Genomic DNA, 264,750 nt, shown 5'->3' on the forward strand with positions numbered 1-264,750 from the left:
CATTGTTGTTCAAGTAAGTTGTCTCCATTTTCTCTCCTCCACTCCCCCCACCCCAGCCATCCCCACCTCCCACCACTGATCCCAACCCCCTTTGGTTTTGTCTTTGCCTCCTTTACAGTTGTTGCTTAAATCCCTTCCCCCTTTTCCCCCATTATCCCCTGCTACCTCCCCTCTGCTTACTATCAGTTTGATCCTAATTTCAAAGTCTCTGGTTATATTTTGCTTGCCTGCTTATTTTGTTGATTAAATTATACTTAAAGGTGAGATCATATGGTATTTGTTTTTCACTGCCTGGCTTATTTCGCTCAGCATAATGCTTTTCAGTTCCATCCATGCTGTCACAAAGGGTGGGAACTCGGTCTTTCTTTCTGCTGCATAGTATTTCATTGTGTAGATGTACCATTGTTTCTTTATCCACTCATTTTCTGATGGGCACTCAGATTGCTTCCAGCACTTGGCTATTGTAAATTGTGCTGCAATGAACATTGTGGTGCATAGGTTCTTTTAGATTGGTGTTTAATGGTTCTTAGGATATAATCCCAGCAAATTTAGATGCAGTGTGTAAGTATTGTATTTTAATGGGTGACAAGTTCAATTAAAATACATTATGAAGATGAATATGTAATTTTTGTAAATTTGGGAATAAAATGAATTATTTTTTTATGTTACAAGTGTGTACAAAATTTTTTTGAGAAGAGTACACAAAGAACATGGAAAGCAGTTACCTTTTGGGATAGAATTAAAATTATACAGACTATTCTGTGTAGAACATAATTTTGCTAATGTCCACACTTTTGAGTGTGGGAATAAAGCTTCAGTGAGATGATATATAAATCAAGGGCCCAAAATATAGTAAAGTCGAAATAGATGCTATGTAGATACAATTTGTTATTTTAATTTATTGTTAAGTTCCAAAGCAGCTACTGTTACCGAACAACAAGAGGTCTGAGGGAGGGGCAATACAATATTTGGCCCACCTAGGGATGCCAGAAACTGCTATACAACAGGGGCCCCTCCCAAAAACAAAATACTAAAATCTACTGGGCCCTTCTGTCCGCCGCCAATTGGAAAGACATCTCTCAATGCCAGAGATTTGTGAAAAGGAAACAAAATGTTTATTTAATGCTATTCAGGCCTCATGCCACCACTAAAATATCAAAGTCCTTTAGGGTATACACCTACACCCACACAGCGCTCCCTTCTCCCACTGTCCCAACTCCGGGTACCGTAAATCAGGAAAAGAGCACACGTCTGTATTGCAGGCTGCTGGCACCGTCAGCTGGGTCACTGTGCAGGATCTCGAGTTAATCCAAAGTACTGTGGTACCCTCTCATGGTTCACTGGCAAGAGTCTTTTGTACCCAGTTCCAGTCAAAGTCTCTCTTGCTTTTTCAGGCCCTGCAACCATAGGGGGCACCCCAAAGCCGCGTGGGCCTCTTCTACCAAAGCTGCAGGAGTCCGCACTCCACCAAAAGCATGTGGCTGTCCTCTTCACCTGGCTGCAGGGATCTCCATTCTGGCAAAGCTGGGCAGTTATCCCCTCATGTCCTGGAGCCAGTCTTTTCCAAGCTCCCACCCAGGCCTTCTCACTCAGGAGCTCAGCCCCTCATTACATCCTGGGTCCAAGCCCTTCTCACTGAGGAGAGCAGCCCCTAGTTCCCATCTTAAGTCCCTGCCACAACCTTCTCCCTTCTGCCTCAGCCCCAAACTTGGCCACTCCTATTTAACATATCTATGAAACCAGTTAAAGGTTATAGATATGTTAAATAATCATTCCAGAGGTTAGCTGCAAAACTGTTGCTATGCAAAACAGCTCTCAATGGCCTGGCTCCATTCATCCCTTCCCCCTGGGGGGGACGGTGAGGACATCTTATATGTCTCTCCAATATTTCTATACACTTTGAATTCTGGACACCTTTCCAAATCTTTTTTTGGGGCCCCCCCTGGCTGCACCCTGTATCACTACCTTTAGAATGTTGGTTTAGAGGGACATAGCTTTAAATCACTGGAGATGGCATGATTCCAAAAGAGTAAACATAGCAAACAAACATTAGAATTGAACATCTACAAAGAATTTATCATCTTGTGACATAAATTCTAAATATATTTATGCATATCATGGGTTAAAAGAATTCTGAAATCTTAGAGTTATTTTCCTCCCCTATATGAGTAATTTGTGGTAATGAGTGAACTACAAGAGTTTGATCATTTAAACCAAAAATGATATTCATGTTTACCTTTAAATCTTTAAAGTATTACTCCAAGATTGGCACTTGTTTTCCCATATTTGTGTGTGTATATTGTGTGTGTGTGTGTGTGTGTGTGTGTGTGTGTAGGAGACCATTTGGTGTGCTGTGGCTCCAGCCCCCAATGGCAAATATTTACTGCAAAATAACTTCCTAAAATCCATGCTGAACCTTCCTAGCACCAGTGTAACCAGTCCAACCACTTTTCCCTTTTCATTTGCAAATACCCCTCTTCTGTGATGTGATTAGCAGCATTGGCTCCTTTGTTTTCTGTAAAAGGTAACCTCCTAAAACAACCTGTGCATAGTCAATGAGGATCATAATGTTCTGTGCTGAGAAACTCACATTTCATATTGTGAAAATATGAAATGTCATTCTCTAAAATCTACAAAGATGCTTAAATAATCACTTAGGATTCTAAATATTAGTTGAAAGTGTAACAGTACAAAAAATGATAAAAGGAAGCTTTCATTATTTTTAAATGAAAGCTTAATGTTCTTTATTAACTGATATTTGAATTTGTGGATCTACTTTAGTTAATTTGATAATGTGCAGCCATCGGTAAATGAATGGATCAAAAAACAATGGTACATTTACACAGTGGAATGCTATGCAGCAGAAAGAAAGAAGTAGCTCCTACCTTTTGTGACAGCATGGATGGAACTGAAAAGCATTATGCTAAGTAAAATAAGCCAGGCAGTGAAAGACTAATACTGTATGTTCTCACCTATAAGTGGAACTTAATGAACAAAACATGCAATCAAACAAAATATAACCAGAGCCATTGACATAAAGAACAAACAGTAACCAGAGGGGAGTAGGGAGAGTGATAATGGGGGAAAATAAGGGAAGAGCCATCAAGAAACATGCGTATAGGACACATGGACAAAACCAAAGTGGGGTAGGACTGAGAGTGAGAGGCAGAGATGGCTGGGGCAGAGGGGGAGTGGAGGGAGGAAGTAGAGACAAATGTACTTACAAGTTAGACAATAAAATATTTCAAAATGAAAGAGTGTTATTCTAAATTTGTATGGTTAAAGAGACAAATGGTGTAAGTCAAAATGGTATTTTGAATCCACTCAAATTCCAAAGGAATCCCCAGGGTTCCCTGGAGGAATAATTGATTCTAGGTCTGGTAGCAAAGTTATAAGATGTGCCTAAGATATTATTTGAATGACAATGCAAATGAAATAATTATAGATCATTTTAGTGATGTCAACAATACCAGAGGCTATATTGAAGAGATTCCCACTGGCCAACACTGAGATATTTATGGATAAAATCACATTCTATCTAAAAACTGGCTTTAATATAATACATTGAGTAGAGAATGTTAGGTACAATCTAGAGATGAAATACTATCAGTTTTGAGCTGATAAGTAGAGTCCAGGTAATAAGTCCTTTATAGTTCATTATGTCAGACTCTACAGACTTGCATATGTGAAAATTCACCTTAAAAATTGACTGGAGTACTTAAAATGCATTGATCTCAATACATGGATAGTCTTTTACAGAGATGGAATGTAAAATTAAATAAATATAGTAAAATATGTAATAAGCATGCTGTTTTTGTCTTTCTGAAATTCCAATCATAATTTTCTTATAAAATGAATTCCCTTTCTTAGGCATAAGCAGACATGCATCTTAAAGCTAGGCAAAACAGATGACTTCTCTAGAATGTGTGCCAGAACTTCTGGATAAGATTAAGCTCTAAAAAGCAGTAGGATGTGAATTTAAAGTTACTAGTTGCCCTCATGTCCAGCAATTGGCAAGAAAAACCTGTCTAAGAGATGAAGAGATGGGCTGGGATCAGTATCATTAGTTTGAGCATTTGGATTCAGCCATATCTAAACACCTGTGTTAAAATAATAGCCCCTATTTTTTAAGTGATTTTAAGTTAGAATTCTCTCAGTTATATAAATTAACCAATTTTGTCCTCAAATGCTTAATGATGGAAACAGTCAATAATTAAATTATTTGAAATAGTACCTGTAAATCAACGAACATGCATACTATATGTATAAGGGGATCGACAAATGGTTCCTATTGAATCTAACAGAAGGAGGTGAAAAAAAATCTAAACAAAGGATCCAGCCCACAGTGACTGACTTAATGGATTAATAAGAATATTGTCATTGAGTGCACCAGCTGCCTCAGAGTACAAAATCAAGAAGGATGGTTAGGAATATATTTTGTGCAATTTATATGTAAATACCTTAGATACATTAAACTGGGAATTACTGAGCAAGTAAAGACTAAAGAGAATAATCCTAAAACACGTGGGGGAGTAAGGCAGAGAAATTAAAACAATGATAAGTAAAAACTAGAAAGGAGATTCCTGACCAGAATGAATATACTTCATTAGCCAGACTGACAAAAACTTCTCCCCAATTCTGTGGCAAGGAGCATTTATTAACAGAATCATAGCTGAATGTATTTTAATTCCTTTGTAGTTTCAAAGCATATATATTCAAGTTAAATATTTTTAAATGTGCATATGTCTTCTTCTATGGATTTTCACTCCTGTCTTGTTTCTAATATCCAGTTTAAAAACAAGCAAATTTCTAATTAGCTTTGTACATCAAAATTTATCATTTTGAGGCTTTTATTTGCTAATCAGTCAGAAAATTGGTGCCAAGATGAGGTAAATTCATGGAAATATCCCAAATTAAGGGGTAGCACTTAGTTATACTAGAAAATATAGTAAATATAGAGTCCACTTCCAATTATACTAGAAGCGAGACTTGATTTGTTTAAATCAGTAAGGGAACATTTCAAAAGATAAGTAATTTTATTATAATTGCTCTGTGAATATTTGCTTGTTTGATTCCAATTGTATTTAATAATTTCTCATTAAAATGCTCCAAAATAAATAATGTTTCAAATATAAAGTTATGGACAAAAATGCATTTCTACTCCAAATAAAAATATGGTTGTATTTTCCTTAGTTGTATATTCATGGAAATTTTCATTTTTGTTTGTATAGATAAATAAATCTAAACTTCATTCGATTTTTTTGCATTTCCTATCTATTCAATCAAAAATAAGTTAAAGTGTTTTTATTGTTTATATCAAAGTTGTTTCTGGTACCATAGTAAGTTTTTAAACCTTTTTTCCCCAGTAAATATACTATTAAAAAAAACTTGAAGATGCCTACAGGTCCCAACTGTGGAGCCAGGTCAGAAGTCTCTCCCCACTGGGAAGCTTCACCCTACCCTAGAGACTGTCAGGAGATTGTGTCTACCATGTAATGGAGCTAACCAGCTCTAAGACCACAGAGCTCCTGCTATCACCCACCTGTGGCAAAACCCTGCAGAATGGGTATGCCCAAACAGAAAACACCCCATTTTGGAGCCCACCACTGACTTTGCAGGACAGTTGAGCCCATCCAGGTAGCTGCCAGCTTTATGCAACCTCTGTGACCTATCAGTGGCCTGAACACTCAAACCTTTATGGCAATCCTGACCAGCTACAGGGACCTGGCAGTGGACCTATCTGGACTTTAACTATGGTTCCTATCAATGGCCGACCTTGGCAATAGGTCTTCCAGAACCACAGAGACCTGTCAGCTGGCTCTGACCAAACTCAGAACTTACCCAGGAGTGGAGCCCAGCAGAGGACACCAACAGATAGGTAGGTACCAATGTTATTAAACAAAGGAACTTACATAGGCAGTTTGTATTGGGTGGCAGAAGATAAGGAGATCTTTGCACAAACCTGCCAGAATCTTACGTTTATATAATATAAAGGACCTTAACTGTGTTCAGTCACTGTCAGTGCAGATAGTCTCAACCACACATTAGGCTCTCAAAGCTACCTTCTTGAAAGGACTCTCACTGTGAGAAGAGGGGAGTGAGGGTATCTTCCAAGGATGAGGGAGAGCAGGTGGAACTTCACATTGCCCAGATCCTGGCTCAATCAGTGGTCCTTTTCTCCAATGACCTCCTCCAACACTCCATCCCAGGTGACTGGCTCTTAAAATCTTACATGCTACCTTGCCCTCTCCCCGATTCTGCAGTCAACAAGGGTTTGACTACCATGGAAGTGGCTTTTTTGCAGCATTCTAGCTGCACTAAAGGCAGATATCACACCAACAATAGAAGCACATGCAAAAGCCCTGGTTACTGTGGCTCAGTGTATTGAGTGTTGGCCTGTGAACCAAAGAATTACTGGTTCCATTCCCAGTCAGAGCATGTGGCTGGGTTGTGGGCCAGGTGCCAGTTAGGGGGCACACAAGAAGCAAACACACACTGATGTTTCTCTCCCTCCCTTTGCCTCTCTAAAAATTAATAAATAAAACCTTTTAAAAATAAAATAAAAACACATACAAAAGAAAATACAGAAATATATAATAATACCCAAAATTAGTAACAATTTTTTCCACCAACATCCCAATGTTGCAAACCACTGATTTATTAAGTTCATTTGGCTCAGGTTGGGTAACTTAGGCTCTTTCCTTGTGCCCTCATGTATAATGGCACAAGCGTTTCCTTGCAAGACAGTGATAATGTACAAGGCCATTCTATATTGGAGGAAAATTTTTACTCATTGGAGACATTTAAGTGTTCAGTAAAGACAGTCTTTGTCAGCTATCATTTAAAAGTTGCTGGGTGAGTTTAGTGTGTTAGTAATGTCCTCCAGGCCAACAGAGTGAACAAAGATGGAAGCCAAGTGCCCATCTATCCTTAAGGAGAGGGAGGCTGGTAACTGTTGATCATATGAGACAGCTTCTCCCTTGTGCCAAAGGAAAATGCAGGAACCCACAGCCCAACCACTTACAGGGAAAGGGTTGTGCCACAAAACTATGGGGTCCCATTTTGGTCTACCTGGGTGGTACAACTGGTCAGTACCAGAGCAGTCACTCCTTTTTCATAAGACAGAATGACTGGACAGGTGATATCTGTCTAATACAGTTTACACAGTTGATTTGGTTATGTTCAGAGTGATTCCTCTGCCCCCAACACCTTATTGTGCCAGTGCTCAAATGTCAATAACTTGGGGTAAGCCATATGAACCTATCCTAAACCTGAGTATGACACACCTGTGGCCCTGATGGTGGTATATAGTTTGATTGATAGAAGAATACCCCGCCCCAGAACTGTTGATAGTGTTTGCCACGGGCTGGGTTTGTGCATCAGTATTGGCAGTGTCAGAAGAACTGAGAACACTAATCCTAGCTTGTTCTTCCTTGACGCATTGCTTTAGGGCTTTGCGAGCCACTCAGTGGAGTTGTGACACCCATCATGGCAATCCTGATGAGCTAGGGAGACGCGCATACCCTACATTAGTGGGTTCATTCCTTTGGTTGGCATATGACCAGGTCCACTATAGAAAGGTATTTTGGTTAGGTGGCCATCCCTTGATCGGACACCACAGAAGCAACAGAAGTCTAAGAATGAAAAGAAAGATATTTAATAGGAACTTGTATGAAAAGGTGTTCCCCTTCTGTAGCAATTACACTTGTGGCCTGATCTTTTTTTTTTTTTTTTTTTCAGATTTAAGATGATAGTACATTTTCTTCTCTTTTGACTTTTTTTTTTTAATTTTATTTAGTTATTTTTTAAGTACAGTTTTTTGTCTATTTTTCCCATCCCAGCCTCCCCTGCCCCTTGCTCCCCACCTCCCTCCCATTTCCTCCCCCCCCCCTTAGTTCTCGTCCCTGTGTCCTTCCTATTTGTTCCTCCAAATCCCTCCCCCTTTTTCCCCTTAACTTCCCTTCCTTCTCCCCTCTGGTCACTATCCCCTTGTTCTCTATTTCAGTGTCTTTGTTTTTGGGGGTTTTTTTTTCTGCTTACTTGTTTGTTTTGTTGTTTAGCTTCCTGTTAAAGGTGAGATCATATGGTATTTGTCTTTCAGCACCTGGCCTATTTCACTCAGCATAATGCTTTCCAGTTCCATCCATGTTGTTGCAAAGGGTAGTAGCTCCTTCTTTCTCTCTGCAGCATAGAATTCCATTGTGTATATGTACCACAATTTTTGGATCCATTCATTTACTGATGGGCACCTAGGTTGCTTCCAGCTCTTGGCTATTGTAAATTGTGCTGCTATGAACATTGTGGTGCATAGGTTCTTTGATATTGATGTTTTAGGATTCTTAGGATATAATCCTAGCAGTGGAATTGCTTTAAAGTGACCGCAGCATTGAGATTTTGACTTAGTTGTTCCTACCATACATGTAGGCCAGGGGAAGCAGACTCTAAGGTGTAAGGAGACAGACTTGGGGTGGGATACCAAACCAGAACCCCTCATCTCCTCTCTCAGTGTTACATGTTCCATTCCAGGTATAGTGAATTTCAACAGGTACAGCTTGTAGCAAGACAATGGGATCCCAGCGGCAATTGAGTTGTTCCTCCTCACCCTTTAAAAAATTATTCCAATTTGGATGCCTTTTATTTCTTTCACTTGCCATTGTGTGCACACACAACTCATTATACACATATGTATTATAGAAATGTACATTTGAAACATATATGGTCTTATTAACCAATATCATCACCCCAATAAATTTTTAAAAATTAGAGTGCCAAACATCATGTGCACATATTTACTTTCCAGATTTCTATTTAAAAATCTTGGACCTGATCACAAAAAATTTAATGTGACAAAGTATTTACAAATATGTTTCTATTGCAGTATGTGGACAAATTGGGAGAATGTTAATGCTATCCTGGTTAAGGACACTGCTCAAGTCTTTACTGACATCTATTTATTTTAAATTTTTCAGTGTTCTTTAAATTTCTAAAATACTTTAAAAATAGTATATTCTTTTATTTTTAGACAGAGGGGAAAGGAGGGAGAAAGAGAGGGAGAGAAACATCAATGTGTGGTTGCCTCTTGTGTGCCCCCTATTGGGACCTGGCCTGCAACCCAGACATGTGCCCTGATTGAGAATCAAACCTGTGACCCAGTGGTTCATAGGCTGGTGCTCAATCCATTGAGCCATACCAGCCAGTGTTTAAAGTGCTTTATTTATGTATTTTTATTATCTAAACATCTTTATTGTCATTCTTTTACAGCTGTCCCAATTTTTCACCTTTCCCCTTGTCTGCCCAGCCCATCTCATCTCAGCTCCCACAATCAATTCTCATGCTGTTGTCAATGTCCATGGATCATTCAGACATGTTCTTTGTCTAGTCCCTTCCCCTTCTTTCCTCAGTTACACCCTTTCTTCTCACCTCTAGGAGCTAGAAGTCTTTTCCATGTTTCCATGCCTCTGATTCTATTTTGTTTGTTAGTTTATTTTGTTCATTAGATTCCTCTTATAAATGAGATCACATAGTATTTTTGTGTTTCACCACCTGACTTATTTCACTTAGTATAATATTCTCCAGTTCCATCTATGCTGTTGCAACAGGTAGATATTCCTCTTTCTTTCTGCTGCATAGAATTCCATTGTGTAAATGTACCACAGTTTTTTGATCCACTCATTTACTGATGGGCACTTAAAGTTGTTTTCAGCCCCTGGCTATTGTAAATTATGCTGCTATGAACAAAGGGGTGCATAAATTATTTTGAATTTGTCTTTCAGAATTCTTAGGGTATATTTCAAGCAGTGGAATCACTATATCAAAAAACAGTTCCATTTTTAGTTTTCTGAGTAAATTCCATACTGTTCTCCACAGTGGCTGCATCAGTCTGCATTCCCACCATCAGTGCACTTAGGGTTCCTTTGATTAACAAAAGGCTGATATAAGAGATTTGCCAGATGTTAAAATCCCATTTTTTGATTATAGAAGAATACTGTGTTTTCCAGTCTCCTGAAGTTGTATTGGGCCTTTTGACTTTTGTATGTCTAAAGAGATATGGTGGCTATGACATACCTGACTGCCATGTTGTATCATAAACTTCTACAGGAAGTCCTCTTTAGTTCTTCTCCTTACTCTTTATTTTTGACCAGCTGATGGAGAAAGAAGAGGACTTCAGGTTAGTCTATTGGCATTGTAAAGACAGTGTTGCCAAAAGTTGGAATGAGAAAGGACAACTGTATCTCCAGAAGGAGTGTATCTGAATACACAGACACACTAAGAAATAAAACAACCTTTAGTGTGTTAGTGTACTAACACATTCTGTCATTTTATTCTACCATCTAGTGAGAGTTGCCCTAAAAATCTTCACAAAATTGTACCAAATTCTCTGGTATTCATTTTTCCAGCAAACATGTTCTTTCATTATAGTTTTCTTAATTAAAAATATTTTATCTCCCGTACCTTATAATAGCTATTTTATACTCAAAGAAAATAGGGACATGTTTTTATTTAACTTTGTAGTTATTAATATTTCTTGAGTAATTGACAGTAATTCACTAAAACCATGAATCTCTAGCCATTCAATCATTGTGGATTCTTTAATGTTACATATGCAGAAAGAAGACATTTGAAATAAACTCTGATTATAACTATAATGAATGACTATACTGACTTAAGGAATTGTCAAAATGCTTATACAATGTGAAAAAAAGACAAAAATATGTGTATAGCTTTGACTGATACTTAGAAAAATAATCAAAGCTGTATGGGTGTTTTTCCTTTTAGTATATCACTGAGAAAAAAAACCCTCCTGCCTGAAACATAACTCTTTAATATAGCAAAGCATGACCTCTAATTTATGTTGGCCATTCCCAGCATATACTTAGGTCTGTGTCAAACTGTGAATAAAAAAAAAAACCTCTCTGTTTTGGTTTCTAGTGTTTGCTCTAAAATGAGCAGGTATTTACTCTCCTTTCAGTTTCTGGTATATGAGGAGTTCTGAAGAATACGGAAAGGAGGCGTGGGCATACTCGGGTGGCAAGTAATGCCAGAGTTCAGGGATCATGAATCAACTCTGTGAAGGACCGTAGGAGACTTTTCTTTGCTAAATAGTGACAGGATTAGTATTTCTGCCACTGTTTTTTTTTCCCATCTTGGTTTCATGGGAAGAACTACCCTTCTTTTTATGTTATGGATTCTTCCTGTGAAAGTCAGGGACTTGGTTTTCTCTCTCCTTATTCCAAGAGACATACATATTAAGCTCTCCTAGGATCTTTCTTTTCATCTGCTACTCATTCCACTGCACTCGGGTAAGCCTATAGATTTATTTGGCTTCTTTAATAATAAAAGAAGAGAAAAAGATGGCAAACTCTTATTTTTCTAGGCATAAAAATTCTCTAAGAGGAAATATATCGAGTCATTCTCACTTGGAGCAATGTGGAGAGAAGTGAGAAAACTCTGGGCTACTTGCAAGATATAGAACGTTTTTGTTGAATTTCCAGATTACTGTTTATATGGGCCAATTCTGGTAGTGGGGTGAAAGATAAAGGTTTTTTATTGTTGCTGTTGTTACTATATGGTAAGTATAGTTATTGCAGTTCTTTAGCACTCGTTTTGGGACATAAAGTATAAATTACTCTTTTCTCTAATTTTGTGGCTTTATTTGCAATTACAAGATAAGGAAATAATTATTTCCTTATTATACATGTGCTAACAGGACTAGCAATTAAATCTGCAATATTTAAGATCTGATAAATAATCTGATTTTAAATAATCAGATATTGCTTCTAATATACTACTTCCAAAGTTGTATTTTCACAATTTTTAAAATTTGGTTTAGTTTGGTTTGATTTGGCTTGACTGCTTTTTCTTTAGTCACATTTTTCACTCTGCCATCCTGCCATCTGGTGCAGTGGCTTCCACAAACTAGACAATCAACTAAAATTTGACAAAGGAATAAACAAATAAGTGAGTAGTTTAGCTGTGTTTTATTAGAGAAATAGCATCATCATTACACACTGTCAGCATTTACGTTAGTAGTCTACCTAGGAGGACTTTTACAAGGCAATGTCAAAGAGAAAAGTCAAGTTTCAGTGCAGGAAAGCATCTGGACCAGTTACCGTCAGGACATAGCGTAGGAGTGCCTAGGGATTCTGTGCATCTCAGGCTACCAGGAATATCTTAAACACACCATAACAGGAAGTGAAACAATGAAGTGTGAGAACAAGGTCGAGAATGAGTCAAAGCTGCAAACTAACATCATACCTTTAATTTATTGTTTGTGCCATTGGAAAGTCTTGCAGACATGAGTCTTATGTTGACACCAAGGAGGAGGACACCCTGAAAAATCAAAGGTTTTGCCATTGTCAAACATTAGAAACGGTCATTTTAAAACAGAGTTTAACACTCCTGTGATTTTGCCCTTGTAATTTGGTGCTGCATTCAGCACAGTTTTCATTTGAGGTTCTTAAAATTCACTTAACTTTTACCTAATGCTAAAAAGAAAAGTCAGTCAAATCTATTCAGAGCAGATGCATGTCAAAAGCGGCAATTATTTCGGTCCCACATCCAGCATGCCAATGATTGTTTAATGTGTCTCAGAAGAACGAAATTGTATGAGAGGGATTTGAGTAGGAGTTAACTATAGCCTTACATTTATGACCTTATCTTTCCAACTCAAATCCACCAAATTAGAAGATGAATGTGTGTTACGGCAAATCCATCAGATTACCTAACCTACAAACACCAGCAGGCAGCCACTGCTACTTCTGGTATAATGTGATGGTACCACTAGGAGATCACTCTCTTCTTTTTATTATCATGTTTTAAAATCATCCCTGGGTTTTATTTAGATTGAATTTTGTTCTTCTGGATCAGTACAGGTTTAAGTACAAAAACCTTATGGTACTTGCAGTTTTGATTACTTGAGGTGGTTTTATTCCACTGTCTGGTTTCCTAGGAAACAATCATGTGGCAGAGTTAGACTCCTATTATCTGAGTTCTACTTGAGTATCTTATGTTTGTTCTATTCTTTGTAGTATGGATGGCTATTATCAGTTTGCTCCAACATTCTTATTAGAAATGGTTTGGTCAGCTTTGTGCTGTTTGTGTGCCTTGGCTATTATAGGTATCTTATAGTTTCCATGTATTTAGCTTCCTTTTATACAGCATCAAGGCCTATTGATTTGCATCAAAGTAGGGTTTACTATACAGGATTATGCTTTATTATGTTGCTGATGCATCATATTTAAACAGCCATAAAAATTAACTGCAGTGCAGGCTCAGCAGATAATTTCCAAACTCAGAGCTTTTGAGGATATGCTGGACACCCATATATTTAAAAGGCCAGAAGATTTAGTCAGTTTATTGCTGACCTTTAATGCTATTTTGTGAATGTTTTTATGATGCCATTAAACTATTTGGAAAAAGTAGATTTAACACTGAAACGCTGTTGCCTGTTCCTTAAAGGAAGAGAAAAATGCATTACTGAGTGGGAAACAGACTAACAGAATGCTACATGTGCATGTTCAAATTTGTGCAAACACAATCAGAAGAAAGTATAGATATCTTCATTATGTGTGACTACTTAGAGATAGAATATGCCTTTGGATTTGAATGCATGCCTCTAAAATTTAGAAACATAATGCTTCAACTAGAATACGTACATTTCTCTCTAAAATCCATCTCTCAGGTTTTCTTGTTTTGCTGTTCTTTTTAGTATCTTTACCACACCTATTTTTAAAATTTAATTAATTAATTACCAAAAAAGTAACAGAGGACCGGTATACTCTAAACATCAGTTGTCAGAACTGCTGACTTCTATAATCCATGCAATAAGTTATTTCTATGATAAGATTTACTTGTGCAATTGCATTCACATGAAAAGGCTACCAGACAATGAGTTACAAAACGCATTGCAAAATACATAAGGGATATTAGTTGCCTGACTAGAGTTGGTGTGTAAGTTGTCATCTCCTTTTTCTTTACTGGCTGTACAGTTCATATTCTCATCAAGAATGCATCAGTTTCCTTTCCACCAAATCCTTGTCAGCATATAAAAAAATCTTTTGTCTTTTTAATGATAGACATACTAAGAGGTGTGAGGTGATGTCATTGTGGTTTTGACTTGCATTTCCTGATTAGTGATGCTTCATACCTTTTCATGTAACTATAAGCCATTTGTATGTATTCTTTAGAGAAAATTCTGTGTTCAGGCCCTTTGCCTGAATGGTTTTTTATTTGTCTATTTGTTTTTGGTTTAATTTTTGTGTTTTTTTTAATATTGAGTTGAATTGGACGAGTACCTTGTATATACTTTTTTATTAATTAGCCTCTTATCAGATAGATGGTTTGCAAATATTCCTCCCATCACATAAATTGCCTTTTCATTTTGTCAAAGGTTTCCATTCCTGGCAGAACCCCTTTAATTTAGTATTGTTTCACTTCATTGTTTTTGCTGTCTTGCCTTTGCTTTTGGCGTTAAAACCACCATGTCATTTCCAAGGCCAATATCAAGGAGCTTACCGACCTGTATTTTCTTATAGGAGTTTTATGTTTTCATGTTTTATATTGAAGACTTTAACCCCTTTTGAGGGTTTTTTTAAATAATAGGGTATAAGATAAGGGTCCAGTTTTACTCTATTGTGTATGGCTATACACCTTTCCCAGAATCATATATTGAAGATCCTATCCTGTTCCCATTATATATTCACAACTCATTTGTTGTAAATTAGTTCACTATATATGTATGGGATTATTTCTGGGCTATGTAGGCTGTCCTAGTGATCTATTTATCTATTTTCATGTCTTGACTACTATAGCTCTGTAATATAGTTTGAAATAAAAACATGGGTTGTGCTGAGCTTAATTTTTCAGTCATATATTTTTGCTTACTCAGCATCTTTTTTAGTTTTATACAATTTTGAGATAGTTTTTACTTTTCCTTTGGCAAATGAAATGGGAATATTGATAGGGACTGACCAGAATCTGTAGATCATTGTGGGCAATATGGACATGTTAACTATATAAGTTCTTCCAATCTAAGAATGAAGATTATTTTTTCTTTTATTTATTTTTTTCAATTTTTCCATTAGTATTTTATAGTTTTCAGTATACAAGCCTTTAACTACTTTAAATTTGTTCTTATTTTATTTTTTTTGGTGCTAGTACAAATGGGATCATTTTCTCAATTTCTCTTTCCAAGAGTTTGTTGTTAGTGTGTAATAATAAACCTATCTTTGTATATTGATTTATTAGTCTGTAACTTTAGTGAGTTCATTGTTCGCTTTACCAGGTTTTCTTTTTGTGTGTGTATGTGTGTGTGGAGACATTCAGATATTTTTATATATAAAATCATATCTCCAAGCAGAGGCAATTTTACCTGTTTCTTTAAAATGTTATTTTTTTAAATTTATTTTCCTTTCCTGATAACTCTGACTAGGATTCCGATAATATATTTAATAAATCTATTATTTAATCTTAAAAATAAGCTTTAATAGCAATAGTACCTGAAAATAAAATTAAATCTCTCTAATTTGTTAATAGGACAAACTTTTCTTAGACTATGGTATGCACCTAATAAAAGATTACGGAAAGATTTTTTTCCTTACTTTTTGTGTAATCAACCTGGAAAGGGAAGCTTTTGTATCTTACAAAAACAATTTACTGTGTTTTTTGTTGGTTTTATTTATCACATCTTTCATTATTGGAATGAGCTAAGTTTTTTTTAATAGGAACTAAGGTTTTTTACAACTATGTAACTCTCTTCGTTTGCATTAGAAGCCTTTGTAACATCATTTGAATAACAATCATGATCCTATCTAATCAAGTGTTCAAACCTTGTATACATATATATTCAAAACTTTTATATGCATATATGTTTGTGTATATGTGTGTGTGTGTGTGTGTGTGTATTTCACAATCTTGCCATAATCAAATTCTCAATGATGGCTTTTTGATCACAAATTAATTTTGAGATTTTCCAGAAGGTCTTTGGAACCCCTCAAATGATTTGTTCTATTTTCTTAAAAGACATATTCTACTAATTAGGCTTATGTGATATATATATTAAATTACACGGGATACATGGTTGATTCAGAAAGGATACTAAACCTTTAGATTATACTTACATGGATATATAATATCGATGTCATTATTCCATGAATGACATCAAATTCCTATAAATTTGATGAACCATGGTATAATGTTATCGCTCATGATTCTAGTTAGTATCTTAAAATGTATGTCACAAAATTTATAGACTTTTTTTTGTCAATTATCAAGAACTTTCACTCTGGCCACTTTTCAATCTTTTGATGTTTATAAACAATTATTGTTTTAGCTGATGTTTTCACAAAAGTGCTTCCTTTTTTTAAGAGATTCATGGAAACAACTCTGACAAATATATGTTTCTGGTAAGTTTAAGACCTTACCAATGAACCGGGTAAGAATGTTTTGTACTATAATGGAGAAATAATGAATTCATAAAATTGCTAAGGATTAATTATTAATTGATAATTAATTACATGGGAATGAATTAACTGATGAGGATGACTATCATTTTTATGACATTGTTTGAAATACTGCTTATTCTTCAGTGTTTATTTTCCAAATTAAAAGGAAAAACTTTTCTCCTTATTTTAAGATATCGATATCTCATAGAAATTTTGCTATCTATTTATTAACAAAAATTGAAGGTTGATTTGTTTCTCTTTACTTGATTGTTCCATAATTCAGAGACTCTTATTGAGTATTTTTAATTTTCATAAAAAGCCATTTAATTAAATTATATAAGTTAAAATAAATAAGAATCTATTCTCCTTGTAACAGGTTAAAATTGGGTAAGTCATTGGCTTGGCTTCTGATCCTAAAAGGCTTTTAAAAATCTAATCTAAGATGGCTTATTACTAGGTAGTTTTAATAAATTATTAAGGTGGACTTCTTGGACCTAATATAATTCCTTATATCTCACCAAACTTTAACTGAAGTATCACATCTAAGAACATACATAAAATCACTATTCATGATACTCTTATGTAAATAAGCAAGCAAAGTTTACTGAGATTAGACTTCTTTTGCAAACAAATTAGTCTTACTGTGATTATCTTTGCCAGAAATTAAGGTAATTGTGCAGAGAACAATTATGTTTCAGTAGAAATTTTTACACACCTTGTGGAGTCTGATTATTGTAGTCCTTTTCATTGTGTTTGAAGTTTTGGCATCTACCTGTAAATTGGACTTGGATATAAATACTAATTTCCTTCAATATCTGCCTGTAACTTTTCAAAGTAATGTGTCCAACCTCTGACTTGGAATCAGTAAAAACAAAAACAGCCCTTTTTTAGTTGAAGCCCTAAAAATTGAAGCCATAGAAATTACTATAAGCTTCAGAGAAATCACTGCAATGGTTTATGAATTCACCTCTGTGTCTGTTGTGGTGTTTGCCATTCAGAAAATTCACCAGAAACATTTAAGCTACAAGAAATGCTTGAGCCCAAAATCAGGATCTCAGGCTGGAGCCTTCTCAACTGGACATAGTGACTGATTTGTAGCCTGCTTCCACCAATAACCTTTGTTTTTCTTTTTTTCCCCATAAGCACAACCCTGAATATGTAAGATTAAATTAAAATTTGATTTCTTCTACCATATAAACCAACCTTTGGGAGCCCGTCTCCAATACCACACTCCCTAGAATAAGACACAACTGTTTAACTGAACTGATGTTCTCGGGACTGAAATACTTGTTCAATGAAATGGGGCGATAGCAGTATGCCAACTCAATTGTAACTAAGAAAACATTGTCATGCAGTTTCAAATGGGAGTAATACAAAAAATAACAAAACATATTGCTCCAAAAATGTCTTTTTGCCACAGTTATTTTGGGATATTAAAGTGATTTTAAATAAAAGATGTACTTAAGGTTACTTATTGGTTGATGGGAAGAATCTATGACATAGAATCTCCTGAAGTACCTGGATCAAGAACTCCAGTGTTGTAGAAACTCACACATGACAAACTAACAAGCCCCTTGGATGAAACAAGTTGATGCCCTTTCAATTACAGTCTTTAAATTATTTGGAACCAACTTATTTGGTTCACAGGCACCCTAGCTAGCTAGGGAGGATACTTCAGTTTCTTAAGTGTTATCTCCCTGAGAGTCATTAATTTAGTCTCTCTAGTACATTGTGTCCTCTCAAAGGTCTTAAATACAAATTCACAACCACCAGCAGTTCATCATGTGGTCTCATTGCACTTGGGAGGTACATAAACAAGGACAAAGACAAGAAGAAAGGCAAAAGTAGTTCTTGCACTGACCTGACCTTATAAACTGTGACTTTCACAAGACAAGAACAACTTAATTCTTATGGTAACTTAGAGTGGCACTAATACTAAATTATTGTTTAATTTTCCGTGTATGAGAGTATGGGAAAAGGGGGATAATTAAAGTATTTAAACAAGGAGCCATTGGACTGACTTGGAGCTGGCAAAAATGAATTATTTTTTTATGTACTGGAGCAAAATAATCTTGTAGTTCAAAAGAAACTAATCATTTAAGATGCAATTTTTTATTGTTGTTTTTCCTCATCTTCAGGATAACCAACCTCATCTGAGTAGCTGCTCCTCATTCAACCCCCCACCTCTTCAAAATTGGATTATTAAAAGAAATCATTTATACAACAGCACTGCACTCAACTAACCTTCAAAATGATGTTTCTATCAGGGGTTCTTTGTAATAGGCTAACCACTTCACTGTGCAAATATATATAATTTTTAAACCACTTTCTTCTTTGGTACTTTTTATGTTGCATTGGTGTTCTTATTTAATCTCCAAAAATATACAACGAACTTACACAACTCCACTCTAAGAAGACAAATAACCCAATTAAAAAAAATGGGAAAAGGCCTTGAACAGACACTTCTCCAAGGAGGACATAAAGAGGATCCAGAGACACATGAAAAGATGCTCAATATCACTAGCCATCAGAGAGATGCAAATTAAAACCACAATGAGATACCACCTTACACCAGTCAGCATGGCTATCATAAACAAAGCAATCAACAACAAATGTTGGAGAGGTTGTGGGGAAAAGGGGTCCCTAGTTCACTGTTGGTGGGAATGCACACTGGTACAACCATTATGGAAAATACTATGGAATTTTCTAAGAAAACTAAAAATGGACCTGCCTTATGACCCAGCAATTCCATTGCTGGGACTATATCCTAAGAACCCTAAGATACCAATCCAAAAGAACCTATGCATCACAATATTCATAGCAGCACAATTTACAATAGCCAAGTGATGGAAGCAACCTAGGTGCCCATCAGTAAATGAATGAATCAAAAAATTATGGTACATATACACAATGGAATTCTATGCAGCAGAAAGAGAGAAAGAGCTCCTACCCTTTGCAACAGCTTGGATGGAACTGGAAAGCATTATGCTAAGTGAAATAAGCCAGGTGTTGAAAGACAAATACCATATGATCTCACCCTTAACAGGAAGCTAAACAACAAAACAAACAAGCAAGCAAAACAAAAACAACGATACTGAAATCAAGAACAGGGGGACAGTGACCAGAGGGGAGAGGGGAAGGAATTTCAGGGGGAAAAGGGGAAGGATTTACAGGAACTAGCATAAAGGACACATGGACAACAACTAAGGGGGGTGGAAAAGGGAGGAAGGTGGGGGGTATGGGAGGTGGGTTGGGAAGGGAGTAAAAGAAAGAATACTGTAGTTGAAAAAATAATTTAAAAAATAAATTAATTAATTTAAAAAATACAATAAACAGTAAAAAAATAAAAAAAAACATGAATAGAAAATAAAAAAGAAACTGAAGTGAGTTATTGTAGTTAGAAAAAAGAATTCAACCAATATAAAAAAAGGAACTGTATGAAAATATGAAGAATGAAGTTAGAATATTCTTCAGCCCTCCAGAATGGCCCTAACCCCTACCTAGATGGTATCATTTTAGGAATACTTCTTTAATAAATTTAAATACATAGCTTTCACAATTTTTATTCTTTGTTCATTATATCATAAGGGAGAATGATTTAGTCTGTATCTGACTTTTAAATAGACCCAGAGATCATTTTCAAATAACCATATCACAATAGATTTACTTGCATATATTAAAAGTACTAAATTTTCTTATGTAACAAACTATAATTCCTCTGACAGTGTATATAATCTCTGCACAATTCCTTAATTTAAAATAAAAATAATTTTGATTTTTACCTGTCTTGCTTGATTCAATATTTTGTTAAAAACCTAGAAATAAAATATGAACAAGAATTTTATAGCTAACAAATTAATATTGCTTAAAATGTATTGATATTTTAACAATGTTTTGAGAATCTGCTGTGTTTAAAATATGCTGCTATAGCCCTGGCTGGTATAGCTCAGTAGATTTGAGCACAGACCTGTGAAGCAAAGGGTCACTGGTTGGATTCCCAGTCAGGGCACATGCCTGGGTTGCAGGCCAGGTCCCCAGTAAGGGACATGTCAGAGGCAACCACACGATGTTTCTCTCACACTTTTTCTCCTTCCCTTCCCCTCTCTCTAAAAATAAATAAACAAAAAATTTAAAAACTAAAATAAAATGTGGCTTGCTGGTGTAGCTCAGTTGATTGAGCTCGGAATGTGAACCAAAGGGTGGAAGATTTGATTCCCAGTCAGGGCACATGCCTGGGTTGTGGGCCAGGTCCCCAGTGGGAGTCATGTGAGAGGCAACCACACACTGATGTTTCTCTCTCTCTCTCTCTCTTTCTCTGTCTCTTTTCCTGTCTAAAAATAAATTTCTTAAAAAAATAAATAAAATGATGTTGCTACATATTCTTACAGGGATGCGCAAGTCACATCAAGAATCTATAAACATGGGCAATGGTGAGGTGATTCCCAGGGGTAAAGGTTATAATGGGACAAAATGGTAATAAAAAAATCAATAAATTTAAAAAAATTTATAAAGAATTTCCTAGTTTAAGTTGCAGAAATGAATTTTATCTTAGTATATACAAATACCATAAACAAGAAAACAAGAGTAAAAGGGACATAATTAAATATTACTAAGTATTGCCTTGTCACAAATAAACATATATAATGCACAATGGCATATCATTTCTAATACCATGTTTTGTCATTTTTTATAAAATAAAAATTACTGAATATGACTTTATTAATTTATCATTTAGAACTAACAAAGAAAACATCTCAGTAGTCACTTCACAAATTTCATTTAGCCTACTCATTATATTTTCTTTTCTTATTGTAATGTAGGTATATCTATATAAACATTTTAACATAATTACTTTGGATATTATTTCATGCTTTATATGTATACAGTAGAGTTGTTATAAACAATGATAATTTTATTACTGATAATATATAAGTATGAGCCCTGGCTGGTGTGGCTCAGTGAATTGAGTGCCAGCCTGTGAACCAAGGGGTCTCCAGTTCCATTGCAAGTCAGGGCTCATGCCTGGGTTGTGGGTCAGGTCTGCCATAGGGGGTGTGTGAGAAGCAACCGCACATTGATGATGTTTCTCTCCCTTTTTCTCCCTCCCTCCCCCTCTCTCTAAAAATATAAAAATAAAGTCTTTAAAATGTATATATATATATATATGAAATACAAAAGTGCATACATGATACTTTTAAAAGTCCTTTATGATACTTTTAAAAGTCCTTTATGATACTTTTAAAAGTCATAGTTCTTCATAGAATGCATATAATTTGAAAAAATGACAAGTCAATTTTAATCCACTTTTTGTAGAAAATGTAATTCCAGCTCCATCTTGTGGTTTATAATTTAGTTTCCAAAATAGTACTTATTATATTACTCTTTATCTTTTATTGTTGTTTCTTTTCATTCTTTGAATAAATATTTAGTGGTACCTGAAATTCTGTATTCTAAAGTACATTCTATGCTTTTCTCTGTAAGATATTAAAAGTTTCTTTATTTTTTAAAGCTCTCAAGATATTTACAATTTCATACTCATTGTATACACACGTACAAAATAAATGCCAACTGCTGTACTACTCAAGTACTTAACAGGTACTTATGCTAATGAATATAAGCCTCCTCAAAGTATAATCCAAAAAGCCTATTAAAATTCCATTTAAATTTGTTAAATTTAAGAAGTAAAATGTCTGCATATTATTATATCCTTCAAAATATTTTTCCTTGCTTTCTAAGTCTCAATACTTACATATCCTTGATATCTGCATCTAGATAATTAAAAGAGTATTACATTTCAAAAACACACTTTTTTGTATTATACAATCAAATTAATTTAATTTGGCCATTTATTTAATGATGAAGTTTATTATTTCTTACCAAATTATTCTTCTAAAATTTTTATATCGACCAGTATTTATAAAGTGCCTATTTTAATACAAAATACCTATGTCAAAATAAATTAAGCTCCTTTTATACTAACTTAATATTTAAACTGATTTTAGGTCCAAAATATTTTTAATTTTATGACACAACTTAGTTGTCTTATTGGAATTTCAAGCCATTTATTTCATTAATTGAGCATATTTTTTAGCATGGATTTCTGTATGGCCAAACAGAATCCAAGATCAATAATACAACATTACTCTTAAATTCAGAGAAGAGACTGTATGATTCTTATAACACTTTTGTGTAGTTTTAATAATTTTTGAGGATTGCCATGTGGTCAGTATGTCTGCCAATACACAACCAATAAGAAAATATTCCCACAAAAATAAGTCTATTAATTGTGGTATACTTTGTCATTGAAATAGCAGACAGATGGGACAGAACAGTCTAAGATCTATTATTTCTACTTTCTTCCATATAAGGTGTGATATTTCTTGTATATTGAAGATATATTTCTTATTTATGATGGTTTAAATATCAATGAAAGAAAAAAGAACATTTTATATCCTACCAAATAGTTGATTTTAGATAAATTCAGTTAGTCAACTATAAAAAGCATAGGGCTTTATAATGTTAATATAAAAATATACATATATATGCAAAAATAAAAAATATTTTAATACATCAAAGAATTGTTAACTTTTGAAATATTTTTCACAATACATAAGATATTAGGAGCTCCTTTTAGCTCTTGATATTAAAATTAAAATTATTTTTAGATGTCATGGTCAGAGAAAAGGCAATTTAGCTCTTAAAACTTTTAAATTAAATAACATTTCCTTTACACACATTATTGATTCTGAAAAATTTATAACACAACCAAATATAATAATATATAATAAAGTGTATGTAGATTGTCATGATATAAATTACATTTTCTTCCTGGCTTATAGTTTCTTGTAGGAACCAGTCTTTTGGTCCAGAAACTTTTCTCTCCTCTTGTGACATCAGCAAGAAGGTCTTATTTTGTAAATTGTCTCTAGGCCAGAGATTTTTTCTTGTAATAAAATACCCTTAAAATCCTGATAAATTAATCTCATGCCTCTTTATTATTAAGGAATACAGAGGAAAGTATAGCCTAGATTTCTCCTCTACTAAAAGAAACTTATATAATGTTTAAGAGTTACTGGAGTCCATGTTCCATTGTGTATCAAAGTAGAAGAGAAAGAACTATACATGGGAAAAATAAACAAGTGCATTTTCAAAGGGGACCAGAAAAATTGGAGAAAAGGTCTTTTAGGAATGAAAGTTCCCCTTCCTAGTTGATACTAAGACCCAGCCAAATTCTACACATATATTTGGTATAAAACTTCTTCAACTTCATCATAATAGTTGCTTTTTGCTGATATCAGTTTATGTAAGTTGCATTTCAATCATTTAAATCCAAAGTTACCTAATAAAAAAGCAAGCTAAATTGTAAATAATTCAGTGTTTCAGCAGACACAGAGTCTTGAGCTACCATTAACCCATGCTTATAATTTGCGACATACAGAACTCAGCCAGACACTATAATTTACTAGTAAAGATACTCATTTTAATATATGTATTATTCACATTTTACCATTTTATATTATACTTCTCTCTCAAATTGACTTACAGTCTTTTAAGAAGCAGCGTGTGCTCTTTTTGGGTACTTCCTTTGTTTACACTGAGAATTTTGTGTGAACAAATATATACATGCACCACACACACACAGCTGCCTAGGAGTGCTAGGAACAAATGTAGGTACTCTATCAGTGTTCTCAGTCTTCAAAGTCATAAATTTTATTTCTTACACAGAAAATATTCTTATGAAAAGTTAGTCTATGTAAAAGGCTTAGGAACTCTAAAATATAATATGGTTATTAAAATAGAAGATACAACTTTTATTTACTTAATAATGTGATTTAAATTGAACATAAAGCCTACATAGAGCAAGAGCAAGGTGAACTTTTTTGACACCTTTGACAATCCAATATGAAGACACTGTGAGCCATGACAGTTATGTCAAGTGCTATGTCAAGATTGAGGTATTGGGGTATAATGGGAACGTCCTTGGGATGGGCCCAGAGTGCACCAAAGCACAAATCTAGACACTCATATAAGAACTCATCTGGGCAATGATATATGTGGGATCTCCTCCTGTGTGGGCAATAAAAACTCAGAGCTTCCACCACCCAACACTGGTGCTTGGCTGTAACACAGGTCTTACTTGGAGCCCTGCTGGACCTCCACTCCACTAGATGTATGCCACCACTCTAGCCACTTGGCTTGAGAACTATGACTGCCTCTCTATCTGCAGATGCAGCCATTGACTAAAACTTAAGGCACAACTTGCTCTGCTGCCTTCTATTGCATAAGGTCCTCAATCTGTGTGTAAACTGCACGTGACTCTATCGGCTCATTAGGGAGGCCTCCCCTGATAAACCTGGCATGATGCCAATCACAAACTGTGAGAGTGATTCCTGACGAAGCCTCAATTTAATGTCTACTTCATAGTAGGTGTTTAATATAAAGGAGGAGCCTATATTCCCCTTTTTATTATTAATGATTATGCTCAATTAATGTCAAAGGAGAAATGGTGAATTGCTCTTAGAAATAAAAGGAATCTAAAAAAATCATACATGACTCCTTTCCACTGTAATTTAATTAAGCTAAATACTTGTAAACATTTTAAAAACAAGAGAGATAAGTAATTATTTAAATTACAAAAGAGACTATTGAGTAATTTTAGTTATGCTCATAATTGGTGAATACATCAGATTTTTGTACAGATATATAATTTCAAAATCTTTCTTTAGGAAAATCCACAGTCCAACTAATTTCTAAGACATTTTAATATATAAATGGTAATATGACATACATTTACCCACCTAATTTCAGAAATAAACAATAAATAAAATTACTTCCTGCCTTTTCCCTGCCTTTTATGATTGCATTTACTTCACCTTTATTCTATTACCCACCCAGTATAGTGAAGAGAGACTATTAAGTATTTCTTTTGAACTGACATTGAGTTACATTTTGTATGTGGTTGAAAACAGGGGAAATACAAAAGCAGAAGAAGTTTTGTACTCCACACAGTTAATAATTATCAGGTGTTGCTATACCTCTACATTCTTTACATCTATATCTGTATCTACCTATTAACAGATGATAACAGACCAATAATCTATATCTATTATCTATCTATATCTATCATCTCTCTATCTATCTGTGTGTATTCCTAATTAATTATCACAACTATCCTAGGGTTTCTTTCATCAAAAATGCAAATCTTGTTCCATAGTACTTTTCATCTTAGTCTTTCAAGAATAGTTCCTTGGTCCTTTATTTCACTTAAGTTTTAGGTTAAATATTTTCTCAAGAAATCTCTGACAAGTCAATTAGCTAAAGAATCTTGTTATACAGCAATTGCCTATTAAACAATATTTTTTAATGTTCTACATAACAGTTACTGGCAAAAGTTATTTTTATTGTTTTATTTATTTATTCAACTAGAGTGCAAAATATTTTTATCATCAAAATTTCAAGGCTTGGACCATTAATAATTTACTTCTCTGTTTCACTTACGTCATTCAACCAGCACTGAACTTCACATAAGTAACACTGGAAACGGTTCAACAAATATTTAGTGAATTAAAAATCATTTCTTCTAGTCTTTCCACTTGTCTTAAAATAAAATTTTTTTCTAAAAAGAAAATACGAAGGGCCATAAATCACATTTAGAAAACAGAGATTTAATGTTTTCTCTGTCAGTGCTAGCTCAGTTACCTAAGCATTAACTTGATTAAAAGTTAAACAGTATAATAACACTCTTGAAAAACATAACAGTTTAAAATGAGAGAAACATTGTAAAGGAAAAAAAAGCATTTGCCAAAACCAAAATTTATGATGATCAAGAACTCAAGCACTATACACAAGCTTCATTCAAAAATAAATATTGAAATGACCTTATGAACATAAAAATTTAATGTAAATGCATATTAGCATGTTTTCTATAGGTGTGTTTTATACACATATATAATATTTGCCTAAAATAATATCTTCTGTTAACACATTTTATATTTTATTATTTAGTAAGAAAAAGAGAAAGTATTATAAAATTCAACCCTAAATAATCCTGTACATAAATGTTTTCAAGTTTTTGAAATATATTTTTCCACTAAATGTAGAATAAAGGTATTACAGTTTGTTATCTTTATTATAATTTTAATTAATATTTAGATATAAGAATGTTTACAATAAAGTTAAAGAGAGAATGTTTTAATAGTCTTGATTGTGTTTTACTTATTGGTAAATATATATTAAATATTTCAGAAAGTATATTTCATCATTAACTTTGAAAAATATTAAATAAGGAATTGTATTTTGACAATTTCAAGGGTTTAGATATCATAATATGGCCATCTAATTTGAGAAATGAAGTTGTAAGGATATTAAAATTAGGTATGTAAAAAGTTTTATGTAGTTTGGCTCTGAAATCCCAAATTAGGAAACACGGACAGACATAAATGCCATGGTTTGATGATGGTCTTAATGGCACAAATTATCTTAGGCACATAAACGTATTTTGATCTCCCTTTCGGCACAGTAACCTTTCAGCTGGATGCTCATATATTAAGTGTGACCAATTAGGATCAAATGTCTGTGTACCCAATTATATTAAACTAGTACATTCCATGTATAGAATCTCTATGTTTTATAATAAATAAGCCCCAGAGGGGTGTTTGAGAGTTCATAGAAACCAATATATGAGAATTGCAGCAATACCAGTTTTGGATATGACAGAATGTAGAACATTTTGACAGTGTGGCATATTTTGGTGCTGGTATCTTAGTATTTAGGTAATTAAATATGTGCAATTTAATTTTGTGGACTTTGATTTTATTCTCTGCTATCAACATGATGAAAATATTTAAATAAAATGTTAATTTATGAATAAATTATATTTGTCTAGAAACAATAAAAATGCATTTGGTGACATAATACATAGGAGTGCAAAATAATCAGAATATCATTTTTTCCAAAATTGTGTATTTAGTAATTTTTTTGTATTACTACATATAGATTTATTTTGGGGTTAAATATATATATATTCAGTTTACCACAAGTAGAATTTATCTCATGACATAAAATCCATTTGGAAAAACTGTAATGAAGAAACTATGCAAGAAACATTTATATGTATACATATATATACACATATATAATTTTGAAATATTGTGTATAAAATGTATTCTAATACATACTATTAAAACACAACTATTGCAATATTTTTGTAAACAGAAATTTCTTAGAATAACTACCCTATGTAATAGTGTATTTCTTACAGATTATTTTCCTGGGTATTTATGAGATATTTCATGGTGTAACATTTCTATCTTTGAGCCCCCTTAAAATTATATAAAGTATAAAGCAGTAGCATAAACTATGTTAAGAGTGGGATTACCAGAAAATTCAATTGTAATTTTATATCAACGGGAACAGCTGTCATACAGCTGCAAGTTTCTAGGTGGCTCAACAAATAATTTCGATTTGCCCACCTGGAAGCCTTCTAGTGCTCTTGTTTCTGTGCTCATCCTTCCTGGATTTACTCCAGAAGTGGAACTCTCCTTCTTCCTGGATTGCCCTTTAGTCTGAAGGATAGGAGCTATCTGAAAAACAAACAGGTAACAAAAAAGAGAAGTAACTAAAACAAAACAAATATTTTATTTTACCCTAGTTGATCATTTTTTTTCTGTTTTTAGTCCTCACTGTCTTCAGTGGTTTCTCCTTCCTTCTTAACATCTGGGAAGCTACACTGTCAAAAACTTCTCTCTTTAATCTATCTTTCGTATAAAGAAATGGAAGAAGAAAGAGGAAGAGAAGGAGGAGGAAGAGAAGGAGGAGGACGAGAAGAAAGGGGAAAGAAAAAGAAAGCAAATTCAAAAAAAATTATATGTATCACGACCAAGGAGGAAAACTACTCATTGCTCTTCTCTAGTTAACGCGTATTATTTCTCATCTGTTACTATTTTCATGGAATGACCTTAGGGGCACTTCTTATTTAACACTATAACAACTGAGGGGGTTTTAACAAATATATAAGTATAATAAAACACTAATGACTTGTTTCCCATGTAGAGATTCTGATTCAGTTGGTCCAGAATGGATCTTGGGCATGATTATTTCTTAAAAGATTCTTATGTGATTCTAATATATGACCATAGATAAGAACCAATGCTTAATTGGTGATACTAAATGTATTAATTGACTTCAGCCTACCCAAACCTTCCTCTCCGAAGTTTCTGTGCATAATAGTCTTCAAAACTTTACTGGTGGACTCCCTAAGATATTCTGAAAAACAAAGTATTTTTTCTCACTTCTTTCTAAAAAGAATGTTATTTTAAAGAATTTTAATTTTGCATTGTTTAATATTCCATATGCTTATTCTAATAAAAAAGTTTAATGCAGAACAGTTGCATCATTATTCAATAAATCTAATCATATTCAAACACCATGGTGATATGCTATCCACGGTTATCTATTTAAAAAAAAATTACAAGCAAGCTTAAATTTCATTTCAATTAAACTTTGCTAATTAAATATGTGTGGATAGTAATGGTATATTTAAATATTGAATCTTTGAATGTACATTCTTATATATTTATATTACACATATGTAAATGTTAAATATACATTCAAATTAAACATAATTTTCTGTGCTAATTTTTTCTTAGTTGAGCTTATTAGTAGTAATTATTTGACCCAAACTATACATGGTACTTTAAAAATTTTAAATATATATTTCGTAAGCAACAATATTTAGTTAGATATACAACTCTTAATGAGATTACTAGAGCTCCTTTAAAATTCATTTCATGTTCATGAATCAATATTGCTTATACTGCTACAATGTCATATTTTTTATTTTTCATAGATATAACTGAAGAAATTTTTGTATAAATGCTTAGAAGTAAAATTAATGTTTATAGCATTGATATTCAATCTTTTAACTCCTTATAAATTACATAACCCAATCATAAATTTCTCCAGCAGGATTAATTTGAATCATCTATTACCTAAAAAAATAATTTGTGTCTTCTGCAATTTTGTCTAAAATAGATAATTAGAAGCTACCTGATGTGCACAAATAATTTTTGAACAGTGTTTAGAGTCATTCGCTTTTACAGCCGAGGCGCCAATTATTTGCTAATTGTTCCTGTTGTTTTTATTCTCCTGGGCTGTCAGGTTTGGAATGAGTAACTGGGTTGCCTTTCTTCTGTAAAATGGGAGAAAAAGATTGCAAACTAGAGTTGGAAACAATGTCACAAAAGCAAAACAATAAAGGAACAATTTCAGAAAGATAAATGTTAAAAAAAGGTACATAAATAATTTGATTTTCTAGATATTATTTGTTTTAAAATAGCAAGCCTTCGTATCCTTTGGGAAATGCTCTTTTATAATATATTATATGCAACGCAATTACAAGATTGCTTCTTAATTATTTTCCCTTATACTATGTCTGTATATCAGGAATAAGTTAAGAAAATGTATTCAGTTTTTCTTCAGAAAAACTATTTATGGTGTGCAACTATAACATCCAACTGATTAATAAAATTTAGAATTTATTAATAGAACTTACAGTTGTTTTCTATTATTTCAGTAAATTATTTTTTAAAATAGTTTTGAATGCTTTTTTAAAAATATTTTTATTTATTTTTAGAAACTGAAAGGAGAAAGAAAAAGGGATAGAAAGTTCAATATGTGGTTGCCTCTCGCACACCCCCTGCTGGGGACTTGGCTCACAATCCAGGCATGTGCCCTGACTGGGAATGGAACTGGCGACCCTTTGGTTTGCAGGCTGCTGGCACTCAGTCCAGTGAGCCACACCAGCCAGGGCTGTTTTGGTAAATTCTTTAATCAGCACTATCAGCATGCTTTTTTTCCCCAGAATTAGTTATAATTCACTTCTCATTTTGTAAATCCTCTGTGACTTTCTATATTTTCACAATTTTAGAACACTCTTCTGACTCACATAGTCCTTTTCTTAATTTGCTCCTCTCTTACTAAACTGCCACTTAGTTAATTATTCTTCAGGAGATCCACAATGGCAGAGGAATTGGTGGAAGCTACACTAACCTCCTCCCAGGAACAAACTGGAATCCCAATTAAATTATAGAGCAATCATCATGAATAACCAATTGAAGACTAGCTGAACAGAAGTCTTATAACCATAAGATTAGTAAATAAATTTTTATAACAGAAGATTTAAGGAAGGAGTCACTTTGAGGGTGGCAGGAATGGCAGGCGCAGGAAAAGGCTGTCTCAGCTCCCATTGGTGGCAGCCGAGGTTCTGGAGGAATAGCCCAGCTGTGGGGGTTTCTCCTGAGAAGTGTGGGGTGTAACCGCAGGAAGGGATTTCTAGCCCGAAGCACCAGCGACAGGAAGAGATGCCCACACAACATCTCGTTGTGAAAAGTATGAGGTTTCTGTCAGCCAAGGAGAGACTAGAGTAGGGTAGAGATGTAGACACCCCTTTACAGGGCCAATGCACAAAAGCTCTTTCACAGCCACTCACCCCGGACTCCAGTAGGAGAAGGCTGGTGAAGACTAGAGCTGTGTTAAAAAGAGTATGGTGTTTGTGTCTTTGCAGAGAGAGCTGAAGGGATACCACCAGGATCCTTGTACAGAGTCATTCTCCTACTGCACACACCATCATTCTTGGGTGGATCATTCCTCTCAGTGTGACATCAGCTTGGAGAAAAGCAAAAGCCCTACCCTCTGGACTCCCTCTCTCCCCACCCTGCAAAGCTGGTATCCTGCTGTTGTAAGTGACTGAGCTGTGTGCCTTTGGGGCTGAAGCCATTAAACCTAACCGACCCATCTCCTTCATGCGAGGGCTCCTAGAACCACCCTCATGGCTTCTCTTGCAGTGACTGAACCTAACAGGTGGCCAGTAGACAGATGAAGGTGGAGTCGGATCTTGAAGTGCTGTGGAACTTTTGATTACCTGCCCCTGGGCCCAGAGTGTGTAAAAGCTAGCCTTGGTGATCAGCTTGGTCCTTCTCATGAGTACCCAGGCCCAGCAGAGGCAGCCACACACTATGAGTTGCTTTTAGCTCTAAGCAGGTTGCCAAGAGTTAGTTATAGGCCACATAGGTTACATTGGTCTGAACCAGAGTTTATCCCAAGAGTCCCAGAACCAACATACCCAGTGGCCAGCTTTCATAACATCAGAGCAGGATCCAAAAAACTTCACCAAATCCTGCTGAGGCAAATTGTGTGCTTCACGTGGTCAGCACCTGCACAGCAGACTGCACCCTGTGGTTGGGGTTGAGCCTCACAGCCAGCTAGCCTGAGGGTTGATTCCCACACACAAATGGACCAATAGCAATCAAAATTCAGTTACAACAGGAGAGTCCACAAAATCCACATTCCTAGAGTACCAGCTCAGGTGATCAAAAATGCTACACCACTAGACCGCACCTGACATCTGTTACATAAGGCCACCCCACAAAGACTGAGAGTCAGAGAAGACCTACCTAATACATAGAATCAAACACAAAAACAAACACAAAAAATGCAGCCAAAATGGGGAGACAAAAAAAGCTACAAATAAAAGAATGGGAGAAATCTCCAGAGAAATAACCAAATGAAACAGAGACAAGTAATTTATCAGATGTAGAGTTAAAAGTAACAATTATAAGCATTCACAACAGCATGAAAAAGGACACAGAGACCTTAAAGAAAAAGTCAGAAATGAAGAATACATTATATGAAATGAAGAGTATGCTGGAAGGAATAAAAAGGAGGTTGGATGAAGCAGAGGATCAAATTAGTGATTTGGAAGACAAGTAGAATAAAAACAACACCCAATCAGAGCAACATAAAGAAAAATTAATTTAAAAATGAGGATAGTTTAAGGGATCTTTGAGAAACACGAAGCATAGCAACATCCACATCATAGAAATATCAGAAAGAGAAGGAAAAGCACAAGATATCAAGAACCTATTTGAAGAAATAATGACCAAAACCTTTCCTAACCTGGTGAAGAAAAAAGTCACATAAGTACAGGGAGCACAAAAAGTCCCAAACAAGATGAAGACAAAGAGATCCACACATCATAATTAAAATGGCAAATGTTAATGGCATGAGAGAATTTTAAAAGCAGCAACAGTAAGACTTAAATGCCTTAGCATAACTAGAATGACTGGAGCTGTACCTACAGGCAGGAACCATCTGGTAGTTTCTTCAATCACATGTGTGGTTTCTGAGTTGTGATGAATTAAAGACTGAGCTCAATGGGAATTGTAACCAGAGTGGCTACACATGAGCTGTTTGTGTATCCTTACGGCTTGAACTTCCTCACACTATGGAAGATTCAGAGTAGTTGGACTTCTTACATGGTGGTTCAAGGATCAAAGAGAACAAGACAGAACAAGACAGAAGCTGCAATGTCTTTTATGACTCAGTCTCAGAAGTCACAAAGTATTACCTGTACATTCTTGGGGATGACAGTTAAAAACAAAGAGAGGAGACACTGACCCTGCTTCTTCATAGGGCGAGTGTCAAAATCTGGTGTGCTATGTATTTAAAATAACCTTACAGTCACACATTTGAAGTGTTATCTAAACAAAAAAAGGGAAATTTTAACATGCTGACTGCAGTATATTTTAGAGTGCAAATTCCATAAAATTCTTCACTTCAGCCTTAGAAAACTGTAGTGCCACATGACCCTAAATGCAGGGGGGAAGTCATAAGCGTATCCCTGGACCTCCTATTGCAGTAAACTGGTGTTATTTGTCATGTTCAACAACTTGGTCTATGCCTTATGTTAACATTAGCAAAACAGGTGAAGTCCTCAAAGTAGCGATAATCATGAAGCTCATGAATGTTCCCTTTAAATTTAGATATTTCTCAGAAGGTAAATACATTAATAAAAATTTGGAAAGTATCAAAACTAAGAGAATCCTATGAGGCTGAACTATAGCAGGGAAAAATTTTTATATTCTACAAGTTTCTCCAAGTCTAATTTACATAAAAGGGATGCTTAAAATTGTATTTGTTAAATAAGAAATTAACAAAATGTCACATGAAGACTGTTGAAATAACTTAGTTCAGAAATATTTTTTGTAGTGCATGTATGAAAATCATGGGTTATCCTATTATAATAGTGACTATACATACGGTTATAAAGAAATAGAATAAACCCACAGCATATTCTCCTGCGTGAGCCATATATTGCCTTATAAGGTTTCAATAATAAAAGAAAACGTTATGAAATAGCATTATTGTTTTCATTTTGTTGATTACAAAGTTCCTCTTTCTGCAGGGGATATTGGAACAATGTATGGTTCCAACCTTTAGTTTAGAATTAATGTTATTGCTGATCTTTGGGATTACAAATAGCTCTCTATTCTCAACATAACAGCAGACAACCTTTACAAAGCCATTTATAACACTGCGTTTGCTAGAGGGAAAAGAAGTTCATTGTGTGAGAGCTATTGACAAAGGGCACATAATCTAATGAAGAAAGGTTATAAAATTAGCAGAAGGGGAAAAAACTTTACGTCTATTGATATGTTTTATCCACCTGGCAAAGTAAGTCAACATTTTTCAGCAAAGATCATTTTTTAAATGCTCCTGTAAAAGTTACAGGTTAGCTATGTAATTCCGTCTATAAAATTAAAAACTATTTATATATTTTAAATAGCAATGAATGCCAATTCTTATGTTAATTCATGGTATTTAAAAATAAATGTTAGTATTAAATACATAATTTTGCTTATGAAAACATTGTGATAGTGCCAAAAGATTTGTTTTTAATGTTTTTAATGGTCTCAATTGAGATTTTGAAATTATGTACATGATATTAACCATTTTATTCAATTGTTCATGCTATGCAATTTCCTATTAGTATGTATTCTCTACAAATAAACAGATAAGTCTAGCTTAACATGTTTCATTTCTTTATTTTTTAAAAATTTATAATTGATAAACTAATTATTGTCCATATATAGGTAAAGTTTTTTTTTCCTGTAGCTGATTGCATATTTTGTAAAATTGGGAAAATTAATATGAAGTGCATTGCATGTTAATTTCATTAGTCACTCTTGGCTCAATAGCACATAGATAGTAAGGCCTGGTTTCAAGGATTAGCTCTGAGCGTCTCAGTGTGAGAACAATTAGCTAACTGATTGTGGAATCGCTCAATATGCACCATATAGAATGGGACCCCAGGGACCCAAACTAGAGCACGAATGTCTTTTTCTATGGCTAATGTCATTTGTTCAGAGATGGCATAATTATGCGCTCTTTATGAGTCATCAACATAAATTTGGGGTTTGTTATTTTTAGTGAAAGAAGACATACAAATAAAGTGTTATTCACACAGAGTGCAGGAATGAGTGTAAGGAAAATGTCTACTGCTTATTATTGTTGCTTTGCTGCTTTTCATTTTATGAACATTTTTATAACTGTGAAAAATACCCTGGTCAATGACAATATTTCAAGATATATTTCATGACTAGAATATAGAGTAAATATAACAAAAATGGTTTTTCTTTTTATTATTTTTGTTAATAATTTTAAACATTTGATGAGTTCTTTCTGGTATCATTCAATGAAGATGCTAAGAAAAGTTTAGTACCAGTGTTAATAAAACAGTTCATTCAGTACTGAAATGTGATGTGGCTTACATTTTGTTTTTGTATGTAAATATGTATATATAGTATAATATATATTTCATATGATCTATCTGTATATGTGTATATATACAAACACACATAGGTACTCTGTTAAAGTTATATGTAAATTAGGTTATACAAAGTGTATTTGAATTGTGTTTATCTTTGAAGGTGAACTCATTATATGGTGTCTCATACAAATAATGTCTCTTTTTTATTACAAAATATTTTATTAAAAATCATCAGCATGACAATATCACTCTCGAGCACACCAGACATTGTAGGTGACATGTCCAACTTCCTGTCATCTCGTGAGAGACATTCATGCCCCCACCAACCACACTGAAGAAGATGTCACTTCTGCCAGTCCCTGCACATTTCACACACTTCCTGTATTTTATTTTAAAAAACACTGTCACCCAATTTAGATGAAAGCACTAATTTAAGGAATGTATAAACATTTTAAATGTTCCCTTTAATTTAGATTGTCATTTTACTCACATAGCACCTAAGAAGCTGTCTTTCTATAACTGAGCAGTAACTTACAGTACACTTATCTGAGGCAGTTGCTGCTTTAATAGGTACATTATTCATCTCTTTAATTACAGAGAATGGACACCAAATAAAGGCTCCTACATTTTCATCACATAAAAAGCATAAAATTCAAAGTATATTTATATTCCCTAGAACTATAAAATAGAGTAACTATAAGAAAATCTTATTATTGAAACCTGTATTTACTCCTTCCCTTACTGATCTTATATGTATCAATATAGTCACTGAGCAGACCACAGTAACCCCAGATTTGTTTCTGGAGGTACTCTAAGCACTAGATAGAGTTGGACTTTCCAATAATGAAAGGTTTATACCCATGAAGAACTCACTCAGACAAAGAAGTTCACTATGAGGTCCCTCTTCTTTTCTCATTCTGAGGATTTCCCCTTCTTTCTAATTGACCTTAAAAGCAATAAATAACAATACTTTTAATTCAAACATTTTTCTGTCCAAACTTAACAAAATAGAATAGTTTATTCATGGAAATCACGTTATTTTTCTATTTAGTTTATTACTTTTGCATTTGTTTTCTAATTTTGTAAATGTTACAATACCCTTAAAAGAAAGATTAAACAGCAAAAACATTTAAGAATGTAATATGAGTAATACGTGTTCTGCTGTCACCTACAGTAATCATCTTTTATGTTACCATAGATCATGTTCATTCTGTTAAAATGAGTATGTTTTGGTTCTTCAGAAATTAACTTGCCTATGTTTCACTTTTTAGTCTCCATTACTTCTTGCATGTATATTCCACAGTATCATCAGTTGTTAATGAAATGGGGAAGAGCCTTGACCTATCTCCTCTTATTAATTTGGGATCTTAATCAATCACTTAAGCTTTCTGTACTTAATTTCCTTAGCTCTGGCCTGTGGCCTGGTGTTTGCTCCAGGAGCAGATCCTCAAATGAGAATTTATTACAGGTGGTTTCTGAAAGAAGTACACCCCGGAGAATATTGTACATGAGTTGGATAACTAACACAAGGGAGAGAAAGAAGTCAAATAAGGATATATTTGGGGGCAGAAACCCACACTCAAAGTGATTACATAGTGAGCTGTGAAGTATACACTGAACCTCAGAAGAGTTTGACTTGAGGGAAAGAGAGCTTGGCTTTCTCATCCTGTCCACCAGTCAGGCATGAGCTATGGCACCAGTGGGATATAAACTCCTAGTGCCAGAAGAGCTCCAGCAGCCTGTAGACATTCTGAAGAACTCAGATACAGGTCAGTAAAAGCCAAGCACTCATAAGCTGGGAGATAGGCACACAAAATGAAAACTGAGGCCTCACGGGCAAAACATTGTGTACTACAGCTGGAAAATAAGGGTATAATGTAATCTAAATATTATGGAATGCTTACTTTATTTCAAATACTAAGCAAAAGATCACTCGTGAACAGAATTACTTTAGTTATGTTAAAGACTTTTTTACCTAATAAGCCAAAATGTAGTGTGACTGCTTAATATGTGTTCAGTTTTACATAAAAATAGTTATTTGAGCAAAAATGCTGTTAAGTTAGGCTGGATACTTTCTAGAATTAGAAAACAGCGGTCTTAAACTGACAAATCTGACATCTAATATCTTGTTTTGCAATAACTTCTTGAGGTCATTGGTCAGTCCTGAAGTTGAGCACTTTTCATTTAACTTACATGAATATTTGGTTCTCTCCTTTTTCTGTTTGTGGGGACAAATATATTTATTTGCTCATCTCGAATTAATCCAAATTAGATGGGACTATGACCAACATTGCATGGATAGTGCTTAAAGCAAGCCTAGTACATTTTTAAGAACTTCACATATATTAATTCAATCCATCTTTATAATTACCTTCTTCTGGGCTCAGTAATCTACACAAGGTCATATTGCTTTGAAACAAGACTGGGATAAGTCAGTCTGTCTCCAAGAACCTTTACTTTAAACACTGCTCCTATGTCTCAGGACCTTTCTTGGAGTCACTGCTTTGACTTAAGTATTAAAGACAGAGAAAGAATAAAGTAGATATAAATAAATCATACCCTTTGCTTCATACTATTTGTGCTTTTTGTTAGAGAATGTTTCATATGGAAGTCAAATTTTTCATCTTGAGCAAAATGACTTAGTATCTTAGCAACTAGCGTGCATGTCAGAGGTTTTCCTCTGTATGGGAAAGTTATAGGCACTTCTGTTTAGACATGGTTAAACATATTCCAAAGCACTCTACTTCTATCTTATTAACTACAATTAATTATTTCAATAAATTTCTCCTGGAAAAAATAGAAAATAAAAACTACTGTTCTGTTTGTCTCCTAGCATCTACTCATGAATATTCTGAAATGAGACTCGTGACTTGAAAATTCCACCTGTGCCTGCAAGTTTGTTATATAATATTATATATATATATATATATAATGTGTATATATGTATGTGTACATATATATATATACATATTTAACTATAAAATATATTAAGGGTTTCATAGCTGTTACTCATTGGTTTGAAGTCTAGGATCATACTCCTCACCTTTCCAACAACAAATGCCTCTATCATTATGTTACTGAACTAAAGTGGGCTTCAGCTGCCTGCCACCACCAAGACAAACTTGAGAGGCAGAGGTTGGTGAAAAAGGAAAGAGGTTTCTATACAAGTACTGAATGATCTGGGAGAACTAGGAACTCCCCATCTCAGAGCCCATCTCCCCTGCAAACCCAGACAAAATCCAATTGTCCTTAGCAAGACCAAAGCAAAAGGCAGTGCCCAGAATTCCTGCTATATTTTAAAGTGCTGTGCTTTGGAGCCTAAAGCAGCTAAGTGATCATGTGGGTAGCTTAGCTTGTTCCCAGTTGCTGTCCAGCTCAGGCTCCCTGTTGGAGGCTGTGTGTGGTACCAGCACCAGCATTGGCCATGTGGTTTCTGGGGCTGCACAGTCTTATGTTTCCAGTCCAGAGAGTGCACAAAAGTAGTAGCAAATTCTCCACCAGCCCACAGGAGTGCTGGAAAACTCAATACCCTTGACATGACCCCAGTGGTTTGTTAAGGTATTATCTGGCTGCACACCATGCCCTCGGTCTGCTCCCAGAGTTCTGGACAGCCTATCAGTATAAATTACACTTTGCTGGTTTTTAAAATACTGACAACTTAGCCCTGGCCGAAGTAGCCCAGTGGGTTGAGCGTGGGCCTGATGACCAAAGGGTAGATGGTTTGATTCCTGGTTAGGGCACGTGCCCGGGTTGTAGGCCAGGTCCCAAGGAGGGGGCGGGCAACAGGTAACCACACATTGATGTTTCTCTCCCTCTTTTTCTTCTTCCCTTTCTCTCTCTCTAAAAATAAACAAAATCTTAAAAAACAAAATATTGACAATTTAATAGGTAGAAGATTAGTATTTTAATTAATACAGGATATCTACTCGATATTGTGGTTTAAATTCCATACTCTACTAAAATCCTACAGATGGCTCTAATATACAAATAGGGTAAAGAAACATTACTGCTCTGGAAGGTGTTAAACAGAAATCTTTGCAACTACAAGTTGTCCTGAAAGAAAGAGTTTATTGAGCCATATTCTAGCTAGGGAAAGGACCAAGCCCTGGGGCATGTCTAAACCACCAGCATCAGGGCTAGGTGGAGAAGACAAATACATCTGCTCTCTGACACCTGATGGGGCATTTTATACAATGAATAAAGATGTAAATTATTTTGAAAGAATTTACATTAGCTATGGATAAGGGGAGGTTTGAATCTATGAACTATGGAAGGTTCTGGGGTAGGTGAGTCCCTAAGAAGAAATGCTTGTTACTTCTAGATTGGTTGAGGAAATATAATTTAGCATAATGCCAAACAGCATCAACAGCCACCTAAAATAAATGTTCAGAAATACATATTTCTTTTATGTATATATGTTTTGCTTTTTCTTAGTGAAATTCTGGATACTAGGAGAAGGCCTAAGGATATTCTGAACTGTTCGTTACTTTCTTCATCTTCTGTTGAGTTGCATTGCACTGTTAGAATATTCTGTCAATCTAAAAATGGGTGTATTTTTCCATGTTTCACTGAATACTCAATATTTTGACAGATAATATAAATCAACATATGTAAAACATTTTCTATATGTATTGAAATGCATAAGTTAAAACTTTTTATAATTATAATTTTATAAGGTAAATAGCCTAAAATGATAACAAAATATAATATTCTTTATATTCCATTATATGCAGCGGTCTAATTTAGTTAGGATTATTTAACACATAGATGGAAAGACGAGAGAACTAGGAATTAGTGATATTTATTTTTTAAAGTATTTAGATGACATAAAATTTAAAGGGGATTAAATTTGAGAAATATGTATTTAAGATATTAAATTAGCATGAAAAGTTTTGTTGTTTTTTTCTCCAGAGATGAGTGTATGAATATATTTGATGTCTCTAAATCAACAACTCCAAATGCAATTTGGTGACTTCTAATTAAATTGAACTTTAATGGCCATAATATAATATAAGTGCTATGATTAATATAAAATCCAATGACTTAGGTCAAGATCAAACGGTAGGAAATAAGAAATATATAGTGAATAAATTGTAAAACAATTTATTGTAATTGATGATGCCCAGCAAGATAAAATAAACATGTGTCCATAACGTATTAATGATTCGTTCACTATGTTAATTACTCAGTGTGAAGTTAAGCTTCCATTGGCACTCATTATTCTAACAGAAGGGGACTATCTCTGTAGAAGTACTATGCTTAGAGCAGTAAGTTTACATTTTGCAAATTTCTAGGAGGAAATTAACAAAAGTATTTTATATTGGGTGTGATTAAATTGGGTTCTTCCCACTCTGATGTTCTTTAAACATATTGAGTTCTTATTCTTTATTCTTAATGACAATTATCAATTAACTCAGTCAAAACCCAAACTAATAACAGATTTTATGAAAAAAATATTTAAGAGAACTCAATAAGAACATTCCAAACCAATACAAGGAAGCAAATTAAAGCCTTCATAGTCACTTGAGATCCTCTCTCATGATGCCTTCTTGGTATAATGTGTTCTAAGAGCTAACGTTTATGTTGTTTGTTTCAGACTGAGTATATTTAAGTTATTAAAATGAAAAACAAGACAAATAAAATGGCAGAGAATGGCAACATTTGAAATTAAGCCTAAACCTTAGGTAATAACATAATGCTATACACATCTATGAACAATGCCTATTTGAGGTAACATGGAGCAATGCTTCATTATTTGATAGTGATGAACCTTTGTCTAAGTGAATATACTGATTTATTTTCCTATCTGAATTATGAAATGCAATGGAATTGTTGAGGATTAGAAAATAACACCATTTACATATTTTTAACTTCTATTAGCAGCTCTTCAAAGATGAACACCTGCATAAAACAGACAACAAATCCACACCCAGGAGTTTAAGGAGTAAGGGCGTTACTAGGCAATATTAAAGAGCTCCCAGCATCTTCGTGAGCAAGAGGAACAAACTCTCATTTGAGTGTTAGGAACAAATCCCAGAATCAGACACAGAACTGGAGGAGTTGCAGCTTTTCCACCAACTCTAGTCCATGCTGCTTATGTAACAATAAAAAATGGCTGCCATCACTGCAGTGCCCAGACATACACCACTGCGCTTTCATATAGGTTATCAAAACTGATCACTGATTCCCCACTTTGTCTCCTGAGATTTGTCTTCTGAATCAAAGTCTGAAGCGCTTGGCTTTGATGGATAGCTCCTAAATTATATGTCCCATATGTCAGTCCTCTGGTAGAAAGGAAAGTTGAGAAGTGTATAGCTTTGTTTTTTTTTTTTTTTTGTTTTGACTGTACATAGTCATGATTGTCATTATAATACAAGAAACTTAATATTAATGTTTGGAATGATGGTGTTAACATACTTTAGATTGCTATACATGGGAGCATCCGCTCCCCTTGCAACACTTTAGGGAGCAGAAGTTAACATATAATTTAACATATACTCCATTCTTAATAATCCTGAGCAACAAAAACAAAAATATCACGCTGCTTCTAAAATGAGTACAGTTTGGGGCTACGGCTATGGGAAGGCCTAAGGGAGGTGCCGAGGGCACGGAACGGAAGGGTGCAGTCATTCTGTAAGGAGGAGCCCACGTCTTACTAAGATTTTCAAGTTGCAAATACATTATATCTGGATTACGTTTTATTCTTCATTAGACAAATCATTGCCACAATATTCTTCTAACTATGAAATAAATTGCAGAACTCACCACAACTAAGGCAGTCTATATTGTATGGGAGAGGGATAAAATTGAAAAGAGGAAAAGTTCAAATATAAATATAATAATATAAAAGAAAATGTAGAAGTGTAGGAGACCATTCTGTGTGGCATGGGCCCAGCCCCTAGTTGCAAACATTCACTGCAAAGTAGCTTTCTAAAATCCATGCTAAACCTTCCAAGGATGAGTGTAACCGGTTCAACCACTTTCGCCCTTTTCATTTGCAAATAGCCTTCTTCTGTGATGTTATTAGCAGCATTGGCTCCTTCTTTTCTGTAAAAGGTAACCACCTAAAGCAACATGTGCATAATAAATGAGGACCATCATGTAAAGTGCTGAGAAACCCAATAAAGGCTGGTCAGGGCAAGGGCCAAGGCTTTTGCTCCCCTATGAGAGAAAAGCCATGCTGTCCCTTTTCCTCCACGGACTCGGTAGTCCGTGTGAATGTCTCATTTCATCTATAACAATGCAGATACTGCGGGCCAGTGTCCGCGTGGTAGAAGAAACTCATATGCTAATCTAGCTTTTGTCTTTGAATTTTATCATAAGAAAACACTTGGTTTTATAACTTTTTTCCTCCCCTATCCATCCCATGCTTCTTTCATCTCAGCTTGCACTTCCACATGGTGGCAAAGAAAATACACATATTTCTAGAATAAGAATGTATTCCAATGAGGTACAATTGCTGTGCCCTCAGCAATAATAAGTGTCAGGTATTCTATTTTTAAGATTTTATTCATTTATTTTTCGAGAGAAGGGAAGTGAGTGAGAAGAGAGGGAGAGAAACATCCATGTGTGGCTGCTTCTTGTGCTCCCGCTATTGAGTACCTGGTTGGCAACCCAGGCATATGCCCAGATTGGGATTCAAACCTGCTTCACTTTGGTTTGCAGGCCAGTACTCAAACCAATGAACCACACCAGCCAGGGCTCAGGTACTCTATCAAAAGATTCGAATACTGCCCTGGCTGGCATAGCTCAATGGATTGAGTGCGGGCCTGTGAACCAGAGTATTGCGGTTCGACTCCCAGTCAGGGCACATGCCTGGGTTGCAGGCCAGTTCCCAGCAGGGGACTCATAAGAGGCAACCATACATTGATATTTCTCTCCCAATCTTTCTCCTTCCCTTCCCCTCTCTCGAAAAACAAATAAATAAAATATTAAAAAAAAGATTCCAATACTTTATAAATTCTGGGAAGATGTCCTCTTCAACCCTAAGTTGTCAGATTGACTGTAGTGAAATAAAGCTTAAGATAACCCCTCATATTATCCCATAAATTTTGTATCTGACACTAAGTTAACATTTTCATGAGCCCATTAGTCAAGTCAGAAAAAGCCAGGATAAATTTGACATTCTCTACATAGATCTGCTAGGAACTTTATAAGCGGGTACTCGGTACACAACAACCAATGACTGTCAGAGAGCCCTGAAGGTTAGTCACTTGGCTTGCTACTTCTAACCCTACTGCCCAGTCTGACAGGCATACCATCTTGCATCTGGTTGCTTGGTGCTTCTATCTGGATTCCCCCCTATATTTGGAGATTCCATTTCAAAGGCAAAATCCCCATTAACATCCTGAGCTTACTGAAGATAATCAGCAGAGTTTTTCTGGGTTTCTGTTTTCTTCACCAATACTGTTTTCTGTGACATGGTGAAAGAAAGCTCTTTGGTACCTCTCCAGAGAGGTCATTAAAATTTGAGTACAGTTCACACATGGTATTTTTTCTACCTATATCTCTCTTGGTACTGGATTATTTGTTTCTGTCATCTCAATTTACTATAGAAGAAACCAACACTGAGTGTCAGCTGCTGTCAAAACAACTAAAAAACTGTTACTATCATTCTCAGGGACTCCAGGTCACGTGATTCATTCAGATTTTCTGGATAAATGGGTACATCGAGCATAAATTTCTCTTTATAACTTTATTGTAATCAAGTAATTTGTAAAACAACAATTTTATTTTCCCCTGCGCCTGCTTACATCTATAGAAGAAATGTGATTCTTTCAGGCAGTCCTAGAGATTGTTTATATTTTGAATTTCCTTTGATACAAAAATTTTTTAAAATGTAGAGTTGAAATCTTCTTCTTTATGCTTTCCACAGCAGTTATTAAGTAGTTAACACATTCATTTGTTCTACTGAACTTCATCACTAAAATCATAATTTGTAACAGCAAATCTTCATTGTATTAAATGAATCGCTTTGCCTGCAATTTACACATTGGTATAGGTAATACTTTATCTATGAAAATTTAAAGCAGGTGAAAATTTAAGAAATGCCTTAAGCTACCATGCATTTCATCCTAATGCTAAGCTGGGTACAAGTGCGTTAAAACGAACAGGATTCCAACTTTTCTGAAATGTTCGTTTGAAACCAGTCTGGGCTAACTTGTTTATTTATCGACATAATTACTTTCAGGTACTAAAATTCACCCTTGGTACTTGAAACAGGAAGACATTTTCTAAAAGGAGACTAAAAGTAACAACAAGTGACAAAGCTCACAGACCTTTTCAATAGCTAAAAAGAGCAGGTCCTGACCCTGTGCACAGCAGCGGAGTTCAGAACTCCATCGGAGATTACCCTGTGAATAAGTGAGCTATTTGTTTCGGAACCCCTCTGTTGTAAGCAAGGTTTGGCCAGTACTACTACCTCCTCTAATCAAGAATCTTGCTGCTTCTACTGCTACTCACGTGATTACCTTATTCCATGCTTTACCTCGCCTCCTTCTGTGATAAAATCTCATATTAATTATTAGTTTGTTAAAAAGACTTTATATATCAATAGATGAAAATACTCTAACTCCCATCAAAATCAACCAATACTTATATAATTGTGCACTTTCACAAGTATACAATACTTGTTTCCATTTGTACATTAAATAAATATAACAAACAATTTCTGTGTTAAAGAGAAGAAACTCATGTTGATTTGCTTGCCATAATATAGTTAACAAGCTTTACTAAATGTGGGCTCTAACGGCATGGCACACGAAAGCATAGCACTGAGCAATTTCTATGAAACTTGAGGTCAGTTATTGAGACTGTGCATGTGTGACTATATAAGTGATATGGGAAACTTTGAAAAACCTCTGTTTAACCTTTATTTGCCCAGGCCCCAGGTGCCCTAGGAAGAATGATGGGGCCGTCTGGGAAAGCAAATAGCCGGATAGTCAGTAGGACTGGAACTAGCACCCCAGCTGATAGAACAATTATCACATTCTGCTTCTGTATCCCACGTTTGTCACGTAGACAGGAAGACCTCTAAGCTACATAACCCTCCAAGAATCCTTTGCTCGGGGCTCAGAATTTGGATACTGACTCCTCTGGGTCCATGTACATTAAGAAATAAACCTTGTACTCCAGAATCCCTCGGTGTCTGGTCGCTTCATTTTCCTGCAACATAAGTATCTATCTATATATTTATTTGTTTTTATTGTCTGGCATCATTCTGTGGCCACAGCTTCAGTCTTCTAAACTGAGACAGAAAAAAATATGAACAGTAGAGTTTTTCTTTTTTTCTCCGTAAGAAACAGGAGATCTCTTCAACATTTCCTTTACTGTAAGTTTAGTGTTAAATAAAAAAATTCTCCAAATAATATTGTTGGTTGTACTCATATGTTAAGGCTGCCATAATAAAATACCACAAATAAGGAGTCTTAAACAACAAAATTTATTTTTTCATAATTTTGGAGCCTCCACACTGTGTGCTCATATGGTTTTATCTCTGAGCACATGAATTCCTGCTATCACTTTTTTTGGAGTAAAAACACCATAGTTAATTAGAACCTCTCCCTTATTACCTCATTTAATGTTAATTACCTTTTTAAAGGCCCTGTCTCCAATTACACATACAATCTAAAGTACTGGGGATTAGGACTTCTGTTTATCAACTTTGAGGGGGGTACCAACTTTTCCATAATACTTATGATCCAGCCCTGCAATCTTGGGGAAACTGGAAATGAGTAGAATAGTTTTAAGCATTTCCCGTACAAATAGAAAATGGGTGATTCTATTGAAAAGCTGCTAAACATGTCCTAAATCAAATGGAAGGTATTCTTTCAGGTTATTCCCTTTCCCTCCTTTATGAGATATGGATATAGAGAAAATGACTGGAGCTCAGGGACCATCTCTTGTGTAAGAACAAGATATTACATCGAGGTTGGACATACAAGATAAGGATGGGCAATAAATTGCTTAGGACATTGCACACCAGTTCCTGGTTGCCTACACTTGGATTTATTTTGCACAAAGGAAAAATAAATAAGTGCATATACTTTTTTAATCCAGAGATTCTAACATAACTGTTGTGGAAGCTGGATGTAATTTCTAAATGTGACATCTCTTAAAAAATGGACACACTCTACATTTAGAAAGAAACTAGTGGCTGTATTTCTAAAGTCTGTTTTAATTTTTTCTTCTTTTTTTTCCTCTTACATTAAAAAGGGAAACTGGAATATCATAGCATTTCTTATTTCATGTTCTCTTCCCCTCCCATATTAAACTTTAATTATAATACAATATATCCTGGTTATTAATCATTTTAATTCTTTATAAAATAAGAAATAAAGAGAAATGTGTTTTTTAATTTAATTTAAATAGCCAGTTAAGTTATTTAAGCTTGGGCTTTCAATGAAGTAAAGGGTTTTCTCTGAAGAAAAATGGACTGATCAAAAGGAATGACTCTTTGACATTATCCAGGACAAATGCATTTTAATTATACAATTATTTACAATATTTAGAACATATTTAGCTTATTCATTTATCTCTCACTCTCTCCTCCCCCACTCGATTTTATCCAACCCTTACAAGAGTTTTAATTTAGCTGTAACAGTGTATACCTGGAATGTAAAAGGATAAGGGCCTTCCTTTTCTTTATTCAGAGATTTGTAAGGGTTATAGATAACCTATACAGAGTAAAGATGCCTCGAGTTTGTTGAAATAACTTGTACATGTTATCAGGACTTCTTTCCTAGAATCATAATGACCTATCCTCTTTTTATTTATAAAAGTCAACCCTGATAAGTAGAGTCATTTATTATCCAGAATACAAATGAGTTTAGCCTGCATACCATAAACTACCACAATACCTTGTTAATCCAAATGCACGCCACTGCTGGGTAAGCCATTTAAAACAGTTACAATCTAACAGATATTTTAGAGAAATAAATTCCCCTCAATAGCCTGGCCATATCATGGAGAGTCTTGTCCCCAGGAACTGAGAACAGGATAACTAAGATAAAAGTACTCCAGTGAAAGTCATAGAAAGCCAATATGCTCAGATTAATGAATATATTGTTTGAATAGATTTAGAACTGCTAAGGAATGCAATTATTATGTTAGATAATTCCAAGTTATCAACAACACAGGAAACTTACACATTTTAACCAAGGAACAATAATATCAGAAAAGCAATTATTTTTAAGGTATATCCTCTTAGGAATGAAAATGTATATAAACATTCTCAGATATAACTGCACAGGTTATGACTTTTAGTCTGAGTGAAGCCGCCCTTCTAAATTATGTGAAAAAAACTGTCTTGAATATGATTATAAGAATATACAAAAATATCTTATCTGAATGCTGGTAGACTGAAAGACAAACAGAATGATCATGCATGTTTATACTGCATATAAGGCACATATACACATATGTGCAATGCACATAAAAACATGCACTTAGGAACATATGTATGTCCAGTTCCACGCCTTGGTTACTTTTATATGAGATTTAATGTACATTATTATAATAGCAATTATAAAACAAGACAAAAATACATATTTGATAATTATAATTGGTATATGCCATAAGACCATTATCCTTAAACGTATTTTTAGAAAATCAGATCATGTTGTAGTTCTAGCTCAATTGTCATTATCTATACAAACAGGTATTACTATAAACCAGGAATATGTAAGAATACTCCAGAAAACATAATTCAATTTTTTCTCAAGAACTCAAATACTGGTTCTTTAATTAAAATTAGATATATGAGGTCTGTCTAGAATGTATCCACCTATGTAATATGAAAAAAACAGAGACAGTTACTGAAGAAGATACAAAATACAAGAAACATTGTACATAAGACAATGACACTTCAGTCCCCATCAAAGTAGGCACCTTGAGACCTCACACAGTTCTAATCACCATCAGTTGACCAGTCATTTTTCCTGAATCTCATGGATGGTCTGAAATTTCTTCTCCTTCAAAGGTGATTTTAGTTTTGGGAAAAACCAGAAGTCACAGGGTGCCAAATGTGGGCTGTAGAAGGTGCTAAGTCTCCTTGGTTTGGTGTTTTGCCAAAAATTTCTGCACAAAATGTGATGCATTAGCAGGCATGTTGTCTGATAAAGCTGCCAATCATCAGTGGCCTATACCTGCAGCCTTCTGAATCATCCAAATAGTTTCTTCAGGGTAATGTTCAAACTTAACACAAAATTTGATTCAGATTCATTATTCTACTCTCTCACTGATTTTGAATGTGACAGCCACACAGTACACATGTTCCCTCAATGGCATCTACCACCCCCACTGACTGGTACAGTGAAGTTGTCATTGTTCACATATGTACATTCCAGTCCAATCTCCTTGACTGTCAGGTTACATCAATGTCATGCAAATCATTTTCGTTATGTTAATAAGGGCTAGACCTTTTCTAGACAGACCTCATATGTCTTATAATTATTTCTTTCAGTTATTGTTCAGCCTCTTTGAAAATTTTGCAGGATTTCAGAATATATTTTACCAATGAGATGCAATAACAAGAACATTAGAGAGGAGAAGAAAAGGAAATGCGATTTTTGCTTACATAGATATGTTCGATAAGTGCATGGGCAGAAATACTAATTTGCCAGTGACTTGTGGACATCTATTGAAATATTCCAGTAATTTTACAGGGACCTGAAAACACCAATGGCTATTTCTAGGGGTAGTTGAAATATTTTGATCTTTACAAAAGTAAAGATCACTTTACAAAAGTAAAGATCAAAAGTAAAGACAGAGTTCACTGACTTTTGATATTTTAGCTTTCCTTATGATTTTGTATTAGTTTTGTTTCTAAATTTATTAATCAAGTTCCTTCCTGCATATATATGTATATATAATTTGAATATATATATTTATGTTATTGAACTAATGTTAGTAATTATGCATTTATATGATTTGAAAAACATGAATTATTGCCATTTCTAGGAAATTAACATTAAGAAATTATCTTTTCTAACAATTCTATTTTCATTAATTCACAAAGGGCCTTAGAATCTTTTTTAATTTTTATTTTGTTTGTATCAATATGCCAAATAAACAAAATTTTGTCATCATTTCATTACTTTTATTGCATGATGCACTTTCAATTTCCATAGTCATTCTATATTCCACCTTATACCAAATGCTGATGATATTTGCAATAATTTTAATAGTTTTTGTTAAATTAATTATCATTTTAGAAAGATATGCATCCATCATATTTTCTACTTTAAAGTCAAGGAAAATATTAAAATAAAAAACTATTTGTTAAAATAGGTGTTTCAACATTTATAATCATTAACTGCATCATTTTTCTAAATCCATTCTAAATGTTTTAATTACTATTTGATACGGTTCAATTTTATGATTTAGAATTAGGATGCACTTTAAATTATTCACTTTGTATATCAAAGAGATTTAATAATGATTTAGAAATAGGACATTCATGAAAAATAAAAGTGCATTCAGAGAATTTCAATAGTTTGGGACAGAGGAGTTTTTAATTATTTTGGTCTTTTTAAAAAAGACTTTATTTATTTATCTTTAGAGGGGAAGGGAAGGAGAAAGGGAGAGAAATATAAATGTATGGTTGCCTCTTATGTGTCCCCTGGTGGGAACTGGCCTGCAACACAGGCATGTACCCTGACTGGGAATCGAACCACAGTTGTTTGGTTCATAGGCCCATTCTCAATCCACTGAGCTACACCAGCCAGGGCTATTCTGGTCTTTCAAATGACCGCTCAGTATGTTTTTTCCACAGTATAATATGCCATTTTGTAACACATAGAATGTATGAATTAACATGTAAAATTATTTTTTAATTCATTATTTTCTTTGAATATATTTATAAGGTTTAAGGCTAGTGCAGAAATATTGGCTATTTAAGGAACTTAAACATGTTTTCACTTTACATTACAAAGGAATACATCATAAATTTATGTGAACACTAAATGTTCAGTTTTATCTAATGAGAGGGGAACCAAAAAAACCCCCAAATACTCTAATTATCCTCTGAAAGGCAGGCCCCGTGAAGTATAGACTTCCCCTATGAGATGAGTGTTCTAAGAAACCATCTGTATCAGTGTATCAGGTGGTGTCCTTGTGAGATGCTTCATTGTATTTTATCTGAAGACTCTTTCAATGGTTTGCCCATTTCACAATGGGTGATTTATGAGCACACCTGCCCACCCTGCACTGAATGTTCAGTAGCTTTTGACCAAAAGGGGCATGACCTCCAGGCTTTTACCCTACCTATTCATCAGATCTCACCCTGAGGGACAGTTTTTAAAATTTCATTGGATAAAAGAAGTCCTCAAAGGGATACCTCTTGTCAGTATGAAAGAAGTGAAACAAACAAAAAAACCAGCAGAAGCACTAAAAGGCATCAAAATTAATGAGCTCAAAGACCGATCATCTAAAAAGACATCGTGATAAGTGTATTACAGCAATACACCCATCAAGTGTACGAAAGGTGACTGAAGTTTAAGCATGTAAGAATAAATACACAATTTTTGATAAATAAATTTCATTTTGGAGGTCCCCTCTTACATAGCTCACACTTACAATGAAATTTTATGATCAGGTGATGAAGTATTATTTTCAGATAATTATTACTATACTAATGAAACAATTTTCCTTGTAAAATGTTTAAAAAAATAGCATGCTCTTGTTGTCTCTAGGTGTGAACTCCAATAAAAATCAGCCAAGCAAAAAATAAACTGTGTTTTAATTGGAAATACTTTACCTGATTCCTAGGGAAAAATTAAAACAATTAACATGTGTGCGGTGTAATCCCTAAAGAATACTCTGCAATTGCCACTTGAAAATAGTGTCACTTGAAAATTTGTATATACAAAAGAAAGTATGATTAAAATGAGTTCATGTTACAGAAAGATTGTTATATAATATAGTTGAAGATGATCCATTCCATATTTTAAAATTTTGAAACTGAAGCAGAATTTAAAAAGCAGTTCAAATTAGTTATGATCCAAGAAGGTTAGCATGTTGGGTTACTGACAATTGAAATGAACATGGGTACTAAACACATACAGAATATTTCCCCTGATCTGGACATTACAAAATTTGGAAATGAGTTTATAGTGACAATTGTACACATTAACTATAATTTTGTTTTTACAATTGGTTGGAAAGCTCTCTTTCTTTTGTATTTAAAATATTTTATTTATTTACTCTTAGAAAGGGAGGAAGAGAGGGAGAAAATCATCACTATGAGAGAAAAACATAGATTGGTTGTTTTTTGCACACCCCCAACCCAAGGACCTGGCCTGCAAGTCAGGTAGGTGCCCTGTCTGGGAACTGAACCAGCAGTATTTCAGATCGCTGGGTAACAACCAACTGCAGAACCACAGAAGTCAGGGCTGGATACCTCTTTCATTTATTCCAGTATTTATTGAGTACTATATAATTATGCATCAGATACATATTTTAAGCACTAGTACCAGAGAAATAAACAAAACATAAAGTCTCTATTATTGTTGACTTATATTTAAGAGAGACAGAAAATAAGTGACTGAGGTTAAGCAAAATTATTAAGTCAGTTACAAGAGATATCAGAATATGACTATAAACATAAAGGCAAATAAAACAAAGAAGAAGAATGAGGACTGCCACATTAAATAAGTTAGAGGATTATTCAGAGTGATGACATTTACCCAAAGATGTATTTTTATCATGAATAAAGCACAAGAAGATCCAGTGTAGTTATCAGACAAAAGTCCTGCAAAAACTGAAATCCCTGTGGCAGACTATGCCTGGGATGTTCAAGGAAGAGCTAAAGGCCGGTTTGACTGCAGCTGATGGAGAGGGAGGAACACAGATGTTGTCAGGGAGGCTTATGGGGGCAGCCTCTGGTTTTTAATCATTACAGTGTCATCAGCCTTCTACTCACTTACTTGGATTCCCTAAGTAATTTCACCTAATACATTGCCATTAAAAATCACAAAAATGCCACACATGAAAAATGTATAACTCCAACCTTTAGGTATCCTCTAACAATAGATAAAACAACAAACACAGAACGCAAGGAATCATATTTAGATTCTCTCCAGCTGCACTGACCAAGCAAAATAATGACATTCCAACAGAAGTAAGGGCCTCTTGCATCCTGACTTTGGCTCCTAAATACCTTTCCACTAGAAGGAATTAACCATCCCGGAGGAAGAGGCAGTTCTAGGGCTAGGACAAGAAAAATACGAAATGAAATTGCCATGTTTAGGGCTATAAAATTAAGATACACTCAAGAATGATGGAAGTATTAAAGAAAAGATCCAGGGTTAAGGGACTAGTCAAATCGGGCACATATTGAGTATTCAAAAATAATGCCAGTAAAGTACTAGTGTCATATTCTAATAAATAAGTAAATATGCACTGTCTGCATTTATAGAAAAGTAGAAAGGAAGAAGAAATAGAGAAGAAGCAAAATAATTTATCTAGTAGAATGCAATTAATAAATATAGAAAAATTTAAATTTTGAAATCTGGTAACAGTAAAAATAATTCAAGCAAGAAATATTCATGGCTACACAAATAACAGGTGGAAGAGTGAGGAAGGAGAGACTATGGATTTTAAAATTATCTTCTTAGGAAACTATTTAAATTAATTACAAAGAGAAAAAGGATAACTTTTCAGTGGAGAATGATGATAAATACCACCTCAGCCATCTTCATTAATAAAGGAATAAACAGACATTATGTGTCCCCTGATGCAGTTCATTGAAAAATGAGAAATGTTATTTATTGTAATATTTCTGTCACATATGAATGACTTCAATTTAATCATGACAAAACAGCAGGCAAATCTAGATGGAAGGTCATGCTACAAAACATATTGGCTGTTATTCTAGAAAATATTAACCATCAAAAACAAAGAAAAACTGAAAAAATTTTTCAGATAAAAAGAGAAATAAATGAAAAGATAATTAAATGTAAAGAATTAAGCCCTGGTTTGTGTGGATCAGTGGACTGAGCGCTTGCCTTTTAACCAAAGGGTTGCTGTTTCAATTCCTAGTCAGGGCATGTGCTTCAGTTTGGGCCAGGTATCCCATAATGAGAGGCAACCACACACTGATATTTCTCCCTCTCTCTTTCCTTTCCATCTCTCTAAAGATAAATAAATAAAATATTTAAAAAAAATTAGCCTCTGTTGGATTCTGAGTCAGGGATCTATGGTCATAAAAAATGTCATTAGAAACTTGGTGATATTAGAATGTGGATTATATCATAGTATCCTAAGCAATGTATTGTAGATAATATCATAGTAGATCATAGTATTATAATATGTAATAGATAATAGTATTTACCAGTGTGATATTTTCTAGTTTTGAAATTACTTTTAGGTTTGTGAATGAGATTGTCTTTGTCCTTAGAAATAGAGGCTGGGAAGTATTCAGGGAAAATGGGCCATGAAGTATCTAATTAGTCTTTAATAATTTAGAAAAGTATGTGTGTTTTGTGTGTGGGGTGTGTGTGATGTGTGTGGTGAGTATGTGAAAAGGGAAAGAGAGATGCTACAAAGGTTATAGAATGTTAATAAAAGCTGGTTCTGGGTAAAGAGTATATATGCATGTGGAAGTTGTTCAGTTGGTAATTCCAGATGAAAAATATGAGAACATTTGTAATAGCCTTTTCCGTTGTTTAAAATCTCATGATAAAAAGTGTTTTTTTTCACATAAACAAGCATTCAAAACATAAAGGGACAATATATCCTCCCACCTTAAGCAACAAATAAAGCTACAAATATGCGTTACCTCTATGGTACAATACACAAGATAATCTCTGAAAGAAAGGAAGTGATATGTGAGCCCTAATATTGTTATTTATTTGTTTGTTTGTTTGTTTATTTAACTTTATTGGGGTGGCATTGGTTAATAGGATCATACATATTTCAAGTGTACACCTCACGATGGTTTAATTTACTGTGTGGAAACAGACCACAGGCTGCAGTTTCTGGAATTAGGTTCCCTGGTATTGTTAGTATTTGAGTACTTGTAGTTTTCCACATCTAAGCTCAAATTTACCACCTCAGGTACATCTTCCTTGAACTCTACTTCATGATCATGTGATGCCATTACATGGAGTTCATAGCACTTATGATCTGAATTTTTTGTCTATTACTTGGTTGCTTAGGGCATGTATCCAACCAAAGGAATGCAATGCTTAGGAGAGAGAGCATGAGCATTTATGAAGCAATACATCTGATCATTTATCCACTTCCTCAATGCTTAGAATATTCTTGGCATAATATAAATACTTAATAACTAGATGTTGAATGGGAATACAATCAACATCTAGTTGATTGTATATATGGTACAAATGACTAATTTAAAGTTAGAGATGTTATAAAAAGGCAAACTCTAAAATAGCAGTTCTGAATGATGAATATTTATGAACTTATTTAATTCTCAAAACAACCCAAGGAGTTAGGGAATATTATCATTCTCATCTTGCATATAAGGAAACTAGAAAATAGTGAGTTTAAATATGTTAGCCAATGTCATACAGTTAGTGAGTGGCAAAGCCAGTGTGGCTTGAATTATGGTTTGAATCTCAGGTTCTTAACCATGATGTAGTAGTATTTACCTATTAGTGGTTATAGGTGTACATTTTCAAATTATCAAGTGAAGTTGAGTGTACAAAGAGGTGTAGAAACATATTAAATAAATAAAATTAAAGAAAACCCAGGAATAACAGTATTATAAAAAAGACACCTTCAAATTCAGGGTTCATAATTGAAAATAATAAGACAAAATGCTTTCATAACAATAAAAATATAACTTCAAATATTAAACAGACAACTATATATCAAATGTCATAGAATAAAAATTAATAACATAAAAAACATGGTACTCATTCAGGAAAAGCAAGCTGAAATACAAGATCTTTTTGTTTCAAGTTAAAAAATGAATGCAAATGAGTACCTACAACTGTCAAATACTGTGTTGGGTTCTGAGGATTCAAAGAGTAAAGTACTCTTTGTAGCTTTCCAACACTTAAGAAGGGATTAACTTCTCTACTTTCCAACCTATTATTTTAGAAACTTTAGATATTTTCTTTTAAATATACTATTAGGCCCTGACTAGTGTGGTTCAATATGTTGTGTGTCATCCCTCAAAGCAAAGGGCCTTGGGTTTGAGTCCCAGTCAAGGTACACACCTGGGCTTTGGGCCTGGTATCAGGTTATGGTGTTTATGAGAGGCAACCAATCAATGTTTCTTTCTCACATCAATGTTTCTCTTATGCTTCGATGTTTCCTTCCCTCTCTTTCTCCCTCCCTTCCCCTCTCTAAAAATAAATAAACTCTTTTTAAAAAATAAATATTTTTTAAGAATATAAATATTTTGAGTGCCTCAGGACTTCTGCTCAGGATTGAATTGTTAAAGATTTATATATACATTTTATGTATACAAATGTAGGAAGCACAGTAGGACCACAATGATTTCTCTCCCTAAAAATATGTGAGCAAAAATCCCACACTTTTCCTCTAGAACAAGAAAGTCTCTCTGGTGTCTTGAGAGTAGTATCTCTTTATATATTTCTTTTAATGGGAAGTGTTAGCACATAAAACAGTCTTACAGGGGAAGAAAAAAAAAGTACTTTTAATATTGTTTTCCCACCTTCCAACGAAATATCTTCAATATTTAAAAATACAAGAAGTTTTATCTGTTCAATGAATGATTCTGCCTCTATTTTGCTTTTAGTTAAGTTTGTTCATAGAAAGAGAGCGAGCTGACAGCTCTGGGGGAAATTGGAGGGTGGAGAGATTGAGCAAAAAGGAAAAAGGACTCATGGACATGGGCAACAGTGTGGTGATCGTGGGGAGGAGGGGTGTGTAAGGAGGATAAATGGTAATGGAAAAAATACAATAAAACAATAAACAAAAAGGGAAAATGAAACATAAAAATGAAGCATTTTTTGAAGTCTGAGGATGAAGAACCATATTGATTTTTTGAGGCATTATTGCAGCAATTATGCGGAACTGTCTTAGAAAGCTTATTCCTTTATAATTAGATTGGCTTGCCTTGTGTGACATTTGATTACTAGTGTGTGTAAATGAAACTCTTTAATTGATAATGATTGGACCAAGTTGTATTAAAAGAGGAAAGTAGGTGACTTGTTATAGGATACAGGAACATTTTGTGAATTTCTAAATAGAATAAGGAGGAAGTTTCATCCTGCAACTTTGTATTTGAGCCATGGCATATTCTGATCCCTTCTTATAATCTTCTATTTTTATTTTGAAATCAAAAGTAAAATAGAGGTCTCATTAAAAAAACAAACAAATGACTTTGTTTCAAAGTACCACATAGAGACATTCTCACATGAGAGCTAATAACATCCTCTCAAAAACTCCCCGTAAGCATATTCATATCATCACATATTTTCAATGAGGAGACAGCAGTTCATTTAGTGTAGGCACGGTGCCACCTTTAGTGCCAGAGTTAATATTTAATTTCAAGTTTTTCCAATACCAGGTCTATAGAGTTTATTTTTAATATCATTATATTTCCTACAGTGCAGGCAAAATGTAAAAAAAAGGATTTTCTGCATAACTCCAGAAAATAACACTTTTACAATATTAACACAAATAATTCCCATGTATAAGAACATATTTATTTGGCTTAGTTACCACCTATTGCAAATTAGACAACATTCAGAGAACTTAGTCTAGGCAAGGTAATTCACTACCCTAATTGCTATGTAAATACTATGAATTTAACCACAGTAGGCATGCCACTTTGCTCATGCTCAGTGATTGCCTTGCAGTTAGTAACCTCACAAGACAAAGTTTCCAGAAATGCCATCACAGATTTTAGTGTTTTAAACCAAGGGTGACTTTTACCCCTTGGCTTCAAGCTCTCAGCCAATGCTTTTGTTTGGATTTGACTCCTGAACCATCAATGATGCTCTTGACAGTGGAAGTTTCTCAGGAAACAAAGAGTTAATCCTTATAATGTGGTTATAAATATATGGAATAAAATAATTTATGCAAATCCTTCCACCAAAGTGTAACCCTGCTTACCTACCATTTCTATTAATTTAGGCAAAGGTTTAAAATGTTCTTGTTGGGATGGGTAACCTGGGCAGATAACTTCTATACTGAGAGGAAAAAAAAAGCCTTCAGATGATGAAGAAAATATAACAAAATCCTAGCCCAGAATAACAACTTCAATGATGCTAGTCTTGCTCAGCCTAGATCCTCCAAATGCCAGAGAGTTGTGAGAACATATTTTTCTAGATGCCATTCTAATTCGATAATTGTCTTAAAGAAATTGAGGCAGAATTTTATACTAAAACAGTAGAGGACAATAATCTAAAATATGTGATGCTGGATTGAAAAATGGGTAGTGATTGAGGAGGAAAAACTGTTTGAGTCTGGGAAGTGACTGCCTAGGTTAGAAAAGACATGACACACTGAAGTAACTAGAGAACAGTACATGTTTAACAAACTAGAAGCATTAGGCTATAATATGTTGAGTCAAGTATTGAAATTGTTGAGCTGTTACTAGCAATTGTTCTTTGCTAACAGTATTTTTAATAATATTACAAGAAAGAGATGGGCTCAAAAAAGTAATGACCAATTTGCCACATTTTACAGGAAGTGGCACAAAATTTGTCCACTTAGAAAGTGAAACTGTTTCCCCAGACAAATGTTTGGCCATTAAAAAGCAGTCTTACATATCCCTTGTCCTGCTATTTAAAAAAATTACTTCAAGGTAAAGCACAAGTTAAAGAATAGTAATCAGGTCTTTAAAAAGATTGGTGAAGGAAATGAGATGGCTTCCATACTTACAGTCGGGCAGGAGGGTTGCTAAAAGATAAAGGGTGTAGTCCTGAACAGTCTGTAGAGCTCAGAAAGCACTTTGACTAACCTAAAGTGAGGGGAAGCTGTTTAATGCAAATGATGCTTTAGGGCACAGGTGGAGAACACAAGACCTGAGGGCCCTCCACCTTGTTTTATCCATCCAGGCACCTGTTTCTACCCAGCTGCAGTGCCAAGGTCCTTGCCCCTAGTTAAGGAGTAGTTACATTTATAGAGTCCTAAAATTACATTGTGAAAATGAGTTTGCTCTGCTCTAGGGCCTGCTCTAGGTCCTGACTTTCAGCCTATATAGAATTGACTGAAAACAATTCCACATAGAAAACTCGTGTTATTTCAGAGACCAATATTGGCAGAAGTGCTGACGGTCTGTTCTAACAAGGATTGAGCTTTCTTGAGATCTAAAAATATCTCTGGGATGTGGGTTACAGCACAGAGAATAGGGTCAACAGTATCATCATAGCTGTGCATGGGGCCAAGTGGATGCACGGAGCATTGGGGAGAACCATTCTGCAAAGTACAAGATTTTCTGGTCACTATGTTGTACATATGAGATGGTATTGGGATAGTATTAGATGTAGACTGTACAAGTGATAACAAAATATATGTGTCTGGGCATCCAACTTTCCACAAACAGCAATCAGACTATTAGTTTGTCCAATTGCTCCAAAGAAAGGCATATTTTCAAAAGCTCAATAAATGAGCTGCCAGTGAGGAAGATGGAAGAAGAAGGGTAGAGCAATAGTTTGGAGAGGTACACAAGCAAGAGCTATGCCAGCATCTTCTATTACCTACCACTAGTTCCTTTTATTAATGGAATTATTTGCTGTGATTATTCTGTGAAATTCATGGTTAGTGGAATGTGTGGGAGATAGGCAGCCAAGGTTGGAGGAATGGAGCCAAAGTATTTGTCTTTTTAATGTATAGGTCTGTAAATAATGTTCACTCCCATTCGGATTATAAAATATAGGTTGTAAAACCCTGGTATTTGATTTTGAATAGTGATTAGATGAGTCACTTGAAATGAAGTCTAAGATGAAAGAAAACACATATTTCAATGAGAGAAAAGAGAGTGCTTTCAATAAGAGAGCAGAGTGTGGTAGATCAGATAATTCTTCAACAAATACTAGCTCCTTCAGTATCTGTCTAAAAGAAGTGGGTATTTCCTGGCCCCTTTCCTATTGGGCTTAGCCATACAATATTAGTGGGTGTGAGATCGGCAGATTCTTGTGAATTTGAGTGGCCTCTGCCGATGCATATTTACCTTTCAGAATGGAAAAAATATGAATGCTAGTTTGATGATCATCAGAGGAATATAGCATAACTGGGTCTCAATCCAAGCCCAGTACAGAGATCCCGATCTATAGCCTATAGAAGCTCACTCCCAGCACACTTGCTCATGCTTGAAGGACAATATCTTTATTACAAAAATGTGTACAAAATAGTTATTGTTGAATGTCCCTAAAATATACCAATTTGGGTAATGTATCAAAAATATGCCTGTGTTATTCAGTCTCAGACTACAGACAATGGGGAGGGTACATTCAAATTTAGAAACTTACATCCTGTAGCTCCTCTGGATTCCCTCAAACATCAGTTTTTTATTAAGTACCCCTCAAACATTTATGGATTCTCATTTATCAAACATGTGCTCTCAACAACCTGTGGCCCCACCAAATGCTGAACTATTCTTCAAGCACAATTTCCCACTGGATAAGTTTGTGCATTATTGTCCTCCTCAAGTCATTTGCAGGCCATATTATGTCAATCAGCAGTCACAGATTCCTAACTGAAAAAGCTGAGGCCCACAGACTTTAAAACTGCATGTAGCTGTTTCGTTGTGGGGAGGCAAATCTAACTTGCCTCTATTATACATACACCAAGGAGGACCGAAGTAGTTATGTCTCTGGTGAAGTCTTTTTCATGTTTTATAAAGTATACTTGCACATTTAATACTTATTTTTGTTTTGCCTTTGTTGTTGTTTTTTATAAATGTCTTTCCTTTTCAAATACTCCAGCCAAATACCAGAGACTTGAGTGGTAGAAAAATGTTGTTCCCTTTTAAAAAACAGTTCTAAAACTATTCCTTCAAAATCAGATTCATTGCCTGATTCTCTCTTCCCTTACCATGATTTATTTCCACAGGGCAGAAAGACTCCTAAAATTTTAAGTGTGTGATTGTGTGAATTTTGAAGAGTGCTAGAATGCCCTTAATTTCAAAATTTTCATTAAAATGATAGAGTCTACAGGTAATTTAAAGTGAGGTGATGATAACACTATACTCAAATTGCGAACTACCATTAAATAATATTTGTAAAATTTAATACATGCAATTATTTATAGTCATATGTTAATATCTGTATGTTATTTTATATAAAACTTCTTATATTTATTTGAGAATATTTAACTGTTGTTTTTATTTCTTCATACATATTTTAACTCTTTTATCCACAACCATTTTCTAAGTAAATAGTAAATTCCCCTGGCATTTTTATTAGTGTTCTCTGTTTCTGCACTCTTGCAAGGCCAAAGAAGCATTAACTCATATTAAACACATGGATTGAATTGCACTTCATTTCTTTTACAAAGAATTAGCTATGTTTTTCCTATAATTTTTAAACAAAATGTGCTAATAATAAGAATTTTATTCACTCTTCACGATAGTAATTCCCAATATTTCACTTAACTTTCTCTTCATAAATAATTCATTGAAAACCTAGACCTGGATTTCTGCCCAAATTATCATGCATTTAAAATATGCAAACTTTAGTAAAAGTGTATGACAGTGTTAATTAAATATAATTCATATTTCACAAATAATTATTAATTTCTAATCATTGTAAGTATTTAATTGTTCTTATCTACATTAAAAGCAACAAGTTTTCTGACATGTCCATGAATGGGCAAATGCAATGTTAACAAGAATTTTTCTTGTATTCATTTAATTCCTGCAGAACACTTGAAAATGACCCAGATGACAAAGTCATATTTTTAAACCCTCTGTGGTCTGTTATGAATGCTTAAACAAGTGAAAGAAATGCTGTGATTTGACTGCATATCCCTTGATGCTTAATTTGAAAAGGGGGAAATGAGTTTTCTAGGCAATTTATTACTGTGAATAATGTCACTAGTTATTTAGTAGCAAAAAAATAATTCTGCATTCCTCATTGTCATACAGTATGTGTTTTCATTATTTAGATTTCTTTTCAGCTGTTTTAATTGTGTTCATGTACCCATCCTGTGAGATTCAGAGAGTGCTCCCCCATTTGTAGCTGAGCTCTGTACAGCCATAGGCACAGGGCTAGGAGATAATGATAATGAAACACTAGAGACATTTATATGTGCTTATTCATCACTCCATTCTGTTTCTAGGAATTCAGCTTTTTAAGATTCTACAGATCAGTGAGATAATACAGTATTTGCCTTTCTCTGGCTGATTTCACTTAGCAAAATCCTCTCAAGGTCCAAGCGTGTCATCGCAAATAGAAGAATTTATTTTTCTTTTTATGGGTAAATAATATACCATTATATAGGCAATAAAACAGTATACACATATAAAAACATATATATTTTTCCATTTATCCATTAATGGAACCTTAGGTTGTTTCCACATCTTGGCTACTGTGAATATTGCTGCGGTTAGCATGAGGGTGCAGATATAACTTCAAGATTGCAATTTTATTTCCTTGGGAGAAATACCTGAAAGTGAGATTGCTGGATCATGTGGTAGTTCTATTTTGAATTTTTTGAGGAAATTCTGTACGATTCTCTTTGCTTCTGTAGCAATGCACATTTCCATCAACAGCGCACAAGAGTTACTTACACTCTACAGCCTCATCAATATTTGTTAGGTTTTTTTGGTAATATCTTTTCTAAAAGTTATAAAGTGCTATCTCATTGAGGTTTTATTTGCACTTCCTAATTAGTGATGTTGAACATATTTTTAATATTCCTGTTTGTCAAATCTGTGTTTTATTGGGAGAAATAATGCATTCAGATTTTCTGCCCATTTTAATAGGATTATTTGTTTTTGGAATATAAGGAACTCATAAAACTCAATATCAAAAATTCACATAATCTATCCATTATATATACATGCATGTGTGTGTTTTGATATGTATGTATCAAAAATTCACATAATCTATTCATTATATATACATGCATGTGTATGTATATACATGTTTTATTTTAGTTTGCTCTTTGTAGACCATACATAGTTGGGTCATGTATTTTGTCTACTCTGACAATCTCTGTCTTTTAACTGGTACATCTAGACCATTGACATTTACAGCGAAAAGTGATATGTTAATATCTAACATATCTATTACTGTTTTTTATTTGCTGCCTTTGTTCTTTGTTTCTATTTTTGTCTTTCATTTTTTCTGCCTTTTGTAGTTTTAATTGAGCACTTTGTATGATTTTGTTCTCTTTCCTTTTTAGTAAAACTTGCCAATTAAAAAAACTTGCCAATTTTTTTTTACTCTTTTAAGTGGTTGTCCTAGGGCTGACAATATACATTTACAACTAAATAACATCATACCATATTATTTGTAGTGTCATTATCTTATCAAAAAATCAAATAATTCTTATTCCTCCCCTCTATCTCTTCAATCATTGCTCATCTATGCTATTTATGTATGAGCATACATAAGTACATGTATTTATATTCATACACATATAAATGCATGAGATTACATAATCAAATACATTGTTGGTTTATTGTTTTAAACCAACTGTTATGGGTTAGTTCAATAAAAAATATTCCATAAAATTTTATGGAACCACAGAAAAGCTTAGATAGTCACAGCAATCTTGAAAAAGAAGAATTACGTGGGAGAAAATCATGCTACCCAATATCAAACGATACTGCAAGACCATAGTAACAACACAGCATGGTACTGGCATAAAAGCAGACACATAAATCAATGAACAGAATGGAAAGCCCAGAAATAAGGCACAACTTTATGGTCAATTAATATTTGACAAAGGAGAAAAAAATATATACTGGATTACAGATAGTTTATTTAATAAATGATGTTGGGAAAACTGTACAGATATGTGCAAAAAGTGAAACTAGAATACTTTCCTAGACCATAAAGAAGAATAAAGTGAAAATGGATTAAAGACTTAACTACTAGACTCTAGACCATAAAAATCCTAGAAGAAACCATAGGCAGTAAAATCACAGACATTTCTCATAGCAATCTTTTTCTGATATATTGCCTCAGGCAGAAGAAACACCAGAAAATATAAACAGATGGAATTACATCAAACTAAAACATTTTTGCACAACAAAGGAAACCATCAACTAAATGAAAAGACAACCCACTGAATGAGAAAACATACTTTTCTCAAAGACACATTTCTCTATAAATATAAAATTTTTATTTGAATCATGTTTTATATACGCATATACTACATTGGGTACCTATGTTGTTAAGGGGAATGAGGTTAGGAACAGGGGATAAAAAAGAGGAAAATCAAAATGTGTATTACTATATAAAACAGTATGTCTTGAACTGGGGTAGTGTTATAAAATCAATTCTTTGTAAGTTATAATAAAATCTGCTGAACTTTTTTATAAACAAAAAAGAACAAGCACTCCAATAACAGGTGACAGATATAAAAGCAGTTAAGAATAGACAAAAGAAACAAACAAAAGAAGTCATCAAATTTGAAAGAATAGAGGAGTTGCTAATGATAGAGAGACATACAAATCAATGAAGGCAAAGAAAACCTCTCTGTTGTACAAACAACAAATTACTATATTGTATTCAATGAGGGCTTAACTGTATTGATTTGTTAGTTTCTATAGAGAGACAAGGGGAGTGCTTTCTTTCGAGCTTCCCAGGAAGTTGAACCTAAGACAAAGACTTGGTTCCAAGGTTTTTATTTGAAAAGCAAGTTCAGGAAGCGAGGTTGAGAGAAAGGGGAAAAGGAAACAGATAAGGAGGAAAAAGCCAATTTAAGCTTCTATTTTCAAGGTAGTTGTGATTTATGTAAGCTTCATACCTGTAAGACATCTTGAGACACCTACACAACTGCTCAAGTCCTCTGCTAAAATATGGGAGTACTGGGAGGCAATTGAACGTAGGACACCAAAATCATCCACACAATTACAGTACAAAGGCATACTGGGGAAAAAGGCCAGGTATGGTCACTAAATTTAAAAATTTAATCAGACATAATAAGAAGTTCAGAAAATAATTTATATATACATCTATATATCAACATAATATTTGTGTTTCATTGAGATGTCACCTCAAAATTCTTAGATAGGTGTATTCTTTAAGAAGTATTTACCCCATATTTAATCCTGGGTGGTATTAAGGTCACTCGGAAATGTAATTTCATTGTATGAGCACCGTATGAGTTCATCACATTCAATTCTGCCCTCCTGCTCAATTGATTACACAGATTCACTTATGAACTGTTTATTTCTTAAGAGTAAATATAAAATGGGTTTATATTTATATATTTCTAATACAATTTCCCTTTTTATCTTCCTTGTTTTGCTTGTCTATGCCTAAGTCGAGTGTATATACATAAAAATTGCTAAGATAAATAAACAGTAAATTTTATGGGCATAAAAACTAGGTGTTCAGGTACAGGAAAGTGTTTTGTAGTTTATATTTTGTGCTGTGAATTGTGACAGCCTTAAAGATTAGATATTTTACACTTTAAGTAGTTATGTCTATACAGCCAAGAAAACATTGAGGATGGAATAAATACATTTACTCCACAAGTTTATTAAAAACAACAATAATAAATAATTGATACTGTAAACTGACTTTAAAAACTGCCCATATGCATGAGCCAATGGGACAATGGGTGACTTGCTTATTTAGAAGCTAATTTAAACCCCAAGGTTCCATTTTTATTTATCCTATTAGAATATAATGAGTTATGTTTTCAGATAATCTATGTTTTTAGATACTTTATGCATATACTTACAAACTTTTTGTAGTTTTGTAGGATTCTACCAGATTTCTCTATCTGATTTTTGATACTTCAATGTATATATTTTTTAATTTCTGTAAAAATATATTTGTGAAAATGTATATGAAAATATAAGCCTTGTATTCATAGCCATGTGTTTGTTGCATTCAATGTTTAAAATAATTTAATAATCATATACTATCCATGCCTTTAGTGAGTATATAGTATAAATTAATTTACAATAATAGCTGTAAAATATTGAGTTCTGTAACAATTTCATATTGTTAAAGTAGCAATTGGGTGGAGTGTTTGCTTTAGAGACATAGATGTAGTTGCATATGACTACATTTTGATGCCTCGTTTTTTTCCTGATGACGTATTATGGATCTGCTAATTAGTTGACCATTTGTCACTTACATAACATTTCTTTCAGTTCAATATTTACAATGGTAAGTTTAGTCATTATATGTCAGATTGAATTCCTTCTTGTCCCTGAGAGTATGCTGTCTTCCTGGCTCAGTTCTGGTTTTACTAAGTAGTGAGCAAGGACAGACCAAACATAAAAACGATCTAACCTTAGAAAAATATTGTTTCATTTCTCCCTCATAAGGATGTCATCATACATCTTGCAATCTTTTCCTAATCCAAATGAAAGAAACTCTTCTGAGAATTGATTTTAAAAACTATGGTAACAATAATAATAGTAGTGTGAGGAGCTGTAGTGATTGTGTGGTCTCTCTGTTGTTTGAGGTTAATTTCTGCTGGTGTTGCTGTCTACTTCTGAGGCTGCTGTTTGTCATTCAGCCATTTCCTGAGTTTTCATTAAACTGAGTGAAGGATCATTGGGGATATCATTTTCCTCCCAATGTGGCAATGTCATCCATTAACAAGATTGGAAGCACACATGGATATATATAGTGCTACATACAGACTGACATCAGCAGAGACTTCACTGATGCAATAATTAGGTGCAGACACCCATTTGCTTAAGATACTGATATTCTTCTCTTCCATGGCATTTGTTTAAGAAGGCTCTCAATAACTATAATACAAAAAAGTTTCTCCAGGTGAGAGTACCTGATCCTTCAATATGAAATCAACTTTTCCCAGTTGACTTCAAGTAAAGCCTTGCACCTTTCTGGTTGGAAAGGTCTAAAAAAGTAAATAATATTTCACCAAATTAAGTTCTGCAATTTTAGTAATGGAATTCTTGGTTGAGTTACTATTTTCAGAAGGAGACAGGTGTTCGATTGCTAGTTAATTAACATAAAAATTCATTATGTATTATTGTTAGTTCATGCTTAATTTTGTCAAGCAATCTGTTCAGGTAAGATTCTTGTTTTAATACAAATAAATCACGACAAATATGTTATTTTTTAATTTTTTCTTACTCTAGTGATGCATGTTATTATAGCATAACTAATGCCTCTGATATCTATAATTTATTCATCTCTCTTGTTGTGGTATCATGAAGATAAATTATTTGCCACTATTTAGAATATGTGTGACAAATACTATTGTTGTTTGCACACTATTAATTCATTTTCTACCACATTCAATCTTTGTTTTTAAAGAAAGGAAAGTCATGATTCATATTGTGCTAAATGTTAATGACATGAAGATTTATTTCAAAATACAAGAAATATGGGAAAAGGTTGATTGATGGAAGCAATGTATTTCAGAATAAATAAGGATAATATGGAAAAAGTAAGGAAGAAATATTAAAAATGCATACATTTATAATATTGATATTTCCAATCTTCATAATCAATGAAGACATATAAATTATCATGCATGTAGTAGATTTTTATTTTGTAGAAATTAGGCTCTTCAGAAATGTATTTATTTATTTATTCAGGCATTGATGTATCTTGATACGCTATATTTAAAACTGATACCAAGGGAAATACAAAGATCTTTAGCACAAGTTAAATATAATGGGAATCATGAGCTGTTAAATTCTCTCATGCTCATTCTTAGTAGTAAAGAGAGACTCCAACATCGTATATTTAGAAATCTTAGCATGTAGAATAACTTGAGAATGGTAAAGACAGACTCCCATAGATTTTTCTCCTTGTAAATATTATTCTGATCACCTTTTAAACATCTTAATATTCAGATTTCCACCATTTTACTTGAACTCATTTGTGAGTGCATGTTTAGTTCTCCATAACTTATGTGTACACCACCAAAGATGAGACAAAGTCATCAGCACAAAGATCCCTCCTGCTGTTCCATTAGAACCATATCCACCTTCTCTTCTAGAATATTCTCTTCAACAATATATTTTCATTACATTTACTGGGGTGACATTGGCTAATAAAATTATATAAGTTTCAAGTGTACAATTCTATAATATGTCATCTGTATATTGCATTGCATGCAGAGTCAAATCTCCCCAGAGTCAAATCTTTTCCCATTCCTACACATTTGACCCCTATTACCCTTTACTACTTCCCCATCCCCTTCCCTCCGGTAACTGCCATACTATTGTCTGTGTCTGTGAACTTTTGTTTTTCTTGTTTGTTCTCGTGTTGCTTTCAGTTTTATATCCCACATATGAGTGAAATCATGTAGTTCTTGATATATTCTGTTTGACTTACTTCATTTAACATGATATTCTCAGGGTCCATTCATGCTGTTACAATGATGTATTTAATCTTTTTCTTATGGCTAAGTAGTGTTTGGTTGCACAGTATCTTTTTTATCCAATCATCTATCAAAGGCTACTTTGTTGTTTCCCTATACCCTTAAAAAATTAAATAAGTGGTTGTGTATACATTCCTTTACACTTCCTTTGAATGAGAAAGTCTTCAATTTGTTTTCATTCCTGAAAGACAGTTCCATGAGATACAAAACTTTCAGCAGTTCAACATTTAAAAACTGTCTGGCCTCCATGGCTTCAGAGCAGAAATCTCTTGTCACTCAATATGGAGGTTCCCTTCTATGTAATGTGTCAATTCTCTCCGGTTTGTCTTAATGTTTCCCTTTAGTTTTGGTTAAATATTATGTGTCTTGACATAGATGTCTTCAGTGTCACCTGCTTAGGGTTCTCTTAGCTTTTTGAATCCATAGATTTACATATTTTCTAAAAATTTGGGGGGCTTTCTGGCATCTTTTCTTTGAATACTTTTTATGAAACATCCTCTTTCTGGGTCTTCAGTGAGTCAAATATTGAATCTTTATTTTTTTACAATCTTTGAGGTTATCTTTATTCTTTCAAAATCATTTTGCTCTTTGATTTTTAAGTGAAAGAAATTTTCTTGATCATTTTTATATTTTACTGAATATATCCTCTCTCATCCCAATTCTACTCTATTTTCTTTTTTATTATATTTATTGGCTTGAAATTGGCCAATAAAATTATATTGGTTTCAGGTGTCCACTTGTTTAATACATCATCTGTTTATTATATTGAGCTTTTATCACCCCACGTCTCCTTCCATCACCATTTATTCCCCTGGACCTTCTTTTTTCACCCCTACCTCCTTTCCCTCTGATAATCACCACACTCTTACCTGTATCTATGAGGGGGGGTTTTTGTGGCTTAATCCCTTCACCTGTTTCACCCTTCCCTCCACCCACCTTCCCCTCTGATGTCTGTCAATCTGTTCTCTATGAATCCAATTTTATTTTGTGTGTTAGTTTAGTTCGTTTGTTAGATTCCACATTTGAGTGAAATCATATAGTATTTGTCTTCTACTGACTGGTTCAATTCACTTAGCGTAATGCTCTCCAGGTTCATCTATGCTGTTGCAAAAGGTAAGATTTCCTTTTTTTTACAGCCAAGTAGTTTTTCTTTGTATAAATATACCACAATTTTTGTATCCACTCATCCACTGATGGACCTTTGGGATGCTTCCCAACCTTGGCTATTGTAAATAATGCTGCAGTGAACATAAAGGTGTATACATTCTTTTGAACTGGTGCTTTCAGTTCTTTTGCATGTATTGCCAAAACTGGAATCAGTGGATCATACATATGATAAAAGGTTAATATTCTGAATTTATAAAGAACTTTAAAATTCAACACCAAAAAAATTCAATTTTTTAAAAAATTAATAAAGGTCTTGAATAGACACTTCTCCAAAGAGGACATACAAATGATCAATAGATATATGAAAGATGCTCCATGCAAATAATCATCAGAGAAATGAAAATTAAAACCACATTCAGAAATCACTTAACACCTGTCAGAATGGATATCATTAATAAATCAACAAAAAGCAAGCGTTGGTAGGGAAGCAGAGAAAATGGAACCATCATTCACTTTTTGTGGGAATGCAGATTGGTTCTTTATTATAACTTTCATTCACTTATTGAAAGTTTATTTTTGTAAGTTTTTTCTAACGAAATTTTAATTCCTTTTTAAAAATTACTTTATTGTTGTTCAACTACAGTTGTCTGTATTTTTTCTCCACTCCCCCACCCTGCCCCAGGCAAGCTCACCTCCCTCCCTTGGTTCCACCCTCCCCCATTGAAATTAAGAATTTTTAATTTCTTGTTAAAATATTTTATACTTTTTAAAAATCCTTGTCATACAATTTCAATATCTGATTCGTATCAGTATTGGTTTAGATTGGTTGTTATATATCATTGAACTTATGATTTCCTTTGTTATTATTGTAATGGATCATTTCCATTTATATTTGGGCATTTTGGTTATTATGTTAAAAGAAATCTAAGAAATTCTATTTAAATCTTAAATTTCAACTAGCAGTCATAATGTTTAGATATAACATGCATCTCTTGGCTTATTTTCTGCCTGTATTTTCTTTTTTTTTTAAATGTTTACTCCAAGGAGTACCATCTTTTTATTTTTTTTTTAACTTAAAAATTTATTTATTTATTTTTAGAGGGGATGGGAAGGAGAGAGGGAGAGAAACATCAATGTATGGTTGCCTTTCATGTGTCCCCTGCTGGGAACTGGCCTGCAGGGAACCAGCCTGCAACCCAGGCACGTGCCCTGACTGGGAATCGAGCCACGATTGCCTGGTTCGCAGGCCCGAGCTCAATCCACGTAGCTACACCAGCCAGGGCTGTATTTTCAATAAAAATTTAACTTTCAGGTTTTGAAGTGACATTTGGGGTTGCATGGTTTTGCCTGGGCCCTTCAGACTCCCATTGTACCTTCCAGAGCTACTTGAAGGGACATAAGGTATTTTTTCCAGATTGAACCAACTGGAAGGGGAATGCATTATGTGGTTTACAAGGTTGAATACCATCTATTAAGTCTGCTACTTATTATAATCCAATTTCCCTTTATAATGTCTCTGGCCACCAATTGCATCTTTGTAGGGGAAAGGAAACTCAGACTTGTGAGGACAAATAGATTCCCTGAACGTCACATTTTTGCAGTATAATCATTCTCCTTGGATGGGCTCTTAAATTACCCTCTGTCACTTGGTTAAAGACGGTAGTCTCAGACTCAGCAGAAAATAAAAGCACTTCACCTGGGCCACTTATTATAGTCACAGGGCTCCCTCTAAACCCCCTGTCAGAGCTGCCTTCTGTTGTTGAATTTGGAGTCCAGAGTCCAAGTCTTGTAGCCTATTATACTGAGTGGAATGGAGCAAGACTACATGCTTTCTTAATTCTCCAGTTACATTGCCCCAAACCCGTTTACTTTTTTCTTTCTACTTTTCAGAGTTATTCTATAACATGTATCCCATTATTCCTCTGATTTGTAGTAGTGCCCGACAGAGAGAAGCAAGGGGAATTGAGTCTATAACATTATATATGGATCATGAAGTAAGTTACGGTCACTTCTGAAAGTATAGATCTCTAGAGCCTTCTCTCATAGATTCTGATTCACTATCCAATTGGGTCTGCTTTAGGAGAATTTGTTTTTGACAAATTCCAAAGGAAAAGGGAGAAATGATGAAGGTAGTAATACAATACGACTTTATTTTTTATTTATTTATTTTTTAAATACTTTTACTTAGTTATTTTTCAAGTACAGTTTTCTGTCTATTTCTCCCATCCCAGCCTCTCCCACCCCGTGCTCCCCACCTCCCTCCCATTTCCACCCCCCTTAGTTCTTGTCCCTGTGTCCTTCATATTTGTTCCTCCAAATCCCTTCCCTTTTCCCCCTGAAATTCCCTCCCCTCTCCCCTCTGGTCACTGTCCCCTTGTTCTCTATTTCAGTGTCTTGGAAAGCATTATGCTGAGTGAAATAGGCCAGGTGTTGAAAGACAAATACCATATGATCTCACCTTTAACAGGAAGCTAAACAACAAAACAAACAAGCAAGCAGAATAAAAAAAGAAAATGTGACTTTAGATTATGATGTTTGCTACAGAAAGATATATACACAAATATTTTGAAAATATCAAATATAAAACTGAGGTCAGTGTTTCAGTAAGTTATATAGTTGAGTAAGTTACACATTGGTTCTTGTAATGATTTTTGCTTGTCAGTCACACAAGGAACATTGAGGCTATACATTCCCTGTCTATTTAATTATAAAATAATATTTTACTTAATTATTATTGGTCAGTCACTGTTCTTGACAATGGTGATACAACAGCTAACACAACAAAGACTTTACTTATAGGAAGTTTACATTTCTCTGATTGTCATTCTCCCACAAACAAGGCAGCTTGAAATAATAAATTTGTTCTCCCTGTGTTCTGGAGGCTAGAATGTTGAAATCAAGATGTCAGCAGAGACATGTCCTCTGAGGGTTCTGGGTAATACCTATTCCACGAGTCTCTTTTAGCTTTTGTATTGTCAGTCGTACTGGTGTTCCTGGTTTTGTAGCTGCACTGGCCCAATCTCTGTCATGATGTTTTCCCTGTGCCTTTTTGACTCTCTTTCTTTTCTTACAGAGACAACAATCAGGTGGCATTAAGGTTTATTTTAGTGACCTGATATTAACTTGATTACATATGCAAAGAGGCTTTTTATAATCAAGTTCTCAGTCAATTCACAATCACTAGAGTTTAGGGTTTCAACATATCTTTTGGAGGAAACAATTCCATCAGTACAAAGAAATCTTATCTATAGAGGAACATGAGTAGGAATTACAGCAGAATTCTCAGGAATAATGCAAGGAAAGACAGAGTGGACTAGCATATTTAAAATATTGAAGAAAAAACCTCACCAATGCATAATTCCACATGTAGCCCATATGTCCTTCAAAGAGTACTGTAAATAGTTTCTCAGGAAAAGTAAAATTGAGGGACTTTATCACCACAGAGCTTCTTGTAGCTATTCAAGGAAAGAAAAGGAGTTGGAGAGAAAATAATGAAGGTAAAATAAAATATTTATATAGCATAATCATAGTAGAATTGCATGGGTGACTCTAGTACAAGGATAAATGACATGAACGGCAGCAATATCAAAGCACATGGGAGGAAGCAATGGGGGTTATTCTTTCATAAGAGAGATTCATGGCACATGTAAAGATATACTGTTACTTAAATGTGACCCTACAGCTCTGGCTGCTGTGGTTCAGTGGACTGAGTGCCAGCCTGCAAACTAAAGGGTCTCAGGTTCAATTCCCAGTCAGGGCACACACTTGGGTTTCGGGACAGGTCGCCAGTAGGGGGTACGTGAGAGGTAACCACACATTGATGTTTCTCTCCTTCCCTTTCCCTCTCTCTAAAAATAAATAAATACATACATGCATATTAAAAATAAAAATAAATGTGACTGTAGATTAATTACAACTGTATATTGCAAACTCACTCTCAGAAAAATTATCAAGAGTATAATTAATATGCTAATAGAGAAGATAAAATTGAATTTTGTGAAACCTTCAACTAAAATCAGAACATGCAAAGAAAAAGGCATAGAGAAATAAAGAACATATGAAATAAATACAAAATAATTACAAACATTGTAGGAACTAATCCAAATATATAGCCATTTTTAATGTAAAAAAATAAAAACACAAATGAAAGGACAGAGATTATCAGTGTGGATTAAAAAATAAATATGCAAGGCCCAACAATATATTTTCCACAAGTATATACTTTAAGGACTCAAAAGTTTAAAATAAAGGAATAGGTAAATGTATAAGTAATATTGCAATGAACATAGAGGTGCTTATGTTCTTTCCAATTAGTGTTTTGGGTTTCTTCAGATACATTCCCAGGAGTGGAATCTCTGGATCAAATATCAGATCCACTTTTAATTTTTCTATATCACACTGCTTCCCACAGTGGTGGCACAAGTCTGCATTCCTACCAACAGTGAAGAAGATTCTCGTCTTTCCACATCCTTGCCAGCACTCGTTGTTTGTTGATTTATTGATGACAGCCATTCTGACAGGTGTGAGGTGATACCTCATAGTAAGTTTAATTTGCATTTCTCTTATTATTAGTGACATTGAGCACTTTTTCATATATCTGTTGGCCATTTGCATGTCCTCTTTGTGAAGTGGCTATTCAGGTCCTTTTCCCATTTTTAACTGGATTATTTGTTTTTATAAGTTATTTATAAATTGTTGATATTGACATCTTATTAGATGTATTGGTGAATATGTTATCCCATTTAATAGGTTGTCTTTTTTGTTGTTGTTGATGGTTTCCTTTGTTGTGCAAAAACACATTAGTTTGATGTAATCTCATTTATTTTTTCTTTCGTTTCCCTTGCTCAAGGAGATGTATTATATATAAAATATTGTTATAAGCAATATCTTAAATTTTACTGTCTATATTTTCTTCTAGGATTTTTATGGTTTTAGTATTGATTCAAAAGAACAAAAGCATCCTTACAATCATTGCAACATTATTTACAGTCACCAAGATGTGGAAGTAGCCCATGTCCCTCAGTACATGAGTGGATAAAACAACTATGGGACATTATCACAATGGAATACTTCTCAGCCATAAAAAAAGAAGAAACTTTTATCCTTTGTGACAGCATGGATGGACCTGGAGAAGATTATACTAGTGAAATAAGCCAGTCAGAGAAAGTCAAATACTGTATGCTTTCACTCATATGTGGGATCTAATGAACAAGCGGAACTAAAAAGCAAAATGGAGACTGACTCGTGAAGAGCAGGATGGCAGCTGTGGCGTAGGGTAAGAGGGAGCATGGATCTAGTATAAAGGAAAAAGAACTCATGCACTTGGAGGACAGTGTGTGATTGCAGAAGGAAGGGGCGCAAGGGGAATAAATGGTTTTTACCCCCCTTCAAAAATGCTATAAAGCTAATAATATTGCTAAAGGCAAGTCTTTAATTTTCTGAGTTTTAAACTATTTTGTTTCCAGTTTTAGTGAGATAGATACATCAACAGTATCACATAGATAATTTATATGTCATAGTTTTTTTTTGAAAATGGATGTGTAGATGTGTTTCTTGGTAATATTACATTTTCTGCTTTAGGGAGTGATGAACTCTCACTCAGAAAGCTGATGTGAGCAAACTCAACTATGGTCCTAAGGTTTTGCTCTGAAAATTAATGGGACAGCTACATAGGAAATCAAAGTCAATTTATTGTTTTCTACAGTGGGGTGAGAATGAATTATCCAATATAAAATGTGGAACATTATAAAGGCTGTGATTTCATACCACTATTCTTATGTTTTTATAATAAACAGCTCATGCTTTTTTCTTGTAGTTTATGACATCGAAGGGACTTTTCTGTAAAATTATAGCAATAAATTTCACCTTACAGTGGACAGATTTTTACTTCTTTGCTATCTGTCATCCTGCTTTCCAAATAATCAAGACATGACAAAATTGATTAAAGACTTATCTTGACTTTGTGAAATACAATGACTAACTGGCTTACTTAGCTAGAAAATGACAATTAAAAGCAGAGCTAAGTTTAGACCAAGTTGCTATTACTTAACACTATGCCAACAAATGAGTGATATTCAGGTAATCAAAAACAGTTGTCTTTATCATCATTGAATATGTAATTCCTTGTAGTCCAAGATAAAGTGGATATCTTTATCACCACTGGCATTTGGCAAAAGGTTGTTAATCAGTCATCAAAAAATGCATTGTTTACTACCATCTGCTGTCTCATCTGTTTTACAAATGAATAGCTCCAAAGAGACCTTGTTTAGGTTGAACACAGAGGTGGGCAAAAGCAATGTTACAGTTGTGGGTGTGTGAAACACTCTGTTCTTGTACTACTATGTATTAATTATTGCATTGTTTTCCATGAGCAACTGTAAACCAACTTTTTCTCATATCTATATATAACAGATACTCCTCGATACATTTTTAAATGCTAAAGAATTTTTTTAATGTCTTATCTAAACAACTGAATTTTCAGGGTTTTTGTCAGAACACCACAAAGCATTACCAATTTATAAAGCAAACTGTTCCTATCTTACCTATTTTCTTTAAGAACATTGACATCTAATCATTATATGACTCATCTAATTAAGTTGATTTTTCTAAAACTCTACTTATATTAAAAATTAGATTTTCTTCCAAAGTTCAGTCCTTATAGTTCTGCCCTTCTCCTATCTCATTTATTACCACTCTGAGAATAATCCCCAAATGCACATTCCTATCTTTGCTCTCTTTTCTGTATAATTTATTACACCTAAGTTTAGCTTAATATTTTCTCTGCTAAATTCTGACATTTCCAAAATATGCATGTAGATATTTTAGTTTTCCTATTTTAGTATTATAGCATCTTTGTACTCAGACCAATAAAGTAACAAAGCCTCATTTATTTTTAATGACTATTAGTATTTGGTTACTAAATACTATTTCTAAATGTTGGCCACTAATACTAGAGAAGACTTATCCTTCACTTGCCTCCTACCTGGTCTTTCTGCAATTCTACAATTTTTTCATTTCTGTGTTTTAATGATTACCACAATCATACCTATCTTTACACTGGTAGCTTCATTTCTCACTTTCTGGCTTCAAAAACTCCAATAAGAAGGTCAACCTTTTTATTTTTCTATTTAAATTTCTTGCTATTAATACTCCATTGTTTATTTTCTTCTGATTTCTCCATTTTTTACCTGAAATTAACAGGAATATATGAATATAATATAAAATTGATCTATACATGTATAGTTTTATTTTTTCTCTCCCCCCCTTTAACAATATTGATCAATCCTGTAAAAATGTCTTTCTCATCTCAGCTGGTCAGCACATACAGACACTGTTCACGTCCTACTTTCTTTACCCTTTTAATATCTTAATGCCCTTTATTCACATTCCCTTGAAATTTTATTTGTTTTATACTAGACAGATATAATAAACATCCCCCTATTATCTCTCACCCAGCATAGTTTATTATTCTTGCTCTACATATGTGCAACATACACCAGGTTTGTGTTTTCAGTGTTCACTTTGTTACAGGATACTGCTTTTAACCAGCCCTCTCTGCTGAGACGCAGAACTGTAGTCCTGTGCATTTCTGCCATGAAAGAGCAGGATTTTAAAAACAACTGAATAATGCATACGAAAGTGAGGCGAGAGTTTACTATGCTCTAAACACTTTTATTAAAGGGGGGTATTTTAAGTTAGAACATTGCATTTTATTATTTGCGTAATTTCCCCAGGATGAAAGGGTAGCCCTCCCAGTTCTGAGATCTCTTAAGTAATACCACCCACATCCCTTGGACAAGTGCCACTTCATAGGTAATCCATAAACTTGGCCGACAAGATCTCAGATTTTGAGGCCCCAGAATTTCCTCTATCGTGCCCTTACCATATCTTTGTTAGAATTGATTACTTTGTCTCTCAAATTTGCCCAAGCGTTCCCTCATAGCCTAAACCTCTTCTCTACATGTTCTTTTCACCCTTTTTGTCTTTTATGTCTCTTATGTGGACACTGCTTCCCCTTTGGCACTACCGGATATTAGCTCCTCACCCTTGACTCCCTACTACCATTTCCCCTACAGGTTGGGCATGGGCCCTTGTACTCACATAGCTACTTTCACAGCACTTATTTGAGGTAAAAGGTGAGAACTAAAGTTCTAATTTGTCCAGAATTAGAATGTTAACATGATATAGACTTTAATTTTGCATCTGTTGTTAATTAGTATTGTACAAAATTAGCATTGGAATTATCCAAATGCCATCAAATGCTAATGTGTCCATAATAAGAAACCTTAGACATGAACATAAAAATAAACAGATATTTAAGACTGTCTATGAAAAAGCTTTGCAGTGCCTCTGCCTGCCCACATGTCAGCTAAATTGAGAAATTTCCATGCATTCTATCTGGTTCCTTCAATGCCTTCAAGGATTGTTACTGAAATTAATCATTAAATGAAATAAATCATTAAATAAATCATTAAATTAATCATTAAACTCTCCCCGAGGTTTCAATGACATTGTCATGGAATTTAAAACAGTCTTTTTTATAATCTAAATATTCAAAGACCCTCACATTAACCAATTTACAATTTGTGGTTCTCTTCAAGGTTTTCATAGCAGACAAGTTTGATAAAATGCAGAGAGCTCATTACAGAAATAGGCTCTCAGTATCCATTAAGAAATAACACCTGCTTTTGTTAAAATTCTGGTTTGCAAGAAAGTAAATTTAGTTACTGAAAAACTAATCCTGTAACATGTATTTGTATGAAATATAATACACAAAATCGATTATGAAAAACATTGACTGAAATCTGCATGTCTCTCTAAACCTTTGTTTCTCAATTTGAAACAAATGTGGTTTTGGTACAATGTTTATCAAAAAAACAATATGCCATGATTATTTTATTTAAAGAAATTTATAGCTGCTATTTTCATTTTTATTTTGAAAAAAATAAATTTCAACAAGGTGATTTTCTAAAGAAAATTGACTAGATTATGTACTGCTTTAAACATGGAGAGAAAAATGAAAAAAAAATAAAGAAACTTTCATTTCTGGAGAGTTCCTGAATGAGACTAACCATTTATATCTAGATAAAAGTAGGCAAATATAACTTTTAAAACATAACCCTTCTTGTACGTCTCTGTGAAGAATCTGAGTTTTCAGAAAACAGACAAAATTATATATAACTGACAATTTTAAGGATTAAATGAGACATCTTAGTTGTGTGCCTTGGAAGATACTTTAGTACTTTAAAATCCCCTTTAGCTTTACAACTCTGCTCTCCAAGCCCTCTAGGGCGCTGGTTTTGCTTCTGCAACGCAGCTGGGTGAGGGCCCTACGGTTCCGTAGGACAGTACAGTCCCCACCATCTTTGGGCCAGAGGTCATCTGGTCTGCTGAAAGCCAGGCAATGGCTCCTTTTGAAACTAAGGAGGCAGCCCTGCTGATGTCTGAATTGACTTTGTGGGGGAGATGGAGGTCATTCTTTCCTTGTCTAGAATAATAGAGTAAGTTTACAGCCAAATAGCATTATAGACCTGTCCAGTATAATCCAAATAGTCTGACAACCTTCCTTAATTCCTTTTGATTTCCTTTGCATTCAGTATGAACTGGCACTTTTCCTGCTGGGTACTGATTAAATTTGTGGTTCACACACTAATCTTATCACACCATTGCTTAGCCACACTCCTAATGTTGTCTCCTAAATATGTCTTCTCATTTTTTGCAATATGGACAAGCTGAGAATTTCCAAATTTGAGTTCTGGTTCATTTTTGTTTAATAATTCTGCCTTCAAATTACTTTTTTCTTTTCACATTTTATTATAAGTAGACTGGGGGACCCAAGCTGTTCCTGCAATGCTTCAGTTTAGAAATATCTTGAGCTAAATATCCAATTCCATGGCTCACAGATTCTACCTTCCACAAAACATCTGAACTTGAACACAGCCAAGTTCTTTGCTACTTTATAATAAGCATCGCTGTTTCTTCAGTTTTTAATAGAATACTTGTCATTTTCACCTAAGACCTGAGAAGAATCCCCCTTAACATACATAAGTCTGTGGACATTCTGATCATGCTTATTTACTTGTCCTGTAGGAAGATGGAAGTGTTCTTTAAAGCTCTCCTTTTCCCTTTGAGTCTTGGATCACCTTTCAAATTCCCTTCACAGCAAAATTGGCTTTTTCTTGCTTACACTTCACCACTCTTCTGGTCTCTACTCAATATTCAGTTCCAAAGATGCTTTCATATTTTGGGCTACTTCTTACAGCAGCACACCATTTCTTGGTACAAACTTCTGTCATAGTTCAAGCTGTTAAAACAAATGATCATAGACTCAGTTAAACAGCAATCTTTATCTTTCATGGTTGTAGAGACTTGGAAGTCCACAATCAAGGTGCTGGTAGCTCTAGTATCTTGAGAGAGTCTGCTTCCTGTTTGCAGACTAGCTCTCTAGCCTTTTTCTTTTGGGGCACTAATTCCATTAATGAGAGCTCTAGTCTCACATCATAATTAGCTTCCAAATGCACATCTACATATACCACCATGATGGTGATCACATCTCAGCATATTAATTTTGGGGGGACACAAACATCCGGCTTAAAGCAACCCCCCAAGTGCAAACATGTTTACATTATATAGAAACCCATATGCTTTTGTTGTGTTCCATTTGTTATTTTTTTCTAGAACCACATTACTGGAATGGAATGACATCATCTACCTCATGAAGTAGGGAAAAGTGCCTGATGAAACTAAGGAAAGGTTTTTAAAGGTTCTGCTGCAAGACAGCACAGATCAATTTTCTTTATTTCATTTGGCTAAAGCAAGTGACCAGAGAAGGTCATGCTTCCTTGAACAGGGTATAGAAGTAGACTTCTCTCCCTGTGAGGCATTGCAGGTCACATGACAACAGGTGAGATGCAATCATTATTCTCCAGAGAGAGCATAAAGTAAATTATCAGTATGTGCATTGATTTGGGGGAAAAATTAATGTTCTTTTTTTTGATAACTGAGTTTTCCTTCCCCCAAATCTGGTCTTCATAAAAATTTGTTCAAATCTACTTTGTGTATCTTTGGAGGTTTTCTATTTATATTATAGAGGAAACAGTTACATATAATTTGTAGATAGTTTATTCTTTTCATTTTATATAAATGAGCACTTTTATTATGTTTTAAATGTGAAGCATTTTTAATGTTTCTTTTTTACATGTTTTTTTAATTTTATTATTTTTTCAAGTACAGTTATTCTTATTTACTCTTTAATTAACAAATATATTTTTTAAAGCCCAGTCTAAGAAGCAATATAAAATGAGCGAAATAAATTTAAAAAAGTTCCTGCTCTAAAAGAGCTTAAGTGATATCAAAGATGAAACACATTTTGGTAGTGACATTTTAAATAAAATTTAATATAGTAGGTGACAAATATATAAAATGGTTTGACTTTGAATGTAATAGATTTAGGCTTGTGTTGGTTGCTCCACTGAACAATTAAATTGATTGAACTGACGAGGTTAACGCTGTGTGGCTCCTTATTATTCTCTAAATATCTCTCCTGAACCAGAAAATTTCATTCAATAATGTAAAGATGCATGTGAAAGAAAAATTTTCTTTTTCCAGTGGCATATTACTTAAAAAGAGGCCTAGACAAAATATTGCAGAACACAGATGCAAAGGTGATTAAATCTGATTGGCACAGTCAGTGAAGTTTAAAGCAAAATGTTTTATTTTATTAAATTTTATGAAGATAAGCTAAGATTTGGATCATGTTAAATGATAGATGCAATTAATTAACAGTGCTTTAGATCTCCAAAAGTGAAACATAGTGTAATATTTGGGCAATATAGGTGCTTGAACAAAATAGGGTTTTTTAAAAAAGATTTTATTTACTCACTTTTACAGAGAAGGGAAGGTAGAGGGAAAGAGGGAAACATCAATGTGTGGTTGCCTCTCATTCATCTCCCTCTGGGGACTTAGCCTGAAACCCAGGCATGTGACCCTGACTGGGGATGGAACCAGCAACCCTTTGGTTCACTGGCCTGTGCTCAATCCACACCAGCCAGAGCTATTTTTTAAAATATAAATGTATAGGTTTGATTAAAATATCGGAAGCCTTTAAGATTTGCTTTTAGTTGACTACTTGAGAGCTAAAGAAGCTATAGACCTTCAGAAATAGTCCGACAATACCTACTACAAAATGAATTATTAATATCAAACATTTTATCAACTAATTACATATATCAACTTATTTAATATTTATTTAACTTATGAAAAAGGTTAATTAGTTGATGTTATGGATCAGAAATCTGAGATGTAGAGTTTTTATGTAACTGGCCCATGGTGAAATGGTTACATGCCACAGCTTCCACTCTGATCAGCTTTTCCCCGGAGTAGAAGCACTAAATTCTACCCCGTGGTTCAGGAAAAAGAAACGTTTACATGTATCTTAGCTTTAGATAGTTTGGAAGATGAAGGAACCGGAAGTTTAAAACACTGCCTGGAAGAGATAATATTTAAGAACTTGTGTGATAATATCTGTATTAGGAATTTTCAATCAGTACTGGTTAATGCCTTGAACATGAATAAATTTTTGTGGGATAAATGATGTTAAATACATATTCCAGAACTGTTATAAACAGATGCCAGAGATCATAAACTAGTAACATTGTGTTATTAAGTTAGAAATCTATGTAAGAAAAAATGAAGATACCAATATTATGGAATAATACTTATAAACAGCATGTTTTCAAATGATTTTAATCTAATTACTGGCATTTAGATAATAAACTAAAGGCTTTAAATTATAAGAAATTATGTATTGCTATTTTTTATGATAGGTAAGTGCCAACAAGTGAAGCTTTTAATATGGAGTTGAAAGACCTATATCATATGATTAAAATAAAGAAAGTCATACTTATTTTTCACTTGTGGTTTCCCCATTCGGTATGATTTTCATGCAGAGAGTGAACCTGATTTACATTTTTCATATTTTTTCAAATTAAAGAGCAACAGAAAATTTTAGTAAATCTTCTCTAAAATTGCTTAGTTTGTATTGAAGCTTAATATTAGTTAAAAATAAAAATATTGAAAAGCAAAAATAAAGAAAAACAAAACATTAGTTCAGTTCCAGCATATGTTGACATTAACAAAACTATTTTTGTTATATTATTAAAATATTTAATAGTTTGATGAGAAAAAAAGATTTTAGCCTACTCTAAAAAGTTGTTTTATATTGTGATATGTACCTATTCTGATTAAATGAAAGTACTTCCTCTTCGTTTCCTAAATGTTGTACACAAACTATAGAACACAATGAGGATTTCACCGTCGCCGGGGCAGGTTAGCTCTGCATGTTCTCCCAGCACGTGGTTTGCACTTGGTGCTAAGTTTGGGTACTCATGCCAATCTGGGTATTCATGACAATTAGCAATTGTGTACTTCTTCCCTGTGCTTTTAAAAACTCACTGAAAGAGTGAGTTTTATGCTTTTATATTGCCTTAAAATCTAAAAGCAAAACCTATTAGAGAAAAAAATGTACAATAAAATAAATGATTCAATATTTTCTATTAATGTTTTACTGAAAATATTTTTGGCATGAATACTAGATAAGGAAAACAAATCTGTAAGGATGTATTGCTAAGAAAGAAGGAAAGAAACACTTTCCTTATCTCTACATAAATAATGGCCAAGCTGTTGTAACCTACTGCTCCTGATGAAAGAAGAGGTCATTCTTGTATATACTTTCTTTTTTTTCTTTTTTTTTTAAATATTTTATACAGGGAAGTGGGAAGGAGAGAGGAGAGAAACATCAATGTATGCTTTTTGCCTCCCGCCAGGGCTTGTATATACTTTCTGACAGAATGAGGACGTTCATACTGTCCTGATTAGCTGAACAATGTCCTGTGGCATTTTCTCCATTGATTCAACTTCCTGATGGCAGCCTCATTTGCTGTTCATACTGACCTTTTTTCTTTCTGTTTTTACAACCCTTTCTTTTACTAAGAAGAAAAAAAGACTTAAAGTGGTCAGTATGTTCCAAGCTCTAAAAAAAGGCATTTCTAGCCCTGGCTGGTGTAGCTCAGCAGATTGAGCGTGGGCCTGTGAACCAAAAGACTGCAGTTTGATTCCCCATCAGGGCACATGACTGGGTTGCAGGCCAGTTCCCAGCAGGGGCCAGTTCCCAGCAGGGGCCAGTTCCCAGCAGGGGATGCACTAGAAGCAACCATACATTGATATTTCTCTCCTTTCCTTCCCTTCCCTTCCAAAGATAAATAAATAAAAATAAAAAATAAATTTAAAAAGGCATTTCTTTCAATCTTTCATTAAAAAATGAGATTATCCTCATGAATATTCCCACCCGCATTTTACTTCCAAAAATTACTTTTCTAAAATAAAATAATTATTATAGAAATTAATTACTCACCTGGGTAAAACTTTACTTTGTATAACAATTAATTGATTATAAATACACTTTATTTTTATTACATTTTTATATAAATTAGATCAATATGTATTTTTAAATATCTGACTATATTTCTTCAATTTAATCAATAAATAGCAAATAAGGTTTTGAGGTATATTTGTAGGAGAAAAAGATATGAAACAGTAGTTATATACTGATAATCTGCATACAACATATCTTCTAATCTATTTCATCATATAAATTATTGTGGGGGCAAAGTTGAAAAGGCAACTTTACATTCATATAATAAAATACATGTATTGTTTCACCAATATAAACACATGCTAGTATTTTTGAGTTATGATGGAATATAACCTGTCTTCTTACTGAGATTGTATAATACCAATTTAGAACAAGGAGTCTTTCTATGTAGTCTCTATAATAGATGATAAAAATAGATAAAATAGATGTTAAAATAGATGATATGGCTACATATTTACAAGGAAAGCATAACATAGCACATTTTGCAAACTATGTTTCATAGTAAACTAGTTGTATCAAATGTTTCATGTAAGCCATCACGAACTATTTCTGTTCCTTGGTAAATTTAGAAAGTACTGCATTAAAAAGACTCACCTGTAATTACCTCGGCCTGATCAGCAGCAATACTTGATATGCATCATGATTGTTCCCTATTTCTAAAATTAACAAAATACATAAAAACATTTTTCTCAGGATCTCATGGACCTATAACTCTATGTATTTTGGGGGGAATAATAATTTACTGGATCTTAAAATATTTTTAAATGATCAAGAACAACAAAATAAACTTAAATGGAAACTCAGATAATATAACTATAGTTAGTACATACACAAATAATTAATTTCCAAAGTAGAAATGATCTATTCTTGTTTAAAATGTTTGAAAACCATACAAAATTCTTAAAGAAAATATAAACTTCAAAAAAGTTGAACGGCAGTGTGTCATGAACAGATGCCTATCACTACTGACCTTTAATACCAGTGGAGTTTGTAACTAAATGAAGGAAAGGAGAACAAACAAGTCAGGAAGGGTAAATAAATAAATACACAAGCAACAAGGAAGTCATCTAGGATTAACTCCTAACTTCAGCAAATCACAAGTGCATCTAGTTTGAAGAAGTTAATACACATTTAGAATCCAAACTGCATAAAACACTTTCAACTTTTTATGCTTTGCAGTGCAAGGCACACAGTAAACAGGAAAGAACGGAGGAGAAAGACAACCCACTGAACATACTCACCAATTCTGAAGATTGTGAAAGCTTATTATCAAACGCAAATATAATGTGGAAAACAGACAGAGAGCAGGATAACAGCTAAGGGGTGGGGAGGTGAGGGGGTGGGAGGATGGAGCACCATATCCATATTCCATTAGCTCACTCCTTCATATCCTTGATATCTATATGCAGAAATTGCCTTTCAACAAGGCCAGTCTTAATCATTGTTACATAGTGTTACAATACATCAACTCAAATCACCACACCAGTAAATGTTAATGATGCCCATTATCTCTTTTGTTCCTCAAGTGACTTGTCATCTCTGCATTAATTTATTTGGTTATTTAGTTATTGTGTTAATTATTCCTTATCTGTCTTTATAGAATGCAAACTCATGGGGAGCTGAAATGTTTTCTCTATTTTCTTCATTTATTTTTCCCAAACATGGAGATTAAGACTCAGGATATGGAAGTTACCAATAAATATTTCTCCAATAACTTAGTTTAAATAGAATAATTTACACAATTCTTCTAATATGTCCACTTATTAACAAAATAAAATTGACTACTATAGTTTAGAATTTTTTTCAGCATACATACAGAGGATACATAAATTGAAAGCTACTTGAATTATTAAAGAAAGTTCATAAATTTAAATGATTGATATCAGTACATCATACATTCTAACTATAACAAAATATTAGTATACATTAATAATAAAGAAAGAAATTTAAAGTAAGACTGCTCATTCATAATCTTATAAAGAATTGATGTGTGACAAATTAAAAATGGCAAATTATAAAATACTACAAGCTCTGCTATGAGGGAACTTTACAGTTCTGAGTAATTTACATTTGTAAATATCTCATGATTCAAAGAAGAAACAATGATCAAATTTTAAAATAACACAAGCTCTTTCATGGGGAACATTTATAGTCTTGAATGCTCTGAATTAAAAATAAGAAAGACTAAAAATGTATTTTTAAATTTACTTGTTAGGAAGTTACAAAAAAATGACAAAACTTAAAAACGGGGCATATTCTATTTCCCAAAGCTGGTTGAAGTAACATGTGCTCCTTCAACAGTGCAATTGACTCTCATCCCAACAAGTGGGGTGTTGTTCATTTTGTTCCCTTTGAATCTCGGCAGAAAATTGTGACCAACCTTTTTAGTAGATGGTGGCAGAATGATGATAGGTCAACCCTGAAGTTTGGTTATAAAGAGAATAGAACTTCCCTTGATTTATTCTCTTACAAAAGTTTCCATGGGAAACAGGAGCTTGCATGTAAAAAGTCCAAATATTGGGACACCTTTATGCCGAAGAGACCAGGTACAGAAGCCATGCGTGTAAGAAAGATGCTCTGGGAACTTTAGCTGTGCTGGCCTTCAGCTCTTTGAGTTTTCCCAGCATCAACTACTAGACTTATAAGAGGCATAATGTTTTCTCTTGGTTTCAAAATACAACAGAAGATACCAAGTGGAGTAGAGACAAAACTTCCCTGGTGCTCCCTGTCTTAATCTCTGACTCACAGACCCTGTGTGCGTAATACATAGTTGTCAAGTTAGTTAAAACTAGAAACTATGTTTACCAAATTCTGCTTTCATGTATATTTCTTACTTGGAGTGGACCAAAACAGGAAAATGAATAAGCATTGAGAGTGGGAAACAGAGAAGTCGTTACTTTTCCAAGGTCTCAGAAGCCAGTCAGGTTGAAAGAGAGGCATAGAGATATCCAGTGTACACAAAAATAGCCATAGTCCCTGGGACTACTGGCCTCGGCAGCCAACAGTGTGTGCAAATCAACTGCCAAGCTCATACCTGAAGCAAATTCCACAGATTTCTCCACTGATTTTCATTTCATAGTTCACTTACATAGTCAGACATGCACACCTTCTAGAATATTCCTTAAAGTTTGCATTTGCTCAACTACTTCAGTGACAAAGCCTTGTGGTTGAAAGTAATTGTACCTATCTTTCAATTCTTTGTGAATTCTACTTAGCTAATTGCTTTCATATTTATGTAAATCCTATTTCTATAGTAAGCTTTTTAGCTCTATCAGAGGTTTAGTAGTTCTACATTTCTAATAAAACTTTGCCTAAAACAACTATGAATTTATCACTTATATTAAAATATCTATGGCAAATATAAACCTTCAATTTTATATTAGAACTTCCAAGTTTATTTATTAGAAACTGCATCATTGGATATGAGATCAGGAATATAACATAGCTGCAAAACAAAAAACATAAACTCAAGCTTCGGTGATTTTGATACATAGGGAATGGGGATGACAAACATTTTTTTTGTTAAGGGTCAGATAATGAGTTCTTTAGTTTGTAGGGTTTTTTTCCCTTTTTTAACATTCACTTGAGAACATGCTCATTGATTTTTGAGAGAGAGGAAGGCAAGGAGAGAGAGAGAGAGAGAGAGATACTGATGTGACAGAGAAACATGGGTCAGTTGCCTCATTTACGCACCCGGACCAGGTACCAAATCTGTGACCTAGGCATATGCCTACACTGGGAGTCAAACCCACAGTCTTTTATTTTATGGGACAGTGTTCCCACCAATTGACCCATAACAGCCAGGGCTATTCTGTGCTCCTTATTGTCTTTATTGTAACCATTCAACTCTGCAGAAGTGATTGTTGCTATGTTCCAATTAAATTTTATTTACACAATAACTGTTAGCAGTCCAAAATTGTCCATGGACCATAAGTTGTTGAACCATGGTTTACAGAATCATGTCGAAGCAATTAAAATGAGAAGGACTTCAGACTTTATTTAACTTTGGAATCTACTCAATTCAAACTTACAAAAGTGCTGTGTACAAAATCATTTTATTACACTTTGATCATTCACTACTTCCTCATTTCTATCATACATTCACCTTCCTAGGAAATAACCTAGATACTACAGTTCGGCTTTTCAGATATTAGCCTATTTCTAATTAAAGTCTAATTTTACATATAATTGACAAAGTACATTGACTTATGCTCTCACAATCTCCTGTGCATCAACTCATTATGTGTTCCAAATATTCTCCCATATTTGTTATGGAAATCTGGTAAATACGTGGGATCCCCCTACGATAAAGTATCTGGGGAAATGGTGGTACGTGAAATTCAAACTGATGGAACCTCACAGTACTGAACTTTAGCTTGTCAAACAAATGTGTGGGTTTATTCCCTTTGCTCCATGCTAATAATAATGCACTGCTTAAGGAATAAAAAAATAGAATAAATAGAACCACTGCTCAGAGAACCTGAATAATTTTTTAACGCTTGCACTTTGTGGATTTCATACCTTCTAGCAATGAAATCTTAGGTTTATTTGGTTACCCTTAGAAGAAAACAAGTTACTGTGACATCCCCCAAAAACATCTGTAATTGTATCTGCAGGCAGCTTCGGGGCGGCTCCTTCATTAAGACCCTGCATTCTGTAGCTGCTGTGGTCTGTTTAAAAAGTCTCAATAGATACTGCTCACAACCAGCCATTCCTTTCTCATACCATGACCAAACTGCTCAAAGTAGATCATTCATTGGCTAAATCCACACACATTATTTATGCCACTTAACAATAAATATATCAGTCTGTAATTTTTTTCTATTTTTCTAATAGGACTTACTTCTCTGACAGAATTACATTTCAAAAAATAAAAAATCCATTATGACAATACAAAAGACTTAATATTGAATATTTCTATCACTATGCATTGACATTGAACAGTGACTGGCTAAGAGGATTTGTCTTTCTCCTCCCTGAGACATGGCATTATTAAAAATTTTAAAGCATTATCAGCCAACTGCAGCTGTTGATTATTTAATTACAGTGAGCTTCAATTTTAGGTATTTAAAGCGAATGTCACCCTCTTCCTAAGTAAATAATCATATTTTCATTTTTTAAAGATTTTATTTATTTATCTTTAGAGGGAAAGGGAAGGAGAGAGGGAGAGAAACATCAATGTATGGTTGCTTCTCGTGTGTTCCCTGCTGGGAACTGGCCTGCAACCCAGGCATGTGCTCTGACTGGGAATCAAATCACGATAATCTGGTTCGCAGGCCCGCGCTCAATCCACTGAGCTACACCAGCCAGGGCTGATATTTTCATTTTTAAATTTAATTCAGGCAGGTATTTTAAAATTTGTGATTCACTGATATACATGCATATATTTTAGCATCATTAAATCCCCAGAAATTTTATAAATAATTATACATGTGATTTTTATCTGGTGGAAAAAAGAGGTCTATAGATACCAGTAGATTGAAAAATGGAACCATAAGTAAAAAATAATAATTAGTAAAAAAAGTCATTGTTGTTATTAAGATTGAAAATATAACTTTTTCTATTTTCCTCACTTCCAATAGCAATGTGTTTTAATTTGACCATGGTACCTTAGACACTAAAATTATTTTATTTCTCTATGAAAAGCCTTTAAATTAACATTTAAAGACAATCTTTATATCACATGAAAAGTATTGAATAAGATTTAAGAGAAATGAGTGCAGAAACTTACCTTTTGCTAAAATCAATCAATAACATTATGTGACAAATGAATATATTGTAAATCAGAATTTTTCATCATGCTTCCCATAATGACACATGACCCTGTGATATAACACAGCTATTTTTTTAAGAAGTTCTTTTCAGGGTTGTCATATAATCAGACTTTTCTAAGGCCTTTGCCAAGGCAACAACTGTTTTTTTAGTATTTGCTATTTGTAAAAGCCCAAACAAGTTTTTGTTGGCTGTTTGATTGATTCTGTTGTTTGGATGGCTTTATCCTTCAAAGTATTTTTAAAACACAAAATCAAGCCTTTCGAACATGTTCATCAAATTAAAGATCTGGGCGAGGGTAGAAGAGAGCTAATAGGGCATATTTCTAAATATCTTTATATAACATTCAAGTTAAAAATAAAATAGAATCCAGTTTCAGAAGAATGAATGAAATGGAAAACACTTAACTTCCTGTTTACTTAGTTTTTGTGAAATCTCTTGTAGCTTAAAAATGCTATGATTTCAGTTTCAAGAAAGTCTGGTAAACAAACCATGAAAACAATACTGCATTGATCAGGGTAATGGATTGAATGAGATGTAATGAGTATTGCTGATTCCATTTCAACAGAATCAAGCGATTAAACACCAAAGGTTAATTACTCCCATCAGCTACTCAGATGTTTTCTTTTGTTTTTAATTGTTCAAGTACAAGTTTCTACCCTTTCTCCTACCCCAGCCCAACCCCCTAGCCCTCCCCACCTCCCTCCCATTTTCCACCCCTTCCCCATTGCTATCCATATGTTCTTTATAATTGTTCCTGCAATCCTTCACCCTTTTCCCTTGAAGTTTCCTCCCCTCTCCCCTCTGGTCACTGTCAGCCTGTTCTCTATTTTAGTGTCTTTGGTTATATTTTGCTTGTTTGTCTGTTTTGTTGTTTAGGTTCCTGTTAAAGATGAGATCATATGGTATTTGTCTGTCACCACCTGGATTATTTCGCTTAGCATAATGCTTTCCAATACCATCCATGCTGTCCCAAAGGGTAGGAGCTCCTTCTTTCTTTTCACTGCATAGTATTCCATTGTGTAAATGGACCATAGTTTCTTGATTCACTCATTTATTGATGGGCACCTAGGTTGCTTCCAACACTCCGCTACTGTAAATTGTGCTGCTGTGAACATTGGGGTACATAGGTTCTTTTGCATTGTTGTTTCAGAGTTCTTAGGATATAATCCTAGCAGTGAAATTGCCTGGTCAAAAGACAGATCCATTTTTAATTTTCTGAGGAGATTCCATAATGTTTTTCATCAAAATGTCCATACTACCCAAAGCAATGTATAGATGCAATGCAATGCCTATTAAAGTTCCAATGGCATATTTCACAGATATAGGACAAACACTTCAAAAATTTATATGAAACTATAAATGACCCTGAACAGCAGCTGCAATTTTGAGAAAGGAGAGCAAAAAGTAGGACGAATCACAATACCTGATGCCAAACTGTCTTACTAGGCCACCGTAATCAAAACAGCCTAGTACTGGCATAAAAACAGACAGATAGACCAATGGAAGAGAATAGAGAGCCCAGAAATAAACCCAAGTTTCTACGATCAATTGATATTCGACAAAGGGGGCAGCAACATAAAATGGAGTAAAAATAGCCTCTTCAACAAATGGTGTTGGGGGAGCTGGACAGCTACATGCAAAAAAATTAAAAAAGGAAACTCCAGCACCAACTCACGCCGTGCACAAAAATAAATTCAGGGTGGATACAAGATTTAAATATAAGCTGTAACACCATTAAAGTCCTGGAGGAGAACATTGGCAGGAAAATCTCAGATATTTCACACAGCAGTATTTTCACTGATATGTTCTTTAGAGCAAGGGACATAAAGAAAAGAATGAACAAATGGGATCTCATCAAAATAAAAAGCTTCTGCACAGCTAAAGAAAACAGTGTTAAAATAAAAAGAGAACCACCCTAACTGGTGTAGCTCAGCAGATTGAGCATGGGCCTGCAAACCAGAGCATCATGGTTTGATTCCAAGTGAGGGTACATGCCTGGGTTGCAGGCCAGTTCCCAGTGAAGAACATATGCGAGGCAACCATACATTGATATTTCTCTCCCTCTCTCCTTCTCTCTCCTCGAAAGATAAATTAATAAAATCTTAAACAAGAAATAAAAAAAGACCCAACCATATGGGAAACATATTTGCCAGTGATACCTTAGACAAGGGTTTGGTCTCCAGAATAATTCACACAAATCTACTCTAAGAAGACAAGCAACTCAATTAAAAAATGAGCAAAGGACTTGAACAGACACTTCTCCAAGGAGGGCATACAGAGAGTCCAGATACACATGAAAAGATGCTCAGTATCACTAGCTATCAGAGAGATGCAAACTAAAACCACAATGAGATACAAACTCACACCAGTCAGAATGGCCATCATAAACAGAGCAACAAACAACAAGTGTTGGAGAGGTTGTGGAGAAATGGGAACCCTAGTGCACTGTTGGTGAGATTGCACACTGACGCAATCACTATGGAAAACAGTGTGGGATTTTCTCAGAATACTCAGATATTTTCATTTTAGTTACCAGGTAAATGAATTAAAGTAGAATCTGGGACCGTGTACTTTAATCAATCATGTTTCAAAAGGATCCCACCTAGGTACAATGTCTCATTCTAATGAAGCAGACAGCCTATTGTTACCTCTGCTTATTGAGTTGACCTAAAAACACTACTTGTGAATACTATAATTGGAAGGATAACCCACTCTTTAGCGCCATAGAACAAAAGGAACTTAATCATAGGGTTACTTGTGATTGACGATCTATTAATTAAGAAACAGAAAGTTGTATTCTAAAGAATGACACTCTTCAAATTATAAGTATATTACTGTGAATCTTTTTATATATGGCAGAATCGGCCTGAGATATAAATATTTTTGACATAAGAGAGCATTGTTTTCAAGGGTTTTCTGTGAAGACAGCAAACCATCTAATTCAAACCAGGAGAATTTAGATGTGTGACTGACCAGGTTCTCTTGGCAGAAGAATAGTAAGTAGTACATGGAAGTTAAAGTTCCGGACCATAAAGGTATTTATTATGTTTTCCATTGAAGTGTAGACTTCAAGCATCCCATTTGGTTATATTAACTCTCTATCAGCACTTGAACAGGTGATTTGCAGGTACCTGGTGATGTGAATCCAATAAATACTTTTCTTAACAACTCAACAGAATATACTTTCAGGCTGGATTCAAGACCAAAAGAAAAATATATAAACATGAATAAATACAATATAATTATATAGTCACAGAAAATGTAAATTAAGGGTGAAGATCAAAGCTTAATGGGCTAATGCCCTGGTTATTTACTAGTGGTCAGACTTAAGCGGGGATGAGTGGATAAGTAACTAGTGCTTATTATGTGGCTGACGCATTATAAATACAGAAGCTCAGTGCCATCTGTGGTTGGCCACGTATTCTCCTTCCTTGTATTGTTTTAGAGCGTGCACTACATGATATTTTGCCAAACACATAGTAGTGCATGTTCCCTGCAGGAGGGAACATGCTCACAGGAGGTATGTATGCAGTCCAGCCCATGGCCAGCTCTGGGGAAGGACTGACTGGCCACGAGAGACCTGCACACACTACAGACACTGATTTTATTGTACCTCATTTACTTCTGTGAGTAAAGCATTGTTCCACCGGTGACTTGTATGTTGGTTCTTCCTTGGCTACTTCAGAATCGTAGAATACTGATATCTGTGGGTTCCTTTACAGTGGTTGGCATTGTTAGGATTTTTCCATCCCTCACAGTGGGAATCCTCACTTGGCCTTGGTAGATAGATTTTCCTGCTCCACAGATAGAGTGTCTTGTGTATGATTGTTAGATACAGTTGCTTTATTTATTTGCTTCTACATCCTTAGATATCTTATTTCTGATTGTTATATTCATTATTAAAAATTGAATTTTAAAGTCTCCAAATATTATTGTAGCAATGCCTATTTCTCTCTTCCTTTCTATAATTTTTTGCCTCTTATATTTTGATACTTTGTTATTAGGAACATAAAAGTTTACAATTTTTATATCTTCTTGATGTCAATATTTTATTAATAAATTATTTTAAGTCTTTGGAAAACATTTTTAACTTAAAGTTTTTTTTGTTTTATATTATTAGCAAAGTTACTGAATAGAATATCTTTTTCCAGTCTTTTACTTTAAGCTTATTTGTGTTTTAAGAACCAAAGTGAGAGTTCTGGCCAAGATGGAGGTGTAGATACATTTTACTTCCTTGCACAACGAAAAGGAGGAAAACAAACAATTTAGAAATAACCAGAACTGCCAGAAAATCCAACTGTATGGAAATTTAATGACAAAGGAGTTAAACAACAATGTTCATCTAGACCTGTAGGCGGGGCAGAGATGAACAGCCAGGCAGAGATGGCACATAACAAGGCAGTGGCTGGCTGTCCAGGATGGCTGAAGCTGCAGCTGGCTAACCCAAATATCCTACATTTGCTAGCAGATAAGCCTGAAAGAAAAGCTAGGAAGCAAGACAACTCATGCAACTCAGAGTTCCAGCGAGGGAAATATCTGTGGGGGTTGCAACAGCAGGAGAAACTCCCAGTCTAACAAGAAAGTTCATTGCAGAGGCCCACAATGGACTCTAGAGGTTCCTAAAACACACACAAGCCCACCCACCCAGGAATCAGCACCAAAAAGGGCACAATGCATTTGTGGGATGCAAGGGGAGTGATGGAAAGTGGGGTGAGAGACTAGTAAGCTAGCAAGAAGCACTGTTCCTCTCTGATCCCTCTCCCACATACAGTGCCACAGCCCTGCCCTAGCAAATGCCCAAGGCTCAGCCCCTGAGTGCAAGAAAACAGGTGCACCAAGACAAATAAATATGGCCCAAGTGAAAGAACAGATCAAAACTCCAGAAGAAGAACTAAGGGACAAGGAGATATCCAGCTTATCACATGCAGAGTTCAAAACACTGGTAATCAGGATGCTCAGAGAAATGATTAAGTATGGTCATAAAATAAAGAAAAAATGAAGGCTATACCAAGTGAAATAAGGAAAATAAACAGGGAAACAACAGTGAAGGGAAGGAAACCCTGACTCAAATCAACAATTTGGGAAAAAGGAATAAATAAACAACCAACTGGAACAGATTATAGAAACAAGAATTTTAAAAAATTGAGAGGCTGAGGAACCCTTGAGACAACTTTAAACATTCCAACATCTGAATCATAGGAGTGCCAGAAGGAGAAGAGGAAGAGCAAAAAATTCAAAAGTTATGTGAACAAATAATGAAAGAAAACTTCCCCAACCATGTAGAAGTTGCCAGAAAAATAATTCATCTGAAGAGAAACTTATTTTACATTAGCAACTTTATATTCAACATTCCTAATTGATAGAAAGGAACCTAAACTTTAACTATTAGACATGTCTCATCTATAGATTGAACCCCTAACTCATTGTTCATTGTTGCTGAGACACAAATGATTAAGGCTTTATTGGTGCCTTCAAAATGCATAAAATATACTATCTATTAAGGTAGGAAGACAATAAGTAAATGTAATATAGTAAGCGGTATATAAACTACTATAACAAAGAACATTTGAAGAAAATGCAGTATAGTAATTATACTGGGGACGTTAAAGGACCAACCACTAGATACTGCCAAAGAGAAGACAAAAAGAATATGTCAGGTTATAGAAAGTTTTTTTTTTAGAGAAGCTGTCAATTCGGTTTATCTTTAAAGATGATCTCATCACTCTATGGTTTTGCCAACTTTGGTTGTAAGCACAGCTGTATGCGTGTATGTGCAGACATACACATGCACATACACACAGTACTGAGGACAAAGGCTGCCAGAAATTGGATTAGAGAAAGGCCCACGAGGACCATTTTGAATTGTGACTATTGATCCCATGTTGTTCTGTTCAGCTGGTTCAGAGCCTGCTACTACCAGGAGGCAAAGCATTGTTTTCACTTACATTTAAATTAACTTTAAACTCACATATTAATTGAGCTGTAAGTGCTGAATAAATAATGTCAAATAAGTATAATCTGGGTCTTAACATTTAAAAGTATATGGGCCCATTCATCACTAGTTAATCACAGATGTGAAGAATCAGTTGGAAGGAAAAAACAGTCTTTCAAAACAAACTATGTAAAGTAGTAAAATAGCTAAAAGAATAATTTGCTTTCAGTGCAGATAAACTAAAAAACCTCTTGTTTCTCTGACTAGTGTGGCTCAGGTGGTTGCATATAATTAGGCAAAGTGAAGAGTCGCTGGTTTGATCCCTGGTCAGGGTACATACCTGAATTGTGGGTTTGGTCCTGGTTGGAGGTCTCTCTCATATAGATGTTTCTTTCCCCTTTTTTAACTCCCTCCCTCCCTCTCTTTCAAAAAATAAATATATAAAATGTTTTAATAATACAAAAATTAAAAATAAAACCTGTTTTGCCTCTTTTCTTTTGTTATTAGAAAGGATAATTATGTGATATTTGAGAAATAATCCCTCTGGTAAAATGTCAATCTATTAGTCAGCTTAGGCTGCTATCACAAAATGCCATAAATGGAGTACCTTAGAAAAACAAAAATGTATTTCTTACATTCTTAGAGGGTGGGAGTCAGGGCGCTACCATGGTCAAGGTTTGGTGAGTGGCTTCTTGCGGACTGCAGATTTCTCCTTGTATTCCCACAGGGCAGAGAGTTCTGAGAGAGCTCTCTGGGTGGTGTTTGATAAGAGCACTATTTCATTCATGACTGTTCCACTGCATGATCTAATCCCTTCCAAAGGCAACACTTCCTGATACCTTCCCACTTGGAGTTAGGATTTCAACATATGGATTCAATTTGACCCCTCAAACAAACATTTAGTGAGGCACAAACATTTAGTCTGGAATATAATTATTAAAATTAGGTATGTTTTTAAAATGTCCTGTTTATGCAAAATTTATTAAATGCCTGATATTAGAGATATTCTCAATTTTTAAAGAATTTTACCTATAACATGAATAATCTTTATTAATAAAATTTTTAATAACCTCATATTGTTTTATATTATTTATATGAACCCCAACTATTTTATGTATGTGAAGGTATAAATATTTTTCAAATATGCTAATATAAATTTTCAAAAAATAAAAGTGATTTTCCCAGAAAATACAGAAATAAAAACTCTACTTATGCATGTTAAAATAACATTTCTGGAGTATGGACCCTAAATCAGTTATAATTGCTAAGGAAATATGCACCCATTACACACACAAGTGCACACACTCATAAACACACATGCACCCATTTAGAAATTTTACCTTTATATATGTTGAAATCTTAGGTAATTGTGGGTTTTGTTAATTTCCATATGGAAGACAAATTACATTTCACATCCTGTGGAGGAGGTTTTTGGAAGTTCCTAGTTCAGCAAAGATAGCGTCTCTGTAATGGCCGTTGCATACATGTCGCATGGCCTGAAGGTCACTAATGCCTGAAGTCCCAAGAGGGTCCTATATGTGTAAGTATACACATGTACACATATATGTACATATATACATATGAATACACATGGATACATATGCATGCATATATCTGTATCCATATATACACAACCAACAGTTAATTTCAGTTGGAAATTGTGTTGTAGAATTTAACTGCTTTCAACTTATGTCTTCTATTCACTGTAATAAAAGAACAGCACCAACTAAAATTCTGTAAGTGTATTTCTCTGAATTTGGTAATCAAATTCTTACATATGAATTAATATTCAAATAGGTTTGTGTTCTTTCATAGTTCTGAGCAGGTAATTGTTTTTGAGACTTTAGGGAGGCATTAGAATTTTTAATCTCTTGCCTGTAAAAATTGCAAATTTATCGATTCTCCCATTATAAGTGAAAACTAGACTCGATAGCAAATACTTCACACATTTAAGTAACAAACTTCAAACATAAAGCCTAATGATGATAAAAACAGTTTTATCAATTTTCTTTAGTTAAATTTTCTCTCTGATTCATTAATTTCATTCTGTACATTTTTTTTTACTTTTATTTAGTTACTTTTCAAGTACATTTTTTTCTTTTTTTTTCTTTCCTTTTTTCTTTTTCTTTTCCTTTTTTTTTTCGCTTCTCGGCCTTTTGGCTAAGATCAAGTGCATTCTGTACATTTGAGTTCATGTTATTATTCAGTGAAATATTTTCTGTTCCCTTGTGATATTTTGAATAGCCAACAGAATTCTTTAGAAATTTGCCCTGCTAAAATCACTTTTTATTCCATATACTTCACAGATTCTTCTATTTCCTCAATTATGTAGTTTTAACCAATGGTCCTGTCTCATCGTGTTAACATTTCTTCACATTCAATACAAAGGTTGCATTACAAATGACCTTTGTGTTCTCTCTCATTTCTATTGGGAACATCAACATAGATTTTTCCCAATAGAAAATCTAGGATTATAGTTTTATCTATACACCAAAAAATTAAAACCTGTTATCTTATTTTATTTCCATAGTTGTGTAAAGAATAAATTACTGTGCTCTCATTTAAGTAAGAAAAGTGGGCCTCATAGATATTACCACAGTAAACCCAGGTTTTGAAATGCTTAAAGTTAGGCCTTGTAAGACATGGCTTTAGAGACATTTAGATATAAGAAAAATAGCATTTCCTACTAAGATTTGAATGTTTTTCATTAATACATACACATTTTAAGAACATATGCAAATATGCTAATGTTAATAACAAAATAATATATGTCAATAAATGTATTATGTTTTTTTAAATATAAACAGAGCCAAAATTTGTGAAAGCCTGAAAAGCTTGTATGAAAGGTCCACACATAATAAAATTTACATTTTTTAAAGAACGCATAAAGTTTTCAAATAAGACCACTTGCTGTGTTATAAAAGTCACAATAAATTTCAAGCATAAAATGCCAAAAAAAGAGAAAAAACAATAATTTAGGGTATGCTTTCTGAACACATGTAATTACATACATGAAAGCAAACATTGAGAAAAGGAGCCCAAATATTTAGAAGGTAAATGCTCATTTTAAATAATGTATAGGTAAAACAATAAATAAAAATTTGGAATATATTTTGCTTAAATATGAAAGAATACTTAATGTTTGATATACAAAAACTTTAGGAATACATCAAAATCTTTGGTAGTGGAACATTTGCTATAAAATTAAAAATGTTGAAAATCAATTATTTGAGTTTCATTCAGAGAAAGCTAAAAAAAGGAAAAAAACAAACTGCAAATAAAACTAAAGAAATACAATAGAAAAAAGTAATATTGAAATTAATGGAGAAAAATTTGTGAAAATTCAATACTGTTTTGCATAAAAATCTAGCAAACTAGGAATAGAAGAATTAATCTATAACCTGATGAGATACAAAAAAAAGAGAGAAACATTTCTCTGAAATAAGAATGAAAAAGAATGATCTCTTAATATCTATAATTTGTAGTGATGATGTATAAGCATATATATACACACACATGCACACATAAATACAAGGGGTGATCCCCAAAACCAGCATTTATTCATAAAAATTGTGTATTTACTCTTACATGTTTAAACTTCAGTCACCTTCAAAGTATTCTCTCTGATGCTATACAATTATTGAGAATTTTTCCACTGTTCAAACTGTTTTTGAACTCATCGATTATGAAACCTTTTAGTGCTTCTGCCTTTTTTTGTTTTGTTTTGCTTTACCACTTCCATACTGGCAAAATATTCCTTTTTGAGGACTTTTTCATCCAAAGCCAGAAAAAAAAAAAGTCACTCAGGGCGAGGTTGTGTAAATAGGGAGGATGGGACACAGCAGTCAGGCCATTTTTGGCTAAAAACTGCAGAACATTCAGCATGATGTGTACAGGCAGATGAATCACATCATGAAATGGGCAAAGAGATCGAAAGTCTTCAAAAAATTCACTCCGATAAATGAAGCCACAAAATGGAAAGACCACATGTGCCCTGCCTGGTGTGGTTCAGTGGGCTGGGTACTGTCTTGCAAATGCAAAGGTCACTTGTTTGATTCCCAGTTAGGGTTCCTGCCTAGGTTGTGATGTATGTATAATTATATAACAAATATCTAGTTTCATATAACGTAATTTCTAGTAATTTATAAAATACTTATTAGTGGTTAAATCTGAAAATTAATATTTGGGTCCGAGCTCTCTCGCACAAAATAAACATTAAGACTAAGAAAACCTGCATCTAAAAAGGCACAAGTGAAAGGAAACTGATGGATATTTCTCTCCCTCTCTTTCCCCCCTCCCTTCCTCTCTAAAAGTAAATGAAATCTTTATAAAAAAGAAAATACCACATGTTGGGAGAACTGACAGGCTCTCCTGTCTCTGAGTCTTATACCTATCAATTTTATGTGTCTAAAATGTTCTACCTACAATCCTTCACCTGGCTTAATACTCCACAATTATCAGCTTAGAGAGGAAATCCATCATACCAACTGCCTCATCCTAGTTCCTCTGTTGCTATTTACTCTGTCATAGCTCACAGTTCATTCCCTTTTAGCATCGATCACAGTCTAAAATTACTTTGCCCCTCATTTATTTAGTAGTTATATTCTCATTTCAACCTCAAATGAAAGTTTCTTGAAAGAAGGAACTCTGTTTATCTTTGTGCAGGAAAGCTCAGACCCCAATGTTAACTTTCAGATACTAACCACTAATAAATATTTTCAATAAATGAGTAGAAATTATGTTATATAAAACCACATATTTGTCATATGATTCCAACATTGATTTTATTACATGTTAGTTTTGAAGCAATGGAAATTGGCAATTGCCTGGATCTATAATAATATTCTTTAAGACTATACATGCAAATATTATCATTATAGGTTACTTACCTTGAACCTTATTTTAAAGCTAAGAAAATCTGTATCTTAAAAGGTTAAGTAAACTTAGCCATACTAATTCCTAAATAACATTTTTTAATTCTATAATTAAAAGAAATATGTGATTTACTTATTTTTAGAGAGAGGGGAAGGAAGGAAGAAAGAAAGGGAAAGAAAAGAAGGTGTGGTTGCCTCAATGTGGGCCCCACTGGGGACCTGGCCCGCAACCCAGGCATGTGCCCTGACTAGGAATCCAACCAACGACTCTTTGCTTCACAGCTTGTGCTCAATCCACTGAGCTACACCAGCCAGGGCTAAATTCTATAAACTTTTTAAAGTTACTTCATTTAGATTTTTAAAAATTCTTAATGGAATTATATATTATAATGTATCCTCTGTTGAATTAGCCAATAGTGATTAAAGTACAACAAGTCCCTGTATTTGGAGATAATGTCACCTTTCTGGAAAAACAAACAAACAAACTTGTGAATAGATAGAAAATAGAAGATAATTAACAGAAAAATAATGAGTCGTAAGTAAGAATTTATCAAAGAAATGGCATTGAACTCCAGGCCAGTAAACCAATGGTATAGACAGAACATTATGCTTTATGATTGTTGTGAATATTTCTTATATTTAAAGTAGATAATACAATTCTCCAGGCACCGTTTCTATAGTATTTAATTTTTCAAACAAGCAGTATAAAAGTATTTCTTTTATACTCTCACGATAGTAACTCTGGGATGATTATAGATTTTACAATTATTTTTATTAAAGTTTAGTTAGCATACTACACGATACTTGTTTCAGGTATGCAACATAATGATTTGGCATTTATATACCTTACAATGTGATCTCCACCATAAGTCTTGTCCCGATCTATCACTGTCAATTTATTGAAGTATCATTGACTATATTCCCTGTGCTGTATGTTATGTCCTCATTGCTTGTTTTATAACTGAATATTTGTGTCAGTGCTTCTTATTCCCCCCCACTTGTATCATACCTGATTTACCCCTCTGCAATAACTAGTGTGTTCTCTGCATCTGTGGGTCTGTTTCTGCTTTGTTTCATTTGTTTGTTTAGTTTTTTTTAACATTCCACGTACAGGTGAAATCGTACAGTATTTTTGTCTTTCTCTGTCTGACTTATTTCGCTTAGCATAATACCCTAGAATACCCATTCAAATATTTCTGAGCACTTGTTTCTCACATATTTTAGTCAGCATTATCAAACTACAGTTAAAAAACAAAATCCCATTTTAGCATGGAACTTCTGCCTCTGGAGATGCTTTCTGCATTTCCTCGACCAAACATCCCATGGGGGAAGGCTAATTATAGGCTGCAGTATGCACCTGGGTGAAAATTAACTTTTAAGCAGCCTTTAGAATAAATGGTTTTTAATTATTATCATTATGTAAAAACTGTATAAATGCCTTTAATTGTACTTATAAACTAACATTTGCTGTACTTGTCACCAAGCGTAGGTTCGTGATATAACCTCTCCAATTATACGTCCAGCTGGGTAATTGCTCCACTAGCTGCTGAGCAGCCTGGCACAAAGAGATAGACAAGAGTCACACACAGTAACTATGCTGTTCACCCCGCTTTTATTGAATACAAGTTCACTCAATGTAGAATAAATATCAACATACATCAATATCCTCCCCGCACTCTAACAATCTAAGAAAAATACAATATACACACACGTAGCAATCAATGAGGGATAACAAACCAGAGTCCCAGAATCTCAACCTTCAGGTCTGGGAAACAGCACAGTGGGCAAGGGACTTGTCAGCATCTTGGTAGGAAGGATCTCTGGAGCAGGGTGGGCAGAAGGGCAGACAAAGTCCTCAGTCCAGCAGGGCAGAGTCTCTGGTGGCTGATGCCAAGGGAGGTCAGTGTGGAATGGAGCAGCACTCTGGTGTGTGGTCCTGGGCTGTGTTAGCAGCCGGCTGGAGCCTGCCTCAGTTATACCTTGAAAGTGGTGTACTCCACCTTTCTGGGTCTTCCAGATAAATGTCTTTACACTCCTGATGCCAAGAGGGGTGTTTGCCCAAGAGCATATGGGTGGTATATAGCTGTTCTTCTTGACACCCCTGTTGGCAAAAGTGGAATTTCTCCAGGAGCCTGTCTACGTGTGGTCCTACCCTACAGACATGGCTGTTCTGACCATGTGTGCAGATATCATTTTTTAATTGTTGCTCAAATACAATTGTTTTCATTTCCCCCCATTTCTCTCTTGTGCCCTCCCAACTCCCACCTTCCACATTCTATCCTCCCCCCACCCCCAATGGATTTTTCCCCAGGTCCTTTACACAGGCTCCTTGATTTAACCCTTTCCCTTCTTTCCCCTGTTATCTGCCCCTCACTTCTGATCACTGTCAGTTCGTTCTTCATGTCAATGTCTCTGGTTCTATTTTGCTTGCTTGCTTGTTTTGTTGATTAGGTTCCATTTATTGATGAGATCATATGATATTTGTCCTTCACTGCCTTGCTTATTTCATTTAGCGTAATACTCTCCAGTTCTGTGTGCAGATATGTTAAGCATGTTTCCTTGCCAGATGTGTCTGCTCTAACTTAAGTAGTTTGCCTTTTGAACCAAAGTGTCATGGCTGACTGACAGCCATGTTGGTTGACATGAGTGACTCCACTTTGACTTATATACTTTATGCCATCTTGATTGGGCCAATGTTATTTTGTTGGTCCTGCTCCCCACAATAATCACAATCTAGGAATGACTATAAAAATTTATTTTTTATTGTTAAAATAAAAATAGAAGAATCTCATTATTAATTCATAGGTCATTTTATTTTACTTTATGAGCACAATTGGTATTGAAATGCTATGTATTTCCATTATAACAGGTATTCAATAGTAGTTACTCAAAACAAAATTTAAAACATCTTGAAAGTATGTAATTACTGGGAGATTAAAGATCAATATACAAAACATTCAACTATAATAGTGAATTTTGTTATTTGATTAGAGAAGTAAGATTGAACATGCACATTTTAAAAATAAGAATATTTTATTTGCTTAAATATTATTCGATGGCACCACATTTTCATTGTCTCCTTAAAGATGTATCATTGCTTAAAATTACTGTGTGTGTCTGTAAATGAGTCAGAGAATAACTTTTGTTTTCACAGAACTTTTGCTGAAAGACAAAATGCTTTACAGGTTTATTTTTATTCAAACTTAGTCAAATAATTTTAAGAAAATACTTGCTAAGAAACCAAAACACCTTTGAAATAACAATTTGAAGTAGGAAGGATGAAAGGGGTGGGGAAGAGAGGCGGTATGCTGTGATAATATAGGGTTGCATGGCAGCTGATTCAACTTTATATTTTTCTTTTGTTTTTTTTCCCTTCTCTAGCTAGTTAATAAGACACATGTGAAGAAATGTGTGAGCGATAAAGATGTGGTGCTTTGCAAACACTGTTTGGGAATTTTTATTTGGGGATAAAAAAAGTATTATCCTAGACAGTTATTCAAAAAGCAGTTATTAGAGTAATAAGTAGATTAAATAAACTATAAGGCTTTGTTTTAATGTTATATGTAATCACATATCTAGTAGCAGTCATAAAATCCTGATGTGAATTTATTGAATTGCATATGCATAATTATGTTCACAAAATGTAAATAACTATGTTATTGATGAATTCCAAATGGAAGGTGCAAAACTATGGCTTGTCAGGGGTCATGATAATTACTCCACTAAGGAATTTAGAGGTAGAAGCCGAGGCTTGTGATTATAATTTTACACTCCTGCTTCAAATTACTTGCAGTGTTTGTTGGTAACAGTACATGTGCCCATCCATCCTTGCTGCATCAGAGACCTTCTAGAGCCGCAGAGATGTGAAGGCTTCCTAGTTTGGCATCAGTCAGGATCCAATTAAGAAAGCAGAAAATACTCTTTGTTTATTTGTTATTATTATTTTTTCACCAAGGCATATTTATTGAGGTAGTTAATTACATAGTTCTGTTAGATGTATATAGTTTAATGCATTAGAACTTTAGACTTTTGCATGCTCCGATGTTATTTTGCTTAATGGTTGTTAAGGAGACTGTTCTTGTCTTTCCCTGTAATATTTTAATACTATATATTTGGGAGTAATACTAATGTTGTTAAAGGGTTGTTTTTGTTATTTCTTGAATAATTAACTTTACATTTTAATAATAAAGACCCACAAAATGCATATATGCTTATCTTTACCAAGGATATCATGTCAAATGCCTATATAATAAAAGCTTTAATGAAGATATTTTGTTATGTATATATCTATATCTATAGTAAATATTTGAAAAAAGAAAAAGCTCTAGAAATGAACCAGTCTGAAGAATCCCAATATTAAAATGATGAAACTAAGAATTTATTTTAAATATTTAACTAGTACATTCTTGATTTTTGCAGTATCAACCATTTCCTTGTCAAAATACATGTGAATGTTCACATACACACAAAGGCTTGAGAAGATGTTACAATTTAAAACTGTAAACATGAAGCAGAATTTTTCACCCTATTTCTCAAAAGTCTTCAATGTGCTCTCTCTTCATCATCATATACAACTAATTTGAAATGTAAATATTTCAATATATATACTCACATATACATATGATGTATATATACATCATAAATATACATAAATATATAAATAAATATATATGGAAGTGATTTAGTAAATATCTAGAAATTATTGTTATAGTATTAGAATTATAGCATATGCTTGTCTATACTATGGATAAATAAGATACATGGCTATGTATCAGTGTTTGACTTTTAATATGGGTAAAAATTTTCACAAGAGTGACCTCCAAATACAAGACATTAAATTCTTCTCAATAACATTTTGAACAATGAGGGAAAAAATAAATTACTATCAAAGTAAAGTGTAAAATTCAAGTGATATAAGTTTCACAACTTTTAAACTATTCACTTTAGATTTCAGATATTTTAATTGTCTTAAGAAAATAGTATGATGAATTATTTAATGAAATAAACATATTTTTCAAAGATCATCTAAATAACATTTGGATGTTATTTTTCATTACTTATATCTAAAATTTCTGTTTTTCATGTGCCTCAAGTTAATTACTCTGAATTTAGTTAGATTACTACTATTTTATAGTTTTACTTAGCAAAATACTATTGTTTGTGAATTTCTGGAACATAATAGTCAACCATACTTGACCAAGTCCGAATAGTGAGATTACGTTTATTTTTTATATATGAGGTAAGTCATTTATTTTGCTTACAATATGAATGGGATCATTGCTGATTTCCTGTGCATACAAGAATTGAATTTCTTCAGATAAATCTTATGTTTTTTTTTGGCCCACAAAGACATCTGGATACTCATCATAAGTGTAAAAATTCCAACTAGAAGAAAAAATAAATAGTTATTTATTTTCTTTCTTCTGTGATGGGTATAGCAAGTTATATTAGAAAAATGACTATATATTACTCTTAAAATATTTCTCAAATGTTTCATAGTTTGCCATCTATTTATTTACTCATATTCAATGCCTACCTTATATATGTTTAATCAGTGTTTATTGCATGGTTTGATGAACACAGAGAGTATATAGCAGAGAACAAAATATATCTACATTTTTTTCATCCTGTTGACCGTAAGTACTTACAAATAAATAATCTTTATCTCTGAATTTTTCAATAACTGTTGTCACATGCAGTAATATACCTCTTCACACATGCACACAATTGCTTATGATCAACCACACTTACTGTGATTCCAAATTTTGTACAATGAAACAAAAATAGGTATAGTTGGTATAACTAATATCCCTTCTAATACATGCAGTTAATTGAAATCTAGCTCCCTTGCATGTGTTAAAATGCCAGCATCCAAGGTTATACAATCATGCTCTCAGTCATCTCTTCACAGACACTCACGGATCCTGGGGAGTTCACACACATCTATGCACACACACACAAGTGAGTTTCAGCTTTAATGTGTTATTATCACTGCCTCTGTATTAGGCCAGATTAGGCCAAATTTCCTGGCTCGGATTAGGCCGTGATACATAGAGATACATAGTACGTAATGTTCCATTATATTTTAAAACTACGCAGAAATCCAAAATAAAAATATAATGGAAGCACAAAATCCTTTTGCAAACATGACAAACTTTAGAGCTGTAGCAGTGTGTGCAGAAATCACTGCTAAATATGTACTGCCTTCCACTGTGCATAAACCCAGGTCTTACCTGGAAGCGTTTGTGTCATGACTGTGAAACTGATCCATGATCCAATCTGTTAGATTAAAACATAAGTTAACATGTCTGTGTAAGCTAGTAATTTGTTCATGTGTAACTTTAAGTAGGTAATTCACAGCTTAAAACACAGTAGAAAAATGATAGGTGGAAAGAAATTTTCCCTAAATTACTTAAGTGTTCAATATGATTAAATCATAAGCAACTTTACAAAATGGTTATAAGAAAATGGATATGTTCAAAAACTTTTTAAAAAATCCCAAAACATCTTAAAACATTTTATGTGAAGATTGTAAACTTTTATCTAAATATAGATAAATATGTTATAATTATTCTTTTTTAGAAAAAATTGCAGCTGAAACATTCCAATTTTCTATGTATATGATAAAATCAATATCTATTTATATCTCTGTCTATGCTATATCTATAGCTATAACATATATATCATATAATAAATGTAAATACATAAATGAATGCATATATTATACCAAATAAAGTTTAAATATTTACATGCATAATGGCATACCTCATAGGTATAGTTAGGACATGAAACCAGGAAAAACATCCATGTGAAAGGGTTACAGTTTGGACTTGGAAAACAAGCATTAGTTCCTTTTAGAAAAGAGCATAAAATGTCAGTGATGCTACATATTGCACATTTGAATATATATTTGTTATATGATTCTAAATTTCCTAGTACAGCCGTCTACCACATGAAATGCCATCATATATTTACAGAACTTTATTTCACAAATTACTCAGAAGAGAAACATTTTTAAATATTATGACCCTTTGACTCAAATAGAACAATTGTCACTTTCTGACCATATCTATAACTATGTTGCTGTAAAATTACAGGAAACATCATGATAATCAATTCTTTAACAATTTAAATAAAGTGATGTATAAAAGTTACTTTGAATATCTTAATAGTTGTAGTGGTATTGCAAACTGGGATTAATAAAAGCATTTTAATATTTGCATGCCTCTTCATATTCTCATTTAGTGTCAAAGAAGATAATTTTGGTTGAGATTATTAAATGCCTCAAACCCCCCTTTCTACTAAATTAGCAAAAATCCAATGGGACTTTTATAAGGAGGTCATTTATATGAAAAATTATATACAAATGTATCTCATAAGAGAATTACAGTGAATATCATTATATTTAATATTCAGAAACACCATACAAATTATTTCTGTTCAGCAATTAGAATTGTTATTCACAGCTTTCATTATGCTCAGCATATTTTCACTTGATTTTGTTAGTTATTATTCACCTTTTTTTTTTCAGGAAACATTTTAGATAACAAATTTATAATGATTTCCATTTGAACATTGAACTGTGACATTTGTAAAAGTAAATGTGAATTTTAACATTATAGTTTATTCTCTATAAAGATTTAATCAGATGAACACATAAACTAATCTCATTATAATTCTAAAGTCATAATGAAATGTCAGTATGTTTTCAAAATTATAACTATTGTTGAATATCAAAAATATAGGTTCTATGAAAATTTCATGTACTGCTTATATCAAGATAAGGATAGATATGTATGCCATTTAGTATTACAGATTTTCTTGGTAATATTTATATAAACAACTTTTTGTAGTGCCCATATAACCATCAATAAAATATAATAGAGACAAATATTTATGTTATAGCAATGAATTTCAGAGGTGGAAAATGCATACAAGCTAATTTGGTTGAAAGCCTCTACTTTATGACTGATCAGCTTCTGTAGGTAGGACATGGTTAGGAGTCCACAAATACAAACTTCTTTCTGATGTAGTTTATAGGTTAAAAAAAAGTGTTGTGATGCACAGATGCATATGTATACAGATATTGTCTTAAGTGTACATAGTTGCTGTTAATTGTAATTAGAGATAAGGTTAGGTATTGCTAATTCAATTCATTCTCATTATATGTTCTCTCAACATTTACTTACTACTTATAATGGAGCTTCTAGTGAATGAAAGTGTGAAGATTTTTTTTTACATTACAATGCCTCACTACCTAAAATTTTCCATCTTAAATGGCTTATTCCACCATTTTTTAAAAATTCTTATTTAGTTATTTTTCAAGTACAGTTTTCTGTCTATTTCTCCCATCCCAGCCCACCCGCCCTGTGCTCCCCACCTCCCTCCCATTTCCACCCCCCTTAGTTATTGTCCCTGTGTCCTTTATACTTGTTCCTCTAAATCCCTCCCCTTTTTTCCCCTTAAATCCCCCACCATTTCAAGGAGTGCTGCCAATGGTCCCCATTCAACTCTCAGTAGCTCCTATGAAAGTGATGTGGTTGAAGGGAACTGCCTCACTCAAGGTTTCATTCACTTTTTTATTTAGTCTTAATCCAATATTTGATCAATATGGAAATTTGATGTCTCGATTCAGTACAATATTGTTATTTCATCCCAACTTTATAATTTTCTATGGGTGACTGAGACTCTCATTGATCCTATATTTCTCTTAATTTCCTACCTGAACATGATTTATTTTTTTGCATACCAAAAAAATTACTCCTTAACAGACCTCCTCACTGCCAATCTCTATATCATTGTCCCAAGAAACTAAACCTATAGTAGTTGGCACCAGGAGTGGCCCAAAAAGGAGATGCTGGAATGATATTCTAGAGTTGAATGACTTAGAAGCTTGCAGCCAGTACCCACCCCATTACAGATGATTGGTTCAGTACAGATAACTGCTGGTTCAAGGCAGCTGTACAAATATAAAATCATTTACCAATGGTATCCTGTTGTGTTATACTGTTGGAAGGGAATGCTTTATTCAGCCCAATGGAATTAAGTGGGGGTTACTATCATTGTTCTTGACAAAATTGAAAATGATAATTGACAATTAAAAGCCAATTGTGAAAACTAGAGGATCTCCTTGGCACCATACAAAGAAGCCCTCATTTTCTGAAGTGAGGGAAAGGTTGAGAAAGTTGAAGACTGGGTATTTGCAAGAATAGTCAAGATTAAAGAATATACAACACCAATCTGAAGCAGGTCTGCTAAGCCAAGGTTACCTTCACAAAAAATGTAATAGACAGATTTTTGCTAACTCTTTAAAGCTAAGAAGTAGTCCACTCCTCTCTATTAAAACTTAGCACACTTCTTGCCTGAAGGTGATAGAAAAGCTACCATGTTAATCCCCTTAGGATTTTTCCATGCTTCCATTAAACCCATGCTATAGCTAGGACTATATCTCAATATAACCCACCTGAGATTGTTCTGGGCCTAATTAAAAAGAAAAAAAAAGGATTATCTCCCAATGGAGTTGCAGGACACAGCAAGCATGAACAAGCAAATTACAGGAGAAGGAGAATGTATATGTGATTGGATTTCGAGGGTCCTTAATAAGAAGACAAAATATAAAATTGGATGAGGCTAGGTTTATTTGTTAGAGTACCCCCATGGAACATAGGGACCTGCTAAGAAGGTACACACCAACATGCACCTGGAACCATAAAAAAAGCATAGTCTCCACTATGAGAGGAAGAAATATTATAATTCCTATGATAGGCAAAGAGAGAAGGTATTAAATGGCTGATAAATGTAAGGATATTAAGTATATAGTTTATATAAAGCTGAAATTAAAATGAGCCTTTTCATGGGAAGGACTTTTCCCCCTTATGCTCTATATTCTCATATTTTTCCCATTTCATGGAAGAACCTGAAATATATATCATTTTCCAAAACTATAAAACAAATGTTAATGTAAGGATACCACAATCACTGAGATTAGAGTTAGCTTACTGTGGTTCCACTCTGATAGAAAGTGATGTCATCTTAGAACTGGGAAAGCTGTAGTGCTTGGGTTAAAGAACATTTCCACCTCTTCCAAATAAAAGCCATTCTAGTTTTAGCACTTTATTGTCATAAACTAGAATGATCGGTAAGCTCAGAAGAAGCTTGGTCAACAGAAAGTTGTGGCTGGTTAAAAGAACACAAGGTACCTGGAGGATAGATTGATGAATTTGTGACAGTACTATGTCTGAATTTAGACAAAGAAAGTTAATTAGAGGTTATTAGTCAAGAAACTTGGGGCAGCTGGCTCAGTATAAAATAAAAATAACTATTACATTCCCAGTTTTTAGATTTGAACCAGTTGTGAGACATTAAAATCATTAATGGACAATCAGTGTGGGACCCCAGGAAGAAATACTCTACAACATGAAAAGGAGTATAGATGATGACTGTCACTATAATAACTTCAATAAATGTCTATGGTCATTTGTTTAGGAAGCCATACACTAGTGAAAGTGGGATACCACTACATTTCAAGGATTATTAGACACAGTGTGCCTTCTAGGTCCAAAGTGATCATTTCCTCAAATACAAAAGGAATATTTGGACTATACTCTTGAGAACCACTCTGCCTGGTTTCGGGAGCTATAACCCCCGCTACCCATGGCTAAGGCTGAGTGAGCGACCTTTGGACCATAATTCACCAAGGAGACAAAAATTATCTCCCTGGCAGGAGTGCTGCTTCTGCTTTTTTTACTTCATCCATAACCGGCCCCCAATGCTTGGTCAGTTAGCCAATGATGAGTAAGATTCCTCAAGGGAGGATCAACCCAAGACAGGCATGATCACATGGAGGCCCCAGGGAAGGACTTAGGGGGCTACAGCAAAAGGGGATGATGGACCCCCTGGCTTTGACATAGCCTGAGTCCTCGTTCCATCTGAGAGAAGTCTCTTAATCTCTTGGCTGCCTTACTTCCCTGCCTGACTTAAGCCTGAAACAATGACAGAGGGCAGTGCAGCCCTGTGCTGGAAAGGGCAGGCTCCCCAGGTGATCAGGCCTAAGAAAGAACGTATAAAATCCTGTGAAACCCGCTTTATTAAGAATGCTCTCAATTAAATAATAAGGGTCCAAGCAGGAAATGAGTTTGTTTCCCAAAGTTTTATAGCCCTTTGGCTAACAAACCCTGACTCAGAGTAAACCCTTGTAGTTCTTTGTATGCTACTGTTTGATGCTTACTGCCTGACAATGATTAATGAACTTTACCTGTATTCCGGTGCAAATTGAAACCCAATAAAAACCTGTCAAGGCAAAAATCAGTGCGCTCTTCCCTTGAGAGAGTGGCCTGCCATCCCTTTTCCTCCACAGGACTCGATAGTCCCTGTGAATTTGTCTCATGTCTCATCCATAACACCTCGGACACTGTGGGCCAGTGTCCATGTCACTATACATACTTTGTAGTTTGGACAACTTCTACATTGCTTAAACTTTGGGCTAAAGACTGTTGCAGTGAGAAAAGCCAAGTGGAAACCTCTGAAATTGCACCCATTCGTCTATAAACATAAAAAATATTGCACCCCAGGGCATATTAGTGCTACCATTAAGATATGAGGTATGCTTGAGCAATGCTTTCCTTTTTTATCACCATTTAATTAACTTTTATAGGCCCCAACAAAAGCAAAATGAATTTTAGAGCATGAGAGTGAAGTATTGTGAATTTGGTCAAACACTGTCCACCACTGCAGTTGATCACCAGACACAGCATCTTCGCTAGAACAGACTGACCCAAGTTTGGATAGGTGGATATAGCCCCAGAGTTGACAATTTTTTTCATTTTTATTAAAAGAGGGTCAAAGTAGTTTGCTTTTTATACAAAATTATAGACTTTCATTTTTTTAGGATCATATTAATACTCCTATCTTCTGTCATAGCTTAAGGGGATCCAGACTCATTGAACATTGCACTGAAAATCACATTCCTGCACTATGTCAGCAACTTCATGCTATAATATTCATACTGCATGAAAAAGAAATGGCTAGCATGTTGGAGGCCTTATTAGGATGTGTGGTTTACACGAGGTGGGGGAAGATAATAAACCCTATAAAATTCTAAGGGCCCTCAGTAAAATGTTTTAAGACCAGACTATTATGGGGCACCACTTCAAAAATGAGAGGAAATATACTACAATTTGCACTTCCCACCATGAAAAAAGCAAAATTATTTTTGGCCTCTTCCATTAAAGAAGCATTACATTAATTGTCAGGAAACTCTGCTCTCAACCATATACCATGTAGCACAAAGAGCTATATTAGTTTAGCAGTGTTTAAGGCAGGACATTGCATTGCAGCAAGCTCAACTTTTAGCTTAAGGACTCCTGTACTTGGGTAGATTCTCTGTATTAAACATCAATGGTGGGAAAAGATAATATGCACAACCCTGATATTCTGGAGCAAGGCCCTACCGTTTTTAGTGGAGAATCATAGTTATTTAAAAAAAATAGTCCTGGGAGGCTGCTGAATCCTGGTAAAGATTCAGGTACCACTCTAGGAACACCAATGACCATGTGGTGCTGTCTGCATCATAAGCTAAGTTCTGCTAGACATGCCAAGTCATAGGTTGGGTGAGACCAGCAATAATGCATTATAAGGTAGAAATGGAATATTCAGAGTGAAATATAAATAGAACAATAAGGTACAAGCAAGCTGCATTGGCATAAGTTCTAGACAACTATATTAACTATCAATGTTGAACCCTTTAAAGTCACACATATGGCCACTATAGGTATACCTTAAATCCAGCTGAAAAAGGAGGAAGATCCTGAGCTTAGAGCAATAATGTGTTGATTGATATGTGGCATAAACTAAAAAAAAATGCATGGCAGCTACATATAGTTGTATTCAACTGTCGCCTTAAAAGGCAATAGTGGGGGGGAGGATTTTCCCAATGGGCAGAGTTTCTAGAGTTGAAAGAGGTGTATTCACAGCCTATGCTATACACAGAATCATGTGTTGTGTCAAGTGAACAAACAAATCAGGAATGTCCTTGAAGATAAGTGTGGATATGGAGTGTGAAGATCTTTGTATGAGAAGTTAATGCCCAACAAGAAGCATCTATAATAAAAGAGACAATATACAGCAGGTAAAGAAGGTAAGTCAGCCAGGCAATGCCAGCCAGCCGCTGTTATGGAGTACTCCTGTGCTGGTTGGTGCCTGGGTGCCTGAGTGGAGTGTGGCAGCAAGGATGAGAGCTGTCCTTGGGCTCCACTGCATGGGTACCCTCTTACCAGGGCAGATTTAGCTACCACTGCTTCCAAATGTTCAAACCGCTAGCAACAAAAACAACAGTAACACCATATTAAGCCACCATTTCTTACAGAGAATATAAGTAGGTTATTTATTGAACCTCATCTATTCTAAAAGGGAGCAGCAATTCATACTTCAGGAAAAAACACAGACTTTGTTATTTTGGGGGCAGGTGGTTCTGAGTCAGTCCTATTATCTGAGAGCTCACACAGTATTTGAACAATTAACATATACCCTTCACAACATACTGGTAGTTTAAGAGATCCACCTCCAAAAAGGAGGTATAAGAATAGGTCCACAACCATGAAAACTTCTGATGTGAAGTCCAATATCATTAAGAAATCGCTATCAGATGTTTAGCTAACCTGCTGGATTTGAGGGAATGTTCTGTTAAATTCACTGCTGAAATGCTGTATTTAAAGGCAAGGTACACCTTTAAATCAATCATAAACCATAGCTTTGAGTTGAGTGGGGATCTTCCTGTGACCCATGACAAAATATTATCCATTTGTGAAGAAGGGTTCAAATCTGAAGGCTCTGGAGTTGTGAGGATAAAAGTACTATTGTTGAAAAGGTAATAGACTCTGATCCTGAAGAGGAGGTACACCTGCTGTTATACAATAAGGTAAGGAGCGTATGTTTTGTGTCTAGTACCTGGGCATTCTTAGCACTCCCTTGGCCCATGAACAAGAACCACATCTATACCCTGATAAGAGCATGGAGACAGGATTTCAGACACAAGATGAGGATCTACATCATGGTAACAGATAATTCCTGAGAGGTTAAATATGTCAAGTGAAATCAAAGGATCTCTAGGAGTGTATGGAGAAGGAAAATGGTGCAAATTAGCTGTTATACCAAGAACATGCGGAGTGGTGAAAGCTGTGTAATTTCCCACTAAAATAGCTCCTTTAATTTCCCACAGATAGAAAAGTCCACTGGTTGTTCCCGGAAAGTATACAGAGAGAGAAGTAAATATGTGAAGTAGAAGAGGGGATTGTGAAGCATGCTGCAATTTGCTGCCAAGATACCCAATAGAAATGATTAATTTATTCCAAAATTGCTGAGGGTGCTGCTGTAAGAAAACTTTCAAGTGTCTGAGCCTCCGAGAGGATGGTCTTAATTGAAAAGAGCTGCCTTATCCAACACCATTCACCCGTCTGAGAGAGACCCAAATTCAATTTACCTTCCCTATAGTCATTCCAACTTTGGAAAACTCTAAAGGCTTTTCCTAGCATCAGATATTGTTACTGGTAGATCGTATGTCTGGAGTACTGGGGAGTCTCCCCCATTGGCCAAGATGGAGCGGCAGAGGGAGCTTCTTATGCAGAACACACAGAAAGCTAGATGTATCAATAGATAGAGCCTGAGTACAAAAACCTAGCAAGGTAATTGGATAGAGAGAAAAGCCCTCACACCCCACCTTCAGTTCCAGATTGGGAATGGGACTAGGTGAAAGGCAGACACATACACACCAAAGAAGTCAAAAATGGCACATGGGGAGGTGCTGGACCAATGAGGCCTATCAGTTTAGCCTGGGAAAGAGAGGGATTGGTGGAGGTGGACCCACCCCACAGTGCATGAAAATTTGGAAAGCTTATGGGTCATATTGAGAAAGCAGCTGTCTCTTCTCATACCCAAGGTACTCTGAACCCAGGGGAACAGAAGCACATGGGCTCATATCTCACTTATGCCTGAGACCTGGACATGCATGGTGCACTCTCCAGTTCTCTCCATGGGCCATGTGGCCTTAGCAGCCACGTGGTCCATGGCTTCTAGCGAGGAGTCTTTCTGTCTCTCTTGTCACCTGGGGGTGAACTCACTGGTATATTCAGGCTCTTTCCTAGTAATAGGGGACTCAAGAGTTGGAAAATTTTAGTTTAAGGGAAATAGTCATAAGGCTAGCAAATGATGCATGTGTTAAAGCCTTAGTTTCAGAAACTATAGATAAGGCCCATCCTTGCTCCTGGGAAGACAGCTGTTATCCTGGAGCACTGCTGGGGACCACCCGCTGGGGACAAGTGGAGTCATCGGGGCCATTGTATTCCAGGAGGAGACAGATGGCCACCAGCCCCTACGAAGAGCTAACTGCCCAGGGAGACAGTACTGCCGGTTTTTTTTTAAATCTAATTTTCCCTGATTTTCAAAACCCCTCACCACACTTTGTTCTCTGTTAGAAACGTGCTGGCTTGGAGGGAAATGTAAGATGGTCCAAATGGAGGGTACAAACCCACCATTTTCTCAAATTACCAGCCATCTGAATAAAGCACCCATAAAGATTCAATCCCAGTCTCTGGTTATTGGGTTTGGTATGTGGCAGGCAGCCTGAACACCAGTGTCTTTTCCGGGTTTCACTAGGTCCATGAGAACTTGCCGCCCTAGCAGCCACGTGGACCATGGTCATGCATGCTCCTCATTCAAGCTGCAGGAGGGAGTCTGAAATGAATAGCAGCCAGGAACAAGCTAAGCCATCCAGATGGGGACTAATGATGGCTTAGCAGCTGCCTGTGGATTCACTCCGAAGGCTTGTACTTCAAACTGTAGCAGTAACTCTGCACACTGGCTTTTATCTTGGTCTGCAGAGTAGATGGGCTTTGAGATGGGAGTTCACCATTCTCCCAGGTCAAACAGCACCTGAAAAAAATCTCTCTTGCTTTGCACAAGCATCTGTCCCACGAGTTTGACTTTCGCAGTAACAGGAAGTTGAAAACCCAGTTATTTGTTTGCTTACAATGTCTCTACAAAGCGACTGAAGCCCGTTTGAGACAGCATCACATCTACCACTAGAAAACATATGCATTTCTTTTAAAAATGCTTTTTAAATCTTATCCTGTATCAATCTGTGTGTCCTAAGAACACATTTGACACCTTGTTTAAACATGCAATATGAAATGGTTCCCCTACCATAATTTATGCCTAAAGCAAATCTGAGACAGATGTTAATACAAACTTCAATTAATATGTAAGTGGGGGAAATAACAACCCAACAGCGGCAGAGACTAATGTGGAGCTGACAAGGTACTGATACTTGTATAAGGATTTTACGAAGGGAAAATAATGTATTGAGTGTGTAGGTATCTAGAATTCATCAGAAGATGAGGATCTATATTTAGAAAATATCTGAGACCTGATTCATCAAAACACTGGATATGGAAATTTAAATGAAATGATCTGAACTAGTGAGGACAGATGCTTTGCTTAGAAGGCACTGCTTTGAGGAGAGGGAACAGCAGTCCAGGGATGCAGCTGAGATGGGGAAGGCATGGTTGGAGGCTTGCAGGGTAAAGAAGGAAGGACACAATTCTAGGAATTAAGGGATTAAAAACAAAAGAATATGTAGAGAATTGAAAGACTCAATGAAACCTTCATTCCTTCCAGAGCACACCTCACTCTTTAGACACTTCACTTCAATCATCCCGCTTATAAAAACAATCGCTATTTCAAGGGTGATCTATGGACTTAAAAATGAACATAACTTAATCAGTATTCGTTTAAAGCTCCTGTGTGAATAAAATAGAATACAAGAAACTTCCTTTTCTTCCTGCTAAAAAATAACCTCACAAAGAGAAGATAGATACAATTTTTAACCGAATACACAGAGCCAGAAGCATTTGCAGATACCAAAGAATATAACCATTAAGAAATCCCCCAACTCAAAATACGTATGGACAAAAGAGCAAGGGGAAAAAAGAGTGGATTGTGCAAAAAATGTAGAAAAAGCCATCTGAGTAATATTGAACATATTTAACTTTGTCTAAGGATAAAATGTTCAATAGAATATGGATATTAAGTAAATAATCAAAATTAACCAAAAATAAAAATAAACTGAAGCTAAAAATAGAAAGTGGTAAATACATATGATATGAGGAAAACACAATATAACATACTTTTAACTCCATACCCCCACAGTCCAAAATGTAACAAAATGAATTTTAAAGCTATGATATAAGAAAAACTTCTAGAATTAAATTTCTAAAAATCCATAAAACAACCTAGTAGATAATTACAACATGTCCCTGGAAAAACTGTGGTGGAATTATCAATTCTAATACACACCCTACACAATTAATAAACTTCAGTAGTAAAGAAAAAGTGTTCTGAATTCTTCAGGAAAAAAGAAGTTAATTAAGAAAGCAGAGAAGATTAGATTAGCACCTGATTTTCCAAGAGCAAATGGATACTGGATATGGTTAAGACACATATACAAAGTATTTTTTATGAATAATTTCTAAGTCACGTTTGATTTTTAAAACATAGTGACTTAAATTTTTCTATTTACATAATGACACCATATTCCAGATAGGTGGAGAAATGTGAGCAAGGTCATATTGTTAGAGGGTCACAGTCAAGACTAAAATGTGTGATATTCATAAATTTGTCAATGTTAGCAATTTTATAGGATTGTACTGTGTTTTGCTCCAACATAAAAAAATAGACCATTAGTTCTTCAAGTGGGTTTTATCATACATATCCAAAGATAATTCAGTCGATCCATTAATTTGAATCAGATAAATATGACATTCAATCTCTTATAAAATGTAGGCTTTACTTTTATACAAATGCAAACAAACCACAATAGCATTTTATACAAATGCAAACAACAAATTTGATTCATCTGTAATTTTTTTCTGCAATGAAAGTAGAGATATTTTCAAATCATATGAGAGTTGCTTCAAATATTCACATATAAAATAACTTGTATCATTGATATTCAACAAAATTAAGTACTTACTACAGTGTTATTTAATGTTGTAATATGAACCATGTTATTATATTATAATATTTTCATGTATTTGCAAATATTCTAGTATAATAAAATTTATTTGCAATTCCAGGTATTTCATTACATACAAATTTTTCCTGAAGAGCGTGACATATCATATGCTTTATCAGCCTGCCAGAAATGTTTACAGCAAGGAAATGTTAAAAAATTCAGGTAAACATTAAAACATACTTGTAGAGACAAATGCATCATCATATTTTTAGTTGGTTTGATCACAAGGACAGGTTTTACCACTGCTATGTGAAATGTACATTTAATTTATGTATGTTATAAATAAGGATTTTGTGAATCCCTATGTACAATTGAACCTGAATGGGAGTATTGATTTACCCAAAATATCTTTAAATAATATAGACACTAATTTTTCAAATATCTTTAACTAACTACCAAATTCCACATGTTCTTCTAAGTATTATTCGTATCAATTGTGCAAATTAGATCAAGATTGGGCACTATCCTAAGTAATCTGTATATTCATCAATGGATTTCATACCACCTCACTTTTTAATCATGTGTTTATTTTTTCACATTTTAAAGTGAGTTTTTTGTTCAGGGTGTGTGTAGGGGGAGGGCAGGGTGTGTGCACTCACTCATTTCTTTAGAAAAACCACTACTTTTTATTATTGTCGTTCTATTACAGCTGCCCTAATTTTACCTTTGTCCTCTTTTGTCCAGCCCATCCCCTATTCCCACCGTCAATCCCCACACCATTGTCTGTGTCCATGGGTCATTGATACCTGTTTAAAATATATATTTAGTTCAAATATTTGGAAAACTTAGGCATTAAAAGTATTGAGGCATATCATAAATGGTTCCAACTATTGCTATTTGTCACTCAAAAATTATTTCCTTAATTAAGTATAGTTTTTGTACAACCTAATATTGGTTACATTTATTTCATGTGTACAATATAGTGATTCAAAATTTTTATTCCAAGGTCGGTACAGAAGTCCAGCCACTGTTAATATAATAAGAATGGTTTGTGCAGTATCAATGGCATCAATGTAACCTGGCAGCCAAGGAGAGTGGACTGGAATGTGCATGTGTGAACAATGATGACTTCACTGTACTAGTCAGTGAAGGAGGTAAACTTTGTTGAGTGAGCATGTGTACTGTGTGGCTGTCACATTCAAAATGACTGAACAGGTAAAACAATGAACCTGCATCATATGTTGTATTAAGCTTGAACATTCCTTCTTAGAAACTATTCAGACTATGCAATGAGGGCAACATAAATAAAAATATGGAACAAATGCTTCAAAGACAGTTGAGAATTTGTTGAAGTGATTCAAATTCTGTAAGGCCTGCAGCAAATGGAACACTTGATAATGGATGGTGATTGTGCATAGGCTGCCAATCAGTGAAGATCAGTGATGCACAGTGTTGAAACTAGAAGCTGATCTGGGGATTCCAAAACTTAATGTGCCCAAGATTTTGATGCAGAAGCTTGGGGTGAAACATGTCACGGCAAAATTCATGCCGCAATTCAGGAAAATACAATGGAGCAGTTGATACTGATTCCAATAAAGGATTTTGCAATGTTTTTGAACAGTGGAAGAGACTCTGGGAGAACTGCGTGAGGTCACAATAGCCCACTTTGAAGGGAATTGAGGAATCATTGCACAATATTTCTTGCATTTTGTATCTTCTTCAATAAATGTCTCTATTTTTCACATTGCATGGCTAGATACTTTCTGAAGAGGACTGGTACATTACAGTGTGATCATCCTGCTAATTCTAATAAACTGTTATCATGTAAACTTATCTTAACATTACTTAATATATTCCTCTTTTCTTTTATACCCCATCCCTCCCTACTGGTTACCATCCCTTGGTTGCTGTTTTTATGAGTCTGTTTTTGTTTTGTTTTGTTGTATTTTAAATGCCACATATAAGCAAAACTATATACTATTTGTATTTTTATTTAAGACTTAAAAAATAATTATTATTATAATTCATCCTAGACAAAATTAAAACAAAAAGGACTTACCTGTGTGACTGGGATGAGCCAATACTACATTGATGAAATGATTTCCGGCTTCACAAATCTGCAAAACGTTTTATTTTTTAGTGTGATATACCTACCTGTGCCTGTTAAAACTGTTTTTGGTAGATATATAACTATCCATGTAACATACTAATCCAAAAGATTCAATAGATATGTTATTGCTCTAATTATAAAGAGAGAAAATTTTGCATCCTAACAACAAAAGAAGTTGTTCGTGGGCACATACAAAACCAAAATAATGTCACATTGATTTAGAAATTCTGAAGACATTATTTACCCTGTTTGATAACTAGGTTCAAATCGGTTGATGAATCCAGCCATGCTGACTATCTGGTTTGTGTTTTATGGGGGTACATTTTTATGTCATGAAGAGACAAGTCATGGTGCTAATCATAAACTTGATACAGTTGTGCATATTCTACATTTATTAACATAGTAAGAACCTTTCTTTGGTAAGGTTGGTAATTTGATTCTCAGCTGGTTTCAGCTCAGCTTACATACCCCTTTGTAAGCCACTGGCTGCGTGTCTGTTTTCAGACCCTTTGCTCATGTCCATCCACTAGTCGTCCTTGTTAGTAGGCAATTGTGACCCTCAGGCCTTAGCAAGGTCTCCCAGACTAAAGTTCCAAAACTGAAACATACATCCTTGGAACATAAGACCCTTTTCTTTGGATGTCATGTACATCTTATCCTAGTTGATACAAAGTATATACTCAACACATAAATACCCTGTTTTGAAAAATGGGTTGTGTTTTCCAAAATTTTTATTGTGTAGAGTCATTCAGTTTTCACTATATTCTTTTTAATTCAGTGCCTTTAATGTTGTTAGTTTTTTAGCATTTAACTGATTTTGTTGTTTTTTGTTTCAGCATCTTGGTATGCATTTACTCACATATAACATTATTCCTATAACTATAGAAGATACTCCTACTTTCTCCTTATTACAATGCAAAGCTAAATTTTGAATTTTTAGACAATGATTTTATAGTTGAAATTATTTACGTGTTAGTGCAGTTCAGAGCGTGGGCTTTGGTTGGATGGATGTGCTGGAGTGCAGCATCTTTTACTTATACTTTAAATGACTTAGAAATTTAAAATTTCATTTCTCCATCTAAATGCTAATATAAATTTTGATCTCACAGGTATTAAATGATGACTAAATAGAATCAAATACTGTCACAAACTGTTCAATAAAATTATTGTGATAATTTTAGTTACCAATGTCATCAATGGAAACTTCTTCAGAAAATGATTCTACATTCATCTCGCTTCTCTAAATTTCTGTCTCACACATTGTCAACACTACTAACACTTAATTGCCAAATTAATTATTATGTTTGGGTCTCAACACTCTGGATTTTGCCATTCTAATAGATATGTGGTGGTATCTCATTGTTTTAGTTTGTATTAGTCTGATGACAGAAAATGCAGAATGTATTTTGATATGTTCTTTTGTCCTATGTGTATCTGTGTGATAAAGTCTTGGCTCATCTTTTAATTCAGTTGTTTGCCATTTTTTTGTTGAGTTCTTTATACATTTTGTATAACAGTCCTTTGTCAAATGTGTCTTCTGCAAATAATTTGTCCTGTCTATGCTTGTTTTGTTTTTCTCTTGATTTTCTCTTCCACCGTGCAGCTATTAATTTTGTATAGTTGTTAAAATATATTTCATTGTATTTCAATTAAAATTGATCTCTCTTGTACCCACCTCCACTTCCCCTCCCCCCACAATCACTACACCGTTGTTTTTGTCCATGAGTCATTTTCCTGTTTTCATGATCCTTCCACCCCAACCCCACCCCCAGAATTGTCAGCCTCTATCTATGAGTCTGTCTCTCTTTTGCTTGTTAATGAAGCAGCTAATCAGTCATTTCTTTCGTGGATTGCGTTTTTGGTTTTGCATATAAAAGCCACTGTTATACCTACATCTAGATATTTTCCTATGTTATCTTCTAAGACAGGGGTCCCCAACTGCTGTACCGCTGACAGGTACCTGGTAAGCGTCCTATTAGGGACTGTGTGGCCAGGTTAGGTTGCCTGAGCTCTGCCTCCTGCCCCTTCCCCTCATCAACCCTGACCCATCACTGGTAAAACCATGACAGAAAGGTTGGAGACTGCTGTTCTAAGAGCTTTATAGTTCTGCATTCTACATTTAGATCTGAGATCTATTTTGTTACTTTTTGTGAAGGATGTAATGTCTGTGTCTAGATTCTTCTTTTAAACGTGCGTGTCTAGTTGTTCCACCACCATTTATTATGATTCTTTGTGCTCCATTTTATTTCCTTTGATTTAAACAATATATTTTACTTTTGAAAATGAATAATAATAGGATTTCAGGTAAAAGTTCAAATATTGTATGGATACTACTGCATAAAGTCAAAACTAAATGTTATTTTATGAATTTATTTGTTGCATGAAACTAATATTTTATTGTATAAATTTTGTCCTAGAGGATGGTATTTTTGCTCTATAAACTCTAAGTTTATGGAATCAATTTAATGTTTAAAGTAGATTGCCTTTATTTTATTTCTGTGTACCTCATTACCACAATTCTGGGAATACCTGAATTTTATTTTTAATCTATAGAGCTTTTGTGAATTATTGTATAGCATAAGAATGCTCATATACAGTATAAGAATATAGTATAAGAATCATACCATACAATATTAAAAAAATAAGTGATACTTTATGTATACTAACTCTATAGTAAATTATTACTATAGTCAATTATTACTGACACATTTGTGATAATAATATATTCATAAATTAATTTTACATTTGCTTTGACATCTATTCAACAACAGTCATTTCTATGAGTATAGTAGCTGCTGATTTTTATTGAGATAATGAGTATATTTTAGGAGTAACTCAGTTTAGCTGAAAAAACAATTATAATTATAACCAATTACAATAAAATAATAAAACTTATTATTTAATAACTGATTGTATAACTAATGCAATAAAATAAAAATATATGCACTAGTTATACATCATTCCTTTTTTTAAAATTATTTTATAAATAAATTATATAAGAAACAGTGATTCCAACTTTATTTAGGTGTAAAACATAATTCCTTTGTATTTATTATTTATATAGCTCCCTCAGCAAATTTAAAACTGAAAGGGCAGTGAAGAGAAAGCAAATGTAACCTTTCTATTGGTGTTTATCTATTATTGTCAGAGGATCAGAAAAAAAGTAAAAACCAATGTTAAATAAAATGATCTAAAGAATTAAACTGAGAACAATTAAGTTAGACCCTTGTTTCATTCAAAAAAGCCAACTATGTTTGCATCTAGAATTAGTTAGCAGTTCTACCAAAGTGGTTTTTTTGGATGCTCATATGTTAGATTTGTAAAACTTTTTGCTCTTAGAGTTTTATACATTGTAAATTTGAAGACAATAGGAAGAATCACTGGGTATATTTTTTCAAAATTTACTATATTTAAAATAATTTTATTTATCCTTCATAGATGAGTAGAACATTTTGATTAAAATACCTAATGACATGATTATGAGAAATTATTTAACTTACTTCATTTAATACCACTATGCCAATAAGAATAGATATTAGCTACATAACCAGTACTCGAACATAATCTATTTTGCATTTTAATAATATTATAATTAGAGTATGACTAGCAAGTAATATAAATAATACATACCAGAAAATTGATAGCAGATACTGTGATTTGCCTGTTTCCAAATGCTAGAAAGGAAAAAAAGATGCACAAACACTCATTTGTTAAATAGTCATATTATACACATAATTCAGGAAAGATTTATTGTTACATTTTAAACAGATTAACATTTATTTGAAGAACTAAGACAGAATAAAAATTGATGTAGTATAATCATTTTAGTCACAAATATGTATAATTATAGAAGTGATTATAAGTGATTCTCCCTCCTCGAATTTAATAGTGTCCTGACTGTCATCTCACTCATGGTGAGGAAGTTGAGACACACAAAAATAATAAAAGATGAAAATATCTAACAAGCTCACCATCTGTATTAACAGTTCCATTTATTTCTTCTAGCTTCACGTGAGTGTATATACATGCAACTTTGTATTAAGTTAGTTAAGAAGAAATTCTACATACATGGTGGTGTGTACCGTGGGTGATTAATGTAGTAGGCAATCCAAGAAGTGAATCCCCAGTAAAAGGCACAGCCCTGAAAATAACACAAAATAAAAGTTAGAGGAATATATATATATATATGTATATATATATATATGAATATGGCACTTATATATTACATATATATATATATATATGCACCATACTGCAACAATTTTACATGAAAAATGGCATAAATTTTCTAAGTTGGATAAATAGAATGTTTATTCACCAAGTAAATTAGCATTTTATCATTTTAAAAGTACTTATTCAATATCACTTAAGAAATGAAAAAAAAGAAGTGCATTTATTTGTCTGATCCTTATTAATATAAATAGGTATTCATATACATGTTTAATGTATCCACATAGCTTGCAAAGAATGGTTTAGTCTATACAATAATAAATATGAATAACATAATAAAATAGTAAGTTATTTATAATCATTTCTTAGCAGAAAGTAAATATAAGAATTAATTTTTTAACCATTAGCAGTAATGTTTGTTCCTCTATCGGCAAGGGCAATAGACTAATTTTAGAAGTCCCAGGCTATAATACGTTCTGTCAAAAGTGAAGTTACTCCAAATGATTTCTGAGGTTTTGAAGAATTCTAGAATTTAGTGTTTCTTTACAAGGACAACAATGAAATGGCTACCTTGTTTAAATTATTAGAAAGTAGATACTTGCAAAAGAAGGAAGTTTTTAGTAAAGGCATAATTAATACTTAAAATATATTTTGAATTAAAAAATAAAATAAATTTTAATGAATATTTGAATTGTGGCATGATAACTAATGGATATTTTCACCTCAATGTTTTTGAAAACTTTCTATTTCTGTGATAGTTATGTACTGGTTAATAACTATATTATTTAACATTTATTTGAAGAGCAAAGACATCATGAAAGTGGATTATCATAATTTTTATCACACAAATGTGTGTTTACAGAAGGGTTCATATGTGAGATTCTTCCTTCTCAAAAATCTGAATTTAGTGCTGTTTCCACTAAAAAAGTTTTCTCTGTATTGTTAATAGTTTAAGGCAACTCCAGGATATGGCATTTCAGAATGGAATGTTTAAGATATGCTGATAAATTAAATAGAAAAAGTCTTGAAGGAAATAAACATGAGAGAGTTATTTTGCAGATAATTTGATACACAAAATACCTCAATAATAATTAAAATTACATATTAATCCCCACCTTTATCAAATTTTTCAAAGGTGTATGCCCTGCAGAAATTTTGTGGACAAATAAAGTTTCCAAAAGATATCGGGTATAGTGTATACAATGACAGAGGCAGGCCAAGCTGGAAAGAAAATAAAAGAGAAATGTTAAATCCCCTCCAAAAATCTGGCTTGCCTTATGCATTTCTTTTTCAGTTTACTATGATATTCTATACTAGGAAATCTTATTTCCAATAACTAAAACACAAGTTTTTAGTACTTTTATTCTAGAAAGTTTTAAATGTATTTAATAACAAAAGTACTGTTGCAACACTCTATAAATTTTCTACTGATGACACTAGAAATATAACACCCATCATAGACTATATGCTCACACCTGCTCCAGTAATACATGAATATTATAATTACCAATGTGCTCATATCAGGATGAAGCAGATAATTTACTAGCTTAAAAATTTCCAAAACTTACTAGAATGCATTTGACATTTTATAATATTCAGAATAACTTTTTCATTGTCGGGTTGTCCTTTAGCAAGAACCGTAAATTAGAAGTTTGAATCTCATTTTCTATACAACCAGTGCCAGTTGTGTTTTGTTTAGCTTTAGTTTTATGTTTGGTTTTGACAATCTAACACATTGCAGTATTTTGTCTGTGGCTTCGTGTGTTGGTTTTTCTTGCTGTTGTTCTGAGTATCGCCTCATCTTGTCATTTGTATAATTAGTATTTTAAAAGTAAATGCCATTATAATTTAGAGAAATATATTGTATTTTCATACTTAAAAGTATTTTTATTAACATAGGTAGCTATTTTATGAATAAAATATAAAATTTCAAAATGTTGGCTACTAATGAAGAAAAACAATATGGGTCAAAGATTGCACACTTGAACTAATAAAAGTTGAGCCTAAAAATCAGCATGCCACCCTGGTACATGGGTGGAGCAACATCCCACACACCAAAAGGTTGTGGGTTTGATCCCCAGTCAGGCTACGTAGCTAGGTTTCAGGTTTCAGTCCCATGGGAGCACATACTGCAGGAAACTGATCTACACTTCTCTCTCTCTGTCTCTGTCTCTCTCTCCCCCATTCCTATCTAAGATTGATGAGCATATCCTCAATGAGTATTATTAACAAAAGCAGCATGCCAATCACTTTATATAAAATGAAACACTGAGATTCTACTGGGGTATTATTATCACACATATGAATTAATTATTTATGATTTTGATAATAATGACCTTTGGAAAAAACAAGCACAAACTTACCAGGCCCAGCCATTTAGAAATTTATTATTACTCATTAATTTATGAATATATAATTGTGCACCTATGATGGAAGAGACATTTTATATGTGCTGTGTATATCTATGAACAATAGAAAATTTCTGAATTATGGGAGAGAACAAGCAGTATGAATTTCTGGGCACGAAGTTTTCTCCGGGCTGCCCAGCCCACGGCCATGGGCCATAGGCAGCCTAGGACGGCTATGAATGTGTCCAACACAAAATTGTAAAGCTACTCAAAACATGTGACTTTATTGTTTTTGTTAGTGTTTGTGTATTTATTGTGTAGACCATGACAACTCTTCTTCTTCCAGGGTGCCCTAGAGATGCCAAAATATTGGGAACCCCTGGTATACAGTACGACAGACAGAAACAACAGTCCTGACATAGGAGGTTGCCTTAAGCAAGCATTCAAAAGACTAATGAGGAAATTGGTATCTCTCCTAACTTGTTGGTTCTTTTGTGTAAGTATTTATATGTAATAAATACTTGAGTAATAAAACTTCTCATTTTGTAAGCAAGTAAAAAGATATTAAGTTATACCTAGCAATGTAGCAGAGCTCTAAATGAGAAATTTTGGTTTAAGCTGTGATACATTTAAATTAATTCACTTATTTACTTTATACTAGACTAGGATAGCATAGACAGTAAAATAGCACATATTGTTCTGCCTTTATATTTAAATATATGCAGCTTTGTACATTATTAGTAACTCACTAAGTTTGATTTCATGTCAAATATTGCCATTTTATTTAATTTTCATTGACTTCCCTTCAAGCACCAATTCTTTCTTTGTCCTATGCTTAACTAACAGATCATCCTTAAAGAAGCTTGGGTTCAACTCTCCTTACAGAACATCGTATTTGAATATATATATATTCATATATATATATATTTGAATATATATATATATAAGTTTATATATATAAACTTATATATATATTAAGTTTACTTAATAAGGAATTAATATATATATATAATTCCTTATTAAGTAAACTTCAAGATATGGGGGCTGTGCAAGAAGACACTGGCACAACTTTATAGAGCTACAAGAGAGGCAGTGTATCAGGCTTCTTTTGAGGAAGGCTATAAAGGCAATATTCAGAGAAAGTTTGAAGATATAAGAGATTTTGCAAATAATGCATATTGAATTGCAGGGGCATAGTGGAAGGATTCAGGTGTTAGGGAGGACTTGGGGAAGCCAACTAATAGAGGGCAGTAGAGTTTCTTGAGATAGAATGTGAGAGATGAGAGATGACCTAAAAATATGGGGTTAATGAAGTGGGGGACCAACACAAGGATATGCATCTACACATATAAAAATTATTTTGCCCTTAAGGCAGAAAATCAAACTATGAGTGCTGTGCGCAGGAAATATTTCTCTGGCTACTTTTCCATCAATGATGTTGCAGTTAGAAGCTGTAAGGTGGTATGGTCTTAGCCACAGTGTAGCTAGTTCCCACAATTCCTTTGGTGAGAGAAACTGTGATAATTTTGAGTATGTAGCCTCTATCTTAAAAAATAAAACAAAACATTGATTCGATGAACAATAGCTATGGACCACTTTTCCCTGCAGATGGGGAGGGAGATCCTGCCTTAGCTCTAGTGTTTAAAGATTTCTAAGAGAGCCCAAGAATTTTGTGGTGGTTGAGTCACATACAGAGCTGAACTGACCTGAAAAATACTTTTGACTCTGTGATTTGATTCAAAGCACTTTTGTGGAAGTAACATTGGAGTATGTGGTAAATGGATGTAACATTTGAAATGTGATCTTCTTAACCATGAGAAATGACATCCATCCTGAAATTAGGTTGTCTTAGAAGACTTATGATTATTTTCTAGAGCTCTTTTAGACCTTTACATTTCAGAAGTAGTTTGTATGTATCTGTTCTGGAATGATTTTATATGAACTTAACATGTTTGTTATTTTGGAACCATGTTGCCCAAATAAATTTATCAGCATGAGAAGTTAGAAGACATGCTGTGTTTGTGTTTAAGAATAGTAACTGCCCGTGAGCCAAGTCCTTTGAGAATACCACAGGAGGAAAAGCATTCCTTTTTCATGCTGTGCTGTCAATCTGTACATGTTATATGTTTGGTCTAAAAACTGAATGCAGTTGTCTTCTCCTCATGAACTCTTCACCCCATACTCTTTCTAAATGAATAAGGCGTTTTTTGCACTTAAGGAAAAGAAAGACATGTGAATGTCTCAAAGGGCCTTCAACAACCTGTTCTATACTGACCAAACTGTCATACCCGAAAGCCAGTCTCCCTGTCCCCGCCTGTGGCTCGGCTGTACCAGTTTCTTTATGTTCCTATAGATAATTTCCAGAGGAAGAGTCCACTATCTGACTACATAAAATCTGACTCATCCTTCCAGAGAACAAAGAAAAAAATTTCAAATGCAACTTTGTTAGAAAAGCCACCTCCCATCAAGGTCACATTTTTCTCTTTTGTACTCTAAAAGTGCACAATGTTAAATAAAGTGTTTTTAATTTGTTCATCTGCCTTACCATTAAAAACATTTTTATTGCGTAGTCCTTGTAAATCAAGCAATGTGTTAAGCAGTGAAGGTAGACAAAACATAAAGGCACAACCATTATAAAATTTAACTCTATAGAGAGAAAGAAAATTGGTTGTGAATATCTTATTTTGCAGTGAAACTGTGTAAAAGAAATACATTTTAGTAGCCTATTTGTCATGGAAGGAATAACAAGTGCTACTGTGAGTAAGAAATATTGGGATTATATGTGAAGTTTGGATGGAGGTAAGGGAGAGGGAGGCAGCGAGGATGGAGGAGGACGGATGGCGTGTGTAAAAGCCTGTCTGAAAGGGAGCATGGGGGACATAAGGGCAAGAGAGGAGGTCAGTGTGGCTTTAGCACAGACATTAACGGCAAGAAAAAGTTTGATTTGGGATAAAAAATTCAGCAGACAAATCATTCTCTGCCTTCTGATATCCTTAAGATCTAAATTCTGCTTCTTACTCAGAATGTTTTCACTTAATCAGGATCTTTTGTTTTTAAATTGCTAATCCTATATTCCTACATCTCAGTGTAGAACCTTGAACAATTATTCTCCTTCTCTTTAATTTGGTACAGAGAGAGACAGAAAGAGAGAGGAGGAGAGGGAGGGAGAAGAAAGACAGAGAGAGAGAGAGAGAGATTTATTTATTACCTAAAATTTATTTCCCTAAAATTGAATGTGCTTTAATTAATTATACAAACAATTTTATCAACACAATGTCTCCATGCTATTTTAACTCCTTAATTTAAATGTACTTTATCTATTACTTACTGTACCACTGGGTGGCGTGATCTTCTAGAACTCTCTTTCATGTCATATATGTATGGGATCCTCAAATAAAAGAGGAAATATATTAACAGAGGTCCTGTGTATTCAGCCAAAAATACCTGAAAATAAGAAGGTGATTTAAATTAAAGTATATATATTTTGGGTGTTATTAAGTTTTACTTATTATACCTGAAAATAAAGCTTTAGATTGAACTATAAATTTGTTTTGATGTCCTTAAGATCTATTTATGAATAAGGTTTATCTATTATACCAGAAAATAAAAGGTAATTTAAACATTAATTTCTATAGATGTTATTAAGATTTATGTTTGACTGAAGGTATGTCTACAGACTTAGCCTATTCTATGAATTGGAGAAATGGACAGGTGAGCATGTTCTTTAAACAAATAACAAGACGTCTTCCTTGGAAATAATAACCAAAAGATAGGTGGACAATTATAAATAATTTAAAATAAAAATACAAGTTAAATTTAATATAATGAAGTCTTCATAAATAGTACAGGGAACTTTAATTTGAATAACCAAACTCATAAATGCATTGCTCTATGTCTGCCCAGCCACAGACATACCCCATCTTCCATGCAACCTGCCCTGTTGCTGAGTGATATGGCCTACATCAGGGGTGTACATCATTTTCACCAGGGCCACATCAGCCTCGAGGTTTCCTTCAAAGGGCAGAATGCGATTTTAAGACTGTATAAGTGTAAGTAGTTTCTAACAGTTAAGTGAGAGTTGGACGCTGCTGCCAGGTAGAAAGGAGGTGCTGGTCAGATAACACAAGGTGGAGGGCTAATTCGGCCCTTGGGCTTTGTGTTTGCCACCTGTCTGCCTACATTTTCTGTCTTTCCTTTAAGTACTTTCAGGGTATTGTAATGTTAAAATCCATTGATTTGACTGTGATTTAAGTTGAAGTAATTCAGTTCTCTCTTTTGAAACTTTTAGACTTTAATTCTAATGAGTCTCAGTGAGTAATTAAAAGAGTTGTCCTTTCATGCCTGGAGCTGAGAAGGTACCATTACGCGGAGAAAAATATTTCACCTTTAGAGAGACAATCAGAAGATTTGGAAATGTCATTGAAACAGCACCAGGTGACTGCACAGATTTTTTAACTGACTGGTTTCTGATAGATTTTGAATCTGATAGCTGTCCATTAGTTGGCTTTGTTATGATGCCAAATCCAGGTTAAAGTTATTCTCTGGGATTTCCAGATGAGAAGAAAAAGTAATTTGCAAATTTGAGGATAAGAGAAAGGATATATACATGACAGTGACAAATATGGCTGCCATTGCTACCTTGTCTTTGCCAACTCTCATTTTCTAAGAAAACTTGCATGTGTTTTTCTCAAATATGAAGATTTTTATTTATGTACATATGCACACACATATACATAGATATTTATATGTGTTAGTTTTTTTATTATAATTCTGCCTTTTAACTTATTTATCAACTCATGAGCAAAAGGTCCCTGAGGGTCAAAGCAATACAACATCTGATAAATTCAGTATAAAAGTAATTTTTTTACTGAAAGGTAGTATTCATTTATTGTGTACAACATGCCTGATTATTCAGATATAAAGAAAAATCTTTACCACTTTTAAATATTCACTAATAGAATCTAGTCAATACTTTAAAATAATGAGGAAAGTGATTGTGTATTACAACAAAAAGTTTAAAATATTTATTTTAACTCCACCTACTCTACTCAAGTCAAATTTGAGTAAATTCTCTGATACTATATCAGATGTGAGAAATGTTGTGAATAACAGTTAACCTGAACCTGTAGGGAGCCATTTCTTGTGGCATGGAAATGTAGCTCAGCTCCCACATTGAAAACCAGTGGTAAGTGAGTTCTGCACACAGGACCATGCCCGCAAAGAGGTTTTCCTGTGGGGAATAGGGCCTGCATTGTACCTAGGCTGCTATGAGACTTGCTTTTGCTAAAACTCCCTTACCCTGAATTGAGGCAGAAAATGCTTACTACACACTTCATAAAATATGTGCTAAACCTCCCAAGTATGGAGTGTGACCAGTTCAACTACTTTTCCCCTTGGTCTGCAACATCCTTCTCTTTGAAGTGATTAGCAACATTCTTTCCTTTGTTATCTGGAAAAGGTAATCACCTGCAATTAACCTTTGCGTAGTAAATGAGGACCATTCTCCATGTAATATACCCAGAAAAGTAATAAAAGCCTGTCCAGGCAGGAACCAGGGCCCTCTCTCTCACTTAGACAGCAGCTGTGCTGTCCCTTTTTCTCCACAGGACTTCTGTTTGTATTTGTTCACAGCAGCCACAACACTCATGGATCCTGCTGGACAGGATCCGCATCACGATCCAAATGTCACTATTTTTAAATTCATTAAAATGCCATCACACACGTGAAGTTTATTTAAAACAGGTAAAATTAAATCATAATCTTATTCCCATTATCTCCAAAAAAACTGAGGCTGCTAGCTTATTATAAATTCTAGCTTATATGTTCTAAGAAGCCCAATATTTTATCAAAAATATGGTTCATGTTGAAACATGGTTGTTAAAACAGTGCTCAATAATATAAAATACATTTTGACCTCATGAAAACACTTGAAAGTTGTAAAATACCTTTTGGACAATGCATCTTTCAAAAAAAGTCTATTTAGGTGTTAACAGAAGAAAGAAGGAGAAATGTTTCAATAAACATGAAATGTAATGAGAAAATAGCTTCAGAATAAATTTTAATAGGTCCAGATATATAAATATTAATGTCAGCCTTCTAAAAAAAGAGTTGTTCTTTACTAAAAAAGAAAGAGAAAACCCAAACCAAAACCAAAATAACAAGCAAATATGCCATTTATAAGCCCAAGCAAGTCAAACAAATTTACAGGGACTAGGGATTGCATTATAGTCCAAAAATTCAATAGAGTTTCCATACTTAATATAAGAAGATACATTTGCTTTTTACTTTGAAGATCTATGCTATTTGCAAATTATAGTCAATTTCTAATATCAAATCAATTTCATGTTTCCTTTGTATCAAAAGTTCTCTGTAGTAAACTAATATCTTCCTTTAAATATAAAAACACTACTTCTATGGGTAATTGGTATTTTCTGGAACTTCTGTGCTGTGGAATACTCAAGTTAATCTATGTCTAAATTGAATAAAGAAATAGGCAATAGCTGCTCTAGAAAATTAAAAAAAATAAAACATGCAGCCCTAATGGTATGGCTCAGCTGGTTGGGTGTCATCTCACAAACCGAAAGGTTGCAGGTTCGATTCATTGACAGGGAAAATTACCATGTTTCAGGTTTATTCTCTGCTCAGGGTAGATATGAGAGAAGATAGATCAATGTTTATCTCTCAAATTGATATTTCTCTCCTTTTGTTTTTACCTCCTTTCCCCCTCTCTAAAAATAAATGAAATAAAATAAAACATGCAACTACAACTGTGATTGAATAGAACCCTTGTGTTTAGATTATGCTTAAAACATTTTATCCTGTCTTGAAAAAAAACAAAAAATCTTTAATTATTAACATGCTGACTTTACTTATTTTCTAAAATTGCAATTGATGGTGTAGAACATAATGAAATGCACATTTCACAGTTGAAATTTACCTACGAAAATAAAGTAGTGCTAACTCTAATCTTCTAAAGAGAGGAGAGCTACTAAGTAAAATTATGAGAGCATTTTCCTTATCACTTTGTTCTCAATGAGTACTACTGAAGCTACTGTAAAAGTAGAAGAAGAAGGTTTTCCTTTTTTGTTTAAATTACCCATTATATAGATAAGATATAACGGAGAATTTTATTCCAAGTTATTTAAACAAACCATAGTAAAGAGATCAATGAGAAAAGATGAACCAAATATTTTAGTTAGGTTTCAAGGGGCTACTATGTCATTGAAAAGTTATAAAGTTAAAACTGTTTAAGCAGAACTTTAGAGTAGTGATTCACCTGGAATATGAAGCCCAATAAGAACCTCATAAGAACACAAAATCTGCACTGGCTAATGTAGCTCAGTGGATTGACTGCCAACCTGTGCACCAAAGGGTGGCGAGTTTGATTCCCAGTCAGGGCAAATGTCTGGGTTGCAAGCCAAATCCCCAGTAGGGGGCACACAAGAGGCAATCACACATTGATGTTTCACTACCTCTCTTCCTCCTTCCTTTCCCCTCTCTCTAAAAATAAATAATTGAATCTTTGAAAAGAAAGAACACAGCATCTTTTTGAGGTGCCTGACAATGCAAGAAATAAACAATATTTCTTGTAACCTTTAGAAGGTAGAGGTAGCCTTATATAATAGAGAGTTACACCCTAGAAGTGAAGATTATGCAGAAATAAAAATATCTTTACAGGTACTAAATCTCAAATTGAATTGTTTCAATCACTGACTAGACTAAGATGATCTGGACCCTGTAGTGCCATTAGTCTGTCTATAGGATGATAAATTATCTTTGAAAGAAGAAACCATTATTCTAAGCCTCATGTTATCACTATGATTTTCACAAAATTTTCTGCAATAGATATGAAATATGCAGACATACAAGGAAAGTAGATATCATGGCCAAAACCAAAAGAAACAATAGACATTCAAAATAGATGAATTGAAGATTTACTTGACAGAATTATCGGACACAGACCTTAAAAATCTATCTTTCATATGTTTAAGGAAGTAAAAGGTAAGGTTGAGAATTTTATCAGATATTTCTGAGACAGATATTTGGATGTTTAATATGAACCCTTGAAGGTGATACAAATGGAGAATCAAAAGGTAAAGAGTGTATTTTAACTATTTTTTTCAGATTATATATATATATATACATATATATATATGTATGTATGTATACATAGATATACACACACACAACCATAGACTCAAGTAGATTCAGGATACTATAAACCCAAAGTAGTGTAAATAGAAACATAAACGTAAGTGTTCACCACAGTCAAACTGTTGATAGTCAATCAAAAGAAGATTATAATGTAAGTCAGTCATATTAATTTCAAAGGCATATAGTAGACTCAAAAGAAACAGTAGGGGAAAGAGGAGGGAATTTCAGGGGAAAAGGGGAAGGATTCACAGGAACAAGTATAAAGGACACATGGACAAAAACCAAGGCAGGGGAGGAATGGGAGGGAGGTGGGGAGCACTGGGGGATGGGCTGGGTTGGGAGTAAAAGACAGAAAACTGTACTTGAACAATAATTAAATATATTAAAAAAATAAACAGTAGGAGTCAAAATTAAAGTAATAAACTTCAAAAGCAAAAATAACTCCAAATGTGAGATTATTTTTCTGCAAAAATGTTTTCCAAGAATAAAAGTTAAATAAATACATTTTACCATGAACAAGAATTGAACGAATTAGTTACTGGCAGAACTACCAAAATAAACAAACAAACAAACAAACACTAAATAAAGTGTTATTTAGGAAGAAGAATGATTTTACTAGATGTAAACTATTACAGAGAAGAAGTAAATTGCCATAAAAGGATGAATCTAAATATTAGCCATGTGATATTGCTTAAATAATATAGGCAATTAAAATCTACAACACCAGATGAGCCAGGAGGAGCTCAGATATATTAAAAGTTATTGAACTATCAATGAAGTATCTTCATATTAGTGGACTTAATTTAAGCAAATTATATTAGTATTTAGTATTCTAAGATGAACTTTGTAATGCGTTAGATAACTACTAAAGTTACTAAGAAAGAAGACATAACTAACAACACAATAGGAAAGTTGATAGAAATGAAAGTATTCTAGTTAATCCAAAATAAGAAAAAGAAACAAGAAACAATTATACAACACAAGAGACAAATTGAAAGAATATATTAACTTTGGCAATAAAATAATAGGTAATACTTTACAGTAAAAATAAACTATGATTAAATGTAAAACATAAAACTATTAAACTATTAGGAGGAAGCATGGGAGCAAGGCTCTCTGATCTAGTGCTAGGCAATATCTTATATATGACCAGGAAGGTAATATTCTTAAAGCATTAATAAATTAAACTACATTAAAGCTGAAAGCACGTCACCCAACAACAAGAATGAAATTCTGTTGAGATGATGAAAAGACAAGTTAAGAACCAAGGGAAATATTTATGAACTACATATCAGATAGAGGATTTGTATCTAGAACATAAAAGGCACACTTAAAACTCAAGTCTCTGAGATAAATAAAAATATGTTCACTCAAATACCTATACACCAAGAGTTAATAGCTTTATTTATAATTGCAAAAATACCATAAACCACCCAAGTGTCTGACAATGCATAGATGATTAAACAAACTCTGCTACATCTATACAACTTCAATGCTATTCAGTGAAAAAGAGCTGAGTGTTGATACTTAAAACAAGGAGGTTGGATCCAAAAAGTACTACATTTATAGAAAAATAAACATCAACCTAAAACAACTGTTTGATTCTGTTTGCATAGCATTTATAATGAGACAAAAATACAGAGATAGAAATTGGAGGTCGCCCTAGGGATAGCATGTTTTTGTTTTTGTTTTTGTTTTTGGTGGAGGGGGAGTGGAAAAATTCTATATCTAATTTTGGCAGTAGGTACATTAATCTATGCAACAGATAAATTGCCAGAGTTATATGTACACACATGAATGAATGTACAATGATGAAAACTATAAGAGCTTTAGTCTAGCCTAATCTAGTTATTAGAATTTATATAGTGAAAGTTATTATTTTATTATATTATTATGTTAACCTCTTCTCCTAAGCCTTTCAGTAAGTTCTATATTTTCTCTTTTAAAAAAATTCTATTTTCTCACCCTGGCAGAGTAGCTCAGTGGATTGAGCATGGGCCTGCAAACCAAAGAATCGTGGTTCAATTCTCATTTAGGGCACATGCCTGGGTTGCAGGCCAGTTCCCAGCAGGGGACACACGAGAGGCAACCATACATTGATATTTCTCTCCCTCTCTCCTTCCCTTCTACTCTAAAGATAAATAAATAAAATCTTTTTTAAAATTTTATTTTCTTGGTATATTTGTGACAAAACACTCTTATTGAAGAAAATACTATCAAATGTTAATTTTGACCTTGCTAAATTAAAGAGATTATCTTTTTTAAAAAATGTTATGATAATGCTTTTATTCTGAAAGTGTACGATAATAATTTGCAAAAATACAAGAATGTTATATGTGGTACAATACTGCTTTTATTAATTTATAATTTAGTTTTTGTAAAGTAAGTGTGATTGTGATGTAATGTGTATATTTTAGCATTTAATAAGACTGACTCATTTTGGGCAAAAGGGTTTCTGAACCATAGGGTTAATTTAAAAATATTCAGCCTATTTCCAGAGTTCTCTTTGTTACCCACATGACTTTTCTCTCAAATAGGCTATAATTTTCTAGTACATTATCATATAATTCCACCTTAGCACTTTTTTATCCTCAGTGCTTAGCCAAGTGATGGAGCAGGAACTTGCAATGGACTCAGAGTTAATGCTGCTTATTCTCACACAATTTCTGTAGACAGAATTGCCTTTCCCTTACAAATGCAGACAAAGACTGAATGGTTTAAATTTTGAAGATCAAAATCTGCTTGCCTAATATTTCTTTCAGCAAAGGCCGGTAGATATCATATGTACTGAACCCATTACTGATACAATGCCTGCATCAACAGGTTGCTTTGTAAATATTATAATACATTTCACAAGGATCCGGAATATTTTAACTCAGTTTTTAGTGCAACCAATTAGTATGCAAAGTTCAGCAAACTTTCGAAACTAAAGCAACTATTTAACCAAAAAGCTTATAAGCTTATCTATCTATCATCTATTAATTATCTATCAATCTATCATCTAGCTATATGTGAACATTGTATATGTTAAAGAAGAATTTTTTAGAAATATAGAGAATGCAACACTGTTTTAATTAATGGATACAAACTTGAAATTCTCTTTTTGAGAAATAATAATGCATAAAATATCTTGTGCTTGTAAGAATATTAAAAATCGATAGCTTGACTATAAAGGGAAAACTCAAAGCAGAATAGATGATAATGCTAATCGCCAATGCTGGCAAAATGGAAAGACATTTAGAACAGAAATTATTTAAAAGGTAATCACATCACCATTATCTAATAGAATTCACTCAGAAAAAAATCTTTAAAAGTCTAAATGATATCAATAAGTTTTATTTAAAAATAGAATGATTGCATTATTCTTTGTATATCAGAGTCAAATTATTTATTAGATTAAAATTGTTATTGGTGCTGTAGCTAAATACCACGTACTATTTCTTCTTACAACTGAATGTATGCTATTACTCATGAAGAGTTTGGTACTTGTGAACTGGTGTCAAAGATTTTCTGTTTCTTAGACCTCTATGTTTTTCTTTTACCTTTTTAAAAGTTATTTTATTATTGTTCAAGTATAGTTGTCTGTATTTACCCACCGCTGTGCCACACCCAGCCATCCGCAGGTCCCTTTCCTGATTCTACCCTCCTTGGTTTTGTCCATGTGTCCTTTACAGTTCCTGAGAACCTTTCCTCTCTTTTAATGACTTTGAATTCAGTCACCATCACCTTAAAGCTCCTTCTCCAAGGAGATCCAAAGGAGCATCCTCCTCCCAACCCAAAAAAGTCAGTATTTTACTCTTAGTTTCAACATGCCCTCCACCTGACTTAGAACATTTTTATTTAAAACTTTATTTTTCTTCTTTCCAGTGTCAAAAGGACCTTCATTATCACCAGGCTCCTAAATTGAAAGCTGAAGAAATGTCATTGACAAGGTGCAGGAGAAAAGAAAGGAGCCATCAGACATCGAAAGGACTGACTTATAAAATGAAATTTAACTTCCTTTTCTCAACTGGCCCTTCTCTTGTTGCTCCAGTTCTGGAGTGGAAGTTCAGCTGCTGATCACAGTAAAAATGGACAATTTAAAATACATTCAAGACAGTATGTTTTGCTATACACTATTTGACAAAAATATTTCACATCAGCAAGTATTACACATCAAACCATTATTGCATTTCAAATGAATACTTACTGTGGTCCAACCGACCTGCTGACCTAGGTCTGTAAAATAGAGTGTGACCATGGAGGAAGCTGCAACACTTTGAATGGTTATGTAGTCCTTCAAAAAAGACCCACCTTAAATAAGAAGGAAGAGTTACCCCCCCCCCCCCCCCCCCCCTTTTTTTCTCCCTCCCCTCCCCCTTCCCTCCCCCCCCCCCCCCCCTCCCTTTCCCCTCCCTCTCTTTTTGTTTTTTTTTTTTTTTTTTTTTTTTTTTTTTTTTGTTTTTTTTTTTTTTTGTTTTTTTTTTTATTTTTTAATTATTTTAATATAATTTTGAGTTATGATGAGAAATTTTCATTAGAAACCAATGAAAGCTAAGATGAAATTAACATAGAAATTGTGATGTGTAATAATATTTTTGAGATAAAGTTAAATGTGTTTATACCCATTGTGTAAAATCTATCTAGGAAATTTTCAAATGCACAGTGTTTGCCCAATGCTATCTAAACAAAGTACACTGCCAACAGCTACAATCCTATTATGTTCTTAGAAAATGTAATATTAAATAATGTCATAATCAAATACAATGCAATATATTTTTAAAAGTATAATTTTGGATGTCAGTAGATACACCAATACGTCTCAACTGTTCCCTAAATAATTATACTAACAGGATACATTAGATTGGGTAAAATGATTTTAATGCTTATAGTTAAGCACCAGGGGAGAGGCAGGGTTTACCTTAAAAAAAAAGAAAAAGAAAAGCCCTGTGGATACTGTGTGGAAAATGGGAGGAAAGGAAGCAAGGAGATTATTTAGGGGTAATTTATAATTTATCAAGAGATGATTGATGTTTGGATTAAGGTGCCAGTAGAGGAGATGTAAAAAAATGGGTACATACGGGTATATTTTGAACATACAGTAGGTTCAACTGAAGAGGACAGAATTCAGTGAGTTAAAATTTGGTCTTAGATCTTTGGGCTCAGCACTTCGGCTCTTTACAACCTCATTAACTGCCATGAAGAAGACTGAGAAAGGAGCAGGACCTCTTGAAAACTTAGATTTCAATTAGGATATGTGAAGTGCGTGATGAATATCAGACATTTAAGTGGGAGCTGTGAAGTAAGCAGTTGGGTAGAAGTGTCTATGCATATAATCATTAAAATTTAAACTCACGGGCTTCATGAGATTATTTATTTTGTATTCACGTTAAAATGAAGACAGCGGGAACAGGGACAGAGCTTTTCGGCACTCCAGGATTTTGAAGTAGTAAGGGAAGTATATAGCAAAGACTATGGAGCAAAGAATGCAGCCACATTGTGTATTCAAGCTCGTAAATGTTATCTTAAGCTGCTAAGTCTGTGGTAATTGACTGAATGAAAATAGGAAGCTAATGCAACATGGATTGAGGTAAAGACCCATACCCAAAGAGTTAGTGCTGTCACTGTGGCAATCATGTATAACAACACAAAATGTTAATAAGAACAAACATTCTGATGGCTTTGTACAACTTGAAAGTGTGTTAAAAACATATTTCCAACATGCACTGATTGATATCTTTTAGGAGGGGATTAGTTACTACTCTTCTGTCACCCTCATTAACTTCAAGTGAACTTCCAGGAACAGAGCATCAAAATTATGCTTTAAAATGCAGTTCCATTGATATAATATTTATATAAAACAACCTGCCAGAAACCAGGCATAGCATTAATTATATCATTCTTGGGCTTATATCATTAATTATAGCACTCTTAGTTATCAGAGACCCCTGTCTTTCGCTCCATGACTATATCTTTTTCCAAAGGGAGAGAATCATGTAGGGACAGGGGAACATGTCTAATATGAGTTCATGCTATTACTTCCTATGTCATAACTCAGTCATTTAAGGCTTGAGTTTTCTGCATAAATTAACTCAAGCAATATACCTTCCTCAGGCATTTCCTCTCAAGAATAGGCCAGGTACTAAGGGGTATATCTCTAAACCTTAGGATTGGTCATGGCTGTTGTATAATGGGTGTGGATAGGGGGAGGAGTAACAGATAAAAAGTGCAACTCTACCTATGCTTCACCTTTATGTTATAGAAAATCAGAATTCTAAGAATCAGAAATTCAACCCTCTACTTTCAGGACATCATTAGGTCCTGATAATTAATCAGGTTGGAAGAAAGAACATATTTTAGTTGCCTGTTTGTAAGAGATGTATTGAAATCACAGCTGCAATTCACCACAATTCCCATATCCACACCACTTAAAATATGGCTTTCAGTTCCTTCTAATATGAATTGGTGTCTATTTCCTCACCCCTTCGATATGGATCAGCCTCGAGACTTGCTGTAGTGAACAGAATGTGGGGCAAGGGATCGGCTGCCAGTTTCAAACCTGGGCCACAGGAATTCTTGAGTGCTTATAATTATTTGTTTCTATCCCTAATTCCACCGTAAGAACAAGCATATAATATTCTTCTGAAGCATGAGACCACAGAGAACAGAGAGTAGTGGTTGCAGTTCTGGCCATCTGAGAACAGTCAGTCCCCTACGATTTACCAACTGATTACAGCTACATGAGTAATATGAGCCAGGTAAGGCCAACTGCATCTAGCCCAGCTCATAAGAACTATTGAGCTTAAAAAATGTTTGTTGTTTTCCCATAAAAATCAGCGCTTTAGATTCTATTTCTGTTTTAGCAAAGTCTTTTGTGTGAGGAAACTATAAAAGACTAAATTCACATGATGTCATTTTTTGTAGTGTAATAATTCTGGCAAATACATTCTGGCAGTGAATAGATATAAATATTCAGGCCTTGAATTATTTTGCTGTTAAGTCTTTTTAAAGTATTATAATTATGTTTATAGTAGTAACTATTATTGTTAAAACATCTACCTTATACACATCATTATAGAGTTTTATAAATGCAATCTTAGGAAAAATAAGTTAGATTTTTTTATAGCTCCATGTCACAAAAGAAGAGTCTATAGATAGGTAAGTAGAAAGTCAGGTTTAAAAAATTGAGTTACTCGAAAAAAACCCTTTTTTGCACAATAGCAGCTTATCTCACTTAGTTAATATTCTCTCTCTCTCACTGTCTGTCTTATTAATATGTCATCACATTCCTATCCAAGGACACTTGGCTATATTTTATTCAGATCACACACTTGTAGACTCAACAACATAAACAAATGTGAGGGGAAGCTATTCACATTTACCACAAAGGTAAAACTAACAGAAGTTCTCCAGTCACTTATTGTGTTCTTCAGTTTAAACTTACATTTGACATTGACGCCTCTGGTATTTTTTGAGTCTTTTTTATATAAGTCAAGTTCATAGAATAATACCACTATTTTATGTTATTTCATGATCCATGTGTCAAAAAGCATTTATGTGTCTGGCACATACTAGGCCCTGCAGAGACAAATATAAACAAGACAATGATTTGTCTCTTTTAAACTCTAGCTAGATGGAAATTCCTCTTGACCATGTGAACTTGGAAGAATCTGAGACTATCAAGAACATGTGATTCTAAGAATGCCATGAATTCCTTTGTTTTCAACACGGAGGTCTCAGACACAATGGAATGCCTAAGATAAGAATGAGAGTAACTACAACATCTTAGATACAAGGAAATCATCATTGGTTTATACTTCAATATCTTATCTGAAAAATGATAGCCCAAATATTTAAAAAGCACCAGACTTCCAGCCAACATGGAAGTGTAGGTATATACACTTTCCCTTCTCACATGACCAAAAGAAGGACAACAACAAATTTAAAAACTAAAGACAACCAGAACTGTCAGAAAAATCAAATTATATGGAAATATGAAAATCAAGGAGTTAAAGAAAAAACATTCATCCAGACCGGTAGGAGGGGCAGAGATGGACAGCCAAGGCAGAGAGGACACACGGCAAGGTGACAGCTGGAGGACCTGGAGCATGGGCTGGTCCCACATCCCATGCAGATAAACCAGGAGGAGCACCTGGGGAGTGAGACAGACCGTGCAACCCAGGGTTCCAGTGCAGTGATATAAAGCCTCAAAATCTCTGGCTGTAAAAATCTGTAGGAATAGTGGCAGCGGGAGAAACTCACAGCCCACCAGGAGAGATGGAGGGACCCACAGGGTCCTATATGTATATCCCATGGACATGAACTAAGGGTGGGGGAATGCTGATGGGAGGGGTTTACAGAGCAGAGGGGAATAAAAGAGAGAAAATGGTACAATTGTAATAGCATAATCAATAAAATATATTTAAACATATTTTAAAAACACCAGAAAAATATGCTCTTTACCATTGAATGGAGAAATTTAGAGGCTGAAATTTCTTAATAGATGGCTTCTTGTGACTATTGTAGACTTTAATAAGTATCCCTCCAAAATTTACACTCCACCCACACCTTTTATTTAACAATTAAAATTTCAGAATCAAGTTGATCCAATGTCAATAATGATGTTTTTAGCAGGGCTCATTTTAAGTGTATCTATTTATAATTTTTCTGGATGTACTGTATGGTTTAAAACCTGAGGCTTAATAATGAATATAATAATCTTCTTTGTAAGTCATTTATCTCTATTCCTCCTTACATCACTTATTCTGCATTCATATAGCAAAAAGAGAAAAGAAAGAATTAACTTCTAGTTTTCACAATCTATTAAGGGACAGAAGGATGAGGGAGTAAATTAGTAAAAGTGTTAGAGACAAAAATATATTAGTTAATCTTACCCCCAATATGACTGACAGTGAATGGCAAAACATATCTCTTTGAGACTAAAATTATTCATCCATAAAAGTAAAGCACTGGATTGTTGGAAAAATCACACGCAATAATAAATTTATATCATTTACTGAAGTACTTTGCATTCAATAAATGATAAATAGTAGCTATTGATGGTAGAAAAGGGATTCCAAATTAAGCAGATTTATAAGCAAAAGTTGGTTCTTACCACATTCTAGCTGCAGGCCAACTCGGGAAGGGTACCATTTAGGACCTATTCAATGACAAAAAAAACACATTTAATTGTCGGAACATATGTAAATACTTTTTATATTTAATGATTTTGAGAGAGAGCATTTATTGTTCCACTTATATATGCATTCATTGTTTTTTCTTGTATGTGCCATGACCAGGGAGTGAATATGCAATCTTAATGCATCAGTATGAAGTTCTAACAAACTAACAGTCAGAAAACTGTTGGAAAACTAAGCAACAGTAGTTCTAATTGCCAGCTAAAACTAAACACATTTTAAAATCTAGAAGTTTTCACTGAATGTCAGATTAGATCTTAGGAAGTGAAGAAAATAGTAGCCAGTGTCAGAAATGGAGATAGTGGTTACCCTTGGCAGGGTGCTGGGAAGTAGTGCTAGATAATTCTGAAAGAAAGATGGTAGAAGCTTTAGAGATGGTAAACTTTCTGCTTTTTAACTGGAGACTGGTTATTTAAATTGGAGACTCAGTACACGTCCGCATTCAATCTGTGGACATGTACTAAGGTATGTGACCTATGTATGATGTACACTTCATGCAAGTTAACAACTTTATTAAAACTGAAGTATTTGATCTCTGTATAATTCATTTATTACCAGCATGTGAAAGTTGGTTATTTTTCTCTATTGAGACTAAGACACTCCATCAGTATAATATGTATTATTGACATAAATATTATGGGCTTAATTATCATAGTAGAAACATCGCTTTAGTATCTTCTGCTTATACTACCACTAGGAATAAAGGGATGACTGAAAGATTCTATCTGGGTGGGAAAATGCAATATTCATTACATACTGCCATAATAAAAATGCTGGTTCAGAATTAACAAACTATAATTATCTTCTGTTACAATAAACCCTATGTTATTTTAAAGTCTCTAATAAAAATTTAATTATTGACTATGAAGTCCAATTTTAAGCAAAGAAATGATAACTCTTTAAAAAGAATATTGTCATAGGAATATTCTGCAATTATTATGTTTTGAAACATTACTTTTTTAAGTGTCAGTAAAAATAATGACAATGGAACATTACCAATCTATTGCAATCAACTATCTCTAAAATTGCTTAACAGAAGACAACCTATGCATACATGTTCTAATAAAAATAACTCATAAGTCAAAAGTTCTAATCACCAGTTAAAAGCTATTTGAAATTAAAAAGAAACAAAAGTTAGTAATAGCATAGCAAATGAAGAAGGCATAAATATTTAACTATGACATCTGATTTTTCTAATTAGAAAATATGCAGATAAAGGCACATTATTTTTCTTTTGTTTTTCTATTTGCTAATGCAATTATTATTTTTACATAGCCATTTGTTGCTGTGCAATGTATCTTGACATTATTTGTTGAAAAATATTTTAAAATAGCTACCTTATTGCTCATAGTGAAAATCAGCTTCCAAAGAAGATACAAGGCAAAGGAATGCAAAAGAGACTTCTACAGTTTTAAGTGTTTCCAACCATGGATATTAGAAAAATATGTAAACCATATAAGATCCATTACATTTGACAAATGTTCAATGAGTACATGTGATTAATGCACATAAGTTGTCATATTCTAACCAGCCTAATGATATTCATATAAGGCATCACTTTCAATTGTGCTTTATGAAGCCTTTAATGGTGGAAAAGTCAGTACTAAGCTAACTTTATCACTCTAAGCAAATATTTATGTCTTTGAACTACATAAGTGAATACTGGCGGCATTCACGAAAATGGAGAGTCAGAGAACTTAGAATCTAAACACCTTCAGGAAAATCAATGTCCTTCCAACTACTTCAACATGGATCAACTGCAAAGCTACTTAAAAAACAGATGTGGCATTTACATGTTGTGATGTTTGAACACCGTGCTAGTGAGAGAGTTATCTGCCTATGTAAGCCTTTGGATCAGTTTCAGTTATCTTTTATTAGTTCAATTATCTTTTAAAAGAATAAAGCATAAACTTTCTAAAGTGTTCTTTACTTGTTGAAGTGCAGTAGAGTAGGTGAGAAAAATGGCAGAAAAAAGACAATTCATAAAGAATAAAGCATTTAGGTTAAAAAAAAGGATTTTTAGTATGCAGGAATAGTCTAGAGGATTATCTATACTGCTGAGTATATTGAACTTGAACAACTGACTCACAGCTGAATTATTATTATGTAGTAGATCTAATGCATCAGCCAGTATATTAAATTATTTAAATGCTGAACTTGATTTGTATAACTTTTACCAGTTTAGCCACACTTTAGAGATTTTTCTTTCATAAGTGGAAAGGTTTATATCACTGTGCAATAACATTCTAAATATGTTACATATGAATATAATTCAAATGTATTTATTTGTTTTAATAAGATAATGTTTATCAAACTGTTGTGAGTCATTAGTAAGTTAAAATTGGAATCAATTTTATTCTCAGAATTTTATAAAATAAAATGAAGAAAAGGAAAGGAGTGGAATGGAATGGAATAGAATAGAATAGAATAGAATAGAAAAAAGAAAAGAAAAGAAAAGAAAAGAAAAGAAAAATAAGTACAAATGGATTGTCATATCTCTAAATGCAACATATTGGAATAAATCCTAGATACACAGGTTAAGTTTGTTTTTTGAACTTTTGTTTCAACAGTTTCAATATTCTGTTTTCATATAAATAGTATGAATTTCTTATTCTGTATTATGCCTAAGAAGTATGAACTCTGTGGGTTAAAAAAATGTATTTTTAGCCCTGGCTGGTGTGGCTCAGTGAACTGAGCGCCTGCCTGTGAACCAAAGGGTCCCCTGTTCAATTGCCAGTCAAGGTGCATTCCTGGGTTACAGGTCAGGTCCCAAGTAGGAGAAGCACAAGAGGCAACTGCACATTAATGTTCCTCTACCTCTCTTTCTCCTTCCCTTCCCCTCTCTCTAAAATTAAATAAATAAAATCTTAAAAAATGTATTTTTAAACTTCTTAAAACTATTTATTATAGATCTCTTACATAAAACTTGGCATCAGTGATTGAATTATATTCTGTAAGATAAAACAAATCTGAAGGGTTTAAATATTTCCTTTCTCAAAATAATTTTTTTTGAAATTTGCAATGATTAAAGAAAATGGTAAAATATGTCATATTAGATTTAAACAATCTAAATTATAAGCCATATTCATTCAAGTACATATGCCAGATACCTGCCATTTTTTTCTTTCAACCTAGGAGCATGTTAATTATTATTATTTGTGTTATGATTGGATTTTTTCTACATGATATTGCTCAAAATTATAAATTTTAATTTAAATTTGCTACTTGTCTTTTCAAATATCTATTCACAAATGATAAGGGTTGGCAATGGACAAGTAAACTATTTTATTCTTAATGGTAGTGACATTCTATCTTTGTATATATGGAATGTAAAGCTGATAATAAAAACTTACAGACTACAGCATAGAAAAATTAAGTCCTTTGGAGTGGTATATAGTTTGTAAGACAATAATTATTACTGATAGTTCTTGACCACTGATGGTATTAAATACTTAATTGAAACCGATGTGTCATATTATTACTGAGAGAAGAGACACAGAGAGAAAAATATTGGAGAAATTTTCAAAAATAATTGGTATCCTTGGTGAACTAGAACCTGAATTCTTCACTTAAGACTCTAAGTAAAATTCACCCCCTAACTCCTACCCTTTCTTGATATCACCAGTCCTACTAAGAAGAAGTTCTAAGAGCAGTTGAAATGCTACTTAAAAATATAGTCATGAGGATATAAAGTAGAGCATAGTAAATACAGGCAGTGATACTGTAATAACAATATATGGTATCCATTGGGTATCAGACTTAATAGGGTGATCAATTCATAAGTTATATAAATTTCTAGTCCTATGTTTTACTCTTGAAAGGAAACAATATTGTATGTTATGTGTAATTGAACAAATAAGGAAAAGACACTACTCAGTGTACGTGCGGGTATACTTATAGTGAACCGTGGAGAGAGAATATGGTGACTAATATTTATCATTTGCATCCTGTGCTGTGTGTGGCTGGTGCAGTGATGGGATGAAATGTAAATAGAAACAATGGCTCTGAGAAGTGTGCTATGCAGAGCTGGCTCTATTTAAGAGTTCAGTGGAAGAAAGAAAAACAGTGTCATAGAAGTTTCTACATGGCTGAGTTCAATTCCTTAAGATTCATGAAATTCACATAGGAAAAATAAGCAAAACGCAGTGTCTTTTTAAAAAATGTAAAATAAGGACATTCTCAGCTAGACTAATGAACCATGCACACAGTCGACCCTTTCTTTCTATCAGCAGATGGACACCTAACCAATCAACACTGAGAAACACAAGCTCATGGCATGGCTAAGCGGTGAGATGCACTAAACATGGTCTGCGAAGAACCCTGTGTATATGTGAGTAATTCTCTATCCAGCAATAGAATATCCACATGCTTGATTATACAAAATAATAATAAAGATGATAATGATCATTTATTTTCATATACAAACATAAATAAGATACTAGACTACCGTAGTGTACAAAAAGAAAGGTGTTGGGATTTAAAGCATTTTGAATACCTTATGCATTTAATGGTTAATCTTAGACTTTGATAAAATAATTTTAATGAACAATTTTATTAATCACATTTCATAATTTTATGAAGTCAAACTTTTCTTAATAACTTTCAGTTAGTTCTCTAATTTTGGCAACTACAGATGTGTACAAAGTTCCTCCTTTCCTGTCAAGTAAAAACTTGCTCCAACAGGAAGTTCTTATGTACATAAAATAAGGTTAAGGGTCAGGACGTGTTTGCCAGGGAAAGGAATGGTGAGTAAGGAACAGAATGATGTGACAAAACGCTCACATTGCATCATCATTTTAGTCACATTGCCGTACTAGTGCAGTACTGTCACCCTGTTCCCAAGCAGTAAAAGCCTAAAAGTCTGACAAAAGAGCAGGTGCATGAATTCAGTTTTCTTTTTCATAAGAAATAAACAGCAAGTATTATTATACGAAACTCTGTTTTGATGTCCCAAAATACTCACTGCTGATTTAGTATTGTTAAATCAGTTGCATTATTTGTTAGAAATGATTCCTTTATTACTTTACTTCACTGGAACTAAATCAACCATTTTATTATCTGTAAACTGCTTCTTTGCAGTCTTATAAATGTTGCCTAGATAATTAAGTGATCAAACTAAAAATGAATCAAGGATGCCAGTAAGATATGATATGTATGATAGTGTTTACGTATTTGAAAAATAAGAGAACTGTTTCCAAAGTGATACCTGACAATAATAACAACAACAACAACAACAAAAAGTATTAACACTCAAACCAGCAACAACCAACATGTATAATTTTGCTGACCTTGGAAAGAAAAAGCATCTGCTAGAAAGTTTATTGTTAATGAGGTACTCAACCAAAAAAGACAAAGTGCTATAGCACTGTATAATCAACAACTGCAAAGCAAGGCTTCTGCAAAAAAAAAAAAGACATGGTTATAAAAATGGAAAATTTTAAAGCTGTATAAACAGATATTCAAAATTAAGAAATAAAAACTCTGAAGGAAGGAGACATAAAATAACAAGCCAATTTTAAAAATAGATTCAGTAAATTAGAAGACACAAACAAGAATAATGTGGATCAAGAACAGCATTCAGAGTACAGCCAAACTATTTCTTTATCCTCGCTGGTCTAAGTCTTTTATTTGTCTGTGCAGTTAATTACCCACCCCCCTAGGACTGATCGTTATATGCACATTCCCATCCACATTAGACACGGTTAGCTGTCCAAGATTCCCAGAGTATCCATCATCACCATGGCACTTCTCCAAATTTTGCTTTTCATAGTTCCTCATTAGAACTGATTGTCCCCCTCTTCATGTTTTCAAAGACTCCCCGATGTACCTTACAACACTCGTAGTCTGTCACCAACAGGACATTCTAAGTCAATTTTCTGAGCATTTTGTTGTTGTTGTTGTTGCTGGGTTTTTTTCCAGCAGGATAAATACACGTATACACATATAGTCTGAGGACATTATGAAGATCTAAAGAGGGGGAACCTCACAAAACTTAAATTATTTTCAGAGGGCGGGCTTTCCCCAGTAGGTGAGTGGTCTAAGAACCCATCAGTATCAGTGTACCAACTGTCGTTGCTGTGAGAGGCTGCGTTTAGCTTCAGGGAATATTTTTTGGAGACTCTTTCAATACCTTTGCCCATTTCATGATTGGTGATTTATAAGCACACCTGCCCACTGCACCAAGTGTTCAGCAGTTTTTGACCAAAAATGGCATGACCCCAATGCCCCACCCTCACTATTAACCCTGATCTATCCCTGGGGGCCCTTTTTTTTTGCTTCCCCAGAGGAAAAGAAGTTCTTAAAGTGAAACATTTTACTGAGGTGGAAGAGGTAAAACACAAAACAGCAAAAGCCCTAAGTGCCAGTCAAAATCAGTGAGTTCAGAGACTCATCGAGCAGTGAAAAAAGTCTCAATAGGTGTATTGCATCAAATGGGGAGTACTTTGAAGGTGACTTAAGTTTGATCATGTAAGAACAAATACAGTAGAATAACAGGGGAAAAGTGGGGCAACTGTAACTAAAAAACAATAAAAAGAATAAATACACAAATTTGTATAAATAAATCCCTGTTTTTTTGGGGGGTCTCCCTTCGTATGCCAAAAGGAGCTTTAACTTGATGCTGGAGGCAGTAGGGAAGTAGTGATAGGATGCATGAGACGTATGAGAAAAGGTATTAAACTGGAGACTAATATAGGTATCCAGATTTAAAGTTCCAAGCACTTGAACTGTGGTTGTGAGATTGCAGATATACCAATGGTGTATCCGAATATGTTGGTAGTAGTCATTTACTTGATAGTCAGTGACCTCTTTCAAATAATTTTACTGCAACACACTATCTAAGAATTTTAATAAATATAATTATAATGTGGCTATCTAATCACAGAGCTACACAGCCACATGCATATATACACATACATAACCTGTGTTCTTACAATTTAGATATTTTATTTGTTCTGGGATTAGGCAAGTTTATATTAATTTGTCATCCCCCAAGCCCAAAACCTTCAAATATAGACAAAATGCCTTGGATGAAAATGGTTTCTCATTATCACAATACTTTAAATAGAACCTTTACACTGTAAGACAAAGTATGCAGTACACATCTTTATTTATTGTCCCAAGAATTACTTCATTTCAGTTGTCACCAATTCTTAGAATATAGAAAAAAATTGAAAGTTTCAGAATGTATCTATTACTGCAGCTTTGTGTATCAAATCTAATGAATTTTTTCAGAGGTGTCTGAAAGATGCAATATTGAGATGCCACGTTGGCTGTTGAATATACAGTTGAAAGTTCTGGTAAGAAGACGGTTTTGACCTCATCCATTTGTTAGTGATATTTTCTCTTTTTAAAATTTTATCATATTTTTGTATTATTATTTAGCCCCTTTATGCTCCATCCCTCACCCCAATCACCACACTGCTGCTCACGTGCATGAGGACTTTTCCTTCTGGATCTATCCCTCCACCTCTTACTTGGATCCTATGTCTGCTAGCCTGCTCTCTATCTATGAGTCTGTCTCAGTTTCGCTTGTTAGTCCCATTTGTTCATTAAGTTTCACATATGAGTGAAATCATACGGCATTTGTCTCTCCCTTGCTGATATTCTCTAAACAACTAAAATTATTGAGAACACACACAAAAAGAAAAAATGTAGAATTAAAAAGGAAACATGTTTAAGATAGAGTTTGAGAAGTAATAATATTTAAGAGGCAAAGAATCATGAGAAGTCCTCAAAGGAGTCCGAGAATGAAGGTTCAGATAAGACAAAGGAATTATAATATCTTAGAATAAATTAGGCAAAGAGGTTCAATCAAACAAAAAGAAGCCAAACACAGAGAAAAGTAGTGGACATGTCAAATGCAGTTGATTGACGGTTTAAGTTACAAATGATCAAAAATAATCCACCACCTTAGCTACCCACCACCAAAGAAATGCCAGTGACCTTTGAAAGATCTTGGCTTGCTGACAAATGTGTTTTGAGATGAGTACTCTAAGTTATGAATAGGTGAAGGAATGATGGCATTGTTATAAGTGGTTTGTATGTTGGAAATTTTGTTCGGTAAAAAAATATAGGTGTGTTTGAAAATATAGAATAAAGTGAGAAACAAATGTTACCAGAACAGAGAAAGGTTTTCATAGTAAAGCACCGGATATTAACTAGCAAGTAAGTAAGCAGTCTAGATACAGTACAAATGACAGTTTTAAGCTAGGTGACAGTTCAGAAGAATGGTGGGACTCTGGAGGTTGTGCATTATCTCAACGAGGTCCACAAACTGGGAGCTCTGAATTAAGAATGAGATATTTAGAATAGTAGATGGTCACGTGGTTTAGTCAGTTTCAACATTAAATCATAAATAAGGCAAATCTCCTGGCTTTAATAATATGGTAAGGAGATAAAATAGGAAGTAAAAGTACCAGAAAAACAAGTCTTATCGAGACTTGCATGGTTACCATTTTAGATGTAATTTTCAATGTAATGCCGAGTCTTAGAATGAAGGAAATATCTGAAAACCTGATACAAAAGCTCACAAAGAAAATAGGAAAAAGTTAGGTAGGTAAGTAGAAAAATAAAAAGAAAATTGAGAGGTAATATACTAGAATAACATGAAACTTATAGTTGGTAGCAATTTTATGAAAAAGAGTCGACTTAAATTTTAAAAGTGAACTAGGTGAGTGGTATGCTGTGGATGGTTACAAAACATTATATAAGGAACTCAACACCAAAACACAAACAACCTAAATAAAAAGGCAGAAGACCTGAAATGATGCTTCTCCCAAAAAGATATACATATGGCCAACAGATATATGAAAAGAAGCTGCACTCCACTAGCTATTAGGAAAATGCAAATCAAAACTACAATGAGTTACCACCTCACAACTGTTAGGATGGCTATTATCGACAAGACAGGTAATAACAACTGTTGAAGTTGTAGAGAAAAACAAACCCTCATTCGCTGCTGATGGTAACATAAACTGGTACAGCTACTATGTAACAGTACGTAGGCTCCTCAAAAATATGTAAAATGTAATTTACCATGTAACCCAGCAACCCCTTTTCTGGGCATTTACTCAATAAATTTGATAGCATTTACTTATAAAAATACGCTCACCCTTATGTTCATTGTGGTACTACTCATGGTGACCAAGATGTACAAATTGATGAAGATGATTGGCTAAAGAAGATGCGGTACATGTATTCAATGGAATACTACTCAGCCATAAGGAAATATAAGATATTGTCATTTGCAACAAAATGCGTGAATCCTGAAAATATCATGCTAAGCAAAACATTTCAGACCAAAAAAAGCCTAGAACCATATGATTTCACCCATTTGTGGGATATAAGACTGAAAACAACAAATAAGCAAACAATAAAAAGAAACAAAACCTCATACACAACAGTATGAGAGTTGGCTACCAGGGGGAAAAGAGAGTGGAGAGTAGTAAGGGGTAACGGTGCCCAAATACATGGCAATTGAGGACAATTTGATTTTGAGAGATGCACACACAATGCAATATACAGTTGGTGCATCATAGAATTGTAAACTTGAAATCTACACAATCTTTTTTAGATATTCCATTTATTTTTTTTTAGAGAGAGAGGAAGGGAAAGAGAAAGAGAGGAAGAGAAACATCAGCGTGTGGTTGCCTCTCATGAGCCCTCCACCAGGGACCTGGCACACAACCCAGGCATGTGCCCTGACTAGGAATTGAAACTGTGACCTTTTGATTTGCAGGCCTGTGCTCAAACCACTGAGCTATATTAGCCAGGGTGAAACCTACATAGTCTTATTAACCAATGCCACCTCAGTAAATTTAATTAAAATATATATTTAGATTTCATTTGATAAACATTTAGTGAACCTCAGAATGATCCTGTAGAATTTCTATCTAAAACACTCATTTTAAATTAAATATTTTGCTTTTGACTTTTTTACATTATTTAAGTACAGCTTGGAAATGACTGACATAGGCTTTTAAACTCAAAAGTTACTGAAACAGGAAATTAAGACATTTTTATTTTTAAGAACATGTAAACATTGTTTGGAATTTTGAAAATATTATTTTTAGTTGAATAACATGAAATGGGGTAATGCTACTCAGCCTAGACAGGTAATTGAATAAATACATGGGGATTTTTTTTTAAGCTCTGTTGAAATCTTAGAATTTTTTTTACATTCCTTTAGTCCAAGTGTCCCCTGCACTTGTATAAATCCCTGTTTTTCATCTTGGTTTTGGCAAGCAATAATTTCTATATGCAGGCTGCGTGAAAAGATGGGAGTGACTAGAGGGATTATATATGCATAATTGAGTGTGAAAATCACTAGAGATGTGCAGGAAAGACTTCAAGGGATAAGCAAGAATAATAATTTGAAGTGTTGCAAATGGATGGAGGTAAAGAAAACTGGCGAAGAATTTGCAGTTGAGGGCATTTCACCAATTTTTGGTAGCTAAAGTGAAAAGAGGAGAAACAGTTGAATGTAACATGTTTCATTGGGTTTGTGTATGTGTGTATATATAAAATTTATAGCGTAATAGGTGTCTCTTGATGAAAATTATTGTTCTCTCTCTTTTGCCTTAAAAGCTAACACTGTAATTGCATTTTCCTCCCCTATTTTCTTACCAGTCTGATTGCTGGTGTCACCAGGATAATCTAAAAAAAAGACTTGTAACAAAGCAGGCATGAAAAATTATGAACCTTAAAAGAGCATAAGATAGTCACTTTATACGACAAGAAAAATCATGATTAAAAAGTTCCAAAATAAAACTAAGAAAAATGTGAAGCTGACAGAAGTCAGAGAAATAGTAAGCAGACAAGAAATCAAGATCAGTGAGAAAATCTAGAGAACAAAGACTAGAAATAAAAGACACATAAGGGGCATTCTTCCCTTAGGAAACTAGTCTTCTGATAAGTTACTTTTTTCCTTACAAGGTTAATAATTTGTATCATAACTCCAGGGCCTGAAAAAAACAGCATCTGAAATGTCATAATAAAAAAATAAATTGGCATCAGAAAATAGTCTGTAGAAAGCTAGCAATTGTAGTTATGTAGTTATAACTATTGTACCTGTACTATATATACATATCTATACATAAGTGAGTATTCCTGGTTGAATTTATTTATAAATTTGAAAAAAGAACACAATGTTACATGCTCTTATACATGCTAAGAGGGAAAATATAAAGGCAGTTAGCACTTAACTTTCTTTTAACCATTGTACATACCATCATATATTGTTAGTGTTAAAGTTTCTTGGTTTCTTTTTATGATTTGGCAAATATATTAAACATAATATCCAATTTAATTATGTTTAAGATACTTCTCTGTGATGTAGTACAAGCAAAACATGTTTTTGTGTCTTCATTTTCTAAAACCCGAAGATCGATAACTTTTTTAAATTTAGTACAACAAATGCAAAGTTTCATGAATATTATTTTTCTACAAGTGATGGATATACTTTCAAGGTAAAAGTACTTTTGGAAAAGTAAAAAAGAAAAGCTAAAATTTATGCAAGTGTTAAAGATTCAAACTTTGAATCTTTGAGAAAAGTAAATTAATAGTTGTCAAGATATCCCTAAGAATTGATATAATCAGCTATAAAACTAACCATATTACTGTCATATTCAGTTTTCTATTTCTGAAACTGGACATTTCTTGGATTTTCTGCAAACTGTCTAACTTCATTTGCCTACTTAGAAATAAGCTTGGTACTACATAAATCCAAAAATTCTGGCTCTACAATTTTAAGGTGCCATGTGATTGTTATGCTTGTCTGTCTATCCATACAGACAAGCTATCAGAAAGTACGCATAGAATCACACAAGGCAGTTATTTCTACAAATACATTAGGCTGTTATTCATTTCCTCATTTTAGGATAAATACAGAAATGATGTGCTTCTTAAATTGTCATATCGGTTTAAATAAAAATGTGTTTTCCCTTTTTTACTTTATAGTAAAAAATATTTCCAAATATTCTCTCACTTAATACTACATTCAAAATTTACTGAAACCATATTATTAGATAAAATTGATCCAAGTGTTTCCAAAGATGGCACTCATTACTACTTTAATGAGAACCATATTTATGCAAAGGAAGGAATAAATCAAAAACATTTATAATGTAAATAGGAAATACTTGTGGAAATAATTATGGTAACATGGTTTACATGCATTATGGGATAAGGCATAAATATAGGATTTTAATTTTTTTCAATAATGTACAATATATTGGCATAAGTACATGAAGAATTTGGTTGCTAAAAATAGAGAATTGACCCATGACAGATCTTTACTGAGTTGTCAAAACTACACTCCCCTGATGTGGGATGTTAATGGTGGGGGAGGCCATGCATGTGTGAGGAGAGGCAATAAATCAAAATTCTGTGTATTTTCTGCCAGTTTTGCTATGAACTTTTAGCATTGCTCTAAAAATCATTTAAAAAATGTTCCCTAGCACTTATAGACATCTTCAGTGTTTATGAGTAAACCTTGTTAAAATGTTGTCAAAATAAAAATCAAACGTATACTAACTTCATAGCAATATTTCTAAATAAATAATTACAGGAGATCCATTAATAGGATGTATTAACTATTAATATAGTTAAATAATACAATCTAATATATTGTATAAAGTATTCCAATGTGGAACCAATGTGACAGGTATAAATACATGGAGTAAAATTTCTGCTTAATATTTTGCTTAAATGGAAAAATACTTTGTATTTATTAATGTTTGTATATATAGGAAGTTTTCTGTTAGAATGAAAACTGCTCCGATATGAACTAGAAAACAGTTTTGTGAAAAAACAAAGGGATAATGAGGATTAAAGCACCAGTTACAGAATAAGATACAAAATGTTCATGATCCAGAGGTATTTACCATATTATTTCTGAACTACATGTTAAAATACTCTGTCCACATACTCTTTCTCTCATAACATTGTACTCATCTTTATAGATAATTCTGAATCCATAAAAATAAGACTGCAGTATAAATTCTAATATAAATTCTTAAGTAGTTATAAAACTTACATGCTTTGTGAAATTTTTGTTTAACATCATGAATAGTAGATGTTTGCGTCACCTGTAAAAAAAGAAAATAAAGTTATAAGGAAAAAGTGTTTATCCATTAATCGTACGTTTTTAATAGGAAAAGATAATATAGCATTTTTGAAATATAAAGTTATTTCAAAATAGTCTGCTTATTTTGTTTAGCTTTTTAGTCATTTTTGCTTTAAAAATTTGACACCATAATTCTATACACTTTTTCCAATATTTTAATTTAAATATAACAACAATGGTGTTATTATGAGTTCATCCTAATCTATATCTCTAAATTAAAATTTGCATTTTCTCTGCTATTAATATTCAATTTCTGGTTTTCACATAAATTAAATTATCAATTAAAAGATGAGTAAGTGCACATGACAAATAGAAAATAAAGTGTATAGAAGATAAGGCAAAAATAGATTTGCAGTTGTCCATATGAAAAATAATGCAATCATTAATAAATAACAAGAATGAACTTTGTGTTCTGTGTACTCACAGCTATAAACTTACTTTTCCCCCACCATTTATATAGCAGGGTAGCCTTGAGATACAAAATTACTTTATATGGACTAAAAGGGAAATATTTATTTAAAATATCACCAGAAAAAAACGATCTAAGACCCCTTGTTAGTTACTAAAGCTTCCATCCAAAATTGCTGTTAGTTCACCAAAATCCATGTTACATATATTATTTGGGTTCTTTAAGTGCATGGTGTTTTGACTATTTGAAATATTAAAATAAATTGAACAAAAATGTGTTTTTTCACTTAAATTGGAAAATTCCTGAGGATAAATGTTCTGTCAAAGCACCTCAAGCCATTACAGTACTATTTTTTAAAGATTTCACTTATTTATTTTTAGAGATGGAGAAGGAATGGAGAAAATGGAGAGAAACAGATGTGAGAAACATCAATTGCTTCTTGTAGGTGCCCTGGTTGGGAATTGAATAAATCTATGAAGGCTACCCCGTCTGGAGCAATTTTAGACAAATATAAAAAGAAAAAAATTAAATATTTCCCAGTGGTATCTGACCTATGACCCATGGGCAATATACAGACCACAATGGTTTCGAATATGGCCCAACACAAAATCATAAATTTACTTAAAACTTGATGAGACTTTTTGTGGTTATTTGTTGCAATGTATTTAATGTATGACCCAAGGCAATTCTTCCAGTGTGGTGCCCGGATGCCAAAAGCTTGGACACCTCTGTTAGACAATATTGCTGAATTAGGTAGCTGCATGTGCTTAATCAACTTTTCAGGCCTTTAGTTGTATTCAGAGCACAAAATGAGGAAAAGATAATAGAGTATGATTACTAACTTGATTACTAACTTCATATGATTACTAATTATGATTACTAACTCGACGCCTCAGTAGTTTTATCAGAAATATTTCAATTAATTGCGCAGATGGGAGAAATACATATCCTCACATTTGAAATCCTGAAATTCTTACTAACATTCTTCTTGTCAGACAAAATTATTCTTAAAATGTTAAGTAGACAAGTAAACTATGTTTTTTAAAAAGTTGAAGCAAAACTTTACTTCTAAATTTTCAGAGCTAATGGTTGAATTATGTCATTATCATTACTTTATTTAACATTTAAGTTGCTGGATTAAGAAAAAATATTTTCACAATCTAGATTCTGAGTGAATTTGCCCCATTCAAAGTTCCTGCAATGTTTCACGTATACAAAAATAAAATATATCATTGTTACTTTTAAAACTTAGTCACTTTTCAGGAACTCCTTGAAATGAAGAGAATATCTTCAGAATACTGTTTATCCAATTTAGATAAATGAAAATTAATTAGTAATGAAAAACAAGAATGACTTGAAGTTCATTTGACTAAGACATTGAAATATGCATTATGAAATTTGTCAGTAAACGTTGTGAAGAACTGTGTTGACCAAGGAAGACACAGACAGGAACAAAATACACAATAAACTGAATAGAAATAATTAGCTCTAGAGCTGGGAAAATAAACCAAAATCACAAAATAGCCATTGCAGAGCTTCTAACTGGCAAGAGCTCTCTCTTACTTTGCAAACAAAAGAAAGATAACGAAACTAGCCTAGAGAATAATATTTTAATATGGTTTAATTCAGGAAAGTGGGAAAAGTACTTCTGAGAATTTCCATTACAATGTTTTAGATTAGTAAATGGAATATGTGTTTGCCTGTATATTATTCAAAATAGTAGAAAGTTTTCTAAGTAATCAAATATTATGTTACTAGTTTATTATCTTCAGATTATAACTAAATTATAAAATAAGCCATCTATATGAATAATTGTACAAATTCAGAATATGTATGGAATTTTACAGAGTATCAAGAGTTTCTGTTATGAATAAAAAGAACACACAGTATAAATTTGAAAAACTTAGTATTAATAGATGTATTTTTAGCTTAACTAGACTTTGTTTACTGTTTAATAAATTAAAAAATAAACAATCTCAATTGTGTTTATATACCACAATGAATTATTTAAAATCAATTGATTTATTCATAACTATACATACATATAAACACACATTTATTTTAAATTTCTCTATAACAACTTTTTAATACATATAGCAATGACATTTGGTTATTGTCTTTTCAGTTCAAAAAGAAAATAATAGCATTAGTATATAAATTTATTTTTTGAAGATATTCACCATACATGTTAAAAATATATTAATCTAAATAATTCATTTTTATATAAATACTTCTGTTCACGATAAATTATTTGTAAATTTTATTTAAGGATATAGCTCAGACATTAATGATTTTATAATAAATATAAATATATATGAAATAATGACCTATTTTAAATACTTCAAAAATTTATAATAAATATTAGTGTTTGAAATTCTAACACAATATAAAAAAGAGGTATGTTTTATAAATTAGAAACTAATTCAGATTTTGAGAACATGAAATATGTCACTATAAATTATCTTTGTGGAATATTCTTAGAATATATGTTTACAACCTAAATTAGAATACTGTAGGGCTGGATGATGTAATAAAGACCATAGAATTAAGAGCATATTTTTAAGAATAAAGTAAATCCTAGTGGAGTTAACATTTATAAGTACTTCTCAAATTATTTTTATTATGCTTTCCTATTGCAAGTTTGTGAAATGTATAAAATAATGCTTTTACTCAGAAAAATGTACATGTTCCATGATATTACTGAAATTAATAAGGCAGACTAAGCCATATGAAATAAATTCTGTATAAACAGTAAAGGGCCATTTTAAATAAAATAATATTGGCTCTATGGAATCTAAAAGATAATTACAAAAATATGTTAAAAATATTAGTAATCAAATGAATCACTTTTCCCAAATAGTCACAGGTATTATATGAAAATTAACTGCAGTGTGAAGAAACCAATTAACAAATGACTGGGTCTTATTAGTTTACTACCATTGATTAATTATTAGGCTTCATGGTCAAAAAAGAAACTACATTTATATGTGCATACTTCAAATTAATTTATTCTTATTTTTATGTAAAAGTAATATTTTCTTAAATGCAGAAATTCTATATCATCAAAATGTAAATGCAGATGAAACTAGAGGGAGAAAATATGTGGCAATCTAGTTTAAATTTTCTTAATTATAATCTATAAAATATTTCAGGTTCATATTAACTGATATAATTGCCTAGTGATGTCCAAAATAAAAAGGCTTCTTAGAATCAAAAGGATTTGGAAGTCTGTTGAACAGTTATTGATTAAAATATAATTGGTTTCTTCTTGCTGATTTACAGTAAAAATGACAGGGACATTTGTCAAAGTCCCTTTGTCTTCAACTGTAAATGGGAAAGATAACTTTTATACATACTTGAAATTATTATTGCTATAAAATACACATTGAGTAAAGGCACAAATACGGTGAAAATAACAATGAATGACACTGATAGTAGTGGGCTTGCTATCAGTAGGACTTGGGAGGAATATTGAAATAATTGTTATTATCTATAAATCTGCTTTGTGTGTGTGTCTGTATACTACTTATTAGAAATAAAAGTGTATTTATACACTATTCTATTCTATTCTAACTATATTATTTTGATCATTGCAAAAATAACCACAGTTTTTTCCAGATTCTTCCATCAAGAGGTAGAATTTTTTTTCCCCAGACCTTGAGTTTATCCTGGCCTCTGATGCACTTTAATGAAAAACATGTTACAAGTGAGGCTGTGCAAGTGACAATTCTAAGACAAGAAACCATGTATTTCTACTCTTTCTGATAACCCCTGTGATGAGCGCCATATAGAGAAACCCGAGCTTCTTCCCATGTGACGACAGACGCCTGTCCTGTTAGCTATGCCCCCAGCTAACTCCCTGGTGAGGGTGCCCCGGCTACTTGGCAACCGGCTGCAAGTACTTGTGAGTCCAGCAGAGAAGTAAATCACACACACACAAACAGAATAACGAGATAAATAAATTGTCTTTGTTTTAAGCTATTAAGTTTTTGAGTAGTTTGTTCTCAAACAGTAAAGAACTATTAAGAATATTAATCATTTAGAACAGTGATTTTAGCCTTTTTCATCTCACATCATCAAAAAACTAATTAATAATTGTGTGGCACATCAAAAATATATTTTTGCTGATCTGAGAAAGGTATAGAATAATTTTGATTTATTCAAACTAGATAGCTATTGTTTTGCTCATTATTATTATCTCATTGGACAATATAAGTGAAAACAGGTCATGCCTCTGAATAAATAGTCTAGTATTGCATGTTTTAAAAATTATTCTGGTATAACAGTTTGTGTGGCACACCAATTAAATTGCTGATTTAAGCCCTGGCTGGCATAGCTCAGTGGATTGAGCACGGGCCTGCGAACCACACAATTGCGGTTCAATTCCCATTCAGGGCACATGCCTGGGTTGCAGGCCAGTTCCCAACTGGGGAATCAAGAGAGGCAACCACACATTGATGTTTCTTTCCTTCTCTCCTTCCCTTCCCCTCTAAAGATAAATAAATAAAATCTTCAAAAATTTTTTTTAAAAATTGCTGATTTAGGGGACAAAAGAAAAAATAAAACCTATAATTTCAGTAAATGATGAACTGCATATTGAATAATGGTCCCAGAAAATAAAAAAGGAGTTGAACATTCTTGTCACGCAGTGATGTAGTAGCCTAACATCACAGTTCCACACAGTACTCATGGATTTGCAGTGGTGGTGCAAACAAACCTACCATACAGAGAGGTGTATAAAACTATAACATACAATTATGTATGGCACATAATACTTGAAGATAATAAGTGACTATATTATCAGTATCTATGTTTACTATACTATACTTTTTATCATTATTTTAGAGTACATTTTCTACATATTCAAATGTTTGCTGTAAAAACAGTATGCCTTGTCACGCCAATAGCAGCCTCACATCTCCTGCTTACCTAGTTTCCTGACTGCATCAGTTTACTCTGTGCTTACTTTCATCTTATGTTATCAGGTACAGTAATGTGCTATGGAGGCTGCCAGCCTTGCAGCAATACCGTATAGCCTAGGTGGGTGGTACACTGTGCCATCTAAGTTTGTGTAAGTGCACTCTGTGAAGTTCACACAGCAATGAAATCACCTAATGATGCATTTGTCAGTGGCTCATGACTGTAGCTCAGTTATTTCACTGTACAAATTACAAGCAAATTCAGGAGGGTGACTTTTACTTTTTCAATATGTACATGATATTTGTAAATCATCTAAAAGATTAACTCTTTTGTTTAATTAATTAGTTTATATTTTCTTCTGCTGATGATATTTTTAAGAGATATGTTGAGAACTTTAAAAAACATTCTAAAGATTTAAATGTTGTGTACAGAATGATATCACTTTAAACCGTGTCATGCATTTCATTTTGCAATAGCTATTTGTGACTCACAGATATTACATATTTAATGTTATTGTTTAAGATACTTTATATTGCCTTTTGAAGAATGTATGATACAATTAAACTGAATGTCAGCAAACACATGCACAAATGTATTATGTATAAAATATTAAAGTGTGTAATTTATTCTCTTGGCGATTCAAGGAAATATTTGTTCTAAGACAGTATGCATATCCTGGGAAATAAATTAATATGGGTAACCACTCTTCTCAAAAATTAGGATTTTTACCTACCCCCTTAAACATCAAAAATTATTAACCCATCTAATTTGAATACTCTTTTTTCTAAATATATTTCTTGTCATGCCAGAGAAGAATAATTTAAATGGTTCTAAGAAACTGAAACTTTGTAAAAAAAAGATTATTTTGGCAAATATTTGTTGTATTCTTCATCTTTACTTCCCTCATCTCTCAGAGTGATGTTGGTTGATGTTGGACTCAGCCCTTTGGTTGGCTTCAGGAAACAGAATGTGAAGAAGAGGTAATGTCTCTATTTCAAGCTGTAGTCATTTAAGGGCATTGTGAGTTCTTACATATCCATCTGGGACCTGCCATGATGATATGTGTTCTGGAAGTTTCTTGCTCCTATTTCTTGAACTTCTCCCTGCACTTGCTTTTCACAAACTCGTTTTATCTTCCTGCTTAGAAAGCAGTCAGCAAGGATTGTTACAACTGAACAAATAAATTAATAGAAATTAAATGAAAAAATTGAGTCTCTGCATGTGTTAAAAATGAATGAACTTTAGCACATAAATGTTGAAGTAACTATCTTTGTTGCAAAGTCTTTACTTACTCTGGTAGATTTATAATGCTTATAATAGTTGTTCTTCACTAGGTGGGCCACCCAGAGGGAATATTTTTTATCTTCCCCATGTTGAACTCTGGCTTGGTCGTGTGACTTAATTGACCAGTGAAATGTGAGAGGAAGCAACGTACTTTTAATATCCAAGCAGAAGCTTTAAGAGCCAGTGTGTTGTTAGCCAACCATTATGAACTGAATGTTATGCCCCTTCAAAATTTACATATTTAAACCCTAACACACAATGTGATGGTTTAGAAGGAGGAATCTCTGGGAAGTAATTAAGTCCTGAGGGTGGAGCCCTCGTGATGGAATTAGCATCCTTATAAAAAATACTCAGAAGAAGTATTTAGACCTCTCAATCAATGAGAAATGCCAGTCTGCAAACTTGTGCAGGATACTTGCCAGAATCCCACCATCCTGGCTCTTGGATCTTATAATTCCAGCCTCCAGAACTTGGATAAATAAATTTCTGTTTTTTATAAGCTACCATTCTATGATAATATATTACAGTAGGTCAAAGTTAGATACCACCTGTCTGTTCACTATAGTTGGAAACTGATTATGACAATACCAAGCAGTGTTTGATCTACCTGGTTCTACAGTAGAGTTCAGAGTAAAGCTACAGCTCATTCTCTGGGCATGTTATATGAATGATAATTAAACCCTTGCTATTGTAAATCATTAATTATTTGGAATCATTATTTAGTCTAGCTTCAAGGACAATTTTATTAAATATTGTCTATATTCAAAATATAACAGGACTTTTTAAAATAACTTGATTAAATTTATTAATGTTAAAGGACCTCATATACTACATCTTTCATATATATAGATCTATTAAAATGATCACTTGACCATTATAAACAACCTGATGCAGTATGTGATACTGTTAATCTTCAAAAGATTAAGAAATTGTGGTCATGAAATATAAGTATCTTCCTAAAATTACACAATTGATTAGTTAACTAATAAGGATAAAAATTTTAGAAAGTGTTCACTCTCCAGATAAGCCTTGCTGCTCATATCTATTCTAAGTATTATGTCATTGGTCTTTACATAAACTGATGACTGTTAATAATTTAAAAATCATTCATTAGCAAAAGGATCCAAGATTACCTGATATGATACAATAAATATGTATGAGAGTTTGTGGTTTCATTAAAAAATATAGCTGAGTACCAAAGAGTACAGTAACTTTCCTCTATGTCATGCATATTAGAGTGGGAACACACACACACAGACATATTCTCTGTTTTAATGTAATAACCAGCATGCATATAGTGTTTTCTATGTACAAGGTACTCACTGAAGCAGTTAACTCATTTAATACTGCTAACAACCCAAAGAATTAGGTACTATTATTTTCCCCAGTTGCCAAGCAAAAACTGATATGCTTTGGTATCATGAGGCCTGTACCCTGTAACAGAGCTAACAAGCAGCAGAGCTGGGTTAAATATAAGCAATATTGTACCTGAATTCATTTTCTACAACACCATGGCACAGTGAGACATGTTCAAACAATACTCTAGAAGAAATAAAATAAATAAATATCTATATAATATATTTAAGGGTAATAAGTACTAAAACAAACATATAAAAGGTAAAAGATAAGAACTAATGCAAAGAAGCATGATTCTGACAGGAAGATAAGGATATATGAGCAAAGGCCTAAGCTAGTGATCAAGATATGCAGATATTCTGAAGAATATCCTTCTAGACAGAGGAATTGTCAAGGTCAGAGACTACCAGGGATCACCACAGCAAGAGCGATTGAGAAATGGTAAGCAAGCCAGTGTGTTTGCAGTAGAGTACAGATGGTTAAAGATGTGATTGGAGGGGTGAGATGCAGAGATAATGTAAAGCTTTTCAGAAGATGGGGGAGCAGATTGGATTTTCGGAGTGACGTGTACTTGGAATGTTTTCATCAGAAGAAAGGCATTATATTTTAGATTTTAGAAAGACCAATTTGGTTTCTGCAAATTAAACAGATTCTAGATGACAATTAAAATGACCTTTCAACAACAAAAGCATTTTACCTGCAAAAATAAATTCCAAATTTCATTTTACCTAGTGGAAGCTCTATGCTGTAACTACATCTGAAAGAACTATGGCAGATATATTCTGTGTTCCTACATAGACTGTGTGTGTTCAGTGAAGACCTATCTATATCAGTCTATTTGTTAGAGGTAACGGTGACTTAAACTAGGATAGTAACAGTTCAGTGACAAGATATATTGTGCACAGAATAAAGTGACTGACTGATTGGCTGCTATATAAACAGGAAGTGGTTCTAGAGAGTCAGCAGCTTGATAAACTAAAGTGAGACTTTTTCCACGGCTCATTAAAGAATTGCTTCTGTGGGTGAATTCTCTCTTGCAGTGAACACTGTGGTCATATTGCAATCACTTTCTGTGTCTTGGCCTCTCTAACTTCATAGATAAATGACCTTGAAGCCATAACATGAACAAATCTAAAAAATGCTTATCCCATCATGTATACATTGTCTATGATAGAGATGTACACATCGTTTCTTTCTATTAGGGCTGATTTGATTGAGTAAGTAAATGGAATAGATATCATCAGGAAAGGGCAGATGGATATCTTTGTATTCAGAAGCAAAGATAAAGTCTGAATACAGATTATTTTTTATGATAACACTGTACAGCCCCAAGAACAGATGGATTGAAAATTAGGTCCTTTAGGCAATTTGTGCCTACATTCTTAAACTATGGCATACATGGACCTTTACATTTTTTTGTTAACGACAAAAGCCCAAGAAGACATTATGTCCATACAATTCCAGAAATGTTGATTTAAAACTAAAAGCAAATAGGTAAATTTATGAATCTATTTTTAATTATAAAAAATAATTGATTTTTCTTCCCATTTTAAAATGAAGTAGATTTTATTTTAACAATTAACAATTCAGTGGTTGTTGTGGCTTCTCTGTTGATTATGTTCTTACCATGTCAAGAGTTAAAAAAAATTACATAAAATAGCTCTTAAGATAAAAGTAATTTCTCAGTAATTTTAGAGTAACCGCTTTCAGAATTTGCCTATTTATAAAAATGAGGAAGGTATCATCTGAATAAAGGCCTCAGGATTCTCTATTATATTCTTTATTTAACTAAAGGTTGGATTATGACAAAATTTTATTAAATGAAGTTTAGGAGAAGCAGATGACATGTCTGTATTTAGTGGCATGGAGACCAGTGCTGACAAATAAAAGACACCATTAGACTGTCAGTAACTCATCAAATGTTTTGCTAAAATCAATTACTTACTACAATTCACTTTGGTTTTAAAAAAATCAAATAACCAATAATTGAAAAGTTAGAAACACCCAAACACAAACGAATCTTAAATGTTTATTTTGGAGGCAGTAAAAGTGTGGAATGATAACACACACTGCAATAAGAACAAGGACAGGTAACAATTGATTCCCTCTTTTCATAAAATGATGTTAGAATCATGAGTTTATGAGAAAGCAGAGACACAGCATTGTTTAAGAGTAAGATCAATTATCAAATAAAATATCTGGTATCTAGATGTAGTAGACAGTTCAAAATCTGCCTAGAAGAGAATTAACTTCTCATAGGAGAATAAACAAGTATAATATTCAAGGGTTTTATGTAGCTACAGACTTCTGAGCTCAGATTGCTCAGCTGAATCCCCATAGATCAACAGGGATTGAAAATTATTTGATGACTGCCAGTTTGAAAATCCACTAATAAAATATAGTATATTCTTGGTATTGAGCTTGACAAGTTTGTATCTTAGAAAGTCTTAAATGGGAAGGGAATTCATCCTCACCTTCTTCCGTAAATTCTCCAGAGGTGTCTCTCTAGCAATGTGCCTTCAGTCAAAGCCTGAAAGAAGGCTGAGCATGTAAGGCAGTTAGAGGAGATAATTTCTACTTTAGGAGATTACTCTTAAATCTTAGAAATATCCAAAGGAAATAAAAGAAATATCCTCGTGATGGTCCTTCAGTGTGCTGGGGCTATTTATAACTAGAAGAGATATCTGCAGCTATTCTGAATTTCTTCAGTAGAACAAAAATATTCATCTGGGCTCAGCACCACTTTTTTCATACCTGTTTTGTCTTTTATGATGGGACTATTTACATGTCATTATGAATCACAATATTGTGAATATCTGAAGAGAAACAAATATACAGGTTGCAGTAAAAGCCTTTATAAACTTATACAATAATTAATAAAGAATAATAAAATAATAAACTCTGTGTTTTGTGTATTCACAAGTGTAACCCCACTTTTGCCTGCCCTGTATTTGGTTTGTTTTCATTTGGTTTTCATCCTCATGTTCCCAGGGTCTATTAGAGTGCCTATGGACTGGAAGAGTAGTATTCTTCAATGTAGTCATACATGAAGAAAAAACAACAGGGTAGAAGAAAAGGAAAGAGTGAGGGAAGGGGGAAGGATTAGGCAGTGTTCTAAGATTATGTCCCTGAATATATTTTTGTAGGTAGTACTTAATCATAATCAATTGAAAGTGTTATAAGGGTAAAAACTTTAAACAATGATTGCTCTCTACACCTTTGAGCTCCTGTAATGTAGTCATGCAAACACCATAATTTTCATAGGAGACAGTGAAGTGTCATGTACATATATATTAATCTAAGATCACTCACATATATGTATAATTTAAAACTATTTTGAACTTAGATGCTGTCATTATACAAACTCTAGCAAAAATATAAATTTGATTGTGCCTGTGCTTTTAGTAATCTAGACTTAAGGCCTCAGGGAGCATACATTTGTGTCCAGAAACACCTAGTATGAGGGTATTCAAAGTCTTAATGGGATATAAATATCGGCAGCTACTTGCTGCAGTATTTCCCCTTCAGACATTTTGCCCTGGAGACTATATAATTTAAAATATAGAGTAACAAAATTTTTATTTCTTAATGTTATTTTAAGTTATTGCTCATTTGATAAATCCTAATTGTGTGAGTAATAGTTGTAGGGAAGTTGTCCATAATACCTCTGAGCACAAAGGTACACACATGACAGGGATGAAAAAAATTGTGTGTTAAGGACATGCTAAAATCCCAGCAACAAGTTAAGAGAGTATTTTGATAGTTATTTATTCGGCTACAACAAAAATATCAGTAAAATGTTGATCTGGACAAGGTGCATGCCTAATATATAATTAGACTTTAATTCCCAGAAATATATTATGTAAGCATAGTCTTTATCTTTTATGTTTGAACTATTAGATCACAAAGGAGCTACAAACTCCTTCATTGTGAAATTTTTGATAATGAGTACAGCATTCACAGCCTCATGTTTTTTCAAGACTTGAGTGAAACTCCTCCATGGTGTCACTGCCTTGGCATCTTGTTTTGTTTGACTCGTGGCATGCAATGACCTTAAACTGCCATCAGCCCCTCATGCAATCACACACCTTAGATAGCGGTCCTCAGAGTCACAAGTAAATGTACATTCCAGATATGATTTTCCCAGTAGCCTTGAGGATCAACAGCTCACCCCCCCTCCCCATAGCTTTTTCCTTGTGTGCACCTTAGATAAGACCCATCGAGATTTACTAAAGTCCGTCACTTTTGATTTGAATTGTTCAGTTCAGCCTTAGCCCAGGAACTCAAAAGCATTCCATCGTGGACTGTAATGAAGGCAAATGCCCCAGGTCCTGCCTTGAGGCCATTTTAAAACAGATGCCATTCTCACTTTGCAGAAGAACAAATGGAGCCACTATTATACTAAGTAGCCTGCCCATTAAAAGTGACAATGTCAGAAATTACAAATTCTCAAAAGTTTATGCAGCCTTACTATACTACAATTTCTCTACTATTTTCTAAAAAATACAATTTTTGCCATTAGGAGAATTGGATAATTGTTGAGTGCTTTACTTTATTTGTAAGAAGTCTTTTAAAAGCTTTTGAGATATTTGACAGATACATTTAAACAATAGAAGAAAGAGGGCTCTTGTGGTCAAGATCCTCAGAAAAAAGATTAAAGAAAAAAAGAATGGGATGATATTGAAATGTTTATCACCATTAGTTTTAGAGTTTTGCCAAGCTCTTGAATCATCAGCTTATCACAAGATAAGCTTCTAACATTTTATAAGACAGAAGTGAGATAAGGAAAGTTAACCAGTAGAATAATTTGTGGTTAATTTCTTTTTAAAATTTTAAAAGGTTATTTTTTACTTAGCTTTAGAGAGAGGGGAAGGGAGAGAAAAAGAGAGAGAGAAAAACATCAATGTGTGGTTGCCTCTTGCTCACCCCCTACTGGGGACCTGGCTTGCATCCCAGGCATGTGTCCTAGACTGGAGATTGATCCAGTGACCCTTTGATTCGCAGTCTGGCACTCAATCCACTGAGCCACTTCAGCAAGGGCTATTATTAATTTTTTAAAGTTTACATTTCTGATATACTATTGATTTTATAACATAATGGTATATGATGTTATACCATTCTTATATGGTACATGATGTTATACCTTTCCCATATGGTATATGATGTTATACCATTTTTAAGTGTTAACACTTAAGAATTGAATGGTATAAAGAAAGAATGGTATTTAATAGTATAATTTAAATTCTTCATCTTATCATCCCTGGTTAATCATATGCTTTTAATCATTCACGGGAAATAACTAAAATATTTATATATATATATCCTCATCTCAACTCTCTTTTTATGAAAGAGAGAGTAGATTTTAGATTTTATAATCTAAAATATTTTATGAAAGAAGAAAGTAGCTTCTTAGATTTTATAATCATAATATGACTATTAGTAAACTATGCACAAATACAAAGTTTAATGTTATATATTATTGTTGAGTGCAAGCCAGGAGCAATTTGGGCATTCAGTAGAATGAAAAATTTATTTATTTGTTTGTTTATGTTAATTTTTATTTGTTTATTTTTAGAGAGAGAGGAGGAAAAACAGAAAGAGAGGAAGAGAAATATCAATGTGTCGTTATCTCTCATGTTCCCTCAACTGGGGACCTGGCCCATAACCCAGGCATGTGCCCTGATTGGGAATTAAACTGTTGACCCTTAGGTTCAAGGGCTGGCACTCAGTCCACTGAGCCACACCAGCCAGGGCTAGAATGGAATATTTAAATGTCTTTTTCTATGAATGTATTTACATTTATTCCAATGATAATTTAATTTAGAAAATAGTATAAAGTATTTTCTAATATCATACTCCTCTATTTTAAAACTATTAGTGCTAGACATGAGTTCATTGTGAAATCCACATATCTCTTGAACAGGCATTGATTAAATTTAGTACATATTTAGTGTACATGGTTTCTTTGTGCTAAGCATTTGTTCTAAATGTTGGAGATACATGAATAATAAAAACCAAATTCCTGGTTTTGTAAAGAAGGCATGTAAAGAATAGGAAAAACGATACATAGAGTGGAAAAGGAAATAAATGCTAGTAAAGAAATAGAACACAGAGGGGTAATAGAAAATATTGCCAGATTTTGCAGTTTTCAAAAGCAGTAAATAAAGTCCTTGAAAAAAATGAGAATTAAGTCAAGATCAAAAAGAGGATCTAGTTTTGAGTAGTGAATAATATTATCTTAACAACAGGCTAGTTCTGTTGCTATATAAGGAATAAATCAAAGGTATTAAGCACAGGAACAGAGAAAAATCTTAGGGCTCTGGCAGGAGAGGTGGATAAAATTTTTCATTCTTTAAATATATGTGAAGGCATCATTGTGTTGTGAGATTAGACCTAGGGTTGTGATGCCTCTAAGTGTTTTGTTCAAGCTACTTCAGGAATGCGATTCTACTGATTGTCCTCAAACATCTTGTAGAAAGTCATGTTTCTTTTTTTGTGGAAGACCAAGTGTTCAGTGTTAGATATACTAAACTCGATATGCTTAGTGAACAATTAAATAGATAAGATGATCAACAGATGATGATAGATATATAAATGATAAATAGATAATAGATAGATAATAGATGCATGCATAGATTCATAGATAAATGGATTTACAATTTGGAAGGAGTACAAGTTGAAGTTATATATTTATTTATGAGTCATGAATAGGCAGATGATATTTAAAACTTTGACACTCAATAAGGTAAATGACCTAATATGGAGAGAAGTTCTAATGACTGAGTTGGTGACATTCTACACCTAGTCAGTTAGATAATGAAGCAACAGCAAGAGAAAAGAGAGAAACCAATAAGGTAGGTTTAAAGAAAAATGTGTGTAGTACTATCCTGGAACTTAGAAAGCAAAAGTGTTTTCAGAAGAATGTACTTAACAGTGGCAAATGTTTTAACATACTGAGTAAGATAAAGTATGAGAACTGATCTTCAGATTCAGCAAGGTATTTACCACCATTTCTGATGACCTCAGTATGTTCATCTTCTGGAAAGTAATGGAAGCAAATGTCTGAATGGAGTGTGTTTAGGATGAAATGAGAAGAAAATATGGGCAGATGAAATGAGTATGATAGAAGTAATGAGAACAGCGGGACAGATGCTGGAGAAGATATTTAAGGCAATAGAAACTCTTTTGTTTGTTTGATGTATGTGTGTGTAAAAAAAAGCAGGCTTTAATATATTTTCTTCAATCTCAGGAATTATCTCAATGGTTTTATCTCATGAATATCCTGAGTACTTACTTCATGTATGCTGAAGTTAATGGATAAATGGAAGTTAATATAATACCTAGATGGAAACACAATTTCTACTAGAACTCAACATATATTACTAAGATTCATACATATGAATTTTACCATTAAACATATCTAAATATTTATATCTAACCCAAGCGTTTATAACAAATCATGGCAATGGATAATTATTAAGAAGTCAATTGAAATTCTGTCAGTATCACAAGTTTCATTACTTGTTTTTTCTTAGATTCTTATACACATTAAATTTAACTCTTTAAATGATCTTTAAAACTACAAAAAATATTTATTTCTTATTCTGTTCCAGGCACTATGCTAAGTCTGTTACATATTTCCCCTGCTCTTCACTGTATGCTTACAAAGTAGATTATATTAACCTACATTCTAAATAAGTGTTCTTGGGATCAGAAATTCAGCAAATTTCCTGAGCCTCATTAATATGATTGGTAAAAGAGATTCTGTTCAGATATGATTAATTCCAAAGTACACGACCTTTAACTTTTTCGACTTTATTGGGCAGTACCTACTGAAAGATCAGGAGTAAGTCATAAGTAGCACTTCTTTTGTATACTGGGTAGAGCTAAATGCAATGAAAGCCACTTAACCTGCCTTACTGTTAATACAGTCATCAATGTGTCTAACAGAAATATAATCGTGAATGACAAACAAAATCAATCTTTCTTATGTTTATAAAGTTAAACTGTTAGAAATCATGAAACAAGAAAAGAGTAAATTCTTTCTTTTTCTTTTAAATGTCTTGCCATCATCATGAGACAACTTACTAAATCACAAAAGTAAAACAAGATGCAACAAAATCCAGTTCTACTGACAAGTCAAAGATTTGGATGTAGAAGCTAGCAGATCATATGGTGTTGATTGTCCCATAAAAGCTGTTGAGGAGTCCAAAATTAATCCTCTATCTAGTCTATATAGTGTCCCTAAAGGTTTGCTACTAGAAATGCAAATACCAGCACTCTAACTATTCAAATATGAGATTTTTAAGAAAAATCCTTATTTCTAAGATTTCTGCATAATTACTAACTTTCATGCAATTTAATTATTACTAGAATGTAAACTGCCATGTCAGAGCTTCAAATAAAATATCAATAACACAAAATATAAATGAGGAAAATAATTAGAAGCTAGCTCATCCATTTCTCCTTATTTTAAGGTGAATTATTGTCAATGATTAGCTACATATCAGAAAGGACAAAATGACCAGTCTCCCTGACCTATATATATGCTTGACCAATTGAATATCCATTCCATTGATTGCCTGGTTTCCTTTAATTTAAATGTATTGCTTAAATTTTTTTGAATTTTCAATGGTGAGATATTACAAACATCACCATCTTCTGAATGATTTTATTTGTCTTATTTATGTATGATACCAAAATATAAAAACTTTACTGAAATGTTAAAATACATTATACTGTGTATGAAATTCATAAGTTAAAATTATTTATACAAAATACATACACATTTATTATTTAAATGTAACCCCAGTGGTATTATAAAAATATGATTTAGAGTTTCACAGAAATTATTTCATCTGTTTTCTACTTATATCTTGTAGGAACTTGTAAAAGTGCTTTATTTTTCATTTCCATCTGTAAACAAAAGTTAATATTACCCAACTAATAGACCGGTAGTGATGTTATAATTACTAAATAAGAAAGTATATAACATCTTCTTCTTGACAATTACAATAGAAAACAAGTCCTTCTCTTTCCTTCTTATCTAGAAACAGGACTAAAATAGTTAAACTGAATCAGGGATTCAATGCTATTTTTAGAACAATAGCAAAAATCTTAACATGACAATAAAGAAAAATAAATAAAGATATATTTTATTTAAAATATGTCTTTCTCATAATAAATTAAACTACTAGCATCTTTTCAGTTTTGAAAGACTAAAAGCATTTTGAAATATCATACGATGTATATCTACAATTTACACTGATTATGTGAGCTTGAAATTACGTATTTTTATCTTCATGAAACATCTGTGATATGAGCATATGTGGGTAATATTAAGAATACATTCTCTTCAGCCTCTTGAACTCTGTGGTTTTAAAATAAGTAAACCTTTCAGAAAAAGTGAGCTTTTCATTTTTCAAGGTATAACTCAATTTTGAATAATTTTTAATGATGAGATTGCATCATATATGTTAAATATAATTTTAGTAACTTCAGTGGTTTTTGCTTGTTATTTACTACAAATCCTATTGTAATCCTGGGGAAATCCTTAATGAATATTAAGTGCATGAAAACAACAACCTAGCAGCATTTTTTTCACGTACATGAGAAGGTATGCACTGGAAATTTTACCTGCCAATAATAATTAATGTTAGCAGGAAAACCAGAACCTAATAATTATTTGTTACCATTGAATTGATTGTGAAAGCTGCAGTTAGTATCACCTACTGAAACAATTTATGAAGTATCTATCCTGCTTATCAGAAAAGTAACACCGAAAAGTCAGCATTTAATCAAGAGATTCAAAATCAAGGGGGCAGATAAAAGAAATTTAAATAAATAAATAAACTCACCTTATCCACAATACATATCTGCCTTCTTGTTTGAGCGTCAAGTATCTCGATCTCAAAGTGAGTAGTTTTTGACTGTTTAACTGCTGGAGTTGATTTTAGAGGACCTCCTGAAAGTACCATTTGTGAAAAAGACTGAAAATTTCTCATATCATTCTTCTGTATAGACCGTGTACCTCCTTGAGAAAAAACTTCTCTTTTGCGTTCTGAAGCAAGAGACTTTTGCTTTTTCAACATTGTATGAACAACCAGGAGAATCTGTCATGTCGACAGAAGACACTTGGCAAGTGTGTTTCCTTCGCACCAGTTAAATACTGCTGTGGAACACAGAAGGTCAAGTGGCATGCCATTCCAATAGTTCAGTTTTATTTAGCAAGACTGAAAACAATGACTGATTTTATTGCTATATATAACACCCCATTGTGAATTGCTGCAATGCAGAGGATCACTTTACCAGCATTCAAATTATTTCTTTCTTTCTCTTTTCATCTCTGCTTCTTAATATGAACAACTGATATCTCAAATTCCAAAGCAAGAAAGGAATAGATTTTTCTCTCATCTTTGGTTTCTGAATGCACTAATGTTCAATTATCATGCGCTCATTATTATTTAAAATTATTTAAATTACCTTCATGTTATCTTGTAGTTAAATTTACAAACACATAGTGCATTATTATGTAACACATTTTTTATAGATGTTGTCTAAGAAAGACTTTGGCAAGGTTTTAATATCTATTTGATACAAAATGCATAAATTCTTCACTCCATGCAGGGATGAGAAAGATGACAAGTTGTCTCTAAGATTGGAATATGTACAGAGTAATTTTATAACTTAAGGAAAAGGAAGAAAGCCTTACTTTAATATTGGTACACATATTGTGTTACTGGAAAAATCATTAAACTTGGATGTAAAGTCAGTACTAAATGTCATATGTACCACAATACTAAGTTATGAAAAATTTAAATTGTCTCAGAATAAACAGTGAAAAATAATAAACAATACCCAGTACAACGGTATTGTGAAAGGGACTCGAGTACTCTGAGACCTGAAAATCTGGCGAACAGACAACTGAAAAAATCCAAAATGTATTGTCACTTATTCCAGGGATATTATAGAAAATATTCTAGATGTTATTTTCAATAAAAAACCTCAAAAGACAAGTGAATAAAATTATAGATGGCGAAACCTGTATACCCAGATGAGGCTAATCTTTACTTTTATAAGTAAATAAAATACGTAGTATTTATTTTTAGATCTTACTACACATTATGTGCTGAAAATTCACTTGCACATTGTTTAGTTGTCTTTTTTATGCTCTAGCTGAACATTATACTCAATTTTTTAAAAGATATTATATATTTATTTTTAGAGAGGGAGAGGGGGAGAGAAACATTAATATGCAGAAGAAACATTGATCGGCTGCCTCTCTTATGTCCCCAGCCAGAGACCTGGCCCACAAACCAGGCACCTGCCCTCACTGGGACCGAACTGGTGACCCTTCGCTTTGCAGGGTGATGCCCAATCCTCTGAGCCACGCTATTCAGGACTACACTCAATATTATATATATATATATATATATTTTAAGACTTTATTTATTTATTTTTAGAGAGAGGGGCAGGGAGAGAGGGAGGGAGGGAAACATCAGTGTGTGGCTGCCTTTCAAGTGCCCTCAAGGGGAGACGTGGCGTATAACCCAGACATGTGCCCTGACAGGGAATCAAACTAGTGACCTGCTGGTTTGCAGGCCAGCACTTGATCCACTGAGCCTCACCAGCCATGGCAATATTAAATATATATTTAAAACATAGAATATAGGGATATGTATGTTCAGGTATTTATACAGATAGATACACATCATGCAATTTTATTACCCCAATTGTCCAGGACTCCAAACTTGGTATCATTCTTACCATCTCTCTTTCTCCCACAGCTCAGATCTGATTTATGAGAAATCCAGAACACAATCTTCTCACCATCTCCACAGCTACCTTCAAAGCACCATTCTCACTGGTAATTGCTCTTTCAAACTTGCCTTCCTACATCAACATTGGCTCACCTATGGTGTGTTTTTTAACACAGCATCTACAGTGATCAGTGTCTGTATTAAAAAAGATAATCTAGAGAAATGAAGGTTAAAACTACAATGAGGTATCACCTCACACCTGTCAGAATGGCTATCATCAATAAATCAACAAACAACAAGTGCTGGCCAGGATGTGAATAAAGAGAAACCCTTCTGATATAGGTTGCAATGCAGGTTGGTGCAGCCATGGTGGAAAGTACTATGGAGATACCTCAAAAATTAAAAATGGATCCGCCTTTGGGTCCGGCAATCCCACTTCTGGGAATACATCCACAGAAACCCCAAACACTAATTCAAAAGAATATAAACACCACTGTGTTCATTGCAGCATTATTTATAGTTGCCAAGATTATAGAAGCAGCCCAAGTGTCCATCAGTAGATGAGTGGATAAAAAAACTGTGGGACAGTTACATAATGGAATACAACTATGCCATAAAAAAGAAAAAATTACCTTTAGACAGTATGGATGGATCTAGAGAATATTATGTTAATTGAAATTAGCCATAGAAAAACAAATACCATATGATTTTACTCACATAAGGAATCTAATGAACAATCTGAACCAATAAGGAAAATGGGGACAGACTCACAGATGGAAAGCAGAAGACAGCTAAGTAGGGGGAGAATGGAGGGTGGAGGGACTTCTAATCAGCCTGCATCTGGGAGCTGACTTGGAAACCTAAAAGGGCTGTGGACAATCTCCTTGCCTTCTCCTCTAAGGTCTCTCCAGTAATAAAACAGTCTTTAGCTGCTCCCTGGTAAGAGCATGTTTAACACTGATAGCCTGTCCGACCTGGCAGGTGAGGCCAGGGAATAGGAGGGATGCCCTGGGAGGTCGGGAACCACCTGGGGTCATGGTGAGGACATTGCTTTTAACTTCCAGTTGCCTGTAACTGAGCACATGCATCACAGCTGCTATGCCCCATTATAAAGGTTCTGCTCATTGGTTGCAGATGCCCCATCCCTCCTGCTGAAGCCACCCTTGGTGCTGCCTGACAGTTCGTGCAAGCAAATCCTTTTACACAGGCTTTTGGTTTGATTGCTTTCTGCTAGTAGGTGCTGAGTGTGGGCAACTTGCTTTCTATGGGGACTAGGGCATGGGAGGCGAGAAGTTGACAAGCGCCAGAGGAGTCTCCCCAATTGGCCATGAGGGCAATAGTTGTTATACTAGATAGTGCAAGGCTAGCAAGACAATTAGATAAAGCGGAAAAGCCTTCCTACTCCCTTGAGTACCAAATTGGGGGCCGGACTAGAGAAAGGCAGGCCCATGTGCAATAGAAGTTAAAATGGTGGCACGGGGAGATACTGGACAAAAAAAAGTCTATCAGTCTAGCCAGGGGAAAAAAGGGATTGGTTGGGAGGCGGACCCACCCAAAAAGCCCAACAGTTTAAGGAGTTAATTGGTAATTCTGAGAAAGCACCAGTTCCTTTCCTAGACCTGAAATTAATATAAACCCAGGTACAAAGAAACTCTCTTTTGCTCATTTCTTGCTGCTCAGGACCTGCACTCAGACAGTGCACTGGCTGGTTCTCTCCATGGGCCAGGCTTCCGCACTCAGGAAGTTGCGTGGCTAATGGCAGTGTCAGCACCACACTCAGCTTCCAGGAGAAGCCTGCAGCCAGAAAGCAGCTGCGAACAAGCTGATCTACCTGGATGACCATTTAGTAGTAATCTCAAACTCCTAAGGAGAGTATTTTAAATGGAGTAGGGCCTCTGGGCACTGCCTTTTGTTTTGGTCTTGCTCAGGACAGGATGGTTTTGTCTGAGTTTTGCTGAGGAGATGAGCTTTCAGACAGGGAGGCTGCCATTTTCCCAGATTTTTCAGAATCCGAATAAAAGTCTTTTCTTTCTCACCAGGCTCTGCCTCTAGAGTTTGCCTTTTGTGATGGTGGGCTGCCAACCCCCCTATTTTTGTTTGGTATCATGCTCACACAGACAGAGCCCCAACTTATAAGGCTGCCACGCATGGGACAGGCTACCAAATCCCCCAGCTCTGGGAGCTAATAGAGCTCTGTAATTTTAGTCTAATGGGCATGAAGAATACAGAAGTTTTATACAGACACATAAGCTCTCCTAGTGGCTATTATCCCAAGTTTAGCACAGAACTAGTAGGTAAAAACATCCAGCTTCCTGTTTCTCCTTAAGAGAAGCTAGACTGCGTTCTAAATCCTGACTTTCACTACTGCTAATCTTCTGTGAGTCCATAGAGAACAAAGGTGGAGATTTGAAAAAGCAGAAGGCTCTAGAATCTTGGGCCAACCTGAAGATTTTTGTGTCTATATTCATCAAGAATATTGTCTTATAATTTCCTTTTCTTAGAGTATCCTTATGTGGCCTTTGATATCAAGGTAATGCTGGCCTTGTAAAATGAGTTTGAAACCATTTTTTTTTTCTATTTAATTTTTGGAAGAGTTTTACAAGCATTAGGCTTAATTCATTTTGAAAAGTTTGGTAGAATTCACCAGTGAATCCATCTGGTCCTAAACTTTTGTTGGGAGATTTTTAAGTACTGCTTTATATTGAAATTTTATATTTCTTTGTCATTCAGTCTTGGTGGGTTGTATGTGTCTATGAATTTATCCAAATTTTCTAGGTCATGCATTTTGTTGTTGTATAATTATCCATAGTAGTCTCTTGTGATCATTTGAATTTCTGTATCAGTTGTAATGTCTCAAATTTCATTTCTTATTTGAGAATTCTCTTTTTTCCTTAGCCTAGCTAAAGACTTGTCATTTTTCTTTATCTTTAAAAAAACTTTTTTTTAGTTTTGTTCAACTTTTCATTGTCTATTTTATTTATTTCTGTTCTGAATGACACCAAATCTCATAGTCTGTTAACCCAGTGATGCCCAAGAGTGATAAAAAAATAATAAATCTACATCCAGGTATATTTTAGTGGAACTTCAGAACCAAAGATAAGAAAAGGATCTTCACAGCAACCTGAATGAAAAAAAAACAGGATGGAGAAATGGATAGTTACTTCAAAAAATTGAAATAGACTACCAGTTTATATTTTAAGGGTAACAATGATAGCATAAACAACAAAATATGCTTTGCTTTAAACTTAAGCAAAATAAATCAATACATCAATGTTATATATGTTTTTTAATTAATTATTGTTCAAGTACAGTTTCTGTCTTTTTACTCCCATCCAAGCCTACCCCCCCAGTGCTCCCCACCTCCCTCCCATTTCCACCCCCCTTAGTTGTTGTCCATGTGTCCTTTATACTAGTTCCTGTAAATCCTTCCCCTTTTCCCCCTGAAATTCCCTCCCTTCTCTCCTCTGGTCCCTGTCAGCCTGTTCTCTATTTCAGTGTCTTTGGTTATATTTTGCTTGCTTGTTTGTTTTGTTGTTTAGGTTCCTGTTAAAGATGAGATGATATGGTATTTGTTTTAATATAAGCTTGTACAGTTATACTAATATATATTTTTTATTTCTTGGCCCCCTTCTACTTCTTAACAAACCATTTATCTCCTGGGGAAATTTAGAATTTAAGACATCTGGCTACATTCTCATCAAAACAGACTGTGGGAGAAACTAACTGCATCTTTAAAAATATGATCATGTTAACAATATATATATTAGAAAAATTTTTTCCAACCTAGAATTGTTTCCATCAACATCTCAACACAGAAATAAGGATGTTGAAGGGAATGTTGGCACCAAAAACACACTCTTACAAAATCCTTTAAAAATTATGAATCTTCTCAGAAGGGCAAAATTATATTTTAACCTTCAAAAAGAGAAATGCATATTTTAGCTTACAGTAGCTCATTCAGTTGCAGATCTAAAATTATCTAAATTAAAATATTAATAAATGCTGTATGTTAGAATTTCTTTGGGAAATATCAAAACTCTGTGATATAGGCTCTTCTCTCACAATGGAAAAAAGAAGGGAATTATATTTAGTCTCACATCAAGTCTAGTCAAAAGGGTTCTATGAAAAGACAAAACAGTTTGATATTTGTCTGCTGGATTCTTCTTACTGCACCAGGAAGGGTCATGAGGACTTTATGAGGTTTCATAAAAGATATGTTTCTGATGACAGCTTCTAGAGTTTGTTGGGACAAGGATGCTTAGAGCTGTTTCTCAGGATTCAAAGAGGAGGATGTGGAGGGCAGCTATTTTTAAATCTTTCTCAATTAACTCTCTCGAGGAGGGGTATCAGAGAATTAGAGGAGGAATTTTAAGCAGCCATCAGGTAAAAAAAAAAGTACAGGTGAGGGATCCCTAGTGGAGGACAACGTCCAAAGTCTCACCAAGCTTTCTGCAAGCAGTAGTCTGATTACCTTCTGTCAGTGATAGGTCCTGACGGTATTAGTGGACTAGGACCTGACCAGGTCACTGCTCCAGCAGTGAAAGCACCATCAATCAGGTTTAGCAAATTGGAGAACTTGTTAGGAAAATAAATATAGTAGTGGGGAAAATTAGAGAGAAAGCCAATTACACCCACTTCTGGCATCCATAATGGAGCAGGCAAGAGCAGAAAGACTATACAAATTTCACTTGAAATGGAATTCAGAGTTTGCTCATTGTATACCAGATTTCTTCAGAGAAACAGAGCATATGATCTGCATGTGTGTATGTGTATATATGTGTACATATATCTATCTATCCCTCTTCTCATGTTTATCTGTCTACCTACCTACCTACCTACCTACCTATTAAGATAAAGAAAGAATGTTAGAAAATTGTCTCATGTAATTGTGGAGCTGAAAAATCCTATGTAAGCTAAGACAGTAGGCTGGAGACTCCAGGAAGAGTTGCAGTTTCTCTTCCTCAGAGAACTGCCATATTTGTATTCAAGACTTTGACTGATTGAATAAGGCCCACCCACATACTTGAAGGTAGCTTGCTTTATGCAAAGTCTACAGATTTAAATGTTAATCTTATTTTAAAAATAACTTCACAGAAGCATCTAGATGGGTGTTTGAGCAAGTATGAGTATCATAGCCTAACAAAATTAATCATATAATTCATCATTATACATAGGTACCTGTTTTAATCATTATAATGAATTTATTTTGAACTAAAAGTGAAGTGATTGGAGAATTTTACTGCATAGAGGTAAAAAAATGTCTTGGGATTGATCTTAAATTCTATCAATGAAATTATAAAAGTTAGTCTTATATGCACTTTGTTTCAATAAGGGCTTAAATAATACAATATTAAGAATGGTAGCAGAGGGAAGGTAATCTTTGTCCCTTTCAATCTCTCTGTCTTTCTTAGCTTTTATGGATCCAAATTTAGGGAAATGGATATTATATCTTTTCTTTAAGAAATATAATCTCACATTAATTTGCAATGTAGGAAGGAAGTATATTAAAAGTCCATTCAGTTGAGCTTAAAAAGCAGTCAATTACAAGTAATGAATATCAATTTAACCATTATTTTAATGATGCCACTGCATCATTAAATGATGCCTCATGCCACTGCAGATGCTCACTCCTGCACTTCTTTCTGTTAATCTGCTCCAATGTGACTTTGGCATAGAGACTCTGACAAATTACCCTCGACAAAATAGTCAGGCACACCCAAGCTTCCCTATTCATGGTACCAAGATTCACATAACTACATATCACACCTGGTTTATTTGCTATCCTTCATTCCTACTGAATGTGAGACCAAGAACTTTTACTGTTCTGTGCAATGATGTAGTCCTTATGACAGGAACACTACCTAACACACAGTACATGGTCAATAAATATTGTTAAAATAATGGATAGATGGATGGAGAATGGATGGATGAATAGACAGCTAGATGGATGGGTAGGTGAGAGTTATGTTGTGATACTAGAAACTGTTAGTTTTATACTGCTCCACAGGCTCCAAAACAAGGTACAAGTAAAAAATTTTGAATATCTTGTGCAATTTGAAACAGAGGATATTTTCCCAATTACAGGTTAAGTCTTCAAGGATAAAACAAAATGCCAGGTAACAGTTTGTGAATTTACGAAGACAGATCTTAGCCTCACAGGCTTATCAGGACTGGGTCAGGACAAAAAATATTTTAAGCCTAAAGATAGCATGGAAATAGCAAAGGAAGCTGGGGGACCTGAAGTGGATGGAGTATTGTATATGGGGAATCCCATTTGCCTTCAAGATTTATCATAGAAAGAACAATTTTTCTAGGATACAGGAATGATTGGCAACGGACTTTACATTTTTCGTCTTATTGTTAAATTTCAAAATCCTGTCCAGAGGTCTAAATTGTGGGGAAGTTTCTAATTAGCTTGATGAAGATCACCAAAATCTATTTATAGGCTTACTCAATGTTAATTTATGTTATGAAAGTCCAGAGATAGAAATTTAATACTGTTATTTAAATTTTATCCCATAACCACTAATATCCATCATCTTTACCACTTGTCTTTTGACAGTTTGCTTAATAATATTACATTAATACTATGGAATTATCTGGTAGTTTCCTATTGGTTCCATTTCTAAATTAAAATGATTTCTGTAATAAACATATAATTATTCATGCATATCTATTATTTTCAAATAATATTGAAATTATTGTTACAATCAGGCACAGAACCCTCCATAGATGTGAACAGGGAACATTATCATATTCTTTATCTCAAAATAAAGATAAAGAGTATGCAGGGGTTTAGGGGGAAATCAACCTGAAATAAATCTATTCTTACAAATATATTTTCCCACCAAAAAAAAGTAATTGGTGTTTTAGCAAATTCTTAGCTAGACTACTTCACTCACACTCACACAAAGTTTATTATTTAGAAAATATTATTGTTTTCACTGGATTTTTCAATATTATTAAATATGTGAAGTGATACTTCTCTCTCTACTTTATAAATAGTATTTTCTCAATTATATTAAAACAAGGAATTTATGGACATATCACATACTGGTTTCCAGCACTCCAGCCATTCTTTAGGGATAATAAGACTGCTGTGTTAAGAACAGAACAAGATTTTATCCAGAGCACATTGGTTTTATAACAACAGAGATGGATGAAAACAATTTAATGAACAAAATCTGCATTGTCAAGTTTGTTTAAAAATACTAGCTTATATCAGACTAAACTTAAAATTGTGTGTAGTGGGCAGGAAAGCTTATGATTCATTTCATTTTGATTAATGAATAGATTTCTCAGATTTGTCAACAGATAGCTGCAAAATTGCAATCTATGTGCGCAATTAATTGGACCGTCTTGTCAACACCTGAAATTAGGTGGGATGAATAGGCTTCTTTTTTTATCAACTTACTAAAAATTTTCCACTATTTTCTTTTCAATTAACATGTAAATGAGAATAGCCTCGCTAGTGCTATAAAACAAATTTTATAACAAAATAAAAAGGGATTTAGTATGTTTCTAGTGTGCACAAGAAATATTGTAATTTTTACAACTCAGAGAAAGTAAAGGTAAGGTTATATATTTCCCAATTTTAATACAAAGATGTAAGAAGAGATCAATAAAATTGGCTTATGTATTATATTCATTCTGAAATGGTAAAATGCAGAAATATTCTGACTAATATCTTTTATTTAGTAGACTGATCTAGAGCATTTTGATTTAAAATATTTTCATGAAATCTTTATTGATGAGGTGTTATTAGAACATTGCTGTTAAAATATACAATAACTAGTAGCCAATTTATTTTTAAAAAGACACTTCATAAAAATACTTGTTGAGGAGGCTCCATAGAAAATTAGTTAGTTACTACCTGGACATATCTAATAATCTGTTTCCATTGAAATATAATACACAGAGACATGTATCACCTAGTGGTGGGAATATATTCTGAGAAATGTATTGATATGTGGGTTTACCCTTGTGTGAACATCACAGAATATACTCACACAAACATAGATGGTATCCCTACTACACACCTAGGCTGTATAGTATAGCCTACTGTTCCTAGACTACAAACCTGTACAAAATGTTTCTGTAGAAAATACTGTAGACAACTGTCAGAGAATAGCATTTGTGTCTCTAAACATAGCTAGATGTAGAAAAGGTACAATAAAATATGGTATACAGTATTTTATATGATTATTAACAAACTAGGTTTGTTTATACCAACATCACCAGAAACACAGGAGTTGCATTGTATTATAATGGCTATCATGTCTCCAGGAGATATGAGTTTTCAGCTCCATTATAATGTTATAGGACTGCCATTGTACATCTGGTCTGTCATTGACCTAAACATCATAATGGGGTTCATGACTATATATTCCATGTTATAATTATCAGTATTCTAGTGTTACTTGAATAGACATAGTTGAACATCACCTACCAAATTAATGTGAATCTTTAAATTAAAAAATTAGGTTTTCTCATTTTGAATTATTAACAGTAAAATGTACTTATAATAAACATTTCCATTAATTACTTATGTTTAATAGACAAAACCAAAGACTGATAGTAATAATGTTCTTGAGAATGAATCAGACACAGTTTTCTACTTTTAATATTTTCTAGGTCACACAGTATTTATATGTATGAATAGAAATTATAAATATGTTAAGAAACTGTAAAACAACTTTGGGCCATAATTATAAGAATGTAGGTGCCAAAAGATGAATATTTATTTGTGACCAAAACTAATTACAAAAGAACCTTTGGCCAAAAGAGCAGAACCAATTATGGCTACAAATACAGTAGCAGATGCTCTGTGATCATAGCTCCAGTTTTAAAAATGAAACACTGGGGCTATGAATCTTTTAGTCTTGATTCATTTTACCAAATAATAGATCCTAAATAAATGTATTTCAAAGCAGGCATAAATGAGTGGATGAAAGCTTGCCTACCTTTTCTCACTATTAACATAAAATAAAGTTCCAAAATCATTGCATCTTATATCTATTATTTTTTTCTGTTAATAGTTGTAAGACCAGACACACGGGAGAAAAACCTAGCCAATCTATGGAAGAACAGAGCAAACAGCCAACAGTACCCCAGCATATATATAAATAAGAGACCAAAAATTGTAGTGGACACTGAAAATTCAGACAGTAAGGCGATGGCTGCAGGACAATAAGGTCCCAGGGACCAGCTCGGGGACCAGAGCGGCCATAACCCCAGGCCTGGTGCTGAATCTACCACAGACTCCTTGGAAGCAGCGTGCCTGCCACCAAGTTCTTGAGAGGGAGCTGGGTAAACTGCTCTCTCCCTCCCCAGCCAAACAAGGTTTAAGCAACCCTGGGAGAGACCTAGTTGCTTGAAGTTGCGGAGAGGGGCATAAGGACAGAGGCAAACACGCAGGGCCGTGACCCCCTGTAGAGTCTGTGATCGCTGGCTTGGGGGAGTCGAGAGCTGTGTAGTGACCGGCACTGACCCTGATAGTCACCAGTCTAGCTGGAGAATTGGGCTGTACGGAGTGGCAGGCTAAAGTAGGAGGAATTTCTCAAAATCAAAAATTGTTTCGGGAATTCTCCTGCAACAGCTGCTCGGGCTCCTCCCCACCCAGCCAGGCAGCAATCCTGAGGTTGCGTGGAAGGTTGCATGGAAAGCCATGTGAACCCCCATAGCGCTGGGATGGAACCAAGGCCGAGGCTGCCTGGCCGAGCGGGCTCGACACCGTAGCCCACAGTGTAACCCAGGGAAAGAGCCTGTGAGGGAGACCTGGATCCCACACCCAAGGTGCCAAGGAGAGGTGCATGCAAGACTGGCTGAGTGCACATCCAGAAGGGAGAAGAGCCATGCCAATCTCCCCTCAGCCTGCTGCAGCCAGCAAGACCAGAAAAACCGGTTTGGCCAGTTTGAAACCAAGAAGAGTTTGTGTTTTTGTTTTTCAATAATCTTTTACTTTTTTAATTTTTACTATTGTTTCATCTTTCAAGACCTTTTCCTCTCTTTCGTTCTTTCTTGCTTTATTTCTTCTTCCTTTCTTTCCAATTTTATCTCTTCTTCCTTTCTTCTCCTGCTTTTTTTTTAAATACTCACGAGTGAGACAAAAAACCCTGGAACTGTGAAAAGACCAGCACTGGATCCAAAGAGAAGGCATCCCAGCAATTGAGACAGTGAGACAAATTTCCTTTTGCTACTACAGAGGACTTGCAATTTACTACATATTTGTATTGTTATTTTTCATTATTCTTACATCTTTTATTTGAATAGTACTTTTGTATTCCTCTTTTTCTCTGTATAGTCTTCTTTGCTTGGCTGGTTATATTGTATCATTTGACATATTTCCCCTGTTCTCTCTTTCACGGTGTATTGATAATTGACTTCCTTCACGTCACCTGTGTTCCTTAAGCACACTACTCAAGGTCCTATAGCCCCTGTTCTTGGTATCCAGATCATATATATTCTGTCATATGATTGTTGCTCTAATGTTATTGGTAATAATACCTGTTCCATAAAATTGTAAATACTTCACAACGCCCCTCCCAGATTTTAGCCCACTTTACTGTTTCCTGACCTCTATTACTGTAGTGGTTAACTCTATTCTCTCACACACTGCACCTATTTACTATCCTTTACTTCTCCTTACCTTAGAATCTGACCTCTGACAATCTCACTGCTTTTTAGATCAAACTCACAATTCATCCCTCCCCAACATGAGTCTTATCTTCTCTCCAACTTTTCTAAAAAGTGGCTAATTGGGTGAAAGATCACGGTTAACACCATACATAGCAAAAGGATCTCCTATCTCTTCTCTACTAGCTGCTACTGTAAATATCATAGAATACTCTCTTGCTGTCTTAAACCATTTTGCCTTCCCCTCCAACTGATCACAAAAAAGAGTAGGTGGAAACAATGAACACCAGGATACCCACTGGAAGAGGAAACCCAACAACAAAAGATCCACCAACAGATAACAACAGAAGAAGATGAAGGTGGTTTCCACCACACAAACCTCAGTCCAGGACCTATCTGGAAATACAACTAAATGGTAGAGAAACTACCCAGTACAGACAACTGAACAAGAGCAAAAGAGAATCCTCAAAACCTTGTATGCACGGAAGAACCAGCTTCAACACAACCTGCCCTCACCAGCACAACAAAATAAAAGAGGTGGTGGAAAGAATGACCCTCAGTTAACCAGCTGGTGGGAAGGACCCACCAAAGAAAGATCCCAAAATAATCAAAACCCAAAGACAAACACAGAGCCAACTTAAAGGACAGCCCAAGACCAGTGAGCTCAGGAGATCAAGGAGACTACACCACTGAATTTCACAGGTATTCTATCAATGAAGTTCACACCATAAACCCAGAGAGCCAGAACAAATCAATTTAAGAAGGTGAAACTAACAAAAACAGTGTTACAAACAATGGGAAGACAAAGAAACAATATGCAAGTGAAAGGAAAGAGGAAGCCTCAGAAAAAAGGCTAGGTGAAATAGAGGCAAGTCAACTATCAGATATTGAGTTTAAAGCCATGGTTATTAGGAAGATCAATAAGTTCACAATTAGCTATGAGAAACTACAGGAAAATTGCAATGAACTCACTGAAAACTATATCAACATGAAAAAGGAAATAGAAACTGTGAACAAGGGCCAAGAGAAAATGAAGAATACAATTTCTGAACTGAATAGCACAGTAGAAGGAATCAAAAGCAGGATAGATGAAGCAGAAGATCAGATTAGTGAGTTGGAGGACAAAGTAGAAAAAAAATACCCAGAAAGCAAGAAAATGAAAAGAGGCTCAGAAAGAATGAAGAGGGATTAAGAGAAATGCAAGACAATATGAAACGTAATAATATCCGAATAATAGGAATACCAGAAGGAGACGAAGAAGAGGATGGCATAGAAAACCTATTTTAAAAAGTAATAATGGAAAATTTCTCTAATTTGATGAGAAAAAAAGTCACACAAATCTAAGAAACACAGAGAGTCCCAATCAAGGAGAACCCAAAGAGGCCCACTTCAAGACATATCATAATTAAAATGGCAAAATTCTAAGACAAAGAAAGAATCATAAAGGCAGCAAGGGAGAAAAAAGAAGTAACATAAAAGGGAGCCCCAATAAGATTAGCTGCTGACTTCTCAATGGAAACGCTCCAAGCAAGAAGAGAATAGCAAGAAATATTCCAAGTAATGAGAACCAGGGCCTGCAACCAAGGATATTTTACCCAGCAAGACTCTCAATTATGATAGAAGGCCAAATAAAGAGCTTCCAAGACAAAAGAAGTCTAAAAGAATACACCTCCACCAAACCAGCTCTGCAAGAGATGCTAAAGGGACTGCTCTAAGGAAATAAAAAAAAGAGAGAGACAGAGAGGAACACAGGAATAAAAATGGCAATGAATAAGTACCTATCAATAATAACATTAAATGTAAATGGATTAAATGCTCCAATCAAAAGACATAGAATAGCTGAATGGATAAGAAGCAAGACCCACACATATGCTGTCTACAAGAGACCCACCTCAGGACAAAAGACCATCACAGACTAACAGTGAAGGGCTGGAAACAAACTTTCCAAGCAAATGGACAAGAAAAAAAAAAGCCAGGTAGCAATACTCATAACAGACAAAATAGACTTCAAGAAAGGGCCATAAAGAGAGACCCAGAAGGTCACATCATAATACTCAAGGAAAGAATCCACCAAAAAGACATAAATATTGTAAATATATATGCACCCAATGTAGGGCACCCAAATGCATAAAGAAAGTTTTAAAGAACTTCAAGAAAGATATTGACAGCAAGACAATAATACTAGGGAATTTTAATATGGCACTGTTAAAAATGGGCAGATCTTGCCCTGGCTGGTGTAGCTCAGTGGACTGAACGCAGGCCTGCGAACCAGAGGATTGTGGTTCGATTCCCAGTCAGGGCACATGCCTTGGGTTGCAGGCCAGTTCCCAGTGGGGGACACACGAGAGGCAACCATACATTGACATTTCTCTCCCTCTCTCCTTCCCTTCCCCTCTAAAGATAAATAAATAAATAATTTTTAAAAATGGGCAGATCTTCCAAACAAAATATCAACAAAGACACTGTGGCATTGAACAATGGCCTAGATGAAATGGACTTAACTGATATATACAGAGAGCCCTTCATCCCAAAGAAGCTAAATACACATTTTTTTCAAATGCACATGGAACATTTTCAAAGATAGACTACATGATAGGACACAAAACAAAGCTCAACAAATTTAAGAAAATTGGAATCATACCAAGCATTTTTCCGACCATAAGGGACTAAAACTAGAAACCAACCCCAAGGAGAAAAACCCCAAACACTCAAAATCATAGAGATTGAATAGCATGCTATTAAACAATGAATGGGTTAAGAATGAAATTAGGGAAGAAATCAAAAAATTTCTGGAAACAAATGAAAATAAACTCACAACAACCCAAACCTATGGGACACAGCAAAGTCAGTCCTGAGAGGGAAGTTCATAGTGATACAGGCCTACCTAAAAAAGAGAAACATCTCAAACAAACAACCTAACCCTATGCCTATAAGAACTTGAGGAACAACAACAAAGACAGCCCACAGCAAGTAGAAGGGAGGAAATAACCAAGATCAGAGCAGAACTAAATGACATAGAGACTAAAAGCACAATTCTAAGGATTAATGAATCCAGGAACTGTTTTTTTTTTTTAAGATAAAAAAATCGACAAGCCTTTAAGTAGGCTCATCAAGATAAAAAAGAGGGGGCCCAAATAAACACAATCAGAAATGAAAGAGGAGAGATTACAACTGACACAACAGAAATAAAATTCATTGTAAAAAATACTATGAAGAACTGTATGCCAAGAAATTTGAGAACCTAGGTGAAATGGACAAATGTCTAGAAAAATACAATCTTCCAAAACTCAATGAAGAAGAAGCAGAAAACCTGAACAGACCAATAACAGCAAATGAAATTGAAGCGGTAATCAAAAAACTCCTGACACACAAAATCCCTGGAGCAGATGGTTTCACAGGAGAATTCTACAAAGCATTTAAGGAAGAGCTAACCCCTGTCCTTCACAGACTATTCTAAAAAATCCAAAATGATGGAACTCTCCCAAACTCTTTATATGAAACCAGCATCATCCTATTCCCAAAATCAGATAAAGACACAACGAAGAAATAAAATCTCAGGCCAATATTGCTGATGATCATAGATGCTAAAATCCTCAACAAAATATTGGCAAACCACATCCAACAATACATTAAAAAGATCATACACCATGACCAGGTGAGATTCATCCTAGGGATGCAAGGATGGTTCAATGTTTGCAAATCAGTAAATGTAATACATCACATAAACAAAAGCAAAGACAAAAACCACATGATCATATCAACAGATGCAGAAAAAGCTTTTGATAAGGTACAATACCCATTTATGATAAAAACACTCAGCAAAGTGGGAATAGACAGAGCATTCCTCAACATAATAAAGGCCATTTATGAGAGATCCTACAGCCAACATCATACTCAATGGGCAAAAACTAAAAGCTTTTCCGCTAAGATCAGGAATAAGACAAAGCTATCCACTTTCACCACTTCTATTCAATATAGTATTGGAAGTTTTACCCACAGCAATCAGACAGGAAAAGGAAATAAAAGGCATCCAAATTGGAAAGGAGGAAACAAAACTGTCACTGTTTGCAGATGACATGATAGTGTATATGGAAAATCCTGTAGACTCTACCCCAAAACTGCTCAAGCTAATTAATGAATTTGGCAAAACAGTGGGTTACAAAGTCAACATCTGGATTACATCTGGAAATCAAAGGCATTTTTGTATAACAACAATGTATCAGCAGAAGCAGAAATCAAGGAAAAAGTCCCATTCGATATAGCAAAAACAAAAATAAAATATCTGGGAATAAACCTAACTAAGGAGGTAAAAGACCTGTATGCAGAGAACTACACAGCCCTGAAGAAAGAAATCAGGGAAGACACAAACAAATGGAAACATATACCTTGTTCATGGATTGGGAGAATTAACATCATCAAAATGTCCATACTACCCAAAGCAATTTACAGATTCAATGCAATATCTATTAAAGTACCAATGACGTATTTCACATACATAGAACAAACACTTAAAAATTTATATGGAACCATAAACGACCCTGAATAGCAGCTGCAATGTTGAGAAAGAAGAACAAAGTAGGGAGGAATCACAATACCTGATTCCAAACTGTATTACAAGGCCATTGTAATCAAAACAGCCTGGCACTGGCATGAAAACAGGCACATAGATCAATGGAACAGAACAGATAGCCCAGAGATAAACCTAAATCTCTATGGCCAATTAATATTCTACAAAGGGGCAGCAACATAAAAAGGACTAATAATAGCCTCTTCAACAAATGGTGGGAGAACTGGACAGTTACGTGCAAAAAAAATGAAACTTGAGCACCAACTTACACCATATACCAAAATAAATTCAAGGTGGACAAAAGACTTAAATATAAGCTGTGACACCATTAAAGTCCTGGAGGAAAACGTTGACAGAAAAACCTAAGATATTTCACGCAGCAACTTTTTTACTGATATGTCCCCCAGAGCAAGGGACATAAAGGAAAGAATAAACAAATGGGATTTCATCAAAATTAAAAGCTTTTGCATGGCTAAAGAAAACAGTATTAAAATAAAAAGAGAGCCAACTGTATGGGAAAACATATTTGCCAATGATTCCTCAGACAAGGGTTTAATCTTCAAAATATACAAAAAACTTATACAACTCCACTCTAAGAAGACAAGCAACCCAATTAAAAAGTGGGCAAAGGACTTGAACAGACATTTCTCCAAGGAGGACATACAGAGAATCCAGAGACACATGAAAAAATGCTCAATATCACTAGCTATCAGAGAGATGAAAATTAAAACCACATTTAGATACCACTTCACACCGGTCATAATGGCCATCATAAACAAAGCAACAAACAACAAGGATTGGAGAGGTTGTGGATAAAAGGGAACCCTAGTGCACTGTTGCTGGGATTGCAGACTGGTACAACCACTATGGAAAACAGTATGGGATTTTCTAAGAAAACTAAAAGCAATTCCACTTCTAGGAGTATATTCTAAGAACCCTGAAACACCAATCCAAAAGAACCTATGCACCCCAATGTTCATAGCAGCACAATTTAAAATAGTGAAGTGTTGGAAGCAGCCTAGGTATCCATCAGTAAATAAATGGATCAAAAAATTATGGTACATATACACAATGGAATTCTATGCAGTAGAGAGAAAGAAGGAGCTGCTACCCTTTGCAATAGCTTGGATGGAACTAGAAAGCATTATGCTGAGTGAAATAAGCAGGCGGTGAAAGACAAATACCATATGATCTCACCTTTAAAAGGAAGCTAAACAACAAAACAAAGAAGCAAGCAAAATATAACCAAAGACACTGAAATAGAGAATAGGCTGATAGTGTCCAGAGGGGAGAGGGGTAGGAATTTCAGGGGAAAAGGAGAAGGGTTTGCAGGAACAAGTATAAAGGACACATGGACAAAAACTAGAGGGGGTGAAAATGGGAGGGAGGTGGGGAGCACTGGGGTGGGTGGGCTGGGATGGGAGTCAAAGAGAGAAAAGTGTACTTGAACAAAAATTTAAATCAGCCAACCAACCAACCAACAAACAAACAAACGAACAAATAAATAAAAAGTTGTAAGACCAAATTTAATAAATATAGGATACATTTGTAAATTTGGAAAATAGATTTTATCCACAACCTGTTTCTATTTTGTTGAAAAAAGTTACATAGCATGATGACGTTCATATATGCAGCAGATTTACCAAAATAATTGTATTGTATTCCAGACAAGCTATGTAAAAATACAAAAAACAAATTAAAAAACTGCCATGTTGGACAATATCTGAGGGAGTGGTGAATAGGGGCTCTTGGATTAATATTCTCTAATATAAACATAATAAATAAGAAGTCTAGCCATTACTTGACTTAGTGGTTAGTCAAGCAGTGGTTAGCAACTTCTCATTTAGACAAGGAAATAAGAAGAAAAACTCAGAAACAGAATTAAGGTTTCAGTAACTGAAGCAACACTTGGGCTGGCCTTTCAACTGTATAAAATCTTAATTCTGTTTTGTCACATTTTGATGTTGTATCTTTGATTGATTTTCCATGTGTGTGTTTGATTTACACCCAATAGGTTTTATGTGGTAGGAGGCGACAGTGGACATTATGGATGGCAGTAAGATGGGTGGTAGTATAATAAATCATGATAATAAAAAATAACTGAGATAAAGCTTCAGCCTCAAATGAAAGGAGTCCAACCATAGGCCATGAGGCATGGGGAGGAAGACAGCATGAAACAAACCGACCTCTACAACATCAAGGGCTGGGTTCAGGGCAAAGCTCTATTATCAAGGAAAACCAAAATGTAAATCAGAAAAGTGAGACAAGCATCAATGTCTTGTTAAAATTATACACAAAATGGGCCCTGGCTGGTGTGGCTCAGTGGATTGAGTGCCTGCCGGTGAACCAAAGGATCGCTGGTTTGATTCCCAATCAGGGCATATGCTTGAGTTGCAGACAAGGTCCCTAGTAGGAAGGGTGTGCATGAAAGGCAACCACACACTGATATTTCTCTCTCTTTATACCTCCTTTCCCTTCAGTCCAAAATAAATAAATTATATATATATATATAATTATATGATATATATACTTATATATATAAATTTTATATATATATAATTTATTTATTTTGCATATATATATGCAAAATGGAAATAAGATTTGAAAATTCTCTGAGCAGACAAACCCTTTCAGCCACGTAACTTTATTCTGTAAACACAAGTAAAACATTGATTATTTTTATGAACACTCAGAGAATCATCAACGCAACAGAAAAGGTTTCTCCAAACTGTCATGGGGTAACCACTTTTAAACAGTCCCGTATCCCTAGAAACACTCTGATCCTCTAGCCATCATTGTAAAGGATAAACAACGTTTGTATTTTCACTGTATAAATGGTCCTATAATAATTTACCTGTGAGCCTCATTCTCTGGCTGGCTAAAGAACTCCTCCCTCAAGCAGTGTTCTTATATGCATGGTAAATGCTTACTAAATCCTATTCAATTGGCCTGGTATTTTTAATTTTGCTACTTATAGATTTTTACAGTATGGATTAGGACCGTAATAGAAGACTTCGGGGCTATTACTACCCTATGATCTTCACAGACACACTGGATACCTGATCTGCCATAGAGGGGCTAATGGCACATGAAAATCAAAACTCACCCAACAAAACCAGAAGGACAATGTACTTCTTGCCTGATCAGAAATGTTTAAGGAGCTTGGAATGGTAGAACCAAGTGGATTTTTTGTGTGTTTTTAAACATCAAAACGATATTCTATAAAATGCACTTTATTTCATAATGAATCAGCATCTGGAGTTACTAGTTAGTCCCTCTGGGATCTGTTATAGTTTGGAGTTCAATTAATTTTTCTCTTCTTCTTCACTTAGAAACACTGTATCATCAAGTAATTTTAATATAACACTGTGAATTTGCAATTTATGGGAAGGAACAAAACACTACCTGCATCAACAATAATGTTACCAAAGACAGAAGCAGCAAAGTGATGTGAAAATCCATTCTAAATAAGTAACTTTCCATCTAAAAAGAAACGTATCTTAGGGTTTTTCTTAATGGCCACATAATTGTGCATTATTTATTTTCTTAATATACTGCTTTCAAATTTATAGGAACACAAATAGGGAATGTTTCTAGAGCCTTTGTTTACATAACTTACTCAGCAAGAAAATGTGAATTTGTTTTCATGGGTCGCTATTGCTTTTTCTTTTCATTGTCTTCTGACATAGTGGGAAGGAATGATTACATTTTTGCCTTAACCTCTGTGTGATAGCACTACGAGAAGAACGCTGGCACTGGGAGACAAAAGTAGTAACAGACAGCTGCCGTGGCCTGCTCAACAAAGACCCGGACAAGGCTCTTACATAAGTAGGCACCGCCAAAAGGGTGTCCTTGACACTTACCATCCTAGAATAGCTGCGTGTCAGTCCGTTCTCTATTCTGAGATTCCGTTTGTGAGACTTTCTCATTAGACAATAGGTATATTTTACTCAGTTACACAGTAGCCATTATAACCCTTAACTCTAAGCTGGAAAAAAAGGAAATACACCATTGATTTCCTTTGAAATCATTGAAAAATACATATTTTCTCTCTCATTGAAAGCTGTGGTCAAGATAATGATGTGAACACAAGAGTATCTTTTCCTTTCTCCTCCGATATTTCTGCAGAGAAAAATAATCAACAGATATTTTTAAATATTATGATCAAAATCATATAAAGAATTGAGAAGGCTGTGGCTTTTTGAAATTAATATAGAAAATGAGTGTAAAACATTTAAAAATATCTAATTGATATTGTTAAAAGTACTCAAAACAATTAAAGAGAATCCATAGGTATATACACATGCATGAAACACATACATACACATACTCAAACAAACATTTTCAAATATATTTGTAGTAATGATAATATTATAAATATATGAGGAAAAAATAGTATGTAGAAAATAGGAATAAAATTGCAAAGCATTCTGAAAGTTAAGGGGAAAATTTTAAAAGTCATTTTATTATACCTAAGATTTTGTACCATTATTCTTTAAACTAATATTATGGATTCTAAAACCCAAAGAAACTGGGACATCATAAATTTTAAATGCATCCTTATATCAAAATGTTACATTAAAAAGTCTCTTAGAGTCAGTTTAATACAGTAAATGAAATGTACATTTTTCATGGACTGACATCACTATAATTAGATCAACCACTTTCATTATATATATAGTAAAGTATATATTATATATAATGTATGTATATAATATGTATTATATTTATACATTGCTATGAAAATAAAATATTTTTAGATATATAGTTCTTAAATTCAAAATTGTTAAATAAAAATGAAATAGGTTTTTAGATAGAATAGCAATTAAAACAGGTTTATCTTACTAGATAGATATATATTTGATATAATTATTATAAATATATACAAATGATATAATGATTATAAGTGGGCACTATTACAATAAGAATAAGCAGTGAGAGGTAAAATAAAATAAAATCAATGGTCACAAAATAAAAAATAGTTGGTATGAGAAATAGATACACAAGGAACATACCATCAAACTTTGCTATGACGATAAATCATTTAAAAATTATACTAAAAGTGGATTCATCCAGAATTTCAAAAGACAGTGTAAGACACTGACATAAAATTTCCTTTGTTGAACATTCCTTCCTAGTTTATTTTCCATGACTAGCTATAGTAACAAACATTTCTTGCCCTGTATTTTATTATTCATAATGTAGGTGCACCATGAGATAATTTGCACTCTCTTATATTATTTCCCTTCATACCTTCCTCTGTTTAGTATTTGGCAAATTCTTTCTCATGCGACGTTCTCTATGGTGTCTCTATGTCACCTCTGGGAGTGAAGCCAGGGTCAGCCGAGCAGAATTCCAGATAGCCTGGCCATCTGCTTCAGTCGGAGGAGCTCTGCATATGTCTGCTTCACACTCTCACTCAGAGAACGTAGAGAAATAGACCTGCACATAAAGGTTCAAGCAGTATTACTTAACAAGGCAGAATATTGGAATTCAGACTACATTCCCATTTATTGTCAGTAGTCTATTTTTAACTGAATGGCAGTCAGAAATTTCACAAAGCTATGAATTTTCATACAGAATCAAGAAAGAAATCTTCTTTAATGAATAAATATGATGGGGGAAGAAAGAAAAATTCTTTATTTAAAATTACAGCCAATAAATCTTGTTTGTGTTCAATATGGCAAGATCCTCTAATGCAATGACTGTTTTACCAATAAACAATTATGGAAAAGCTGTACAAATTTAATGTGCATTGTTGCTATTGGTACATTGTCATTTTCAATATAATTACATGAAACCACATTCATCTTGATTTTATTTCAGTAACTATAATTTTTACCCTAAATTGCAAATATAATTTTTAAAGTATTGGTATTTTGTGTTTTTAAAATAATGTCATGTAATTAGAGCTGCAATTCACTCAAATTGAAATAAAGGATGATACTTTGAAATTAAGTCTCATACTTTAATTGAAGAACAGAAAACTTGAGAGTTTGTCTTTGTAATTATGAGCAAGGAGACACATAATTGAATTTTGCACTAACACTAGTGTCATCTTCCATAAAAGAATCAAATATTTACTTTAAAAGTTATTTTAGAGTTTATTGCATTTAAATGACCTATCTTGCAATTTAAAAATGTGAGCAAGTACATTTCATGGAAAGGCTATAAAAAGAGGGAATTTAAATTAAAAGTGAGTACTCACTTCTTTGGTGACTCATTTACAAGCATGGTTGGGAGTTCTGGACATATAAGTACTTGCAGAGAGTATTATACATTTATTGAATGCCGATGTGTGTCAGCTACCATGCAAAATATATGCAATATTTTTTTCAAGTTTTGGTCCAACCATGCAACTTACTTGTAGAACCTTGAGATTTTGAGAGGGATGCACACCAAATTAGTAAATAACAAAGTATTTTAAATTCCCAACTCCAAGACCTCTTTGTAACAGCACATACCTTTAAATGATCAAGTTCATTAAGACTTGCTATGAAGGTCCACATAACTCTATGCAAAGAACTGTACTGCAATATGGTAACTTTTTAAGAGATAGAGTGCATTATTAGTTATAGAATACCAAGTTATAAAAATGAACTTTAACACATATTTATGTTTATATTCTCCAATTTAAAAAATCCAACAAGGTTAGCATCTCTAAAATCCCCATATGTGTTACTGATGCATATAATTTAGCAATGGAAAATGTGTTCTTCCTAGGGAGACAAAAATTTTTATTTTATTCATTGATTTAAGCCTTGGCTCTAGAATGAAAGACCCAGTGTGGAATTTAGCATATCAAGCTTCCCCTTGGAAACAGTATCTGCAGCAGCATGTGCTATAAAATGTCTCTTTAATAGTCAATAAAACTGACAAGAGTCATTGCTTACTACCTGATAGCTACTAGGTTTTCAAATTATAGAATTCATTTGTCACACTCCACTTAGCATATCTATATCTTTCCAATAATAAATGCCATCTTCAAGCAGTTATTTTAATGACTGAAAGATTAAATGCTAAAATAAGAGGTGATAGAAGGGAAACATGAAAGGCAATTATATCCTGTCTCTTAAGACAGAAATAGGAATCACCTGGAGGTTCATAACTGTGTTCTCAAAGACTTTATTTAGGAAGACATAAAAACCTTTAAAAAAATGAAGAGCAATGCAGTAAATGCAGACACGGGTTCAGATGAATCTCTGGATAAGATTTTTGCTGTGGTAGTATTTATTATAATTAATCTTAAACTGCATATAAGGACTAAAGAGGTGATCGTTATGATTCACTGAAGCAACTCCTACGTCTATATGAAAATGCAACTCTCTGTCTTACGTGCACACACTAAAACAATCTGCCAAAATCCTTCAGTCATTTCAAATATTACTAACCTTTGCTTTTCGTTCAATAATAATGAAATTTTAATAAGTATTAAGGTTATGTACATTTTCTCAGAGCAGTTATGTCACACATGAGAGTGGGACAGAAATGAATTAGAGTCCAGAACATAACAAAGTTCTGGAAATAATGGAAGTGGTTAAGCACTAATAGTACAGTTTATTCTGCGTTTCTGGAGGGAATGTTCCAAGTTGCCCTACTCTGACAAAATTGTCATCTAGTGAGAAAAAATAAAGTAAAAGAGAACAATATGATATTAGAGCAAGCACTGGCATTCTTTAAAATGGGTCAAAAAGAGGTATTTGAATCTCTTTAGGTTTCTTACATATATCTTTAACAGCAGATTAAATTATATACTTGACATTCAAAGAGGAAATAAAAATAAAACTAAATCAAATTTATTTCTATATATGATACTAATTTAGCCTGATATATCCAATATATATTCCTTTGAAACAAATATTATGGGTTTTTTTGCTTCGATTTAGTTCACTAATTATATACTCAAAGCTGTCAGTGAAGGACATGTGTATCTATAATTCAAAGGACTTTAAAGACCCTTTATAATCAACAAAATATCATGCTAGAGCTTATCTTCACCTAATGCAAAAATAAATTACACATTTCATGAGAAAATTGAATTCTTAGATAAACATTTCAAATGGAAGCAAATTAAAAAGAAAACTTATTTCCACAAATTTTTACATAAGACATCAGACTTATAGTAGGAATAACAATGTATTCATCTATAAATCTAATCCATTATCAAATAAACATAATCTATTTAATTGATATTGAATATTTCCAGTAATTTAATTAGAAATTACTCACAGGTATTCAATGTTTTATAACTCAATCTTTAAAGTAGATAAACATTTGGAAAGCTTATTTGGAGTAATTTGTTATAGGCATTTGACCTTGCACAACTGTGGTAACTGCTCAGGTATTCTCTGTGAGGTGTTGGCCCATGCCTGATGCTAGAGCCTGGAGTCTGCAGGGCAGATAATGAGGAGAAGGTATATAAAAAGATAAGCAGGACCCCATAAGGATGGTCTGAAACCCATGTCAGCTTCTTCTGCTTTTGATACTGATGGTATGGCTGTCCTGAAGAACCTGTTACCCTTTCCTATGGAGCTCAAAACCTGGCCCAAAAGTTGGCAAAGCTGAGAAGGATCCAGGAAACCATGGAACAGTTACAGTTTTGACTGTATGCTAAGAAGATGAGCTGGCAGGCAAGTGACAGCATTTGTGAGCTACACACTGGCTGCTCCTTCCTCTCAGCACTCCAGATACCGCACAAGAGTCTGTTCTGTGGCTCATCTTCAGTTGAAACATTCAGAGAGAGGAGGTCTGGGAAATGTAGATCAGCAAAGCCAAACTGCCATACCACAAAGCCAACTCAACTTCTCATTCTGTTTCTTAGTCCCTGAATATTAATCTTCAAGCCATCTATTTCATTAGTGTTGATAATTTTCTATTTTTGTTCCAATAAAAATGTATGCAGTAACCTATTTTCTTGCAGTTATTTATGTTACATGCAAAGATTATCTTTTTTAACTCTGTAATTGCCACCAAATAGATATTCACTAATATTTACTAGGTAGAGATGATTTATGCAATGTTTGGGTAGGCATGAGAAGAAAGGTAATTATGGTTTTCACTGATTGGTGGGCAAGATAGAGAAAAATGTCTTCTTTCTTTAATAAGGAACAAATTTAAATAAAAAGAATATGAAAAGCTGAGAATAATGTAGCAGAAATTTTTTTATTATTCATGTCTTAAATGAACTGTAAAATAAATTTTAAAATTATGCTACTTCTTAAATTCATAATTCTATGAGTCATATATGCCATGATTCATTACCTATCATTTTTCCAAACTAGACCATTTACTGTATATTTTGTAATAATTTTTATTTTTAGACGATGAGGTAAGTGCCATAGGTTTCTCAGTTTAAAAGTCAAAGGAGTGCTTCTAGTTTTTGAAGGGAATATCTATTATATTCTCAATATTGACTTGATGTGAAGTATTTGACACACATCATAGAAAGTTACTGTTGAAAAAGGAGCTTACTTTTTGTGTCTCTACACCATTGAAGAAGTCTCATCAAGACTGATGTTAATAACTTATCCACACTTGGAGAAAATTTTTGAGCTTATAAAAATGCCAAAGCTTATATTGTTATCCTTATATTTTGGAAAACCAGGTCAGAATACTAATCACACATATCAATGTTTAAATTATTCAATGTTCTCATTAGTGTGTGAATAAAATAAAGACCCAATAACACTAAGTTCCACTGTTATCCTCCACCGAGAATTTCAAGAAGAGCTGGCAGATAAGTGACAGCCTGTGTGAACTACATCTTGGCGGCTGCTTCCTCTCAGCCCTCCAGATCTTGCACACAAACTTGTCTATGGCCCATCTCAAAACGAAACATTCAGAGAGAGGAAATTTGGGGAATTAGATACACATAGCCAAATTGACATATTACACAGCCACCACAGCCAAAACAATTTCTGATTTGGCTTCTTAGTCTGGTTCTGATTCAACATATAACTGGGAATCCCCAAAGAGACCCCGGCATGATCTCAGAAAGCAAACTGGGCTTCTGGAGAGATAATTGCTGGCCTCAATTGCTTCTATTTTTGCCTTTCATCCCTTCTCTGGCCTCTGGTATCCCAAGTTTTCTGTCAGCACTCAACCCCAGCTCACTGCTCTGATTTCTGGCTCCACCAAGGTAAAGTATCCTCTTCTGACCTCAACTAGAGAAAAACTCAAACTGTTGTCTCTAATCTTCATGAAACCAAAAAGCCAGGAAGTCTCTTATAAAGAACTGAAATCAAGTACAGATATCCCAATAAGATTTTTCATAGATTTTGTAAAATTATATGGGTAAATTACCCAGAAAGGACAAATTAATATGAGATTTTAAAATATATTTTACTACCTGATAGAAAATCAGTAAGGAATTAAGTATATTAGAAGTGCCACAATTCCAAGTTAGTTATTCCACTAGACAAAACTTTATACAATATGAAACTTTTAGTTCTGTATGGATCAGATGAAATACAATCAGATTTTCCAAATTACTTCATATTTTAATAAACTATTTTTATGTTTTAGTGAAATTTACAATGTTGTACATTCTAAGAGTATGAGTACCCAATTAAATATAATTGATTACTTTCATGAGTATTGATTATTTACCAAAAGAATTTGGCATTGTTTTTACAGTATGAATTAATGACATACTATTTTGTTATTGAAATATGTATTCTCTAAAATGATAATTATAACAAAAAAGAAGAAACCTGGGAATAAATTTAACTAAGGAAGTATAACAACTGTACTCAAAAAATGAATGAAGTGCATAGATAAACTATGAACATTGAGGTGCATATATTCTTTTGAATTGGTATTTTGAGATACTTTCCCAGAAGCGGAACCACTGGATCAAAAGGCATTTCCATTTTTGGCTTTTTGAGGACCTCCATTCTGTTTTCCACTGTGGCTGTACCAGTCTGCATTCCCACCAACTATACCCTAAAGTTCACTTTTTCTCACATCCTCGCCAGAACTTTTTGTCTGTTGATTTGTTAACGATGGCCATTTTGGCAAGTGTGAGGTTATATCTCTTTCTGGTTTTAATTTGCGTCCCTCTGATGGTTGGTGGAGTTTAACATTTTTTCATGTGTCTATTGGACATCTGTATGTCCTCCTTGGAGAAGTGTCTATTCAGGTCCTTTACCCATTTTTAGATTAGATTATTTGTCTTCCTGGTGTTGATTCATATAAGTTCTTTATATATTTTTGGTGATTAAACCCTTGTCTGATGTATTTTGGGGAAATATGTTCTCTTATATAGTGGGTTCCCTTTTCATTTTTATGATGATTTCTTTAGCTATGCAGGAGCTTTTTAAATCAATGTACTCTGATTTCATTATTTATTATTTTCCTTTCTTTTCTTGTCCTAGGAACAATATCAGCAAAACTACTACTAAATGAGATATCCAAAATTGTACTGCTTATCTTTTCCTAGAGGATTTTTAGGGACTCGTGACTTATATTTGTCGTGCATTTATTTTGAGTTTATTCTGGTGTATGTTGTGAGCTGGTTTTCTAGTTTCATTTTTTTTGCATGTACCAGTCCAGTCCTCCCAACACCATATTTTGATGACTTTCTTCACTCCGTTGTATGGTCTTGTTACCTTTGTAAATATTGAATATTAATTGACCAAAAAGATGTGGGCTTATTTTGGGGCTATTTATTCTGTTTCATTGATCGCTGTTTTTGTTCTTATGCCAGTACCAGACTGTTTTGGTTACAGTGGCCTTGTAGTATAATTTGATATCAGGTGTTGTGATACCTTCAACACCTTTTTTTTCTTTTTCAAGATTGCTAAGACTATTCAGAATAATTTTTGGTTCCACCTAAATTTTTGGTTATTTATTCTAGATCTATGTAATATACCATTGGTATTGTAATAGAAAGACCAATGTGTTAAATCTATAGATTGTTTAATGTAGTATGGGCAGTTTAATGATTTCTAATGAGCAATGATTTCTAGATTTCTAAGTGAAATCTAATGAGCAAAATAAACTAATGAAAGAAAATAGAATCAGAGGCATAGAAACATCCAAGAGAATGACAGTCGTTAAAGGGGAGGTGGGGGGGATTGGTTGAAAGGAGGTGAAGGTGTTAGTAAGGAATATATATTAGTCAAAGAACCATGACCCATAAGTATGTACAATGGCGGTGTGGACTGTGAGAGTGGGAAGCAGGCTGGGCAAAGGAGGAAAACTGAGACAACTTTAATAGCATACACAAATATATTTTAAAAACTAGTCTCAATAAAAAAAACAGATTGAAGAGGAGTAAATGATAATGATTTAATAATTATAGTTGATACAGTTAATTCAATGTGCTAGGAAGTATGCTAATCCAAAAGAGGTTCAGACTGTCATTTATGAAAGGTAATATTAAAAGACATAAAATAACAGGGACAACAGGGTAAAGTATGTAATTAAGCTGGACTGTGTTTATTAAACAGCATTCATTTGGAAATAATCTTCTATTGTTTTTTAGCATCTAGTGTCTGTGTTTTTCCAGCATGAGTTGCCATAGTGATTTTTCTCTTGAATCTTTACTAAGTTATAATGTTACAAAAGTTTTCCAAAATCATGATGAACAGTTAAACAATCACTCTATCATCACTTTGCAAGTGTAGAGAGAGCTAATTTTACAGTTTATCTAAGATTTGAATATGCAAAATAGTTTAGACTTTTTTAAGAAAAAATACACTATAATTACTTCTTGACTTGGTTCATATCAGAAAAAATTAAAACTACTGTGGCTTGAGAACTCTATGAAAGTTGGTGTAATTTCTGTTATTTTTATTTTTGAGTTGGTGGCATATTCAATTATTACTTTCGGAAGTAGTTTTGTTGCTATATAAAGTTTTTTAACCTCAGTGGTACCTAAATTTGTTTTCTTAAAGATAAACAGCAGTTTGAGAGAACCAAAGACTATAGAAATGTAGCAGAGAGCTAAATGTCCTAGAATAAAAAATAATATAGAGGTTGGCAAAAGTAGGTTTACAACTGTAAGTTCACAAACACAGTTTAATCTTGTATTATTTATTTATTTACTATTGCATCATTAATATGTATATTTGGTCTTCTTAATATTATAGTTATTATTTTGTATGCTTACTTATGATTTATCTTTTAGGTAATGATGGTTATAATGGTATTTCCATTACCACCATTATTTTTGGCCATTCCTGTATTCTTCCTCTATAAAAGGATATTACACAAAAATGTAATAGGAGAGAGTATAGCTGTTGATATATAATTATTTACTGAGTTGTATACAAAGTGTCATTGTAGGTTCAAAGAATAGAACGAAAAACTAATATTAGTCTAATTACTACTTGAACTGCTTAGAGTAAACCTATTTAAAAGTCAGCAAATATATGTGTGTATATATATAAACAAAAGACAGCATGTTGTTGGTTTGACTCCTGGGAGAAATCAGAATTTACACTAGGTAATTCAAACACATGGATTCCAATAAAGCTACCATTTTCCCAGGCAAAAGGCAGCTTAAGAAAATAAGCAAGAGATTGTGAGGTAATCAGTAATTGGCCACAGCAGAAAGCCCAAAACTAGCCCAGGGCTGAAGGGACACAGGGAAGAGTCAGGTTCCCTGGAAACTCCTGAGAACTGCAACACTGGAGTCAAGGCTGCATGCAGTCTGGGAGTGACCCAGGTGTTGCTAGAGATGCTGAGATGCTGGGCAGAAGCAAGAGGAAACAAAAAAAAATTAAAGTCTCACTTTCCTCTCTGTGCTTCCACTATTGTATAGGTACTGCTTACTGCCTGATCTCCCAGCAAGCCCCCTGGTCAGGAAATCCTCATCAGGCTGTCCTTATGACGTAGCCTCTAAGGTGCAGTACAAGACAAAGAAATTTGGGGCAAATGCGGGGTAGGGGTGACTAGCAGAGCACCCTTACTGGTTTCTGTTACATTTAATGATTTCTCTCCCAACATTAGAATTTTGGATTAGTCACTTTGATGATAATTTAGAAGGGACAGTAGTAACAAAGAGTGGCTTATATCAGTATATAGGATAAGATGAATTCCCCTCCCCAGCACACATAGTTTTCATTATGAAAAAAATGCCCTTATTCATAATTGTATTTCTGTTGGACAGAAATCTTGTCAATCACCTTTTCCCTCTGTTTTAGAATAGTGCTAGAAGTACTATTCAATAATTAATTGACATGGTTTTTACATGTCATAAAGCTTCACCTTAAATCATGTAGGAATAAAATTAATGAGGTTTATATTTTACTCTCTCCCTTTTTTATTAAAAAGATAACTAATATGTTTTGAACATTATTATGAGCCAGGCATATAAAAACTGTATGCATATTATTCAAATTAATTGTCCCTACAAAACACTGATATTTTGGGTGTTCTCTTATCCCCACTTTATGGAGGGGAAAACACAGATTAACAAGTGGGTCAAGGATACATTATGGTCAAGAGGACAAACTATTTCTTGAACAAAATCAGACTAAAATAAAAGCTCATCTTCTTAACAAATAGGCTTGTTTCTGTAAACTGGGCAAAAATGCTGCCATAGAGCATATTCTGGGAGAAGACAAATGTGAGTCAGACGGCAGTGTTTGTTGGGAGCCGCCCTGCCTGGTTTCAGGAGCTGTAACCCCCCCCATGGCTAAGGCTGAGTGAGTGACCTTCCGAACATAAGCCACTAAGGAGACAAAGCTTATCTCCCTGGCAGGAGTGCCACTTTGGCTCCTTTTTTCATAACTGGTCCCCAATGCTCGATCATTTAGCCAATGATGGGTAAGATCCCCCAAGAGGGGAACCACCTAAGACAGGCATGATCACATGGAGACCCAAGGGAAGGACTTGGGAAGCTATAGAGAAAGGGGGTGATGGACACCCGCCCCTTGGCTTTGATGAAGCCTTACTCCCCTGAGTCTGTGAAAATTCTTTGGCTCTCTACCTCCTCCGCCTGACTTAAGCCTGAAACAATGACAGAGAGCAGTGCAGCCCTGTGCTAGAAAGGACAGGCTCCCCAGGTGATCAGGCCTGAGAAAGGGTATGTAAAATCCTGTGAAGACTGCTTTGCTAAGAATGCTCTTAGTTAAATGATAAAGGCCCAAGCAGGATATGAGTTTGTTTCCCAAAGTTTTGTAGCCTTTTAGCTGATAGACCCTGACTCAGAATAAGCCCTAGTAGTTCCACTAGCCCTAGTATGCTATCTACTGTTTGATCCTTACTGCCTGACACTGATTAATGAGCTGTACCTGTATTCCTGAACCCAGTAAAATCCTGTCTAGGCAAACTCCCCCTGAGAGAGTTGTGGGGCCGCTCTGAGGAGCTCCCCCCTGAAGGGAGTAGCCTTGAGGGCCCTTTTTCTTCACAGGACTCAGTAGTCATGTGAATTTGTCTCATGTCTCATCCATAATGCCATGGACACTGCAGGCCAGTGCAGGCGTCACAAGACAATGAGAAACACTAAAGAATCTCTTTCAGGAAACTACAAATTGTACAATCCATAAAAGCACTGAGATGTCTGTTGAGAACACACCCTTGCTACCAACACCTATTGGGGGGGGAGGGTGCAGTGCAATATAGGGCAGGCCCACCCTCCCTGTGCTTTTCCACCTCCATTACCCAGTAAGGGCACGACCTTGAGCGAGGGTGCTCTCTGCAGCTGAGACTGTCCTGAAAGTTCTAATAGCTGTAGGGTGTCAGCCGCCAGGCAATGCTCTTATCCTTGAGGGGCAGTCTGGGCTGTACCTCTCCATATCCACACATGTACAGAAACTAACTTTCACCAAATTATGAGCCTTAGTATTCATTCTTCCTAAACTTTATTTTTCCCAGCACATACTAAGTCCTGTGATACGTCTGCACTTTTTGATATGTCCATTCAACTTGTCTTCTGGTTAACATTAATTCATTATATGCATATATATGGTTCAAATCAAGTTTTGAATTCTTAAATTACTCAAATATGTCAGTTACAAATTGCAAAAGCTCCTCTTTCCTTTTTGCATTTTCCGACACCAGCAGCAATATAACAAAATTCACAGTGGGTTTGCGGTAAATCTGTGGTTAGCAAACAAAGCATCATTTACAGCAGGGCAACAGAAGGCTGTTCTAATGATTGGAGCCTGAAAATACTATGCACCACTTTTAAAACAACATGGTTTCTGTTTCGTAAAATTTTTTCCCCCTTACTATCTCTAGCCTGCTGAAAGAGAACACAACTGGGACAGAGAAATCCGAAGCTCAAACAAGAACTGTATTGTTATGAAGTTTAAAGGTGAATTTGTACAAATATCAAAAACTAATTAAGCAGAACAGGTGATATTTAACTACTTTGAAACTCTGAGAAAAGAAAATTGATTTTTGTCTCATTGGATTAAATTACATTTTCATATTGATTGACACAAAGTGCTTCTGTTACTTCTTTTCCCCACAAGGTAAATACACCAGCTGCTATTTATTCATGAAACTCTGACTTTCAAAATTTCAGAAAAAATTATTCCAGCATTTTATCCTTCAACCAATATTTTGGCAGGTGATGCTATTTTAAAAGATAAACAGAAATATACATCCATCTACTTCTATTATGTAATCTTGACCTAGAAAAGAAGGCATAGAAGTGGTAGAATGCATTCACAGGTCAGTTCTGCCTGATGGAGATGAAGATTAATGGAATCAATAAAGCTCAATTAAAACATTAACCATTTAATATTTTGTCACTCATAAAACTAAAGTGTTGAGCTAAGAATTTCTACCATTCTGTAATTATTCAATTTCCTTTACTTTTCCAAAGTTCTTGATGGCTAAAGATAAACACATGTAAGCCCCATGGAATAATCAACCTACTAGAAAGTTATGAAAAGTTTCCTAAGAAAATCAGGCAGAGAGGAGGAGAAGACTATAGACGGATACTTACATTCTGACCAAAAAATATTCTCCTCCCATATTTAAAAAAAGAACCTACCCATGTTAAAAAAAGAACCTATTTTAACAGACTTGTTTATTGTCCAATTTTGTTTTGAGCAGTAAATGTTGTAAAGACTTGCTTGGGAGGAGGAAGAAAGTTTAGGGAAACAAAACTTAACTTGGAAGAACAAAATGATTTTTAAGACCACAGTGCTAGTGGGAAGTATGAGCATGAGATGTTTTTTTAACGTTTGAGAGGATCTGTAATGGCTTTATGGAATAAGATCCAGAAAAAAAATAAAGGGGAAAACCTGGGACAACTGTAATAGTATAAATAATAACATGCAATTTTAAAAATTATTAATCTCATGAAAAGATTGCAGCTTTCTATAGGGAACTTTATTTTTGTTCTGTTTTGTATCCTCAAACCATGTTTAAATTTTGAACATCGTTTCTTTCTAATTCCGAATAAAATTTAAGACACTTAATAGGCCCTTAGAGGTAATGAATGACTATAACCCTGATTAGCATTATGATCCCATTTCTAGCCAGCGCCCTATAGTAGTTTATTCTGCTCTAGCTACACTGTACTCATTACAATTCCAAATACACTCGCAATACCAGCCCATTGTAGCATCAGTATTCCATACCCCAGATGACCTGCTCGTCACTTCCTTCAGCTCTCTGATCCAACAGCAAGAGGCTCTTTTTTGATAGCTCTATCAAGTATCATCACCCTTTGTGATTTTTCTTACTTTGCCTTAATTTTTCACAGTTCTTATCATCTTTTGTTATTTATTTGTTTATGTACTTATTCATTTATTTCTTGTTATTGTCTATCTCCCCCCAAAAAATTCTATCATCTCAATGAGAGCATAAAGCCTGTTTTGTTTACTCTTACATCCTACTACCGGAAGGAGATTCAATATGCAATTGTTGAATGAAGGAATGGATCTCCTTACCTCCCTACATGATTCTTAGTAAACAATAAACTCTCATTCTCGAATTATGAAACTGGATATTCTTGGGGCATTGAAGGAAGGGGCATTTAGTAGAGCCCTAAGATAATTGCAGGTAGCCTGGGCTCATAGCAGCCGCCATGATGATTACTGAAGCGGTCAGTCACTCTGGGAGAGCAGAAAAGCACCCCACCAAGTTATTTCTGTCTTCATAGCAGTGTGGTACAGAAAAAAAGAACCTGAGATATCATGCGTACTGATTATTTATTAAAATTCTACACTATAAAGGAGTTTGATTATCCCCATTCGATGGATACTAAAAGTATGATTCAGATACATGGCTTCACAGTGATTTAATGGGACCAAAAGATAGAAACTAAGAGAACCAGATGGCATGGTAGACAAACTGTTTATCAAAGGTATCCTTTCTTCCTGGTGAATTTTATTTTTGTGTGTTTTATCTGATTTTAATATAATTTTCCTCTGGTGAACTTTTCTTAGTAGTTAAAGAGCAAATGACATAAGGGTACAAATGCTGTAACTTGTAGAATTGTTTTACATTTTTTTCAAAGAGTAATTACATCTGGTTTATTAGAGTTTAAAATCTTATAGATCAATAGAGACAATTATTAAATTCCAGGCTACCTTTGCTAATTTTCTTAAAGGCCCTTAAAAAGTATTATTTTCCAGAATAACAATAAAAAATCTAGTCTTATTTATTTTTTAATTGTAGAAGGACAAATTTGCTATTAGACATACAGGTGACTCTCAGGAAATTAGACTTTCTCCTACAGGCCACTATTGTTCCATTCAATGAGAAAAAAGGAGAATCACTGAGGAAGGAAGACATACTTTATGCCAGGCCATGCAGTAAATCTTTGGTTCCAAGTATCAAATAAAGAACAGGAGTATCTTATTGTCCTAGACCATGATGCCTTAACAGGCAAGGTGTTTCGGAACAAATTTGAAAAAGAACTTTAATTCATTTCTGAATCTGAAGCCTAAACCTAGTGAACCTTTGGCATGTAAATAGCTCTGTTCCCTATTCTTTCCACATAGATGATAACAGGGCTTATCACCCAGTGCCTTCAAAAGCATGCTGAATGGTGACTGAATGAACAAAGTCAATGTCTAAATTAATGACTAGGAGGGGGTATATTTTAACTTCTGTTCTATTTATATCGACAGGGAACATTCAAAAGTTAAGAGACAGGCAATGCTTTTTAGATATAACATCAAAGACAGAACCCATGAAAGAAATGACTGATAGGCTGGACTTCAATAAAATTCAAAACTCCTGCTCTGCAAAAGGCAATAACAAGAGAATGAAAAGACAAGCCATTGACTAGGAGAAAATATTTTCAAAAGACATGGTTTATAGAGGACTCTTATGCAAAATATACAAAGAACTCTTAAAAATCAACTATGAGAAAACAACCCAATTAAAAAATGGGCCAGAGACCTTAACAGACACCTCATCAAAGAAGACAAATAGAAGACCAACAAGCATATGAAAAAAATACCCTACATTATATATTATCAGAGAAAAGCAAATTAAAGCAACAAGCTACCACTACCCACCTATTAGAATGGCATAAATCTGGAATACTTAACGACATTAAATGCTGAGCAGGATGTACAGCAATAGGAACCCTTATTCATTACTAGTGGAAATGCAAGATATTTAAGCCATAGTTTAGCAGTTTCTTTCAGAACTAAATATACTCTTACTATCTAATCCAGCAATCACATTCCCTGTTATTTACCCAAAGGAAAGAAAGTTATGTCCACACAGAACCCTAGACCTGAATGTTTATAGCTGCTCTTTTCATCTATGCCCCAATTGTAAAGCAATCCAGATGTTTTTCTGTAGGTGAATGGATAAATAAATTGTGGTGAATCAAGACAACAGAATATTACTCAGCACTGAAAAAATATGTAATGAGCTATCAAAACATGAAAAAACATACAGGATCCTTTACTGCATATGACTAAATGAAAGAAGGCAATCCAGAAGTTCAGGTATGATGTGATTCCATCTATATGACACCTGAAAGAGGCAAACCTATGAAAATAATAAAAGGATCATTTGCTGATAGGGATAGATTGAGGGGAAAGGAACTTAGGCAGAACACAGGGTTTTATTGTTTGATATTATAATGATGGATATGTCATTATACTCATATATTTACCCAAACCCACAGAATGTATAAAACAAAAAGTAAGCTCTAATGTAAACTGAGGATTTTGGTTGATTACATTGTGTCAATACAAGTTCAGTGTTGAGAAAAGAGTTACCATTCTGTTAAGTGATTTTGATAATGGAGGATGCATATGTGGGACTAGGCAATATATAGTAAGTGTCTGTACCTCCCTCTCAAGTTTGTTGTAAAACTAAGAAATAGTGTTTATTTAAAATAAAACATGGTCTTAAAACATTAAGAAACTAGTATTAATGTGAAAAACTAAAATTAATACTGAAAAATTTGAATTTTTCTGATTTGAATGAAGAAACCTGACCTGATATTTCAAGTGAAATTTCTTTAATACTTTTCCAGTGGAACCCAATTAGGAGTGGTGACTATCAAATGCCAAGCTATCAAATTTCTGCTCTGACCCGGTGTCACAGTGGAAAAATATTTGCAAGTAGCAAAGGAGTGGTCTAAACCAGTAACATTTCTTAAAATGCGATCTGTTGACCACATGCATAACATATAACCAAGGACACTTTTAGTACACCTTAAAATGCTGGCCTTCAGCACACCTTACTTCCATGCTGCAAAGTTATTCTGTGGTACACCCAAAGCCTGAATCACAGTAGCTTAAGAGAAGAAAGATTATTTTATTCACCTTCAAAATCTAATATGGTCATCATTTCAGGGGAGACCTCTACCAACTCACTGTGGGAGAGCACAGAACACTTTGAATTAAGTGCCACCTCCCAGCTTGTCACAGTTGTTACATCTGATTGATGAGAAATGGTGATGGTATCACATAACTTTAAAAGGGTAAAAAGTATAAATTTCTGTGTACCTGGAATAGAGAGAAAAAGCAACATAGATAAGGACCACAACTACAGAATCCAAATCTCTGGGTAAGTGGGCCAAAAATATATATTGGCCCTGATATTGAAAGTAACAGAAAGTATATTCTGTTACTTTTTAAAAATAATTTTCATAAGCATAAGGAAATTTCATAACCATAGTTACCAGGTCTAAATCAGTTCCCACTGTAAAGGTGTTAGAGAAATTTGTCTTGAACTAGATCTTTTCATTTAATTAAGTAATTTGATTCAAGATGTTCAGTTCATCACATGAATATAATGTTCTCCTGGCTCTCAATGTCTCTATCACAGTAAATAAAACAGAAGCTAAAATAGATTTCTTCACTAGTTTTTAATTCTTGGCATCTAACATCAATACAACATGTTTCACTCCTGCAATGGACTGTCTAAAATGATGGAGTGAAAAAGCCCAGGCAGAGGAAGCTCATTTCCATACATGAAATTCCTAAAAAAGTAAGATATATATATAGCTTAATATGGTATAGTATCTTTTGGATGGTCATTCTAACTACCTCAGTAAATTGAAAGGGTATCATTATTCTCATTTTGAGACTTTCACATTTATGTTTACAGAGTTGTCTCAGGACTTTTAGTTACCAAGAAACCAAAGTGGGTTTTTAGTTTGTTTCATCATTTGTTTGTTTGCAGCTCTCTTCGAGATCTGAATATTTTTTTTAATTTTTTAATATTTTATTTATTTATCTTTAGAGGGAAAGGGAAGGAGAGAGGGAGAGAAACATCAATGTATGGTTGCCTTTCGTGCATCCCCTGCTGGGAACTGGCCTGCAGGGAACCAGCCTGCAACCCAGGAATGTGCCCTGACTGGGAATCGAACCGCGATTGTCTGGTTCTCAGGCCCGCGCTCAATCCACTGAGCTACACCAGCCAGGGTTTCGATCTGAATATTAAAACTAAATAGATCTACCAAAGAACTGAGGCTCTACAAGAAACAGGGTCCTTTGATAATTTAGTGCCTTCTATGAGCTCATCAGATGGGTCTACTAATACACAAGCCAAAGAAAATTGTGAAAAGTACCTAACGACTATTAAAACGAGCTTGATGGGAATCTGCTATTATTTAAGATGAATAAGAGAAGAGGAAAGTATGTAATGGAAAAAACTTTTCTGAAGCTCCTCAGAGGGAGTTACACATCTTGTGATTGGAGGCATTTCTCTTAGTGAACAGCACACTGCATCTATGTTTTGATTGAGCCATTTGACAGGCTAGATGGCAGGTCACATTAAAGAGACATCTGGTGTTAGGCACTACCCATCACTCAGAAGACAAAAAGTATCATGAGCTTAACTTTTCAAGGCTCCAATACACACTGATCAGGTTCTGTATCTAACATTGGATCAGGATATAGAACAGGGTGCTTTCAGGGAGTGAAACGTAGTATGTCAACATCACATAGGGGTTAGTTTGGGATAGGTTGTCAAAAGTAAGTTTCCCTCAATGAATTGACTAATGCTGACAATCATTTGAATAATTCAGATACTATTTAATATGAATGAGAAGAAGATATCAAGGTATCCAAGTTAATTGATTTAATTAGCATGATGATTGTCAATTTTCTCCCACAGTTTATTACTTTGTTTTGGCAATTTTAGCTCAGTGAACACTAATTTCTGAATAATGAAGACAAACACAAATATATTAAAAGAGAGATTGGCATGTGATATTATTTCTTACTAAAACTGATAATTAGTTTTATCCTTTTTCATTTTGCTTAAGAGTTTTAGTATTTTACAGTCATTGATTGGTTTATTTTATTTTTTATTTCTAATGTAAACCATGATGTTACCATTGCTTTATTAGCATAGAGAATATTTTAGGAAAATATATATTTTAAGAGCTGTTTGATACTTTCACTTAGAAAGGATAAAATCATAGTCTATAAAAGATACAAATGCTGTTTATTAAGCAGATTTAAAACTACCACAATGGCTTGTTATAAGTTATTTTCTTTGATAGATTACCCCTACTTTGTCAAGCATAAACAAAGATAAAAACAATGAATTTTTTACTTTTCAAGTAGATGGTAGATAAATAAGATGTCAAATATTATCAACATTGTTAAAGTTTAGGAAAAATAAAACCAATTTTATCCACATATAGCTGCATGACTTTAATCATATATGGAACAAAATTTGTATATAATATTTTAATGAAATATAAAATACTAATTTTGTAGCTGATCTTTGCTAATATTTCTATTAATTTTCAATTCAACTATTAGACATTAATTTTATGTTTTATTCATTATGTAAAAGCATTTGCATCAATGCACTTATATTTTACTTAGTAGATATATTATTGTTTACAAACCTGAAGAGAGTATCCACTTAAATGTATTGATAAGATGATTAATTGAAAATGTATGCAACTATGCTGGAGGAATTAATGTCATTAGTGAGAATATGGTAACAATTTTCAATCCCAAGCAATTACTAATGCACATTAAAAACACAGGTGTAAGTGTTGAATTCATAATTACTTTGAGAATCTGTTAAGGAAATTAATCAAATAAATTTCTGCAGTATGGATTGAGGATAGTTTGAAATTACTTAGAAAAGGTTATTTAGTTGTAACAGTTTTTATCATTATTTTCCCCCTATAATCTCAAGATTTACAATTAACTTGTCTCATTATCATGTATATGGAGACTGCTCCCTTCTGATGACAGTCCCAGAGAACTGGTATTGGAATGTGCAAACTGAACATTGAAGCTAATTTGGGTGAAAACAGGCACAACTTTCATTAATGACATTTTAGCAAAATTAGTGTCATGGAATTTTCTAACCAAAGGGTTGCTGATTTGATTCTCAGTCTAGGGCACATGCCTAGGTTGCAGGCCAGGTCCCCAGTAGGGGGCCCGTGAGAGGCAACCACACATTGATGTTTCTCTCCCTTTCTCCCCACCTTCCCCTCTGTCTGAAAAAATAAATAAATAATGAGAAAAAAGGTTTGGAAATCCTGAGAGACACATCCTTCTATCTCACTGAATTTCACTTGTGTTACTGCACAAACCATTATTACAATTGTTTTAACTCCTCTTCACTAACTTGAAGGGTCTTGATATACACCTAAACTAGTGAAAAATTTTAGTAATAAACAAGCAATAGAATAGCCTTAATCTTAAAATTATACTACCAATTGCTACTTAAAGTATTTTCCTCTTTTGCAGTTATTAAAGTTTTGTTATTGAATTCATAAATTCTGGTTTTCTTCTTTCATTTTCAAACTGCATTAATTGAGTCTCAATGATACTTAGAAACTAAAAATGAAAATATTTAAGATTTTTAACTTCTTAAACTTTTAAAATAAATTTAAACTTAGAGAAAATTGCAAGCATAACACTAGCAAGCAGATAGCTCAGGGGAGCAGGTGAGAGGGTGAAGGGATCAAGCGAAAAGGGAAAAGGAATCATGGACACGAACAGCAGTGTGGTGATTGTCGGGGGAGGCCGGGGGTGTCAGGGGGCTAAACAGTAGTGGAACAATACAATAAAAAGTATTAAACATAAGTAATACAAAGAACTTCCAAATGCTGTCATCAAGATTTGCCCATCATAAGTATTTTACTGTGTGTGAATCATTCTTAATCTCTCTCTGTCTCTCCCACCCTCATATATACATAAAATGTCTATTTTTAACATTATATTCAGAACCACTTGAAAATAACCCTCAAATTTCATAACACCTTTCTACTAAATACATCAAAGCATATTTCCCAATATAAGACAATATTTATATAATTATAATAAAACTATCAAAATCAGAAAATTTGACAATGCAATATTATTTTTCAACCTACAACTATACTCGAATCTGTCAACTTTGCCCCAATATTTTCTCTTAGAATTCTTCTGGTACAAGATTATACACTACATGTACATTTCATGTTTCTTTTCTCTGCTTTACTCTGGATGATTCACTGGTCATTTTTGTCTCTCAAACCTTTGATATTTTTAAGACTGTAGAATATTTGTTTAATATCCATCAATTTTGGTGTGTCTGATGGGTCCTTATTGCTTAGATGGGATATGCCTTTTGGACAGTAATACTTCTTAAGTGATCTTTCTTTAGTGCAACAAATCAAGACACATATGATATCATTTGTCCCATGTTGGCAACGTAAATTCTGATCAGATGTTTAAATAGTATTCTCCAGGTTACTGTCTGTAAAAACTAATATTAGTTGTATAATATATAATCAGAAGTGGTCAACTTTTGACATCTCTGGGCCACTCTGAAAGAAAAAGAGTTGTCCTGGGCCAACCATTAAACATATTTCAAAACATAATCACAAAAAATCTTATTTTTTAAATCATTTATTTTTTGTTGTTTGAATAGAATTGTCTCAATTTCCCACCAATACTCCCCCCTCCACCTCCCACCCTATATCCTTCTTGTTGTGATTGTTGATTTTTCTGCTAATTTCTCAGGTTTTAAAATTAATTTTATAACTTCATTTATTAATTTTACTTAACCTTCTCCAAAATGAAAGCATTCATTGCAGAGCTTTTTGTTAGAGAGTTGTATATGTTTAGAGTTCATTCTAAAGGAATCCAAATGAAATGAACATCTTTGGTCAAACTAAATTCATCATTGGGGAATCTATAAACTTATTTGAGTGATTTTTTTATTTTTATGTGATACTCTGATAATTACATTACAAAAGACCTAAAATAGTTCATTTTAAAGGCGAGACAAATAATTTATATACTTTAAAAACATGCAGGCATTCTCAACAATTTGTGAGGTAAAATCTTAATTTCTAAGCTGTAGCCTCTCCTTTCTTTGGTCTCCCTAATGGAAAACTATGATATATGTCACTGACACTCTGAAGTTTATCACAGTAAAAAAGGACGAGACACTTTCCTTATCAAACTAATGTAGGGCAGTGCACTGACATTGAGACAAGGTGTCTCCCAACAGATTTCTTATATTTCTCTTCCAATCCAGGAGTTGGTTTAGCAGATAGGAACCTGTCACAAAGTGTTAGCAAAAGAATACACAAGAAATTCCAAAGAAGTGAAAGTACTCTTACAGTAGCATGTTAATGTTTCAGGGGAAAAAAATCATTTCCCTTTGGTATTTAGAAGAAATTAAATGCTGTAAAATGATTGGGCATATTCTGCAAAAATCAGAAAGAAAGTAAGAAAGTGAATGGCAGTAAGTCGTACTGTCTTTCAAATAGATTTCTGTGAAAAAGGATAATTTTTATTGTTAAGTGATTAATCTACCAAATAGAATTCCATTCAATGACTCCAATATCTCTAAATTATATCATCTACTTTGTTTTACTTTTAATTCTTATTTCTGTCATAAACCAACCTGATTTCTAATTACATTTTGGGAAAGTCTATAAAGATGTCTAACTTCTAAATACCATAAGGTCAGATCCATTGAAAAGCAAATTTAATTTTAATTTTATAGGTAGTAAAACAAGTGAGAAAATTTAGCCATTAGAAAATAAACTCATACTTGAAATATTCATCTTAAAAATACTAGATTTGTTTTTGCTTTGTATTTCTATAGGTAAATCTTCCATATATGTTGTCGACTTTCTAGAAAACATTTCTTCTTACATCAGTGTATTTTTACTCACTTTAATTTTATAATATTAATCATTAAATTTTTATGTGACAAGCAGAACTATGCATTTTGTGATTTAATATGCTGAATACAACTTAGTATATACTCAAAAGTAGTTGAATAGAATTTAAATTTGTGCATTAGTTTATCAGATTGAACTGACAATATAATTTCTATGGTCCTCCCAATTCTGCAATATAAATCATGGGTTAATTTATAGACATTCTGTAACCTAGGTGTTAATCCATGCTAAGAAAAAAAATGAACACTAAAATAAATGGTCTCTACAAAGATTACCCTATACCCCATATAAAATTTTATAAGTTGTTTACATAAAAACATAGATTAGTTTTAAAATATTTTCAGATTTTTGAACTGGAAAAGTATATTTTTATTCAAAAGGCAAAAAGGAAACTTATTTCTGCTACATACCTTAAAGGGAAGGCCATCGGAATGAAGAAGCTGCAATTATCAATGCTGATACAACAATACTATTTTTAAACAAACAAATCACATACTGATTAGTGCCTTCCTAAAAATAGAAACTGGAAAACATATTTAAAAGTATCAGTCAAGCACAATAATATACTTTTAAATTGCAAATACTTCCTCAGAAAAAATGTAAGAGAAACAACCAAGTTTTCATTTCTCACCATTATTTATTGTAGTTATCCAAAGAGTTATATATGGGGAAACACTTCTGTCCTTATCTTTAAATGTGGACTAATCCATGCCCTTTCAGGTTCATGCTGACCTGCTGTGGTTACCTTGTAGCAAGAGTCTGTCTGAGTATATGTGGAGAATAACTTACAAAAAGTCATGCTAGTTTTAAATAATTTCTTCAAACCTAATGCTTCATATTAGCTTTTCTAATCTTGTGAAGACACTGGAGTCACTAAAACAAAAGACACATTTGGCCAACAAAGGTAAGACTTTAGGCCTAGATGGACCAATGGAGGCCATACACCATGCCTAATGGCATGTTGGGTATGACACTCGCTGAATAGGTGTTATATTTATCATATGAAAAAATTATTTATCGCATGCACATGATGGAAAGTGCTATACGACGATGAGCTAGAGGCCATGAGTTCACACCTTTGTCATTTGTTAATTATGTGGCCTTGCAAAATCATTTCTTTTTGCCTGCTGCTCAATTTTTAAAATAAAAATTATATAGTGCCTAATTCATTTGTTTTGAAGATTAAGTAAAATAATACAAGCAGATTATTTAGAATATTACAAAACTCAAAATAAACATGTAGCATAATTATATAATTTTAATGCTTATCATAATTTTAATGCACAGAACCACGAATTGTCTTTAATGGTGAGCTCTTCACATGCTCAAACACTACTGGTTTAAATAGTAGAAATTTCACTTAATTTCCCTAAGACAGGAAAAGGTAATTTGTAGGAAGATTCTTGATAGAATTAGAACTGTTTTTTTATGATTTTGGTATTAATTGGCATTGTTTTGTACGGTTTCATTTTTATTTTGATTTGCCCAGAAGGAACAATGAGTCAAGAAATATTCAAAGGGAGAGAGAACAAGTTTATGTAGATAAAATAGGATGTTGTACCAGGCTTTTGGAGCTACCATGCAGCAGATTTATAGGATAATAAAGGGAATAGCATAGACCTTGGTTTTTGCTTTGCTGTGATAGTACTAAGTTCTTACTATGTAAATGGAATGTTCTCAAAATTTGTATATGCTTCTCTACTGAATCTTTTCTCACTATGTCATATAGGGAGAATTTTAATTAATTTTGTCTGCTGGTTTCTATTTCTGTTTTATTTAAATTATGAGATTGTCTTAGTTGTGCCAAAAAGAAACAATAAAATGGATCTCATACAATTCACATTTTGAGTTATTTTTTTATTTTTAAAACCAATTTTATAGTATTATTGATATATAATTCAATCCCATAAAATTTGCACTTTTAATCTAAAATTTAGGGTTTTTTAATATATACACAGAGTTGTGCAAACATCATTACTATCTAATTTTAAATTAAATTTATTGTGGTGATGTTAGTTAATTAGATTATATAGGTTTCAAGCATACACTTCTGATACATTAGCTGTATATTGCATTGTGTGCCCATCACCCAGAGTCGACTCTTCCGTCACCATGTAGTTGATCCCCTTTACATTTCACTACTGCCTGCTCACTTCCTTCTGGAAACAACAATACTACTGCCTGTGCCTATGAGTTTTTGTTTGCTTTTCTTATTTGTTCATTTGAGGCTTTCAGTTTTATATCCCACATACAAGTGAAATCATATGGTGCTTAACTTTTTATGTCTAACTTACTCAGCTTCATATGGTGTTCTCAAGATCTAACCATGCTGTTGCAAACGGAAGTATTTCATCTTATATTCAATTATATACATGTAGCATATCTTCTTTATCTAGTAATCTGTTGAAAGACCCTATGGCTGTCTCCATGTCTTGGCCACAGCGAATAATGCTGCAAACAACATAGGGGTGCATACATATTTTCAAATAAATGTCTTCAAGGTTTTCTGGTTGATACCCAGAAGTTGGATTACTGGGTCATGTGGCAACTCTGTTCTTAATTTTTTGAGGAACCACTATATATTTTCCATAGTCACTGTACCAGTTTACATTCCTGCCCACAGTGAATGAGGGTTCATTTTTCTCCACATTCTCTCCAATACTTGTTATTTCCTGGCTTATTGATAACAGCCATTCTAATAGGTATGAGGTGCTATCTCATTGTAATTTTGATTTGCATTTTCTTAATAGCTAGTGAAGTTAGCATCTTTTTATATATCTGTTGGTCATTTGTGTGTTTTCTTAGGAGAAGTGTCTGTTCAGTTCCACTGTCCATTTTTTAATTGGATTGCTTGTTTGATATTGAGCTATATGAGTTATTTATAAATTTTGGAAATTTACCCCCTCGTCAATGCTATTAGAACACTTTTATCACCACAAAAGAAACTCCACATGCTTTAACGGTTACTACCCATTTCCTCCATTGCCCCTTGACACTGCTAATCTGCTTTGCTTTATGGATAATAATATATCATGGATATATCATATAAGTGGACTTCTACAGTATGTTTTGTTTTGTGTGTGTGACTGGCTTCTTTACTTAGCATAATGGTTTCAAAATTCACTTACAGCATACATCAGCCCCTCACTTCGTATTGCTAAATAATATAATATTACGTGTGGATAGCAATTTTTATTTATTGATTCATCATTTCATGGCAATTTTCTGTTTTATTTTTGGCTGCTGTGAATAATACTACTCTGAATATTCATGTGCAAAAAAATTGTATAGAGATGTTTTTATTTGTTTTAATATATAACTAAGAGAAGACTTTTTGAATCATATGGTAAGTTTATGTTTAATATTGTGAGGAAAAATCATTTTTGATAGTAGCTACAACATTTAAATTTGCTAAAAGCAATTTATGGAAGTTCTTATTTCTCAACATCCTTGCCAACATTTGTTATTATGTCTTTTTTTATTATAGTCATTTTAGTATGTGTGAAATTATGTCTCATTATGGTTTTAATTTTCACTCTTCTAATGAATAATTGAGTTGAACATCTTTTCATGTACTTATTGATCATTTGCATAACTTCTTTAGAGAAAATATCTGTTTAAAAAAATCTGCCCATTTTTAAATTAGTTAATTTGTCTTTTTAATTGTGGATTTGTAGCATCCTTTTTATAGCAGTTATAATTGGTGTTTTGGTGTGTCAGGGGCAAGTTTGATAGTAATAATCAAAGTTGAAGTAAGAAACAACCTATAATGAAAAAAATAAAATAACTACACACATTCTGGCAAATAAATGTGCACATTAATTAATTTATTCAACTCCATATATAAGGAATGCCTTCGTTTACCAAGATGCTGGTGTAGGTACTGAGATGACACTGGACATTTGTCTTTCAAAGCTGATGTTGTAGACAAAGAAGGCAAGACAGGAACAGTATCTAATCAATTCCTGATAAGCACCTAGAAACAAATAGATGTCATGAGAAGGGGTACCTGAGTGAGTAGTGTTCTCTGATGAGATTGCAAAGGTCTGAAACCTTGAGATATCAGCCTTTAAAGAGCAGAGAAAATTGAATGCAATGGAAATAGCAAAAAAAAAAAAGTCACCAGGGCAACAAAATAATTGACAAGTTTAGGAAGAAAGATAAGGGGGGAAAACAAAATGGAAGATCACATATTATTTGTGTCCTTTGGATAGAAATTTAGATTTCTTCTAGTGGCATGCAAAACTACTAAGAGGAAACTATCATACATTTGGTAAATGGCTAAGGGAAGACAGAATAGAAGCATATAGGTTATGCCAGAGATTCTGGCCTTGAGCTCTGATGGTAATGGTAGCTATGTGACAAGTGGGCAGCTTTGGAAGTTCTTCAGGAAATAGAGCAAAAGGGGCTGCTGATGAGGGGAGAGTGTGAATGGTGAAGAAAACAGTACAAAGGAAGGGAAGAAAAGGCCTAAATGAGAATTCTTCCTCACAACTGTTACTCATTTATGTTATTAGTACATTTTTTAATAAAATATTTTTGCATCTGTTATATTAAAGATATCTAAAGAATTTATGTAGAAGCCAAAATATTTGCCGTACCATGCTTAATAGAAGGTTCTGAATCTCTTTGTGTATAATAATTATACTCTACACAGTAGTTTTTTTATTGGAAAAGTAGATGATAACTATATTTCTTTCTTACATATGAATGTTCCAGAGGCAGAGACTGTAAGTGACTTTGTAAAAAAATCAATAAATAAGTTGTTCGTGTATGGACATACGCACTAAAACTAAGGTTGGACGCTCAGTCTGTCTCTTTAACCACCCGGCTGCTACTCCGTCAGCAGGAAACCTGGCGATCCATGCCCTCGGTTTCTTCCCACTTAATCACCTGGAAGCAGGTTGGACTCTGAGACCAATTACCTCTTGACTTTAGTTTTCAAATCCTACATTTGACATGTTATAAAATATCCAAATCAAGTAAAGGAGATGTCTTTACTGTGTATTATGCGTCAATAAATCTCTGTTAATAAGAGAAATGAAGTCTAGGCAATAAGTGAAAGATAAACTGCAATTGTAAAGTGTATGAGTGTTGGGAAATTGATTTTGCCCATAAAGTAAAAACTCTTTCTCATTTTTTGTTTGAACATCTCTCTGGAAGGAAATGTTTTAATCATATAAATAGTGCATTAAAAGGTATCTATACAAAAGTAAACTATAAGAACTCTCTAAAAAACTACAACTGTAAAAACAGGCTTGTAAATCAAATCAACATTAAATAAATGTAACAAATGCATGTGCAGCACTTAGTTTCCATAAACTAACACCTTGACACTGTAGCATATTTTAGAATGGCAGCCCTGTGGACTAGTAGATCTAGAGAAAACAGTTACAGACAGTTGCACTGGAAATATATATGAGTTTCAAATTTTAATGCAGAATTTATTCTTAACTCCAAAAATTCAATATTGTTTATATTTTAAAAGAGAAAAAGTTCAATGTTTATAATCATTTTCTATTTTCTGATCATGAAGAATATTTTTTGTTTGTTTTCAACTAAGACGTACCAAAAATCCATTCAATTGAGGTCTATAAAAATGCTCATTAACATATGCTGATTATAAATGCTAAACATGACTACATTTTAATATATTTGACTATATATGATTATAGTAATTATGTATAAAAGCCTAATGAGAGAGTTAAAATATAATTTGATTTCAATTTAACATAAGACATATTTTTATGTCATTGAGTTGCAAAAAGTATTGATTTTGAAATTAAAATGAAAAACACCTGTGTTCAAATTGACTCTCTGCCAGTTGCCAGCTATATCATTTTGAGCAAATTAGTAAACCTCTCTGAACCAAAGTTTTCTGATATGCCATACGATGAAAATATGTCTTATGAAATTTTTATAAATTTGAGTAAGAAAATATATGTAAATAATTACCATAATATATTGTATATGGTGAGTATTCACCATGCCTAATTTTTGTCATCCTAACTGATTTTATTTCAGTTTTTTCATACCCAGGGAGAAATACACAGTACCAACTCAATAAATCTTCTAAACTATTGTGTTGTAACACACACAGTTTGTTATAAAATAGAATTTGTGTAAAACCCAATATTCCTTTTTTTATTAAAAATGTGGGCACATAGGTATCTTTTTCTCATCTTAATCACAGAAATAAACATGGAAGGACTCCAGGAAATACATTTTCTCACCAGGAGAAATTCTAAGAGAAAATTGTTTCGACTTGGACTTCAATTGTATATATTTAAATTTTATAACTGTCCCCACCTCCTAGGACAATTGTGTTTCAATATATCTGAATATTGACCTTACACTGAGGATAATAATAGTACAATAAATAGATTAAAACAGTTGCCAGAGGGGCGAGGGGAGAGGGATAATGGTGGAAAGAGGGGAAGGGACTGGTCAAAGAATATAGAGAAATGACCCATGGACATGGACAACAGTGTGGGGATTGACTGTGGGAGCTGGGGGGTGGGGGATGGCTGGGTAGAGGGGGACACAGGGTAAAAAATGGTACAATTGTTATAAAATAACAATACAAATTCTTAAAGATGTAAAAAAATAACAAAATTTAAAAAAATAAAGAGAAACAAACGAGAGAAAAAAGATTAAAACAGTTTTGGGCACTTTGGAACAATGAAAATTTAGGGATATAAAAAGTTTCTTAAGAAGTTTAGGTATGTGACAAAAAGGGCTAATAAAAGAATATAGGATCTTGATTGAGTGTAATAGCTGCTATTTTCTTAACTGCTTAACTTTGAAAAGTCAGTATTGAAGTGGTGCAGCTCAGGAAAGAACACAGGTCCCAGAGACCGAATGTCTGGGTTGCAGTATCAGCCTTGCAGCTTACAGCTGTGTGGTTGTAAGACTATTTAAAACTTTGTGACTCAGAGTTCTCATTTCCAGAAGGATGATGGTATCTATAATACCTTGTTCATATATATGTTGCACATACAAGTGAAATAATAAATGGGATACACTTATATGGTATCTGGCTTATAGAAAATATTTTAAAAAATAATCATTATTTTTACTAAATCATGACTTTTTAAAACTCATACTTCATAACTTAGCTAAAGAAAATATCTTGGCTTGTTATTGCTTCCTGGATGAAATTAAATATTGGCCTCTGGATTACAAGGTTTTCCATAATCTGCCTTCATTATAGCATTCCACGCCTAGAGTTCTTTTGGGTCTCCCTTTCTGTATATTTCTATCTATTACAAATACATAATTCTTATCGTCTCCCCACCTGTTTACTACCACTCATTCATGATTACTTGTAACTTCATAGTATCTAGTCAAGGCCAGTTCCACTACGAAGTCTAGTGAAAACAACTGATACTTAAGTTTTCTGGATCTCTAACTACTTGTTCTTATCACATACTCTCTATATAATATCTGCCATCTTCATATGCCTATCTATACCAGTACATCATTCAAGATAGTACTTTACAAAATTTTAATTGATATTGTTTTATAATTTATGTGAGTATAACCTCTCCACAAGGAGATTTTTAGCCTTAGAGGGGGAGGCACAGAGTGTTAATCATGGGGAACCCACATAACTGAGCATAGAGCTAGACTCAGTGAGACTGTGTGTTAATGAGGCTGTGTCTGACTCCACCACAAGCAGTACATCTCACCCAGCAGTTTCTTCAAAACACATTCATTGATACTTTGCTTCTGTCAGGAGAAAACCTACAGAAATACAACACTCTTACATAGGCCTACAACCTTCTTACTTAAAATAATTCTGGTGTATTCTTATCATAAAATAATTTTGAATTTTGTCAAATGCTTTTACAGTATACATTGAGGTCATCATATGATTTTCATCTATTCTATAATATTAATGTGGTTTATCACATTTATTTTCTTGAGTATGTTGAACTATCTTTGCGTCCCAGGAATATATCCTACCTGAGCAAGATGTATGATCCTTTCAATGCCCTTTTGAATTTAGTTTGCTAACATTTTATAGACAATTGCATGTATTAAGCATATTCATAAGAGATATTGGCCTTTAGTTTTCTTGAAGTGCCCTTATCCACCTTTGGCGTCAGGGTAATGTAGACTTTGTAAAATAATTTTGAGAGTGCTTTCTCTTCTTTAATTGCCTGAAAATATATGTTTCCCAGTAATCACCAACACATGGAAATGAGGCTTTACATCCAAGCTTTTCCTAGACAGGGGCAAAAGCTGGAGCATCTTTCTGCAGAAGAGTTCCTGCCTTTTATCTCCTCTCTCTTCATCACTGTTTTATACTAGAATAATTATATAGTGCATTTCATGACTCTTTTCTCTTGATATAGAAAAATCATTAAAATGATTTATTTTCTATTTCATCATTATTGTAATTTTTGTATCATTTGTATTTAAAAGTTCCCATAAACAATTATATTTGGGAGTATTTGAATTTAAAAGAAAGCCTAATGTGACAAGCAAAATGATTAAAGATCTGATTTAACTTAATTGGATAATTTTTAAGTTTAGATTATACTTCATAATTTATACTTCCCTGTAAAGATCTAATCTGTTTATGGGGAAAGCTGTTCTTTGTTTATTTGTGAATTCTATCCTTTGGATATTTTTAGATCAGTGTAATTAGATAGGGCAATGTCATATAAAAAACTTTTATCAAAGTAATAAGCTTTGAATACATTTTTCAAGTATGTGTTTAATATAATTAAGGTATTGAATTCTGCTCACAATTAGTAAAGAGAGAAATCCAAAATGGGATTTTTATAATTTCCTTTTAACTTCCAGGAATAGGCAATGGCATTTTCTGTCCAATTAAACAGGAGAAATGATTTGCTGTGTAATTTCATATTTTCTAAAAAATGTGCTGTAAAAGGTTAAAATTAGCCTCAACATAAATATATGTATCAGTATTGTAATAACATATAAGAAACATTTGTTTTTTAAAAAGCTATTTATAAAGTAACACAATTAGAAAATGAATGGCAGAGAAAATATTTATATAGTTCCTAATATATAATATAATTTTATATATTATTTTAAATCATATACAGTGAAATTACATTTTTCAAACTTGCTTTGGAAAATGTGTTCAGACAAAGTTACTAATTTAAGAACATTATTTGTTAATGGACAAATGGAGTATAATGTTGCCTAGAAAAATTTAATATTAACATCTGCACTTTTAAGAACATTTTTCAGTTAGTTGTATAGGTATCTTAATTTAGAGCTATATAAAAGTTCTATAAATTCTAAGAAATTTATCTAGTCAAATTAAATATTATCTTCTTTAGTTAAATAAACATTAATGAGGGATAAATAGTTTTTTTATTCAATTAGTCAAACAATATCAATGAGGTCCAATTAATGAGAGCTATGAAAAGATAGCTTCAAAATAAGATTTAATGTGTAAAATGATGTATGATTCATATTTATCATTTTAAACTTTTTTGATAAAATATATGCCTTTAATTGTTTTGAAAGTTTAAAGAATGTCATGACATGTCCATGCGTACTATACTGAGTAGGGACTGAGGCATTTCACGTGTATGTGGTAGTCTTTTAAAAAGTAAAACTGTATTATGTGAGACAAACAATATGCTTTATTCTGTCTTCATTTGTTTCTTTGGTTATTATTATTTGCCATTTTACCTGGCAAAAATGATGATTAAAAAAGATGATAAAATTAAGGAAAAAAGATGATTAAAATAGACAAACGAAGAGCTATATGGTAACATTGTATTTTACTCATTCTTTCACTTATCCTTTTATGTTGAAAAATGAATGAGTGACCATTACTATCAGATAACATTCTAGGTACAGGGGAAATAGTCATTTCAATCATAGAGTACTGTTCTAGTGCCACAGGGAGGAGCAAATAGTAAACACAGTAAGTAAAACATATATTAGATGGTAATACTTTTCACAAAGATAAATAAAAAGATAAAAACATAGAAATGGAGAGGATAGCAATTGTCCATATATAAAAAAAAGTGGCTAGAGAAGACCTTACTAGAAGTGGATGTTTAATAAAAACTGGAAGTAAGTAAGCAAATCACAGAGATATAGAATCATAATTTTCCTGAGACATAAGAAAGTAAGTTCAAGCATCCTGAGAAAGAGAAATAGCTGTTTGTTGAAAGAACAAGCTTAGTGAAGCTTGTGCAGAATAAGCTGGAAGGAAATTAATAGAAAGTGTCACAGATGTATGTGATTAACCAAATAAATACTGGCTTTCTACTTTCCTCCAAAGTGAGATGAAAGCATTGAAGAGTTGAGAGAAGAGATATAACTTTCTACTGTGAACAGTTACTTTAGAATATATTGGAACGAGAGATTGTTAGTGGACTCTTGCAATAATTCAGGCTACAAGAAGTTGTGTCTTTTTTTAAAACACTTCTTTTTTAATTATTTTAAATTTTTAAATATATATTATTGATTATGCCATTACAGTTGTCCCATTTCCCCCCTTCATTCTCCTCCACCCTGAACACCCCCTCCCTCACCATTCCCCCCTTTAGTTTATGACCACATGTCTCAAGTTCTTTTTTTTTAAATTTTTTTTAAAGGAGAGAAATATCAGTGTACGGTTGCCTCTCGTGTGTCCCCCGGTGGGAACTGGCCTGCAACCCCGGCATGAGCCCCGACTGGGAATCGAACTGTGACCCCTTAGTTTGTAAGCCCACTCTCAATCCACTGAGCCACACCAGCCAGGGCTCACATTCTTTAGATTCTATATTTCCCATACTATTCTTGCCCTCCCCCTATCTATTTTCTACCTGCGGTCTATACTACTTATTCTCTGTACCTTCTCTCCCCTTCTCCTCCTCCCACTCCCACCAACCCTCCACGTGATCTCCATTTTTATGGTTCCGCTCCTGATCTAGCTGTCTGCTTAGTTTGCTTTTGTTTTAGGTGTGGTTGTTAATAACCGTGAGTTTTCTGTCCTTTCACTGTTCATATTTTTTATCTTCTTTTTCTTAGGTAAGTCCCTTTAACATTTCATATAATAAGGGCTTGGTGATGATGAACTCCTTGAATTTGACCTTATCTGAGAAGCACTTTATCTGTCCTTCCATTCTAAATGAAAGTTTTGCTGGATAGAGCAATCTTGGATGTAGGTTTTTGGATTTCATGACTTGGAATACTTCTTTCCAGCCCCTTCTTGCCTATAAGGTCTCTTTTGAGAAATCTGCTGACAGTCTGATGGGAATTCCTTTGTAGGTGACTGTCCCCTTATCTCTTGCTGCTTCTAGGATTCTCTCCTTCATTTTAATCTTGGCTAATGTAATGATGATGTGCCTTGGTGTGTTCCTGCTTGGGTCCAAGTTCTTTGGGACTCTCTGAGCTTCCTGGATTTCCTGGAAGTCCATTGCTTTTGCCAGATTGGGGAAATTCTCCTTTATTATTTGTTCAAATGAGTTTTCCACTCATGGCTGTTCCTCTTCCCCTTCTGCTACCCCTATAATTTGGATGTTGGAGTATTTAAAGATGTCCTGGAGGTTCTTAAGCCTCTCCTCATTTTTTTGAATTCTTGTTTCTTCATTCTTTTCTGTTTGGTCATTTTTTCTTCCTTCTGGTCCACTCAATTGATTTATTCCTGGTTTCCTTTCCATCACTATTGGTTCCTTGTGTATTTCCCTTCATTTCACTTAATTTAGCCTTTATTTGTTCATCTAACTTGTGAATAAAATCAACCAGTTCTGTGAGCATCCTGATCTCCAGTGTTTTGAACTGTGCATCTGATAGGTTGGCTATCTCTTGGCTGCTTAGAAGTATTGGCTCTGGGGCTTTGAGCTGTTCTTCTTGAGCAATAATATTTTGGCCTGTTTGCACCTGTTATATATGAAGGGCAGAGCCTTAGGCGTTGACCAGGGCGGTGCAATCCAGTGGCTGGGTTGTGATGCTATATGTGGGGGCGGGGTCAGAGAGGGGCAATGGTGGTTTTTTCTGCTCTCTCTCTCTGATTTTGGTCCCCTCTGCTGCTTCCTACAAGCAAATTGGGCCCTTCTGGTGCTGGTTCTCGGATGTGTGGGCTTGTGAACCCTCCATTCTCTCCAATGAACTCTCTGTGAGCCTGGGAGCTTCTCCCTGCACCTCAACCCTGAAAGTTTTTCCAGGTGGTTAGGCTTTAATTCCCATTGCTGGGGCCCTGGTTTGCACGGTCTGCCTCACTGCTCACTCCTTTGCCTGGTTTATCTGAGTGTGACTGTGTGACCGCGGTCAGCCAGCTGCCTTGTGCCCTCACTGGATCCACCCGTTGCCACCCCAGGCTTGGAACCTGCCAACTGCTGCCTGCAGACCTGGGTCCGTCTGGCAGCCACCTCTTTTTCCTGTGCAACCCCCCTCGCCAGCCACTGACTCCGCCCCTCTTACCAATCTGAATAAATGGTTCGTTGTTGTAGGACTTCCATACAGTTCAATTTTCTGTCTGTTTTGGTTGTGTTTTTGTTACTAAATCTGTTGTCTTAAAACTTGGTTGTGTGAGGAGGCACAATGTTTCTACCTATGCCTCCATCTTGGCTGGAACCGTTTTTCTTTTTTTTTTTAGTTTTATTTATTTTACTTTAAGACGTAGGGGAAGGGAGGGAGAAAGAAAGGGAGAGAAACATCATTGTATTGTTGCCTGTCATGGGCCCCTCACTGGGGACATGGCCTGCAGCCCAGGCTTGTGCCCTGACTGGAAATCAAACCAATTTGAGTGATTCATAGGCCAGCACTCAATTCACGGAGCCACACCAGCCAGGGACAAAAAGTTGTGGCTTAATCCAGCATACTGCTCCTTAGAAATTGAGAAGTGGTAAATATTTTTATTACAGAACTGTCAAGATTACTGATAAATTAATTGTGAAATATGAGAGTAGTGAAGAATGACTCTGAGCAATTGAAAAGAGATTTGCCATAACTGAAATGGGTATGACTGTGTGAGGAGTTTGAAAGTGGGGGGGTAAAGGTGGGGAGAGAGAACCAGATCAATTTTGGACAGTTTCTTTTGAGACATGTATTAAGAATGCAGAAGACAACTTGAAATAGTAATCTGTTGTTGAGTTGAGAGGTCCAGAAGACGTACGCATTTGGGAGTCATCAGCACTTAGTCTACTGAAAATCATCTAACGGCTGACAACTAAAGAAGAAAAGGAAAAGAGGTGTAAGCACTAAGAACTGCAGTGCCCCAACAATATGGAGTTTTGTTTATAAAGATGAGCTTGCAGAGGAAACTCAAATATAAGTAACCAGGGACACAGGAGGTATATGAGAGTGTGATCTTGGAAGGGAAGGCATTATTTCAAAGACAAGATAGTGAAATGTGACAAATGCTTTCTCAGGTTAGAAGATTCAGGATTATTGGAATTAGCAAATGCATGTTATCAGTGATTATGACAAAGCTGTTTTATAGAGCAGTGTGGGCAAAAGTCAGACTAGAAGAGGTTGGAAGAGATGGTGAAAAACGCCATATAAAACAGTGAATATTAACAAACCTATTCAAAAGTCTTACTCTAAAGCAAGAGTTCTTAACATTTAAACATAATATATAGGGAAAGATTAATATTCACTCTAATTTCAACATAATGGTGAGTATAAAAGATATTATTGTAATATTAGATTATATAAATGATAAAATATTTAGTTAAAACTAACACTGTTTGTGGCACATTATTCGATACACAAAATTAAAAGGCATTATGCTCAGTAAGTAAAAATACAAAAGTTTTTGTAATTTTTGTATTACTGTAGACTGACCCCCTGAATTCCATCCAGATTTCTGTTACATGAACTCTGTATTGAGAATCCCTGCTGTAAAAGGAAATTTACACCTAGAGAATGAAACCTCCAGGTAAGTTGGCTTATCTTTTCTGTTTTTGCTCCTGTTTTCTGAGGATATTAGCATCATGGATGTAAGAAATCAAATGTAGAATGATCACATTTGTTACAAAAAACACTGATTTAGGAAAAGGAGGTGTGGAACTTTCTCCTTGAGTAGAAAAAGGGGAGTTGGAATAAGGTACTTAAGGGGAAGAGTCAAGTTCATGGGAGCAGAGATAGTAGTAATAGGAAAAAATGCAAGGGAATGTGGGCAAAGATGAAAGCTAGTGGTAGTTAATAGAATACTTTTCTGATGTGGTTTATTTTCTCTGTGAAATAACAAGCCAGACAAATAGTGGAAAGTGGAAACTGAAAAGGAGATATTAGAGATTCGAAGAGGAAGGACATTAAAAAATGGTCTTCTAAAACAATGGAAGAATGAAAGGACTAAAGGAGGAATATAGTGTGTGTCTGATATTAACAGATTTAAACTGAGAATAATCTTCAGGTTTCTGTGTTTTCTTCAGCTAATTTAGGCTGCATGGAAGTCAGTGGGGAGTAATTAAAGAATTGCATTTAATCAAGGTTGCCTATTTGCAACTATCACCCAATCATTTGTTCAAGAAATACTACTTAGATACCTATTATATGATGGTTGTTTTTCTAAACACTGGGCATGATGTTGTAAACAAGAGGATAACGCCTCTGCTCTTATACAGCTTGTAACATGTGGGGAAGGAAAGTAATCAAGAGCAAGTTGAAGTTGTGATAATATGAACACCATGGAAAAGTAAGACTTTTCTGACATAGTAGTGTAAATATCACCTAGGAGTAACAAAGACATGAGGAAATTAAATCCTTTAAGATTAAAAGAGTGCATGGTCATTAAGGTAAAATACAGGGAGAGAGACTGACATTTAACATATAGAGGAACAAATATATCTTGTTTATTTGCTTTTAATATCCTTCTGGAAGTTGCCATACCAACTCCTTTAATCTGGCTAAACGTGATATTTGGTTTAACAATTTTGAGAATGTATATATATGATAAATCTTCTATTTATTAATTGTTTCCATGTAATCACCAAGACATACAATCAACTATCTGCATTTATTTTTAATGATTTATTTGTTCTGTATGTTCACCTTCCTCCAAATATAAAATCTCTTCAGCTCTGGTAGTGGGTAGAGCAAGGTCTTTGCTTATGTCTATTTTATAGCACAACAGAGCTATTCATGATTTAGTCCCTATGGAAAATTTATTAGTTAAAATTTCTATCTTACTTATTTGATCTTTGCTATGCTTATAGTTTATGGACATATTGTCTGCCTCCTCCGACTGAAATGTAAAGAACAAGAACCAAGTCTCTCAGTTTCTGGCTGTACCCTGAGTTTCTAAAATTATTCTTTATATAGTTAGTGTCCTTAACATCTATTGAGTGAATAAATAAATGACAGAATGATGAATGAATGAGTGAACAATATTCAGACTTGGTATTTGTGACTATAGAATCAGATATTAGTAAAATTACCTTTCATGCAGCTAAGATGAAGAATTTGTTTTGTAGAAAAAAATAAAAAAGAGTCCATTAAACAGAATGAAGGCGAGTTGTTAATTAAGGTCTATGGGATTGTTTTTTTAGGCTGCAGAGCTCCTGTACAAGTGGTGGCTCTCTGATAGAAATACAAGTTTGTAAGTACATGAAAGCAGGGGTTGGAGTGCCTACTGTGTGTCCAAGCACGTACAAGGAGCTTTCTTCCACGTATCCTTCAGTGATATTACTGATGATCTAGCATTAATGTAAGTACTCAAGGAGAGTTACAGGGAACCACTGGCCTTTAGTATCGTGCTGTTATTAATATTATCCTTGTTTTCATGACTATTCTAGGTATTGGTCAATTTAATTTTGTTTATGGTTTTTCTCTAGGATTTTTGTCTAAGTGCATTTATTTTCCTAAAAATAATTTATCTATATTCTGAGTGGTGAACATACAAACAGTTGCATGGTTTTCTGGAACTCTTAAGGGAAGATGTTTCTCTTGTTGCAGTTTATTAAGTACTATTATTATCCTGTGAACAACTACTCCACTACACCCCCTTTAAATACTTTCAAATCCTTAACAATAATCTTTATCTCTTGTACATACATGCTTAGAGAGAAAAAGCAGCTCAAACTAAATTAGTAAGCCAAGGCACTATTCTTTGTCATTCTGTCTTGTTATAAATGCTTCCTAACAAATGTTGTTTAAACTCCTCTAAAAGCTCTAAACATGACATCTCTAACATGTCCAGATCTTGTAGCCATAAAGGAATTTGGACACTGGAAAATTCCCAAGCCTAGAGAAATGAAATGCCCTCTTAATAATCTGATAAGAAGTTCTGTAAAACTGCATGAAAGTAGTAGATTACAAATGATTGACACCTGAGGGAAAATTATGGAGTAAATAATTGATGCAGAACATACTACTAGCCATGCAAAAAACCTCAATAAAGGATGCATTTGTCTGATATCCTCAGCTTCTGTGGAATTTCAGTCTATACCGTAACGCATGCATTTTGATATGCTCACCGTTATACAAACATCCCTGATGCAGGAACCATGGCCTAGCAGAAAATTTAAAAAACAAAAACATCAGGTGAGAAATGCAGATTTGGGGGAATAAGAATTATTTATTTTGTTAGTGTTATACTTTAATGCTTTATATCTACATTTAAAATATAGTTTTACCTATCACAGTGATATTTTTGTATATTTTGTACTAAATCACTGCCTAGAACACTGGATTTGCCTGGAGAGGTTAAAAGCTCTGAAGGGCATGAACTTCTCTCATGGAATTATTTATTCACAAACAATAATTAATTGAGTTCATAAATGTTCAATCTTTGAACTGATGTGCCTATACATTATTTCTTCCTCAAATGCTTCTTTACTTTAAAACTTAGGTGTACAAATAAAAACATGACAAATATGTTAATATAATTATCTAAATAAAAGAAAAACAATTTCTCATAAGTGGAGAAACCAAAAAGTGTTTTTTTAATGGGAGAAATTATAGAGGTTAAGGAGACAGTAAGTAAAAATAAATGGAAAGAGTGAAATTAATCAAGATAGAAATGAAGGAAACACAAAAAGACAATATATTGTATAAGAAGATGACTGTTTAATACTTAATAGCAATTTTAGTGTTGTTAAAGAAATGCTCCTTTCTCTGTAAGCTACACAAGTTTTTCACACATCTGTACCTCTGGACTGAACTCTTTAGAAGAGGGGAAACTTAAGTGGGAAAATTACTCTTTGGTCTAGATTGGTGTTGAGTTCATTTTAAATCCCTGTTGCTCTGCCATACTTCTCTCATCTCTGTTTCTTCCCTTTATCCCTTTGAATAGTACTTTCTTTTTAACTGGGAAGCAAATTTGAAGATCACCCAGCATTTCCTGGAACACTTCAGACATTTTCTGGCTGCCAATCACTCTCCTCTCAACCTGGCTGAAAAGTCACCATTATTGCAATGTCACTTCAGTCATTTCAGTCCTTTCATGAGGCTAGAAAATTCAAGACAAATGGTAAATAAGCCCCTAAATATGTTAAGCCTTTATGATCTGCTTTCACAGCTTCCAATAAGTTTTGCCTTAAAGAAGCTTGTAATCATTCTGAATACCTTCAAATCAATGACAGGCCATGGCTTATAAAATGCATAAAATAATTACAATTTTATATAATGATTTAATTGTAACAAAAGAGAAAAGACTGAATATTAGAAAATAGTTTTTGAGACACTGTATTTGTAAATAAATTTAAAGTTTTTAATAAACTTTCACTCTAGTTAGTGGTTTTTCTATTGTCATTAGTGAGCTGTACCTTATTATGATTTTTATCAATTGCCCAGGTAAACTTCTACTGGAAAACACAGTAAGTAGAACAGATGTGGGTGGCATTTTTGCTTTGTTTGAGCATCCTAAAGTGCTAGAGTAGAGCTGACATCTAGTGGAAGAACAGCAACACTGGGAAAATAAGGATCATCTGGTTGAGGATGATAGCTACACAATTAATGTGCAGAGACCTTCCACTGCTAAAATCTATGAGAAAATCATTATAATACTAATTAGAACGTATTATCACTGATATACCTCACCTTATTATATGATCTTCCTTCTTCAAGGTTTGTGTGTGTGTGTGTCTGTGTGTTTTTGTATGTTTGTAAGCAAAACAAGGGGGGAATGTGAGAATTAATGATTATCATTGAGATACACAGATTCAAATTAATTTGACAGGTAATAAGTATTTTGTCAAGTAATAAATTTAAAATAATACAATATCCTATTTTTACTTTTAGCATTTTTATCTTTGTCAGAGAGTAAAATTCTTTTAAGATCCCCCAAAGGAGTTAAGTCCAATATAGAATATTGAAGAGCCTCTCTTTTTATCTTAATTATTAAGCTCCCCTATCTACACCTTAAAGGAAGTTTTGTTAAAGAATAAAGGTGTCCCTTTCAGAGTTTGAAAAGAAGGGAGCAAATGTGATGGCAGCTCCTCAAGTGTAGGAAATGGTTTATTCATCTGTATTCCCAGTACATACAGGTGGAAAATAGTAAGCGATCACTATTTCAAGAGGCTTTATAAAAATGAATGTATTACAAAATAGCCCATCTGAACATCTGTATTAGTGTGATATTTATAGATGATATGCCAAAGCCTGTGTATTATCACTTTTTTAAAAATATCAGGTTTCTGGGCATTTGTCTGATTTTAACTGCAGAATCTCCTAAATCCTATACAATTATGACATTTTATAATGACATGATGAACAAAATTGTTATAGCTACAATAAATCATATAACACTCTTTGAAATTGTGTTTGTTTTGTTAAGAATGATTGTACCTAAAAACTGAAGAAATCACATGCTAAGAAATTTTTCAGGTTAAACTGCTTGGAAATTTATCAATAACTACCTGTACATTTTGGACTCTTCCAAGCCATCAATTTTATTATAAAATACAGTTACTTGCATTAAATCCTATCTAAAAAGGAAGACAGACTGCTCTACCTTCTTGCTATCACTAGGATTCAGTCTTTTGTAACCCCACCTGGATGTTCTACATTCCATCGTAGAGTCTTCAATGGCCCTTCACTCTGCATAGAATCAGGGACCAAATTTTTGACAAGCCATGCAAAGGTTCTCATCACTTGACCCCAACCTGAACCGAAACCTCCTAACCTGCCCCAACCCTACACATACCCACAATTCAGCTCACAGAGAGTTCTCTTCTTTAGACTGTGCTCAATCTCCTGCTGTGCATTCATCCTAGTGCTTTTAGTGTTCTTGACCTTTGTCTCTCCTCTTTTGGGCAAAACTCAGGATTCGTGTGATAGAAAGAAGAGGGGATATGGAGGTCAACTCAAAAGGAAGCAGGTTCTTACCTTTGCTTGACTTTTTGTAGTGATGTGTTATCACTGTCTCAATTTCTTCATAATGTTTAAATCATTGAAAAAATAGTGTATATAAAGGGCTTGGCAGAAAATAGTTGCTCAATGAATGCTTTTCCCCTTGAAAACCTTTTTTTTTTCAAAGACATTTTCTTTGAAAACTGTCCCTGAACTAGCCAGGATTATTAAATCATCTGGCCACACATTTACTATAACACTGATTTCATTATATTATACTATGATTCTCAGAACTTTTTAGCCTAGATCTGAGCTTGAGGCTTATATCTCCAACCACTTATTCAACACTTTGGAAATATATAAAAGCTACATCAAACTTAAAATTTACAAAACATATTTTATCTCCCTTCAAAATATGCTTACTTCAAATTTTATCTTTGTAATAAATGTGTTCAGTATTCATTCTGTTTCTTAGATCGAAATTCTATTTTTCCCTTAGGCTCTCCAAAAGTATCCTGTCACCAAACCCTTTCTTCTTTCTGACACATACCTCTAAGCTCACATTCACAAACTTATTCCAAGTCATCATTAGGGGTTTTTTTCCTTTTTCTATTGGTGTTTGAATACAGTTGTCTCCATTTTCCCACCACCACTTTCCTACACCCTACTCACGCGCATCTCCCACCCTCAATCCCACCCCTCCTTGGCTCTGTACATGGGTCCTTCATTCATGTTACATACCTTTCCCTTCTTTCCCACATTATTTTCCTCTCCCCTTCCCTCTGGTTACTGTCAGTTTATTGTTGATTTCAATATCTCTGGTTATATTTTGCTTGCTAGCTTATTTTGTTAATTAGGTTCCACTTATAGGTGAGGTCATGTGGTATTTGTCTTTCACGACTTGGCTTACTTAGCATAATACTCTCCACTTCTATCCATGTTGTCAAGAGGGGTAGGAGCTCCTTCTTTCTTTCTGTTCTGCAGTATTCCATTGTGTAAATGTACCATAGTTTATTGATCCACTCATTTACTGATGGGCACCTAAGCTGTTTCCCGCACTTGGTTATTGTAAATTATGCTGCTATGAACATTGGAGTGCATAGGTTCTTTTGAATTAGTGTTTCCAGATTCATAGGGTATAAACCCAGCAGTGGAAATGCTGGGTCAAAAGGCAATTCTATTTTTAGTTTCTTGAGGAAAATCCATACTGTTTTTCATAGAGGCTGCACCAGTTTGCCTTTCCACCAACAGTGTACCCTTTTCTCCACAACTCCCATAGAACTTTCTGTTGATTTGTTTATGATGGCCATTCTGACTGGTGTGAAGTTGTACCTCATTATGGTTTTAATTATCATCTCTCTGATGGCTAGTAATGCTGAGCATTCTTTCATATGTCTCTGGGCCCTCTGTATGTCCTCCTTGTCATCATGCATTTTTGACAAGGATCTTGTATCAACATCCTCACACCTCTCCTTATCTACATTATCTACATCTAATCCAAACAACTCACCCCAATGGTTGTGAATTTACTAACTCATAAATTATAGGACTCATACCAATATTTGGCCATTCACTACAATAATATCCAAATTTCTGATTCTAGGAGGCAGAGTCAATATGATTTGTCTTGCCTCCTTTACTAAACTCTTATTCTTCCAGACTCTCATTTTCCACAATCAAGTCCAAACAGTCTCCTTAATGTCTTTTCAAAATGTGTCTTAGTTCATTAAGGCTGCTAGAACAGAATTACACAGTCTGGATGGCTTAAACAACAATTTATTGCTTAGATTTCTGGAGGTTCAGAAGTCCAAGAGAAAGGCATGGGCAGACTCCGTGTGTTTACAGCCTGCTTTCTGGTTCATATATAGCTATCTTCTCATTGTCTCCTCATGTGGCAGTGGGCCAAGGAGCTCTCCGGAATGCCTCTTGAAAAGATACCAGTCCCATTCCTGAGATCTCCACATCATGACCTAGTCACCTCCAGAAGTCCCCATGTCCTATTATCATCAAATTGGGAAATAGAATGTAATGTTCAACGTATGAATTTGAAGGGGGACACAACATTCAATCCATAGCAATAGCCAATCTCATTCCTAACTTGGCCTTTGAATGTTACTTCTGAAAGGAACATTTTCCTACAAATATTAAAAAAATTTACTCCCTCAGTTCTCTGCTCAAGTGGAAATGACAAATCACTGCCTGCTACATCATTTTACAACACCTAAATCTATTTATTTATTTATTACTTAAGTATTTTTACCACCCTACCCTTCAAATACAGTATAACCTGCTTAGAAAAACCTTGAAAGTTCAATTTCTACCCTGTTATCAGTGGTTAACAAATATTAGGTGCTTAAAAAGATTAACTCTCATTTCCTCTATTCCTTTACAAAAATAGTGCCTCCATATGTTAAGAGGTACTTAGAAATACATTATTGGAGTATTAGAATTGGTGATAAATTTTGCTAATAACAATATGAATTATAATAATATTATATGACAACAATAGTGGTTAAAATTGTAAAAAGCACTAAAGGCTTTACTTTGTGACAAGATTTGAAACAGGTAGATCACAAAACCAGTGTACTTGAACTTTAAGTCCCGCCCAGTGCACTCATTGCCCCACAGAACTTCCACCTCTTAATGTTGAATAACAAACACTGTTTTGTTTACAGAACAGTCACCTCAGGCTCAATTCACTGCTTTTCTCCTTCTTATTATTTTTGTCATTTTAAGTCAAGCAACTTTTGATTCCCAAGTATCAAACCCATATTTCTTTTTGAGTTGTGTTCCTATAACATTAAATTTAGTATTTATATCTGCTTTCTGTCATTTAACTTCTCATTTGAAAAAAAAGTCCAGATCATGTATTTACAAGACTAGCTGTCCTCATTCCATTACACTTTTTGTTGTGTTTGTGCCTCTGGAGGCTGAAGATTTTTATCCTGATCTACCATCAAGTATTCTTTGCAGTGGCTCTTGTCATCTCAGGGGCTGGCATAAAAAGCAACCAAGTGTTTTCATTAATATATTTATACTTTAAGGAGGAACCCTGCATGGTGGGTGAAGCTCTCTAGTGGAGACATAGCACCTCATTGTGGTAAGAGCTTGAGCTCAAGCATAAAACAAAAGTGAACTAAAATTCCAGATTTTGTGAATTACGAGCATTGTGATTTTGGTCAAATTACTTAACTTCTCTAGGCCCTAGTTTTCTCACTGGTAAAATGTGAATACTGATGAAATATATATTGATAATATTATGAATTAAATGATGAAAACTCTATTGCTGATGGTATATCATCTTGTTATACCTTGATGTCACAGATTAAACAATAAACAAATACATGTAAAATGTATTGTATAATGCCTGGAAGGTGGTGTGTACACAGCTAATGTTTGACAGGGTTATCGTTTAAATTTTCATGAGTTGATCTTAAATTTTATCTTAGAAAATATGTATGTTAAAATATAGTTTTTAAAAAACATCATCAAAGATTATTTTAATCATTTCACTTGTTTAATATTACAGAAGATAGAAACATTTTCAAGATGTTACCAAATTTCATGATCACTATACACCCTATATTAAATAACTCATGAGATAAGCTGAGTACATAATAATATGCTATTAAAATTACTGAGAAAAGAGAGGTTCAAAACAACCTAATTATCTTATACAAAATTCCAGGTCAAGAGTAGAACCTAGTTTTTTTTAAATATATTTTATTGATTATGCCATTACAGTTGTTCTATTCCCCACTTCATTCCCCTCCACCCTGCACACCCCCTCCCCCACCATTCCCCCCCTTTAGTTTATGACCACGTGTCTCAAGTTCTTTAGATTCTATATCTCCCCTACTATTCTTGCCCTCCCCCTGTCTATTTTCTACCTACCATCTGTGCTACTTATTCTCTGTACCTTCTCCCCCCTTCTCCTCCCCCCACTCCCTTGTTGCTAACCCTCCATGTGATCTTCATTTCTATGGTTCTGCTCCTGATCTAGCTATCCTCTTAGTTTGCTTTTGCTTTAGGTGTGGGGCTCAAATCAAAGAAGTGGACCAGAAAGAGGAAAAAAAATGACCAAACAGAAAAGAATGTAGAAACAAGAATTAAAAAAAGTGAGGAGAGGCTTAGGAACCTCCAGGACATCTTTCAACGCTGCAACATCAGAATTATAGGGGTGCCAGAAGGGGAAGAGGAACAGCCACAAGTGGAAAACTTATTTGAACAAATAATAAAGGATAACTTCCCCAATCTGGCAAAGGAAATAGACTTCCAGGAAATCCAGGAATCTCAGAGAGTCCCAAAGAAGTTGGACCCAAGAAGGAACACAATAAGGCACATCATAATTATATTAGCCAAGATTAAAATGTAGGAGGGAATTCTAGAACCTAATGTTTTATAGTCTTTATAGCCTAGTAACATGTTATTAGATTTTTTTGGTATGTCTTAATTTATAAAAATGTAACCTCATTTGATGGATAAGATAACATGTATTAAGCAATTATTCTTTCTGGCAGTGTTCAATATAATTTCAATATATGAACTCATTTATTCTCATAAATTCTAAATTACAAAGTAACTGGTTTTATTATCCCCATTTTATGGGTTGAGATTCTCCAGCGTTTAAGTATTTTGCCCAAGGTCATAGAGCCAATATGAGGAAAATATGAGATCTGAGCCAAATAATCCAACTGTAAATGCAAACTTTTAAGTATTATGTGTGGCAGCTTATCATAAACACATGGAAATTTTATTTCCCATGCTAGCATTATTTGAAATTAAACATTAAATAATAGAACTTAAACCAAAACATTGAATCATTTGGCAGTCTACAACAAAAACAAAGCAGTGATAATTTAAAATAAGCTATTTTAAATTGCATGTGCAAACTATGAGTTTATGATTATAGTCCCCATTTGAGAATTGCCAATTTACAGATCTGTGGTATGCTTAAGTACAAAACTGTCTTTAAAAGTAGCCAAGTATTATCTGCACTTACATGGTGGCAATTACTAACTACAACAGTAAGCAGTAATTCAAATGCAACTGCAGGGTTATCTCATGATAACAAAGCCACTAATTCAGGTCTTCAGTCACAAAGTAGATTAAAAAACAAAGAATAGAGTGAATACTCTGGGGGTGTCTGGCATGTGCTGTTGTCTAGAAAACAAAAGGTAGAAATTCTGCTTATGAACCAATACCATTCATTCTATAAATCAAATGACTTGCCATTTTGGGTTTGAATTGTGCAGTTCATAAGTTTTCACTGAGTACAAACCTGACAGGAATGAAAATATGCTTGAACTGACAATCAGCACTTCTAACTCATATTATCCATGATAACTGACAGAAAGTGGAAAACAGTTCCTATACATGGATAGAACATGGCTATTAAATATATAAATTTTAGTTCACAATTATGAGAGTTCTTAAGTGACTTATATTAAGAATTTACGTAGTATTCACCAACTATCCCCCAGATTACTATCTCTGTTTTCTGAAAAGATAAATTATGTCTTCAAATAAGAAATAATACACAACAATCAACAACAAAATTGAGGTCAAGCAGCTGGTTAGTAACAAATATATGACCCAAATCTGCCTTCCTGTTTGGAGGGCCACCTTCTTTCCCAAGGCCAAGTACTATCCAGCCCATAGCACCTCTGCTCTGCCACCCTAACAACAGCATCCAGAAGATGAGGTCACTGCATTGAGTATCAGTGTAAATGGTACATTGGTCTTTAGACCTTGTGACTTTATATTTTAATTGACTACAAGTTTAGTAAAAGCTTGAAATAATTGTTTTTGTTTCATTAGTTATCTTGAATTCTTGAATTTTTATTGTGTTTTATTCAGTTAATTAATGAGAATATTCTAATGCCAAAGTACATCATCAGAATTCCCAGGATAACAAATTAGGAATAAAAATTACGTTTCATCTAAATATATAGAGTATGTATCTGTCATATATACATGTATATATGACAAAAATAATGCTAAAAAGTTGTGGATATATAGTTTCTATCTTTCATGTTTCTCTTGAACAAACAAACTTCAAAGTTATTTAGAAATACATTTTAAATTCTGTCATTTTCCAGATGCCTCATACTTAGTAACAATCAGGAAAGCTGTAGACCTATCCAGGTAATCTGCATTCACCTGAATTTTTAAGTTAAATATAGTTAATCAATAAAAAGCCAAAGGAAGAATATATTCCACATGCAGATGAAATAGACCATGAATGGTTTTAGTTAGCACCTATTTGCATGAGGTGTGAAATACTCATGTGATTGGGTTGGCGGGGGAGGGGGTAAAAGACACATATCAAGGGAAACAAAGATTCCTGTCTCAGTGCAACAAGATTTGTATATTAATTCATGTAAAGCATGAGTCTTAGTTTTCAAACACAGAAATTGTAAACAAGAAATATATAACATTTGGGAACATTTGTGCATTCTAAAAGGTAGTAAAATTTTGATGAAAGAATAAAGTTTTGAAGGTTGCCAATGATTCAAATATAGGTTCTGGAACAAATGGGTTTTATGACATTGAGAAAATAATTAAAAATATCCGAGTATCATTGTTTTCATCCCTTAAGTGGAGATAATAACTTCCATAGATGGTTGTTGTATAAATGAAATACAAATAAAGTTTATAAAATGAGCATACAATGCAAAAAAGTTGTTATTTTCTTCTTCTTCTTGTCCTAAGAGTTGAGTTGTCTGGATATAAAAAGGGTTGCAAAATTCTTCCTAGAAATTGAAAATTAACATCCTTCTTCATGGTTAAATTTATATAAAATTACTAAATAGGCAAAATTAAATACAGTTCCTGAGTTTTTTCTTCCTGAAAGGAAGGTCACCACTTTCTTCACACAATAGACTATGAAGCACTTAGAACATCTTTTGCTGAGATAAGAGAAACTTTAAGAATAATTATATTTAACTTTAATAACATGATACACAGATGCATCCAGCCAACTAAACACTGGGCAATTATACACTAAATTCACAAGGCAATTTCTAAAGAAAAATAATAATAGTAATAAAACCTATACAAATTTACTGAATGCTTATCATTTTCTAGATAATCTAATTCTTTTTTAGATATCTGTACTGTATTTTTCCATTATCATTTATCCCCCTTATATTCCCCTCCCCACTGCAGTTACCACTCTGTTGTCCATGTCCATGAGTCCTTTTTCCTTCGTGCTCGACCCTTCAACTCCCTAAAAACCTGCCCCTCGTAGATGTCATCTCTAAGTTTACTCTCTGAGTTTCTCTATTTTACTTCTTAGTTCAGTGTGTTCACTAGACTCTACATATGAGTGAAATCATATGGTATTCATCTTTCTTAGACTGGCTTATTTCACTTAGTCTAATGTTCTCCAGGTCCATCCATGCTATTGCAAAATGTAAAATTTTCTTCTGTTTTTAAAGCTGAGTAGTATTCCATTGTGTAAATGTCCCACAATTGTCTTATCCACTCAGCTACTGATGGGCCCTTGAGCTGCTTCCATATATTGGCAATTATAATGCTGCATGAATATAACAAGTGGTTATGTGGTATATCATTAAACTAATAATATAATAATGATAAAATAGTTATAAAACTGATTAACATGGTTTATGTCCTACAAGATAGTAAACCATAAACTTTGAGGTTTTATTTTCTGCTAGACATAAGTCATTACCAGACAAAAGTCTATAAGTAACATGCAAATTCGCTGATTCTGAGATCTTTAATAAACAATAACCAGGGCATGCAAGCACATTTTTTAAAATAATTAAGGTGTCCTTTGGTGGGCTGGTGTTCATATATATTCATTCACCTTCTAGTCTCATTTTTTTAAGTTCAGATAACCATTCTTAACGGTATTATTATATCCATATTTCAAGTAGTCAAACTGAATTTTAGATTGTTTAGGTCGATTTTTCAAGGTCTCATTACCTTATTAATGTTGATGCCAAGTTTAAAACCTAGGTTTTCTTGATCCACAACTTAACTCTTTACTACCATACTTATTTTATAAGCTATTGGTAGACTTATTCACTGGTGCACTTTAGTTTCCTCTCTCTTACAATCATCCTTTTCTTCCCAGTCCCAATGGGGCCATGTATTATTATATACTCATTAGCACCTAGTAAAATAAAAACAGAAACTCAGCCCAGGGTTTTCAAGCTGTGCTCAGTAAGATCATATAGATGCTAGTTTTTCTATGACTACTTAGTAAAAATCCTGTCCTAACTCCAAAATACATTGCATAAAAATCTAACCTGAGCTGACATAAAGTTATCCACAGATGTTACTAATCTCACTTAGTGTGAAGTGTTTGTTTTGCTTTACTATATAACTGTACAATTAGATTAGAGTTCTATTTACAACAATACTGAGTCTCTAATCTCTAAAAAAGTAACAAAAATTTGGAGTTCAAGACCACATCTAGTTCCACAATTATAGGTAAATATCTGTACTATAGTATGGAGATATTAAAAAGAGGGGATTTCCAGGTGAATTGTTTTGCGACTTCCCAATAAATCACAATCTCAAGGAGGCCATTTCTTGCCCACTCTATCTGAAATATGTCTCCTCTCCATTCAATTCCCCATGCTCTCACTTTTCAGCTCACTTTATTACACACACACACACACACACACACACACACACACACCTATTGCTATCATCTATCTATATGTCAACTATCAATCATTATCATTATGGTCTGTCTAATGTTGAAATAGAATCTTCATGGCAATAGAAAATTTTTTATTCTTAACTGCTATATTCACAGGAACAACAGACATAGAGTTGTTAAACAGTGGTAAGTGATAAGAGTACATAATAGTGTGTGTCTTTCTTGAAGCTGGTCAGTATAATCTGTTTAATGTATTTGCATAAATTTGTTTATAATACTTCCTTACTATATTTTAACAACTCTTGTGATGACAATGATATTCCCGCTTTTCAAATTTATTTCTTTTCTATTTTTTCTCGTCAATCTGACTAAGCTTTGTCAATATTATTGAACTTCTTAAAGAAACCAGTTTTGTTTATTTTGTTCTTCTGGGTTTTTTTCTTTTTCTCTTTTCTAATTTTGTTGACTTCCATTAAGGGTTTTGTATTATTTCTTTTCTGCTACTTACTTTGGGTTTCACTTACTTTTAATTACTCCAGTTTATTAGATGGTATACAAAGTCACTTATATTTAGGTTTTTCCCCTTCTAAAATAGGTATTTAGTGCTAAATTATATCTCTACTCTTCTAGCTGAATTTCACTACTATCAACATCATGCTTTTATTTTCTAATTTCTGTTTTAATTACATTTGTGAACCATAAGATATTTTCTATTATGTTATTCAATTTTCAAATATTTGGAGATTTTGAAGTATATTTCTGTTAAATTCTAATTCAATTTAGTTTCATTAAAGGCAGATGTTTGACTTTTTTTACAGATTCTATGACTTTTTAAATCTGCTTTCTTGACATTTTATCTATAATTATTTCTGTTAAAAGTCATTGCAATAGTGTTTTTGTCTATAACTTTAATGTGTCATGGGCTACTCCCAGCGCATATTCATATAGAGTGTGAGAAACTTACGGCCCACACTTTAGCCCGAGAACTGTTGTTGACATATGTATTTCTCTTGGATCTGCTGTTTAATTGTTCACTTAAACTTGGAAAATATTCTTTCACTGTTTTCTTAATATTCTTTCTATTGTCTCTTTTCTTCTTTCTTTTTTTGAGTTCCCCAATTCCAAAAATACTAGGTCACTTGAAGCTTTCCCAGAGCTCAGTAATGATCTGCTTTTCATCATGATACGTTTTTAATTTTTTCTGTTATTTTTTGCAAAAGTTCTCTTTTTTGCATATGTCTTCAAATTCACAAATTTGCTAGTACATTCTTTAGCAATTTCTAATCTGCTGTTAACACCATTCAGTGTATTCTCAGACATTGCAGTTTTAGCCTATGGTAATTTAATCAGAGGCCTTTTTATAGCTTCCATATTTCTATTTAACATGCACTTAACATCTTAAACATATAGAATTCAGTCATATTAATCATTTAATGCACTGTCTGCTATTCTATCATATCTGTTATCTTTAGGTTGGTTTCAATTGGTTAAGAGTGGGTTAACTATTACTGTGTATTCATATAACTGGTCATTTTTGTGGCATATTTAATCATTTTAGTTATATTTGATGGGCACTGGACACTTTGTATTCTCAAAATAGTAATCTTCATTTTTGGCTCCAGTTATGATCATTTTGGACTTTTAAGGATTATTATTGGGGTACAAAACCATGCTTAGTTTAAAATTTCCCCATTACAGAGGCAAACTGGGAACTCTAATTTTCCAAGAACTGCAAATTCTGAGGTTTTTCACTCTATCTGATGGCAAAAGGAAACTATTCTTGGCCTTTTAAGCTATAGATATTGTTATCTCCACTCTTTTGAAACTTCCAGATATATTGTTATTTTAAAAAATCAATACATATCTATGCTAAGTAAAAATTGTATTTTGCATTTTTTTGAATTTTACTTGTGAATATCAGTCTTGATACTTCTGGTAGAGTAAGAACAATTCTGGTTTAGGTATAGAAATAATTATGTATTTCAAGGCAGATAAGAAGAGTAAAGAATTGTAATTTATTTTCTATAAACATATACTTAGGAAGAACTTCTCTAACCTGTTAAAATTAGTAAGAGAAGGGTTTTGTGGACTACTCAAGGTGAAAATAAAGTAATCAGATTTCTTTTGCATTATTTTGTCTAAAAATAACTTTACTGTTTGAATGATGTATCTTAAGTGTTTCTCCTCATATAATGAAAAAGAAATCATAGCAAAACCTCTAAACTATTTAGCACACTAACCTGGGGTGAGCGTGTTTGTTTACTCGTAGGTAAAATGAAGAATGAAACCCCTGAGACTCTCAAAGACAGGTAATTAGAGCTTGTTTTTTAGAAACCTGAGTCTTGAGAATTGAAAAGAAAAAAATCACAAACCAATATTCTTCTCTTTTGTTATTGTTTTGTTCAATTTCCTTTTTTTCTTGTTCAGATGTATTTTTGTTTTTTGTTCCCATTTTGTAACTTTCTATAGTGCTTTAAGTGTTGTTTCTTTCTTTTTAAATTGTTCCTCTTTCTGTCTCTGTCCTTTTCTTAATTTGCTTGCCTCCTGTCCATTCTTTGCAGATCCTTGTGCTATTTTGTCTCATCACAGCGATTTCATCATAAAAATCAATGAACTATTATCAGAAATAGTGCACTGCCTTAAACATTAGCTCCAAATATTAAGAATCAGATTTAACTATTTTAATGATAAAAATGAACCAACTACAGGAAGCACATTAGCCATTATCTCTTCTTGTTTGAGTTAATGAACCTGTGCTAAAGTACAACTTTAATTATTAGCTCTTTCAAGCATCCAAGAAATTATCAATTTAAAACAAGGTAGTAATGGAATCTTTACTTAAAACAAGCAAGCCAAAGATAGTACATTTGATATTTACCCCGGAAGTTCTTTAGCTGTTTCTTATTTGTTCTATTCATGCAGATGGTGGTTTTCTCTTGTAATCAGCCAAGTTTAGGAAGATAAATAGAAATTATGGGAGGTTTAAGCAAAATTCTCTGACAAAAATAATTTTAAAATACATGTGAATTCCAGGATGAACTAAGATCTTTATCTTTTATAGAAGAATTCCTACCAGTTTGGCTGTATTGAGAAGTCTTTTTATGGTATATTCAAATACTAATGATAATGTCTAAACATTATAATAGCCATAATAATAAGGGATGTGTCTTAGTCTGCTCAGGCTGCTATAATAAAATATTATAGACATGTGGCTTAAACAACAAATGTGTATTACTCACAATTCTTGAGGATGGAAGTCACATAGTCAACTGTTGACACATTTGGTGTCTGGTGAGAAATCTTTCCAGATTTGCAGATGACCATCTTCTTGCTCTATCATTACCTGGTCAAAAGGTAGAGAGTATCTCCCTAGTGTCACTTATTATAAGGAAGGATACTAAATACTTTCATTCATGAGGACTCCACTTTCATTATTTACTTACCTTCCAAACACCCATCTCCAAAGATCACCATATGGGGATTTGAATAGACAAAAACATTCAATCCACAGCACAATACATTCTAATAACAAGTTATTATAAATTTCTGCTCTTAAAAATAAAATATTTACATATAAGATGAATAAAAAAGTTAAAACAAATTAACAGAAACAGCATAGTCAGTTTTTGTGATTGTTTCCTTATGCACATTTGCCATTTTGACACTTAGATGCAACAACAACAAAAAATAGGTTAGTTTTGTAGGTTTGATTCCTTGGCCTATGTTTAAGTTATCTCTCTTGTTCCTAGATTATACTTATTTTGAATATTTTTTAAAAGTCATAGTGAGAAGTAAAATAAATAATTTTTGCTCAATGAGTGATTATATTTTACTCATTTAATTAACACAGGTAAAATCTTCATCTCATTTATACCTACTACAAAGCTAAGTGATCACTCCTCTTTAGCTCCCAGGTTACTCAGGAGAAATGCCATGAACTCCACATGACACAGAGCCATGGAATGTGACTGTATTATGTGAGAGACCCAGGATTCAAGACTTGAGCCATAAGAGATAAGAGAGGAAGTGAACAGGTTGTCTTCACATTCACAATGTTTCTTAAGTTTTAAACTAGGAAGATTTTGAAATTTCAAAATAAAATTATTATGGCTTGGAGTATATAGATTTTTATATGAAGCTTTGACTAAAAAAAAAAGGAAAGAAAGAAAAAAGAATTATCCTAAAAGCAGTTCACCTGGAAGTGGAGTTGAAGTTCAGGAGTAGAGATGACAACACAAGACTCTTCACCTGTCACAGGAATGTGTCAAGGAAAGGAGGAGAATCTAGGGAGTAGGTTTAGAATGAAGAACGAGGGTATGTATAGTTATTAAAAAATCTAAGTCTGTTCTGAGAATGAAAGCATATTTAATAGTATCAGAGAAGAAAATAGAGAAATGTGGTGGAATAGTCATTCACATAAGACACACTGGCAACATTTTGTTCAGTTATGTAAAATAAATTCACTTTATTCTGGAAGACTTTTCTCAAAATAAGGAAATGTAGCAGACCTGACTAACACGTATTCCCAACACTCATAAGGAAAACAAAAGATAAATACTCTTTTAAGGACTAAAATAAAATTCACACCAAAAATAAACAATAATTTATAAACATTTACCTGCTTTTTAATGTAACAAATACTTTTTTAAAATTCCCCTTGCTTTTATTGTTGACACTATTACAATTGTCTCCACTTTCCCCCTTTGCCCACCTCTATCCAGCACCAGTTTCCCCTCCCTCAGGCTGTCACCACCCGTGGTCCAGGTATGTAAGACCTGCTTTTTAAAGATAACTTGGTATTTAAAAATTTTTAAGCCTTGGTTAAAATATTGAGCTATTGAGTATTCAGTCAGTCCCTTCATCTTGCTAAGTTACATAATGATCTCTGGTAGGATTAGCACGTTCTTTAGTTCTCCAGGCCACCATCATCTGGAGGAGCCACCTGGAGGACTAAATCATCATCGGAATAGAGAGAGGAAAGAAAAGAAGGCAGGAGTAGACAGAGAAAGGAAAGAGAATGTGCACATGCCAGGACTGAGGCCCAGGGTTGGCGCCTGAGGGATTATCTAGCTTTGCTCTGTGGCAGAGCCGATGCTCCTTCTTTAACACTGGCTAGCAAAAGCAGTTCACAGAAATTTTGTTTTACCTTTCTCCTGTATGTTTTTATCGGGGTCTCATTCCAATGGATAAAACCTACACATATTTTCACCAATACCCTTATCAGCAATAAAAGGAATGATAATCATCCTACATTATACATATTAAAATTTAGTCAACTCAAAAAGTAACTCTAATTAAAACAGTGAGTAAGACTGATGACAAAAATCTATATAATGTCCCTGGGCAACTGAATTAAACTATGCAAGATCATATCACACTATTTATTGTATTCATAATTCTCAGAAAACTACATTAGCATTAGCATTCAGGTGAGTGCATGATTTTCAAGGTAGTTAAAATCATGAAAACAGATTTAGTTTCTGTAACAAATGATTTGGATTAGCATTAGTTTTGAAAACAATTATCCTAGGTCTTGGATGCAAAAAGGAAGAAGCCAACTTAAGAATTTCAAAGGTACTTTTCAAAACAATATGCTTAGCAAATGTAGTCACTGGAACTATAAGCATGGTTTATTCCTAATTCTGATAAAGTAAAAAAATCAACTGACTTACTGTTGAGGATGTTATTGATAATGTAGGGAACAACAAAACTCTACGTGTGGCCACCTTTGACAAACCGAGTGTCTGTCATTCTACATTATTCACCTTGCTGATGAATAATGGGCAGATTAGCTGAAGAATGTCTTGGTAACACCTACAGGAAAAATTTTGCCTCTTAATGGCTCAGTTGGTTGGAGCAGCATGCCATACAGCAAAAGGTCTCTCGTTTGACTCCCAGACAGAGTACGTGGCTAGATTGTGGGTTCCATCCCCAGTTGGGCCATGTACAGGAGGCAACAAATCAAGGTTTTCTGTCTCATACAGATGTTTCTCATACAGATGTTTCTCTTTCCTCTGTTTCTCGCTCTGTTTCTCTCTTTCTTTCTCTTCCTCCTTTCCTCCCTCCCTTTCTCACTTCATCTCTCCCTCAAATTAGAATAAAATAAATCTTTAAAAAAATAACAAATGTCTCATTGCTTTATTAAATTTTTCCAGCCATGCTTATTTATATTATAATCACTGGAAAAATTTTAGTTTTGCTGGGACTTCTAAAACACTAGTGTGGATCAGAATATGTGTATCGATATTAATTTTCTTTTGTTTTATAAGGACATGGCAGCAAAATGACAGTTTGAAGTTTAAGGTTCAGGGGCCTATTTGCTAGTGTATAAACCTCAATATATCCTGAAGCTCTTTGACTATGCTCAAATGCGAAGTGCAGATAAAATTTTCTATGTGGTAGAGGAGAATTCCATGAGATTAAAATTGTATTTTGAATTTATACTTTCAAAAATATGTCATACCAGCTACTCTGAAGGTCCAGCCCATAAAATCATAATTTGATTCCTAGGAAAAAGTACAAGAAACATAGTTTTCATACTTTCTGGTCTCATTGGAAAGAAAAAATATATAAAAAACAGCTCACTTCTTCCATCCCAATTATTGTCTTGAATACATTACTCCTGAAGCATCAATAAGAAATATTAAAGGTGTCATGCCCTAATTTATCCTACAACAAATGTGACATCTATTTATCAATCTAGGTATTCTTTATCTACTTATCTGTTTATCCACCTTAAAATCATAATATCCATAATACTGGAATAATAACAACTTGCTATCAAAAATGTTGCTCCTTCATTTTCAACATTCTTAATAACATGAAAAAGTAACAATACTTTTATACGCCTCTGTCCTGTTCTTTTTAATCTGCATGCTTATTGAATAAAAAGAGAAGAAAGAGAAGTTCCCTGTGTGATTAAGTCAAAGCCACATCACATTGTCTGGGTGAAAGTACTTTACATTTCCTTTATTCAGACTGACAAATTTTAGGTACATTTGCTTAACTTAATTTAGTATTCCACATCTATTTTTTTAACTTTGGGATAAGCATTTTATTTCTGTCATTTATAAATGACTAAAAGCAACATTTGTTCATTCTTACTACATACTTATTAAGTCTAATTTAAATGGAATAGTTTAGTAATTCCTTTATAAATAATGCACTGTAAAATACACTTAATTTAAAATTTGCAATTCCTGTAATTACCAGTGACATAATATTTCTCTTTACTTTTGTTGGTAAATTCCATAATGCCATTTAAATTAAATATTTTAACAACAGAATACCTTTTCTTTGTATATAGGGATAGTTCAATGATTACCAACTTGAATTCAACACATAAGACCTTGAACCTTAGGAAATCAGCTTTATTTATTTAGCATTAATTGATATCTTTTAGATATTACATACATCAAATTTTGTCAAATATGTAACTTGAAATTCAGTTTTCAAGCATGAAATAATATTAGTGTGTGTGTGTGTATATCCTTAGATGTACATATCTTTATCTATTGTGCCTTCATAAGATAATTTTTCTATTACCTAAATTAGACATAAATGTATAAGGTTCTTTTTCACAGCTCCAAAATAAAGTGCTAGATATGTAGTTTTTACTTTTATATGGCCATATTGTCATCTAACTTTATTTCCTTAAATAATCTATTATAGCTAATTTTTGGCTTACTAGAAACATTAACTGTAAAAGGAAAAATAGTTATAATTATTATTTAGTTGCCATTTTAAGTTTAATAGTAGTCTCATGAATTTTATTATATATTTATCAACTATATATTAATAAAATGTGAGATAATCTAAAAGATTGTTAACACAAAACAACCTGGTAACTAGCATTTTGATAAATTATTAAAATATTAAAATTTTAACTGAAGTATTTTTGCATCAGTATTTGGGGAAAGTAGTATATGTACGAATTCAGAAGAAAAGGAATGAGATCATTTACAATTGCCTGAGAAGATATTTTTTAAAGTATTTTTAATGGATTTTTATGGGTATTAAATCATTGTGGCCTTTAGACTTCATTACTGCATTTAAACTTATGATGTACAGGATTTTTGTGTCTATTAACAATAAGTTCATGAAAATTTTTTGGGACTGTTTAAACTTGATAATTAAAATTTTAGCTGTACACTTAAAAATATACCACCTCATTCATTTTTAATCTTGAATTAAAAATGGGGTTAATCTTTCTTGGGGTCTAGCTTGGGGAAAAGCAATAAACTATCTATAGCTAATTTTTTAGCATTCCCCAAAGAATGTGGGCTGACCCAGAAAAACAATTACATGCATCCACATTGGCTAGTAGGAATCCTGACTGCACAGAGAACTAATAAGAAAATATGATGCGCAGTTCCCTAAAACCTGACAAAGCTGCCTGACTACATTTCTTTGTCCCAGAATTGGGGATCGATAAGAATATGTTGAAGAGCATGAAATAAAAATGAATGTGCTGCAAAAGCTCCCACGAGGCCTTATCTCTCTGCTTCAATGCTAGGGTATGGAAATCCTGTGCTACTTAGTAGATAAGTGGATGGATTTTGATTGCCCTGAATTGAAAAGCCTGTTTAATGCAAAACCATGGAAAGAATGGACTTTTTTTCTGGTAGTATGAATAATATTTGTATTACTTTATTGGTTAATTCTAATTATGTTTATTTATATAGATATGATTCCAAGTCTCTAAAATCAAGCTACTGTATTCTCTATATGTAATCGACTTGAACGTTCAAGCAATCTCTTGTGTAAGACTGACCTGAATTATGTCATTGGTTTAGAATTGTACATGAATTATAAAGATATAATTATGTGGCTGTGTATACTTGGAGATATTCTGTGTTAGGTTATTGGCAAAAGAATATGTTGTCAATATAATAAAAAATTAAATAAAATCAACAAGATATAAGGAGAAAAAAATTTAAAATGAAGCTGTACAATGTCTACATTCTTACAAATAAAGTAAATAAGTTTAAACAAGTAGCTCATATTTGACTAAGTAGAACAACCTGGTTAGATCTAAACCACACAGCCACTAAATGACTCCCAGCTGATCTGGTTAGTAATTCTCTTCACAGATATGAGAATACTGAAAATATTCCCATTCGGATAAAGAAAACAGTCCCTGGCTGAATTCTAGGAGCCTAATAGCATTAACATTTAGGAATAATTGTGCTGGAGATACAAAGAAGTTTGAGCAAAGAACAAAGAGTAAGACTACATGATATTGGATCCCATTTCCCGCCTCATTCACCAGCTTCTAGACACTCTGGCCTCTTTAGACCCATCTCTGACATCCACACTTTTTGGTCTGTCTGTCTCAATGCTCTTCCTCAAAGGTTTCTTTGACTTCCTGTACAGTTTTTAGCCCATATGATGAGACCTCCTTTGAAAAGCCTTTCCTCATGGCACCATCTAAATAAATATAGTCAATTTCCAATCCCTTGCCTTGCTTTTTTCATAGATCTTATTACTATATTTATGTATATGATTATCTCCTGACTATTTAAATATCTATCATCTATCTATCCATATATCTATCTATCTCTATTTCACTAGAATTACATTCCAGGAGAACAGAAATTTTGTCTACTTTGTTCACTCCTATAATTATAAACTCAGTCCATAGAACACTGCTTGTATAGAGAGGGCTTTTGAGAATTATTTGTTTAATGAATGACTGGCTATGATAGAAAACACAAATAACTTTTTAATTTTTTAAAAGATTTTATTTATTTATTTATTTATTTATTTTTAGAGAGGGGAAAGGAATATCAGTGTGTGGTTGCCTCTCAAGCACCCCCCATACTGGGGACCAGGCCTGCAACCCAGGCATGTGCTCTGACTGGGAATTGAACCGGTGACCCTTTAGTTCTCAGGCTTGCTCTCTATCCACTAAAGCATATCATCCAGGGCAAGGAATTTTAAAAGTAAAATGAAAAGAATTTTCTGTTGAGAGCCCTGGCTGGCGTGGCTCAGTGGATTGAGCTCGGGCCTGCGAACCAGAGTATCGCGGTTCGATTCCCAGTCAGGGCACATGCCTGGGTTGCAGGCCAGTTCCCAGCAGGGGACGCATGAGAGGCAACCACACATTGATGTTTCTCTCCCACTCTTTCTCCTTCCCTTCCCCTCTCTCCAAAAATAAATAAAGAAAATATTTTTTAAAAAATAAAAAAAAAAAGAATTTTCTGTTGACTCAAAGCCTCTATTAAATATAGGAGAAAGGTATTATATATATTACATATACATATATGTGTATATGTATACATATGTATATATATATATGAATTTTTTATTTAAGTGGATTAGGAGAAACAGGATGAAGTAAAGATTGCTTTCATTATTTTAAAAGCATGATGTCATACTTTTCATTCACCATGGAGAATGTTTGAGGATAATGAAAAATGGACAGCATTTGTATATTATACCACAGAAATCAGTTACCTTTAATATTAATTATGAATATTGATAATCTGGCAACATTTTTAAAATCATAATAAGCAAAATAAGAAGATAGAAAATGTAGTTTTGATTTGGAGAATAAATCACATTGTTTTGCATGCCTTATTTATTATTTCTTTTTTTAATTTGCTTTATATTTTTTAATCCCCACCTGAGGATATATTTATTGATTCTTCTATGAATTTTATGGTTTTGAGTCTTACATTTAAATTTTCAATCTATTTTCAGTTTGTTCTTCTAAATGGTATAAGAAGATGGTCTAGTTTCATTTTAACATGTATCTGCCCAATTTTTCTAGCTCCATTTATTGAATAAACTGTCTTTACCCCATTGTATGTTCTAGCCTCCTTTGTCTATTAATTGACTCTATAAGCATGGATTTATTTCTGGACTGTTTATTTTGTACATTCATCTATATATCTCATTTTATGTCAGAGCCATGGATATTATCGCCTTATAGTGTAGTTTAATATCAGGGAGCATGATTCCTCCAACTTTGATTTTTCTCAAGATTGCTGAGGCTATTTGGCACCTTCCGTAGTTCCATTTTTTTTATTATTTGTTCTAGGCCTGTGAAATACACAATTGATATTTTTATAGGAATTGTGTTAATCTATAGATTGCTTTTGGTAATATGGATATTTTAATGATGTTAATTATTGCTATAATGAACACAGTATGTGCTTCCACTTAGTTATATCTCCTTCAATTTATTTCTTCAGTGTCTTATAATTTTCTAAGTAGAGATCTTTTACCTACTTTGTGAAATTTATTCCTCGACTTTATTTTTAATGCAATTATAAATGGGACTGTTTTCTTAGTTTCCTTTTCTGATAGTTCAATATTAATGTATAAAAATTCAATCCCTCCGTCTGCAGTGTCCCGCGAAGCAACACATGATTTCTCTCCCTCTCTCCTTCCCCTCTAAAGATAAATAAATAAATAAATAAAATCTTTAAAAAATTCAATCAATTTCTGAATAATATGTTTATATCCTGCTACTTTGCTGAATTCATTAATTAATTTTAGTAGTTTTTTTTAAATAGAAACTTTAGAGTTCCCAGTTCTAAGACTCTAATATGTAGTCAGAAAATGAAGGCATAAAATTGGACATGGCCACATAGTAAAGCAGAGACAAATATTAAATAGATAAGCAAAGTATATGAAAATATTTTATTGTCTTAAATCTCACATTTATGAAGATAAGTCAGATTACTATTTATTCAATCATTTATTATTTCAATAGTTTGTTTATTTGTTAACATATTCTTAAATTTATTAATTTAATATGCTTTTTACAAATCCCCATGTGCATACACTGAGATTCCCACCAGAATGGCAAAATTATATGAGTCATCATATTCAAACCGTAAGATGTGCTGGTATAAAAAGAGAATTTGGTATGAATGAGTATTATGATACAGATAAGAAAATAAATGATTTAATACACAAAAAAGTAATGATGTAATGAAATCTGGAGGTTTTGACAAACTGTAAAGAAGAAGGAAATTAAGTTAGATACTGAACAGTGATTTCTATTATATGAATATGTGTGCCCCTAAAAAATTATATCTTAAAAATCTGATGTCTGATGTGATGATTCAGAGGCAGGCCTTTGCAATGTTGTTAAGTCATGAGCACAGAACTCTCATAAATAGAATCAGTGCTTTATAAAAGAGCTCCAGGGAGATCCTTGGCCCTTCCACCATGTGAGGACATAGCAAGAAGCTCTCAGTCTGCAACAGGTAAGAGAGCTTTAACCAGAACCCAACCACGCTGGCATCCTGATCTTGGACATCCAGCCCCCAGGACTGTGAGGAAATAAAGTTCTATTGTTTATAAGCCATCCAGTCTGTGATATTTTGCTGTAGCAGCCTAAATTGACCAAAACAGTTACATTCTATGTAATACTGTGACATAATAAACCATGTCAAAACTTGGCGTCTTAACAGAACCATTAATCATTATTACCACCACCAACAACAAAAAGCAATAATCAACAACCAAGATCTTGAACCTTCAAGTTTGGGAGGTACTCACTAGGGAAAGCTCATCTCTGCTGCCTGTAATGTGATTTGGGTGGTTTGACTGGGAACTGGAAAGATTACCTTGAAGATGATTCTCTCATGTCGTTTGCAGGCTGCTCTTGCCTACCTTCTGCATTGTGTCTAGGATCCAAGAGTGAGCATCCAAAGACAGCCAGGTGGGTAGAATTGCATCTTATTATGTGACCTTGGAAGTTACACAATATACTTCAGCCAGAGGCACACACCTGCCTAGATGCAAGTGGAATGCAACAGGGCCCACTCCCAATAGGAAGAGCCTGTCACGTCTTTGTGAAAATAGCCTGCAGAATGAGAGAACTGGCCTTTGGGAGTCCTGGAAAATAAGTTCTGCCACACGGGAGCAGCTGGGGTTTTTTGTTATTGTTGCTGTTTTGTTTTGTTTTGTTTTCAGATAAATGAGGTAGATAAAAATTTCAAGCAAATAGATTAAGCATTATTTGAACAGAGATATATTTAGAAAGCTGGATTTGTCAAAAATATTTCCAATGTTTTTAATCATTATTTGAAGACACCCAAGTACTGTTTCTAAAAAAAATCATATAGCAGATGTCAGTATAAAGAAAATAAGCAAATACAATAAGTGTATTCACTCTCTTTTGTAGTAAATATATACTTAACAATTTTTTTCTTATTTTAGAGTGCAATTTTATTAAAGGGAAAATAAAACTTTGATGAAAACCCAAAAGAAAAACAGAAACAACTCTATTTAGTAAAGAAGTACGGATTAATCTTTTTCAAGCACGGATTTGCTTTAGAGCAGTACAAAAGATAGTTAGCAAAGTGGAACATTTGAAAGTTTGAGGAAGTATAATTGGACTTAGAAGAGAAGCAAAAGTGCTATTGATCTTCCTCAGTTCATGTAGAAAGGGCATCTGTCTGCAGAACACATGCTACTATTTGTAACTGCACTAATCCCCTGGATAAGCAACATATGGAGGAGATATTTTGATCATACTATGGACCATATTTATCTTAGAAAATTATGTAGTTAATGATGCAAGAAATCAGCCAATTGTTGGCAAATTTACATTTTCTTTAGTTATTTAGGACATAGTAAAATGTGGGAAAGAAAAAAGTAAATTAGTACTTTGGCATCTTTCCCTGTTTTCTTATTTTTTTTAATTTTAAAAAAGATTTGAAATGCTATAAGTGGTTGAACTACATTAGCTTACGTTTTATTTTTACTTGGCAATCATTTATATGGTAAACCTGTCAAAGGAGGATTGTTTTTTCGCATATGCGTTGTGACAACACTGCACTAACACACACATACGCACACTCATGCAGGTAACACACATTTTTATTCAATGGCAGAGCTCCTGTCTGAGTCTTCTAGGGTTTCCAAGATAGGACTGTATATAATTTCACTTATATGTGCAATCTAAAAAAAAACAACATAAACAAACAAAACAGAAGCCAACTTAGAGATGCAGAGAGCAGAATGATAGTTGCCAGAGAGAAGGAGGATTGAGGAACTGGGTGAAAATGAAGAACGGATTGGGAACTATAGATGAGTAGTCATGAAAAAGTCACAGGGATATAAAGCACAGCATGAGGAAAATAGTGAATGGTGTATTTTATACATTGCCATGGAGCTACTGAAAATATCAGGGGGATCACTTTGTAAAGTATATGATGGTTTAAACATGATACTGTATACCTGAGATTAATACAAAATAATACTGAATGTAAATGGGAATTGAGAACATTTTTTAATTGTTTAAAAATTTAAAAAGAGACATTGAAGGAAACTGTAATAAGTTGTAAATAAGGATAGCTTTTAGACTCTAATGTGGGCCTGATATCTATAACAGGAAAAGATGAAAATTGAGTGGGAAGCATCTCAGACTTCAGCAGGATTCTGAAAATGTTGGTGCTGCTAATGTGGAGGGCAGAGCCAAGGTTATCTGTCATGCCAGCCTCCTGGCCACCAGAATGAGCCGACACCAGCACTGGGGCTACGCTAAGTGACTGGCCAGGAAGAGGGAATGAATGCCCTGCGGGTCTGGAGGGGCTGCACCTGGAGCTGCCAGTCGTCTCCGCTTTAGCTCCTGAGATCTGAGCAGTGCACCCCCACAGTGCCACAGGAGAACTTAGTAAGCAGACAAATGGTAAATGTGACACTAAAAAGTCCACTCAAAACGACATTCTGACTGTTGGCTTGCCCTCTCAAATTTAGAGTCATCTGTTTTTTTAAGCATGCTCCTACAAAGGTAACAAAATATCTGAAAATAAAGATATAAAAAAGAAAAAAGAAGGATAAATCTTCTAAGGTAGGTATTCACAATAATTGAGTTCCAGAAACATTAACAAAATCCAATGACATTTCTGGCAACTAAAACATACAAGGATGACGGCCAGTGTTAGTTGTGAGATGGGGATTCAGTGCTGTGGTGAGAGTCATCAGTAGCTATGAAACCTCTGCCCTGCAAAGCTGGCAGTGAAGTATAGGGCTGGGAACCAAAGGAACTGCGAGTAGAGATTGCCAGGTGAACAGGAGAAAGAAAACCAAAAGATTTTAAAATATTTCCCTCAGTGCCATGAACTCTGCAAGACCAGGAAGTCTTGAGTTACAGAGTGCCAGTGGCAACGACCTTTCCTGTGAGAGGAGTTTAGGGAGGCTGCATCCTGATTGTAATTGCTGAAACACTGGAGTTTTACTAACTGTGAGGAACAGCAATAATTAGAGGTAGAACAATTTTAGAATGTGTCTCTCGACACAGAAGGTTTTGCCAAGGTACACGTGCATTTGGTTCTGCCTCCTTAGTTACATCTCTTCTACTCTGAGCTTTCTGTTCCCCTCTCATAAAACTCAGGATTATGCTGGGCCACCAAGATAAACTAGGATAATCTTACCACCTCACCTACAGAGTCCCATTTGCCATACATATAAGGTAGCACATTGACAGGTAAAGAAGATTAAGAAATGGGCATTTAGGAAGAGAGCTGTAATTCATTCTCCCTTCATGATTTCCAGATAACTCGAGTGCAGACCAGTACAAAGCGCAAAAATATTTATATGACTACAAAAACATCTAGTGACCAACAAAGAAAACTCGACAGCTGCTTACATCCAATAAGAAATTGTTAGGCATATTAAAGCAGAAAAAAATACAGCCCATAGTAAACCCATGTGGACACATTAATCAAGTGAAATAAATCTAGGAATGAATAGCATGTTAGAATTATTAGCAAAGTGCTGTAAAGCAATTATTATAACTCCATTCAAAATGTTTAAGAAGTTGAATGAATCTTTGAGTGTGTTTAGTAAAGATAAGTGACAGAAAAATTCATATTCAAATATAGATATAAAATCTCTAATGTCTGAGAAGAGAAATACACTGAATGAGATTAATTGCACATTAGACCTTTTAGAAAAAGATCAGTGATGTCTAAGACATTATAAATTATCCAACATAAAACAAAGGAAGAAAGCTGAAAATAAACGAGCATCACCAACTCACTGAAACAAGATGAGAAACCATTGTTCAGGGGAAGAAGGAGTAAGGAAGGATGGCCTTCTGAGCCCTGGATGGCTCCTGAGTCCCCATCACCCAGACTGAGACAGCAGCTGCACTGACTTCAGTGACTGCAGCTAAAAGTAACCGATGCATTGTTTTTTATTTGTTCACAGTCTATAGGGTAAAATTTTTAAAAAGTAAGCAATGAAATGTAGAAATGACAGAACCAACTCCTGAGAAGTTGGCTCATTGGGTATATAAGAAAATATAAAATAACAAGACACAAGCTAAGTAGACAAACCCTTGATAATGACCAAGGTCTAATGACCAAACCCTTGATAATAACCGCGTCTAATAACTAAAAAAATCAATTAAAAGAAAAGTGTTGGGGCGATTCCTGTCACTAAGTTAAGCTCAGATTTTGATGAGTCGATATGCTAAGGCTCCCAGACTCAGGGCTCCTTTCAAAGGGGAAAATTAAGTTGAAATGACACATAGTACCACTATGACTTATTGTCATCCAAACCATATTCCATGGGGGGGGTGGCTAGGGGGAAAAACAACAACAACAAGAAACTTCCTGAAACCAGGAGATATAGTGCAAAGGAGTTGTCTTATTTGTGAACCAGTGTTATCTGCTTCCTAAAGTACTTCATTAAAATGGATTTTGGGAGTGACTGAGTTAAGAGCAGTCTCCATGGTTTTGAATAGGGCAGAATGGTGGTGCATATTTGGGTTGATGCAGAACCCAAAGATCACTATTGACCAATCACAATGTTCTAAACATGATCCAAACAAGCAGTAGGCTGTTCCCCATGAGACAGTGGCATGATAGACTGTATAAAAACTTGAATAAAGTTTTCTACCCTGAGAAGGGAAATTAGTCTTTCCCTCCCTTGAAAGCCAAGTAGCAATTCCCAGATGAAGCAGCTGACATGCTGTATAGGCAAGCCATGCTGGGTTGACTTTCTGATGATACAGATGTTTACCCACGTATTATGTTCCTTTCCAACATCATGGTAAATAGTGTGACTAAGAGGATCCCCTTTGCAAGGGCATTCCATGTGTATTTGTTTGCTAGAGCTGCCATAAAAAAATTACCAGGGACAGCATGCTTTAAACAAGAGAAGTTTATTGTCTCACATTTCTGCAGGCTGGAAGTACAAACTCAAGTTATTGGCAGTGTCGGTGCTTTCTGAGAGTTGCGAGGAAATGATTTGTTGCAAGACTTTCTGCTTGGCTTATATGTGACTGTCTTCCACGCATGTACATTCACATTCTTTTCCCTCTCTGTGTCTCTGTATCCAAAGTTCTCCTTTTTAGAAAAGGTCACCAGACCTAATGGATTGAGACCATCCCTAATGACCTCATTTTAACTGAATTACCTGTGTAACCACCCCATTTACAGATGAGATCACAATCTGAGGGACTGGAAGTTAGAACTTAAACATACACATTTTAGAGGGGGAAGACACAATTCAGTGCAAACACCATGTAACCTTAACACTGAAAAATCAAGCCAAGGTCTGAGAAAACAAATCAGGCTTGTTGTCTCTGATCCCCCTTTTGATTATTTTGCAGGCTAAGAAAACCAGAGTGACTTTACAGAGAATGAGAACCAGCAACGTAGGCAGTCATAAATTTTGTTCCATCTGGGTGGAAATTGTTAAATAGTTATGAAATGCAGTGAATAACATGGTCATTGATGGGGTTGAAACCAATGTCTAATGCAATATTGTTAGAGGTTTGCGGAATAAAGTGGCTCCCTTCTTGGCTCTTCAAGCTCACCTTGAAATAATTTCAAAGACTGGGAGGCAAAGAGGACAATGAGAAACCTGACTTCAAATTGCTGGGAATTATAGATCAGTAAATTATATCAGGATAGAGACTGAGAAAGGGGAAAGGGTCACTGGGCTGGAGCCCAGGCTATTTGGATACATGTGGCTAATACGGCCAAGGGATGGAAAAGAAATTGCCTGGCTCCTCAACATGGGAGCTCAATGCACTGTGATTCTGAAACCTGTTGGCGAAGACTTAACAGATGCCACAGTCAGATTGGGAAGATATAGGATATATCATCGATGGGATTAAGAAGTAAATTTTAGCCCTGGCTGGTGTAGCTCAGTGGATTGAGCTCGGGCCTGTGAACCAGACAATCGAGGTGCAATTCCCAGTCAGGGCACATACCAGGGTTGCAGGCTGGTTCCCTGCAGGCCAGTTCCCAGCAGGGGACTCAGGAAAGGCAACCATACATTGATGTTTCTCTCCCTCTCTCCTTCCCTTCCCCTCTAAAGATAAATAAATAAAATCTTTAAAAAAAGAAGTAAATTTTTATGGAAATTACAAAGTTTGAATAGAATTTATGTGAAACAGTTGAACCTTCTTTACCTAAATGTATTTATTATTGGCATGGGTGTTATATCTGAATGAGAAACACATTCCTTAACAGTATTGTCAAACAGAAGGCATGTATGTTTGCCCTTAGGCAATTACTGTATGAATTGGACATGCTGAAGTAGAACCTGTAGAAATGCGCCAACCTGCACAGGCTGTTAAAGTGAAACAGCAGAGAATACTTGCTGGACCAAAGGAGATCCACATTTTAATCCATGACATGTTAGAAGCTGGAGTATAATACCCACAAATTCTCGGTACAGCATCTCCGAATGGCAAGTGAAAAAAGGTAGGTGGCTCATAGATATCTAAGAGTAGATCACTAAAATGTGAGTA

At 34.0% G+C, this 264,750-nt stretch overlaps 1 protein-coding gene and 2 long non-coding RNA genes across 5 annotated transcripts; 1 reads left to right on the plus strand and 2 right to left on the minus strand.

The window, feature by feature from the left end:
• Positions 1–101,354: 101,354 nt before the first annotated feature.
• Positions 101,355–174,867, minus strand: TECRL (trans-2,3-enoyl-CoA reductase like). Of its 2 annotated transcripts, none has more exons than XM_053655039.1 (13): positions 174,519–174,867; positions 156,603–156,654; positions 143,485–143,529; positions 138,580–138,683; positions 129,565–129,680; positions 125,004–125,109; positions 123,787–123,859; positions 123,349–123,392; positions 119,668–119,725; positions 106,370–106,455; positions 105,838–105,883; positions 104,866–104,989; positions 101,355–101,705 (listed from the first exon to the last, which is right to left on the minus strand). In XM_053655039.1, exons 1-13 carry the CDS (start codon positions 174,750–174,752, stop codon positions 101,357–101,359), a joined length of 1,437 nt encoding a protein of 478 aa, XP_053511014.1. In that variant the 5' UTR covers positions 174,753–174,867; the 3' UTR covers positions 101,355–101,356. The 2 variants fall into 2 exon arrangements, with proteins under 2 accessions (XP_053511014.1, XP_036990025.2); XM_037134130.2 differs by lacking the exon at positions 101,355–101,705 and adding an exon at positions 102,406–103,478 and having other exon boundaries at positions 174,519–174,862.
• Positions 171,478–195,440, plus strand: LOC128625810 (uncharacterized). Its single transcript, XR_008389636.1, has 3 exons — positions 171,478–171,515; positions 176,448–176,527; positions 195,312–195,440. It is a non-coding gene; the product is annotated as an uncharacterized LOC128625810 (long non-coding RNA).
• Positions 179,425–218,608, minus strand: LOC128625809 (uncharacterized). 2 transcript variants are annotated; one of them, XR_008389635.1, is made up of 4 exons: positions 218,575–218,608; positions 196,876–197,064; positions 195,486–195,744; positions 179,425–179,541 (listed from the first exon to the last, which is right to left on the minus strand). It is a non-coding gene; the product is annotated as an uncharacterized LOC128625809 (long non-coding RNA). The 2 variants fall into 2 exon arrangements; XR_008389634.1 differs by lacking the exon at positions 218,575–218,608 and having other exon boundaries at positions 196,876–197,188.
• Positions 218,609–264,750: the final 46,142 nt, after the last annotated feature.

The sequence above is a fragment of the Artibeus jamaicensis genome, unplaced genomic scaffold (assembly GCF_021234435.1).
Source record: "Artibeus jamaicensis isolate MK-2021 breed Jamaican fruit bat unplaced genomic scaffold, CSHL_Jam_final contig_908, whole genome shotgun sequence".
Lineage (NCBI taxonomy): Eukaryota > Metazoa > Chordata > Mammalia > Chiroptera > Phyllostomidae > Artibeus > Artibeus jamaicensis.

Bases quoted from the DNA above. Each gene is read 5' to 3' on its own strand.
- TECRL (XM_053655039.1), bottom strand. From the start codon at position 174,752: ATGTTGAAAAAGCAAAAGTCTCTTGCTTCAGAACGCAAAAGAGAAGTT. The intron at 123,860-125,003 runs GTGGGGATTAAT...TGTTATTTTCAG, and splicing joins CTTTGAAAAATTTGATAAAG to GGCTGTGCCTTTTACTGGGG. The intron at 101,706-104,865 runs GTAAGCAAAATA...TTTTGCCAACAG, and splicing joins GCAATGATCCCATTCATATT to GGGTGTCAAGAAGAACAGCT.